The sequence below is a fragment of the Heptranchias perlo genome, chromosome 26, assembly GCF_035084215.1.
Source record: "Heptranchias perlo isolate sHepPer1 chromosome 26, sHepPer1.hap1, whole genome shotgun sequence".
NCBI classification, from domain to species: Eukaryota; Metazoa; Chordata; class Chondrichthyes; order Hexanchiformes; family Hexanchidae; genus Heptranchias; species Heptranchias perlo.
The window spans coordinates 30,918,481-31,206,838 of record NC_090350.1 but is presented as its reverse complement, the minus strand read 5'-3'; the positions used below and the strand labels follow the sequence as shown (position 1 = coordinate 31,206,838).

Sequence of the window (288,358 nt, the reverse complement as noted above, 5' to 3'; positions counted from 1 at the left end):
AGGTATGTGCTCAAAACTCAATACAAATTAGCTTCTTTCTTATAACGTTTTACAATCATTGACAGACTGGTGAAATGGACAGACACATGGTAGATGAAATTTAATGCAGACAAGTGTGAAGTGATACATTTTGGTAGGACGAATGAGAAGAGGCAAAATAAACTAAATGGTACAATCTTAAAGGGAGTGCAGGAACAGAACCTGGGGGCGTATGTAAAAAAATCTTTGAAGGTGGTAGGACAAGTTGAGGAGGCTGTTAAAAAAGCATATGGGATCCTGGGCTTTATTAATAGAGGCACAGAGTACAAAAGCAAAGGAGTTATGCTAAACCTTTATAAAACACTGGCTAGACCACAGCTGGGCACCACACTTTAGGAGAGATGTCAAGGCCTCTGAGAGGGTGCAGAAGAGATTTTCTAGAATGGTACCATGGATGAGGGACTTCAGTTATGTGGAGAGATTGGAGAAGCTGGGGTTGTTCTCCTTAGAACAGAGACGGTTAAGGGGAGATTTGATAGAGGTGTTCAAAATCATGAATGGTTTTGATAGAGTAAATAAGGAGAAAGCGTTTCTAGTAGCAGAAGGATCGGTAACCAAAGGGCACAGATTTAAGGTGATTGACAAAAGTACCAGAGGCGACATGAGGAACATATTTTTCCGCAGTGAGTTGTAATGATCTGGAATGCACTGTCTGAAAGGGCGGTGGAAGCAGATTCAATAATAACTTTCAAAAGGGAATTGGATAAATTCTTGAAGGGAAAAAATTTACAGGGCTACGGGGAAAGGGAATGGGACTAATTGGATAGCTCTTTCAAAGAGCCGGCACAGGCACAATGGGCTGAATGGCCTCCTCCTGTGCTGTCCCCACCATGATACTAGGCAATTTTACTTCTAATTTTTAATTATCTTAACAGGGTTCACTACCTTGGCCCTTAGACTGGTCAACAAAGCCTGTACTTTCTTCTCTCATTAAAAACAAGGAGCACTTTACTCACCTCCCATCAGTCAATCACTGTGCGATGCTGTGGAGCAGTTCATGCACAGACTGCCCTGCTGTCCTCACTGAAGCAAGAGATGGGAAGCAGCAGCTGACAACTGATGGAGAGGGGTGGAGGGAAATTAGAAAATGGGAAGAGAATGAACAAAATCAGAAATACCTCCACCATTCCCATCCAGTGCATTGTAACTATATTACCTTCTGCTCAGCTTAGAGTAATACTTACAGAACAGGGGCAAATCCAGCGCTGAGATTCAAACTTGTCCAATCTGTATTTATTTTGCTAAAAATTAACATTCTCTAAATGTATTGGAATTTTATCCAATGGTATCCTAGATTCAACAACCATGTCTAGCAAAACCCTTGCCCCATATTGGAATTACATGCAGGAAAGTGGAAGCAACCAAGCAGTTTATTAATATACAAACCCATGCCATAATTCACTTCTCATTTATAAGATACTACATTACTCTTCAGAGAATTTAATCTTTACCCAGCGCCATGCGTGGCCTAAAAGGCTAAAATTTCGGCTCAGATGGCCGTGCAGTAGGTTTGATTCACATTGTATGTCATTTCTGAGAGACAGAGAAGGACCTCACAAAGTTGCATTTTTTTTCTTTATATCCCAACAAGCTGTTTGCTGGAGGGACCTCGTATCTTCTTGTTCCCACTTATGAACCTTGCCTATTGTTTCCATCCTGAGCTAGCACCAAGAACAGATTTAGTACTTATCATCTTCCTCAAAACACACTATTGCTTCTAAACTTCTGTTTTGTTCAGCCATTAATGAAAACAATATCTCCTCCCCCACCCCCAGCCTTCCAGGACCACAATGGTCTTAACATTGTGTTACAGTTCAGACATTTTCTTGGGTTTCATATTCCTAAAGTATAAAATCAGTAAAACAAATCTCAACCCCATCCATGTTCTACAGCACAGCTGGCAAATGGAAGGTCTAAATATTATGCATGGAACATCGGGTAGTCATAGGGAAGTAGCAGTACGGGGCAAACAGGAACATTGTAGAAGTGCTCCTGTGCATACTCGCCACCAATGGAAAATTCAGCTTGAAGTACGCTCAAAGATGGCTCTGAAGATCTTCTGTGGCCTTAGCCCTCAATATATCCCATGTAATTTAGTCTATCTTGATTTTAGAAACATACAATAAACAATCTTCCAATAAAAATGGAAAAGATGTTGGAAGTAGCAACTCTATAGTGCTCCTCCTTTACAGAAACACATCTCAGAGGGCTTTACAGGGGTGGGCATGTGGGTACCCAGCAGAACAAAGAAAATGCAGAGAGGGTTTAGGAGGCAATAGTATGATCGAAAAGAAGAGGATTTAGGAGGCTTTTGAAAGAAAGGAAGGAGGTGAGAAGGTGGAGGTGCCAAGGGAGGGAATTCCAGAGGGTGGTAGTGTAGTCGTTAAGGGATCTGATGGTGGAGTAAGCAGGGAACAAGAATTAGGCTGGTGTCTGAAGAGTAGAGAATGCATAAAGGGACAGACATGTGGAAGAGATAAAGCAGATGGGGACTGATGAGGCCATGGAATGATTTGAAGGTGAGGGTAAGGATCTCAAAATGCTAAGCAAATGCGACACTGTAGACTTTATCTTCAAAAATGAAAATGAAACTGCACTGGATCTTCAAAATAAAACCATTTTCCACCATTTTGATTAGTGCTTCTGAAGGGAAAAAATGCAAATTGTATGATTATACATGTTTAAGACAAGCAAATGCAAAGTCTTGATTAAGTTGATTACTCAATGTCTAAATGAACAGATGGATTTCCAGAAACCCTGAATATTTAAGCAAGAACAGTAACAATGGAGTAACTTCAAAGAGCAATATCCAGATGTGTGGACCTCTTTGTTTAGTTTTTCTTTTAACCGAACATTATGCGAAACGCTATCACTCTGAGACTGTATTCAGCATATCCTTCAAAAATGAAGCAGTGTGAGCTTAGACTGCACAGTTAGATAAAGTCATTTTAATTTGAATAGCAAAGGCTTCATACATGCCAGAATACTTCCGCAGCTCAGAACAGGGATACACAGCAGAGCAATGCTCCATTTTCTCTCTGATTCAGCAAACCTACTGGAGCCTGGATTCGCTCAGTCCACCTGCTGTACAAACTCCTTACAGTACCTATCGCTTTCAATTATCATGCTTGTGTGGAAGATATCTTTCATTATCGGTCAGATGGACCTATGTTGTAGTGTACCATCACCAGTTGAAGCTTTAGACTCAAAAGCAACTTGACTGTCTCAAAAGAGATGCTTTATTTGTGTGAGCGGCTATCTCAGAATTTCCCCTCCATATTTATGATCGACTGTTTCCTTTTTCGAGTTTTGTGCTCAAAAGGTGAGAGGTGTTAACGTTGGGGCAATGGAATGCTGTCTGTTTTGGGCACCCAATGCCAGCATGAAGAATTTCCAGATCAGGTATAGCATGGTTAGATACAGAGTAAAGTTTCCTCTACAATGCCCAAAAATGGATCGCTGCCCCAATCTAGAAACTGGATTGAAACCCCCTCCCCAATTCTTTCCTCAACTGAATCCCAGTATTTCTCCCAAGTGCTGGTGACTTCAACAATGATCTTTTTATCCTCATCTAAACATGCTTACTGACACTGCATCCCAGGTTGCCTGGATGTCTTTGCTGTGACATGCTTTAGAATGCTTAAAACTCCACTTCCTCATCCTAAATTTAGAATCTAAATTTAGACCCATAGGGTGCTAAATTGGGCCATGTAGCGCCCGTTGTTTCAGCACTACACGGCCTCTCCAACATGCAAGATGGCGTCTTGGCTGCGCATGCACGTTTCCAGCGTGACGTGCGTCGGACGCCATCTTGGTATAGGAGTTAGTGCATGCACAAATACCGAACGCCAAAAGCATGTAAAGTAAGGAGAAAATGAATACAATCAGTGTGCTACACTGATTTAAAGTGATAGACACTATTTTGGGACTTAACACTCAACTCAACACACAGTCTTAATCCCGACCATCTGAACTTGTCTTAGAGTTCCTGGAGGACCCCACCAGCGCTATTTAAAGGGACCATACAGGATTTACAGATTAGTTGCTGGATTATTGCTTCTAGCTGCCGAGACATTTGTAACTGTTTTTGGAGGTCTTCTATACTTGAATACTAGGACTAGGGGACATAGTTTAACATTTAGAGCCAGGACGTGCAGGAGTGAAGTTAGGAAATGCTTCTACACGCAAAGGGTGGGAGAAGTTTGGAACGCTCTTCTGCAAACGGCAGCTGATGCTAGCTCAATTGTGAATTCTAAATCTGAGACTGATAAATCTCTGTGAACCAAGGGTATTGAGGGGTATGGGGCTAAGGCGGGTATATGGAGTTAGATCACAGGTCCACCATGATCTCACTGAATGGCAGAACAGGCTTGAGGGGGCTAAATGTCACTGCCACCTCTTGATATGTGCCACCTTCTCCTGCAAGAAAGCAGGACATGTGTCTGGGTGATGTGCCTGTCATGATTGAATAGCTGCCAGTGTGTGTGGCCTGTGCGTTGTGGTTGGGCGGCTTGCAACAGTGGTGATGTGTAAGGTTGAGAGGAAGCATCTGATTAGAAGAGTTGAGTATTGATGGAAAGAGTTTGTTGGTATGTGGTTGATGAGGGGTGTAGTGCGTGGAGCAGTGGATGCGGCTAGTGGTGTAATTGGTAGGAGACGCCACTTAACAGTTGATCTCACTCACCTTGACCAATCATGTCAAAACATTGAACTTCTTCCTGCACTGCATCCATGTTCATGATGCTGTGCACCTGGCATTGACTTCGCCTCCCCCACTGCCTTTTGAGTATATGTCTGGAGGGCCCCTTGCCCTCCACAACCCCACCCCCACTGCGGATATAGGATGTTCCTCCTTCTGTCCACCTCTTGCACCAAGGCCTCTAGTGCATCAGCAGACAACCTTGGTGCACACACTCTCACAGGCCTGGTACAAACTCAGATTGGCAGATTGGTGAGGCCTGGCATGCAGATTGGAGGATGTGGGATTTAGTACTGCGCAACCTTTATTCAATGTTTGAACATAACTCATCAGTTTGTAAACATAGGCACGGGAGCTGCATCTGTGTTTTGCATGTGCAATGTCTGATTGCCGTTCAGACTCCGTGCAGACAGCAGACTGTTATTTTCAGCAAATAACAGGTACCAGCTACCTTTAAGAGATTTTTAAGGGACAGCCTTCCTTTAAGAGATTGGGGCTCCCCCTGCTGGTGGAAAGTGCAAAATGGATTGAATCCTCGTGTCAACGCTGATTCGGAACGCTGCTTGCAGGTAAGTAGTCAGGCCTGACGAAAGTCTCATGCTGCCTGCATAGGGGCCACTGGATGCGGGGTAATAGCGGATCGCACTACCCCCGCCCAATAACAGACCCTATCCAATTTCTCCCCCACGATATTTTAATTCTTTAATTTGCAGTCATGAGGCTGTGGTAACTCACTCAACACTTCATTATTCATGTGTTAGAAGCCCAGTTTCCTCAATAACATTTATATCACACTGCACTCCTTGCCACATTCGTCGGCAGTTTATGGGGTTGGTGTGCAGCTAATGCCTTGGCAATGCAATGATGTGTATGTGTTAGATTTCCTGACAGTCTAATGATGGGTATGGATCACCATTGCTGGTGTTTTAAAAAGGAACATTCTCCCATTTTCTCCCCTCCGCTAAGTGCTGACTCTCTCTGCTCATTGATGCTCACCCAAGTGGCAATTCTTTATTTGTAAAGCAAGTGGCTGAACTTGAATCTGAAGTTGGATTTACTCCAATCCTTCATCTCTTGTTATATATTTATATTATTGCAGCAGCATTAAATCTGCTTCAATAATGGATTGATTAAAAGGATTTCTTTAAGTACAGAGGGTGCATGTATTCTAGAATCATGGTGTGCTAAAATCAAGTAATTTGAAATATAATACAGTATATAGTATCATGCTGACACTGTGGTAATAACAGATCTGCTCTTAATTAGCATCAACCATGTGCAGTTCACTGTTGGATAAGTTGAACAAATGATTTAAAATTCCTGGATTGAATGATTCCGCTCATTTACTTATCCAAATTTTCTTTGCCATTGCTGAGCGTGACATATGTGAAGGGAGAGCATGGCAAGGGTGCCAACTCTATCATTCTTCACCAGCTATAACTGTACTTTACAGTTGTTATTTATAGAATACTACAAAGAACTAATTTAAGTGGCATTGCAATTATTTTTCATCAACGCAGTTCAAATACGGTTGTACAATAGTTATGGTATTGGATTGACAACCCAGGGGTTGTGAGTTCAAATCTCAACAGGGCAAGTTGTGAAACTGAATTCAATAAATCTAGTAATTTGTGGACTGGTACCAGTAACATGGTTATAAAGTCTAAAAAATCCACCCAGCTCACTCAGGAAAGTAAACCTGCCACCCTTACTTGGCCGACATATGACTCCAATCCACACTACATGGTTAATTCTTAATCCACTCTGAACTGTCTAGCTGGGTTAAACAGGGCAACTAGGCATGGCCAATAAATACGGCCTTGCCACTGTCATCTGCACCCCGAGAACAAATTAAAAAATCAGGTTAAAGGAGTCAAACATTATAAATTCAACCTCAGGTTTTCGTAACTAAACTAATACCTAGAACGTTTACAATGTAGTGGGTAAGTTGTTAGAGGGTATTCTGAGAGACAGGATCTATAGGCATTTGGAGAGGCAGGGACTGATTAGGAACAGTCAGCATGGTTTTGTGAGAGGAAAATTATGTCTCACGAATTTGAGTTTTTTGAAGGGGTAACCAAGAAGATAGATGAGGGCTGTGCAGTAGACGTGGTCTACATGGACTTTAGCAAAGCCTTTGACAAGGTACCGCATGGTAGATTGTTACATAAGGTTAAATCTCACGGGATCCAAGGTGAGGTAGCCAATTGGATACAAAATTGGATTGACGACAGAAGACAGAGGTTGGTTGTAGAGGGTTGTTTTTCAAACTGGAGGCCTGTGACCAGCGGTGTGCCTCAGGGATCGGTGCTGGGTCCGCTGTTATTTGTTATTTATATTAATGATTTGGATGAGAATTTAGGAGGCATGGTTAGTAAGTTTGCAGATGACACCAAAATTGGTGGCATCGTGGACAGTGAAGAAGGTTATCTAGGATTGCAACGGGATCTTGATAAATTGGGCCAGTGGGCCGATGAATGGCAGATGGAGTTTAATTTAGATAAATGTGAGGTGATGCATTTTGGTAGATCGAATCGGGCCAGGACCTACTCCGTTAATGGTAGGGCGTTGGGGAGCGTTATAGAACAAAGAGATCTAGGAGTACAGGTTCATAGCTCCTTGAAAGTGGAGTCACAGGTGGATAGGGTGGTGAAGAAGGCATTCAGCATGCTTGGTTTCATTGGTCAGAACATTGAATACAGGAGTTGGGATGTCTTGTTGAAGTTGTACAAGACATTAGTAAGGCCACACTTGGAATACTGTGTACAGTTCTGGTCACCCTATTATAGAAAGGATATTATTAAACTAGAAAGAGTGCAGAAAAGATTTACTAGGATGCTACTGGGACTTGATGGTTTGACTTATAGGGAGAGGTTGGATAGACTGAGACTTTTTTCCCTGGAGAGTAGGAGGTTTAGGGGTGATCTTATAGAAGTCTATAAAATAATGAGGGGCATAGATAAGGTAGATAGTCAAAATCTTTTCCCAAAGGTAGGGGAGTCTATAATGAGGGGGCATAGATTTAAGATGAGAGGGGAGAGATACAAAAGGGTCCAGAGGGGCAATTTTTTCACTCAAAGGGTGGTGAGTGTCTGGAACGAGCTGCCAGAGGCAGTAGTAGAGGCGGGTACAATTTTGTCTTTTAAAAAGCATTTGGACAGTTACATGGGTAAGATGGGTATAGAGGGATATGGGCCAAGTGCAGGCAATTGGGACTAGCTTAGTGGTATAAACTGGGCGACATGGACATGTTGGGCCGAAGGGCCTGTTTCCATGTTGTAAACTTCTATGATTCTATAATGAGAAAGTTCTTTTTGTGCCTTGTGAGGGATGTTAGTGCTGGGAAATGGAAGAGTTTCCATTTCAACTTCAAGCTCTCCTAGGTCAGGTGTAACACGGTTATATAAAGCTCCTATTACTTTTTCCCAACCTCCGGTTCCATTGTTAAATCCACTTCATAATATGGAATTTAAAAAAAAATCAAAGTGAACATTACTGCAATGCCTTAACAATGGCATAATGAGACAGAGAAGCTTTCTCTCCCCTCCCCACTCATAAAAAAACAGAAGTAACATTGGCCTGACTGATGGAAACTGCAGAGCCTGAAAGAGGGTATTTTATTCGTAGCAAACTGAGAAAATTGTATCTAAAGCACATAAAAGAAACACATAATTGAGCAGGAAAAGGGGAAAAGATATCTTTCACCACATAGGAGTTATTGAAAACCATTTTTTTTTAGCACCATGGGAGTTACAGGAATCATTTTTAGCAGCATGGGAGCTTTATGTTTTCCTCTTCATTTAAATACATGCTCGATCTGTACCTGCTGAGCTATTTGCAGGATTATCATTCAAAAAGTACAATATCTCCTTTCAGGTTCTGCATTCCTCTTTTTTTTCCAGGGACCAGAAAATAAACTTCAGGCTGTTTGTCAGGGGAGCGATTAGTGTGACACACTCAGGCAATTCCGACTCCACCCACTGACCTGCCAATTAAAAATTTGACCTCTGTTGGCAATGGAACGCTGTAGCATTGACATATTACAGCATGAAGTGGCACACTAGGTTTGGTGCCTGCAATTCCCCATGTGCTGAACAATGACTCTCGCCTGAGCTGTTGTGAGGTGCCAGCTCACATATTTTCCGATATGAAAGAGGGAAAAAAAAAAAGAGTCCCTCCAGGCATCACAAGCTCATGACTTTGTGGCCTGTCAAACAGCAGCATTACCATGGGCCCAAATGCATTTCATCTGCACTGACAGCCAGGATGCTGCATAATGCAGGTGGCCAATAAAAATTTACTAGCTCCCCCGAGGCCTCAGTTAGTAAAAACTATGCCCAATGTGAAACTGCACCATATAGATCAGAAAGCTTTGAGGTTGGATCTCTGGCCTGTACTCAGATTGCTGATTTCAGCCAGGGGCTAGGAGCTACAATAGGCCACCACACCCATGAGTGAGAAAGGGGTGGGATGGGGAATCAGGCAAGATTCCCTCTGCTGATCGCTGTCCAATGACTCCTGCTGGAAGTGGGGGTTTATGGAGATTGAGTGAAGAATAATATAAATAAATAGAAATGAGGAGATTTAAAATATATCTGCAACGAAAGCATTGTGTTCTAACACAAATGCCAGCTTAATCTTTTTGGGGGATAACTTTTGGGATTTAACCAGACAATGGAACATTTTTCCATTAAAGATGGCCAGTACCAGCAAACACTTCTGAGTCAGGGGGCAAGAACAAGATGTAGATATAAGTTGCCTCCATCTGTCCCAACAACGCGCCGTAACACTTGCCTCAGGAGGGCATCCTTAACTGCACCAGTGTGAATTTTCCCATTTCCCACATGAACCATCCTTATGGCCACCATTTTAAAAATAAATTATGGCCTATTACTCCTGGAAGATTCTGGAATAAATTTTTGCTTTTCATCCCAGTTCTACCGAATGACCCTTATATGAGGTTTGCAATTTAAAACTGAAGTCAGAGATCACTAAACAATAGCAGTTAAACTGAAAAAAGAGCAACAGTGTAGGAACAGCATGGCCTATTCTCAACTCATGAAAGTTCATGCACAGCATGTGACCCATAGTTTTCTGAGGCTAGGAATCTATTGGCAGTTACATTGCTAAAATGTTCAATGATGCCAATCAGTAGTTTGTCTGTTGCTTTAACCCGTTTCTAGTCATATGTTTCTTCACATGGAATGCAGTTGTCCACGTTGTTAGTTGTGTGAACTCCCAGTCATGGAGAGCAGGCCAGTTCTCCCTAGAATATGGCTACAATATTCTGTATGTTTCCTGATCGGGGTGGTACTACTAATATAAAAACAAACAATGCATTAAGAACATTTCTGTCTCTTCCAGTGGAGGCAAGATCTAATTCTGGAGTCAACGTTGTGATGAACAACTTTATTAGTAGTCTTTTTTAAGATTCAGAGTTACTGTACCACTTGTACCAAGATGTACAAACATGTAAAATATCAAAAAAACAGAACAAAAACAGTTGAAAGGACTATCTACTCATGCAACTGTAGTTGACTTGGTGATGCACCCAGAGATTATCAATGGGAGATAATTTGGTGCCAACTTTTATTGAAATAAATTTTCTCCAACTTAAAACATTAATAAAAATCACAACAAAGCAAGAGGACACGACTAACCCATGCCTGAATTCTTATAGTCTAACACTGGAAAAAACAGCTAGCTTCAACATGAAAAGTGCAGCGCAGGATAAATGACTGAACTTAGTTCATCTTGGTCAATTTTTGATTTCCAACCCCAATCCATTTGCTGATGTCAGGCTGGGTCTTCATGAAAATGATTATATTGTATATTCTAGATAGCTGTTCTTATCAGTAAAATACTGACCCAGAGCAATTTCAAAGTCCCAAAGACAATAGTCCCAATTTTAACTTGGAGCACGAATTGGGCATGCAGGAAGCTGCCATGACTTAGTCTACATGAGGTCCGGGCAATTTTAATCCTGAGCCTCATTTCCATTTTGGATGTCCAACTCCCGCCTGAATCCGGCAGGAATTATTTCCTGGCTGGCGGGCGGGAGTGAGATTTTGGGCAGTAGGAGGTTGCTGCAGGGTACCCAAGGGAACGGTCCGTGGCACTTAGGTAAGTCATCGTGAGGGGGAAATCAGAGAGGATCGCTGCCAGGGGAGGGGAAGGAAAGCATGGGGCAGGGGAGGCCCAAGGTTTCCTTGTGGAGCCGAGAGGAGCACTCCTGCTCCACCTGGCTCACAGAAACCATAAATAAAATTAAAATTACCTACATTCCTGGGCTTCTTGTGGCCCCATTCATGTTTATTGCCCGATTTTACCGGTGGGTCCAGGATTGTGCGCAACTTGCACGATTAGGAGTTAAAATCTCATTGGGATCCTAACTGCGTTGTAGGACGCCAACTTTTACATATCAATGAGGCCCCTGCCTGCCTGTAACAGGCGGCTTTCCTGAAACCAAAAGCTGTGTTGTTAAAATGGCGGTGGGTGGGAGCGCACCGTGAACTCAGTGGGAAGCACGCGACCGTCATTTTAACCACCTGTTCCCATTGGGCAGACAGGGTTAAAATTGGGGCTAATGTTACAGACCAAGACTGAATGACAGACTGGGACAGCTACAGATTTCTGGTCACTATTGTGCCTGCTGAAAATTAAACTAGTTCTCCCTGAAGAATGGCCATAACACTCTACTCTCACCATTCTTCTGTCAGTGATATTAACACTTGAGAAAAAAAATTACTGCCTATTCACATCATCACACAAGAGGAATTATTGCAATTTCGAGCACAATCTTCAAGCAGTAATATATTGTCATTAGAGGCACTGAAATGACTCAGCATGCATAGGGATATAATTACCCTTTAGCTCTAATTATTACAACATATTTTTGATCACTTCTTATAAGCCATCAGTGCAATATTTTACCACTGTAGTTATATAAGTGTATTGCTCAAGTACTTCACTGCTCCACTCTTCCCCGCCTACCTCAATAGCCACGAGGTTTCAGATCTGATATTTGAATTCAGAAAAAGCTGTCAGCTAGGAATTTTGAAACAAACTTCATGTTATGATTATGTTCAATGTTTACCTTTACGCGAGAAATCTACGGAGTGACTGCATTCTCTTCGGCCATGACACTTGATTCTTACCTGGTATCATGTGCAGCTGACCAAACATTTTCCACTTCCATTCCAAACCAAGGCTCAGATTTAAAAAGCCCTCAGAAATATCATCTCAAAATGATGGTGTTTGAAACAACTGGCACAATATCCCTCTCCGTAGCTGCAGATGCACAAACAAGTGCAAGCCCAAAAATATAAGTCAACTATCCCACTCGAAAGCAAGCATTTTCCACTATTTCTATTTTCATATTCCATGTGCAATTTGGTCACATTCACAGTTAGTAAAGCTGAATTTATACTGCAGTCATTGGGACCTCAGAGCAATGTGATTCAGCCCCTGGAGGTCTCTCACTCCTCAAAGTCTTCAGAGTTACATTGACACTCTTGCATTGATGCACACCCAAAAGCACATTGCCTCAATACAAAAATGTCAGCATATATGCAGTCTTAGATGATTAGATGGCGACATAAGAAAACATGGATTGAGAACCCCGTCAGGCTTGTTCTTTCCACAGATCACGTGCGATCTGCTTGATTATGAACTTTGCCCAACCCATTTAATGAAATGACTCAGCATGCATAGGGATATAATTACCCTTTAGCTCTAATTATTACAACATATTTTTGATCACTTCTTATAAGCCATCAGTGCAATATTTTACCACTGTAGTTATATAAGTTTCGTTCAGCCCCAAAAGTAAACTCAGCAAAAATTGCAGAAAACCAGCCCCAAATTTTGGTGAAAGATGCTATCTCACTCTGCCCTGTACGGGATCGTTAAATGCTTCAAATAAGAAGTGAAACTCTTTTGGCTCTGCCATTATTTAAGTTGGTTGTAAAGAAACACGCTGCTATACTTATCTTTTACATCAGAGTCAGTGGGTCTGCACACCAACCAGGCTGGAACAACTGCATTTTATACTGGGTCACACATGTATCGAAATGGCTTAAAGCGATAATTAGTCAAATTGCTGAGTGGCGCCAATGTAAAAATTGCATAACAGGAAATATTTCAGTGGTAGAGCTGCCAGTAAATGCTTATTACTGTCAGTTTCAGTTTGCCAGTCAAAAAGTGTGAAGACATCAGTGACTGAAACTTATGATACTGTGTAAGATCAAGATAGCATGACACTAAAAAACTACCACAGCAACAAAGCAAAAGGTTCTTGTATGGCTAGAGATAAAGCTATTAAATGGCTGCTTTCAGAACCAATGAAATGCTGAAAGTTGATAATTGTTTAATACAGTTTTTTTAAAATTTCTGAATAGGAACATTTCTTCAATCCAATAGGTAAGGTGACTCAGCATCAAGTTTGCTGTATGTGTACTTTAAAACCACTGCTCTGGTGAGTCAGCTTTGACTACTTTTGGGTACAGGTTTTTCATACTGACTCCTTGCATAGAGATGCTATTATGGATGTCTCACTATTCATAGACATTAGTGGTGTTTTTGTTGCCTTTGAACTCGATAGGTAGTGAGAATAGGAATGGCAGCAGACTGTGAATATTTACAGCGAAGGACTCACATCATCCAACAGCGCTCAGAATGCAATCAAAAAATGTCAACAGCTCTTAAGAAATTTAGATGTACCACAAATTAAAATATTTGCAAACTTTCTACTTCATACTCTTCGTTAACAGATACAGAACGATTCAGCTTCAAAACACTATTGATCAATTTAGAATAAGTAAAGGTTCCAACACAAAATGAGTTTCATCTGGATATTCTTTTGAGTACAGAATTCAAAAATAGCTCTTTGAAATCCATCTGGGAGCAAGACTTTAACAACAACCTTGTCGGTGACATCTGGCAATACATATGGTCTCTAGTCCAGAAAATTTCTATCTGCAATAGATTAAAGGAAATTCAATTGAAATTGCTCCATTGCTCTCATTATATACCAATAATTCGGCATCTGATTTCAGCTCAATGCTTCCTTTTAATTGCTGGAATACGTATGGCTTGATAGGTCTAAGTAGAATCATAGAATCATGGAAAATTTACGGTGCAGAAGAAGGCCACTCAGCCCATCATGTCGTGCTGGCCGAAAATCAGCCGCCCAGCCTAATCCTACTTTCCAGCACTTGGTCCGTAGCCTTGTAGGCCACGGCACTTCAGGAGCACATCCAGGTACTTTTTAAATGAGTTGAGGGTTTCTGCCTCTACCACCCTTTCAGGCAGTGAGTTCCAGGCCCCCACCACCCTCTGGGTGAAAAAAGTTTTCCACGGCTCCCCTCTAATCCTTCCACCAATCATTTTAAATCTATGCCTCCTGGTTATTGACTTCTCTGCTAAGGGAAATATGTCTTCCCTAACCACTCTATCTATGCCCCTTTTAACTATGCACACCTCAACTAAATCACCCCCCAGCCTCCTCTGTTCCAACGAGAACAACCCCAGCCTATACAATCATTTCTCGTAGCTAATATTGTCCAGTTCTGGCAAAATCCTTGTAAATCTCCTTTGTACCCTCTCTAGTGCAATTACATCCTTCCTGTATTGTGGTGAACAGAACTGTACACAGTACTTAAGCTGTGGCCTAACCAGTGTTTTATACAGTTCCAGCATAACCTTTTTTTTTTATTCGTTCACGGGATGTGGGCGTCGCTGGCGAGGCCAGCATTTATTGCCCATCCCTAATTGCCCTCGAGAAGGTGGTGGTGAGCCACCTTCTTGAACCGCTGCAGTCCGTGTGGTGACGGTTCTCCCACAGTGCTGTTAGGAAGGGAGTTCCAGGATTTTGACCCAGCGACAATGAAGGAACGGCGATATATTTCCAAGTCGGGATGGTGTGTGACTTGGAGGGGAACGTGCAGGTGGTGTTGTTCCCATGCGCCTGCTGCTCTTGTCCTTCTAGGTGGTAGAGGTCGCGGGTTTGGGAGGTGCTGTCGAAGAAGCCTTGGCGAGTTGCTGCAGTGCATCCTGTGGATGGTGCACACTGCAGCCACAGTGCGCCGGTGGTGAAGGGACTGAATGTTTAGGGTGGTGGATAGGGTGCCAATCAAGCGGGCTGCTTTATCTTGGATGGTGTCGAGCTTCTTGAGTGTTGTTGGAGCTGCACTCATCCAGGCAAGTGGAGAGTATTCCATCACACTCCTGACTTGTGCCTTGTAGATGGTGGAAAGGCTTTGGGGAGTCAGGAGGTGAGTCACTCGCCGCAGGATACCCAGCCTCTGACCTGCTCTCGTAGCCACAGTATTTATATGGCTGGTCCAGTTTAGTTTCTGGTCAATGGTGACCCCCAGGATGTTGATGGTGGGGGATTCGGCGATGGTAATGCCGTTGAATGTCAAGGGGAGGTGGTTAGACTCTCTCTTGTTGGAGATGGTCATTGCCTGGCACTTATCTGGCACGAATGTTACTTGCCACTTATCAGCCCAAGCCCGGATGTTGTCCAGGTTTTGCTGCATGCGGGCTCGGACTGCTTCATTATCTGAGGGGTTGCGAATGGAACTGAACACTGTGCAGTCATCAGCGAACATCCCCATTTCTGAACTTATGATGGAGGGAAGGTCATTGATGAAGCAGCTGAAGATGGTTGGGCCTAGGACACTGCCCTGAGGAACTCCTGCAGCAATGCCCTGGGGCTGAGATGATTGGCCTCCAACAACCACTACCATCTTCCTTTGTGCTCGGTATGACTCCAGCCACTGGAGAGTTTTCCCCCTGATTCCCATGGACTTCAATTTTACTAGGGCTCCTTGGTGCCACACTCGGTCAAATGCTGCCTTGATGTCAAGGGCAGTCACTCTCACCTCACCTCTGGAATTCAGCTCTTTTGTCCATGTTTGGACCAAGACTGTAATGAGGTCTGGAGCCGAGTGGTCCTGGCGGAACCCAAACTGAGCATCGGTGAGCAGGTTATTGGTGAGTAAGTGCCGCTTGATAGCACTGTTGATGACACCTTCCATCACTTTGCTGATGATTGAGAGTAGACTGATGGGGCGGTGATTGGCCGGATTGGATGTGTCCTGCTTTTTGTGGACAGGACATACCTGGGCAATTTTCCACATTGTCGGGTAGATGCCAGTGTTGTAGCTGTACTGGAACAGCTTGGCTAGAGGCACAGCTAGTTCTGGAGCACAAGTCTTCAGCACTGCAGCTGGGATGTTGTCAGGGCCCATAGCCTTTGCTGTATCCAGTGCACTCAGCTGTTTCTTGATATCACGTGGAGTGAATAGAATTGGCCGAAGACTGGCTTCCGTGATGGTGGGGATATCGGGAGGAGGCTGAGATGCTTCCGCTGTTTAGCATGCATGTAGTCCTGAGTTGTAGCTTCACCAGGTTGGTACCTCATTTTTAGGTACGCCTGGTGCTGCTCCTGGCATGCTCTTCTACACTCCTCATTGAACCAGGGTTGATCCCCTGGCTTGTTGGTAACGGTAGAGTGAGGAATATGCCGGGCCATGAGGTTACAGATTGTGCTGGAATACAATTCTGCTGCTGCTGATGGCCCACAGCGCCTCATGGATGCCCAATTTTGAGCTGCTAGATCCGTTCTGAATCTATCCCATTTAGCACGGTGGTAGTGCCACACAACACGTTGGATGGTGTCCTCAGTGCGAAGACGGGACTTCATCTCCACGAGGACTGTGCGGTGGTCACTCCTACCAATACTGTCATGGACAGATGCATTTGTGACAGGTCGATTGGTGAGGACGAGGTCAAGTAAGTGTTTCCCTCGTGTTGGTTCGCTCACCACCTGCTGCAGGCCCAGTCTGGCAGCTATGTCCTTCAGGACTCGGCCAGTAGTGGTGCTACCGAGCCACTCTTGGTGATGGACATTGAAGTCCCCCACCCAGAGTACATTTTGTGCCCTTGCTACCCTCAGTGCTTCCTCCAAGTGGTGCTCAACATGGAGGAGGACTGATTCGTCAGCTGAGGGAGGATGGTAGGTGGTAATCAGCAGGAGGTTTCCTTGCCCATGTTTGACCTGATGCCATGAGATTTCATGGGGTCCCGAGTCAATGTTGAGGACTCCCAGGGCCACTCCCTCCTGACTGTATATCACTGTACCGCCACCTCTGGTGGGTCTGTCCTGCCGGTGGGACAGGACATACCCAGGGATGGTGATGGAAGAGTCTGGGACGTTGGCTGAAAGATATGATTCTGTAAGTATGGCTATGTCAGGCTGTTGCTTGACTAGTCTGTGGGACAGCTCTCCCAATTTTGGCACAAGTCCCCAGATGTTAGTAAGGAGGACCTTGCAGGGTCGACTGGGCTTGGTGTTTTGCCGTTGTCGTGTCCGGTGCCTAGTGGTCCGATGCCGGGTGGTCCGTCCGGTTTTATTCTTATTCTGACTTTTCGTAGTGAGATTTTACAACTGAGTGGCTTGCTAGGCCATTTCAGAGGGCAATTAAGAATCAACCACATTGCTGTGGGTCTGGAGTCACATATAGGCCAGACCGGGTAAGGACGGCAGGTTTCCTTCCCTAAAGGACATTAGTGAACCAGATGGGTTTTTACGACAATCCGGTAGTTTCATGGCCATCATTACTGATACTAGTATTTTAATTCCAGATTTTTATTTAATTAATTGAATTTAAATTCACCAGCTGCCGTGGCGGGATTTGAACTCATGACTCTGGATTTTAGTCTAGGCCTCTGGATTACTAGCCCAGTAACATAACCACTATGCTACCGTACCCTCCCTGATCTTATATTTTATGCCTTGGCTAATAAAGGAAAGTATTCCATCTGCCTTCTTAACCACCTCATCTACCTGTCCTGCTACCTTCAGGGATCTGTGGACATGCACTCCAAGGTCCCTCACTTCCTCTACACCTTTCAGTATCCTCCCATTTATTGTGTACTTCCTTGCCTTGTTTGCCCTCCCCAAATGCATTACCTCACACTTCTCCGGATTGAATCCCATTTGCCACTTTTCTGCCCACCTGACCAGTCCATTGATACCTTCCTGCAATCAACAGCTTTCCTCCTCACGATCAACCACATGGCCAATTTTTGTATCACCTGCAAACTTCTTAATCATGCCGCCTACATTTAAGTCCAAATCATTAATATATGTCACAAAAAGCAAGGGACCTACTACTGAGCCCTGCGGAACCCCACTGGAAACATCCTTCCAGTCACAAAAACACCCGTCGACCATTACCCTTTGCTTCCTGCCACTGAGCCAATTTTGGATCCAACTTGCCACTCTCCCTTGGATCCCATGGACTTGTACTTTTTTGACCAGTCTGCCATATGGGACCTGGTCAAAATCCTTGCTAAAATCCATGTACACTACATCAAATGCACTACCCTCATCTACTCTCCTTGTTACCTCCTCAAAAAATTCAATCAAGTTAGTCAGACATGACCTTCCCTGAACAAACCCATGCTGACTGTCCTTGATTACTCCGTGCCTTTCTAAGTGATGGTTTATCCTGTCCCTCAGAATTGATTCCAATAATTTGCCCACCACCAAGGTTAGACTGACTGGCCTGTAATTACTTGGTCTATCCCTCGCTCCCTTTTTAAACAATGGTGCAAAGTTAGCAGTCCTCCAATCCTCCGGCACCATACCTTTAACCAGTAAGGATTGGAAAACGATGGTCAGAGCCTCCGTTATTTCCTCCTTTGCTTCTTTTAACAGCCTGGGATACATTTCATCCGGCCCTGGTGATTTATCTGCTTTCAAAGATGCTAATCCCCTTAATACTTCCTCTCTCACTAAGTTTATCTCATCCACTATTTCACCCTCCTCCTTAACTACAATGTCTGCATCATCCCTCTCTTTTGTGAAGACAGGCGCAAAGTATTCATTAAGAACCATACCAACATCTTCCGCCTCCACAAGTAGTTTACCTTTTTGGTTTCTAATAGGCCCTACTCTTTGCTTAGTTATCCTCTTGCTCTTTATGTATTTATAAAACATCCTTGGGTTTTCCTTGATTTTACTTGCCAATATTTTTTCATGCCCTCTCTTTGTTTTCCTCATTTCCTTTTTAATTTCACCCCTGCACTTTTTATACTCCTCTAGGTTTTCTGTTGTAAACAATTTTACAACACCAAGTTATAGTCCAACAATTTTATTTTTAATCCCACAAGCTTTCGGAGGCTTCCTCCTTCCTCAGGTGAACGGTGTGGAAATAACATTTTCGAATCCTTCGCATTTTAAAATCACAGAACAATGCCTGGTGATTACTGCCCGTTGCCAAGGCAATCACAGTGAGCAGACAGAAAGGTGTCACCTAAAAAGGCCACCGAATATACAAACCCCCAAAAACAAAAAAAGAGAGAGATAAGGAAGACAGTCAATGACCCGTTATATTAAAAACAGATAACATTTGTTCGCTGGTGGGGTTACGTGTAGTGTGACATGAACCCAAGATCCCGGTTGAGGCCGTCCTCATGGGTGCGGAACTTGGCTATCAATTTCTGCTCGACGATTTTGCGTTGTCGTGTGTCTCGAAGGCCGCCTTGGAGTATGCTTACCCGAAGGTCGGTGGCTGAATGTCCATGACTGCTGAAGTGTTCTCCGACAGGGAGAGAACCCTCCTGTTTGGCAATTGTTGCGCGGTGTCCGTTCATCCGTTGTCGCAGCGTCTGCATGGTCTCGCCAATGTACCATGCTCTGGGGCATCCTTTCCTGCAACGTATGAGGTAGACAACGTTGGCCGAGTCACAGGAGTATGAACCGTGCACCTGGTGGGTGGTGTCCTCTCGTGTGATGGTGGTATCTGTGTCGATGATCTGGCATGTCTTGCAGAGGTTACCGTGGCAGGGTTGTGTGGTGTCGTGGACGCTGTTCTCCTGAAGGCTGGGTAATTTGCTGCGAACGATGGTTTGTTTGAGGTTGGGTAGCTGTTTAAAGGCAAGTAGTGGAGGTGTGGGGATGGCCATAGCGAGGTGTTCGTCGTCATTGATGACATGTTGAAGGCTGCGGAGAACATGGCGTAGTTTCTCCGCTCTGGGGAAGTACTGGACGACGAAGGGTACTCTGTTGGTTGCGTCCCGTGTTAGTCCTCAGGAGCGCACAAGAATAGTCTGGCCCTCCAATTTCTCACCTCAATTGAGATCTGGAACTTAATGTGTAGACACTCACAGACCAGTGTTTTACCTCTCTGTGGCACATTGCATTGGAATCCTGGCACTTAGCAAATGAGATCCATACATCAATGAGATACATGGGACACACCATCCTTGGTGATATTTATTCGACAGGTGTAACTTATCATTTCACTAGCTACATGAATATTACTTTATAAGAATGAAAATGCTAGCTGGCCTCAGCCATAGCAAAATTGGTGGCACAACAATTAGCCTCAGCATCACTCTGCTGGAGGGCTAAGTCAGAAAAATAAGAGGGTCCCAACTCCCAACCATTTGGGACCTTCTGCTGAAAGTCTGTGAGTGGATATCATGTGGGGACAAGATTGAGCTTAGTTACAATGGCCTCTACTCATTGACCAGGCTTATACATGAAGAATTTCTACTTGAAGAAGGTGTAAGAAGACTGCCAGTGTCTTGAACCATACACCAAGATGAGTCAATTTCTCCAGGAGAGGAGGGATAATTCCAGAAAATTATAGGGAAGTGAGGGGAATAATCAAAGTCCAAATCATTACTTTGTAACTATTACATGGAAAACAGAGCGTCCATGCTTCCACGCAAGGATGGACTGCTCCAATGCTCTCCTTGCTAGTCTCTCCACCTCCACAAACTCCAACTTATCTGCAGCTTTGTGGCCCATGTCCTTTCTCATGTCCTGCACACCCTCACTGTCCTTGACAAGCGCTCCCTGTACCCTAGCAAATTGACTTCAACATCTTCATCCTCACTTTAAATCCCTTCATTATCTTACCCTATCTGAAAGATCGCCTTCAGTTGTACATTCCCATATTATCCACTCCTCTGGCACCAAATTACTCCATGATGGCTCCGTCATCAATGGCCAATTATTCAGCCACTACACCCCGCCCTCTGTAATTCTCTCTCAAAATGTCTTCACCTTGCCACCTCCTTTCCCTACCTTAAAAAATACTTCTTTTTTTTCAAATCAGTCAAGTATCTGAATGTGTGGAAACTGATTGCCAAGTTTAAAAGTTTTTGAACCATGCTACTAGAATTCCTGATCACCCAGTATGGAGTGAATAATCTCTCCTCACAAGGTCAGACCCCACTTACCTAAGGCCAGTGCGCTTAGGTAACAATCAGCAGAGACAAGGATTGGGGACCCCCAGGTGTATGCAATGGCAGTGGTGGAATTTAGCTAACTACAAACTGTGCAGTCTATTAGTAGAAACCACTGGGAAGCTTCCCACTGCTTACTCAGGTAGGACTACTCTACCTGTTAGGATATTGGCTTGCAGTGTATCTGGAGCCAACTGGGAAGAATCCAAACCCCCAGGTTCCATTAACGTCCCAGGCCAGCTGGTCAATCATCAATGGCACCCTGGAGTACTGGTACTCGTTCAGCTATCGAATTACTGATTCTGCCATAGAGAATAGATCTGGTTCTGAACTTCTATCACCAAGAGTGTCATCTTTAGAGCTACCTCGAACCCAGAGACCCCGCTATCCCGTTTACCAGTACCCGGTGGATGGCTACTCGTTGATCCTTGCCATCGAAAGCCTCCTTAAAAAAGGTCTTCTCTTGGACCTTGCCTTCAACTTCCTCTCCCCCACCAAATTCATTTTTCCCTCCTTTATCTTGCTTCGTGTCCAGCTTTTTCCAATTTTTTTTGCATTCAACTACATGTTCTTTATGACAAGCACGATAGAAATCTAAGTTTCTGATGAAAATTATCACCAGCTCCCTAAAAATTGTTAATATTTCAAAAAAAAATTTCCAAAGGGACATTTTTGTTCAGTTGTGTAAAAATAAAACACAGACCAGAAAAATAGTAAGAAATCTTACTATTTAGTTTAGAATCAACTATATAAAATGATTTTAAGACAATCGAGTCGGAGCAGCTTCATGTATTTGCTCAAATGGGACAATTTTTGCTTTAAGATGTGATTTTTCCTTGATTATTGATGCCTTTCAAAAGCAGTATAAGAAATTACATCTTTTTTGAGCAATGTCTTGGTCATTTCCCATTTAATATCTGTGGAGACTAGGAAAAGAATGTCGATAATAAAGATGTCTCTGAATGCTGGTGGGATTGGATTAAGCTTATTAGCATTATTAGTTTTCAAGCAGCTTCTGGTTCCCTGTTACATCCATCATTGTATAAATCCTGAACAGCCATCCTAAGTTAATGTGAAGGAAGATCCATGTGAAACTGAACTGGCCAAATTTCAATTAATTTGTTCAGAAACATCTCTCTGGCTTATCAGTACTATGGGAGAGAAAGGCAGCCAATCTCTCTCACTTCTCTATAAGTCCTGCTTAGTGGCCCTGCTAAGATAAAGGTATATTTTCTGTACACATGCACAGGATTTGTTATCAAACCCTATGCAGTTTAAGTATTAATTTAATTCTTTGAGTTGTGAAGGCTGAATCTCCCTTTCAATTTATACCCAACGGTCTGAAAACATTTCCAATATAAGCTAAAATAAGTGAAATTAAGTTTCATCTGATTAATCATATTTTTTTTTCATTACGAAAGCAAGGTGAAAGGCCAACAAGGTTGAAAAAAGATTAAGTAAATCAGGAAGTGATGGTTAGTTACACCAAACCTGGGTTTTGAAAGCCTAATAACTGTAAATTGAATATATGACTGAAGGAAGTCAGGATGGCCACAATTATGAGGTCCTGAGATTAGTCAGAGCTGGACTGCGTAATGAGACTGCACCACATAGGCGGAATTGGAAGCTACATTTCAGATTTTTGTTTAATCTCCAAATCAGAACATGGAATTCTGACAACTTTCTACATTGTTGGGTTTTTAGTCACTTCCAAACTTGGGCCCAACAAAACTGATGCTCTAATATATCTGAATAAATCCAAACAAAGTGACTTTGCAAACACGATCTGAATCAGTTCCAATTTGCCCATTTAAATCCGGAACTTGACGCAAATTCAGGCCCTGCTTTCCATTATGATTGCCAGTTTAAACTTTTTGGTGTTGCTGCATTCATTGGTTCCAATTTGCCACGTTGCATAGTGACAGCTAAAGCAAATATGATGTTCACCTGCTGCTGCTGGGTGACACAGTGCAGGCACACAGGAATTCTCCCCCCAAAACACACAAACACATGCACGCACACAGAGTTTGGCTGGAGAGTTATACTGACAAATTATCCTAAATAGGTCATCAACTGAAGAGACCTGAATGCTGATTTTCTTCTCTTTAGCCACAAGCATATGAATTAAAAACTAATTACATGGGACTAAAAATCTCAAAGATTTTACTTTTAAAAGAATCTCCTGTCCAAATCAGTGTCTAGACACTGAATAAAAAGGTTGTGTGGGCCTAAAAAAACAGTCCAAAATAGAACTCTTTCTCCCGGTGTCGGGGAGGGCGGGGAGCGGGAGTGTGGGGAGTGGTTGTCAAGGACTCTACCTTACTACTATATGAACATTAAACAAAGACTAGCATTTCTGTAAGAAACATAATCAACGGCAATGCAGTAGGGTATTTGTTGTGTTTGTCGGCAAACAACATCTTAAAGCCTCTGTAATTTAATTCTTTATAAAATGGCAACTTGCAGATCAGCAATGTCAGGACTGGAATACTAATTTACTGGGCACATCTCCACTTGAACACTGAGAACCAGTATTCAGATGGAAAAAAAACACACCACTTGTGATTAACTCTGCACCTGCAAAAACTTCACAAACTCATTCTGCAGAAAACTTCATGCAAAACACAACTTTACTGATCTACAAAAAACAGAGCAAACAAATCAAACTCTGCAGCTGAGAAACCAAACACTGAAGGGGAAGCACTTTTGAAAAAAAAATTCACCCAGATCACAGGGTAAATACGGATGTGGAAAGCCATTCAGCCAAACAAAAGAGCCTACAGTCCCCACATCACAGCGTCCAACTCTTTAAGTGATTTCAAGGTTTGCGTCTCCACCAACATACCTTGAAGTCCATTCCAGATGTTCAGAAGTTGACAGACAGAAAAAGTATCCTTTTAAAAGTGTGCTGAGCCATGTGCTGGTATGTTTTGGAGAGATCCAACTTGCAACATTGCAGGTGTGTGCATTTGTGTGAATGCTTCTTTTTCATGCACTATGTTCAGGGAAGGTCAGCACTGCGGGCAACATGTGCTCTGTAGCTATATTGCAAATCCCTACACATCCACTGTAAAACTTTACCAGAGAAAATAATTTATGTCCAAGACTTTATAACACATCTACAGAGTGAAAGTGGCTACCATCGATATCAGATTGCACTGGGTGAGGGAGAAGCTATAATATCCCTTCCAGTGGGAGAATTTACATTTACATTATGGCCTTATCAAATTCTTAGAAAGTCCTAAAGCACTTCACAGCTAATGAAATACTGTTGAATCACGGACACTATTGTGATGTAGGCAAAATATTTGCAACATCATGGGCAAAACTTCTTCACAACACATGATGGCTCAGATACTGCTGGAAGATTTTAACTCGGAGCAGGTTTCCGGTGGGATACTGCTCAGACGAGTTAATTTCCCACCTGCCAGCATCAGCAGAAGGCCTTTGGCAATTTTAACCGTTGTGTGTCATTTAAATGCCACCGGTCCACTTCCCACCTGGAACAGGCACAAAGGTGCAGAGCGGCTGCCAGTACGGGAAGATTGGGCGGCCTTTGCAGGTAAGTGGCAGGGAAGAAGTTTTAGGAGGGGCTCGTGGAGGGATGTCTGGGGCAAGGGAGGCAGCGACTTTCCTTGTGGGGCCAGGAGGAGCACTCCTGCTCCTTCTGGATCCATAAAGGAAAGTTTTCTACTTAGCTTTTGGGCCTCTTCTTCCTTCCCGGCAGCGCCCGAACAGGTTTCATCTGGCAGGAAAATCTCAGCGACTTCCCCACTCGGGAAAAACTTAAACTCTTCAGTCTTAAAAGGAAGCAAATGAGAGGAGACCTTCAAGAGGTATATAGAATAAAAAAGTTTAATGGAAAATTTAATCGTGGGTGCTATTTCAAGTTAACTGTAGGACAAGGGGACAATGGTAAAAACTGGTCAAAAGCAAGCTTCTTGACACAAAATGCGAATAGTAATTGGAATGGTCGCCAGGCAGGATAGTAGAGGCATGGTATTGCATGGTGGGATGTGGGTGTATACACATGAGCTTATGAAGAGAAATACTATCCATCGTCTTCCATTAAATCTAATTATTCGTTCTCAGCCAAATAATGACACCAACAACAAGGTAGCTTGATACAACTAATCATCTTAGTGGGGAAATAGAACAAATCATGTTTGGAACCTCTGACGTCCAGCCATTTTGTTTTTGAAGGAAAATAGACTGTAAACCCTGACTTATTCTTACTGCTCTGCTGGCATTCTTATAGGTCAGAATGACTCCTTGACAATTGCAAGTTGTGCTTATTTTCTGGCTTAGGCTTTTTATTAAACATAACTGACTGGGGTCTGTTTTATACATTTTTATATACATACATTGCCTGCTTCGAATTTAGTTTGCATTGGCAGCATTGTAAATTACTCCAAAATGACAGGAGGGCCTTAGGCTATGCCAAGTAATATTTTGAGGTTATTTGAGTTAGGTTGTCAGCTTTTACAATCAAAGTGGAAATAGAGTCTGTTAAGCCTTCACGGTGCACAAATGACAAGCTACACTCCAGTTCCAGACCACCCATACTTTTCTCCATAAGTTAATTAAGGTTTTTGGTGGGCTTACTGCCACACTTTCCAATTACTTACCCCTCCTATTTATTTTACATAGCCTTAAGGGTTTGAAAATGTGAGTTGTTCCTGAACATTTTCTCCCCTCTCTGGCCTGATCATTACACTAATTAATAGAAACAGGCACCAACAATGCAGAACAGTTGTGGGTCTCAGGTCTCTCAACTCTCTTCAGGCCAAGAGCGTTGCCTCTGGTTTGTATCCACTGAAGTACATATTTCTTTAACCCGTCATTTTCTTATGGTTCAATTGGTAAAGGCAGGTCCAGAAGGAGTACTGTGTATAGTTTTGGTCTCCTTACCTAAGGAAGGATATACTTGCCGTAGAGGCGGTGCAACGAAGGTTTACTAGTTTAATTCCTGGGATGAGAGGATTGTCCTATGAATGGAGATTGAGTGGAATGGGTCTATATTCTCTGGAGTTTAGAAGAATGAGAGGGGGTCCCAATGAAACGTATAAAATTCTTAGAGAGCTTGACAGGCTAGATGCTGAGAGGCTGTTTCCACTGGCAGGAGAGTCTAGAACTAGGAATAAGTTTAGAAGTCTAGAACAGGAAAGATATGATTGCACTAGAGAGGGTACAGAGGAGATTTACGAGAATGTTGCCAGGGCTGGAGAATTTTAGCTATGAGAAAAGATTGGATAGGCTGGGTTGTTTTCTTTGGAACAAAAGAGGCTGAGGGAAAATTTAATTGAGGTATATAAAATTATGACGGGACTAGATAGAGTCGATAGGGAGGACCTATTTCCCTTAGCAGAGGGGTCAGTGACCAGGGGGCATAGATTTAAAGTAAATGATAGAAGGATTAGACGGGAGCTGAGGAGAATTTTTTTCACCCAGAGGGTGATGGGGGTCTGGAACTCACTGACTAAAAGGTGGTAAAGGCAGAAACCCTCAACTCATTTAAAAAGTACTTGGATGTGCACTTGAAGTGCCATGAGCTATAGGGCCATGGATCAAGTGCTAGAAAGTGGGATTAAGCTTGATAGCTCTTTTTCAGCCAGCCCGGATACAATGGGCCGAATGGCCTCCTTCTGTGCCGTAATTTTCTATGATTCTAACTAGGGGGCACAGTCTCAGGATAAAGGGTTGGCCATTTAAGACTGAGACAAGGATGAATTTCTTCACTCAGAGGGTGGTGAATCTTTGGAATTCTCTACCCCACAGGGCTGTGGATGCTCAGTCATTGAGTATATTAAAGGCTGAAATCAATAGATTTTTGGACTCTAAGGGAATCAAGAGAGATGGGGATTGGGCGGGAAAGTGGAGTTGAGGTCGAAAATCAGCCATGATCTGATTGAATGGCAGAGCAGGCTCGAGGAGCAGTATGGCCTACTCCTGCACCTATTTCTTATGTAGGTCCCAGGTTTGATTCCTGGTATGTACCAAATCAGCTGATCTCACTCAGAATAGTAGTTTTCCTGCTGAAATTGGCCTCAGTGCCCAGATTAGGAAGAGGAAAATCAGCCTAGTCACTGATCACCTGGCAACTCCAAACAGTGGTATTATTGAAATCAGGAACTCACGATAAGGGGGAACTGCAAGTGGAGACCCATGTCCATTCATTCAGTGCTGCAGCATTGCTAAGAATAGTCCTTCAGTGGGCTGTGGTCTTTGATAAAAATGTATTGAGTAATACTGATTTAAATAGATCAGTTTAATGCTTTTTTTATTGCAACTACTCAATGGTGAGAGACTAGACACTGTGGAGGAGCAAAGGGATTTGCATGTAGAGGTACACAAATCACTAAAAGCTAGTGCACAGATACAAAAAGTAATCAAAAAGGCTAATGGAATGTTGGCCCTTATCTCATGAGGGTTGGAATACAAAGAAAGTTATGCTTCAGTTGTACAGAGCCTTGGTCAGACCCCACAAGGAGTACTGCATTCAGTTTTGGGCACTGCACCTCAGGAAGGATATATTGGCCTTGGAGGGGGTACAGCGCCGATTCACCAGAATGATACTGGGTCTAAAAGGGTTAAATTATAATGCTGGGTTGCCTAAACATGGGTCGTACTCCGTTGAGTTGAGAAGGTCGAGGGGTGATCTAATTGAGGTGTTTAAAATGATAAAAGGATTTGATAAAGTAGATACAGAGAAGCTGTTGGGAGGAATCCAGAACAAAGGGGCACAATCTTAAAATTAGAGCTAGGCCGTTTAGGAGTGAAATCAGGAAGCACTTTTTCACACAAAGGGTAGTTGAAATGTGGAATTCTCTCCTCCAAAAGGCTGTGGGGATGCTGGGTCAATTGAAATTTTCAAAACTGAGATTGACTGATTTTTATTAGGTAAGGGTATCAAGGGATATGGATCAAAGTTGGATTAATGGAGTTAAGGTATAGATCAGCCAAGATCTAATTGAATGGCAGAACTAGCTGGAGGGCCTACTGTTGATGCTTTATTCCTACTCATGTCTGCATCACTCCAAGCTCTTCAAGCCATCCTAAACTTTGTTGTAAATTTATCTGTTAAAATTTTCTGTTTGCAGTTATCCTATTCCTCATCACCTAAATCTGTGCTTTTCTTATCTCATTAATCATGCGTTAAGAATTTTCTGCTCACTATGTGGGGATGGGGGGGTTGGAATGATATTATAAATGCATTCTCTGTTTGCTACTTTTAGTAAAATCACAAACAAGTTCTAAAAGAAAGGACTTCGAACCTTTCCCACCTGAATCCACAGGAGCATAACTGCTCGGCGTTTCCAAAACTGCTTTTCCAGATACAGATATGGATATTGATTCAGAAGCAGAATAGATCCCGAGGCATTGGAGGCAAGTCAAAAAGCAAGTTACATTTAAAATATATTTGTAGAAAGGAAAAAGACAATTCAGTAGAGCAGGAATGGCCATCAAGATCCTCCATGCTCCATTTCCTCTAGTAAAAAATCAATAGAGTCATTGTCAAGAATCATTATTTCACTCAGTCCTTCAGGAGAAATCTCCAATTTCAAAAGGATGCCAGTATTCCGGGAATAATGCTTGTCACACTATAGTATCAGCCTCAAATCAGTGATTGAGAGTCTACTTTTAAGGTAATTGTCAAAAGGACCAGAGGCAACATGAGGAAAAAATTTTTAGACGGCGATTTGTTATGATCTGGAATACACTGCCTGAAAGGGTGGTCAAAGCAGATCCAATAGTAACTTTCAAAAGGGAATTGGATACATACTTGAAGGTGAAAAATTTGCAGGTCTATGGGGAAAGAGTAGGGGTGTGGGACTAATGGGATCGCTCTTCCAAACAGCCAGCACAGTCACGATGGGCCAAATGGCCTCCTTCTGTGCTGTATCATTCTATGATAGTCTCAGGTACTATCATTTGTCCATTCTGATTCCAGCAGAATCATGGGGATTTGGCCAATTCCATCCATTCCATTCCACTAATTCTATTTCACTCAGCTGGCAAGTGTCATTTCTGGTTGCCAATAAAATCTTTAAAAGCCAAGTGATAATTTTTCAACATTCCTGGTAGAACATGTTTTTAATATATATTCTCATCTGCAATTTATTAACACAAAACTGTCAAGTGTTTCAGAAGTATGGAAAGTTATGTGGCCCATCTCCAAAACACAAATAAGCGCCAGTGAAACAATCCCACCCAAGGGAGGAAGGAAAAGTAGTGGCAGGCTTAAGGTGGTGAAGAACGGCAATGTTAGCAATAGGATTTCATCATGTGGTGGCACATGGTTTAAAGGATTGGCAGAAGATTTGGGCTGAAAGTAAGTGATTGGAATGTAATGTTTTCTCTATTTGCAAAAAAAACCCCTTAATTTTTGGGTGTGGAGGATATGGCCAAAAGAGTTGCTCATCAAGGTGACCGTTGCATTAATGGAGAATCAAACATGTTCCCAGTTTTGTCAACAAAGACGCCCAAGGTCAGCTGCAAAGAAGTCAGGTAAAGTGTTCAGTTCATCGACTATGTCTAAAAGCGTGTCTTAGATCCTAACCTTGAAAGAACTCCCTCTATTTTTTTTTAATTGGAAAATCAAGGTAAGGGGTCAAGGCCCATAGTGCAGAACACCAGCAAAGTTCCAAGAGTAGAAAGGATGAGGTAAATCAGAAGTACTGATTTGATGACACTAAACTTGGGTTTCAAAAGCCTTAGGAATGTAAGAGGTAGGACAAAGTAGGGCATATAAAAAGGTCTGCAAAATTGAGATGATGGAAAGAATGAACTTGAACACAGTGAGGATATGGGAAGGAGGAAGAGTACGTAAGATGACATACTTATACCTTAAACGTATCCTCTCCAGGACTGCAGGAGAGATGTGAGAAGAGCCTTTCCAGATAAGGGAGCATATTCAAATCTTAAATGGAATTAGGCTTTATGAAAAGCCTAATTGTTGAGTGGAAAAGAATGTTTGACACTGAAGAGGAAATTCGGCTTCTTGAAGGCAACTCTAGTAATACAGCATTTGTAAGAGGCTTATTTGAACATTTAAGAGCAGAGAAGATTAAGGAGAGATTTGATAGAGGTGTTCAAAATCATGAAGGGTTTTGATAGAGTAAATAAGGAGAAACTGTTTCTAGTGGCAAAGGGGTCAGTAACCAAAGGAAACAGATTTGAGGTAATTGGCAAAAGAACCAGAGGTGACATGAGGAAAAAAAAATTTACACAGCGAGTTGTTATCATCTGGAATGCACTGCCTGAAAATGTGGTGGAGCAGTTTAAATAGTACCATTCAAAAGGAAATTGGATAAATACTTGAAGAAAAATTTGCAGGCCAAGGGGAAAGAGCAGTGAAGTGGGACTAATTAGATAGCTCTTTCAAAGAGCCGGCACAGGCACGATGGGCCGAAAGGCCTCCTTCTGTGTTGCATCATTCTATGATTCCATGATCTGAAGAGACAATAAGGCAAAGAATGACAACAACCAAAGAAGGATTAAGAGTAGAACCATCAAAAGATAAAAGGTAGTAACTGTTTGATGCAAGAGTTATGAAGAAATAAGATTTCCATTTCCACACAGTGTGAATTTTTCCACTTCCCTACATTAGCTTCTTGGAGTGCAATTTTGAAATGTATTATGACAAATCATGGACACTTCTGTCAGGGTGGTCAGTTAACAAGGAGATGTTAGGAGTGAGGTTCATAATCACAAAGAATAAAAGTGATTGAAACCCCACTTAATAAATGAACTATATTTATTTGTAAAAGTGATGTGCATCAAACTGGTTCCATTTTGAAAGCATATTGAATGTCAACCCTAATGAATGAAACTTGATAACTGTAACTTAGTGCCGTGATCTCATGCCCACTAGGAACTGGGTTGAGACTGTCTGAACTCATTTCAAGTAGAGCCCTTACAGCTGGCAAAGAGATTTTCATCTCATCTCTCTGGGTTGGATTCAAACCAAGTATAAGGGGTGAAAGGTAGCATGCCAACCCACTGTACCATTCACTCCCCCCAAATTAATATTGTTTTATTATTCAAAGTATTGTTCACCTATAAACAAAAAAGGTAAAAATGTAAACTTTTCATGACTTTTGAGTAAGTTGGTATCCATAACAAAGTGCAAAAATAAGCAGTCTTTTTTCTAGGGGGAGGACTTTTGCCATTAATATCCAGCTGCTCTGCCCAGAATACTAAGTCCTCCAGTCAGGATCGTTTCCAAGTGCAGTATAAATACTTCAGAAATTTGCAAAGGATTATGAACTGTGATTATTAATCCAGTTCTGTGTATTAAATTCCACTGACCTGGGTTAATGTGCCTGCAACACTGGAGTGATTTTTATTGGCTCTAGTTCCTAGTAGGCTTGCAGTCATGGTGCCTTTCTATAGAAATGTATGTGGACATCTATACTTGTTCTTGGTTAAACCTAAGGATTTAGAAAGCTTCACTTGTGTAGCTTATGCATATGGTTGCACATAGGAATGTGTTAGGAATGTGTGTACAATGTCTGGAAAGATATAGGGGTGGTTATTTCAGGGCTGCTTATTTCAGGCCGCTTTCGAGCCTGAAATAAGTAGCGCACTGGGAGGGCACGTCAGAAACTGTAGGCCCAAGGCCCGCCTGAAATTGGGCCTCATATTGCCAGCAAGCTGCAGACACCAATTGGAAATCCAAAGGCAGCTCACGGTTCCATGAGGATGAAGTTGGGTCTGCTGCCTCACCGGCAGCGACCTGGGAGAGGGTGATTGAGAGGAGGTGGCGATCGGGAGGAAGTACATTTTTTTGGTTACGGCCTCCAGTGGTCCCTTAAAGGGCTGTTGGTTAGGCTGCATGTAGACATGCAGGCCCAGTGCTGGCTGCGTTCAGGGCAGCTCAATTTCGGGAAGGGGGCCTCAAACGGACATTAAGCCTCCTATTTGCATATGGAGAGGACCTGTTTCAGACGTGGGCCCGGGACGCCTACACTTTACCAATATACCTACATCTGGTAGAAAATGTGTTTGTGCACATGCCATCCGCCATATTGCTCACATAGGTGTCAACGAATTTCTAGGCCATTCGGTTTCTGGACAAAATATGGCATTTCTTTGCAGCACAGTATGCACCAATTAAAAGCCACGATTGTTTAAAGGGAACTTTTGTTCATGTGGAGATCTATTTCCTATACATCATAACGGAAAAATAGAAGTCTCTGGTTTACAGGAACAGGTTAAACTGAGGTTCCTGCTTTACAAAAACAATTCTTTTCTAACCCAGCAACTGATCCATTATAGGATTAACACATTTAATGTATTTAAACAAAAGGAACAGTTAGACTTTTATTTGTATATAGTTAGCCAGTAACTATTACATGAACAGATGTAGTACTGAATATATCTCTCATCACTCACCTGTTAGAAATGAGGGTCACAGCATTAGCTAATAGATACATATTATTGCCGGTTTGAATCAATAACTGCACTTGCAATGCTGATTAATAGGAATGACTGGATAAATGGCATGTTTTATTTGACATGAAAGGATTCCAATTAAATAGAATATTTCATTACAAAAATCATTTTTACTCTAGATACCAACCTGCAGTAAAATGCACAAGGCCGAAGTCTTGTCTCCACCATGAGGAAATACTCCATCGTGTAGTGTGGCACTACTACCGTGCTAAATGGACAGACTAAGCATGTCCAAAACTGGGCATCCATGAGGCAATGTGAGCCATCAGGAGCAGCAGAACTGTACACCAGCACAAGCTGTAATCTCATGGCTTGGCACATCCTTCATTCCTTGATCCAAGGAGACCAACCCTGGTTCAATGCAAAGTGTAGACAGGCACGTGAGAAGCAGCACCAGGCAAACCATGGGACAAAGTACAACAAACCTAGAGAAGCTACTACCAACATGCTAACCAGCAAAATCAGCAGGCTATAGACACAGAGCCAAGTGGTCTCATAACCAATGGATTGGAACAGAGCTCTGTAGCCCTACCACATACAGTCAAGGATGGTGGTGGACAGCCAGGCAACTAACAGGAGAAGGTTCTCTAACATCCCCATCCCCAATCATGATGGAGTCTAGCACGTGTGTGCAAGAGACAAGGCTGAAGTGCTTGCAAGTGTCTTCAGCCAAAAGAGCCGAGTAGCTGATCCTACTCAGCCTCTTCCTGAGGTCCCCGCTGTCATAAATGCCAGCATCCAGCCAATTCGATTCACTCCACACGACATTAAAAAGTGGCTGAGTGCACTGACGCCCTGTACGCCAGAGCTAGCCGCTCCCCGAGCCAAACTTTTCCAGTACAGCTGTGACACTGGTGTCCACAAGATAATGTGGAAGATTGCCCATGTATGCCCAATCCACAAAAAAACAAGATAAATCCACCTGGTCTGACACTCTGCTGAAATGCCGAAAAGCTATTAGCCAGTTACAGAGCAGCAGCTGATCCAAGAACAGTTTGCCCTCTTGAGCAAAGCATAATGATTGGCACAAGGAAATTTGGAGGGAGGGGGGAATTTTTTTTTAAAGTACTAAACTAAATACATTAGAGGTTATGTGTCAGAAACATTGGTTTCTGTGAGAGATGCTATACAAGAGTTAGTGTACCAGAGAGACAAGGGCTGGGTGACCTTTTCTCGCCCTTTCAAGAGAATCGCATCAAATTATGTATAAACCAGCCAAAGCTCTCCCAGTGTACTTATCTGTATCTCCCAGTCATCCCTAACCATGTTTTCTCATACTTCAAAACTGCAATGGATAAGAAACTTGGGAGCAGGCATTTTCCATCACATCTTACATGCTGCAGCCGACAATTCCTATTTGTAATGTCACTGGACCTGAATTGAGTGGGGTATTGCACAAAATGTCTGCTCCCAGACTGTCTCCAACTGTGGCTTTAAACCATGACAAGGGGCAGCTAAGACACACAGAAGTTTGCAGATCTCTCTCTCTCTTCATGACATCCAGGACTGTGACAATTTAGTAGAATGGATTTCTCTTTCATTGCAGCACCAGCTGGAATCAGTGCACGTAATTGGCTCATTTAGCTGCAAAACATGACAGATATTATCTGCTTTAAAAACCGTTCAAAGCACTCTGCATTTAAAGTCTAAAAGTAGCCTACCAACAAAATTAAAAGTTACAGAATGGATCCAACCTGTTGCAGCAAGTGAAGAACCTCAAGTAACTCCATACATGGAAATAAGGAGCCCCAAGGAGCCTAAATCAGTTACCTACTGACACTTTGCTGAAACACAGCACTACATGTTCAGAAACGTTGGATTCTACTTACTCTGCAGTCAGTCTTGCCAGTGTAAATGCATCTATAAATCCTGTTTGCAATTTCATTCAGTTTAAAGCCTCAGTTACTGACTCCAGGACTTAATCTCATACTCTATAAATCAATAGCCCAGGGAGTTGGATTGAATCCTAAATCATGTTATTTTACTAAGTTCTCTTGCACCCAGGGACTGTGACATTACAGTGCCGCATCTTTCTTGCAAAGTGACACAAAATAAATAAGTTAAATGCATCAATAAAATAAATTGAAAGTGCTCTGGTCTGTTTGAAGTTCTAGCTCAGTCACCTGATACTTGGACTCTGGCTGAATAGTCCACTGCTAACATTTCGTGTCTTTTTTTTACAAAATATATAAAAGGGACAAGTCAATTTTCAGAGTTAGTCACTTAAAGAGAACTGAAAGATAATGTAATCCAGGAACTGTCGGGGTAGGTTTGCCTCACCATTCAACAGGCCTGAATTTGATGTCAGCTGATATTCCTAACTGGTCCCTCCTGCATGAGTCTTGCCAGGTCTCAGCTGAATTGCTAAATGGAGTGCCTCAGAGGGAGGAGAGGCAGATGGACGAGGAGACTTCTTTCACCCAGAATGTGCACTTCCTTTTAGCCAACTAGAAAGTCCAATGATGGTAACTGTGGACTGTTCCACAATCCAGATTGACTCAGCCAAAGGAAAAAAGCTGCATGACGATGGGGAGGTTGCACGATCCTGGTAATATGACCCAATTAAAGTACCTAAACACGTTTCACATAGGGCCTTGGAGCTGGGTCCCACTGTCTGACCCAATGTTAGATTACACCTTTCATGTCACTTTAGGGCCTCCTTTCATTACATACTGTGAAGTAAACAGGGATGGTTGTATTCAGTTTTGGATCCATTTCAATGTTAATGCAAAAGCCAGTGTGCTCCATATCACAAGATGACGTCCATCCTGAAAGATTAGCAATTGTGGTGTCACTGCTGAAAGCTTATCAAAAATTATTTGTAGCTGGTTACTGAGAAATAGTATAGGAACATAAGACCAGGAGTAGGCCATTCAGTCCTTCGAGCCTGTTCCGCCATTCAATTAGATCATGACTGATCTGTATCTTAACTCCATCTACCCGCCTTGGTTCCGTAATCTTTAATATCCTTGCCTAACAAAAATTTCAGTTTCAATTTCAGTTTTAAAATTTTCAATTGACCCCCTGCCTCAACAACTTTTTGGGGAGAGAGTTCTAGATTTCCACTACCCTTTGTGTGAAGAAATGCTTCCTGACATCATCCCTGAACAGCCCAGTTCTATTTTTAAGGTTATGCCCCCTTATCCTGGACTCCCCCACCAGAGGAAATAGTTTCTCTCTATCTACTCTATCAACTTCTTTAAGTATGGTCATAATATGGTCATACCATATATTCTGTAGGGGTATAAGCCAGCAATAGCTGACACGTGATCATGATTATCCTTCGAGCCCAAAGCTGTCACACTTCTTTATTATACTTTTGCTCCTATGTCCTCACGCATCAATTCTTCCTCCGGATGCTGCCAGCAAAATTTGAAAATCAAAGAAACCAGATATCAAAGTCATTTCAGAACAGTATTTCTATAAAGTTGAACTTAAAATGCCTGCCAAATCGCCCACTGCCTCTCACTTTTCAATGGTTACAGGAAAAGATAATAAACATTTGAAGCAAAGCAGTAGTTAGATCGCACAGATAGACATACCCAAATCCTTAAGCAACAGTAAGTACAGTACTACTATTCAGTTTTAAACACTGAAATTCCACAGCAATATATATTAAAGCAAAATATCTGGGAGGAATATAAAACTCTAACTCAAAAGTTTTGATGACTTTATAAAATATCCTAGGTTGCTGTTATGGTTTATGATATCTGAACCAATTTTATTGAACTGCAGTATAATGCTCTCCCAGCTCTTTATTACCATATGTATTTACTCAGTTGTATCGTTTCCTTTGCACCTTGTTCATAATGTCTTAACGTGTTATGTGATCATAGTAATATGACCCTATTGTGAAACAGTAATCGACGAAATTGAGCTATTCTACAAAAAGGTGAACATTTTCTCAGGTGTGGAAGCATAGTGGTTATGTTACTGGACTAGTAATCCAGAAGCCTGGACTAAAATCCCGCCACGGCAGCTAGCGAATTTAAATTCAATTAATTAATTAAATTCAATTAATTAAATAAAAAATCTGCAATTAAAATACTAGTATCAGTAATGACGGCCACGAAACTACCGGATTGTCGTAAAAACCCATCTGGTTCACTAATGTCCTTGAGGGAAGGAAACCTGCCGTCCTTACCCGGTCTGGCCTATATGTGACTCCAGACCCACAGCAATGTGGTTGATTCTTAATTGCCCTCTGAAATGGCCTAGCAAGCCACTCAGTTGTAAAATCTCGCTACGAAAAGTCATAATAAGAATAAAACCGGACGGACCACCCGGCATCGGACCACTAGGCACCGGACACGACAACGGCAAACCAAGCCCAGTCGACCCTGCAAGGTCCTCCTTACTAACATCTGGGGACTTGTGCCAAAATTGGGAGAGCTGTCCCACAGACGAGACAAGCAACCGCCTGACATAGCCATACTCACAGAATCATACCTTTCAGCCAACGTCCCAGACTCTTCCATCACCATCCCTGGGTATGTCCTGTCCCACCAGCAGGACAGACCCACCAGAGGTGGCGGTACAGTGATATACAGTCAGGAGGGCGTGGCCCTGGGAGTCCTCAACATTGACCCTGGACCCCATGAAATCTCATGGCATCAGGTCAAACATGGGCAAGGAAACCTCCTGCTGATTACCACCTACCATCCTCCCTCAGCTGGCGAATCAGTCCTCCTCCATGTTGAGCACCACTTGGAGGAAGCACTGAGGGTAGCAAGAGCACAAAATGTACTCTGGGTCAATGTCCATTACCAAGAGTGGCTCAGCAGCACCACTACTGACCGAGCTGGCTGAGTCCTGAAGGACATAGCTGCTAGACTGGGCCTGCGGCAGGTGGTGAGCGAACCAACACGAGGGAAACACTTACTTGACCTCGTCCTCACCAATCTACCTGTCACAAATGCATCTGTCCATGACAGTATTGGTAGGAGTGACCACCGCACAGGCCTCGTGGAGATGAAGTCCCGTCTTCGCACTGAGGACACCATCCAACGTGTTGTGTGGCACTAACACCGTGCTAAATGGGATAGATTCAGAACAGATCTAGCAGCTCAAAACTGGGCATCCATGAGGCAGCGTGGGCCATCAGCAGCAGCAGAATTGTATTCCAGCACAATCTGTAACCTCATGGCTCGGCATATTCCTCACTCTACCATTACCAACAAGCCAGGGGATCAACCCTGGTTCAATGAGGAGTGTAGAAGAGCATGCCAGGAGCAGCATCAGGCGTACCTAAAAATGAGGTGCCAACCTGGTGAAGCTACAACTCAGGACTACATGCATGCTAAACAGCGGAAGCAACATGCGATAGACAGAGCTAAGCGATTCCACAACCAACGGATCAGATCAAAGCTCTGCAGTCCTGCCACATCCAGTCGTGAATGGTGGTGGAAAATTAAACAACTAACGGAAGGAGGAGGCTCTGCAAACATCCCCATCCTCAATGACGGCGGAGTCCAGCACGTGAGTGCAAAAGACAAGGCTGAAGCGTTTGCAACCATCTTCAGCCAGAAGTGCCGAGTGGATGATCCATCTCGGCCTCCTCCCGCTATCCCCACCATCACGGAAGCCAGTCTTCGGCCAATTCTATTCACTCCACGTGATATCAAGAAACGGCTGAGTGCACTGGATACAGCAAAGGCTATGGGCCCCGACAACATCCCAGCTGTAGTACTGAAGACTTGTGCTCCAGAACTAGCCACACCTCTAGCCAAGCTGTTCCAGTACAGCTACAACACTGGCATCTACCCGACAATGTGGAAAATTGCCCAGGTATGTCCTGTCCACAAAAAGCAGGGCAAATCCAATCCGGCCAATTACCGCCCCATCAGTCTACTCTCAATCATCAGCAAAGTGATGGAAGGTGTCGTTGACAGTGTTATCAAGCGGCACTTACTCACCAATAACCTGCTCACCGATGCTCAGTTTGGGTTCCGCCAGGACCACTCGGCTCCAGACCTCATTACAGCCTTGGTCCAAACATGGACAAAACAGCTGAATTCCAGAGGTGAGGTGAGAGTGACTGCCCTTGACATCAAGGCAGCATTTGACCGAGTGTGGCACCAAGGAGCCCTAGTCAAATTGAAATCAATGGGAATCAGGGGGAAAACTCTCCAGTGGCTGGAGTCATACCGAGCACAAAGGAAGATGGTAGTGGTTGTTGGAGGCCAATCATCTCAGCCCCAGGACATTGCTGCAGGAGTTCCTCAGGGCAGTGTCCTAGGCCCAACCATCTTCAGCTGCTTCCCTCCATCATAAGGTCAGAAATAGGGATGTTCGCTGATGACTGCACAGTGTTCAGCTCCATTCGCAACCCCTCAAATAATGAAGCAGTCCGAGCCCGCATGCAGCAAGACCTGGACAACATCCAGGCTTGGGCTCATAAGTGGCAAGTAACATTCGTGCCAGATAAGTGCCAGGCAATGACCATCTCCAACAAGAGAGAGTCTAACCACCTCCCCTTGACATTCAACTGCATTACCATTGCCGAATTCCCCACCATCAACATCCTGGGGGTCACCATTGACCAGAAACTTAACTGGACCAGCCATATAAATACTGTGGTTACGAGAGCAGGTCAGAGGCTGGGTATTCTGCGGCGAGTGACTCACCTCCTGACTCCCCAAAGCCTTTCCACCATCTACAAGGCACAAGTCAGGAGTGTGATGGAATACTCTCCACTTGCTTGAATGAGTGCAACTCCAACAACACTCAAGAAGCTCGACACCATCCAAGATAAAGCAACCCACTTGATTGGCACCCCATCAACCACCCTAAACATTCACTCCCTTCACCACCGGCGCACTGTGGCTGCAGTGTGTACCATCCACAGGATGTACTGCAGCAACTCGCCAAGGCTTCTTCGACAGCACCTCCCAAACACGCGACCTCTACCACCTAGAAGGACAAGAGCAGCAGGCACATGGGAACAACACCACCTGCACGTTCCCCTCCAAGTCACACACCATCCCGACTTGGAAATATATCGTCGTTCCTTCATTGTCGCTGGGTCAAAATCCTGGAACTCCCTTCCTAACAGCACTGTGGGAGAACCGTCACCACACGGACTGCAGCGGTTCAAGAAGGCGGCTCACCACCACCTCCTCGAGGGCAATTAGGGATGGGCAATAAATGCTGGCCTCGCCAGCGACGCCCACATCCCGTGAACGAATAAAAAAAAATTAATTATTTAACACTTTCTTTTAAGTATTTTGTTTGAACTACTGTTAAAACATAGGAAGTGAAGGTGAACTTATATAACCTAAAGTATGTTAATCACTTAACTTCTTTGTGCCACTTCGTTTATTATTTATATTATTAACCGATGTAATTTCAAATTCTTAGTTATAATGTAGCCATTTGCAAGTTGTGTTGTAGTGTCAAACTGTCTGGCCAGTGCGTCACCCCTCATCTAAGCAGCCATTCATCACGTATGTACCTAATCTGAGAGTGCGGCCGTCTATTCAGCCATGGTGTGACAGAGGGGTTGTCAGACCAAGTGCAATCCTATCTTCAACCAATATCTTTACTGCAGGTGTCACTGGTTAGCAATCAGTATTGGGAATTCTGGCTGACATTTTTCCTTCCTAACCCAGGGCCAACGATAGCAGCATTCATCCCATGCTCTCCTGGCCGGCCTCCCATCTTCCATAAACTTGAGCTCGTCCAAAACTCTGCTGCCCGTAACCTAACTCGCACCAAGTCCCGTTCACCCATCACTCCTCTGCTCACTGACCTACATCGGCTCCCGATCCAGGAACGCCTCGATTTTAAAATTCTCATCCTTGTTTTAAAATCCCTCCATGGTCTCGCCCTTCCCTATATCTGTAACCTCCTCCAGCCCCTCAACCCTTCGAGATCTCTGCGCTCCTCCAATTCTTGCCTCTTGCGCATCCCCAGTTTTAATCACTCCACCATTGGTAGCCATGTCTTCAGCTGCCTAGGCCCTAAGCTCGGGAATTCCCTCCCTAATCCTCTCCTCCTCTCTCCTCCTTTAAGACACTCCTTAAAATCTACCTCTTTGACCAAGCTTTTGGTCACCTGTTCTAATATCTCCTTATGTGGCTCGGTATCAAATTTTGTTTGAAAATCGCTCCTTTGAAGCGCCTTGGGATGTTTTACTACTTCAAAGGCGCTGTATAAATGCAAGTTGTTGCTGTTGTTGTTATAGTGAAGGATGACAGAGAGAGAAATTTATTGCTAACAATGAATGACTTTCACTTGAAAGGTACGAACCTTGATAGGTTTCTTGGTCCTTCACATCCTCTTCTTCTAATTCTTTCTCCACTACTTCAGATCTCTGTCTAACATCATTCTGCTGTAGCCCTTGTCCAGCCTCTAGGTCTCCTTATCTTTCTGTTGCAGCCCCATCTCTGTCTCTTAATATTGTTGCCATCTGCATATTTGAACAAAATAAACATAATGAAAAAACAAAATAATTTTAAAAAAAGTAACTATAAGAAAGCAAAATAAAAGACAGAACACAATAAAATGAGGCAGCCCATTAAACCAATACACCCACAATTGAATCCCAGCTTTGGATGATATTTGCATTCAAATTTCCTGCAGCCGGTGAACTGTTGATCTCAGCTGGATCATAAGGCGTAGTACTGAGTGGAGACAAGAAGTCTGACCACCAGATGGGAGGACAAAATGTATTATTACAAGTCACCGGGGGTTTTACTTCGCTGGAAGCAGATTAGCGCTGGCAGAGGCCTGGGAGATACCCACAGCTGCTTGGCTGGCCTCTTGGCCAAAGTCCAGCGCACGTGGCTTGAGAGGCTGTGAAGGGGTGAACACAAAAAATAAAACGTTGCAGTTTTTTTTTCCAATGGATGAAGAACAAATTAAATGAAATGATAAAAGTTGACCATTCCAACACAAAGCTATCTCCCCTTTTCCCAGAAAAAAACTGTCAGACTTTGTATAATGTCCAGCACTTTTTAACCTCTCTATTGCATTTACAATCTGTAAAACTCAATCACTGCCTCTTTGCAGAAGTAATTAGTGGATTTGTACTCTTGACCTCGCTCTCTGCTGCTCTTCTTTGTTGGCAGCTGTGCCCTCAGATGCACACTCTGGAATTTCCTCCCGAGGCCCCTCCATCTCCTCTCCTCCTTTAAGAACCTCTTTTAAGGCAATCTCTTATCCCTACTAATATCTCCTTCTTTGGCTCAGCGTCCATTTTTTGATTACACGTCTGTGAAGAACTATGGGATGTATTTTCCTACATTACAACGGTGACTACACTTCTAAAATACTTCATTGGCTTTGAAGCGCTTTGGAACGTCCTGAGGACACGAAAGTTGCCATATAGATGCAAGTTCTTTTTTTCTAAAAAGCAGAATATAAATACAAGTTGTTGTTTTCTTGGGTAGGCCCTGGTCTGTCCTGGACAGATTTACAAAAAGGGCTTTTCCATGACACCCAAAATATCAACTGTTCTCTTTTACACATTTCCTGTATTTTCTATTTTGATTTCGAATATCCAGCTTTCATTACTCTTCATGTACCTATGAAAATACAAAAATATATGGGTGGGTGAATCCCCTTGAAATATCTTCCATCCAACAGCTCAAGAGGAATATTAACAATGGACTGGCACAAAGACACCTGCCTGCCATTTCAGCCAGGGGTTGAGGTATGGAGGCAAATTAAAACTATTACAAATTAGGCATAAAGTATTAATTGAAAGAAGGAATAATCAAACACTCACTGTACAATAGGGTGGCTCGATTCTAGCAGTGAAAAACATTCTGTTAGAGGCAAAAAAATGACACGGAAACACGTGAACAGAAAATAAAAAGGAAAATCGAGAAACTATGATACATGAAAATCATCTTCAAACAAAGTAATTGGGTAAAAGTACCACCTGTAGCCATGCAGATAAGATTCGATCCCCATTCTGTGCTGAACTCTCTCAACTACAATCCCAGGGCCATGGATGAGAAAAATACAAGCCAGAGTTCCCACTACTAATTACCATCAAGTGACCTCTACAGGAAAGTAAGTGTGCATTAATTCAGGTGAAAATAGGATCTGGCTTGGTTGCAATACAAACAAAAGGGAACAATGCGAGAGGGCATTCGGCATATGTGCATCAGTATCTCAACAAGTCGGTGCCTTAAATAGAAGAGGGGAGAAAATTTGGACAATAATTCAATAAATTCAAATTTTACAGACTTTCAAACACACATCAACTCCCAATGATAAAGCCAGATTTCATGGTCTCACTTAGTTCCTGTAGCAGCAGTACACAGTACTGTGACCATTCCCCGAGCCACTTTCACAAACTGACTGGTATGAACAGGGGATGTTTTCATTAGTAGAGCAATAAGAAATTCATGCACTGCTGGAAACAACAGCTTCCGAGCTACAGATTACACTGCTGCCTCTGGCTCATTCTTTTACTTAGACAGAGAATGATAACATTTCTTAGCTGGGCTTTAACTAGGATTCAGCTCGGTGATTTCTCAGTCCTGAAACCTTTTACTCTCACTGTGTATACTCTGAGATGAATTATTCATTTATCTCCACTTCAAATGTGTTCAATTTAAATATCTACCAAAGTGGATTTAAAGCTTTATCTTTTTGCATAATTTTATTAAGATTTACACACTTTTAAGTTCTATGCCCCCAGTAACTGCACAGCCATATCTCAGAGTTTTCTAGAAAAGAACTTCAGGAAACATTATATTGGGAGGAGAGGTGGTCCAGTACTTTCCAAAAAGTGGTAGAATGTGGATTCATGCCCACAATCCTCCACTTGGTAAATTAGCTAAGTCTCACAGGGAGAGAGGGGAAAATGCCCTGAGTCATTCTTGCCAGACTTTGAGAGTTGGTTTCAGAGCCACATTGGAAAAGGCCTTGGAGCAGGTCACCTGGCTGTCTATCAGCCAGAGATCATGGGGTAATTTTAGGAGACAAATGCGGGTGCATTGGGGGTGGGGGGCCTCCGAAAAGAGCGCTAATCCCGTTCGGATTCAGAAGCCAGCTCCAACCCGCCGACTTCCGAGTTTCCCAGGGGCCCACCTGTGTGCGCATGGGCAACCAGAAAACGGAAGTCCCACCGGCAAATGAAGTCGGCGGGATGACAGTTAAAGAGCCAAATGTACCTCACTGAGGTACTTAAGGCACTTTACCTGTGACAGATGAAGGGATTAGAAAGATTTTTTAAACTTACCTGGGCAGCTTGCCCATCGCTTCTGGGTCGGATCAGGGAAAAAGAAACTGAATAAATTAAATAAAAAACCATGCAATCAAGTGAAAACACTAAATGCACCTGCCTTTGAAACCTGCTCCGATGTCCCCCTCTTCATCCTCCCGATGTCCCCCTCTTCATCCTCCCGATGTCCCCCGACGTCCCCCTCTTCACCCTCCTGATCTTCCCCTCTCACCCCCCACCCCGGCTCTTCCGTTCCAGTGCCGGATGATGTCTGACTCTCTTTCTTTCTCACCCCCCCCTCCCCAACCCCACCTCGCATTGCAGATCCTGATGGCAGCCAGCCTGTCAATCAGGCTAGCTGCCAGGCACGAAACCCGGAGAGGATGTTAACCGCTATCAATCAACATGCGATCGCGTCGAAAAAGGTAAGTTTGGTTCATGTGGGTTTGCCACGGGCCCAATCGTCCCCCTGCTCATATCGGGGCCCATGTATGGGGTGCAGAATTCCAACAAAGGAGAAGAGATCATTGTAAAATGAAAAAGATATGTCAAGTGGGATATCTAAAAAATCTGCATAACTTTCTTTTCTCTTTTTGAGATAACAGATGTCAGAACAGGGAATGGAATTTCCTTCATCGTTGGGTTATGGCATGTCAACATCAAACGCTCCCAGCTGAGGTATAGCACATCCAGGTGCAATGTAGAGTTGCCTCTAATCTGCTTCAACTTGTGCCTGACTATTTGACTTAGATTGTGAGCATGGAATTGGAGGATAGAGATATAAAATTCACAAACCTCAATTGAGACTGAAGATTAAAAGTGCTCCTCCCCCCACCTTGTGCTGGGCACATGAAACAGACTTGATGCTATATCAGCTAACTCTTTGAGGACACAAAGTGTCTGCAAAGGGATATTGACAGGTTAAGTGAATGGGCAAAAATTTGGCAGATGGAATATAACGTGGGAAAATGTGACGTCATCCACTTTGGGAGGAAAAATAAAAAAGCAAAATATTATTTGAATGGAGAAATACTACAAAATGCTGCAGTACAGAAGGATCTGGATGTCCTCGTTCATGAAACACAAAAAGTCAACATACAGGTGCAGCAGATAATCCGGAAGGCAAACGGAATATTGGCCTCTATTTCTAGGGGGATGGAATATAAAAGCAGGGAAGTCATGCTACAACTGTACAGGGTGCTGGTGAGACCACACCTGGAGTACTGCGTACAGTTCTGGTGCCCTTATTTAAGGAAGGGTATACTTGCATTGGAGGCAGTTCAGAGAAGGTTCACTAGGTTGATTCCGGGTATGGAAGGGTTGTCTTATGAGGAAAGATTGAGCAGGTTGGGTCTATACTCATTGGAGTTTAGAAGAATGAGAGGAGATCTTATTGAAACATACAAGATTCTGAGGGGACTCGATAGGGTAGATGCTGAGAGGATGTTACCCCTCATGGGGGAATCTAAAACTAGGGGGCATAGTCTCAGAATAAGGGGTCGCCCGTTTAAGATGGAAATTAGGAGGAATTTTTTCTCCCAGAGGGTCGTGAATCTTTGGAATTCTTTACCCCAAAAAGCTGTGGAAGCTGAGTCATTGAATACATTCAAGGCTGAGTTAGATAAATTTTTGATCAGCGAGGGAGTCAAAGGATATGGGGAAAGGGCGGGAAAGTGGAGTTGAGGTAAAAAATCAGATCAGCCATAATCTCATTGAATGGCGGAGCAGGCTCGAGGGGCCGAATGGTCTACTCCTGCTCCTATCTCTTATGGCCTTACAAAAGGGAGCTACATAAATATCTGGTTGGGAATGGAAGGTTCTAGGGATAGATAAGATATAGACTGAGAATGTCAAATACTCCATAGGACACAATGGCTCCAGTGCTGCTAAGCCAGGGAGAGGGAGGTTTTCTGTGAAAGGTAGGGTTGAATAGTGAGGATGTGAAGTTGGATAAATTAATGACTCAATATGAATTAGATAGAAGGCCTAGACAGATTTAAAGGATCTTTAAATGGATAATGGATTTATCAGAAGTAAACTTGATTAGTAAACAGCAGGCAAAACAGCTTTAGAAGGGGATAATCCTGCCTGTCACTTCCATGAGGAAGTGATGAGCGACTAGACAGTGGGAAACCCTGCGATGTGGTGTATCATGACTTCCAGACTTGCTCAACACGAAAAGCTAACCAGTGGAGCTCACAGCTGTAGGGTTTCTGGGTAAATCTTGAGAATGGATAACAAGATTGCTGGAGGGTAAAAAAACAATGGGCGCTTGTTTGAGGAGTTATATTGGGATGAGAGGGTGGCGGGGGAGGTCTGGGTGGGGTACCCCAAGGCTCAGTTTTGGACTATTACTGTTTCTCATTACATAAATGACTTGGATTCATTTGAAGATAGTTCCAAACTGGGAGGGGCAGTGGAATTGAAGGAGGCAGCTCAGAAATTACAGAATAATCTGGGCAGAGTTATCAGTCTCTTCACCACTCCCTCCTCCCTCCTCCCCCCTCCCCCCCAAAAAAACCTGACCTAGCTGGCTTCCTTTTTTAAATGGTTTTCCATAGTTCTCCTAATCACAGGTCCAGCTTCTCCCAATACCGCCACTGAAGGTACTGCTCTTTTCCCAATGGTGATTTTACTTTATTGTAAGATACTGGGTTTGACAAACACTTTAACACCCACTTCACTGAAGAAAAACGCTAAGCAAAATAACTTACAAGCAATTATGATCTCTTTTTCTTACAACAAAATAAACTATTCTCTCCATATATCTGCTCATGACATTAGCTAACTGTATTGTCTCCTCTGCTGGTGTCGGCAGACTCAATATCCACAGAACTTTCTAGTCCATCACATGCTGATACACATGCAAGTCTTCAGGAAACTTCCAAATTTTTACGTGATATTGAATTCCACTCAACCAAATAACTATTCTTCTGGTATACCGCCAGAAGATTACTTCTGTATATGGTAAGGGAGGGGGCTGTGATAGAATCAGCAGTTAAATACCCAGGAGGGCCATATTGCACTGTTTCTTTGTCTTTGCGAATGTTTCTCTGCTTAAGTATTTCCATAATAACAATCTGCTAAATTGTGAAGTAAAAATTTAGAAGTTTCTTCTATAAAAACTATTTCAACAGATTAATATTTCTGCAATGATAAGGAATACAAAACACAATTTTAGAAACCGATTTCAAAATGTTCTTTAACATTACTTTGTGGGGAAGGGGGAAGGGGAAAGCAGTGCTATGTGATAAAAAAGAAATTTAGAAGAATTCTAATGCAGAGAGCGCTTCCCACAGAGCATATAATGATGGGTAAAAGAGGAGGAAATGCAAAAGAAACAATGCTACCCTGAACACTGATTAATTACCTGCTGTGTGAGATTTGAGGTTCTGAACAAGACTGAAATTAACTTTTCAGATTTACAGCTATTTTCTCCATAGCTACATTAATTACCATGGTCAATTTGTTATATTACCTTCTACCCAAAAGGTCATAATACTGTGCTATAAAGGTAATTAAATGTGCAGTTTTCTTTTTATTTTAGGTGCTAACAAAATTAAATCCAATGCATTTGACAGAAAATACACTGCGCAGCACTTAAGGGTACAAGTGGCTGTTAAGAACCAATATACGTGTACGGTAATGATTTGTTCATCTCATGAGGATCTAGGAGCTTTGATAATTTAGCACAATTTCACATACTATTCAAATAATTTACTACACCTTTTGTGAATATTTGCTCACTGAAGGTCAGAAGTGAAAGTTAATGTGAAGAGATGATTGTTCCATCTTGCAACTAGGGATGTCATCAAAAATAAAATTCTACATGCTCTCTCAATTTCTCAGTCAGTGATTGCACAGCCTGGTGCGGAACTGAGCTATACAGGCCAGGGAGGTCCCAAGTCTGATCTTGATCAGGCGGCTAATCTCAGTCACGGTTGGATCAAAGGCACAATTGGTCTCCATACTCCTGGGCTAGGGAGGGGAAAGACAGACAGGGGGCCCAATATTGATAACTACTCAGTGGCCCCTGCTGGAAAATCTGTATGTGTGAACATCAGATGAGGGCAGGATTGGGCTCAGCTTTAACGCCTACCCCCACAATCAAAGAGCTTGCTCACACCTACTGTCTAGGCCCAGACACCATATACCAGAAGATGGCTAGCACACAAGAATGAGTCACTGTATTCAAGAGAGGAGTGGAGAAAATGCGAAGTGGAAGGCAGAGTAGAGAAGAGATATTAGTTGCTTTTACATTCGTCTTCGGCCAGCACCCGTGGCATGGATCTTACGCAGTAACATTAAAATAAACCTACTAGAATTTTTGCGACCAACGGCCAGGAAGACCCTGTTTTCCTGAGTGCCACTGGTCTTCCCAGACCAGTAATCGCACTGCTCCAGCACATGTTGGTGGTGATGTCATGAAACACGACATGTGCACTGCCAGTCTCCACATGCATGCAATGGTGGGCACACAGTGCAGCTGGTTTACAGGAAGACCAGCTGCACTTTGGAAAGATAAATGGAAGAAGGGTGACATGGTTAATTCACTCCTCCAACATCCAGGCTGCAACATAAGAAGTAGTTGCATTTATATAGTGATTTTCACATCTTCATGATATCCCAAAATGCTACTCTTTAACTCGAAACTCGAGGTGCCGGTTATAGCTCAGTGGGTAGCACTCTTGCCTGTGAGTTAGATAGTTATGGGTTCAAGCCCAACTCCAGAGACTTAGGCACATAATCCAGGCTGGCACTTCAGTGCAATACTGTGGGAATACTGCACTGTCAGAGGCGCCATCTTTCGAATGAGATGTTGAACCAAGGATCTACTTTCCCTCTCAGGTGGATGTAATAGATCCCATGGCACTATTCGAAGAGGAGCAGGGGAGTTCTCCCTGGTGCCTGGCCAATATTTATCCCTCAACCAACATCGCTATAACAGATTATCTGGTCATTATCACATTGCTGTTTGTGGGACCTTGCTGTGTGCAAATTGACTGCCCCTTTTCCCTATATTACAACAGTGACTACACTTCAAAAAGTACTTCATTGGCTGTAAAGCGCTTTGGGATGTCCTGAGGTCATGAAAGGTGCTATATAAATGCAAATTCTTTCTTTCTAACTCCAGGGCAAGCGATATGAAAATTGAGCTGATAGAGTCAGGTAGCAAGAGGTCCAATAAAATGATATGAAGTAGTAAGAATCCAGTAGAAAATTAATGTAGCTTAAAGTCCAAATTGGACAAACCAGCCAATTTGAATTGGGATTACAATAATCTTACTTATTGGATCAGTTCTTCTGAGATGACCCTGTAACTGGGCATTGTATTTGAATTCTAGTATTATTGTAAATGTATAGCATGATTGCTGTTCCTCATTTTAGAATTCAGACACAGAAATCATGTTGAAACCTGTTTCTTAAAACTGGGACGAACAGAGGTCTTCATCCAGAATTCTAGCGCAAAATAGCCAATAAATATGCTGGTCATTTGTATAGGTCAAAATGTGGTAGCATTTGAAAAACCTGCCTGCTACATAAAGTCATACAAATAAAGATAGATCCACATTCATACAGAATACAAACCAACAGTCAGGGTTACAATAGACCAGGGGCATCTAATGCCATCTGCCATAAGTTAGACTTGCCCCTGCACCCTTCAGGTCAAAACATTCTTGCCCACAAAGTTGCTGAAAGTGCGAGCTGGTAACGACGCAGTGAGGGAAACAGGGCAAACAACAGGGTATCTCCTTAACCAATAAGATTTAAGGATTGGGAAATAATCACAGGAAGGACTGAGAAGGAGGATGAATTAAAGGGAGTGAATTCATTATCAAACCAGGCACAGAAAGAGAAATAAAGAGAGGGAAAGAAAGATTGGATAAAGAAAGAAAAAAAAAAGACAGAAAGGAAAAGTAAGAAAAAAAAAGTAAAAATTAGACATTTTTAAAATCTTCCCAAAAAATTCCAAACCTGAAGGAATGAGACTCCACACATGTAATAGATAATTTTCGATGCCAGGGAGGTTGATTGGCAGTCATTGACAATTATCACATCGTTAAAAGGGTACTTACACCTGTAATGACAAGACTTAACTTTCTATGGCGAGTTTAATGGGTAATTCATGGGCAAATACAGCAAGTTCCTAAAAAGAAAACGGGGAGGCTAAGGGTGAGATGCCATTTTCCCGAAGCTAACGGAGGAGCAGCTTAACTCGGACAGCAACTTTTGGATATTCACATTTAACTGCGCATCTGCTCCTCGCTTGAAGTTGCTGTACCATTTACCCATAAATAACAGCGAGCACCATTAGCCTTGTCGTTATTTTGACAGCAAATTCCAGCCCATTATTTACAGCAGATACTTATCTCATTTAAGTACAAGTGACAGTCTTGGTTAACCTGGACTTATTTTAAGTAATTAAGGATGGGTGTAGTCTTACTGAAAAGATGCATGATTATATTCAGATATATTCATTATCATTTTAATTTCAATTTTTTCACAGTACTATTGCCATTTTAAAAATGAAATATTCTAACATTTATGTAATTTTTCCACCTATGGTTGAATTGACAACATATAGACTAAGTAAATAGCTAGCATCACATCACAACACTGTAGCCTCCTCTCAAAGAAGCCCTCTGAAATGCTGCTTTGACCTCACATGCTATAAACAGACCTCAAGCATGTAGATTGTATTTGCATTGTTCTGGGTCTTAACTTTTCAAAATGCCCGCCTGCAGTGATGGACCCTTACTGTTCCTCCATTTTCAGATTTGTTGTAAAGGCTGTTAAATATTTCAGCCAGTGACTTGTTTTCAGATCTTTGAGCAATAATTTGCAAACCTTTCTGTGTATATTGGGGTGGTGGGGGGAACGCTGGAACCCCCCTCTGCAAACACTGACACATCTCCAGGGATCCCCTATCGTAACTTCAGAAAATCAGCATCAGCTACTCAAAGGAAAACAGTATTATCATCGCAGAACTTTTTTAATTGATATACAGCAGCATAAATAGTGTGCTAGTAAATCAACAAATACAGAAATCTGATGAAAGACTGACAGGAAATCTGATGACCTCACAAACCCCTCAGGGTCCCGGGATCTCAACTGGAAACTCTATGCGTTAGAACACAGAACTTATTTTAAGGGTCAGTTTGGTAAAAGTGTGTGATTACAAAAAAAAATGATCTTTATATTTTTCCCCAAGTACCTACGTTGTCTCTTGCATCATATGGTTTATATCATGCAGCTGAGCTGTCTAAATATTTGTCTAAAAATTCCTCTGTATATTGAAATGGAAAATAATACCTTGCAGCAGCTTAATCTGGCAGTGCAGGGGCTTCATTTCAGATGCAAAACACCCAGTTAGATTTGTGATTGACTTACTGGATATAAAATCTAAACTCTCTTGCTATTTGTCTAAATGTTTACAACCCTCTGCACACTGGATTTCCTGGGTGCTGTAAATATTGGAAATCCAGGCAGGTTTCTTTACAGATATGCACTTCGACCCGTCCAATTTTCCAATAGTCGCTGTGCTCAGGCAATCCAATGTGCCTGGGAGGAGGGCCAGGAAAATCTCCCCTGTTAGGTTTCAGTGAGATAAGGTTTTACTGCTTCTGTTAATTTTCCACAATGCAGTATTGCCAATACTATGTGATTTCAAATCATGATTTACCACTCTGTTAGTGCCTATGATTCGCCAGGGTAGAAGGGAAACAGATAAACTATTTCTTTCTCCCACTCCCTCTCTTTTCCTTTTATCCCTGTGATCATGCACTTTACCACAAAACAAAAATCAATAAAAAATTAAATCACGATTGTTGGCATAGCAATCATGTAGGGTTGCCAACTCTGGTTGGAGGTATTCCTGGAGGTTTGATCACGTGACATTGTGACCACATGACATCTATAAATGTTACTGCATTTACCTTATCACAGTTGGGTCCCCTGTAATTGAGCATTTTTGCTTGTGGTTTTACAACAGCAGCTGTTGTGCGAGAAGTTCCAAGAACCAGGAGGCCACCCATGAGCGGGGAAAGAGGGGGAGGAAACCGAGGGCGGGGAAAGGAGGGAACCTGAGGGTGGGGGAAGGGGGAAACTGAGAGTGGGGAAGGAGGGGAACCAGAGTTGGGAGGAACTTTGATTCCACCAGTAATTAATGGTAACTCACTAAAATTGCACTGAAAACTAATAGCTAAGTGGTAACATTCAGATTCCCCTCCTAACCAATAGTATTACAATAACTCACTGATGATCTATATGTAACTGGTAATTAATAATCGGTGTAATGCCCCGATATCCTACCTGTAGCTAGTAGTAATCCTAGAACCCGCTGATATTCAGCCTGAAACCACAGCCAGAATCCCCCTGCACTGCACAAGGTGCAGTCAGGCTCCCCGGTCATTGCCACTTTTAACTGGCCCGATCTCTCTCCCTATCTCCTTAGACTCTGGTTTGGACTCCAGTTCCATGTGAAGGTGACAACTCTCAACTGAGAACCTCGGTCACAGCTGATCTGTACTTGGACTTCACACGTCAAAACAGGGCGGCACATAGCGACCTGAACCAAACCAAGAGATCGCACAAAGGGCAGTGGGCTCAGTGTTTTGGGGCTCTTCTCACAGAGCACATCGTCCTAAATGCAGCTCAGCACCAACATTTCTAAGCCACTCCCTGAGCTCGAACTTGATAAAGGAAAGTTTTCATAGAATTATAAAAATTACAGAACAGGAGGAGGCCATTCAGCTCCTGGTGCTGGCCCTCTCTCCTGGAACCACATCCCCCAAATCTTTTTATATTCTTCCTTTTCAAATATCTATACCATTCCCTTTGAAACAAAGTTTTAGTCTCTACTTCAATAGCCACATGTGGTGAAGTATCCCACGGTCTAATAGCCTTCAGTCCAATAACTTTCCTCCTCGCTTCCCCTTTGTTTCATCCAGTGAGAATCCTTGGTTCTCCATTCGTCCACCAGTGGAAATAATCTTTCGCTAGTTACCCGCAGTAAGGTCCCCAGATTTCATTCAGCCCTTTACTCGCTGCTCCTCTGTTGGCACCACTCCCACTCAACCCCTTGCTGCTGCTGCTCCTGGCTCTGAGGGAAATGCTGGTCCCACCCTCAACCCATTTCCAACCCCCCCCTCGCTAGAGCCCTAATCCCCTGACCACTGGTCCCCTCCTCTCCCTGACCTCCCATCCCCTAATTCCCAGTCTCCCTCCCCTGAGCCCCCATTCCCCTTTCTCTCTCCCCTCGAGCCGCCATTCCCCAAGTCCCAAGCTTCCCCCCACTCTCGAGCCCCCCCGCCAATGCTGAGACACCCCTTGATTCCCAACTCTCCAACGCCCTCCGGACTGCACTTCACGAGGTCACAGCTCTCTGTGGGTGACGTCACGGAGCTGTTAGCTTCTCTAACAGCAGCCAGCGACGGCGCGCAGTGGCGGGAAATTTAAATCATGGATCTCCTGGGCCACTGGAGGAATCCCCAATTCCGGGAAACTCCTGGTCATGCTGGGAGGTTTGGGAACCCTATCATCATGGCATGGCAGCTTTAAATGGGCATCATGAGCAAACTTTTGTTTTATAAATACGTAACCAAGTGATATAAATTGGGTTGAAATACATCATGTCACTTGCACTTGATGTGTGGTAATGAAAATGAAACACTGGTCTCTGGCCTCCCCAAATAAAATATTGTTTGTCATTTTTTATTTTAAACAGAACCTTTTTAAAATAGTCAATACCTTTTCCAACATCTTAATATTTCACCAGTTTTCATGCATGTTCATCAGGGTACCTAGGGATTCTGTAATAGAATATCAATTCTGTCACAATTGGAGACATTGTTCAGTAGGACTGTGCTCAATAGATCAAACAAACCAAAATGATTTTAATTTATATACTTTTTTAATAAAGAAATCAGATTATTTTAATGTTATATTAAGAGTTGTCTCTGAGGTGTGGATTAGGTCATAAAAACATGAACTTTTTTTTTAATAATAGCTTTAATATGAATTCGGATCATGTAGGAAAGATCAAGGCCCCAGTGAAATCTGATAAATATCTCAACAGGATGGCTCAGTGGTAGTAAATGCAAATAGTGTGGCATCAAACGGAAAGGCCCACAGTTTGGTAGCTGGTTTTATCTGGAAATCTAAATTTTTATTTCAGATTTCCAGCATCCGCGGTATTTTGCTTTTGGTTTGGTAGCTGGTCTTTGCTGAGCTAGCTGATCTCTAAGTAAGGATGCATTTACACTACAATTGTATCAATGCAATGCTTTTGCTTTACCAACACTGCAATTGTAATGTAAATGTAGCCTGAATCTGGAATGAGGTCCCAAGCTGACAGTGGACAAAAAGCAGAGCAAGATTCCCCGAAAGAGTTACTTAAGGTCTTAACACCCAAGTTATTAATAATTGGTACAAAACTGAAACTGCTTCACACTGATAACAACTTGCATTTATATAGCGCCTTTAGCATAGAAAAATGTTACAAGGCAGTTCACACAAGTTTGAAGAAAAAAGTTTTAAAGGTTTTATAATGTAAAAGTGCCTCTTGATGAGCACAAAATTTGACAAAAAATGGAAATAATATTCATTCAAAAAATATAGTAAATTACTTATCAATACAGTGCTGCGACTTAAACTTTGTGATACTGTGTTGTGGGAAATCAAAGAGTAGAAAATATCTCAGGCAAAACATTGGATAATGGAGCATCTGGGCAGGATTATAATTGTTAGGACCTAAAGTGCCTCTCAACGTAAGCTTCTTTGTAACAACTAATAACCCTTTAATGATTTTTCAAACATGCAGCTTTGAAATGCTTGATTCAGAGTATTATTTTCTTAACAAGTCACTAATTAGAGAGAAAAAGCAAGCATGCTGCCATTAATGGAGGAATTTCATCCCTTAGATTAAATAATCTCTCCCAGCTGAAATATAATTGATCCACCAGCAAAACACTTTATAAAACATTGGTTCGGCCACAACTGGAGTATTGTGTCCAATTCTGGGCACCGCACTTTAAGAAGGACGTGAAGGCCTTAGAGAGGATGCAGAAACGATTTACTAGAGTGATTCCAGGAATGAGGGACTTCAATTACGTGGATAGACTGGAGAAGCTGGGGTCATTCTCCTTACAGCAGAGAAGGTTGAGAGGAGATTTGAAAAAAGTGTTCAAAATCACGAAGAGTTTAGATAAAGTAAATAAAGAGAAACAGTACCAATTGGCGGAAGGGTCAAGGACCAGAGAACACAGATTTAACATGATTGGCAAAAGAACGAAAGGCGACATGAAGAAAAGCTTTTTTGTGCAGCGAGTAGTTATGACCTGGAATGCGCTGCCTGAAAGGGTGGTGGAAGCAGATTCAATCGTGGCTTTCAAAAAGGAATTGGATAAATACTTGAAGGGAAAAAATTTGCAGGGCTACGGGGAAAGAGCAGGGGAATGGGGCTAAATGGATTGCTCTTACAAAGAGTTGGCATGGGCTCAATGGCCTCCTTCTGTGCTGTAACCATTGTATGATTCTTTGATTCAAAAACGGTTGGAGAAAAGCTCTCTCTAAAACACAGTTGGGGAAGGGTAAGTAACTCAGAACATCAGACAAAAATGGTATAAAATAACATCGAAAACAGTGAAAATGAAAAAGAGCCTCTACGTTAGACAAAAAGAAAAAAAAATCTAGTTTTGTACCATATATTATATTTAAAATTCAGTACATATTTTAGTGTTTTAATTATTTAGATTTTATTCCTGAATTATTCTAATTAGTTTAACTAAACTTTAATTCAATAAGAATAATAAATGTCTACTTAATTTACGAACCCAAATACAAAATCTAATTATATCTAATACAACACGATTCTAATTATAAAATGCAGAGCATGTAATAAGACAGCCAGTGAAAAGCAGGAGGTAAACAGTGGAATTATCCTTGTGGTAAAAGAAATGCAACGTGTTTTAGAGAAATCCAGACTGTAACATCGACACAAAAACAGCAAATGTTGGAAGCATGCAGCAGTTCAGTCAACATCTGTGGGAAGATCAGATAAGCTAATATTTTGGGCATACACCCTTCATCAAAACATTGATACCTGGTTCACAACACCTAGAAGTAGTCTGCATTGGTAGCCTAGTGCCAAGCTAGGTTAGCGCACCACTGCAGCATATCATGGGGAGGGACGATGCAGATTCACGCATGTGATTTCCTAAGTGTTGATTCTCAATCTCAACTCGGTCTTCTAGTCGAGATGCTAAGCAATTGCATAATACATCCACAAAGTGAGAGAGAGAAAATTGGAGACGAGGCAAATTAACTGGCACACTCTTTCACACTTCCTAACAGTTAGTTAAAGACAGCTGCAGACACATGACAAGAATAAAATATTTTTCATTTTTCACTGAGTGCACTAGATCAGGAGTAGCATGAGTTAAATGCAGAGTAAAGCACTCCCTGGACAAACACAATGCCTTAACTTCACTCTCGGACAAGGAACGCCAACTACACCATGACATTTTCATTTCTTTGCCAACCATCTTTGTGACATTTGAGTGAGATTGGCAATTAGTGTTAAATTATGGACAGTTCTGTGCTGTGGACTTGTGCCCACTTGGGACCAGATTGTAATGCTGTATAAACCAATTTCACTTGGGAGCCTGACACTGATCAGAAAGAGGCTTTCACACCATCAGTCAGGCTTGGATTCTAACTCGAATTCAGAAGATGAAAATACAAACCCACAGTGCCACCAAGTAGCCCATTTTTAAAAATGGGAAACAGCAATAAGAAGCCTGCAAGTTGACTGAACTAGTTTATTTTCCTATACAGCAACTTGAGAATATAAATTAACTAGCTACATTGTTGACATGCTGCCGTATTAGCTGAAATAACACTTTATTTTCACTCCCTTGAGGCAGGGAAGTGAAAAAGGGGGCGGTAGTTACACACACATCCAGTAATTGGATAGAAGTAAGTCATCTATCTAACCTCTGGGTGAATAAATAGTGTATGATAAAGGGTGAGGAAAGGGGAGTGCCACCATTGAACTGTCAGCTTGGCCCAGTGGTAGCACTCTCACATGAGTCAGAAGGTCATGGGTTCAAGCCTCTTTTCAGGCACTTCAAAACATAATCTGGGCAGACACTCCAGTGCAGTACTAGGGGAGTGCCACATTGTTAGAGATGCTGTATTTCAGATGAGACATTAAACCAATGCCCATTTGTCTATTCAAGTAGATACAAAAGATTCAATGATACTATTCGAAGAGCCAGGAAGTTCTCCCAATGTCCTGGCCAATATTTATCCCACAATCAAAACAGATTAACTGGTCATTTATCTCATTGCTGTCTGTGGAACCTTGCGATGTGCAAATTTGCTGCCATCTTTGCCTACATAACAACAATGATGACACTTCAAATGCAACTCAGTGGCTGTGAAACAATTTCAGATGTCCATGAAAGGAACGATATAAATGTGAGTTTTTTCTTTCTGTCATTAAAATGTGTTTTTTTTTTAAATGGAACTTGAAACTTCATACTGTGGGAATTACACCAATATGCAAAATTTAAGTTATGTACATATTTAGAACACAAACAGTGGATAATTTCCAGCCTCCAAATTTGAAGAAAATATGCACTGACCCATAGCTGCTCTCACCATGTGATCCATTTCTAGTATGATTAAGTTCTGATGGTAACAGTTATTTATTTCTTACCTTTCCACTCACGACAGTGCTACTTTCATTTCAATCTCACCCAGTTTCATCTTACTTTTAATTTATGTCTGTATGCCTCTTTTCCCTTATATGTCAAACAAACATTGAGTTATTTTAATTAGTTTACTGTTTTAGCCATCACTGCACCAGCTGGCAGTTTATCAACAATCTACTGCAGGAAATTTAATCAACTCCCAGCTTTTCCCAAATTTTGAGGTAGTTGTTATGGTTTAGGCTTTGTTCCACATTTTTGTCTTGTGCTCGTAGCAAAAAGGAAGTTTCCATAAGCAAGCTAAATCTATTGTGAGCTGCAACCTGTGCCATAAGTGGTATAGCATGTAACAGGACTAACAACTGGATAAATAATTGAAGGGGAAAAATTTACAGGGCTACGGGGAAAGAGCAGGGGAGTGGGACTAATTGGATAGCTCTTCCAAAGTGCTGGCACAGGCACAATTGGTCGAATGGCCTCCTTCTGTGCTGTATATATTCTAAGATTGTAGGATTCTAATTCCCCCTGCCCTTCGTGGTATTGACAAGAGATCACGTGGGATGTCAACCATGTGCTTGTCTCCTTTGAAAGATGAAAATTACTAGTCATCAAAGCAATGTTTGCAGGCTAAAACTAATAGATTTATTTACAGGTAAAATAATACACAGAAGCAGTAAAAGATAGAGAGTATAATACTTAGAAAACAATAAAGATAGTATCAATCCACAAGGTGTTAAAATACTCTTTTCAAACAATATTTCTTGTACAGCTTGATAATTTCAGGACTTTTGGATGAAAGAATCTTTTGTAGACCTTCATGGTGTGATGTTGTGCAAGGATGATGCGATTTTCAGTTCATGTCTTCACTCAAAATTGAAACCTATGAGAGTGTTCCCGCGACGTAAAAAAATCCAAAAGCCTTGGAGACTAGAAATGTCAATCATCCTTGGTTAAGAATACAATGGAAGGAGGTAAAGACAGAAGAAAGGACTTGTATTTATGTAGTGCCTTAGTGTATTCTTGGAAAGTCCCAACGTGCTTTACGTATCCTGCTATGGAGCAGATTTCATACCCCTTACTTTGCATGACCTACCTGTTACTGTTTCGACCGAGTATAATTTGATTAGCACCGAGAACAAAATGCTTGTATCTTGACTGACTTACAGAGCAAACAACCAGGCTTTGGTCTTCATTTTGAAATTTGGCAAGAAAAGGCAGCTTCCACATGAACTCTAGCTATTTTAAAACACTACGAAATAAAAATAGAAAATTTCCCCATTTGACACAGAGCAAACAAGTCAACGTTTCAGATGTGAAGTGTCAGAAGTGTTTCCAGCATTTTCTGAGCTTGCTTCAGATTTCCAGCATCTACATTATTTTGCTTTTTGTTAAATTGATGAGGTACCGCACTTTAGCAAAACCTTTGACAAGGTACCGCATGGTAGGTTGTTACATAAGGTTAGATCTCATGGGATCCAAGGTGAGGTAGCCAATTGGATACAAAATTGGATTGACGACAGAAGACAGAGGGTGGTTGTAGAGGGTTGTTTTTCAAACTGGAGGCATGTGTCCAGCGGTGTGCCTCAGGGATCGGTGCTGGGTCCGCTGTTATTTGTTATTTATATTAATGATTTGGATGAGAATTTAGGAGGCATGGTTAGTAAGTTTGCAGATGACACCAAGATTGGTGGCATTGTGGACAGTGAAGAAGGTTATCTAGGATTGCAACGGGATCTTGATAAATTGGGCCAGTGGGCCGATGAATGGCAGATGGAGTTTAATTTAGATAAATGTGAGGTGATGCATTTTGGTAGATCGAATCGGGCCAGGACCTACTCCATTAATGGTAGGGCATTGGGGAGAGTTATAGAACAAAGAGATCTAGGAGTACAGGTTCATAGCTCCTTGAAAGTGGAGTCACAGGTGGATAGGGTGGTGAAGAAGGCATTCAGCATGCTTGGTTTCATTGGTCAGAACATTGAATACAGGTGTTGGGATGTCTTGTTGAAGTTGTACAAGACATTAGTTAGGCCACACTTGGAATACTGTGTACAGTTCTGGTCACCCTATTATAGAAAGGATATTATTAAACTAGAAAGAGTGCAGAAAAGATTTACTAGGATGCTACCGAGACTTGATGGTTTGACTTATAGGGAGAGGTTGGATAGACTGAGACTTTTTTCCCTGGAGAGTAGGAGGTTTAGGGGTGATCTTATAGAAGTCTATAAAATAATGAGGGGCATAGATAAGGTAGATAGTCAAAATCTTTTCCCAAAGGTAGGGGAGTCTATAACGAGGGGGCATAGATTTAAGGAGAGAGGGGAGAGATACAAAAGGGTCCAGAGGGGCAATTTTTTCACTCAAAGGGTGGTGAGTGTCTGGAACGAGCTGCCAGAGGCAGTAGTAGAGGCGGGTACAATTTTGTCTTTTAAAAAGCATTTGGACAGTTACATGGGTAAGATGGGTATAGAGGGATATGGGCCAAGTGCAGGCAATTGGGACTAGCTTAGTGGTATAAACTGGGTGACATGGACATGTTGGGCCGAAGGGCCTGTTTCCATGTTGTAAACTTCTATGATTCTATTCTATGAAATAAGAAACTGTTCCTAGTGTCAAACCCTGACATGACTTCCAAATACTGCAACATTATTCAAAAATTAGCAGTGATGCTAAGATGAATAGCAAATCAGTGTAGAAATTACATACAAGGATTCAATTTTCTTCCAACGGCCAAAATTCAGGCATTTGTCAAGCTGGGATACAATGTCCATTGAAACTTTGAATTGGGATACCCATGATTCAGACGCATTCTATGGGCAAAACACTGTATTGTCACGAGGCCACCAAGTGCCCATCATCCTGTCTGCTCGGCTAGATCAAACACAGTCAAAGACTATCGAGCATTCTCTGAACTACGCAATCAGGGATCCAATAGACAGGGCATACAAGATGGCACAATGCCCTCTTGCTGCACAAGAGCACCAACCAACAGATCTGTCTACCCCGGGAACAAATGGCAATCAGTCACTCACTACCTATCATTATACCTCAGAAACTTATAGTAGGATACTTAAATGATGGCACTTATATTCTGAGAGAGATTTCATGCTTCTGTACGCGCACTGATGTTTACAATCTACCCCTCTTAATTCAAAGTTGCCTAATTCAAATTATCTGATAATTCAATGTTATAGCAATAAATTCCCACTTTGCTGTTATTTACAATTTTTAAATTAAAATTATTGTATAAGTCAATTTTTAAGCATATTAAACAACTTTGAATTATCTGGAGTAGTCTGTAGTTGCTCCTTTAGGTGTCCACATGCTACGCACCATTCCTTAGACCTACTCTCAAGCCTCTGCTAAAGCTGTTCTTATGCCAGACAATAGAGGGTGACTAAGCCATTATTTTCCTCCCTGCTCCCTACCTGTGGGGAAACGCCTGACTTTCATTGAACAGTATTTCCCAAAAGCATTGTTGAGCTTGGGAATCCCCAATTTAAGGAATCATTGCTATTAACTCATACCTGCCATACCATGATCAGAGCAATTTAAAGCATCAATGCACTTTCTCACCGTTACTTTTTTTAAAAAAATAAAGCTGCATTCAAGTAATTTTGTGAGCAATCAGCAACAGAGACAACATAAGGGAGTGATATATCAAGAGCTGAGGAATTATTACGTTCTTTTAAATATACAATAGTTTGAAACAAAATAAACTTTGAAATGGCTCACCTGCTAGAACTGTAATCCTCACTGACACACTAACTTTGAAACTTCTGATTAAGGAACATGCTCCCAGATCCATCTTTCCTTCTCTACCGCTATCCTAGATGATCATTAGAAGCATATATTGAAGGTGTGTTTGAGGCAAGGTTGCCAACCCTCCTAGATTGTCCTTGAGTCTCCAAGAACTCAAGATTAATCTCCCAGATAATGCTTAAACAACCTTGGAGATTAACACACTATGTGATATCATGGGGGAAAGATTTTGAAGCCTCCCACCTGGCAGAAATGCTGTGGTGACACCGAGGCCCTGTCTACCCTATCAGGTGGATGTAAAAGATCCCATGGCACTATTCGAAGAGCAGGGGAGTTTTCCCCAGTGTCCTGGCAAACATTTATCCCTCAAACGACGTCATTAAAGCAGATTATCTGGTTATCATCAACATTGCTGTTTGTGGGACCTTGCTGTATGCAAATTGGCTGCTGCATTTCCTTACATTACAACAGTGACTACACTTCAAAAAAGTACTTCATTGGCTTTAAAGCACTTTGAGATGTCCTTAGGTCATGAAAGGCGCTATATAAATGCAAGTTCTTTCTTTCTTTTCTTCTTGGTAGCACCCTGAAAATGGCGAGGTATGAATTAGGACCCCATTCCTACCTACGGTGTGGCCACCACTATCTTCCCAAGGGCCTGAGTCAGATGGTGGACCTTTTAAATGTACAAATATGGCTCCTATGATGAACATAGAACCCCGACTGCTATTTTGGGACAGCTGGGCAGAGTGTGCACCATGCACACGCCGCACAGTTTCAACTGAAGAGAAGCCCGGGCGGTAAGTTTTTAATATTTTTTGTGGGGCTGGGAGGAGCAGTAGTGCTGCACAAAAACAACCTAGGCCGCTGCCGCATCAGACCCCCTTGTCGCTGACCTATCTTTTTATCCGGGCCACCTGGTATTGTGGCAATCCAGAGCTGACGGACAACCCCAGGGGCTCTCATTTTCCACCCGCAACCTGCTGGCCTTCTGTTAATCAGGCCCAACCCTCAAAATGAACGGTGCTTCCCATCAGCAGAAACCTCCCAAAATATGTCCAACCAGAGTTGGTAACTAGTTTGAGGGCATAAACGGCATGTTTGCATTACAGTGGACTTTAATCATGGACAAAAAAAAATGACCTTTCCAGGATGCAGGACAATTAAGTAAACTTCCAGATGATTGTGATTTCTGCATTCCTGCTATGGATGAGGCAGTTACAATGCAGAGCCATGTACTTCATGTGCCCTCTGCTGGCTGTGTTCAGCAAAAACAACGGAAATAAAGAGTGCATAAAATCTAAAGTCCAAGTTACACTGCACCTTTATTTAAAATATTAGTCATAATTATCATCAAATCTTTTCAATGCAATGAACGTGTTTTGCATGACGAGATTAATCTTTTTCGATTGTGCATGACTGATCAAAGATAATTACAGCAGTAAAAGAAGGGATTTCAGTAAGGGTAATCGGGCAGTGTAAACACTATGAATAGAGTTAAAGAACAGCAAAGGATGCAAAAATCTGGTAGGAGTTGTATACAGGCCTTCTGATAGTAATATGGAGATCAGGGAAGCAGATAGCAAAAACAATGTGATTAGAATGGGAGATTTTAATTTTCACATAGACTGGGAGAAGCAGAACACTCAAGTAGTAAAGGCAATGTATTTGTAGAGTGTATTGGGGACAGTTTTCTAGAACAATATCTTTTAGAATCGACAAGGGAAGAGGCCTTACTAAAGTTAGTGATTGATAACAAACCAGAATTAGTAAACAATCTAATGATAAGGGATCATATTGAAAATAGTGACCATGATAGGATTGAATTTGATTTTAGGTTTGAGAGGGGTAAGAGTCAGATCTAAGGTTTTAAATCTAAGTAAGGCAAACTTCGAAAGGATGAGAAATGATTTGACCACAGCAAATAAGGCTGAACTATTAACGGGTAAACCTACAAACATACATTGGGAAATATTGAAAAAATGGATTTGATATGATTCAAAACCAGTACGTACCCCTAAAGGCAGAGACTCAGAGGCTGTACGTATGTAGATAAGCGACTGTACTCAACAAATAATATAACACGAGGACCAACATTTCTTTTTAAATCATTCATTCATGGGACGTGGGCGTCACTGCCAAGGCCAGCATTTATTGCCCATCCATAATTGCCCTTGAGAAGGTGGTGGTGAGCCGCCTTCTTGAAGCGCCGCAGTCCGTGTGGTGAAGGTTCTCCCACTGTGCTATTAGGTAGGGAGTTCCAGGATGTTCACACAGTGACGATGAAGGAACGGCGATATATTTCCAAGTCAGGATGGTGTGTGGACTTGGAGGGGAACGTGCAGGTGGTGTTGTTCCCATGCGCCTGCTGCCCTTGTCTTAGGTGGTAGAGGTCGCAGGTTTGGGAGGTGCTGTCGAAGAAGCCTTGGCGAGTTGCTGCAGTGCAATGTGTAGATGGTACACACTGCAGCCACGGTGCATCAGTAGTGGAGGGAGTGAATGTTTAAGTTGGTGGATGGGGTGCCAATCAAGCAGGCTGCTTTGTGCTGGATGGTGTTGAGCTTCTTGAGTGTTGTTAGAGCTGCACTCATCCAGGCAAGTGGAGAGTATTCCATCACTTAACTGGACCAGCCACATAAATACTGTGGTTACAAGAGCAGGTCAGAGGCTGGGTATTCTGTGGCGAGTGACTCACCTCCTGATTCCCCAAAGCCTTTCCATCATCCTGACTTGTGCCTTGTAGATGATGAAAAGGCCTTGGGGAGTCAGGAGGCGAGTCACTCGCCGCAGATTACCCAGCCTCTGACCTGCTCTTGAGGCCACATTATTTATGTGGCCGGTCCAGTTAAGTTTCTGGTCAATGGTGACCCCCAGGATGTTGATGGTAGGGGAATTTGGCGATGGTAATGCTGTTGAATGTCAATGGCAATGTTATATAGAGTCACTTCAGACGTTGGTCATAAGACCTTGAACACTGGACTGTTCTAGTACTGTCCCTTGATGAATAGTCGTTATGAAATAAAAATGAGAGAGCGGTAAAGGGAATTTGGGCCCATTAAAGACAGATACAGTCTAGATTATAATGGACAATAAGGAAATGAGTTGTTAAATGAATAATTTGTATCCATTTTCAAAGTGGTGGAACAGGGCAAAATACCAGCGTTACAAGAGAACCTAAAAATAAGACGGGCGGGGGGGTGGGGGGGGAACTGCGGATTTAATATAAATTTTAAAAATGGTAATGGAGAAAACAATGGAACTTAAGATAGACAAATCTCCAGGAACTAATAGTCTCCACCATCATCCTCTGGTGGGGAAATTGCAGTTGCTTTGGTCATAATTTTCCAACTCTCTCCAGATTCAAGAATTGTGCGATTGGATTGGAAAATTGCAAAAGTCACTCCATTATTTAAGAAGGGAGGGATAGAGAAACCAGGTAACTACAGACCTGTTACTTTCACATCAGCGATGGGGAAGTTACTGGAATATATCATCAGAGACAGAGTGACTGAGCACTCGGACTAGTATAGACAGTCAGCATGGATTTGTAAAGGGTAGGTCATCTGACTAATTTAGTTGAATTTTTTGAGAAGGTCACTAGAATGGTGGATAGCGGAGTGTCTGCAGATGTTGTCAATATGGACTTTTAGAAGGCATTTGATAAGGTTCCACATAAGAGATCAGCAAAAATGAAAGTACACGGAATTAAAGGAAACCTCGTGACATGGGTTGGTAAATGGTTGGGAGGTAGGAGACAAGAGAGTACGGGTAGAGGGAATGTTCTCTGATTGATGGGATGTGACAAATTGTGTTCCACAGGGATTTGTACTAGGGTCTCAGCTTTTCACCAGATACATCAATGACTTGGATGAAGGAATAGAGAGTGGAATATCCAAGTTTGCAGATGACGCTAAATTAGGAGCCACAGTAAGTTGTGTAGATGGGAGCAGGAAGTTACAAAGGAATTTGGACAGACTAAGTGAGTGGGCAGAACTATGGCAGATGGAGTTCAATGTGGGGAAATGTGAGGTCATCCACATTGGATCAATAAAGACAAATCAGAATATTTTCTTAAAGGGTGAGAGACTAGGAGCTGTGGAGGAGCAGAGAGATTTGGGTGTCCATGTACACAAATTAATAAAAGGTGCAAAAAGTAATCAAAAAGGCTAATAGAATGTTGGCTTTTATTTCAAAGGGGTTGAAATACAAAAGTGAGAAAGTTAGGCTTCAGCTGTATAGAACTTTGGTCAGACCCCATCTGGAGAAATAAAACTTTTAAAGGTAGATTATAATTTGTATTAAAGCAATTTCCACAATTAAAAGAGTTTCTAAGTCAGGTAGCATTCCATTAGCAATCCAGTTACTAAACTCATCAGTAGTTGTCCTTGATCAGATGCATTTAGGATGCATTTACACTATAACAGAAGCATCAGTGCAAAGCAGTTTCACTTTAAAGTTATAGTGTAAATGCAGCCTGAGTCTGGAGTGAGGGCTCAACCTGTCACTGGAACAAAACTGAGTGAGACTCTCTGGAGGAGGCAGTCGCTCTGCTTGAATTCCGACTCAGTTCAAGGCTTCACACCTGATTTACACTTTGATTAGTGTTAAGTGATTTTGGCTTCGCACCAATGCTAAATTTAGGGAGTGTGATTGCACCATTAAATTGTCTGTTCAATATTTGTTAAGTGACGCTAACTTCCTAATGCCACAATATTAGCAGCATGACACTTGGGGATTGCTCAAGCAATTGGTGAGGGCACAAACAGTAAAATTATTTTTTTCCCCTAAGTAGTATCTATATTGGTCACATTGTCAGTGGATGGTGTTCCTTCCTTTGGGTCACAAGATTTTGGGTTCAAGTCCTATCGGATGTTACATTTTTCCTTTGGATGATGGGGCATACTTTATCATACAAATCACAAAATTCTTCCTGTCTTCCGATCAGATATTAAAGATTTCACAGTGTTAACTACAAATAACTACCTAACATATCATAACTAATGTTCCCTAAAAAACCTCAGCAGTACTTTATTTTCTCCTAGGATTCCATCATGAACCTAAGCATCCCATCAGGCTGCTATCCACAAACAATTTCAACCAAGGCTACATGGTGGGCATAGAATGAGCTCTGAATGTCAGCCATCTCGTTGTGGGGATACACAGAGCAGAAGCCCACATCATAAGGAGGGATAAAACAGAAGGAGTTATTACCAGGCTACCAATGACCTGCTCAGAGCAATAATAGCAGACGCCTAGAATCAGGTCTGTTTCAGACAGAAAAAGAGAGAAGGATTCATATCCTCAAAATAAAGTACAAAAAACAGACACCGCATAAAATAAAAGCTCTCAGTATCATTATTTAATCCTCAGATTATTGCAAAGAATCCTTGTGTATCTGGATTTAAATAGACTCACCTTTAACTGAAAAACTGCTCTTAAAGCAATCCAGAAGTAGATGTGTGAATCCATCAGGGCTGGGCTTGGGTGCAAAACAGAAGAAATGTTGCATAATACAAAGAATACAACCGCAGCATACAAGCATGGAAAATTGGAATTCAGTACAAGGAGAGGGCAAAGCAGGAAGCATGTTCAGTAATATCAAAGAACTACCTCAGAGATCAAAGTCACAGAAAATAAATGACAGAATGGATAAATACACCAGAGGGCTTAAAGAGAATACGGAACACAAAATGTGGGTGTTGCATTTCAGGACTTTTGTACATTTTGCCACAGAAGAGGTATTGGTATAATACGTGGTATTTTCAAATTAAATTGACTCACAAGGGTTTAAAAATTCTCTGTGCAGCACGAAGCAGAGGGGTGGAGGAGTATATTAAATCCAGATGGGCCAATCTGTGAAATGTGTCCTGTCTTCTGATTAAACAAATGAGGTTTGCTAAGCCTTTCCTGTAAACTATCCAGGTTCATTGTGTTGACTTGGGCCCACTCATTTTGAAACGAACATGAGATGGTTGCAAGAGGCCTCCTCCCAGGGGGCTGATGGCCAGTTTAATTGGCAGTTCTACTGTCCAACCCTTGGACAGGGAGAGGGTCCAAAGTCAAACTCTCAAATTCCTATCCAGAGGGGAAAACAAAAGAACAGGGGAATAAATGCTTCGGTCGAGTTGACAAGTTCTGCTTAAAGAGATAGGTAACAGCCTCGGCCGATCGACCTTAAGAGCAAATTTTGGTCCAATTCAGTGTTATATAGCCCATTAATCCAGACAATGAGACCTGATTTTTTATGCTCTGTATGATGAGGAGGGACTGACGTTAAGTTAAAGTAAGCTGTGATTTGCATTTAATTGTTATTCTGTACATTCACGTACTGATTGTATGATAAAGCAGCTTAATGATACGTATCTGGCCTCACCTCACTAAAGTGTTAATCAGTCTGCCTCTCGGAAGAGTGGAGAAATGCACGGGCGATCACGTGCAAGTTTATGGTAATCAGTTTGTATAACAATAGGGTCCCATTGTTATATCCCAGGTCATGACATTGTATAAACTAGATTTTGGGCAGTATTGGCAAACTCGCTTATGGAAGAAACCAATAATACTGAACCCCAGAAAATATCTAGGGCAGGCCCAAAATTTGTAACAGTGGGCATGCAACCAAGATTTAGAACCCAGCTAGAAGATGCATATATACATTTGTATACACATACATATGGAGTGTGCTTCAGCTACAACAATCAGTAATTTTGGCTCATTTGATAATCATTTAGATAACTGATTTCCTGAACAGAAAATTGCTGGAAATTGCATGGTTAATGCGGAGCCAGCAGTGTAACATTTTTTGTTAATTTTCCATAAGATGTTACATTAAAAAAAATCAAAACTAGCAAGTGTACCATAAACATTTTAACATCTGTTGTTTTCTTTTGTGTGGAATCTTCATTTTCATGCACTTAAATTCTTTGTTGCCACAAGTTTTTGCACAGGTTAAATTGTTTATCCCGATCTGATGTACATCTCTATTGAAACAGGTTTGGAATGCTGGACTTGTACATACTAATTTCTCAATTACTGTCCCTGATTTTGAACACAGCTTGCATTTATGTAGTGCCGTTAACGTAGTAAACCGTACTAAATGTAAGTCCACTATTCATGAAAGAAGGGAAAGAGAAAACAGAGAACTACAGGCCAGTCATCGGGAAAATGCTGGAATCCATTATTAAGAACGTGGTAAGAGGGAACATCATAATATGGCTAGGCAGAGTCAACATGGTTTCATGAAAGGGAAATCATGTTTGACAAATTCATTAGAGTTTTTTTGAGGATGTAACGAGCAGGGTAGATAAAGGGAAACCAGTGGATGTAGTACATTTGGATTTTCAAAAGTCATTCGATGAGGTGCCATATAAAAGGTTGTTATGCAAGATAAGGACTTGTGGGGTTGGGGGTAACATATTAGCATGGATAGAGGATTGGTTAACAGACAGAAAACAGAGAGTAGGGATAAACGAGTCATTTTCAGGTTGGCAGGCTGTAACTAGTGGGGTACCGCAAGGATCAGTGGTTGGGCCTCAGCTATTTACAATTTTTATTAATGACTTAGATGAGGGAACAGAGTGTAATGTATCCAAGTTTGCTGATGATACAAAGCTAGGTGGGAACGTAAGCTGTGAGGAGGACACAAAGAGTCTGCAAGGAGGTTATAGACAGGCTAAGTGAGTGTGCAAGAAGATGACAGATGGAGTATGATGTGGGGAAATGTGAGGCTATTCACTTTGGTAGGAAGGATAGAAAAACAGAATATTTTTTAAATGATGAGAGGCTAGTAAATGTTGGTGTGCAGAGACACTTGGGTGTCCTTATACAAGAAACACAAAAAGTTAGCATGCATGTACAGCAAGCAATTAGGAAAGCAAATGGCATGTTGGCCTTTATTGCAAGGGGGTTGGAGTACAAGAGTAAGGAAGTCTTACTACAATTGTACAGGGCTTTGGTGAGACCTCACCTGGAATACTGAGTACATTGTTGGTCTCCTTATCTATGGAAGGATATACTTGCCTAAGAGGCGGTGCAATGAAGGCTCACTAGATTAATTCCTTACGGTTCAATTGGTAAAGGCAGGTCAGAAGGAGTACTATGTATAGTTTTTGTCTCCTTACCTAAGGAAGGATATACTTGCCTTAGAGGCAGTGCAACCAAGGTTTACTAGATTGATTCCTGGGATGAGATGATGTCCTATGAGCAGAGATTGAGTTAAATGGGCCTTTATTCTCTGGAGTTTAGAAGAATGAGAGGGAATCCCATTGAAACGTTTAAAATTCTTAGAGGGCTTGACAGGTAGATGCTGAGAGGCTGTTACTCCTGGCAGGAGAGTCCAGAATTAGGGGGCATAGTCTCAGGATAAAGGGTCAGCCATTTAGGACTGAGTTGAGGAGGAATTTCTTCACTCAGAAGGTGGTGAATCTTTGGAATTCTCTACCCCAGAGGGCTGTGGATGCTCAGTCGTTAGAGTATATTCAAGGCTGAGATAGATAGATTTTTAGACTCGAGGGGAATCAAGGGATATGTGGGTCAGGCAGGAAAGTGGAGTTGAGGTTGAAGATCAGCCACGATCTTATTGAATGGCAGAGCAGGCTCGAGGGGTCGTGTGGCTACTCCTGCTCCTATTTCTTATTAGACACTTCACAGGAGCATTATCAAACAAAATTTGACACCGAGCAACATAAGGAGATATTAGGACAGGTAGTTGAAAGCTTGGTCAAAGAGGTAAAGTTTAAGGAGTGTCTCAAAGGAGAGGTGGAGAGGTTTCGGGAGGACATTCCAGAGCTTAGGGCTTTGGCAGGTGAAGACACAGCCGCCAATAGTGAAGCGATGAAAATCAGTCATTACATAGTGTAAGACTTCACTGCACAAACTCATTCACCTTTAGTCTACTGAGTATTTAAATAGATTTTCAGAAGTCTAAATGTAACAGGTTAAGGGGTTAACACAATTCTCTCATTCTAGCAAACATCTCTCTAGCCCCAGTGGAAGCTCCATTATAGTCCACAGTGGAACTCTAACCTCAGTAAGATGAGCCCCTGATAAGAGGATTTAGTTTGCTGCTCCTATGAGTTTCTAATGAAGACTGTGCTGCAAGTTAACAGTGCAGTTCTAAATATTTACTTAAAAGCATGGGTTCCAGTATTTCACCCAAGGGATAATTATTTGGGAACATTTCATCAGTTATGGTTTAGTGATAACAACAGTCCCAATTTTACATCCAAAAAGATGGCTAAAATTTTCTGATAGTACATAAAGTTCATTCCATACCGACACTGTATATTTCTGAGCACCTTTGAACACTGAACATTCTTTGTAATTTTCAAATGATGTTGACATTTTCTACTATTGTATCATTTCCTGTACATTTTGAACACAATTATACTATATTAGAGGAGCGCAACAATCACAGTATTCTTGGAAATCATTTAGTTTTAATTTCTTTCCGTGGTACAGAACATTACTACGCCCCTCAGGAAGGAGGATTTAACATATCAGGTTTTGCTGGGAATGAAATCAGACATGAAACATTTTTTCAGACACTTGGGGCTGGGAAGTAGTATTAACAGCAATTGATACTAGCTCAATTGCTAAATTTAAATGTGAGATAGATAGCTTTTTGGCAACCAAAGGTATTAAGGGATATGGGCCAAAGGCAAGTATATGGAGCTAGATCACAGATCAGCCATGATCTTATCAAATGACGGAGCAGGCACGAGGGACTGAATGGCCTACTCCTGTTCCTACGTTCCTAACATCTCCACACGCACTTCCACTAAGAGTTGAGAAAAATGCTTCTTTCCGCAGACAGAATGACTTCTGCATGTATACTCAGGATGCTAATTCTTGTAAAATGGAAGAAAATGCCACTAGTTCACCAAAGTAAACACATACTGTATATTAATCGTATATGAAACATACCCCAAGAAACATAAAACACTCTGAAAATGTTACTGCACTTTGGAGTGCAAACAGGGGTATGATTGGGATCTCTGCCTAGTCTAAGCACGTTGGGATACAGCAAAGTGTAGAAGTTATGCTACTTTTTTAAAAATTCGTTCATGGGATGTGGACGCATCCCTAATTGCCCTCGAGAAGGTGGTGGTGAGCCGCCGCCTTGAACCGCTGCAGTCCGTGTGGTGAAGGTTCTCCCACAGTGCGGTTAGTTCCAGGAATTATGACCCAGCGACGATGAAACAACGGCGATATATTTCCAAGTCGGGATGGTGTGTGACCTGGAGGGGAACGTGCAGGTGGTGTTGTTCCCATATACCTGCTGCTCTTGTCCTTCTAGGTGGTAGAGGTCACGGGTTTGGGAGGTGTTGTCGAAGAAGTCTTGGCAAGTTGCTGCAGTGCATCCTGTGGATGGTGCACACTGCAGCCACTTTGCGCCAGTGGTGAAGGGAGTGAATGTTTAGGGTGGTGGATGGGGTGCCAATCAAGCAGGCTGCTTTGTCCTGGATGGTGTTGAGCTTCTTGAGTGTTGTTGGAGCTGCACTCATCCAGGCAAGTGGAGAGTATTCCATCACACTCCTGACTCGTGCCTTGTAGATGGTGGAAAGGCTTTGGGGAGTCAGGAGGTGAGTCACTCACCACAGAATACCCAGCCTCTGACCTGCTCTTGTAGCCACAGTATTTATATGGCTGGTCCAGTTAAGTTTCTGGTCAATGGTGACCCCCCCAGGATATTGATGGTGGGGGATTCAGCGATGGTAATGCCATTGAATGTCAAGGTTGGACTCTCTCTTGTTGGAGATGGTCATTGCCTGGTGCTTGTCTGGCGCGAATGTCATTTGCCACTTATGAGCCCAAGCCTGGATGTTGTCCAGGTCTTGCTGCATGCGGGCTCGGACTGCTTCATTATTTGAGGGGTTGCAAATTGAACTGAACAATGTGCAATCATCAGCGAACATCCCCATTTCTGACCTTATGATGGAGGGAAGGTCATTGATGAAGCAGCTGAAGATGGTTGGGCCTAGGACACTGCCCTGAGGAACTCCTACAACAATGCCCTGGGGCTGAGACGATTGGCTTCCAACAACCACTACCATCTTCCTTTGTGCTAGGTATGACTCCAGCCACTGGAGAGTTTTCCCCCTGATTCCCATTGACTTCAATTTTACTAGGGCTCCTTGGTTCCACACTCGGTCAAATGCTGCCTTGATGTCAAGGGCAGTCACTCTTACGTCACCTCTGGAATTAATGGACTAATAATCCAGAGAACGTGACTTCAAATTCCACCATGGCAGTTGAAAATTTGAATTCAGTTTTAAAAATCTGGAAAAAGCTAACATCAGCAAAAGTGACAATGAAGCTGTCAAATTGTGGTTCACTAATATTCTTTAGGGAAGGAAACTTGCCACCTTACCCGGTCTGGCCTCCTCCAGCCCAACAACCCTCCAAGATCTCTGCGCTCCTCCAATTCTGGCCTTTTGCACATCCCCAATTTTAATCACTCCATCATTGGCGGCTATGCCTTCAGCTGCCTAGGCCCTAAGCTCTGGAGTTCCCTCCCTACACCTCTCTCCTCCTTTAAACCTAACGCTTTGCCCAAAGTGAAAAATCTTCCATCCCTCAGCACTAAACGCCCCTGACCTTGATGGGCATAAAATTCACAAAGAAAAGTTTTTTTTTAAATAAGAAAAGGCATCCTCCGAAGTATGCTGGTGAAATTCTCAGTCCGCTTCCCAATTGTAACCTGCAAAGTTGAATAAATTATAGCAAGAAAGAAAAGAACTTACATTTGTATAGCACCTATCAGACTCTCAGCACAATCCAAAGCATTTCACAGCCAATGAAGTACTTTTGAAGTGTAGTAACTGTTGTAATGTAAGCAAATGGAGCAGCTAATTTGCACAAAGCAAGGTTCCACAAACAGCATAAGTGACAAGATAATCTGTTTTAGTCGTGTTGGTTGAGGGATTAACGTTGGCCAGGTCAACTGCTCATTGTACAGTCTTTGTATCTGCTCGCTGAAAACTGGACAGTGGGAAAAATCTGCCTAATACAGTCTACAAGTACTGCAAATCCATCTTGGAAAGTGAGGAGGAGAAAAAATAACTTTTTTGATGTAAATAGCTGAGAAAAAAAAAAGCTTTTTGGGAGGGAGGAAAGAAAAATAAATAAATTCTTGCATCTCAAGCAAACGCTGTCAATCTACTGTAGAATGTTAGGGAAAATGTATAATGTAAATAGCTAAGAATGAGGTTTTGAGGTTTTGAGGAAAGAACCACCAAGTTATAGGCATCTCAAACAATTTTGCTGAAGTGATATGCAAGTTTAGTACTGCAAATACTGTATCAGTGAAGCCTCGATCTCTCAATACCAGTGAGGTGCGTAATATTTTTCACTGCTTCACTATTATTATGCTGCATTACAGAAACGGGCATGGCACTGTCGCAATAAGGCTGCACAAAGCCAGAGTAATCATCAGAAATCGCACTGAAGAACATGAGAGATCTACCAGTAATATGTTAAAACGTATTACATACAGCATGCAAAGAACTTTAAATACATCTGCAGCAAGAAAAAATTGTTATGCTTTTCTGATTAATTAAGTCAATTGAAAAACACAACATATACTTTAATATCTGAGCATGCCTCTCACAAAACTCTTGGCAAATCTCAGATCTGTTTTCCACCTCTATTTCTGGGTATAAACATTCACCATGTCCTGCAACTCACCATGAGCAATGCCACAGGGAGCCAACTTGTACTTGAAATGGTTTTAAGCTGCTGAAATCCACATACATGGTACTGATAAGCAATTTACAATATCCAGATACGTTATCTGGATTAACTACTCAATAATTTAGCTGTAGTTTTTAGAAAGTACATGTGTTTCATTGGTTTCTTCTAAACTATGTAGTTTAGAAGCAACATCTATACATAAGTCAAGCTAATTTTCTTGTCAAAGACTTGAATTAACTCCAGGATCATGCACTACATTTTTAAAAATGTATGTATTCCTACCTTTTTAAAAGTTAAAATATATTTTATGTAAAATGTATTTCAAATGTTCACTCTGGGATGGCTAGACTTGCAGTTGGAGGCACCATTTTCTTGGTTAAGATACTGAGGCATAGTATTTTGACATCTGCCAGTACTCTCACTGTTCTATGACAATAATAGAATGCCTCCCAGCTATGGAAATACTAAGATAAGCAATCAGATAACTAAGATGGGGCTCCATCTATAACTAATATTAAGCTGATACTCCATACTGTACCACTTACTCACTTTTAAGTCCGATAGGATGTACTAAAAATTCAGTGACTATATAAGTGTATAAAATCAACAGTAAAATTTGTACTTGCCTGTATTTTTCAGTAGCTGAGAATCCACTGTAATCACTGAGCAGCCAGGGTAGGGCTGGAAGTCCAAATTCACCATGGAGACCTGACATTTCTGACCTCTCAGCCAAGGAACAGTGATGACTTGATTGCTGTTACACACCATTTTTACATCAATGTGAATCAGTTTCTGTTATATGTCAACAGAAACAAAGTAGTATAGTTCAGGAGACAGGTCCTGATCTGACTCTGAAGCCATGAGGAACAAGACTATGGCCGGAAGGTGATCTCAACCACTTGGGTTTCACAAGGGGTGCAGTAGATCCAATTCAGTGCAACGCCGTATTTTGAAAGTTTCCAACTTGGTCCACTGAACCTCCTGGGACCTTTGAGAATTTTGGTATGGACTCTTAAGAGACGAGTAACGATCCCTCATGCACTCTCAATCAGGCAGCCAAGGAGTGGAGCTCTGCTCAGTGTGTAGACATATATTTACACAGCTTCTTTGTTGCTGATTTCAATGCAACCCACAGTGAGGTGCAGCCAGCAGTGTAACTTGGGTCTGCCTGCTGCACATCACAGGCTATAGATGCCATCGAGACTAGAATCTATATTATGCAAACCACCTATAATTCCCAGATATTTTCTTTTCAAGGAGAACAATTTTCCTTGTTAGGTTAACTTACTGTGCAAGATCTGTTAATTTAGCATTTTATGGGTCTAGGACTTTTTGCACAATATTTCAATTTTTAAAAAGGTACATATCCAAAATAAAAAGTTACTCTCACTGCTAGGACAGATTTCCAGCAGAACTTTTCAACAGCAAGTTTCATGTCAAATTTGTCGAAAGGAAATGTTAAAACTTAGAAAAACGCATACATGTAAAGACAAAGGAACATAAAACTAACTTATCTTTGAAATACAGGACCTCAGTTTCAATTGTTAAACCTCTTTTTGGCGCTTGTTTCTAAAAATCTTCAGCATAATATTCCGAGCTTGAAAAATTTGATTATTAACACAATTGCAACAGCGTTCCACATCTGTATTTATCACGGTGATGTTTGTGAACCTACTGCAACAGAAATTGTGGCATGGAATGCAACGTGTACATTGTTAAGGATTCAATCGACCCAAAGTGGTTCCTTTATGCAGCTGTTCCCACCATTATGCCAAATATCCTGGCTTTGTGTGCACGTGTGGCACATAGCAGGTGACTGGAACACAACACATTTGGAAGAATTCAGTGCTGCTGATAAGATACCAATAATAAGCCAGTGGCATGTACAAGATATTTAATAGGTCGGAGGGGCATGTTAAGCTACAGCAATAAACACAGCTCTCACTATCAAGAAATGTTAGGAGTGACAAATTAAACTCATTTAAATAGATGGGCTGTGATTATTTTTAAGAGTGACGTATATTGACATAGGCCACATTTTTAAACCAATTGAGTGACAGATGAAGAGGTTCAGATAAGATCAACAAGATGAAAGCTTAAACAATTTGTCCGTGTCATCTGAACCCCATTTTGTTGCTAGCTTGAAGCTATTCTGAATGTATCAACACAAACCCAATCACAATATTAACAGGTAACTAGGCAAGATCGGCACATCCCAACTTTGCATGGGCAAGTGAACTTGTAGTGTACCAAACTGGGTATTAGGTGCGTTGCAACCTTCAAGGGTTCCAGAATAAAATCCATCCCTGCAGGTGTGAGCTTTCAGACTGGTGCAATATTAGAATGCAGATTCTGCTAAGTTCCATCCATCTGTGTTAACTACACACACATTATATATATATATATATATATATATATATATTATACACATACATACATACATATATCTAATAGAAACAGATGAGCTCTGTAAGAATTGATCAATGTCCACACACTTCAGTATTGATGTCCAAATAATGTATCTGGTATTGAATTTAAAATTGCTTAGACTTCTAAAATAAAATGAAATAACGGTCACCAATGAAACACATTTGCTGCCTCAGTAAGAAGTGAAACTTAAATACCAACTATGCGAGCAGACAACATACACTTCAGCTTTGCTCACGACACTTGAGACAAGGCAACAACCCAAGGGCTCACCACCATCTGGTGCTAGTCCAACTGGTTTTGTGTATGGATGACATGGTGAAGCAATTGTGTGACTTGAAGCTATTGCTTCAATTAAAATTTCAAAAATCTGCACAAGGGTGTAAAGGGGTGAAATGTAACAGTAATCACAAGCTACTCTCAATAATGTACAAAAAACCAGCTCCAAAACAAAATTAATTTTTAATTCACACATCTGGGTGAACACTACCAGCACATTACTAATGATAGTGAAAAAAACATCTTCAAGCTGATACATCAAATGTAAGCCCACCCTTTTTATGCTGTCAAATAAAATTACCAACGATTTCTCCATTCGGTACTGTTCTGTAATACTTTATGTCATCACATCCCAGTCTTCACTTCTCTTCACGATGGGAAGCGTATCAGGACCTCCCCTCTGCAGTACTCTCATCATCCTCACATGGTTACTTCAGCCACCACTGAACTTCACAGGAAATTTTCTTGGCACTTTTACATATTTTAATGGGGATAACAACAAGGGTTCAAGGAGACAAATGGATTGCAGTGTACTAAAATACACATAGAGTCATAGAGTCATACAGCACGGATAGAGGCCCTTCGGCCCATCGTGTCCGCGCCGGCCATCAGCCCTGTCTACTCTAATCCCATATTCCAGCATTTGGTCCGTAGCCTTGTATGCTATGGCATTTCAAGTGCTCATCCAAATGCTTCTTGAATGTTGTGAGGGTTCCTGCCTCCACAACCCTTTCAGACAGTGAGTTCCAGACTCCAACCACCCTCTGGGTGAAAAAGTTCTTTCTCAAATCCCCTCTAAACCTCCCGCCTTTTACCTTGAATCTATGTCCCCTTGTTATAGAACCCTCAACGAAGGGAAAAAGCTCCTTAGTATCCATAAAACTGAATTCAAATTCTCAAACTTCCATGGTGGGATTTGAACTTGCGTTCTCTTGATTATTAGTCCATTATAGTCCAGTACACTACCACTATACCACCGTACCCACTGAGAAATACCAGCCTCAAATACTGAGTGCAATATTTTCATACACTGACACTCCTGGACATGGGGGTCTCTTTACCACATTGTTAAACATGTGTGATTGTAAGATTCTACATTGGGACTAGCCTGATGGCTTACAATGCTTTTCCCCTTTCCAGTATGTTCCCACGTACAGGGAAACAGGATTTGAATTCAAGCCCATAGTTCACTACGTAGCAAGTTCTACCTATTAACCATGCAGTGAGCAGAAGGCAATAAGCAAAACCTAGCCACCTCACCAGTATAAGGCCGGGGAGGATCACAAGGAGAATTAATTCAGTCTATTCTCACATAATTCCAGTGACCCGGTCAAAATCAGCATTAGCTGAAATTTGGAGAAAATCACCTTCTGCCATCTCCTACAGGGAGCGGTGTACGCTGTTGAGGGAAAAGTTAATAGGGGAAAACAAAACAAAGAGTGCATGGCTTACCCAGTTAGCTGGATCATCTTCAGATAGTTTAAGTACTTGAATGTCTCTAATTTTTAATGTATATGTATATAATTGTGTATAAAGTGGTTAAAATACAAGACATCCTCATTTTCTCTCTTTCTAATTTCATCTAGTAATATTTCTAGCAGTTGTTGCCCTGATCCTCCAGTGCTATACTTTCATAGCAACTCTCCTGACGTCAGCCAGGGCTCCTGTTGCTGATTTTAAGCCTCCTCTTGCTTTAGCTAGCCTGATGAGCTGATTCCGATTTTAAATCACCAGTAGGAGCTTGGAATGGAGTCAAGAAGGAAAGGCATCACTTAAATATCACAGCACTGGAGAAACAGAGCGAAGCAAGCACTTACAGGAACGCGCTGGTATAGTGGAATCTTTGGCGGAATTGCTTCACTAGGAGGTAAACCAGAGGGCGGATATGACCTGTGTATAAGACAAATCCTACTTTTATTTCAAAACATTTCTAGTTTTACAATGTGGACAGTATTCTGTGCCACCAGAGTACAAAAAAAAAACACATATCTCAAACTCTGAACGTATCACAGATTTTTCCCTACACCTGATGTAATCTTTTGGGGTCAATTTTTTCAAGATGAACCAAAGGCTTCAGCTGTTCTGAAAAACTCTTCATGTCATCTGACACAGGGTCCTGGCCAGGAGGAGCCACTACATTCAGTTCTACAAGATACGACAATGATAGCGGCTCAATGTTATCTATGTTACCAGGGAGCAGAATCCGAAAGACCTTGGACACTACAATCTTCATAATCCCTTTGCGAAAAATGTGCCCCTTCACCACAAACTCATGGTCCATTCGGAAACCCATTTCTATTAGAAATTCAGTTAAGCTGTCAGAAGTGGCAATGTCCACACAATTACGTACCAGCGCAGATCGGTTTTTATCCCCAATTTCTGGCTGCCCAAGGTAGCGGAGATGCCAAGGCATGCCTGGCTTATCGACAGCACGTCGAGCCCTTAAAATAAATGGGCTTCCTTGCTGGGCTTTTAGCAGAAAAACCAGTTCATGATCTACAAAGGTTTCTGGCTCCATATTATCACAAAGCCCACGAAGTCGATGAAGAAGACTTTCCAGACTCTGGTCCAGCACACTCCCTGTGTAAATTAGAATCACTTATAATCATTGAATAATGACAATTTTAACAAAATGAGAATACTGAGAAAAAACACCAGCCTCATAATAGTACAAAATATTTGACAATGAAACCATTAATATTGCAATTCTATTTCTAATATTCTGTTAGATTTTGGAAAAACCCAGCAACTACAGGCCAGTCAGTTTAAACTCGGTGGTGGGGGAAATTTTTAGAAAGGATAATCTGGGACAAAATTAACAGTCACTTGAACAAGTGTGGATTAATTGAGGAAAGCCAGTATGGATTTGTTAAAGGCAAATCATGTTTAACAAACTTGATTGAGTTTTTTGATGAGGTAACAGAGAGGGTCGATGAGGGCAATGAGGTTGAAGTGCTGTCTATGGACTTCCAAAAGTGTTTGATAAACTGCCGCATAATATGCTGGTCATCAAAGTTGAAGCCCATGAATAAAAGGGGCAGTGGCACATGGATACAAAACTGGCTAAGTAATAGGAAAGAGAGTTGTGGTGAATGCTTGTTTTTCGGACTGGAGGGAGGTATACAGTGGTGTTCCCCAGGGGTCGGTACTAGGACCACTGCTTTTCTTGATCTATATAAAGACTTTGACTTGGACTTGGGTGTACAGGGCACAATTTCAAAATGTGCAGATGACACAAAACTTGGAAGGGTAGTGAACAGTGAGGTGGATAGTGATAGACTTCAGGAGGACATTCAAGTGGGCAGACACGTAGCAGATGAAATTCAACGCAGAAAAGTGTGAAGTTATACATTTTGGTAGGAAGAACGAGGAGAGTCAATATAAACTGAAGGGTACAATTCTAAAAGGGATGCAGGAACAGAGAGAACTGGGGGTATACATGCACAAATCGTTGAAGGTGGCAGGGCAGGTTGAGAAAGCATACGGGATCCTGGGCTTTATAAATAGAGGCAAAGAGTACAAAAGCAAGGAGGTTATGATGAAACTTTATAAAACATTGGTTCGGCCACAACTGGAGTATTGTGTCCAATTCTGGTTACCGCACTTTAGGAAGGATGTGAAGGCCTTACAGAGGGTGCAGAAGAGATTTACTAGAATGATTCCAGGAATGAGGGACTTCAGTTACGTGCATAGACTGAAGAAGCTGGGATTGTTCTCCTTAGAGCAGAGAAGGTTGAGAGGAGATTTGATAGAGGTAGTCAAAATCATGAAGGGTCTGGACAAAGTAGATAGATAAACTGGTCCCATTGGTGGAGGGGTCAAGAACCAGTGGAAGTAGATTTAAGGTGATTGGCAAAAGAACCAAAGGTGACATGAGAAAAAACTTTTTTACACAGCGAGTGGTTGTGATCTGGAATGCACTGCCTGAGGGGGTGGTGGTGGCAGATACAATTGTGGCTTTCAAAAGGGAATTGGATAAGTACTTGAAGGGAAAAAATTTGCAAGGCTACGGGGTTAGGGTGGGGAAGTGGGAATAACTGGATTGCTCTTGCAGACAGCCGGCACGGACTCGACGGGCCGAACGGCCTCCTTCCATGCTATAACCATTCTATGATTCTATATGAAAAATAAGACCAGAACACAACTAATTTCTCAGTGGAACCACACCAGAGCGCTTCTATACAGCAAGATCTCTGGTTGGTACTCAGCTGGGCTAGCATTTAGGGTCCTATAATTGACCTCGGTAATCCTGGTTAAGAAGAGAAAAATCAGCCAGGGTTCCCACTCCAGATCATGATCCAGTGACCTCTGCTGGAAGTGCATTTCAGGCGAGGACAGGAACACCCTCGACTGTTACTGGAAGACACTCGTAGAACTGCATCTTCCGGAGAATTGAAGGGAAGAAAATTGGCAGAGAAAAGCAGAAGATTGCACCTGTTATTCTACCGAGAAAGCTGAAGACATTGCTAAAGAAACTTATATCCCAGCCCATTCCAATCTGTCTCCAGTTCTCCGGCAGCACACAGGTATAGGGACAAATTATAACTGAATATGACCCAAATAGGGGCAGCAGGACTGGCTGGGACAAGTGTCTATTCCTCCTGACTTACATGCCAATCACTCAATAATTGATTTCGCTATAAACCAAAATCCAGTCATTTATCTATTTAAACCATTTAATAGAAAAATTAACAGGACCACATTTCATACCTTGCAGAATATATTCCATCATATTGATGGTTCCACCAATGACAGGTAACACAGTTACAGGAGGGGCCTCCATATTGTCAAGTCTCCAGCAAACCTGACTGGAAAAAAAGCTGCAGTCAAGAGACTGGAATGTTTGCAAACTAGACATCATTAAAGTTTGGGTTTTAATGACAACAACTTACGCATATATAGCACCTTTAATGTAGTAAAACATCCCAAGGTGCTTCACAGGTGTGCAATCAGGAAAAAAGTGACACTGAGCCAAAGAAGGAAATATTTGGACAGGTGACCAAAAGCTTAGTCAAAGAGGTAGGTTTTAAGGAGCATCTTAAAGGAGGAGAGGTGGAGAGGTTTAGGGAGGGAATTCCAGATAGGACCTTGATTGCTGAAGGCAAGGCCACCAATGGTAGGGCAAAGAAATTGGGGATGCATAAGAGGCCAGAGCTGAAGGAACACAGAGTTCTTGGAGGTTTGTAGGGCTGGAGGAGGTTACACAGATAGGGAGGGGTGAGGCCAAGGAGGGATTTGAACACAAGGATGAGAATTTTCGAGGCATTGCTGGACTGGGAGCCAATGTACGTCAGCGAGCACAGGAGTGATGGGTGAATGGGACTTGATGTCGAGTCAGGATACAGGCAGCAGAGTTTTGGATGAGCTTAAGTTTATGGAGGGTGGAAGATGGGGAGCCGGCCAGGAGAGCTTTGGAATAGTGATGTGTGGAGGTAACAAAAGCATGGATGAGGGTTCAGCAGCAGATGGGCTGAGACAGTGGCAGAAATGGGCAACATTATGGAGGTGGAAGTAGGCAGTCTTGGTGCAGAGAATATGGGGTCAGAACATGGGAGTTGCAGGAAAAATGGGCACGGATTTGGGAGGCGACAACACATTCAAGGGCTTTGGAGAGGAAAGGGAGGTTGGAGATGGGGTGGTAGTTTGCAAGGTCAGAGGGGACAAGGTGGGGGTTTTTTTTGAGGAGGGGGTAACAACAGCAGCTTTGAAAGGGAGGGGGCAGTACCTGAGGACAGGGAACCGTTGACAATATCAGGTAGCATGGGGGCCAGAAAGGGAAGTTGGGTGGTCAACAGTTTAATAGGAATAGGGTCGAGAGAGCAGGAGGTGGGACTCATGGACAAGATGAGCTCAGAGAGGGCATATGCAGAGATAGGAGAGGAACTAAAGAAAATTTCGAGTTCTGGGCTAGAGCAGGGGGAATCCTGGGAGAAATTTGGCTTGGTGGGCAAGGGGAAGGGAGGGATGCAGCAGAGACATCTGAATGGATGGTCTCGATCTTAGTGAGAAAAAAGTCCATGAGCTCCTCGCACTTGTTGTTGGAGGTGAGGGGGCAGGGTAGAGGGGTTTAAGGAGATGGGTGGTAGTAGAGAAAAGAAGCCAGGGGGTATCTTTATATTCCAGGATGATCCTGAATTAGTGAGCAGTTTTGGCAGAGGGCAGAGCCCAATAGTGCTTGATAATCACAAAATATTAGATATGTTAAGCCTTGTTGATTTTTATTTAAATATTTAACCTACTTTCTATGTACGTCACTGAAAAATAAGGACAGCTCCATATACTTAAATGCGTCTCATGCACTTTTCAATCATAAATCTCACTCCTAACATTTCTTCAAAGTTGATGGCTCTGTCGCTGAAAAAAGAACTTCTGCAGTTCCACGGTTTGCTCCTTTTGCCATGTCCAAAATCAAACAGGGACAAGGGAGGATGGGTTCATGGCCTGAGATGAGTGGCCACTGTGGACGCCGTTAAAATGCGACATGGCTATCAAATTTCAAGTTTGTGGCAGACAAATGAACAGCCCCGGCGTAGGATAATGGAAGAGCTGCATGTGACATGGTGGCACCATCACAGGAAGAAAAGGAGGCAGGAGTGGACTTTATTTTAAAAACTTTTTAACACTTCTCCTTCCCCACTCCAACAACTTGCTGCCCGGTGTGGTACTGAGCCACATAGATCAGAAAAGTCTCAGGTTCCATCCTCAATCCAGCATGGAGTTGCCCACTTGTGGCCAGGCAGCACTGGGGCAAATTACAACTGGCCTTTAGGGCCCCTGTGGGGAGGGGAGAGAGGCCAATAGGGCAGCTTCTGATCAATTTTCTGTGACCGACTGCTGGTCAGAGCCCCCCCACCCCTCCCATCAATGGGGTCAGAGCCCCCCCACCCCTCCCATCAATGGGGTCAGAGCCCCCCCACCCCTCCCATCAATGGGGTCAGAGCCCCCCCCCCCCCCATCAATGGGGTCCGAGCACCCCCCCCCATCAGTGGGGTCCGAGCCGCCCCCCCACCCCCTCCCATCAGTGGGGTCCGAGCCCCCCCCCCCACCCCCTCCCATCAGTGGGGTCCGAGCCCCCCCCCCCACCCCCTCCCATCAGTGGGGTCCGAGCCCCCCCCCACCCCCTCCCATCAGTGGGGTCCGAGCCCCCCCCCCTCCCTCCCTCCCCCTCCCTCCCTCCCCCTCCCTCCCCCTCCCATCAGTGGGGTCCGAGCCCCCCCCCCTCCCTCCCTCCCATCAGTGGGGTCCGAGCCCCCCCCCTCCCTCCCTCCCATCAGTGGGGTCCGAGCCCCCCCCCCCCTCCCTCCCTCCCATCAGTGGGGTCCGAGCCCCCCCCCCTCCCTCCCTCCCATCAGTGGGGTCCGAGCCCCCCCCCCTCCCATCAGTGGGGTCCGAGCCCCCCCCCCCCTCCCATCAGTGGGGTCCGAGCCCCCCCCCCCTCCCATCAGTGGGGTCCGAGCCCCCCCCCCCTCCCATCAGTGGGGTCCGAGCCCCCCCCCCTCCCATCAGTGGGGTCGGAGCCCCCCCCCCCCTCCCATCAGTGGGGTCCGAGCCCCCCCCCACCCCCTCCCATCAGTGGGGTCCGAGCCCCCCCCCACCCCCTCCCATCAGTGGGGTCCGAGCCCCCCCCCCACCCCCTCCCATCAGTGGGGTCCGAGACCACCCCCCCCTCCCTCCCTCCCCCTCCCCCCTCCCTCCCTCCCCCCTCCCCCTCCCTCCCTCCCCCCCCCTCCCCCCCTCCCTCCCCCTCCCATCAGTGGGGTCCGAGCCCCCCCCCCTCCCTCCCTCCCATCAGTGGGGTCCGAGCCCCCTCCCTCCCTCCCATCAGTGGGGTCCGAGCCCCCCCCCCTCCCTCCCATCAGTGGGGTCCGAGCCCCCCTCCCTCCCTCCCATCAGTGGGGTCCGAGCCCCCCCCTCCCTCCCTCCCATCAGTGGGGTCCGAGCCCCCCCCCTCCCTCCCATCAGTGGGGTCCGAGCCCCCCCCCTCCCTCCCATTAGTGGGGTCCGAGCCCCCCCCCTCCCTCCCATCAGTGGGGTCCGAGCCCCCCCCCCCCCCCTCCCATCAGTGGGGTCCGAGCCACCCCCCCTCCCATCAGTGGGGTCCGAGCCCCCCCCCCCTCCCATCAGTGGGGTCCGAGCCCCCCCATCAGTGGGGTCCGAGCCCCCCCCCCTCCCATCAGTGGGGTCCGAGCCCCCCCCCCCTCCCTCCCATCAGTGGGGTCCGAGCCCCCCCCCTCCCTCCCATCAGTGGGGTCCGAGCCCCCCCCTCCCTCCCATCAGTGGGGTCCGAGCCCCCCCCCTCCCTCCCATCAGTGGGGTCCGAGCCCCCCCCCTCCCTCCCATCAGTGGGGTCCGAGCCACCCCCCCTCCCATCAGTGGGGTCCGAGCCACCCCCCCTCCCATCAGTGGGGTCCGAGCCCCCCCCCCCCCTCCCTCCCATCAGTGGGGTCCGAGCCCCCCTCCCATCAGTGGGGTCCGAGCCCCACCCCCCTCCCTCCCTCCCATCAGTGGGGTCCGAGCCCCCCCCCACCCTCCCTCCCTCCCATCAGTGGGGTCCGAGCCCCCCCCCACCCTCCCTCCCTCCCATCAGTGGGGTCCGAGCCCCCCCCCACCCTCCCTCCCTCCCATCAGTGGGGTCCGAGCCCCCCCCCCCACCCTCCCATCAGTGGGGTCCGAGCCCCCCCCCCACCCTCCCATCAGTGGGGTCCGAGCCCCCCCCCCACCCTCCCATCAGTGGGGTCCGAGCCCCCCCCCCACCCTCCCATCAGTGGGGTCCGAGCCCCCCCCCCCTCCCCTCCCATCAGTGGGGTCAGAGCCCCCCCCCCCCCCCCCCGGAATAGGGTCAGACAAAGAGCCCCCCGGGCGGCCCCGTGTTGTGGTTCTGTGGGTGAGGACGGGGTTCTTGCCCCGGCTTCAAAGCCAACAGCCCCGACCCGGGGAGCGAGATCAAAGGAGGATTGACGATTCGCTCATGCCGTTGCCCAGGAGAGTCCAGAAGTCCCTCCACCCGGCCCAGGCCTCGGCCCCCCCGTTTACCTGAATCCGCCGCTCGTGGGCCCGGGACCGGAACGGAACCGCACGGACTGAAACAACAACCGGAAGTCGGGAGCGTGCAACGACAAATACGTTCCGAATGGAAACAAGCGCCCGCAGCCCCGAAAGTTGTTTTGTTTCTTTTTTTAAAATTTTAAAAGTCTTTCGACGGACAGTTCGCGGCCTTTTGTTCGAGTCGCAGTTCAGTCCCCCACCACTGTCATCCCAGTGTTTGCCGGCCCTGATCCAGTCCCACTGGCTGTAGCTCCCTGACTGGGTAATGAGGTAAGATTGCCACAGAATGGCAGCAGAAGCCAGGGTTTGAACAGCAGCAACTTGACCCGCAGCTCACACCAGGATTTACCTCTAATACTGTCGAAAAGTTCTGTCATCATGTCTGATGAAAAGTCATCAACTTGAAACGTTTACTCTTTCTTTCTCCACAGAGGCTGCCTGACCTGCTGAGTGTTTTTCATACGAACTAAGAGCAGGAGTAGGCCATTCGGCCCTTCAAGCCTGTTCTGCCATTTGATAAGATCATGGCTGATCTGATTGTGACCTCAACCCTACTTTCCCGTCTACCTACTATAACCTTTGCCACCCTTGTTAATCAGGAATCTAACTCAGCCTTAAAAATATTCAATGACCCTGCCTCCACCGCTTTCTGGGGAAGGGAGTTCCACAGACTCACGACCCTCTGAGAGAAAAAAACTTCTCCTCATCTCCGTCTTAAATGGAAGACCTCTTATTTTTAAACTGTGGCCCCTCGTTCTAGTCTCTCCCACAAGGGGAAACATCCTCTCAGCATCTACCCCTTCAAGTCCCCTCAGGATCTGATATGTTTCAATAAAATCACCTCTCATTCAAAACTTTGCTTTTCCAGCATTTTCTGTTTTAATTTCAGATTTCCAGCATCCGCTGTATTTTGCTTTTGCCTTACTCTGTACAGACTTGATTTGCAAAATCATTTCTCTTAAAGAAATTTAAACTGTGGACAATGGTTTCATTTAAAGAAGTTTTTAAAAAACGATTAATGAAATGGACCAGAAGAATATTTAATATCCCAGTGATATCGGAATTTTTTTTTTTTTTTAAATATACTTTATTCATAAAATTTGCAGCAGTACATACAATACAGTTGTCATATCACTTTCCAAACGTACACAATACAGATTATACAATTTGCAGGTTACGTCAAGTACAGTACAATGAACACATTGGACATAATTACAGTTCATGACACTCTATGGTGTCTCATTGCATCAGACTCAACACAGATTATTGCTTACAGATTCATTTCAGATTCATTACAGGTACATTACAGCAATTTGAATTTTACATTCTGCCCGAGGGGGTTTTTCCCTGATTGCAGCCCCTCGGTTTACAATGGCGGGAAGGCTCTAAACGGTTGCCTTTCCCAGTGATATCGGAATACACAGAGCCTGATTTCACATAACTTTGCAGCACAGAAACAGGCTATTCAGCTCAACTGGTCGATGCCGGTGTTTATGCTCCACACAAAGCTCCTCCCACCTTACTTCATCTAACCCTATCAGCAGATCCTTTTATTCCTTTCTCCCTCCTGTACTTATCTCACTTCTCCTTAAATGCATCTATGGATTAAAAATTCATGTGGCTATGGGTACCAATAACATTCAGGGACCCTCTGCCTTCCCTGCACAATCTAACCCCCATCCATTAAAACACAAACGTGCAATAAAATGCCTGAAGAAATAGGCCCATAAAATGTTTACACACTGCTGTCAGTATTTATATGTAACATCTGCCGACTGTGCCTCGCCGCCTTCTGACTTTAAATGCTAGATTATTTTGATCCAGCAGTTGTATGCAGCTTTTCTGTGTGATAATGAGGTTTCTGTTGGGGGGGGCACATTCATTTCCCCCCCGGGAATAGACTTTAAATAAATCAGTTACACAGGATGTTTAATCCATGCGACCGTTTCAAAAAGTTAACATGCCGAATTAATACCATTTTTCTCAATTAATTAAAATCCCTTAGTTCAAATACTACCTCCTCACCACTCCATCTACAGGTAATATATACATCACAGTTCCACAAAGCACGACTGATAGGGTTTAAATCCAGCACATGTAGAAATGTTTCCTTTTTTTCTAGTTATTGCAGATACTGGACTCAAACACAGGCAGTCATGCTTTATGGGACTGCCGTGTATGTACACCTGGATAGCACTGTTCAAGTCTGGTGTTTCATTTATTGTGATTTTTTTTCAAAAAGTCAGAACAATTTCCCTCCTGATGTGAACTAAAATCCCATCCCTACCTCCAAATCCCGAGGAGCCTGGCACTGATTTAACCAACAATGTGCTTCTCGTTCCCCACTTTCCTCACCAATATATCGACCTCTGATTCCCACCTGTTTTTCCTGACCTGCCTGCTCTATGTAAGGTGTGCCCAGTCTCAGTTTGAAATAATGAACCAGTGATGTTCATTTACAGTACTGTCACTCCTATTAATGGTTGTGATTTACCACTGGGCACTTTTCTTCTCCTTACTGTAGTTGCATAAGTTTATAAATATGAGTGAGTTCTAATATGAGCAGCCCCACGTTCTTCTACCTTGTTCTGCTGATTTTGGCTGAAGTCCAGTTATTATGTTAATATGTTGTTATGTCAATATGTATAAATATATTGACATAACAAAAGGTACCAGGATCTGCTGAAAAGATTATTGGAAATGGTCAGTATTAAATCAGCAGCTAAATATCCGTCAGGAATGCATGGTATATAAGTAAATACTGTCAGGATTCATTATTGTAAATTAGTTGTCCATAAAGAGGATAAGACGAGGTCCTGTTCAGGTGGATGTAAAAGGATCCCATTGCACTTTTCAAAGAAGAGCTGGCGATTCTCCCAGTGCCCTGACCAATGTTCTTTCGTCAACCAACACCATCAAAAATAGTTTATTAATTGGTCAATCGTCTCATTTACTGTTTGTGAGATCTTGCTATGTGCTAATTGCTTCTTATGCTTGCCTACACAGCAACATTGACTATATTTCAAAAAATAATTATTTGGATGTGAAACCTTTTGAAAAGCCCTGAGGACATGATAAGGCACTATACAAATGCAAGTTTTTCTCTTCAATTGTGTCTGCATTACTAACACACACCTCAGTATAGCAGCCAAGACTATGATATTCATATTATAACACCTGGCTTCTCTCATTTGAATGACAATTGCAGTGCTGAAACCGGCAAGAGACATACGTCTCTGGGTTCATCATTACATCATAGGAACACTTCTGCAGCAGTCAGACTTGTTCTCTTTGTTTGCTACTGAACCTTGGTCTATAATTAAATCTTGATAGTGTTTATTTAAAAGAGTAATCGTTGCCACTTTAGGGAATTTCCAAACAGCTTATGTTCCTGGAACAGGAATATGCCCCTCTGAAAACTCCCCTGAGTTGGCCTGCAGGGTTAGTTACATATGTGTTACCTTCAACAGATGCAATTATTTGAAATGACAACATTTAATTGGATGATAATGCCTTTTAAAATCGATTTTGTTTCTGCCCACTGAAGTTGGCGCCACCAGTGTGGAATTTTGCTGGGAACAGCAATGGAAGTGGATAAATATTTGAAAAACAAAAATTTGAATTGGTATGAGTAAAAGGCAGGGGAATGGGACTAAGTAGATAGCTCTTTCCAAGAGCCGGCAAAGGCGCGATGGGCTGAATGTCTTCCGCGTGTGCTGTAAAATTCTAATACATAATGGGCTGCTTTCCAAGATGCAGTGTTTTTTTTTATTGGTTCATGGGATGTGGGCATCGCTGGCGAGGCCAGCATTTATTGCCCATCCCTAACTGCCCTTGAGAAGGTGGTGGTGAGCCGCCTTCTTGAACCGCTGCAGTCCGTGTGGTGATGGTTCTCCCACAGTGCTGTTAGGAAGGGAGTTCCAGGATTTTGACCCAGCGACGATGAAGGAACGGTGATATATTTCCAAGTCGGGATGGTGTGTGACTTGGAGGGGAACGTGCAGATGGTGTTGTTCCCAAGTGCCTGCTGCTCTTGTCCTTCTAGGTGATAGAGGCCGCGGGTTTGGGAGGTGCTGTTGAAGAAGCCTTGGCGAGTTGCTGCAATGCATCCTGTGGATGGTACACACTGCAGCCACAGTGCGCCGGTGGTGAAGGGACTGAATGTTTAGGGTGGTGGATGGGGTGCCAATCAAGCGGGCTGCTTTATCTTGGATGGTGTCGAGCTTCTTGAGTGTTGTTGGAGCTGCACTCATCCAGGCAAGTGGAGAGTATTCCATCACACTCCTGACTTGTGCCTTGTAGATGGTGGAAAGGCTTTGGGGAGTCAGGAGGTGAGTCACTCGCCACAGAATACCCAGCCTCTGACCTGCTCTCGTAGCCACAGTATTTATATGGCTGGTCCAGTTAAGTTTCTGGTCAATGGTGACCCCCAGGATGTTGATGGTGGGGAATTCGGCGATGGTAATGCCGTTGAATGTCAAGGGGAGGTGGTTAGACTCTCTCTTGTTGGAGATGGTCATTGCCTGGCACTTATCTGGCGCGAATGTTACTTGCCACTTATGAGCCCAAGCCTGGATGTTGTCCAGGTCTTGCTGCATGCGGGCTCGGACTGCTTCATTATTTGAGGGGTTGCGAATGGAACTGAACACTGTGCAGTCATCAGCGAACATCCCCATTTCTGACCTTATGATGGAGGGAAGGTCATTGATGAAGCAGCTGAAGATGGTTGGGCCTAGGACACTGCCCTGAGGAACTCCTGCAGCAATGTCCTGGGGCTGAGATGATTGGCCTCCAACAACCACTACCATCTTCCTTTGTGCTCCAAAGGTATGACTCCAGCCACTGGCGGGTTTTCCCCCTGATTCCCATTGACTTCAATTTTACGAGGGCTCCTTGGTGCCACACTCGGTCAAATGCTGCCTTGATGTCAAGGGCAGTCACTCTCACCTCACCTCTGGAATTCAGCTCTTTTGTCCATGTTTGGACCAAGGCTGTAATGAGGTCTGGAGCCGAGTGGTCCTGGCGGAACCCAAACTGAGCATCGGTGAGCAGGTTATTGGTGAGTAAGTGCCGCTTGATAGCACTGTCGACGACACCTTCCATCACTTTGCTGATGATTGAGAGTAGACTGATGGGGCGGTAATTGGCCGGATTGGATTTGTCCTGCTTTTTGTGGACAGGACATACCTGGGCAATTTTCCACATTGTCGGGTAGATGCCAGTGTTGTAGCTGTACTGGAACAGCTTAGCTAGAGGCGCAGCCAATTCTGGAGCACAGGTCTTCAGCACTACAGCTGGGATGTTGTCGGGGCCCATAGCCTTTGCTGTGTCACCAGCCTGATGATCATGATCAGTGTTTCAAAGTCATCACACAAGCTGGACTCAAAATTCCTTATGATGCCCCCCCTTCCCCTGGCATTTCAAAGAGTTGATATCATTAGGAAGATAAACCACTAAATAATTTACAACATTTATTAATTACTCAGCTCTAATTTGCCCATTTATGGTTTTTTAAAACTAGTTGTTACAATTGGGGAGTTTTAAGTACTCTTTTCTCTTACAATGGATTCATAGCACTTCATTGTACCACACCGACAATCCTGAAGCTGTACTTTTAAATCAATATTCTGTCTTTTTCAGAGTTATGTGACCCAAGGTTTAACAAAGATCTTATTTGTAGTAATCTAATTATTGCATTATACTTAAGTCACATGTTATGGGATCAACCATTTCAGAAATGATGAACTTTAAACACAGATCAGATTTTATAGACTAAAACAACTAATATTTATTTATACTAAATAGAAATAGAACAAAGGGTTGGCAAAAACTAATATTATAATATAAATATAAGTATACAACATCAAGAAAAGTACATGTGGAATCAGTTACACTCAGTAAGCACATCTTCCTGAAGAATTAAACAGTCTTTTGAGTTTTTAAAGACAAAGTATTGGTTACTGACAAAACAAATTTTGTCTCCTCAAATCAAAATAACCTAATGTAATGAAAAGTTTCTCTCAAGCAGGGAGTTAAAAATGATCCTTTCATCTGCTGTAACAACAGAAACTAAAGCACATGCACCAGACTTTAACCCCATTATTTGTTTGATAATCGTTCCTGTGAAGAGCCATGGGAAGTTTTACGACGTTAAAGGCGCTATATAAATGCAAGTTGTTGTTGTTGTTCATCTGAAGTTTTGATTTACAGAGGAAGTTAACATTTTATTTCAAATATACAATGACAAATGCTGCATAACAAAGTACAAATGTTATACACAAGTTAAATTGTCCATGTTAAGTTCTTAATATAAAAGATGGTGTCAAAGTTGGGAGAAAGACTTCAGAAACTTGCTCCACAGAGCCACCCAGTGGCCAAAGCCTGCAACTACACAGTGATTGTTGACGCAGCAAAATTGAATGGGAAAATGTTGACAGCAATTTACAATGGTAAATATTGACACAAAAACATGACTAAAAATCATGACAATAAGAATTAGAGTTTATGGACAAGAAGTCCACATCCTACATTATGCAGGTGTGACAATTGATGAAATTCACATAATCCAATTAGCAGGAATATAGCATTTGTTGTTTGTGAATATCCAAACAGACTGAGCATTTTTAAACTTTGAACTTAGGGTCAAAATTCACCATCTGCCTCTTCTATTAGAAAGGAAATGAAACAATTAAAAAATTTATAACAAAAGTCTTGTTTCACGAATGGAGCTGTTGCATCGACTATTAGTAATAATTTTTTTTGCTCTCCTTTTCTGTCCTCTCCTGAAGGGGACAATTCATGCTGGGGTATGGTGCCACAGGCAGTAGCAACCCTTCAAAACTTTATTGAATTGTACGTTCTTCGAGCACAGGCTATTCACCACAGAGGGCATCACAGCTGATCCTGATCCTATCCTCACTCAATGTCCACTCACGTGCACTTTCCAGCAGAGCTTGCTGGATACCAAATCAGGAGTGGGAACCACTAATGATTTTACCTCTCCCTAGCCCAGGGAGACTAAAGTCAGTTGTGCATTTCTAACATCACCCAGTTAAGATCAGTTAACTCAGCACAGCTCAGGAATGGGCCCCGGGACCTTCTTGGGTTATATGACTCAATTCCATACCACACGGTGCGGTTACCCACTGAGCCATTCAGTGAGCTCTTCCATTTATTTTCTTTGATAATCTATTTACACTAATGCCAACTGAGGATATTACTGAGAAAAGCCATGGGCATCTTTACCTACTGGCAGTCATCATAACACTGTGGTGTTTGGGCACACTTCAGTGGAACTGTTACATATTAAAAATAGGCAGAACTCACTTGAACCGTTCCAAAATGTTGGATGATGTAATGAATTGATTTTGTTTTATATGACTGATTTATTGCTGCTATTTTAACACTGATCAATTTTTGATACAGTTAAACAGGTGTTTATTACATTTTCTTTTACAGCCTTGTTTACGTGCCAAGCGGCAACCACTTCTTTTCTTTAAACTCTGAAGTTCTAACTCTACTTATTCACCTCCTTCAAGAAATGAAATGAACCGGGAAGTAGTCACAGCCCAAATTATATATAGTCCTTTGGAAAGAAGGGACCTAATGGCACAATACTTTCACACTTTCTTATGTGCTTATGAGGTGGGACGCTGTGAAGTATGCCTTATCAGTGCCTCTCCATTACTGATAACAAAAATGTGGGAATAATGTGTCATAGGCGGATAAAGAAAGGAGAAAAATATGCACAAAACAGAGAGGTGCAATTTCCAAGAAAAGAACTTCCGTCAGCATTTTATTGACAAATTCAACTTTACGTGCTTTTTCCTATAAAATCCGATCATGGTACTTTTTATTAGAAATAAAAGAATGATGTCTAATTATTGTCAGGCACTAGTGCTTGTGCTAGTGCTTCCAATGCTATTTAATAAGTCAGTCAGCACTGTCATACATGCCAGTCTGAAGGTGGGCCTGTGCATCCCACCACCTTATTCCCTTGGATTCCCCTACTCATGGCATAACTCAACTTACCAGCAGTACACATCTTCACACTTTGGGTTCTTCAAATTAAGTCAAATAGTAGGACTAATGTTATTTGTTGCCAGCCTGTTGAATCTCCATCACAGAGAACTTAGTTACTTCTTTACAGTCCAGAGTGAAATGAGTTTGGAGAGTCTCAATACAGTTCCAAGTTAAGGGGAATCCATTATTACTGGGAAATAACAGTGCATATTGTAGTGCATTGTCTGCACAATGCATAAGGTCCCTTTTTATGTCCAATTTAAATCTCCATGAGACTTATCTTTAAACTTCACAGCCTCAGACAAATCTGGATGGATTAGGCAAGATTTCAGATACTCTGAAATCTGATGCAAGTAGATAAATCCTAGCTGTTTATATTTGGTCATTTCCTGTGATTGTGCTGCACATTTGTAATGAATGTGAATTTGCAACAGTCATATAAACAGGGTATGAGTGAAAAATGGAGCTCCAAAAGTTATTCTCAGTACTGAAGTATCAAAGAAGCTAAACACATGAACGAGTTTGTACAGTTTCAAATGGAAAACTAAAATAAAACAATAAAATTAAACCAATTCCAGGTTTGTCCACAAGACTGCACAAAGCTTACTCCCCATCACTCATGTATGTTGTATACCATGAAACCAATGTATGATGTGCCTTGGGACCTTTTACTACCTTAATGGTGCTATATAAATGCAAGTTGTTGTTGAATGTATGCCTTGGTGTTGTGCCTGGGGAACAATTGCAGCAAAAGAAATCTTAAAAATAATGAAACTCACACTGCACAAGTTTATGCTGGAGAACATCACGGGGACCAATAGTGCATTGAAAGGCACCTACAGCACTGGGGCCTGATAGCAATATTACAAGGAGAGGGCCACAAAGGAAGAACATTTTAAAATCAGGCCTTTCCCACCGGTACTGTTGTTCAGGTGCTCCTGAACATTTCAGATATTTTTATCAATAAATATGAACAAAAGTACAATACACAAAAAACTGTGCCACCATGTTAGTCTTTATCCTGCTAACATTTCATCACCACAGATAAGTTTGGATCAAAAGATATTGACAAAAGCAATTCTGAAGTCAGAGAACAATACCTGGTGATTACAGATAATCTTTCCAGCTGCCCGTTGTCAAGGCAATCAAAGTGTTCAGACAGAGAGATGTTACATATAGGACCACCGAATATACAAACGGCCAGAACAAAAGACAGAGAGAGAGAGAAACATCCGAAAGGAAGAGAAAGAGAGAGAATGACCTGTTGTATTAAAAACAGATAACTTTTTTTCGCTGGTGGGGTTACATGTAGCGTGACATGAACCCAAGATCCCGGTTGAGGCCGTCCTCATGGGTGCGGAACTTGGCTATCAATTTCTGCTCGACGATTTTGCGTTGTGTGTCTCGAAGGCTGCCTTGGCGAACGCTTACCCAAAGATCGGTGGCTGAATGTCCTTGACTGCTGAAGTGTTCCCCGACTGGGAGGGAACCCTCCTGTCTGGCGATTGTTGCACGGTGTCCGTTCATCCGTTGTCGCAGTGTCTGCATGGTCTCGCCAATGTACCATGCTCCGGGGCATCCTTTCCTGCAACGTATGAGGTAGACAACGTTGGCCGAGTCACAAGAGTACGAACCATGTACCTGGTGGGTGGTGTCCTCTCGTGTGATGGTGGTATCTGTGTTGATGATCTGGCATGTCTTGCAGAGGTTGCCGTGGCAGGGTTGTGTGGTGTCGTGGACGCTGTTCTTCTGAAAGCTGGGTAATTTGCTGCGAACGATGGTCTGTTTGAGGTTGGGTGGCTGTTTGAAGGCGAGTAGTGGAGGTGTGGGGATGGCCTTAGCGAGGTGTTCATCGTCATCGATGACATGTTGAAGGCTGCGGAGAACATGGCGTAGTTTCTCCGCTCCGGAGATGTACTGGACGACGAAGGGTACTTTGTTGGTTGCGTCCCGTGTTAGTCTTCTGAGGAGGTCTATGCGATTTTTCGCTGTGGCCCATCGGAACTGTCGATCGACGAGTCGAGCGTCATATCCCGTTCTTACGAGGGCATCTTTCAGCGTCTGTAGGTGTCCATCGCGTTCCTCCTCGTCTGAGCAGATCCTGTGTATTTGCAGGGCCTGTCCATAGGGGATGGCCTCTTTGACGTGGTTAGGGTGGAAGCTGGAAAAGTGGAGCATCGTGAGGTTGTCCGTGGGCTTGCGGTAGAGTGAGGTGCTGAGGTGCCCGTCTTTGATGGAGATTCGTGTGTCCAAGAAAGAAACTGATTCTGAGGAGTCGTCCATGGTGAGTTGATGGTGGGATGGAACTTGTTGATGTTATCGTTCATACTCCTGTGACTCGGCCAACGTTGTCTACCTCATACGTTGCAGGAAAGGATGCCCCGGAGCATGGTACATTGGCGAGACCATGCAGACACTGCGACAACGGATGAACGGACACCGTGCAACAATCGCCAGACAGGAGGGTTCCCTCCCAGTTGGGGAACACTTCAGCAGTCAAGGACATTCAGCCACCGATCTTTGGGTAAGCGTTCGCCAAGGCGGCCTTCGAGACACACGACAACACAAAATCGTCGAGCAGAAATTGATAGCCAAGTTCCGCACCCATGAGGACAGCCTCAACCGGGATCTTGGGTTCATGTCACGCTACACGTAACCCCACCAGCAAAAAAAAGTTATCTGTTTTTAACACAACGGGTCATTCTCTCTCTTTCTCTTCCTTTTGGATGTTTCTCTCTCTCTGTCTTTTGTTCTGGCTGTTTGTATATTCAGTGGTCCTGTATGTAACATCTCTCTGTCTGAACACTTTGATTGCCTTGACAACGGGCAGTTGGAAAGATTATCTGTAATCACCGGGCATTGTTCTCTGACTATAAATGCGGTAACCTTCAAGGAATCCCACACTTCACCTGACGAAGGAGAAAGCCTCCGAAAGCTTGTGATTTTCAAATAAAACTGTTGGACTATAACCTGGTGTTGTAAGAATCCTTACATATGTTGGACCTGACTAACCCTACACATGGATTTTTCTCCCTTTTTTTGTTAATTATGACCCCAGGAAACAGGATCTGAGCACACAACCCTGGCAACTACCCCACTGAACTCAAATGATTTGAGTCATCACAGTCAGAATAGATGTGAGCAATTAGTGAATTGTCCAAACTACCTTTCATTATCAGAAACGTGCTGGTGTAGACATCTCCCAGACCTGCTGTCCTATGAATTTAACTCCTTGAAAGCTTAAGCTTAACTCAATGGTAGCATTTTTAACATGTGTTACACCAAGGTCTCCCTTCTCCCTGCCAAGCAGCACAGTCAGGAATCCCAAAATATGATCCATATTACAACAAGAAAAATGAAGGCTGCTAGTAAATGGCACTGCTTTGCTGTGTAACTTGATGGAGATTCTTTAAACAAGTCCCACCCAAACTTAATATTAAAGCTTTGCTACGTGACCTGGATAAGTACATTGCATTCTTCAGACACCTCAGGCCAAGTTCAGGCTTGTAAACTGCTAACTCAAGAAGACCATCCCCAAATTCAGTAAGTTGTTTGAAAACCCTTCTGGTGCCTCTAATCATCTATACCTCCCAAACAGAAAATTTCATGAAGAATCGCACTTAAGCTACAGATTTGCTCTTCATGTTTTCCTAGCTTGCTGAATGTTATATATTATCAAAAACTCAGAAGAATATCCACAACTTTTCAACATTTGATCAGTTACAGGAGTTACAATGCAACAGATTTAAATGTCACCAAGTTACTTTTTCTAATTCAATACCTTTTTCTTACTTGATAAAATGAACCTGAACTCAGCTTCCTCCCCCACATCTGACCTCCTATCGAGCATCTTCTTTCACCTCTGCAATATTGTTCATGTCCACCCCTACCCTTCCTCCTTTACCACCAAAACCCTAACCCTTATTTTATCACTTCACAGCTGCATTTCTCCAACATTCTCCTTGCTCCCACCACTTCTAAACTACAAGGCATCCAGAATGCCATGGCCCACGTGTTGACCCACAATAAGCCCTGCATTCCTTTCACATCTGTCCTTGCCAAGCTCCACTGGCTTCTTGTATCCCGGAAAATAGACTTTAAGATTTGTGTTTTCACTTCTCGTTCTTATCTTCAAATCCCTTCACAGTCTCACTCCTCCCTACATCTGAAATCTCCTCCAGCCCTATGTTCCTGAGTACACCATTCAGTCCTCCAACATGAGCCTACTTCTTATTCCCCATTCCCTCCACTCCACTATCAGTGGCCATTCCTTCAGAAACCTTACCACTGCTCTCTGGAAGTCCCACCCTCAGTATCTCCATCTTGACATCTCCTTTCTTACCTCCAAAAATCTTCTTAAGACCTTCCTTTTTGATTAAGCTTTTGCCCCCTTCTAGTCTTCTTCCTCCTCCCCTGACAGTGCTCTGTGACATTTCTTCATACATAATGAGTGCTAAAAAGATCCAAGTTGTTGTTAACTTCTTTTTTCTGTAAACATGAATCTACCACATTTGACAGACTGCAGTGCACGCCAAAGTACAACAGTTTGAGAGGTTAAAGCATTGCATTGCACACTGATAACACTGTCCTCGGAACTGAAATTTGACATTATACATTAAAGTGCAGTTTCACCTGTGCTAATAGATTTGGGCAAGAACTACTCGCGGTTTGCTTTACATAACAGTGTCTCAAAATATGCATCTGAGCTTCTGCTACAAAGGACCCTCATTTTTATACTTAAAATCCAAATTCACCCTAATGCACATTCCTGGTAATTACCAACATCAGATATGAAAAATGCTTTTAGCAAAATCAATTTGACACACTTAGATTAGGCATATTCTAAGGTTGCAGTGGGGTACCAACAGGCAACTGATTTCTCATAGCCAGCAATACATTCCAGTGACTCTTGTTCAGTAAATGATGGTTAGTGCTGCATTTAAGCTTTTAAGTATGAGCGAGTAATGGCAGACTGTTGGAGAAAGTTCCACGGACAAGAGAAGTAGTGTGAGTGAAGCTTTGCTGGCATTCTGTGTAGGTTGCTTCAGAAAACTGTGGTGCTGCCTCAGCAATTTTCCAGTCCCTTGTGTAAACACAGAGGCCTGTCTTAATTGCCAGTAACTCATGGGGCTACTTCAGAAGATTAAAAGCCTGTTCCACATCTCTTTGATGTTGGAGGGAGTGGATGGTGATATGGAGCAGACAGTCTTCATTAATACCTCTGGATTATACTGAATCCTGGAAGAAGAGGGGGGTCTCTGCAGTATGCCAGACAGCATTTCAATATTTCACCATTGTTTGCATGTAGACGCTGAAGTTGGTACCAAGTAGGCCTAAGTATTCATGAAGCTTCCTATATTTATCATTTACATAGGCTTTTTCCAAGCATTTTGCTGCTTGCTTGCCCCAGTACATATTAGGGGGGCTATTTTAACCCTATCCGCCCAATGGGAGGGTGGGCAGTTAAAATCACCCAGGTTACTTACCCGCCCTGGAGCCATCAGGAGCTGACTGTTTGGGATTTCAACCTGCATAATTGATCAGGGGGCAAGGACACCCACAAAAAGCCTGTGGGCCCCCTTTTACATATGCATGTCGGGCCGCGATGATGTCATTGGGATTTGACGGCAATTTCAACTCGGCAGCCTGAGCAGGAAGCCGCGGTGAGTTTCCCGCCAGTCCAACCTAGTGAGGAAGAGGATCATGGCCAGAAGAGGCCCAAAAAGGTAAGTTTTTAAAACTTTCTTTTTTTACTTCCCTTCAGGGGCCAGGAGGAATAAGAGTGCTCCTTTGGACTCCACAAGGAAAGCTTCGGCCTCCCCTATCATGGACTCATGCCGCACTTCCTGTGGGACAGCGCCAGCCACCGATCTCAGTGGGCTGCCTCCAGGCTGCCTGATTTTTTTGCCACTTCCCGCTGACTTTTGGGAAGTCAGCCCACGGGATTTAAATGAGGCGCGGCCGTTAAAATTAGCTGGGTGTCATTCTGCCATGGATGGGCGGGAAATTACCTCGGCAGTGGGGCGTCAATTAAATTCAAGCCTAGACCTGACTAACAAGTCCAGAAGCTAAATGTTTTTAACAAACATCACTTAACTTAAATGGTCGGAAAATCATGCAGTGTGCATAGCTGAATTTCAAAAATGTGCTTCCGGCAATTAAAGCTCCCCATCGGTCTGAAAACGCAGGATTTAACCCTATAGAATAGAGTGAGCTACATATCTATCTATCTCAACAGGGATTGACTTGGTCTCTTCAGTCCTCATCATATATTATTCGCCTGCCCATTGTTTAATCTGACTATATCTTCCTTCAGTGATTTGGCCACCACTTTTGGTGTGTAGAATTACTCACATAGGGAGATAATGTCATTAGAAAAAAGAAAATCAACACTTTTAATGGCATCTACCAGGTCACAAAGATGAAAACAGAGTACGCCAAACATCCTTTCCAGAGATTGACTGGCGCTCAATCCAGCATTAGTGTTGAGATAAACAGAAAAGTCATTTATCTTGGCTTGTTTATGTCCACAGAGGAAGTTGTATATTCAACTCAACAGCTCACCAATATGACACAAGCAGCTGCCAGGCTTACTGGAGTGTATGAGATTCCTGTAGAATAATTTAGAACGTAGGAGATGATGAACAAGTTTACAATTCAAAGCACTGTAAGGAAATACAGCATCATTTGAATTAATGTGGCACAGGAGCCCACACAGATCAAGGGAGCTGCTGCCTTGTTGAGCTTAGCTGAGACGAAGGCCCACACAGGTAAGTGAGCGGAGCCTATATTGAGTGAGAAGAGGCCTCTACCAGGACCTCTCTCTCCATTCCCTAATCTAAAGGCCACTACTGCCACTACCCCAGAGCTATCACCACCTTTCACGTGGCAGTTCCAGAAAGTGGTGGTAACCAGGTCAGACGGATGGGAGATGGGCCAGGGACCCAGTTCCCGCTCTCCCGGCAGCATTTGCATGGAGCAGGCGGGGACGAGCAGTCCTGGCAGCGGCGGGAGAAAGAAATTTAGGCCGGGGCATTGAGGTGGCAGTAGGCCTCACCGCCTGATTCTGCCTCATTCTCCAGCACCATCTTGCCCCATTTTGGGTGGGATCGCAGAAGAGAACATTGCTGCATTTCACTTACTGACTCATTTGTGCACCTTCTAAAAATGATGCTTATCTGGAGTAATGTTAATGAACCAGTATCATGGCAGCATTGTACCTTTCACACAGTCGTAACACCAGAAAACTACAGATTATGATCCCCATCAAAGATTGATTTCAATAAAACAATGGAGTGAGCAGATTCATTGTGTATTGGCATCCGTCTGGATTGCTTTGTCAAATTTTCCATTATGACAGGAACAAAGGCTTACTTTTCCACTGGTTGTATGCAGCAAATAACACATAGGCTGATACATTTTATGATGCATTAGGTGTTTATTATCAACACTGCCTTCAATGCCTCTTCATCCCTAATGTGGAGATGCCGGTGATGGACTGGGGTTGACAATTGTAAACAATTTTACAACACCAAGTTATAGTCCAGCAATTTTATTTTAAATTCACAAGCTTTCGGAGGCTACCTCCTTCCTCAGGTGAACGATGTGGAAATGAAATCCTCGAAATGAAATCGCATTTATAATTCACAGAACAATGCTTGGTGATTACAGACAGTTTTTTCAACTGCCCGTTGCCAAGGCAATCAGTGTGCAGACAGACAGGTGTTACCTGCCAGGTCTCAGAATATACAAATCACCAAAAAAAAAACAACAAACAAAAAAAAACAGAGATAGAGAGGTAGAAACATAGAAAAGACAGTAACTGACCCATTATATTAAAAACAGATAACATTTGTTCGCTGGTGGGGTAACGTGTAGCGTGACATGAACCCAAGATCCCGGTTGAGGCCGTCCTCATGGGTGCGGAACTTGGCTATCAATTTCAGCTCGACGATTTTGCGTTGTCGTGTGTCTCGAAGGCCGCCTTGGAGTACGCTTACCCGAAGGTCGGTGGCTGAATGTCCTTGACTGCTGAAGTGTTCCCCGACTGGGAGGGAACCCTCCTGTTTGGCGATTGTTGCGCGGTGTCCGTTCATCCGTTGTCGCAGTGTCTGCATGGTCTCGCCAATGTACCATGCTCTGGGGCATCCTTTCCTGCAACGTATGAGGTAGACAACGTTGGCCGAGTCACAGGAGTATGAACCATGCACCTGGTGGGTGGTGTCCTCTCGTGTGATGGTGATATCTGTGTCGATGATCTGGCATGTCTTGCAGAGGTTACCGCGGCAGGGTTGTGTGGTGTCGTGGACGCTGTTCTCTTGAAAGCTGGGTAACTTGCTGCGAACGATGGTCTGTTTGAGGTTGGGTGGCTGTTTAAAGGCGAGTAGTGGAGGTGTGGGGATGGCCATAGCGAGGTGTTCGTCGTCATTGATGACATGTTGAAGGCTGCGGAGAACATGGCGTAGTTTCTCCGCTCCGGGGAAGTACTGGACGACAAAGGGTACTCTGTTGGTTGCGTCCCGTGTTAGTCTCCTGAGGAGGTCTATGCGATTTTTTGCTGTGGCCCGTCGGAACTGTCGATCGATGAGTCGAGCGTCATATCCCGTCCTTACTAGGGCGTCTTTCAGCGTCTGTAGGTGTCCATCGCGTTCCTCCTCGTCTGAGCAGACCCTGTGTATTCGCAGGGCCTGTCCATAGGGGATGGCCTCTTTGACGTGGTTAGGGTGGAAGCTGGAAAAGTGGAGCATCGTGAGGTTGTCCGTGGGCTTGCGGTAGAGTGAGGTGCTGAGGTGCCCGTCTTTGATGGAGATTCGTGTGTCCAAGAAAGAAACTGATTCTGAGGAGTAGTCCATGGTGAGCTTGATGGTGGGATGGAACTTGTTGATGTTATCGTGTAGTCTCTTCAGTGATTCTTCGCCATGGGTCCTACTATTCCATTTGCTGCCACTAACGATTGGCAGCAAGTAATGTAGAAACTGGAAAACCAGCTGACTCGTGTGTTTATTAGTGGGAATGTAACCTGATCTGAGTCGAGAAAACAAAACGATTCAAATTGGGCCATTTAAGGTTTCTTTGCAAACAACTGAATTTAACCCAATTTAAACCACACATTTCCTGCTCAAAACCAATAAAACTCTAAATAACTCTTTAAAGGAATTCATATGCTTGTGGTTTTGCAGCTTACTCTGGTTAGAGATACAAACATCCATTCGTTGTTTTGTTGGACATTGTTAACATGGTAGAAGATTGAACAATGCTGGTAGCTGATAGTTTACGTTATGGTTTTCCCTGGAGGAGAATTTTGTGTGTTTCCGTGTCATTTTTGGAGGGAGGAGGGTGTGGGGAATCCACCTGGAGAGAGGACGAGAGCAGTCCCTTTCGTGTAGTGCTCCAGTATGCTTTCTGTTAGGTTGATCACGGAGCGGTACAAAGAAGATGTCTGGAGTCTGGAATGTGCCACCTGCCCAATCATAGAGGACAATGTGGACACAAGATTACACAAAATCAATTTTATCTTTTTTCTCTTGATAAAATGTCAACTGGCAGCTGTCAGCCATGCCATATATCCAGAACTCTTTCAAGGTTGCTCCAGATGATCTGGCATTCTCCGTGCCATGCTAATACACCAATCAGTATGCCATTGGATCACCAAAAGTTCATTATTCTTGGGCTGTGTTTTGCTTCATGTTCAGTGTCAAATTTTGTTCAATAACGCTCCTGTGAAGCGCCATGGGATGTTTGACTACATTAAAGGTGTTATATAAATGCAAGTTGCTGTTGTTGTTTCAGATGAAAGGCCAGTGAAATAATATTTTCTTAACTATATTCATGTTGACAGGCTAGCTTCTTACATTTTCTTTTTGCTTTGATTATTTTTTCCACCAGTTACATTTTCTCCTTTCCCCATCTCCTCACCTGGAAGTGTTGATCTTGTGTGGTACAATCCAACGGCCACCAGACACCCTCAAGTGGCTGTTCTTCATATGTGAGCCTAAACAGTGAGTGTCAGGAGACTATTTGACTGCAGTGATTATCATGGCCAAGCCTGATCCTGTCCTCACCTAACATCCACGAACATGCACCTCCAATCGGGAGCAGGAAACCGGGCCAAATTCATTTTCCTAAGCTATGAATATTGAGGTCAATTGCAACACCCCTAAAGCCACCCTGGCTGTAACTGGTTTACTTAGCAGACACTAGGGATTGAATCTGGGTCTTTGTGGCTCAACTACCCACTGCCTTAAACAGTTGAGCTGTCAGGGCAGCTTTCTTCCATGTTCTAAAACAAATGAAAGCTAAAGAAGAACTTTAAGATGTGGGCAGTGTTGGTGCAAACTACCATGGGACTGTATTTACACATAAAAATGTTTACCCTGGTTTAAAATGTCTTCTTTTGATGGAATTGTCACCACTTGGAATCATAGAATGTTATGTACAGAAACTGGCCATTTGGTCCATCAAATCTGTGTCAGTGGTTTTCCACATGAGACACCTACTCTAATCCCACATTCCTGCTTCCTTCCCATAATCTTTAATATTCCTCTTTTTCAACCAACTAATGCTCTTTTAAAATAATTTATGAAGTTTGCTTCAACATCATTTCATGGCAAAGAATTCCACATTCTAACCATCTTCTGTGTTACAAACTTTTTTTTCTAAGGTTCCCATTAATTCTTCTCATTACTATCTCACCAACCAATCTATTGCTATTTACTTTATCATAATGTGGAGATGCCGGTGATGGACTGGGGTTGACAATTGTAAACAATTTTACAACACCAAGTTATAGTCCAGCAATTTTATTTTAAATTCACAAGCTTTCGGAGGCTTCCTCCTTCGTCAGGTGAACGATGTGATTTCACATTGTTCACCTGACGAAGGAGGAAGCCTCCGAAAGCTTGTGAATTTAAAATAAAATTGCTGGACTATAACTTGGTGTTGTAAAATTGTTTACTTTATCATAGCCCCTCATAATCTTGAAGACCTCAATCAGGTCAGTTACTGTACACAATAACTACGCACTTTCCCATCTGTGATATACTGGAAATGCTTTCACCCAAAGTGAGATGGAGTGGGGTGGTGACAATCCTTTCTTTCTCAGTGTTGAGGAAAACATTGGACCAGTGTGAACAATCAGCCAGGGTTTCCACTCCTGATTGCTATCCAGTGACTCCTACTGGAAGTGCATGTATGTTGATCCGGCTCAAATGTGGTGCCCCTTTCTGGCTTCCTCCTGTAGTCAAATGCCCACCAACAGTCACTGAAAAGGCACTCCCATAAGAAATGGCCTCTGGGGTGATGTACTTGGGACGTTTGGATCTGTGCCCCAGCAAAGAGCCAATATAATCAAGAGCAGGGGAGAAAGTTGACAAGAAAAAGAAAAAAAAAACTTTAAAAATTGCTGGGAGTAGACATATATCTGACAGTACTACAGCACTGTCCTTGCAAACTGTGTCATGATGATCTTTGCCAAACTGCCTTATTCATGTTATGGAAATGCCTTTATCTCAGAGTTAACCAGTACAGTTAGGAAACAATGAGCCAGGGTCATCCAGTCGCAAGTTTGTAAACACAGCGATAAGTCAGAAAGGCAACCTTTCACCACACTCCCACTGACAACAAAATACTGAGCAAGTACGAAAGAGAACAGTGGCTACAAGTTCATTCATAAACACGACCCCTCACCATACCATCACCATCACCCCTATTGTTTGAAAAATTGCAAACATTCAACAGATTCCTCTGTCTATTATTGATGGGATGATTGAAAAAAAACCCAAACAGGAACCATTGTACAAACAGATTGACTGACGGTGATGAGCCAGCAATTACATATGCTTATTGCAGTCGCTGGGCTGAATCATGTAAATTGTACATCGGTGCCAACAATTTCTGCAGGGGTTCTCCTGCTCTGCTGCAACCTCAGTTGGAGATCAGCAGAATCCCCAGAGAAACGCGGTAATTGTGGTTCACAGCCAATAAAGTGGGAAACGTGCACCAATTCCTGCAGATTAAGGTCCTACAAACAGCAGTGAGATGAATGACCAGATAATCTGTTCTAGCGATGTTGGTGGAGGAATAAATGTTGGCCAGGGCTGAGCATTAATTGGCTTTTATACTTAGTATGTAATTTTTTGTTTTGTTTTATTACGTGAAAAGAAATGATGATTTGACACCATCTTCTGTTGACAACTTCCCACACGGTAGGATTTCTTCAGTGCATAGGAAGAAATCCAATTCAAAGAGCCTGTAAAATGGACAGAGCACCTCTGCTGATCTCCAATTGAGGTTACAGCAGATGTAAAATTCCATGCAGGCAACATCAATCCTTGAAACATGATACTCAACAACATTGACTGCACTTCAAAAGTAAAATTCATTGGCTGTGAAGTGCTTTGGGACATCCTGAGTGTGTGATAATAAGGTGCGATACAAATGCATGTTCTTTCTATCCAATATCTGAATTGCTGTAAAGCAGATGGGAGCTAGAAAATAATGTTCCACACAATCATGGAAGTATGCTCTGATACTTTTAAACATCACTCCTTGTAGGTCAGGAGTTACATAACAACGTATATTAGCTTTAATGAATCAGTTTGGTAAAAGTTATGAGGGAGGAAATGCAGTATTAGCCTTGACTGCAATAAACAGTTATGCTGGATCAATTACGTGCACGGGCTTAACCAGACACATCAATGACATGGTTTCATTGCACTTGGCTGACTTTTTTTAAACAGACGCTGTCCTGAAGGTAAAGATTATTGTTTTTCTTCTTTTTCAAACATGCCAAAATTCCAATGTGAAATCTAATGGAAATCTGGCAAATGTGTACAGCTTGTATCTGTGTTCACTGGTCTCCAAATTAATGTGAGATATGTAAAGCGCTTCTCACACATCGTCACACAGGAAGCTCATCTCATTGTGTTAAATATTAGTTGCTAACTCTAACCAGTTCAAAGAACTATCAAAGAGTTGTGGTTAAGCTGGAGTCTCTGAGGAAGCTGGTTTCACTACATACATACAAAAGGAAAGGCTGGACAAGTACCATCACGCCCATCAAACCAAGTCCATCCAGACATGTACACCACTAGCCCATTCCCTAACCAAGCAATCTCCTGCAAGAGGCAAAATTTCAGAGAAAAAACAACTGTGGCCAATCCAGGAAAAAACTGTGGGAAATTACTCTTGAGCTCTCTGAGCAAGATTCCAGGAGACCACAATAGCTCGTACTCATAACCCCAGCAAACTAGTAACTCACCTTCTCCTCTTCTCAGGAACTTGCCCAGCTTAGCACTACATTCATTTCAAGTGTTTCCAAAGCTCAAATTTCCAATGTTACACTGTAGTTTGCCATTTATATCCCACTTTCAACACTGCAAATGAAAATCTGTTAAGTATGTTTTTTCTGAGCTGCCTTCATGGCTAATTTCGTAAATGCACCAAGTTCCGCTCCAGGCCTTTGTTGAGACAGCTAATCCAACAGCGGCGGTAGGGGGGTGCTACAGTAAGGGTGGGAGGAATGCCCTGAATTTTGTCAGGTTGGGAGGCAGGTCCCAGGGTCTGAGATGGCTTGTGGAATCTGGGAGCAGTGGAAGAAAGTCTTGAGGTCAGGGAAGTGGGTGTTCCATGGTCTGGAAGCAGTGGGAGGGAGGTCCTAGGATCTGGGTGTGGCAGGGGAATGGTGCCAAGGTGAGTACTGGGGAAGGGGTGCAAGAGTCTGTAAGGAACAGAAATTGGAGCTCCAGAGGACTGGCAGGGCAATAGTTTGGCAGCATTGGGGAGCCAAGCTGTAACAGCATTAAGTAGAAGAGGGCCTAGAAGAATGCAGCCCAATCTCCACTTGTTCTTTTTAATGTCGCCAGTGGCACCCCTACCAAATTTGGGGCACTCAACCTCTCCCCCAACTGACCCGCCCATTCCTGGCCATTAGCCCAATAATCATTTTAAATCAGTTGAAAGCACTTACTGTACTTTCAAGAGACTCCTATAAATTGTGGTGAAATCAGTTAAACATTTACCAAAAAGGTTGACGTTTTGGGTCAGGCTCTGAAAAAGGGCCCAGCCCGAAACCTGAACCTGTCTTTTTTCTCCACAGATACTGACTGACCTGCTGTGTATTTCCAGCATTTTCTGTTTTTGTTTCAGATTCCTAGCATTTGCAGTTTTTGGCTTTCCATATACATGTGACTTAAGCAGACAGTACACAATTTCTTCTTGTACTTTTCTGATCACTGGTAACTAGAGACAATGAAGAACTCAAATAGATCCTTCAGGATTATATACGTTGGGTTGTTACATATGCACTGGGTAATTATATATTGGGTAGTTAGAAAGACCTGGATTTTAGGTAGCTAAAGACTGCAAAAATAACATTTTAGCATGCTCATCTTTGGTTTCCCCACTCTCCCTGTCAGGCTGGTTTTAATTTATACTTAATTGTGGACGTTTGAGTCTAAATTTACGATTTCAGATCTGACCTGTCTCTGAACTTAGCTCGGCATAAACAAAAAGAATTGAATATGAACTTTGACAAAAAAGAAACAGTAATAAAATGTATGATGGGACTTTACCCTGCTATCCTGACTAAACAAGTTCCTATTTATCAAATGGGTCACTAGGTCCAGAAAAACAAGTTCAGTGACACAGGAATACCTTTGTAAAACCATGTCACACTATTGTATCATCAAATTCTCGTCCATGAAATAACAAATTTATTGTGGAAACAAAGTGATGGATAAATAGTGCCAGCCTTTACAATGAGCAGACTGTGAAGTCATGCACAAGGATATCTGACTGCTTGTTTTTCTGTTTTAAAAAGGGTGGAGTCCGTTAGTAGCTTTGCTGACAAGGCAGATCACGAATCAACAATGAAGTCAGTTACTAGGCATTGCCAGGGGCTGATTTAGAATCTGCAAAAGGTAAACTGTGGTTCTAGCAAACGCGTTTGATTCTAACTGTTAACCCAATCATTAACTCAATACCTTTTAGGTAAAAGCTCAAATTATAGCAATGCAGTCTGGTTTCAGCGAAACTGGCTTTATATTATTTTCCAACTTCCACTCTTCCACCCCTGAAGGCATTAAAGGATGTTGAATATGTGCCAGCAGCCCCTTAAATATTACATCAAGTGGTCATTCTGCATGTGTGAGCCAAGACTGTAAATGTTGGCAGGCTATCCAGCTGGGTGGGTGGGTGGGGGGGGGCAATACATATGAACTTGATCCTATTATCACCCAACATCCCCACATAGGGGGTTACTTAATAGGAATCAAGAGTACCAATGCTGGCTGAAGATTCCTTTCTCTAACCTAGATAGACAGAGGCCAAACTACCCTTGCCACCATCCGGGCTGATTCAGCACAGACTGAGGATCAGACTTCGAGCCTTCCTGGTCTGTACGGCTCAACATCACACTCCAGACTGGGAAACTCTCACCTGGCAGGGGGAAATTCCTCCTGCCAATAATTATCGTGTAAAACAAAATTTGTACCGATGCCAATGTTTTCACTAAAATTGTTGACAGGAGAAAGAGGGTCAGGAGAAGGCAAAGGGGACAGGGTAGGAGATGGCAGAAAGGAGATACTGAAGGAGGGAGTTCCAGAGGCTGGGCAAAGGTGGCCGAAGGAGCAGCTGCTGATGTGGAGTGGAGGGAGTGGGGAATAAGAAGTCGGCCAGTGATGGAGGACAGGATACACATGCAGGATCATAGGGCTGGAGGAGAGCACAGAGGTAGGGAGGGGCAAGGGCATGGAAGGATTTGAAGGCGTGAACAACAATTTTAAAATTGATTCTTGGGAAAACAAGAAGCCCGTGGAGGAACATTAGAGTCTGTCGATAGGCCTAACTCCATCCTTTGGTGTCCCATGTGGTCCTTGTGAAATGTGGATGTATAAATGTGATGTACAAACACTTATGTTTACAGAATTGCTTCTCCAGAGTTTCGGAACCATGGAACAAGGCAAACTGAAATTTCTTTTAATCTCTGAAATTACACAAATAACTGAACAAAATCAAATGTCAATTCAAACACCCATTTAAGCACAGAACAAAAACACACTTCAGCTAATGGCTTCATGCATAACAACGAGCCATTTTTAACGCCAATCAAAAATCATTTAATTCTGAGGATGAGAGCGGCATAAAAGCCATGATGTTATTCATAAAAAAACAATGCTGCAGACAACTGATTGGTGGCTAGACAATTTATCAAGGAAAACCAAATTAGCAGACACAGGAGACAAGAACCCAAACTGTGGCTTCTACATTTAAATGCATCAATTAGCACTTCAAAACAGTGAACGGATTTGAAAACAGATCAAAGGAGATCCAGATGGACTGCTGGATGCTATTTTATATTGAAAGACATGACGTCATAATATTCCATGTTTGCTTCAGGGCTATACTGAAAATGGCAGAATCTTATTTAGCCACAATGTTAACATTTTCTGATAAATTGCCGCAAGGTAAAATATCACTCACCCCACAGGATTAGTATAAGAATTAATGGAAACACAGATCAATGTTGATTTTGTTTTAAATAGAATAATTTAAAATTTAGTTTGTGGAGATTATGGGGTCGATTTTGACTGCCTTTGCCTGCTGTTAATGGGGCGGTAACGGCCTCAAAATGGGATCGGTGACCTTCCTGCCACATTAACACTGGCGATGCGGCCGGCTCCATTTTGAAAGGGGCTTACCGCCGGGTGTCCTAAGCACCCGCCTGTTTCAGGCAATAGGCCCCTTTTAATATGGAAATCGTCCTATGACGTAAATAGGACTCTGATTGCTATTTTAGGTCAGAACTGGTCGTAGCCGGGATTGTACACACTCTGACCAGTTTCACGGGCGATGGAACCGAAGAGGCCCCGCCAAAGGTAAGTGTTGAATTATTTTGTGGACCCCGGAGGAGCAGGAGTGCTCCTTCAGGGCCCACAAAAATAATCTGGGCGACTGCTGCCCCAGAACCCCCACCCTCCGTGATCGAGAGACCACCTCCCCCCCCCCCACCACCCCAACCCTGCTGGTGGCCGCACCAGCCCAATTTGGAGTCGTCATTCCGGTGAGCTGCACCGTGAATGCCGGTTTGGTGACCCGCAGCTCGCCTGCCAGATTTTAATGAGGCAGGGTCCTCAAAATCATGGGGACCTCTTCGTCACCGGAATGGGTGGCCAACCAGCTTCCTCCATCAGTCGGTCGCCCAAAAGTCAACATAGACCCATATGTGACAACAGCAGCTCAAATGACCCATTAGGCCAGGGAAATGTCCTATTTCCTCTCTCCAGATAGAACCTTTGCTTTAATGAAAAGTTATGCTCTTTCAATCCTAAACACTACACACACATGGAACTATGATGATTATTTGCTTCTGTAATTCCATACAAAAGGCAAAAAATAAATAAACATCTTGTGAGGTTCTCCACGGTACCATATAACAGGATCGAACACATGGCAGATTTACAATGTGAGGGAAATGGGAAGAGTGTTGCGATGTTATTTTACAGTCATTGTTGGGAAATCACTGCAGTAAATTACAAATCACACTGCCAGGTGTGATATCAGCATTTTATTTCATAGAAAATATCAGAGTGGCTATTGTACAAAATCTAGGTCAGACAGTTACTGAGTTGCACTTTGATCTGCAGTTTACAGTTTACAGTTGTCTGCAGATAAAATCTCTAAGTTTTGGATTTATTCTTAAATCTATTCTTAGTTAAATCGGGGTAAGAAAAGTTCATTTGGCCTATTGAAACTCATCCCTCTAGTTAGTACATGAACTCTCCCATCATGACATCTAATTGTACTTTGAACTACCCCAATGCTTTTACACCTATTACCTTACGTAGTAGATTATTCCAAATCATTTATCATTCTTTGAGTAAAGAGGTTTATCCTGTTATCGGTTGTAAATTTATTTTTCGCTAATTTTCATTTAGGTCCTCAGGCATTACTAAAGTCTTTGTTATGCTTTAATTTTAAAGCCTCTTTGTGCAAGTGTTCAGGCCACAAAATAGGGTAAAAGTCAATTGAAATAACTTGGGCGCACCCCAATGAGTCTGGATATATGCAGTGCAAGGTACGGTCCTGGAAATCTCAGGTTCGATCCCCAGTCAGTGATCAAACAGGGTGGTGGTGAGAATATTGTAATTGAACTGCAGCTACAGTGAAGCAAATAAATAACTAGGCTCTCATTGTTGATCAATATCCAGTGAGGCCTTCAGGAAAGTGTATGTGTAGCTGCTTTTATATTGGTCTTCAGCTGCTGAGTCCTGTAATTCAGTCTTGCTAGGCTGATTGTCACATTAAAATATACCTGCTGAAGAGAAGAACTGTTTTTTTTCCACTGGATTTTCCTGACTTATAACGGGCCTTCCAGTGCCCAGTAAATGTGCTGTTTCGACAAGAGCAACGCACATTGGTGGTAATGCCGTGACGCTATATCACAATGTAATTATATATGCACAATACCATTTTCTCTCTCCATGTCTGTGCATGTACAAAATGCCATACCCATACAGTCCATCTGGTTTACAGGAAGACCAGCTGCACTTTAGGTAGATAAACATGGGAGTGTAGCACAGTGAGCTCGCTCTCCCAGAACCTTGGCTGCAATATAAAAGTAGTTTACTTGAACCTCAGGTGAGGTGAATATAAGATCAGTCCCAGCAGCTGAATAGCCTGCTAGGAACATTGTTACATAGGAACATAGGAACAGGAGTAGGCCATTCAGCCCCTCGTGCCTGCTCTGCCATTTGATAAGATCATGGCTGATCTGTGATCTAACTCCATATACCTGCCTTTGGCCCATATCCCTTACAGTCTACACGAAGATTGGTGATTTGGCTGGTGTCAGAGCGCTTTGGAGACCTGTGAAACCGCACCCCATTGTGAGTCACTGCCACTGTTAGACGAGGCAAGGCTAAGGGGCATTACAATAATATCAGTAAATTCAAAAAAGAAAAATGACAGACTTACATTTATATAACACCTTTCATGACCCCAGGACATCCTAAAGCACTTCACAGCTAATGAAGTACTATTTTGAAGTGTGGTCACTGTTGTAATGCAGGAAACGCAGCAGCCAATTTGCGCACAGCAAGGTCCCACAAACAGTAATGTATAATGACCAGATAATCTCTTTTTTAGGTGTTCATTGAGAGATAAATGTTGGCCAGGACACTGGAGAGAACGCCCCTACTCTTCTTCAAAATAGTGCCATGGGATCTTTTACATCCACCTGAGTGGGCAGACGGGGCCTCGGTTTAACGTCTCACCTAAAAGACGGCACCTCCAACAGTGCCGCACTCCCTCAGTACTGGCAGCATAGAATATGCGGGCCACCTTTTTAAGATGTTAGAATTTGTACCCTCTCTTTCAGAGAGGGAGACTATGGTTTCTTGTCACCACATGTTGATAACCCTGAGATATAAGGATGTTTGGAGAGATAGCGTACATAAAAGGCAAGATAGGCTGAGAAGAGTGGCCCAATGGTACCAGTAGGGGAAGCAATCCTGTGAAATAACAGCACTAATTGTATGATTCACTGCACAGATACACTTCAGTTTTGTTGCTGAATTCCGTTGTCCAGCTGAAGACGACTGTTAATAGTTTATTGTATTTGTCCCATGATTCCAGTGTCAATAGGTTCTCTTTTTATTACCAGTGGAAAAACTTCCTTCGAGCTCTAATCATGGACAGTAACTGCTGACAGTCTTCCATTTTCCCAATGAAACCTTTGATCGCTACACCATGACTGTTCAACGTTCATTTAATTTTTAACATTATTAACTCATATACTAATCTAAAAATGATATGCAATTAACATTTACAGCTATTTGATATGATCATGACATTTGAACAAGGACTTACATAATTTTAGATTTGGTTAGTTTGGGGGCCAATTCCCAGTAACTCCTTTGCCTCACTTTTTCCCAGCTATGCTAGTATTTGTGATATAGAAGTTGAGTTTTCTATATATTGCTAGACAGGCTAGATTTGTCTCTCTGCTCATCCCAAGAGAGGGGACGAAATAGGAGAAAGAGAGCTAGGGAAACATAGGAAGAGAGATAAAGACTGGGGGCAAAAGGAGAGAGATGGATTAAAAGATCAGGTGAGAGACAGGTGGGCAGAAGAGATAGCAAAGAGAGAGATGGAGAGAGAGTAGGGACAGAGAGAGATTAGGGGAAAGAGGAAGAAACATCCTGGAGAGTGAATAATACCAGAGATATGGGGAGAACGAGAGGGGAGGTGAGATGGGGCTAACAGATTAGGGAAGACACATGGATGAAAGAGATTGCAGATAAAGATGGGGAGAACTATGATGGAAAGTGAGATCAGGGCAAAGAAAGAGAAATAAGGAAGAGAGAGTGATATCTGAGAGGATGAAATAGCACACCGAAAATCAAGGGATAGAGAGGTAGATTGGGGGCAGAGAGTTAGAGATCAGGGGGAGAGGAAAAAAGAGATTGAGGGGTCAGAAAGAGAGAGACATAGAGGTCAGAAGGTCATAGTGAAAGAGACACAAAGATCAGGGAGAACAGGATCACCATGAGCAAACCCACTGGACATGTACTTGTGTGCGTATTCTTTTAAATATTGGTGGGGAATGGGGAAAGGGCAGGGGGGAAGGGGGAGGGGTGAAGCCATGTGGGATAAATCTGATTACCTTTACATCACACAGCACACAGGTTATGTCCAAATCACTGCCCTATGGACAACAACTTAATGTCAAGCAAACTACCTGCTTTTCTGTTGCATTCCAGTACATATCACCTTATAAACTAACACACTAATTAGTACATACACATTCCTTCATGCAGCTAAACAGACAAGTCAAAGGTAAAACCACTTAAAATAGTTACTAATATCCCATTTACTCTAAGGGTTGCCTCCAATAAGAGAAAAGCTCTGTTGGAGGCAACCCTATAAAATAAACAAAACAAAGCAAAGCCAATACATAGAAACTCCCCTCAGAAATAAGTTTTTGCTGGTTGCCTCTGACTGCTGGATGCAAATATAAATAGCTGCGACCAGAGGCGGTTTGATTCGCTCCACTATTTTGGGTGGGCTGACCTCTCAACTTGCCCATACAGGCCCGCAACACATTTTCCACAAAGCTGGTCTATACAAACCTCCTTCCAAAAAGGAGAAGGTCCCAGCCAGACTGGCAAAATCACAAGTTCACTTTCACGGTTATTAATTGTTGCCAAAGTTGTTTTGTATATGTATGAAGTGTTTATATCCTCTGTACGACAGAACAGTCTCAACAAGGAACATTCCTGGTATCCCTGAGTCTGCTGAGGCTGTGGAATCCATCTGGACATCACTACCAAAACAGATTAATTGGTCATTTATCTCATTGCTGTTTATAAGACCTTACTGTGTGCAAACTGGCTACCGGGCTTACCTACATAACAACAACAACTACGCTTCAAAAGTAATTCATTGGCTGTGAAGAACTTTGCAATGTCCTGAGGATGTGAAAATTGTTATATAAATGCTAAAGTTGCAGTATAAATTCACCCTTAATCTTTAACAGACTGTGCTCTTCCAAATCTAGAGTAATTATACAGTCAAAAATGCACTGGATAAGCAGACAGATTCTATAAATGCTTCAGTTGTTCCAATTCCCCCAGAAATGAAGCAAAGCTGAATATTTCAGTCTCATTGAAACTTATGCTTTAATCATTAAAAGTGAAGCACATCCATTTTTCCCACACCCCTGTTTGTATTTTTCTTCAGGGCTCAAACAACCATGTTTCATATTTACACAACCTGTAATTTTCCATAAATTATCTTAAAAGTTCCATCGCTATCTTCCTCTTTATTAACTGATATCATACAGTAAGTAAAAATACAAAACTATATTGTAGCAAAGACCTGTAGCATAAATATACATCTCAATATATGTTCCAATATACATCTACGCTGGGAAACTGCCGTGTTCTAATCTGCATCAATTTCATGTCAAGAATTCATATCAGGTATGATGCAAGACATGCAAAGTCTCCTTGACATGCCAGCATGTCACAGTCCCAATCTACTCCTAGTCTTTGACCTATCTGAAGAGAATTGCCAAATTAATATCACCCATTTAATATTAGCAAATTAGTATTTATTTCTCCTGATTTAAACAGTTACACCATGCCATATGACAGTAACATTTCTATCTTTTCTTTCAAATGAAACTATTTGAATATCATTATAATAAACGATGGCAGTAAAATCCTTCCATTATACGCAACTAACAGATGGATTGGAATGTGCTACAAAGATGAAACATAGGCAAAGGGTTCTGATATCATAAATTACAAGAGTGAAGCTCGGTATAGTCACGCCAGAGGGGTGCTGGCTCCCATGGAACTAGACCCCAACATAAGTCACCAACATCAGGGCAGAAGGGGAGAAAATGGCCCAGCGGGAAGGGAGAAGAATATGTTCGCCTTTAGCTTTTCAGCATTTTCAATATCTGATCGAAGTGTTGAAAATGTTAAAAGGATTTGATACGGTAGATAAGGAGAAACCATTTCCTCTGGTGAGGGAATCTAGAATCAAGGGGACAATCAGGAGAGAAATCAGGAAGTATTTGTTGACACAAAGGGTAACAGAAATCTGGAACTCTCCCAAAAGGCTGTAGACGCTAGGACAATTGGAGCTTTCAAGGCTGAAATAGATAGATTTTTGCTAGGTTAGGGTATCAAGTGATATAGAGCAAAGGCGGGTAAATGGAGTTGAGGTACAGCTCAGCCACGACCTAACTGAATGGCAGAGCAGGCTTGAGGGGTTGAATGGCCTACTCCTGTTCCTATGTTATTGGTTTTATAGATTTTAACTGTTATTGGTTTTATAGATTTTAACTGCACACATATGGAACCATCTGCATCATTTCTCTGTAACAGGAAATGGTTTACATCATGAACAGATATTTTGTAAATGTCAAACATTTGCTCATGAATCGTTTGCTTATTTTTTTGGGTCACTTTGACTCCTTCATTTAGTCTCAGTTCTCTTTTAAAGAGCTTTTAGTGGACATCTAGTGGGCGAGGAATTTTTTTGAAGTTCCTGTTAAAATATTTTGGTCAGCTTGCACACATTTTTTTTTAGTAACACTAATTTTTGGCACTTTTGATTGTCTTTTAGGCCACAGTGGATACAGACTGAAACCTCTCTTAAGTCCAAACATTCCTGCAAAGGCAAGATAAACAGCAAATTGATTAGAAGAAAATTAAATGTGTTTTCGCTGTTTGGACTACACTGCGGGCGTGCTCCAATAAAGTTCTCAGAAGATCTGCCAGAAATCTGCGACATGTTCAGTTCTCTGCAATTGTTGTTCCTCAGAATAGGAATTCTGTGCCCACAGCTAACAGACCCAGGAAGATTAGGACTTAATTAATTAGAACATGTCAATATATTTCAAAGCTTAAGGGAATATTAGCAGGGAGGAGAAACTAATGATAATGGGTCAAAACATTAATCATCAAAGGAAAGTTTGGGAGTATATTTTTCAGTATTGACACACAGTCTCTTCAGATCTCTAATCAAAAGGGATTACACTGGCCATGAGGAATTTTGAGAGAAATCAAGATCTGTCCATTTTTAATTAAAAACATTAATCTTTTTTTTTTAAAGAGCATTACATAGCTTTCAAAAGAAGATTCTACAACAAACTATTAATTCGGACAGTTGCTTCGGGCTACATGTCCAAGATACACCTCATAGTAATGGCCATCCACAGGAATCTTAATTTGCAGAGATGTCTTCACATGTTACAAAAATCTTTTAGAATTGAAGGCTTATTAGATCAAAAACATTGCATTCGAATTTCATCTTAAGGGCTTCAAGAAGTACTTATAAAGTTTGTTAATGTAACAGGACTTCCAAGTCAAAAACAAATGTGTTGTGACTTTGACCTAGGTTGGCTGCTATGGGAAATGCTTGGACTTGCAAAACATAAACCTCTGTAACATGCATCTAAGGTTCTTAAGTAGAGATTTGGTAAGACTGCCAAAGATTTCTAGATTGGGAGTGCTTGTTGGCCAGAGTGAAACAATTTTATTTCCAGGCCATTCAAGGTAACTAATCCAACCTAAAGAGGAGTAACCTGGTTCAATTCTGTCTTATTTCTTTTTCCATTCAAACAAATGAGTGCCATGCATGTTGTCCATAATCAGTAAAATCCTCCATATGTACTTTGAAAGATTTCAGGAGGAAAGTAAATGGAAGATTGGTCTTATAGTGAACCTAAACCGACCTTGTCCATTTCCCTTTTCCACGCTCTCCAATCCAAAAATATTGGGAATAAGGTAACATTTTTCTGTCACTGGCTTTCATTACTTCCAATGCTAACCTACCACCTGATGTAAACTCACTATCCTCTGTCCCAGAGGTAGACTAACCCAGAAGATGTTTCCATATGGGAACACATGTTCTTCCATCCTTAGGTGCAGTGTCTGAGCAGACAGAAAACTGATTTTCATATTGAAGTATTGTTTCTGAAGTACAAAGGACAATGGAAAAAATGTTCCTGTAAGAAGAACTGTTTTTTCTGCAAGTCAATGTCTCTTTATCAGCCCCAATGCCAGGGGAAGGGGTGAATAAAGCATTAACATAGTAAGCCAACTGTGATCAATGTAAAACCAACTGGCTTCTTAGCATAGTCCTCAATAAAGCAGGAATTTAATTTTTGTGCCTTCTTGGGGTTTTTAGGTTCAAAAATTCTTGCCTGTAGGACAGTCTGCCATATTTTCACACAATCCAACTCCATTCCTTCCAACCTATATTAATATCTCCTCCATCAGCTTGTATTAGCCACGTAGCCAGCTCAAGATGACTGTGGAGCAGGAGAGGCATGATCAGGGTTACTGATTTACAGTGACTGAATAAATTAAATTCATACAACAACAACAACAACAACAACAACAACAACAACAACATTATTCATTTATATAGCACCTTTAACGTAGTAAAACGTCCCAAGGCGCTTCACAGGAGCGTTATTAAACAAAATTTGACACTGAGCCATGAAAGGAGATATTAGGACAGGTGGCCAAAAGCTTGGTCAAAAAGGTAGGTTTTAAGGAGCGTTTTAAAGGAGGTGAGAGAGGTAGAGAGGCAGAGAGGTTTAGGGAGGGAATTCCAGAGCTTGGGGCCTCGGCAGCTGAAGGCACGGCTGCCAATGGTGGAGCGATTAAAATCGGAGATGCACAAGAGGCAAGAATTGAAGGAGCGCAGAGATCTCGGAGGTTTGTAGGGCTGGAGGAGGTTACAGAGATAGGGAGGGGCGAGGGCATGGAGGGATTTGAAAACAAGGATGAGAATTTTAAAATCGAGGCATTCCTGGATCGGGAGCCAACGTAGGTCAGTGTGCACAGAGGTGATGGGTGAACGGGATTTGGTGCGAGTTAGGATACGAGCGGCAGAGTTTTGGATGGGCTCAAGTTTATGGAGGGTGGAAGATGGGAGGCCAGCCGAGAGAGCATTGGAATAATCCAGTCCAGAGGTAACAAAGGCAGGGATGAGGGTTTCAGCAGCAGATGAGCTGAGGCAGGAGCGAAGACGGGCGATGTTATGGAGATGGAAGTAGGTGGTCTTGGTGATGGAGCGAATATGGGGTTCAAGAAGGCGGCTCACCACCACCTTCTCAACGGCAATTAGGGATGGGCAATAAATGCTGGCCTTGCCAGCGACGCACGCATCCCATGAACGAATTTTAAAAAAGCTCATCTCAGGGTCAAATAGGATGCCAAGGTTGCGAACGGTGGCCAGGGAGAGGGATGGAGTCGGTGGCTAGGGAATGGAGTTTGTGGCCGGGACCGAAGACAATGGCTCACAGTCGTGTGGGAGGACACCTGGCAGGTAGGGTGTTGACAGGCATTATTTATAACTGCAGCTGTAGCTTTGTCACTTGGAGCACATTAGTGTCATATCCTGTCTGGAGGGGCAACAAGACCATAAACACAGGCTAAAAAATTGAGTAATTCCACTGCATTATAAACATAAACCAAACGAAGTCAGAAAATTCAAAATCAACAAGCTCACCTTTATCATAGAATTATAGAATCGCTACAGCACAGCAGGAGGCCATTCAGCCCATCGAGCCTGTGCTGGCTCTTTGTAAGTGCAATCTAGTTAGTCCCACTCATCCGTTCTTTCCCCGGACCCCTGCAGATTTTTTCCCTTCAAGTATTTATCCAATTCCTTTTTGAAAACCACCATTGAATCTGCTTCCATCGCCCTTTCAGGCAGCGCATTCCAGGTCATAACTACTCGCTGCGTAAAGAAGTTTCTCCTTATGTCGCCTTTAGTTCTTTTGCCAATCACCTTAAATCTGTGTTCTCTGGTTCTCGATCCTCCTGCCAATGGGAACAATTTCTCTTTATTTACTTTATCTAAACCAGTCATGATTTTGAACACTTCTATCAAATCTCCTCTCAACCTTCTCTGCTCTATGGAGAACAATCCCAGCTTCTCCAGTCTATCCACGTAACTGAATTCCCTCATCCCTGGAACCATTCTAGTAAATCTTTTCTGCACCCTCTCTAAGGCCTTCACATCCTTTCTAAAGTGCGGTGCCCAGAATTGGACACAATACTCCAGTTGTGGCCGAACCAGTGTTTTATAAAGGTTCAACATAACTTCCTTGCTTTTGTACTTTATGCCTTTATTTATAAAGCCCAGGATCCTGTATGCTTTTTTAACCTCTTTCTCAACCTGTCCTGCCACCTTCAAAGACTTGTGCACATATACCCCCAGGTCTCTCTGTTCCTGCACCCATTTTAGAATTGTACCATTTAGTTTATATTGCCTCTCCTCGTTCTTCCTGCCAAAATGTATCACTTTGCACTTCTCTGCATTAAATTTCATCTGCCATGTGTCCGCCCATTCCACCAGCCTGTCTATATCCTTTTGAAATCTATTACTACCCTCCTCCCTGTTTACTACACTTCCAAATTTTGAGTCATCTGCAAATTTTGAAATTGCGCCCTGTACACCCAAGTCCAAGTCATTAATAAATATTTTAAAAAGCAGTGGTCCGAGTACTGACCCCTGGGGGACACCACTGTGTACCTTCCTCCAGTTTGAAAAACAACCGTTCATCACAACTCTCTGTTTCCTGTCACTTAGCCAATTTCGTATCCGTGCTTCTCCTTTTATTCCATAGGTTTCAATTTTGCTGACAAGCCTATTTTGTGGCACTTTATCAAATGCCTTTTGAAAGTCCATATGCACAACATCAACCGCACTACCCTCATCAAAAAACTCAATCAAATTAGTTAAACACAATTTGCCTTTAACAAATCCGTGCTGGCTTTCCATTATTAATCCACACTTGTCCAAGTGACTATTAACTTTGTCCCGGATCATCGTGTCTAATAGCTTCCCCAACACTGAGGTTAAACTGACTGGCCTGTAGTTGCCGGGTTTATCCTTACACCCTTCTTGAATGAGGGTGTAACATTTGCAATTCTCCAGTCCTCTGGCACCACCCCCGTATATAAGGATGATTGGAAGATTATGGCCAGCACCTCTGCAATTTCCACCCTTACTTCCCTCAGCAACCTAGGATGCAGCCCATCCGGACCGGGTGACTCATCTATTTTAAGCATAGCCAGCGTTTCTAGTACCTCCTCTTTATCAATTTTCACCCCATCCAGTATCTGAACTACCTCCCATTTTACTGAGACTTTGGCAGCATCTTCTTCCTTGGCAAAGACAGATGCAAAGTATTCATTTAGTACTTCAGCCATGCCCTCTGCCTCCACGATCTTCTTTTTGGTCCCTAATCGGCTCCACCCCTCCTCTTACTACCGGTTTACTATTTATGTGCCTATAGAAAACTTTTGGATTCCCTTTTATGTTAGCCACCAGTCTCTTCTCATACTCTCTCTTTGCCCCTCTTATTTCCTTTTTCACTTCTCCTCTGTACTTACTATATTCAGCCTGGTTCTCACTTGTATTATCAACCTGACATGTGTCATATGTCCCTTTTTCTGCTTCATCTTACTCTCAATCTCTTTCGTCATCCAGGGAGCTCTGGCTTTAGTTGCCCTACTTATCCCCCTCTTGGGGAATGTACCTAGACTGTACCCAAACCATTTCCCCTTTAAAGGCCGCCCATTGCTCGATTACAGTTTTGCCTGCCAATCTTTGATTCCAATTTACCCGGGCCAATCCGTTCTCAACCCACTGAAATTGGCCCTCCTCCAATTAAGTTTTTTACTCTAGATTGCTCCTTGTCCTTTTCCATAACTAATCTAAACCTTATGGTACTACAATCACTGTTCCCTAAATATTCCCTCACTGACACTTGCTCCACTTGACCCACCTCATTCCCCAGAACCAGATCCAGCAATGCCTCCTTCCTCGTTGGGCCGGAAACATACCAATCAAGAAAGTTCTCCTGAACGCACTTCAAAAATTCCTCCCCCTCTTTGCCCTTTACACTATTACTATCCCAGTTTATATGAGGACAGTTGAACTCCTCCATTATCACAACTTTATAGTTCTTGCACTTCTCTAGAATTTCCCTGCAAATTTGCTCCTTTATTTCCTTCCCACTAGTTGGTGGCCTCTAGAATTTACCCAGTAGTGTAATGGCCCCTCTATTGTTTCTTAACACTAATCAAATAGATTCCGTCCTTGATCCCTCAAGGAATCCTTTCTCTCCAGCACTGCAATATTCTCCTTAATCAATACTGCCATCGCACCCACCCAACTCCTTTTTTTTTCTTCCCTATCTTTCCTGAACACCTTGTATCCAGGAATATTTAGTACCCAATCCTGCCCTTTTTTGAGCCAGGTCTCCGTTATCACCACTGCATCCTATTCCCATGTGGCTATTTGCGCCTGCAGCTCACCAATCTTATTTACCACGTTTTGTGTGTTTACACACACGTGCTCTAAACCTATCTAATGCTACATCCTGATGCCCACCTCCCTGCCAAATTGGTTTAAACCGCACCCCTCCCACCCCCCATAGCACTAGTGAATCTCCCCGTGAATACATTGGTCCCAGCTCTGTTGCGGTGCAACCCGTCTGCCTTGAACAGGTCCCTCCTGCCCAATGCCCCAAGAATCTGAAGCACTCCCTCCTGCACCTTGTCTCTAGCCATGCTTTAACCTGTCTTATCTTCCTATTTCTGTACTCACTAGCGTGGCACTGGGAGTAACCCAGAGATTACTACCTTTGAGGTCCTGCTTTTTAACTTCCTCCCTAGCTCCTGAAACTCTAGCCACACAACCTCATCCCTTTCCTTTCCTATGTCGTTGGTACCCACATGGACCACGACTTCTGGCTATTCCCCTTCCCCCCGTGGAATGTTCTACACCTTCTCCATGATGTCCTTTACCCTGGCACCAGGGAGACAACACACTATGTGGGACTCACCTCTGTCTGTCCCCCTGACTATCGAATCCCCTAAGACTACTGCATTTCTACACTTCACTGCGCCCCCCCACCCCGTGCAGTCCTTTGCCCCATGGTGCCATGCTCAGGACTGCACTGCTTCGAGGTGTCGTCACCCTCACTGGTATTCAATGCTGGGTTTAGTTTATTCGAGTTGGTTAAATGCAGAACTCCCACCAGTATAATGCTGGCGGACTGCAAACTGGAGGATAAAGAACAGAGGTGTTTATATTGCGTTCTGATCAAAGTAAATAACTAGGTACAGTTTATATCTGAGCAGTGGCAATGAATTTCCAACAGAATTGTATATGGGATTTTTGGAAGGATTCATGCAGCACATCTATCAGATTGTAACTTAGTACATTTACCGGTAGAGGAATGAAATGCAGTGTAAACACTAAGGCAATCAAAAATCTAACCTGCCTTTTTTTTAAACCTTTGAGGAACCTACCTGAGCTCATTTAACCTTTGGCCCTCAGAGGGTCATTTTTTCACACATAAACAGCTCATTCACTTCAACAGAAACCTTTCTATTGGTGAAGGCAAAGGATCCAAAGCTATTATTGTGATATTACATTCTGGCAGTCATGAAGTTCTATTTGAAGTGAACTGATGTTGTTTTAAGGTGCATTGTTGTTGTTGGAGAGCTGACAGGCAGGCAGAGCAAGCAGCACAGACAGGAACAGCTCACTCCAAAAAGCCAACTCAAAGGCCTCCATGTTGGTCACTCAGACGAATTTGCTTTGCAGTAGATGGTGCGTCTGCTACAGTGCCAACTTTTGTAATGAAGCTTATAAATCAAGTAATAATTCCTCTTTTGAATGATCTTTCTTTTTTATTGCCAATTCCCCCATTTTCTGTGGGCTGTAACCCATGCGGGGATAGAGTTTCATAGATGCCTGCAGCTTTCCAGCATCTTACCAAAGTGGCCATTCTTCCTGTGCGAGCATGGCAATGGATGGCAACAGAGCTAAGCATGACTGCTCCATAATTGCCCGCTTCATAGGTAGAGGTCATTGGACAGCGGTCAGATGCAGGAGCCTTTGTTAATTTTCCCCCTCTAAAGCCCAGGTACTTTGAGCCCAATTGTAGCAGCCCTAATACTATTCTGACCGAGATCTGCTAACCCAGTACAGAACGGGGATCTAACCTGGGTCTTTTTGATCCTTATGGGTCAGTACAACCACATATGGTGCATTTATTCAATGAGCCATCAGGGAGGCCATCTTTATGATGAAGTTAGTATTAAACACTGCAAGTATTTTCAGGGTAGCTTGTCCTTTCAAAAAAAAATGCAGTGGATGCACATAGAAGACCCGATTTTAACTCAGAGTGAGGGAGCCAGTGGGGTAAGTGTCAAGCTCACCAACGTGAGGCCCGAGCCATTTTCACTCCTGGGCCTTATTTAAATAAGTTAGGCCCGACTCCTGCCCGAACCAGGCGTCCACGATCTGGCGCTGGTGGACGGGAGCAAGTGAGCGGGCATGGCAGGAGACCACCCCCAGGGACCCATGGGAACGGTCCCCAGCACAGGAATGTCTGGGGATAGGGGGTGGGGGGGTACCGGAGTTGGTTGCAGGGGTGAGGGAAGCCCAGTGCAGGTGGAAACAGTCCTGCGCCTCCTGACCCACAAGGAAATCGTTATAAAAACAAATTAACTTACCTTATCAGCCGTCTTCCGTGCCTGCTGCTCTCAGCACTCGCTGTTGCTGGTGTGACCTCGCTGAAAATGTGTTAAAATGGCATTCAGGTCAGGCCCTCGCCTGGCGAGAGGCTGAGAAGCTGCCCGAATTGCGCCAGTAAAAATGGCAAGTAGCACGAACTGTGTGCAGACGTAATGAGAAGCTCGCTGCCGCGATTTTAACCCCCTGCACTCCATATTTTTGTTGGGCACTGGGGGTTAAAATCGGGGCTTGACAGTTTGCAAAGACACAAATTTGGTCCTTTGAAACTGAATCCAAACCAAATGCTGCAGAAAAATCAATCTTTCACCAATAGTTTACAAAAGTAAATATTTAAATATATTAATTTGGAACTTGTTCACACTAGTGTGTAATAATTCTTCGAAAGGTTGAACACGTACGATAGCTGCTCTCTTCACCCCCAAACGATTGGAGAAAAAGTAATTTTCTCCTGACATGTAAATCTGGAGGAAAAATACAATCAATATTTTGTAAAACAAAAGACCACACAAAAATATCTTTCAGATATTTAACAAAAAGATTATTTGGGAATGTGCAGTTTTTTCAGCTACAATTGCTTTAGCTCCTAATTCAGTCAGTTACACCTTAGATTAGCTGCTATGGATTCAGAGTTGGCGACACTTCAAACATGGTCCTGCAGGTGAGTAGGTGATCCCTCCCTTTCTGAACTTACCTCCTCCTCTGCAGGTAAGAACGACTAAGATTAATTGATAACTGCTGTCAAATTAGCAGAACGTGTGCGCTGGATCTCAGGCAATAAATCACGAGTGGCAACCTGTTAACTCAGTTAGCCATTTGCCTAACAGAGTGCTGCAAACCCAGGCTGGTCTGAGCTGAATGGAACTCTACAGAAAGTTATAGAGTACAAATTCCAATCGGTGTATGAACACTTAGTGGTTGTAATACATTCCTACACGCGTTACTTTGACGCAGGCATTTACTCATCCATTCTATAATAGATTAAATTTGCTGTGCGCACCCTTGATTTGGGCATCATCATTCTGTGACACACAGTCACTTCAGCAGCTGCACACAACTGCCACTAGATGGAGAGTCATCATCTCCAGACACTGCAGATCCCCATACCTATACCTACAGCATCACTAATGCACTCTGAGGGAAATTCGCTTGGTCCTGACTTTACAGGTGGGAAAAGCCACAGGAAATCCACTGGTTTAAAATAAATGGATTAATGCCTGTGTAAAAATAGTGGACACGGAAATGTAGTACCTTAAGCGTCTGTGTGTGAACTTTGACGATTGGAATTTGTACTCTTATGTGTTAGTTTGATGGATACAGTTCAAGCTTTGTTGCATTTTTGCAGCTCTGCTGAATCTGAATGTTGGTGACAAACCCCCTACTTTTGGGGATTCAGAAATGGACAGGTGAGGTGACCAACCTTTCCTCTACAGTCCCAGAGCTGAAAGGATATTTTAAGCCACTGTTCCACCCAGTGGCCTTGGGAACCAATGTAAAACATTTTAAAAAAACATTTCTGGACTTAGATCTGGTATTTTCCGACTTATAACATTAATTTAAAATTGTAAGTGCACACAGAAAATAAATTATAATTCTATAAGTGGTCTACGGGCATATTATTGTAAAAACTAAAAGACAGGATTATGAACAATTATGCAATGATTAGCAGAAGGGAAATGGTGCACCTCCAAATATGTGATTCTCTATTACAATTTAAATGCCACTGGTGTTCGTTTTATAGATTCCAGCATGTGAAATTAATATGGATCTACTCTATTGCTCAGAATAGGAATGGTTACAACTTTGAAGTAAGTCAGCTTTTAAGAATCTGCATGAAATGTATTTCAGGAGGCTGCATTAAATGGATGGGAGCTTCATTATTATTAGAATGTAGCTGACAAACCAGGGAGGGTCCAAGTCAAAACTAAGGGGTTCTGTTATGAAATTCTTAAAGTCAGTGACCTTGGAACTTTCAGACTTCTTCAATTTTACTGATAATCTCAGTTAATTTTGTTGAATGATGTTCTCATTAATCACTATGATGCAGAATGTTGCACAGTTAAAAGATACATTATCACTTCTCACTCAGTTTATATTACAGACTGGTTGCCTTGGCCTTCAGAAAGATGACGCTTGAATTAGTGAAGCCTATAAACTGCTGCAATATATCTACACTGTACTGAATATTCACGATACCAGAAGGTAAACCCACTTTAGCGTGATAAACAGGGTTTAAATCAGCCTGTCAAATGCACAAAACACATGGCTGCCAACAGAGAATAATACTTTTGAGCTGATAGTCTTCCACACAATTTTTCTTAATTTGCTGTTCAAAATGGGACCTACTGATTTGGTGTTTGTAACCGCTGTTATCTCTCTCTTAAAGGACAAGTGTGAATGTTCTCAAATAAAGGTAGCAGCACCTAGAGGGAAACTAATTAAAAAATGGTTAGATGAGGTACGATGATTATACTAGAGGGAATTTGTTAGTTATCCCTCTTTATTACATCATTAATATTGCAGAACTACTTCCAGAGGGAGGCTGCTGGTGTGCTGATTTTGCCCCATTTACACTGCAGCACAGATTCACAGCACCAGCAGCAACACAAAAGCAATTATTCAGAAGTCACTGCTTGCAACTTTTCATTTCTGACCATGGACCTTCTCCAATGTCAAAAGAAAGTCTGTACAGAATTGCAAGGAAATCATATTCCTGGCTTGTGTAACTAGATGGACAAGTCAGTTTTTTTGCAAACAAAACAAAGTGCCATTTATGTTTGCTAGCAGTGGTTAGGAATAATAGCCTAGAGTAAAAAAGACCAAGGTCCATCTAGTTCACCTTCTACCATCCTGGCAGTCGCATGATACATTGATAATGGAGTTGATTAAACCTAGCAATCAATCTCTATCAATTTGTCTACAACAGACCCAGACACGACAAGAGGAAAACTCCAATGGTGGAGAGGTTTGGGAACCTTAGGTCCAAAGTCACCTGTTCCTCCCAAGCATTGCCACATGGTTGTTTTGCCTCCAAAGACAGAAATTGAAACCAACATGTGAGGTGATGTTCTGTACCTCTGAAGGCATATATGCTGCTTCATTTAAAGAACAGCCCTGTCTACTATTACACGTTTATATTGTAGAACTGCGTCTCCTGGGGTGGATTTGGAGCACTGGTGGCAACACCTGAACAACTGCCACATGCATAAAATTCGCATCTGCACAGTTGCTCAAAAGCCACATTGGCAGCTTCATATTTCTACCTGAGAATCTTCCTCACTGTTGGGGAAAGTTTCTGTATAGCCTAGCAATAGGATTTTCGCATTGTTAACCTGTACAGTGGGCTGGGAGCTCCGCTGCCTGCATCTGGAACAAAACGGTAGCTCCAGCAGCAACATCATTCATTTGTCTTTATTGCTGGCAGCACTTTGCGGGAAGTGAAACCACCTCACCAATTTGTCAACTGCTACTCCCTGCTACTACCCTTCAGCCATGAACTTACTAACTGCTACCATCAAGAGCCAACAGGAGCTCATTCACCTGCCAAGTTTCCAGGAAAGGAAGACTCAGCTGGTGCACAGAACTTCATCCAATAGTCCAGCAACAAAGTGACAAAACTCATCCAGAAGTCCACCGTGTTCAAATTCCATTAGAAAGTTGGACCTGTAGATTAGAAGTAACTTAGGTGTTGGGGATTTCAAAACCTATTGAATACTTGTGTAGACCTAATCAAAACGAGCAACTTTAGTCCATACCGTTGTATCTGAAGTGGATTTTTTGCGAGCCAGGCAGAAATGTACATTCCAAAGGCTTGCAGAAATAACCAATTTTAATAAAAAAATAAAATATTGCAGATGCTGGAAATCTGAAACAAAAAGTGCTGGAAACACTCAGCAGGTCAGGCAGCCTCTGTGGAGAGAACAGACAAGTTAACATGAAGTGGGTGAACTCTTTGTCAAAGAGGAATAAAGAAAGAACTTGAATTTATTTTGCACCTTTAATGACCTGGAAGATATTAAGGTGAGCAGCATTTAAAATGGAGCAGGACAAGGGGAAGGGAGATGGGAAAAAACACACACATACAGGAAAAGAAATCGAATTACCTGTAAACATGCTTAAGTGGAAAAGTGAAGACGGCTAAATAGCAAAACTGATATTAGCATGAGAGAATAGGAGGCATAGTGAGAGAAATCAAAGAAGTTAAATACATTTACTAGACCTAGAGAGTGCGCAAATAGTTAAAAGGATAGGGGATAGGCAGGTGAAAGTGAACAATGAAAAACTGGCAGGCTTCAGTAGCCCAGTAGAAGATAAAAGCAGGTCACCCAATGATCCAGATCACCCCGATGGTATCGTGTTTCGACAGGGGGGAATCCCCACCCCAAGCACCAACCTGCTCCTTCCATCACTGGAAACACTGCCACACCCATCTCAACTTCCTGGTAGAGAAAAAATGGCAGCTGCAGTTAAGGTTTGAAATTGTTAAAGTCAATATTAAGTCCAGAGGGCTCCAAAGTGTCTAGTAGAAAGATAAAGTGGTGCTCCTTGAGCTTCATTGCAACAGTGGTGAAGGCCAAAGACAGAGAGATCAGAGTGCGAGTGGGATGGAGAACTGAAATAGCAAACGACAGGGAGCTCAAGGTCAAACGTGGACAGAAACCAACATTACCCATCTTTGTGCCAGCTAAGCAAAAAATTAAAAATCTATTAATCTAACGTGGACAAAATGCTTAATTTCTTTTTGCTTCCCCCCTCCCACCCCCCAGGATAAAAGTTACCAGCTGGTCATTAGACAACTGACAAGCTTGAGTTTCTGACTAGATGGACAGCAGATACCAGGAGCTCCTCCATGGTGAGCAACACAGCTTCATCATAAAACGTGTGATGGGATCGCCACATCCTGACCACAGCAGGGACACACTCTACGCTCGTCCTGTGATGGTTCCGCCAGTTGGAGGTGCAGAGTTTCAGCAGCAGTGACTTCTCTTCTTCCCAGTCGTGGTGGGCAATAAAGCCTGAGCATTTTACTGAGTGTTCTCATACCCAGTCTCTCAATACTACCTGACAACTTGAAGAAAATTCACCATAATTCCTAAATAAAATGAATTGATTTTTTTCAGTGATATCAGCATTTTTTTTAGTATTTTCAAATTCTTTTATTCTTATTTTTACATGTCATCAAACTCTACTTTTTTGAGCACTCTTTCCTTTTCTAGTCCCGTTTTGATTTCCTGCAATGAGTAATTTTGCATATGGGAAAGTGAGTGATATTTGGCTTTTAATATTTGGGCTTGCTACATTCTAAACTTTGTTTCTTAATTCATTTGCTGATTAGTAGTTCTCAAACTAACGTGACAGAGATAGTTTCAGAGTTAGGTATGCTTTTAGAGTCATAGAGTCATAGAGTTATACAGCACGGATAGAGGCCCTTCGGCCCATCGTGTCCGCGCCGGCCAACATTTAAAAAAAATGTTTGAAGAGTTCATTATACGCAGGCCCAATCAGACATGACTAATATCCCTTTAACATTTTCTGGAGGAAAAAAGTTGGATGTTAACACTTAATTCTTTTAATGCTCTATAACTTTGATAAAGTTTATCTCCAGCTGTCCAGTGGAGAGTGCCGTCACAGTGTCTGTGTCCTTGGTACATCAGTCCAAATGTTTTCCTCATGGATCTCTGCCCAGCTCAATACATCAACCAAACTCTGGCACATTTATGGTCATTAAAGAGCATGCTCCAATAGTTTTTGTTAAAACTATAACATTCAACTGACCTTCTAGGCAAATGAGATAGATTCAAATTGCAGTTAGTTTGCTGATTCTCAGTCAACATTTAGTGGCTGGTTTAAAATTTATATTGATGGTCTATTTAGCCAGACTCACAGGCACCGGAATAAAGTATAAAAATATTAGTTTTAGCAAAATGTTTTATGAACAGCAGTAGGAATGACATGTTCATGGTGAGTTATATGGCGATTTTGTTTCAGTCAAGCTTTGATCTTCTAAGGGGGTCGGAAAGAAATTTCCAGATTTTATTTTCCCCAATTTGCCTGGGTTTTTAATCTGGTTTTTCGCTTCTCCCAAGAGATTACATGGCTTTCAGTATATATTGTGGTGCAAAGGCATTGCAGCTGGATGGATCAGTGGGACTTGTCCTGTAAGTCATTGTTTGTATGTTCACTAAAACAGATTTTTACATAAAACTGGATCTTTAGATAATTAATTCTATTAAATGATTGTGAATATAAAAATAGCACAGATCTGAGGAACTGTAATGCTTCAGGGAGCAATGGAAAAATCCTCACTCCTCTCCAAATTCATATCCTTTTATTTGGCGGGATGGGTGGTGTTGGTCATTCAGACTCACGTTCGGTAAATATTAATACGCCGTCAGCCGTGGCTCAGTGGGTAGCACTTTCGCCTCCGAGTCAGAAGGTTGTGGGTTCAAGTTCCACTCCAGTGACTTGAGTACAAAAATCTAGGTCAACACTCCAGTGCAGTACTGAGGGAGTGCTGCATTGTCGGAGGTGCCGTCCCTCAGATGAGATGGTAAACAGAGACCCCATCCGCCTACTCAGGTGGATGTAAAAGATCACATGGCACTGTTGTGAAGAGGAGCAAGGGAGCTCCCCACTGGCCTGGCCAATATTTATCCCTCAACCAACATCACTAAAAACAGATTATCTGGTCATAATAACATTGCTGTTTGTGGGAACTTGCTGTGTGCAAATTAGCTGCCATGTTTTCTACATTACCACACTGACGACACTTCAAGTAAAGGGCTGTGGAATGTCCTGAGGATGTGAAAGGTGCTATATAAATGCAACCTTTTCTCATTCGAAAGATTTTTCTGATCTGAACCACAGGTAAAAAGTGCAGTATTGATCTCATAATAGCACTATATTCATAGGATAGCCTATTGTCTATGACCATTTTCAGTTGTCTTCAGTATGTTGATTTCTTAAATATCCCAGAATGGTAAAGCAGGCGAGTAATTTTAATACAAAACTGTACATTGAGGGCCTAGAATGATAAATCCCAGACTCATTCGGTATTCAAGCCTATGTACTCTGTAATTAAAAATTTAAAAAAATCAGTAAACTGCACAAGAAATGAATTTACTCAAATATCGCAGAAGGCGACAGTAATCTGTGGATCAGCCTTCCCTTTTATCAGCTAAATTTCTGATACACTGCAACCAGAGAAACTGTTACTTCGAGAGAAAAACATGGTATTTTGATGCAAAGGAACAAAATCTGAAACAAAATAATTTAAAAAGGCACATAGAAGCTAACTTTGTTTTATATAAAACAGACAATAGCATTACATCAGGTTATTTGGATGCCTGCAGTATTCTCTCAGGATATAAGAGTGTAACACACATACTCTATCTCACGCACCAGACTGGTACCTACCAGACTGATTCCTGGGATGGCAGGACTGACGTAGGAGGAGAGATTGGGTCGACTAAGCCTATATTCACTAGAGTTTAGAAGAATGAGAGGTGATCTCATCGAAACATATAAAATTCTAACAGGACTAGACAGACTAGATGCAGGGAGGATGTTCCCGATGGCTGGGGAGTCCAGAACCAGGGGTCACAGTCTCAGGATACGGGGTATGCCATTTAGAACCGAGATGGAGAAATTCCTTCACTCAGAGGGTGGCAAACTTGTGGAATTCTCTACCACAGAAGGCAGTGGAGGTCAAGTCATTAGGTGTATTCAAGAAGGAGCTAGATATATTTCTTAATGCGAAAGGGATCAAGGGATATGGGGAAAAAGCAGGAACAGGGTACTGAGCTAGACGATCAACTGTGATCATTTTGAATGGGGGGGCAGGCCCGAATGGTCTACTCTTGACCCTATTTTCTATGCACTCTTCCCCAAGTTTAATTTTTCGTCCCTTTCTTGTGTTCCTGTGAATCATGCAGTAATCCCCAGCCTGAAGAACCTGCTTCCTCTATAATACCCATCCATCTAATCGCTACAAAAGGTGACGTACTTTTCATAATGACCTGGGCAGCAGAGTAAGATGTTTACTTATTGAGGGAAGGGTAATCAGTATTTGAGAATAATGTAGGGAATAATGTGACCCCTTGTGACAATGCACCACACTGCACAATCGGATTTGCATCAGTTGTATCCCAGTGATGATGCCAGGCCAATTTGCCCACTTTCATCCCCTCCCTTTCTTTGCTGAACCATTAGCAATTGGGCCTTCAACCGCCTAGATCTTAGAGACCTTCCTTTTAAAAAAAAAACTCTCACCATGCTTTTGGCCATTCCTCCTAATTTTTTTTTCTTAGGCTTAAAGAAAAAATGGATACTGAGCTAATGTGAAGTGCCTGGGGGTGTTTTTCTACATTAATGGTATATAAATGCAAGTTGTTGTTGTTTGCGATCTAGGGAAAGAATGGACTTGATGAGTTAACCAGCCTCTTCTTGCTTTAAACAACAATTACCTCCTCATTCCCTTTATCTGAACATTAGAATTTTTCCCAAAGAACTCAATCACATTAGCCAACCACAACCTATCCTTTACAAATCCATGCTGACTATCCATTATGAGTCTACGCCTTTCTAAATGTTAACGAATTTTATCACGTATTATGAACTCTAACAGAGGTGAGAGTAACTGACCTATAATTTCCTAGCTTATTCCTGTCCTCTGAGTAGGGGAATAATATTTGCTCTGCTCCAGCCCTTATGCACAATTCACTGGTAACAGGAGACTTAAAAAAAATATACACAACCATAACTTGGCAAAATTCCAACTTTCATCACAAATATAACACCCCATAGCAACCATGTGCACCTGACTACTTCACTGGACCTGTATATCAAGTTCTGGTCCATTTCCATCGTAGTGAGTTCTCAATATGAAAACAAGAATACAGCAACTTCTGACATTACTCATCCCACGTACTCCCCGCGTGGGAGACTTCTACTGCCTCCCAAAGATACACAAAGCCAACACACCCGGACGTCCTATCGTATCAGGCAACGGAACCCTGTGTGAGAACCTCTCTGGATACATCGAGGGCATCCTGAAACCCATCGTACAGGGAACCCCCAGCTTCTGTCGCGACACTACAGACTTTCTACAAAAACTCAGTACCCACGGACCAGTTGAACCAGGAACACTTCTCACCACGATGGACGTCTCGGCACTCTACACCAGTATCCCCCACGATGACGGCATCGCTGCGACAGCATCAATACTCAACACCAACAACAGCCAATCTCCGGACGCCATCCTACAACTCATCTGCTTCATCCTGGATCACAATGACTTCACCTTCGATAACCAGTTCTTTACCCAAACACACGGAACAGCCATGGGGACCAAATTCGCACCCCAATACGCCAACATTTTCATGCACAAGTTCGAGCAGGACTTCTTCACTGCACAAGACCGCCAACCAACACTATAAACCAGATACATCGACGACGTTTTCTTTCTATGGACCCACGGCAAGGAATCACTAAAGAGACTACACGATAACATCAACAAGTTCCATCCCACCATCAAGCTCACCATGGACTACTCCTCAGAATCAGTTTCTTTCTTGGACACACGAATCTCCATCAAAGACGGGCACCTCAGCACCTCACTCTACCGCAAGCCCACAGACAACCTCACAATGCTCCACTTTTCCAGCTTCCACCCTAACCACGTCAAAGAGGCCATCCCCTATGGACAGGCCCTGCGAATACACAGGGTCTGCTCAGACGAGGAGGAACGCGATGGACACCTACAGATGCTGAAAGACGCCCTAGTAAGAACGGGATATGACGCTCGACTCATCGATCGACAGTTCCGACGGGCCACAGCAAAAAATCGCATAGACCTCCTCAGGAGACTAACACGGGACACAACCAACAGAGTACCCTTTGTCGTCCAGTACTTCCCCGGAGCGGAGAAACTACGCCATGTGCTCCGCAGCCTTCAACATGTCATCAATGACGACGAACACCTCGCTATGGCCATCCCCACACCTCCACTACTCGCCTTTAAACAGCCACCCAACCTCAAACAGACCATCGTTCGCAGCAAATTACCTAGCTTTCAAGAGAACAGCGTCCACGACACCACACAACCCTACCACGGTAACCTCTGCAAGATATGCCAGATCATCGACACAGATACCACCATCACACGAGAGGACACCACCCACCAGGTGCATGGTTCATACTCCTGTGACTCGGCCAACGTTGTCTACCTCATACGTTGCAGGAAAGGATGCCCCAGAGCATGGTACATTGGCGAGACTATGCAGACGCTGCGACAACGGATGAACGGACACCGCGCAACAATCGCCAGACAGGAGGGTTCCCTCCCAGTCGGGGAACACTTCAGCAGTCATGGACATTCATCCACCGACCTTCGGGTAAGCGTACTCCAAGGCGGCCTTCGAGACACACGACAACGCAAAATCGTCGAGCAGAAATTGATAGCCAAGTTCCGCACCCATGAGGACGGCCTCAACCGGGATCTTGGGTTCATGTCACGCTACACGTTACCCCACCAGCGAACAAATGTTATCTGTTTTTAATATAACGGGTCAGTTGCTGTCCTTTCTATGTTTCTACCTCTCTATCTCTCTTTTTTTTTGTTTGTTTTTTTTGGTGATTTGTATATTCTGAGACCTTGCAGGTAACACCTGTCTGTCTGCACACTGATTGCCTTGGCAACGGGCAGTTGAAAAAACTGTCTGTAATCACCAAGCATTGTTCTGTGAATTATAAATGCGATTTCATTTCGAGGATTTCATTTCGTTCACCTGAGGAAGGAGGAAGCCTCCGAAAGCTTGTGAATTTAAAATAAAATTGCTGGACTATAACTTGGTGTTGTAAAATTGTTTACAATTGTCAACCCCAGTCCATCACCGGCATCTTCACATCTGACATTACTGTGATAGATAGAATTAACTATTCCATTCAGGACCAGGCCAACATGACCTATGTTCATTGCACAGTTGGGTTCACTTGTGACCTACAGAATGGAAGTTATTTATAAAGAGATACTGTAAGTCAACACATTTGATTATTTTTTTACTTAATGTTTGTACAAACTTGCAATTGGCATACAGGAATTAGCGTTCAGTAATCTCATATCTGCATAAGTGTATTACATACATTTAAGACCAAATCCATGGAAGTTACGCTTGCAGGGATTTTCTTGGAAATTATAAAAATTGTCTTCAAGGAACTTCAAAAGTAGTCAGTGATAAGTTATGTTCACATTTTCTTTCTTTTGAATGCTGTGCCTCTTTGACTGCAACACATCTCAAAACTATTAAATGGTAAGTTTAACACAGGTGTGGGGGAGGCGGGGAATAATCGAATGTGTTGCAAACACTGCAGGCGGTGTGCACAACAATTCATCCATTGAATACAGAGAATAATGGATACCTCACAATGCATTTCTAGAGGTCCAGATAAATCACAAAAGCAAATAACGTCAGAAGCTAAGAGAACAAAGACTTTACCATGGCCACCTTAAGCCAGAGTAAAATTGGCACCGTTTTACTCTGCACAAAGTTCTCTCAGAGCAACACATTACACAAAGAGCAGGAAATTATCCTGGTGACCTGGTCAACAATCTCGCAACCATCAACATCAAAGTAACAGATTATCTGGTCATTCATCTTTTATTTGCTATTTGTGGGACGCTATGCTTAAAATTGGCTGCTATGTTTGCCCATGTTAACAGTGACTGCACTTCAAAAGTGATTCACTGGCTTGTGAAGTGCTTAGGGGCATCCTGAGGATGTAATAAGTTGCTACATAATGCAAGTTCTTTCTTTTACATGTCTCAGTCTCAGCTCACTTGTCTCCCACCAAACATTATACAGGAGGTGGGTTTTATTTTTTTTTAAATTGAGGGATACTAAGGTGAAGGGCCAAGGATGAGAGGGGCAGGAAGTTGGCGACAGAATAATATTTTTCATAAAAATATTTAGATACAAAGGAAAGCAAGCACTACACAAGTCATGAAAAATTTTGGATTCAAAGGGTTAATAAAAGGTTTATTTGTTGAAAATGTTTCATTTCAGAACAGCTAAATTGAAGCAGACTTTGATGGAGATGCACTGACTCTAAGGAAATTATAAAACTATCTTTACCTTCTGGGCAAACCCAGCAAGAGGAAGATAGCAGACTGATCTTAATGGTGAATGAAGATTTCAGTACGGTTAACATCTGGCTCTGGTTTAACTTCAATATCCCCTTAATTTTAAAGTTTGATTCAAGGTCAGGGGGAAAAAAAACCAAACTGTATGCAGTGGTATGTACTAGGGGAATGAAACTCAGTTCACAAACAGTAACCTGCAAGCATCACTGCATTAGCAGTGCATTTACTCCTTGAAATAAAGACAAATGCAAACAATAAAAATTTACAGTGTGTGATGTAATCACTGGGTCTTGCATTGAAGTTAAAACTCTTCACATAGTGGCTATTGCCGACAGTTTCACATTTCTCGTAACAGTGGGGTTTAAGGGTTCTCAAACAGGGCAGTTTTCAGGTGGAGTCTGTCCCCGAACAGTCAGGAACTGTGTTCTGAAAACTGCTCAAACACAGCCACATTGTAGCTCACTCAATGAAACAGAATACTGTGGTGATGCCGTTTTCATGTTCGTTCGTAAACTGCAGTAAAAGAAGCTAAGTTTGGGGATACAATTTTACTTCAACAATACAATTTTAATTTTACTTTTCTGTATGATAACATGGTAAAATGTTACAGCAAAACCACTAACTTTTACACTTCTGTATGTCAAATGTGCCTACCCATACTAATCTTGTCTTAGGAAACTGAGCAATAATGCAGGTAAGTAAAAACTGAAATATAAGGCTACAATCAATCAGCCCAATTTCACTTTAGCAAGATAGCGTGCAAAGTGCATTTTCATGTAATTCCATCTTTTACCAGGTTTATATGGCAAAACACTAAGATTAATCCAAACTTCAACCTTCTGTCACTATAAAATGTCTGCCGAGATTAGACCGAACAGACATCACTGTTACATTAGACTCAACTGAAGTATATGAAAATTTGGATGCCTGTCATTATGTTAAATGTCAACGTTGCCAATTTATAATGTTCCCAGGCACTTTACAGATAGGCATGAGGAAAAATGAACACAGAGCCAGGTAAAGAGAATGGAGCCTAGTACAAGTGCGAGTCACAATGCTGAAATGTTTGCAAGCGTTGTATTGTTGGATCTTTTGGAAGAGATATTAAACCAAGACCCCATCTGCCAGTTCAAGTGGACATAAAAGACTCCAGACATTATATGAAGAGGAGCAGGGGAGTTCGCCCAGTGTCCTGGCTAAATTTATCCCTCAACTAATACCACTTATCTCATTGCAGTTTGTGGAAGCTTGTTGTGTGGAAATTTGCTGCTGTGTTTGCCTGCATAACAGTAACACTTCAAAAGTTGGCCATGAAGCACTTTGGCACATCGTATGTCTGTATAAATACAAGTTCTTTCTATAATCAATAGTGCACAAATCACCCACAACTGCAGAAAGGAAACGATCAAAACATTTTGAAAAATGTATCTTTATTTTTTTTTAAGAAAATCAACAAAGTCAAAAGTAGTTTACAACTTCTAAAGCTCCCACAAAAACACAAGATGAAAGTAAGTCAATAAACAGTTTAGTAAGTTCAATGCAAGTTTCTGAAGTCAGTTACCTAGAACATCCAGGACTAGGCGAAATTTACGTATGGCTAGAAGCAGATGAAGCCAGCAGAAAAACATACCCGACACTAGTCACTGATGTACAGTACCAGGCGATATTTACAGCTTCCTCAACTCTAACACATGCTCATTGAAACTTTTTCAGAAGATTCCCAAAGAATTTGGTCAATTTGTTGTACAAGTTTAATATGTAGCAAACACACAGGTTCTTTTCAGCTTTTTTAAAAAAAGCGATCTATTACTCACAAATTTCAGTGGTGTACAACTCCAGTTCAAAACCAGCATAAGAGACTGTTGGGGGCAGGGTGGGGAGAAGAATTAAATACATTGTAGAGTTTGAGAGAGAACAAGGGAGAGGAAATCAGCTACTGCATCAAGTGATTTACTTTACAATCTACAGCAAAGTTAAATATTTCAGTGCTTCAGTGCTGAGTGTGTCTCAATGCAGACACTTCCAAAAAGTGATTTTACCCACACCTTAATAAAGCAGCTTTAATAGCTTATGAATAAGGGAGTGCATTAAAGCCCAGTGCATTCTCAGACATAATCTTTACAAAAGACGCATTAAATGGTGTGGCACAAATAGGAGTCAATATTTGTACATTTGACTTTCAGGAGGGTGAAAAGTAAAAGGCAGCAATGTGACTTTCATGCAACAGAGTAATTAAAACTTGAATGGGCATTTCATCATTGTTCAGCTTACAGCGAGAGTGGAGTTGTGAATCTCGCCATCAAGTGATGCGAGGTGTAACACAAGCACAGTTACAGACTTCTCAATTTCCTCTACCCCCAGAAAACATAAATATGCACCTCCGATTAAGGATAGAGAAAACGCCTTAATTAAAAAAATAAGGCTCAAGGATTCAAACTTGCCATTTTAACTCAGACGGCCACTTAAAAAGATCATGCTGCTCATTTCTTAAAACCAAACTTTGCTGGTGGGGTGGGGGGGGGGGGGGGGGGTGGTATTTGTTCATTTTAACTTGAGATTGTAAGCAGGTTCATCAAAATTGCAATGAAGATACATTTTACACCAAACATACTGCACGTGAACAAGTCTTCAACTCTCCAACTCTTTCTCCCTTCACCCAGCTGTGGTTTTCACACAACCCTTCAGCTAAGAGATCGAGAGAGCAGGTAAACTTGCTTCTCTCTGAATTCTGAGGCAAACTGTTTGTAGACAAGCGCATGTGTTAGCCAAAGATACCGAACTGGCAATCTTTATTAGTACCACCTTTCCCTCTCTAAGAGTCTGCCCAAGGAAATGCTGAAACTAACCAGTGTGTAATAGGAAACATTTGAACAAATTCACATTACTATAAAGGGTTACTGGGCCAGCTAATAACCTTAGTGTTAAATTACTGGTGTATAAATACTCACCAAAAATATATTTTAAACATGGCCGTAACTTTTCAAACTATCCAGTTTGTTGGCCATCATTTCCCCACTATTTAAATAACATCCCATAGTATAAATTCAATCCAAGTGTGAACAATGCAGAATATTTTTATGTAAACCAGATGATCCCACATTCATGAATGTCAGATGTCAACCCCACCTCACAATAAAGAACAAGCAGATGTCTGGATTGTCATTTACCATTAAATTGTATACCAAGTGATCTTGTGCCTGGTTTGTACTGTAATTTTTCAAGTAAAGCCATTCCCAATTTCAGGGGTATTTTAGTTTACAAATGACAGCATGGACTCTACTGGCTGCTCACAAAGTAGATTCATTTAGAACAATAAAGATTCAAGGAAACCACTGAGCAGATATGAGACAAATCCGGAACAGTCTTGGATCGATCTGCACTGCGTCAAGGAGGCAGTATACTATAGGGCAAAAACTTTATTCGGTATCGCACCTGAGCAACAAGATTTCCCTCTGCCCCCCGATATAGTACAAATCTTTCTTAAAAAGGGGGAAAAAAACCTTACTTTGGTGTTGGCTAACAAGAAATAAATTCTACGCACAAAAGAAAATCAATGTTAATCTTGGTTATCAACTATATGTACAAAACAAAATTAACAGCAGAAATACTGTTTAGTGCAGTAACAATACCCATCCAGATGCTCAGTAAATGGTTACTATGTGCAAAAACTAGAAACAAAAAAAAAGTTTCAAAAAGAAGACATGTGCAAATCAAGGCATCAACAATTCTTTACAAGGATCTGCATTTTTCAAAATGTTAACATTCTTATTTACTTTTTGGAGCAAAAGTGTTCTTCATTCATTGAAAAAACTCCAATGCACCAAATATTAATGCAAGAGATTGTGCTTTAATACTCTGGTATACCACGAAAGTGATCCTGCAGCTACCCGAAGGCAGGCAATATTGAAAGCGGTGACAAAGTTTAACTGCATCACATTACCCACTCCCATCTCTGCTTTTAAAAAAAAAATGAAAGCATCACAACTGGCGGCACTTTTACTGTATAATAATGAGGCAATGCCAAGCAGTCAATCCATAAATCGAGTTGGTTGCTCCAATAACTTTGGTATTCTATAACCTGTTACCTTGTCTCTGCTGTGCGCACTGCCAGGCCAAGACAAATATTGCAAAGTTGTTCTTATGTAACTTATTTCCTGGACTATAAAGGCTTTGTATCAATTAACCAGCAAAAGGAGCAGCCCATTTGAAGTGTTTAGGGAAAGGATTTAAAACTGGGCTGATTTTACTTACAAGTATTTCATACTTGGAAGCAATTTTGATTATCCTCTTTTTCAAAAAGAAATGGCCCATTTTTGATATCACTCCCAAATAAGACATGCTTCTATTATGCTTTCTAGTTTAAAGTCAGCTTTGGTAATGTGCCACAAGGCCTGTGTATGCCAAAGGATACAATGCAAAAAACCTTGAATAATCAAATAGTGACAACACGAATAAATACAAGACCAATGAGAAGTATCAATACACAAAATAGTCTGTGCTTTTGACAGCCAGGTTTCACAGTTTAAATTCTATACAATACATTCAAGCTTTCAGTTCTCTAGGAGTAGCACCCACTAGGCACTGAGAGAAAGTTTAGATGCATCAGGTTTGAGCTTAAAGCTTCAAACCTTTTATATAATTTACCATGTACTGAACACAGCAAAGGAATACTGAAGTTGTCCCCAAAAATGTATTAGGAAATTTTATTCTCTATGTAAAATATGAATTTCAAATATATGAGGAATCTGCTGAATTGCACATGGCTGCTCACTGGGTGCAGCAAGTCAGTAGAATATGCAGTCTAATGGAGCCGCTCAGTCCTCTTATCAACAGTTTGACAATCATGTCATGTATCGAGTAATGGCTCTCAACGCATAGAGTAGTGCAGCTTGCATTCTGGCTTCTAGAAGGAGCAGGTTTATATGCACCTAGAAGTAGGAAAAGAAATTAGTCTTTTTAAAGACAAAGATTTCTACTGTAATATTTAAACAGAATAAAGGATGGAGTGTATTGATAAGAAATTCCAGATTTGTTAAGCCCAATTTAAATTTACTTAGCCCAAAAATGGACTTAACAGAAGCAGACTTTTGCAGATGGAAAAGGTCAGAGTCGGGGAGGGAGGAAGGACGAGAGGTGGGGTGGGGGTGGGGGGGTGGGGGAAGAAGAGGGAAGAAGGACGAAGAGGGAGGGATGGAGGCTGCAGTGTGTATCATCCTCAGGATGCACTGCAGCAACTCGCCAAGGCTTCTTCGACAGCACCTCCCAAACCCGCGACCTCTTCCACCTAGAAGGACAAGGGCAGCAGGCACATGGGAACACCACCACCTGCACGTTCCCCTCCAAGTCACACACCATCCCGACTTGGAAATATATTGCCGTTCCTTCATCGTTGCTGGGTCAAAATCCTGGAACTCCCTTCCTAACAGCACTGTGGGAGAACCGTCACCACACGGAATGCAGCGGTTCAAGAAGGCGGCTCACCACCACCTTCTCAAGGGCAATTAGGGATGGGCAATAAATGCCGGCCTCGCCAGTGATGCCCACATCCCATGAACGAATAATAATAAAAAAAACAAAAGGGAGGGGGGGGGGGGGGGGGGCGGAGAAAGGAAGGCCGGGGGGAGAGAAAGGGAAAATAAAATAAGTAGGAAGGGTAAATCAAGAGCATCAACCCCTGGCTCTCTCTCTTGCTCAAAGATCAGTTGCTGGAGTAACAGTTGTTGCGCCAGAATTACATCTTTTACTCACCCTCAGCTGAAAAAAAGTGACACTATTAAAGATTCAAGGTCATAACAAAAAATATTATATTTAACAAATGTCATAATGCATCAAGTGTTTTTGTATTAGATTATAGGGAAATTTTGTAGTTATGATGCTATAATTAACCTTGAACTGTTGTGCACTCGAGGCTTGATTTCACAATGCACTGCATTGTTGATCAAATGTTTTTAACAGATCCTTAAAAGTAACGTTTCATAGGAAAGTTTGAACTGACATTAATTTCACACGGCACCTAAACTCTAAATCTCTATCGCATTTCAAGCTAACATGACAAAATAACATTTTCTAAGTGGGACATACCTTTTCTGAATGTCTAAAATGTCTCCAGAAACTTGCATACATTCGCTTGGTCGTTTTCTCTGGATAGCAGGCAACAGTTTTTATATATATTTTTAAGCTACGCTCTAGAAGCTGATTGACCTCTCCATAGTCATAGTCATCATATCTGATCAAAGACAAAAAAAAGTATGAAAATATATTAATATTCACTCACACATTTTGTTTTGAATGCAGCAAACTTGGAAGAGTCCCACTTGGAAAACCAGCTCCAATTGTAAACAACGTACCTTATGCCAAACACACAGTGAATGTAATTCCAAATGGCTCTTCTCAACATGGAGGTATCCACATCACAGTGCATGGCCATGGTGTTGTATGTTAAATTGTACACTACTTGAAATTTCTCATCCAAGAGCTGCCCAACTTCAGGGTACAGTCGGTTAATCAAGGAGTAGCCATGATCTTCCCAGGAGTAATCCTAAAAGCACAGGCACAACTTTTAAATGCAAATCAAATCACACGAAACAATTTAACCAGGTTTGCAAGAGTCCTGATGGGATACAATTCCATTCCGGTATTTCATCCAAGTGGCTATTCTTCACGTGCGCTCGTGAGTGTTGGCAGATTAATTGACGTGGGGTGGGGGAAGGAAAGGGAAAGGGGTGGGGGGGGCGGGTGGGAGAAAAGTCACAGCTGAGCTCAATTCTGTCCTCACACAACATCCACATGTGCATTTTCCAGCAGAGGCCTCTAGACAGTGATCAGGGGCTGAATTGCTGGTTGATTTATTTTCTTCCCCAGTCCAGGAGCTGAAGTCAATTCTGGTAATGTCCAATTGCAGCCAAACTGAGATCATCTGACTTCAGAACAAATCGGTCATCAAAAAACCTGGGACCTTCTGGTCTACATGTCTCAGTTAGTCTTTACCAATTAAGCAACTGAAGAAACTACAATCTTCTTTAGCTTTAACCAAATTTCAGCACTGATTTTTATTTATAGGGCTGTTTCCCCTAACTAGAGAGTCTAGAACTAGGGGTCAGCCACTTCGTACTGAGATGAGGAAAAATTTCTTTACTCAGAGGGTTGTGAATCTTTGGAATTCTCTACCCCAGAAGACTGTGGATGCTCAGTCATTGAATATATTCAAGACTGAGATGGATAGATTTCTAGACATTAAGGGAATCAAGGGATTTGGGGATAGGGTGGGAAAGTTGAGTTGAAGTCGAAGATCAGCCATGACTTTATTGAACGGCAGAGCAGGCTTGAGGGGTCATATGGCTTACTCCTGCTCCTATTTCTTATGTTCTTATATTGTGAACTAATTAACCTCTTAATAAACAATTTCCAGTTACAAGTCTGAGTAGTTTTCCACACACACAAACACACACTTCTGAATTGTATCAGAGTCCATTATCTGACTGAATTTTAAATTACCTGGGCACGGAATGTTGGTGGTGTCTGCTCCCCACGCCTGCTGAAATCCTTGTACCCAAAATCCGCATCTTCAACAAAGCACGATAAATTGGTCGGTGACAATGATTCACTATCATCTGCTGGGAAAGGAGAAGTGTGTTCAGTTAAAGGAAAATTGTTTCAATTGCTTTAAAATCACCGAAGTCAGGATGTTACCTGCAGGTGCTACAAGCAAACTTTCCCTCTTCTCGTTTTCGAAACGTGTTGCCATCTCCTCCTGGCTTGCTTCCTCATCCTGTCTACCTTCCTGGAGAAGTTTCATCTTTTCCATTAGAACCTCCAACTCGTGTAAATCATCTCTACTCTGAAAGACACACAGAAGAATTGTTACATTAGGTAGCTGGTTTTAACTACAGCACAGGGCAAAAATATACAAGCTCGGTTATGTTTTGTTGTAAATTAGCTACCAGATCCTCTTGAATTTGACAGCCTTGTACCTGCTGACTCCAAAAGCTGCCTGTTTATAACAAGGCAGCTTTCAAAGCCAACAAGCTAGGTGAAAACACAATAACAAATTGTATTTATGTAATACCTTTAATGTAGAAAAAAAAAGTTCCTGCGCTACCTTTTCTTCCCTGGTGCCTGATCTGAATCTTGTTGCAGCAACTACTTCCCCCACGTCTTCCCTCCCCAAGTATTAAATGAAGCTTGGAAAAGTATTTCATTCTGTTTTTGAATTGACAATGCACACACAGAAGCAAGATTTCTTCAATCAGCCCATAGATAACAGCCGAAGAGGTCAGGGAAACAAAACCAAAACCGCACAAGGTACGAATCAGCCAGTGGATTTCGGGTGGAAGGAGGGGGTTGTGATCAACTTTTTTTTTGTGACATCCATCTTTGAGGTGTGCCTTGGGTAACTCCATATTTACACCAAAAGGCCATCCACATCAGTGTAATCATACTCAACAAGTTAGCAGCTTCAGAATAAGGCAATCTTGCCACATGATTTTATCTATATAGGATGATTGTACAATTGAAAAATTCACTTGTAAATTGCAATCCACATATTTATCTCCCGTATATGTTTTGAAGGAGACTGTCTGTATAAAATACTAAAATCAAAACTGACCAATTTAAAAAAAGTAAACAAAAAGAATCCCAGTTATTCCCCATTTTCTTTCATATAGTGGGAGCTGGTTGAGAAGCAAAGCAGCTGCCAATCTAAAAAAAACTTCTAGTAATTAGCCTCAAATTGACTAATGGACCCATTTAAGCCACTTCCCCACAGACAAAACCTGAATAAAAGATCTTATAGGGACAGTGCAGATTAAACACTGCAAGTGGGCTCTAGATTATCCATGAGTGACACCATGGGAGGTCCACTAGTATCATTTTATAAATACAAATACTGAAAAACTCTAGCATTGAGTAATCTCTCAGGCTGGCAAGTGTGCGTTTTTATTTTTTTCCCACCTAAAATTAAGAATCTTATCTATACATTGCTCACCGCAGAAATATTTGTAAATTGCACGTTAAGAAAAAATAGGTTTACTTACTCCATTACCATTAACAACCTCCTCTGACCCGCTATTACTAGCACTATCTGAATCACAGCTGCGTGGTGAGGGAGGTCTGAATGTGAAGCCACCATCCTGATCAAGTTCAGGCCTAATACTGCAGCCTAAAACGAAGGAAGCCAGGGAATGGTAATGTGTGAGGAGAACCACAGCGTGAATGAGCTCTGCTAGTGACCAGCTATTTTCACCAGTCTTCAACAGATTCTACAAGAAACAAAAATACATCAAATCAGCAATCGAATGTCTAGGAATTATCAAGTATAGATGCTCAAGTCACAATAGCAGCACATTTTCAGATGTACAGGGAGAATCAGTACGGCGTGTGCTGTATGGTAAGTGATGAAGCAAGCATAAAATAAGGGAAAACATACTTAATGCTGACAAGGCATTTGACTGCATTACCAAATGGTAACTAATATAGACCAGCTTGACGAGCATGTACCTGTAAGATGAGTGACTACCATGTCTCAAAATCAACTCAAAGTGGATACCACACATGCTAATTACTAACCTGACAATTTAAACAGGACTATATCGAATAATTTTTCTTCGATGCAGTAAAAAATTCTCCATTTCGATTCATTTTAAACTGATTACTCTCCCAACAATTTACCTCAATATGTTCTTTTGTGATGAGCCATGGTCTGTGGGCTAAGATTTTGTTGATTTCATTGAGATTCCTCATTTTCTGAGGTACAAAGTTTAAGCCACTTAACCACTCAGGATTTCCACCAACTTGGAGAAATTCATTAATATGGAGGCTGACAAGGTAGGAACACTGATGACGAGCAGCAGCCTGAAACAATAAAGATATACAGTCAGACACTCAGATTTTACTCCGATTATCGGTTATACAAGAGACTGACAACACCCTTCAAAAGTTTCACAAACTGATAAATATATCCCCAACTCTAGCCATGAAACAGACCGAACAAAAACACAGCAAGTTCATAAACTGTTAAAAAAAAATCCAAGGAAGTTGATAAACAGTCCTCTATATACTCCTGAATACATAAATCAGGTGACTTCAAAGCAGTGGGCTCTGCAGCACTTCAACCTCATGCAATGCAACTTACTAGCTTTCATCGCCATACTGCTTTTGATGACCCAGATGAATTTTTTTTTAAATCAAAAATTAATGGCTAACTCATGAGTTGCACTACGAGATGGTCAGCTGCTTAACCAGTGACAAGGGGAAGGAGGGAAGAACAAATTTAATTTATTTTATAAAAGCCTCAAGATTCACAACAATTTGATTTATCAAATATCATTGGTGCATGATTCTTTACTGATTCTGTCATCCAGCGTGATCTTTTCTGTGCCATTCCACCAATTTAGTTCCATGTGCAGTAGTTTCCTTTAAGGATTACATCACAGACAGGAAAGAGCTACGGGAGTAACTCACCATTACAGCAATGTAATGTCGATAGTGATATGGTAGAGGACCATCCATCTGCAAGAGATAGTACTGAGTTTTCCAAAAGCTTTCAAGATACTGAGGGTGCAAGCCCATCACCATGGTTACATTGTCCACACGGCCAGTTGATACAAAGGCTTCAATAAAGAGCTGTCTTTCAGCATCTTCTAAACCTTCTTGTAGAATCTGTAACCAAAAAAAATAATCTTTTAAGCATACCTGCCATTTGTCACTCTTACCAATCATAAATGTCCCTAATGTTAGGCATCTTGGCCGTAAGATAGTTGAAATGGGAGAGTTTGGTAAACATCATTATAAAGATTAGAAGGGGTCGCATCTGAGTTATTGCAGCAAATGATCTTCCTATTTTGAGTCTGACAGGCAAATAGTTTTCTGGCATGCAAATAGTTAACTGCATGTTTAAGAAAAAAAAACTAGTTTTAAAAAATAATCTAACTGTAAACATATTCTGTACAAAATACCCCAGTCAAATATTGGTAGAAACTATATTGGTTTTGCAGCAGTCAGGTTTCTTTAATATCAGACATAGAGCAATGGCCTCTATCCTGAACCCAATGACCCTGGTTTGGCAGTGTATAGATTTCAGTTGCATGTGCATCAGATTTCAAAAATGACGTCAGCAACTGGATATATTTGAAACCTACATTTAAAAAAAAATTCAGGTTGTGGGTGTTGCTGGCAAGGCTGACATTTACAATTTCCTGAGTATAGTTCACGCTCTTGCTATATTATGTATTAAACACAATACTTAAAAAGGTGACTTCTGAACAGGCTCTCATGCTGAATAGCATTCCAGAAGAGCCACAGAACTAACTTGATAATTTCCAAAATAAGAATGCCAGCTGTAAAACATAGACAATATGTACATGCTGGTCTCTTTTCCTTATTTCCCCGCCCCTCCCCTCCCCTCGAACTAATCCACCATTACTCTTATATACTACGCAGCTGCATATTATTACACTATTAAAATCTCAGATTAATCCAGAGGCTGAAACACTAACTGTGGTGCAGTACAACATTATCTATCTCTCATGACTGCTACTAGCATAACTGTTTCATTCTCACATAGGTAAACAATACCCCCATTAATATGAAAGACGGTCAAACTGTACAGGTAGAAGACATAAGCAAAACAAATCAGAATGAAAAACAGGTCAGAAGCTATTCCCGCTCGGAGTCTGCAGAGTTAGGGTAGTACAGTAAACTTCAGTACTGAGCTAGGAAGAGTCCCACTCCTGATCACCATACAGTGACCTTGCTGGAAAGAGCTAGTGTGCGGAAATCAGAGAACAGGATCAGGCTCAGCTGTGATACCCCTCACGTCTGAATAGCCTGCTGACACTACCTCGGCTCACAAAAAACAGCAACTTGGGCGGATTGCACCTTAAGAGGGGTTGGAGAAAAGTCAACAGAAAATAAAATGAAAATGAAGGACTGGACATTGACAACCACCCTAACGCATTAGCAAAATCCCAGCGACGGCCCTGAAACTTTCAACATTATGAGCCTTTTAAAGTATCTTCCATTGCCTCTTGCAAGTCCTGTCTCATCTGCAGTGTTCCTCTCATGTCCAGGGTGTAAAGGGAGACTTTTGCTGTCAATATCCCTAACAATTCACTTCAACAAAGTAACACAAAATGTATTCCATTTTGCCACAGCCCATGTTTTTAAATAAAATGGACATGGATGCCATTGGGGAAAATTAACAAATGTTATGGACTTTCTCCCCTTCTCCAGCTCCAAGAGCTCATGTTTCTTGTGGGAACAGAACAGCATTGGTAGAAGCTTCTAGTAGGTACTGAACAATAATCTTTGGGGGCAGGAGAATAGAGGAGAAATGTGAGCAGGTAGCAGATAACAAGGAACTAGAGCAGAGATTTCTCATTTCATTGAATATTCTTAAAACTAACAAAAGGCATGATTGAACTCTAAGTTAGGTTGTGCCTAACAATATGCAAATATTAAACAAGGAAGAGCTGCCTGTAAACAACTTAGCGGCTGTAATTCAGAGCTACAGTTAGATCATTTGTTTACTTAAGTTTCTCTGCTGTATAACACGTCTGATATATAATTTTCTGATCAACTTTTAGATAAGAACTCACAAAAGAGGGTACAGAAAACCCTTTGTCAGTTATTTTAGATACTGCAGTGGAAAGAACTGCAAGAAACTCAGCAAACTGGGTTCAAAGTTCCACTTAAAATGTTTAGATGCCGTAACTTGTTTAAACTTTGCTGTCACTCTTTGTGAAGTTGGTACCCCAAGATTACAAAGGTCTTCCACGTTTGATAGTCCAAAGCAAAATTGGCAATTTAGAATATTTTCGGCTTTATCTTGTAATACATTACAATGGTTTATCTAGATGAAATCGTCTCCCTGCTCTTCAACTCCTCTCCTCTCCCCTCCCCACACCGCCTTCGTCACCAATTCTCCACCGTGCTCAATTTGCAAGTCCAGCCATTTAACAAATATTAAATTTAAATAAGGAAGTTGTGGTTTTTAAATACAGCACTGAACATATTTTGGCGAATGGTTGGAAGGAGTTTCTAGACTGTCTGACTCATGGTGCCTCATCAATCGGATCATCTATTCCTTGTGGTGAACTTGCTTTTGAATCCAAATACCACTGTGCACCTTCTATTCTGAAAAACACATCCAGTGCAAGCAGTACCTGTTCCCTCGTCCACTGCACAAGGACCACGTAATGAAAGCTGTAGCAGCTTGATACCTTCAATTCGGTCCCATTTCCACTGTGCTAAATCTACCCATTTATACTGCATAGTGAGTTTGGCATCAATGAGAGGCTACGCATGTACAAATCGCACACATGTATAGTTAGTACTACCAGTCTGGCCAGGATCTTTCCTGGTGTCATGACAAAATCCATATGGTCTCACAATGTTGGAAGCAGAAAGGCTAGTCTGCCAATGGCCAGACTCCAAAACGACAACCTAACAAATTTACGCCAGCAGGATTTGTTAGGTTGCCAACCTTGGCAGTTTCAATTGGAGGTATCAAGCGAAACCCCGTATCAGAATGGCGTTATGCCTTTGATGGCAAGAACGTGGGGCTGCAGAGACAAGATTGCCTCGTTCAGGGAAACTTCAAACTTGTGAATAATTCAGTAGCAACACTGGTGCTGTTTACATCAGAACAGAGGAGGTTACAGGGTGAGGCAATAGAGGTGTTTGAAATTATGACTGGGTGAGACAGGGTAGACAGAAACATTCCCAGTGATTGAGAGGTCCAGGACAAGGGACACAGATACAAGACATTTTAGGACAATGAGGGGAAACTTCTGTTTTACATTAGAGGTTTATGAGATTGTGGAATGCACTACCAGAGTTAGTGATTGATGCAGAGGCCATGTCAACATTTAAGAATAGATTAGATAAGTGGCTGTGGGCACAGGGGATTAGAATTACTGCTCATGAGGTTAAACATCAATACAAACTGGTTGGGCCAAACAACCTGCTTCCATGATGCAATTTCTATGTAATATTGAAATGGACCTTGAGCAACTCTGAATTCAGATGAAAACAACTTACTTTTGAAATAAAGACATAGAATTAAATCATGTTAATTCAACTCCCTCACTGTTCTGCAAAATAACTTTCAGCCAATTCCCAATTAGGAGAGCGGTATGGTTTCTAAAAGCATAAATGAACCAATAAGGATTCTTGGTTCTTAAAAATAGATATAAAATAGAAAAAGTCAAAGTAGTGGACTATAAATTAGAACAAAATTATACATAAAAGAAATGTATTACTGCAGTGATCGCCACAAAATTATCTTTTCAATGAAAATCACATGTCTCAGGTTAAACTCAATTCAAGAATTCACATACCTCTTTGACTGGAATGAAGGAACTTGGACCCTGACCTAATGGGCGAGGTATTTTAACTCTTCGATCCTAAAAATATACAAGAAAAGGCACAATTAGAGCTTATACATCATTAATTTTTAATTAATTACAAATATTTATAATAATTCTCTTTTTAAAATGTTCTAGATTTACGAGCAGCCTGGGTTAGAATTGTATGCTTTCAATAGAAAGGCAAGAGCAAGGCAATACAGAACAGGCTCAATGGACCAACTGGACCTGTTCTGTATGTTTCTACGTATAAACACATATCCATGCAATACATGGATACATAAGTGTACATGTACACACAAATACATACACAGTAATAACTCACCATCTTCTGCTGGTGCCAATCACTTCTCAGAAAGTAAACAGAAAGGGAAAACTTCTAAAGCACACAGTATTCCATCAGATCCTATCGCCTTCATAAACCCAGAATTTTCTCTCACAGAAAAACAAGTGATTTCTCAGCAGCTCACACCCTCGATTATACAGCAGGCGCATGCATCAATCTTTCTGTTTGTTACATCATTCAGGATCTCTCCTTGTGTCTCACCCACACTACGTGTTTGAAAAACAAATTATAACATGTCCTGTCACAGAACCTTCCAGTTAAGTTTTTCCACAGATAGCTTTTTAAGGAAACATGGCTCCATTTTAAGGTTTCAGTGTGTTGGGAAATAATAAAACTTGTGCGTTTGGCCAGACAGTAGATTTAAATACTTCAACACAATTGTTCTTCCCATACTCAGCTGGGAAATATAATACTCAATACTGAACTGAGCTATACAAACTGTGAAGACCATGTGTTCAGTCCTCAATCTGTGTCAAGTTAACTGATCTCAACATAGAATCATAGAATGATGCAGCACAGGAGGCCACCATTCGGCCCATCATGCCGGCTAACATCCTGCAGAGTTAAGAATGTTACAAATAACTTCAATGCTCTGGGCTAGGAGAGGGGAAAATATTAGCCTTCAATATCACTCCTGAGGCCATCCAGTGACCCTGCTAGCAAATGCAAGTGTGGTCCTCAGGTGATCAGATTTAGCTGCAATGCCTCCAGAGTCCAGCAGCCTGCTGACATCCTCTAGGCTCGAGAATGAAAAACTGTCACTTGGGCAAGGTTCCCAGAGGGTGGCCAATGCCTACAGAACTCCACTTCTGGTGAGAACACACAAAATGCTGCTGCAATAGCTGACTTGTAACCTGGTTACCAGTTATAAATACACTGTACTATATATAAAACCATGTTTTGTAGCTCTGCCTGGAAGTTGAAGACTCTCATCATCTGGTTCTTCTGTGGGTCTTCACAGTGGGCAAAAAAAGGTGATTATATGGAATCCACTCTAATTGGAGTGGTCAATGAGCCTAGATTCAAGTCTGGGGTCCTCATTTAATTGCACGTTTCACAAAGGCTCCAGATGGCCCCTCAAAAATCTGGGATGGTGAAATTCAAGCAGAGTTGAAAAAAACTGGACAAAAACACAGAACTCAAGAAAAAGATAACCTTTATATAAATAAAAATGAAAGTGTAGCGTTAATGGTCAACATTTAAAAATTAATTAGGTCTAGGAAAGTAGAGAACAAGGATAAATAGCAAAAAAAGGAAAGCTTCGGAGTAGGAGCTGCCCTTTAAATTTTACCAAAGTAGTAACAAATTACATTGGTTAAACCATTCTAATGGCCTGGATTAATTTACCATACCTCTTGGAGGGGACACTTGAAACATTGGGATAGTGTTCAGACAAAAAAGGGGTTTCTTCCAAGATGGGGTAAAGGCGACCTGTACAATTGGAACTCCCAGTGTTCACGCAGTCACTGGGCAATGAAATGAAGACCAAGTCTAAGCAAACACTAACCAAAATTGATTAAACATAAATTCAAAATGTGCCAAGAGAATTTACACAGTACACAAGAGCCCAGATAAAACAATCTTGGTGTTTTTACACTATAGGAATGCAGTCGACTACAGATGTGTGAGTTTCGCACCATTGGCTGGGTTCCACAGTTAAAAAATGCCCAGTTCCTTTATTCTGCCAAAATCTTCTGCCCACGTGGGTCCATGATTCTGCCCACGTGGGTCCATGATTCTGCCCACGTGGGTCCATGATTCTGCCCACTGATAATATTTTAATAGATGCTACTCATTAGAATTTCTCAGTAAACTTGCAGTGATATACAACAATTGAAGTGTAATCATAACAGGAGTGAAGACTTGAATTTATATAACCCCTCATCACATCTCAAATGTTTCCAAACCCTTCACGTACAATGAATTACTTTCTGCTATGATGACTGCTCATACTGACACCTGCAGGTTTACCAAGACAACACCACATGTGCAATGCTTCATTGGAATGTGCAGTGATTAAACAGTAACTTAATACTTTATTGCCCCCTTCCCAGTCTCTCCTGGAATCAGTGACTCATGCTGGCCACCCTCCAGTAGTTCACCCAAGTGGCCATTCTTCATGCACAAGCCTTGCAATTCATTCAACGATGAGGACATCAAAAGGAATTATCCCTACTTGATGTCCACATACAAGTTCTTTCCAGCACTGGTCTTTGGATAGCAGTCAAGAGTGGAAATCCTGGCTGATTTCCCCACCTACCCACCCACCACCAAATCAAAAAGGGACACAGAGGCCAAATAGAAAGCCATAATTGCTGATAACAGCCAATTCAGCACAGACCCAAGGATTGGATTCAAAATCATCCAGGTCGATTCTGCTTTGCACTACACCTTTACTCACTAATCCATCAAGGAATAGTCGTTTACGGAGATGGGGAGGGTCAACAGAAGACTGTGCCAAGCAGCAAAAAGTATCATGTTGCATTTTGACTTATGAAAAGGGGTTTGGAGATGCCATATTGCAATTATGCTGCAGCTGTCAAATCTTTATACCACTCAGACAAGTAGAAGCCTTGTAAGTGCTGCCACAAATTTGGAACAGTGCCAGGGTTGCTAACTTACACATTTCAAAGTGGTTTTAATACAGTAACAGGACACTAGTCCAGAAATGTTCTGCGACATGGGCAATAACTGATCACCTGAATCAGCGACACTTGGCAAGTCTGTCAACGGAGCCTATGGGGGCAGAGACAGGAAGGGGGCGGAGCAGGAGGAGAAGGAGAAAAGTTCAGGAATTACTGGTAGATTAAAGTTCTGCGTCAGGAAAAACCACAATGCAGGCTCTGTATCAGGCAGGTAATCTTATACAGGAACACACAGACAGGGTCAAAATAGAGGCAAGAATCAACGTTAGGAAATTTTACTCCATTCAACTCAGCATAAATTGCATTTGCAAACACTTGAACCAAAGGCAGTTTTGTACTCCCTTCAACTAAAACATTTTTTAAACAAACCAAACAGTACAGAGGTTTCAGATATAGATTGGAAACAATCTGCTGGATACTGCTTGAAGAACTTTAAATGGCACTGTTAGTGGGTGCTGTACTGGATTGTTATTTTGAAGATTTTATCTTTGAAACAAACATTCAGGCTTGGAATTATGTGCAGCATTTTGAAGTCCACTTCAGTTTAATTCAATGTTCAGCATTTACATTTTTTATTGTATAAGTACTTTCAGTATTCCTTCCCCATGCCCACCACCCCACACTTAATTAATTTCTTTCTACTTCTCTTCCCACCCTCACAAAATTCATTTTTTTTTTAAATTAAAAAGGTGATCAATATCCGATTCAAGTAAAAATACAAGACGTTAAAAGGGCCCAACTTTCCAGTTTGTATTTTGGCAGCAACTGGACGTGCACCCTCCATTCTCTAACAGCACAAGCTCTAGGAAGGTAGCACCTCCAATGGTCCACCCAAGAACTTCTGAAATGTGGCTTTGTTTCAGACGGGAGTTATACTGCAGTGTGTGCGAGCTCAAAGCGGCAGGCCGCAGCCACTTGGCTTCAGTAATTTTGAGTGTTGGAACTGACGATGGAGTTATACTGCCGCTTTCAGTGTCAATGTGCATCTGATACTGCTTCACTTTGATGCAAAAGTACACTTTTAAAACACTGGTGTAATGTTATCTGGGTCACATTTAGACTCTACCGAAGTGTCAGCATGGCTCAGTTAGCAATCTTGCCGCTGAGTCAGCAGGTCGTGGGTTTAAGCTCCACTGCAGGACTGCAACAAATAATCTAGGCTAACAGATTCAGTGCAATACCGAGGGCCAGAGTCCACATCTGCCTGTTCTAATGGTTCAGATTGGTTTAGGTAGATGTTAACAACCCTATGGCACAAATCAAAGAGGAGCGAGTTCTCATGTCCTGCCAAAGTTCTGCTTCAATCATTAAAATTGATGAACTCGTCATTCATATGGGATCCTGATGAGGGTAAAATAGCCACATTTGCCTACAAAACAGTGACTGCCCTTCACAGTGGTGCATTTATATACTGTCTTAACAGGTCTCTTAGAAATGTCCTAAAGTAACATACAATTAAGTTTTTTCTTTCTTTCTCTCTCTAGAGAGAGAGAGAGAAGTCTCTTATCAGGTTTATAATCAAACAGAAAAGTATACTACTGCTTAAAAAAGAATACCGTTTCTGGAGTTAAATCTGCTGGTGATGGGAAAACAGCTACTTTAAAAGATATGTTATATGCTTGTATGGCACAGAACAATCGAGAAGTCAGCCTGCTATATGGCAGATTTCAGCAGAGTCTGGCAGTAGATCGAAGAATGCAGTTTTGGGAGAAAGTGGTTCAAATCACATCAGAAGTCTGACCTCATTATAAATGTGCATTGGGGAACAGAGTTGACTGCAAATAGGAGCTGTTCTAGTTTCCAAAGCACAGCAAAACAAAAATGGTATTTATTGCAGGCGTAAGTCAGATTTGGAAACACACCAAGATAAGTTCATCAATGCATGCATATTTAAAAGAACATGTTAAGTTTTTTTTACAAAAACTTTCACACACAAAACAGACATTGTTCTTGGTTAGGATGCATTCTCTTCACATAGTAAAGTCTCTTTCTGAAGCTATTCCAATACCTAAAATGGTACTTAGGTCAGCATTATACCAGGCTGTGTAACACAGACCAGGAAGGTCCCAAGTCTGATCACTGGTTTGTTTTGAAGTAGCTGGTCTAAGATGGGCAGCGGTAGGGACAATGCAATCAGATTTTTTACCTTTTTGTTTGGTGGGGGGGGGGGGGGGAGGGCGGGGAAAAGAGGGGAAAAAGGTGCAATAATGAGCAAAAAGCCAAGATCCCAACTGGCTGAAGAAACTATGGTCAAATTAGTCATTATTCCTGTTCATTTCAAAAGGCATTACTCTTGGCCTGCTAACCCTTGCCCAACAAAGATTCTCAACCCAAACATTCAGCTAAAAGACCAATGATGCAGAGTTGGCAAATTCAATAAGTTACCCTGGAAGGAAGCAATACCATTCCTACTGCTGACTGCTACCCAAGAACTATATATACACTTTCCCTCACGCAGGTATGGGCGCAGCCTTGATCCCCCAAAATCTACCGACACTCTCATAAATGGATATTTAGACACAAGACTGGAAGAGCATTTGAACTAATCAATCCCCAGTAGCTTCAAGAAAAGGAGGAAATAAAGTTGGGGGAAAAAAAACTACATCCTAGGGAAAGTGTACTAGGGCTTCAGTGTGGGCCTGGATTATCATTTCCAAAAGGTGATTTAATAATTCCTTTTACTTTTAAGTCTCTATTGTTTGCACAAACTTTGGAAATTTATTGTACTGAATATACCCAAGGCTGTAGGCCAACTCACACGAGCCAAGTTGTAGTCAAAATGGATTCTCGTTACTCCTGAGCATTCAGAAAACATTTGGCCTAACCCCTGTGCTAGAGTCTCAATCCAAACATTCAGCAACCAGACAAAAGATGCTGAGTTGACAAATTCGGCAAGTCACTCTGAAAGGAAGCAGAGAAAATGGGGTGGTACACTGTGAAGCTCTGGAACCCAAAGCTCAATGCTTAACTAGAGAGTAATTTCCTCAACATACAGATAAATACAATTTTTAAAAATGCACTGTTCAGATAAAATGCTAAAACTAATCATTTTGTATCAAAGTCTATGAAAGTTCACACTGTGCTGCTGCTGCCAAAGAATTAAGCACCTCTAATACTGCTTGTGGTGCAACTTTGGTATACAGTCATAAAAACAAAATCAACTAGATTTTTGAGATTGAACAGCTGTCTAGCATCCAACAGTACAGAAGACCAAGGAACGGTTCTTATGGGATATCCATATCATCCCACTGACACAGCAAAACAATTAAAGGGAATGTTCCAGTGCCAGATCTGGCATTTTGATGGTTGACATCAAGGCTAATTTTACTAAATTCACTCGGTGACCCACCCAATACCATCTTTGATATATAAAAACAATTCCAGCATCTACAATATTTTGTTTTTTTTGTTAAAAGTGACTTGGCTGCAGGACAGAAGGGGGAAAAGGAGCTATAATTCAGGCCACTTCCAGTCATGATAGTCCATAATCTTAAAATTAATTTCTATCCATCACACAAGTGGTGAAATATGCTGGGAACAGTACCACCAGGAACCCAAACAACAAACTCATGCACAAAACAATTTTGAGGGACAATCTTATGAATAAGACCGGTTCGGGGGTCCGTCACATCATAAAAATTGTTCTTCAGTTATACATCATAATGCAATGAAGATAGGAATAAATCCGAACAATGCAACTGCGTTTTTTAAAGAAACTTTTTAAAAAAACATTCTATTACATTTTAAAGCCATCCACTCAAATGATTATATATATCTCAAAACAATCGCATACAACAAAGAACGAGTTCAACTCATGGAACGGAGTGCACTGAGGATGTGACAAGTTAATCAATTTCTCCGCTTGAATAGGAAAACGGTAAATGAGAAGTGTCGTTTACAATGGGAATATGCACAACTACTATTACAACTGGCTCTGAAAACCAAGGAGAAGTGAACCTGCATACTGTTAAAGACTGGGATTATTCCCCCAAGGAGAGTCGATTACAAAATGTTCCTTTCCCCACCACCAACCCTTGATGCAAATCACCCTCTTAAAACAAACTTTCACACAAGTTTCGCCACCTATTCAGCTCACATCAACGATGACAAAACGTTACTTCTTCACTTGACTAACACGAAAAATGACAAGAAGATAATTCTCAAATACAATGACATTAAAAAAGGTGGGGTGGGGGGGGGTGGGGGAAGAAAAAGAAGACAAGACTATGCCAAATTTCACACTTGTTTAAAAACTTTCCTGGACAGGATGATTCTCATTTGGATCGATCACTACCTTAATGCGAACCCGTTTGCACTGATCACAGGTGAGATAGTCCTTCAGCACAGGGTCCATGGTGCTGCTGCTGCTGCTGGTGGTGGAGCTGCTGCGCGGGGAAGCGGCACCGACTCTCATCCTGGGGCTCGAGCCGGAGTGAGGGGGGAGGGAAGAGGAAAAAAAAAGATACTCGGGGTTCTGGAACACGGAGACCTTCCTCGGCGGCGCGCGCGCAGCTCGCACGGGGGGGCCATGCCCCCTCCCCTTCCCCATTCGCTCCTCTCTTATACGCAGGGCCCCGCCCCCCCGCAACCAATAATCCCGCGGCTTTCTCTCGCCCGCCCACGTGGGGGCGAAAGTCGTTCTCGCGCGATGCCAGGCTCCGCCCACCCCTCTCTCGCCCCGCCCCGCCCCCAACACGCGACGACGCGTCCGTCCGCCGGCTTTGCTTTAATAAACCACAAGAGTGGGTTTCAATGCAAAAAAAAAATTATATATATATATATATATATATAAAAGCCGGAGCATTCTGAAGGGTGGGCAACTCGGCTCATTGTTCATGGTGCACGCTGCAAAAGTTTGATTTCACACATGTTTCCAAAGGAATTTGCAAAAAAAAAAAGTTGCACAAACCAATTTGCTAAACTTCCACCAGCCAATATTTTTTAGTTGTGTCAAAACTGTGGGGAGATTTTGTGTTAAGACATAACCGTGCGTCAGAACCCTTAAGCTCATCACATTCGCTGCAGCAGCAACATTTGGCTCGACCTAATCAGTAACTATCGCAGAATCAGCTGAAGCGAAGGTTTTTATTCTTCGAGGTTGTTCAGTGCACAGAATCCGATACGGGAGGCAACACATAAAATATTTTTTTTAAAAACCCACACACATACACTTTTGCGCCTGAGCTTTTAGTCGCCAAACTGATCAAGACTGCCCAGCAACGATTTCAAACCTTTTATTTACTGAACCGTATTTTTATTCGGTTGCATGCAGCCTTTCGATTTAAAAATGCAATTAAATATAAAAATATTGCTTATAGGTTCACTTTATATTTTAAAAGATTGGAAATGCAAACTTTCGTTCCAACCCTAACCCCTAGTTAAAATATTAGGACATAATGTACTTTGATATCGCAAATACCGGATGAAAAAAAACACCCCCCCCCATCCCACGGAATTTTATACATAATTTCTGAAAGAAAAGTAAAGACAAAAGGACAGACAAGTGTTGAAAAATTCGACCAAGCAACAAGTCTCCCGATTTACACCCCCTGAAACTAATTGGATAAGAGCATTTTTACTTCTGCCAATAGGAGTTTATCGGTGGTGATGATTGGCTCAAGGAGCCGGGGCGGGGGGGGGGGGGAACTGCACCGATACAGCAGCCGGCTGAAGGTGGATACAAAGTATCAAATCAATGATGTGACCAAACCATAATCTTCCCCCACCCAATAACCAAGGCCAACTTGAGGGTTTTTATTGGCGAGGTCGTAAGCCAATAGTGTCCTGCTAGCAACAACACTTTTTTTTTTGGAGTGTGAGAACAAGAACAGAAACTGCTCGTTCCCCACGGTTAAGAGATTAAGTACCTATTTTCACACAGCCCAGCCAGTCCTTGGCTTCCATAGTCTGTATATGCTGAGTTAGTGTCTCCCCTACTGAGATCAGCTAAGAGTGCTACAATTGTTCTCAGCTTTTCTGCATTGAGTGTGTGTGTATGGATGATAAGTGAGAATAGGGTTGGGATGCCCCCTCACTGCCTAAGCTCTTTTTCAAATCATGGCCACTTCAGCGAGTTACTCCAGCAAAAGACGAGGGAAGGGAAGAAATTGGCAGAAGGGAGAAAATATGGAAAATACACAGCATTTTAAAAGAGAAAAGACACTTTCCGGTGAAGACCAAACACCCACAGACCCTTTTGGCACTCCATCTGCCACAATATCTGTGCAGCTGTCGATTCCTCACCAATCACTCATCTCCACCCTCACCCCGAGCAAAATCTTTGCCTATCACTGTCGTTCCTCTGGTTATGGCCCCCATCTTTGCTTCTTTAAGTCCAGGGGAGCGCAGACATGGGCATATCTGGCACACAACTAGTTTTGCCATCGGCCACCAGATCTGGCTGGACAACATCAAGCTCGACTGGATCTCACGCAACTGCCAGAACTGCCCACTACTCTAGGATTATCCTGGACAGCAAAGATAACTCCTGACTTCTTTTCTCCATTACCAACCATCTCATTAAACCCCTCTTGCCTGCCTCACCCTCCCCTCCAACAAGTATGAGCTTGTGGGCTTCATCAGCAAGATAGAGACCATCTGTTCAGCTGTCTCTGCTGCTTTGCCTCCCGCCCCTCTTTGACCACCAAGCCAAATTTCCCACCAGGCCCCTGTATCTCTCTCTCTGCCTTCTCTCCCATGCCCCCATGCCCTCTGCGAGCTCTACACTCACTGGACCCACCTCCCACTCTCTCAATCCCATCCCTATTAAACTGCCGACGATCCAAATTTCATTCCTGGCCCCCATGCTTGCTCTCTCCTCAAACACTTCCCTTCCTTTCAACACTGTCATCACCACCTCCTCTTCAAAAAGACTACCCTCACAAACTGTTACCCCATCTTTAACTTCCCTTTACTCTCCAGTCCTTGAACATGTTGTTGCCTTCCACATCTGTATCCATCTGTGCCACAGCTCCCTGTTTGCATCCCTCCAATTCGGTTTCTGCCCCTCCCATAGCAACAAAACAGCCCCAAACCAAAGTCACAAACAACACTCTTTGTGTGGTGTATTATCCCTCTGTAGCCTGAGTTGGTCGACCACATGATCCTCCTCCAACACCTTTCCTCGTGTCCCGCTTGGTAAGACTGTCCTCACTTGGTTCCATTCCTACCTACCAGAGCATCTCTAGCAATGGCTTCTCTTTCTGTCCCCACAGTCACCTTGGGAGTGCCCCAAGGAATCATCTTCACCACCTTCCACAAACTCCATTCTGCTCCGAGCCACTGCCTTGGGCTGAACCAAACTGTCCAATCTGTGCCCTATTCAACTCTGAACTGAGCCTTTGACCCCATATTCTCTCCATTACAAAGACTGTGTCTGTGTGTTTCTCTCTATGCAAGAAAGAGAAAAAACATCTTTAGACAATGAGAAACTTTGACTCTCAAAAGTGATTAAACAAGCTCTGCCAGACCACAATCCCTAGATGACAACCCCTTACAAACCAACAACTTTCTATATCTAGACATGTTAGTCATACTTAGAAACTCTTCTAGCTCGCGTTTGAATGTTTGCAATGAATCTGCACTCACTGCAACTTATTCCAGAGGTCAATGACTTTCTGCACAAAGAAGTATCTCCCAGCATCTAGCCTAGTTCTTTGGTTTCATAACTTATACTTATATCCACTGGTCCTCCCCTAGCCTGTCCATTTGGATCAAGTTGAATCCTTTCATTATTTTAAATTACTCAACTAAATCTCCATAATGTAAAAAGCCCCAGCTTTGTTAGCCTATTCTGTGGTGGGTAACATTTTGGAGTCTATTATTAAGGAGACAGTAGCGGAACATTTGGATAAACATAATTTAATAGGACAAAGTCAGCATGGCTTTATGAAGGGGAAGTCATGTCTGACAAATTTGCTTGAGTTCTTTGAGGACATAATGTACAGGGTGGATAAAGGGGAACCAGTGGATGTAGTGTATTTAGACTTCCAGAAGGCATTCGACAAGGTGCCACATAAAAGATTATTGCTCAAGATAAAGAATCACTGGATTGGGGGTAATATTCTGGCATGGGTGGAGGATTGGTTATCTAACAGGAAGCAGAGAGTTGGGATAAATGGTTCATTCTCGGACTGGCAACCAGTAGCCAGTGGTGTTCCGCAGGGGTCGGTGCTGGGTCCCCAACTCTTTACAATCTATATTAACGATTTGGAGGAGGGGACCGAGTGTAACATATCAAAGTTTGCAGATGATACAAAGATGGGAGGGAAAGTAGAGAGTGAGGAGGACATAAAAAACCTACATTGGGATATAGACAGGCTGGGTGAGTGGGCGGAGATTTGGCAGATGCAATACAATATTGGAAAATGTGAGGTTATGCACTTTGGCAGGAAAAAAATCAGAGAGCAAGTTATTATCTTAATGGCAAGAAACTGGAAAGTACTGCAGTACAAAGGGATCTGGGGGTCCTAGTGCAAGAAAATCAAAAAATTAGTATGCAGGTGCAGCAGGTGATTAAGAAGGCCAACGGAATGTTGGCGTTTATTGCTAGGGGGATAGAATATAAAAACAGGGGAGGTATTGGTGAGACCGCACCTGGAATACTGCATACAGTTTTGGTCTCCATACTTAAGAAAAGACATACTTGCTCTCGAGGCAGTACAAAGAAGGGATAAGGGGGCGGACATATGAGGAGAGGTTGAGTAGATTGGGACTCTACCCATTGGAGTTCAGAAGAATGAGAGGCGATCTTATTGAAACATATAAGATTGTGAAGGGGCTTGATCGGGTGGATGCGGTAAGGATGTTCCCAAGGATGGGTGAAACTAGAACTAGGGGGCATAATCTTAGAATAAGGGGCTGCTCTTTCAAAACTGAGATGAGGAGAAACTTCTTCACTCAGAGGGTAGTAGGTCTGTGGAATTTGCTGCCCCAGGAAGCTGTGGAAGCGACATCATTGAATAAATTTAAAACAGAAATAGACAGTTTCCTAGAAGTAAAAGGGAATTAGGGGTTACGGGGAGCGGGCAGGAAATTGGACATGAATTTAGATTTGAGGTTAGGATCAGATCAGCCATGATCTTATTGAATGGCGGAGCAGGCTCGAAGGGCCGATTGGCCTACTCCTGCTCCTATTTCTTATGTTCTTATGTTCTGATAGCTGAGGGTTAAACTGTCAATCTAGCAGCTTTTTTCTGAGCCTTTTCCAAGACTTCTAGATCTTCCACTGTGTGAGAGGACCTAAACTGGATACCCAGAACATTGATAAAGATGGTAAAGAGCAACGGCCCTAACACCGATCCCTGCCGGACTCCATTAATGCCTGGCCCCCATGAAGAACACTAGCATTAATAACTACTTTCTGTCTACGGGAATGCAACCAGTTCCTTATCCAGCTCAAAATATAACCGCCAATCCCACGAGACTCCCACTTTTGTGCAGCACTTTGTCAAAGATTTTTTGAAAGTCAAGATACACAACATCAACCAGGCTTCAATGATCCAATAATTTTTAAAAATTCCCCAAAAAATGTAACCAAGTTTGAGAGACTGGACCTTCTTCTCCAGAAGCCATACTGAGATTCCTTAATAATCCTTCGCCTTCCAGGTGGTTGCACAGTGTATCTCTAATGATCCCTTCTAGCAAGTTGCATATGACCAAAGTCAAATTAATGGGCCGGATTTTGCCTTCTTTAAATATTGGTACCACATGAGCCTCTCTCCAGTCCATGGGAACAACCCCGAACCCCAGCAAGCAGTTAAATATATGAGAAAATGTCCATAGAGCACAGCCCCCCCATTTTCTTTGAACACTCTTGGGTGAATGCCATCACAGCCAGCAATCTAATCAGCTTTGAGATCACCAATTCTATCCAGAATTAAATCTGCATTTACTTTGACATGTTCATTTATAGTATCAATCTTATGTTTTATTAGTAACCTAGCATCTTCAATAGTGAAGACTGATGCAAAGTAGCCATTTAAAACCTCTGCCATATCCTGGGATTCCATCTGAATCTGCCTTGAGGAATCCTTCAATGGCCCTATACTGTCGTCATTAATAGCCCACTGACTCCTGACATAGCTGAAGACCTTGCTATTATCACCGACTCCACTATCCTCTTCACCAGTGTCCTTTTAGCTGCTCTGATAGTAGCCTTCATTGCCCTCAATTGAGGGCAATCTCTAACCCTGTTCTGAGTTATTTTCCTTAAATCAGTAAAAATATTTTTGCTCCAATCTGATTTGTTCAAACATGTTTTGATTCTGTTTTACCATTTACACTTCTTTTAACCCAGGGGACTTACATGGCATCCCTTTAAATTAGGATAGTTTTAAAAGCATTGCATTTTTCTTCAGTTTTGCTATTATCCCCACATAGTAAGATTGCCCAATCAACCTTGCTAAAGTTATAAACCATCTTTGCAAATTTATCCCTCTTAAAATCTGGTACTAGCATTAAATGATCAGCATCCTTGGTTTAACTGATCAAGTTAAATCTATTAATATTCTCCCTTGGCTCCGCATTCATTTTTTGATTACGCCTCTGTGAAACACGGAGTATTTTTCTATGTTAAAAGGAGCTATATAAATGCAAGTTATTGTGTATTTCCAGCATTTTCTGTGTTTTTAAAAAAAAGTTATGTTTCATATTCGATTTATGTTTACAAAAAAGGGACAATATCCCCTTTTCAAAGGTTTATCTTCAGACTACATTCTCAAAATAAAAGATAATTATTTAAAAAAATGTCCCAAAGTAGATAAAATCCATATAGACCAGGCAAAAGCAATGGTACAGCTGGCCACAGCCTCAACCAGGATCTAGAGAACAGGGAAGAGGAAAGGAGAGAGAAAAATAAGTAATGGATTGCCACTTCTCAGAGGTGAAATTCAACTTTGGCAGAGGTGCAAATCGGGCAGTAGTGGCTCAGCAACCTATTATACAGCTTGTCCGATTTTCAATGGAAAGGAAAATCAGGCGAGGCTTACCATGGGCGGCTGATCTGCTACATCCCAATTTGCACCTCTGTCAAAGTTGAATTTGATGCCCCTAATCTCTATTCAGTGAGTCCTAATAGAAAACGAGTGCACAGGATTGGGCACAACAATGATGCCCCTATGGTAGAAAATGCACTTACTATTGACCGACACACACAGAATACAGCAGAGAAGGCGGCCATTCAGCCCATCGTGTTTGTGCTGGCTCTTTGAAGGAACTATCTAATTAGTCCCGCTCCCCTGCTCTTTCCCCATATCCCTGAAAGTGTACAGTATATCCAGTTCTTTTTTAAAAGTTACTATTGAATCTGCTTCCACCACCCTATCAGGTAGTGCATTCCAGATCATAGAATCATACAACACAGGAGGCCACCATTCGGCTCATCGTGCCTGTGCCAGCTCTTTCAAAGAGGTATCCAATTAGTCCCATTCTCTTATAAATAAATAATCTGAAATCTTACCTAAGTAGCGTCCGTGTATATCCATATATATCTATATCACACACACGAGCAAGAGCTACTTAGGTAAGATTTCAGACAGCTACTGCAATTGTGGAAACATACCCAGGCATGACTCAGCAGCAAATTGAAGAAAACAGGAAAACAAAGTGTTTACTATTTAATGAAGTGATATGCCTTAAACATGAACTGATTAAAAGATATTAAATACGCAACAGGCTCTCTTTTAAGCAAGTCATTCAGCCGAAGGCTGGTATCTTGGTTATACCACACATTATGTGGAGAGAGAAAAAGTTTCACTAGCAGCTGATTATAGTTGAGCAAAATAACTTGAGTACACTTAATATTGTGAAAGAGGACAACGTGTACTTCAATATATCCGGTGAGATGAAAATGCGGGGTGTCTGAAGTGCGGGGACTATGCAGCTGCAGAGTGTTGAAGAAAAAGCAAAGGCATGTGAGAGAGTGGGAGTTGGAGTCTGCAGTGACAAAAGACGATAAGCAAGGAAAGAAAGCTATACAGCAGCTGCAAATGTTGCAACTAGACAGATAGGGCAAGAAAAACAGCAGGCACAAGCACTATACTGAATTCAGGAAAGAAAGAGAGATAAGAGTAAGTGGCAAAGGCTGGAATCAATAAAACAAATGGAGGGGGAAGGGGGAGAAAGGGAAACAGATTATTCAATTTTGCATCCAGTATTTCTCACACCAATTTCACATCCCAATTTTCTCCTCCACCTTCTCTCCTGAAGCAGTCAACTCTGCTGTGATGTGGTTGCACTCCAGTAACTTGCTCAAGGAGTGACAATCCTGCACTCCCCCCTCTCACTCTGGGACATATACGAGTCTTGACAGTGAGGGGCAGTAGGCTATTCAATTGTGGAGGACATTGGGCTAGCTCAATGCCGCCAGGACAAAATACCACTAAGGAGAGGCACTAATACAAATGACAGTTAAACTAAAATTATACATGGAATTAGGTCATGATTCATTTTTCATTATCATATAGATGGTGTCCAGTAGTGCGTGACGATGGAAGGTTTCAAGCATGATCTTTTTCTAAAGTCACCCAGGCGAGCATAAGGTCTTGGAAGAGTGCAAACATTGGAGTGACCCTCCCCACAGATCCTGTGCCTCTTGGACCTGCGGATAGCAGTTTTAGCCAGACTCTGGAGCAGACCACCAGGATGTACTCCTACCTGCTTGCCCCCTCCCCCCCACCATGCACCAGGTGACCAAAGACGAAGAGGGTGGGGGAAAAATGCATTCAAAAATTGAGCAGCCACTCTAGGTAGTGGTTAAAGCTGTTGCAATCTCTGGTGTATGTGTAAATACGAAAGCAGATTTTGTCCACGCTGAGAAATGGGTATGCGATCTGAAAGATCAGGTGCAAGAACCTTGGCTAATTTCCCATTCCCTAATCCAGGACGCTATGGCTAATTGGAATGTCAGCTTAGTTTAGTTGGTAGCAAGCTCTTCTGAGTCAGAAGGTTTTCAGTTTAAGTCCAATTCCAGGGCTTGGACATAAACTGGGCCAACATTCCAGTGCAGTACTGAGGCAAAAGAAGCATTGTTTGAAGTGCTGTGCTTTGGGCAACATATTAAACAGAGGCTCCCTTCCACCTGTTTCATTAAAGGGCCAACGGCACCAACTAATGAAGAGTAGGAAGTTTTGCAGGAATCATAACCAACATTCCTCCTCAACTACCACCAACTAGAGTAGATTAACTGGGCATTCATGTCTTGGCTGTTTGTGGGATCTTGCAGCGTACGGGATCTTGCTGTACACAAAATAGCTGCCACATTGAAGTACAGTGATCGTTATGTAGTCAAAGTAATTCATTGCCTGTGAATCACTAAAATGTTTGAGATGCAATAACACATTATACAAGTTCTTTGCATCTGAAGTATTTCCTCCTCGTCTGATCCTAGAATTTTTCTTCTAGCAAACAAAAATATTCATTTCCTCTTTGTTGACTCAGATCCTTGAACATGCAGAAACCAGTTAAGAGATTGAGTGACAGTTAGTGTTCACCCTTTCAAAAGTAGTGCCGGTAGAAAAATAAGAAAATGCTTTTGCATGTTTGGGACATTGGGTCACTATTTTAAATTATATATTTAGTTTATAGAAATTTAAAATTATACGACAAGAGGAAAAAAAAGTGGGAGAGATACTCCGCTAGGACCATCTTTTTAATTTGAGCAAGCTAAAGGAACGGTGGCAGCTTAATCCCATATTTTACAGCCTCACCTTCCTGTAATAGCACACAATACATGATAGCAAGCACTGACACAACCTCTTCTCCCATCACTTCTACATGGAAAGAGTACACAGGCTTTTAAGATTTGTTGAATTAAAAATTCAGTGCATCAACCCGTAAGAAGTTTAATAAAAAGATTTTTAAAAAGTTTCAAGTGACTTAAAGAGTAGGGCATATGGTGGCACAGAGTGAATGCTGGCTTAATTTCACTCGTGTGGATATGCCAATCTTAACCATGGTACGAGGAAGTGCGTCGAGAGGCAGCCAGGTAGGGAGAAAATAAAACAAGCATGCATGCTCCAGAAGAGCCTGATTGGCAAATTTCTGCACACCTACCAGCCAGTTCAGAGCACCAGAGGCTGGCTAGCTATTCTCTCAGCTACGAATGGTCTGTGCAGCCTGGGAAGAAAATGCTGTAGTTTGCTAATCTCACAAAAAGTTACATAATACTGTAATCCTTCAAAGATTATCAGAATATTTAGAAACAAACATTTTATCAGCATTTAAACTAAAGTACACAGAATTTGTGCTGATTCATAGTACTGTAAATGATGTAATGTTCCTTAGATGGGGATTGTTTGGAATGAGGTGTATGTACCAGTATAGACCTGCTCAAGAGTGCAAGCCAGTTGCACACAACACATTAGTTCTCATTTTTAAGCCTGATTATCGATAACTAGGCTTACTTTTCCAGTTAAAAACGGCATCCAATGTGACTGTGATGGTGGTAAATTATCCCTCCTCATCATTCTTGACCTGTCTGCAGCCTTTGACACTGTTGACCACACCATCCTCCTCCAATGCCTCTCCTCCGTCATCCAGCTGGGTGGGACTGCGCTCGCCTGGTTCCGTTCTTATCTATCTCATCATAGCTAGAGAATCACCTGCAGTGGGTTCTCTTCCTGTTCCAGCACTGTTACCTCTGGAGCCCCTAAAGGACCTAAGCTTGGCCCCCTATTTCTCATCTACATGTTGCTCCTCGGCGACATCATCCAAAAACATATCAGATTCCACATGTACGCTGACACCCAGCTTTGCCTCACCACCACCTCTGCCTCATTCGTCACACTACTTGTCTGACTGGATGAGCAAAAAACTTTCCTCCAACTAAATATTGGGAAGACCGAAGCCATCGTCTTCGGTCCCCGCCACAAACTCTGTTCCCTAATCACCGACTCCATCCCTCTCCCTGGCCATTGTCTCAGATGGAACCAGACTGTTTACAACCTCAGCATCCTATTTGACCCTGACATGAGCTTCTGACCACATATCCGCTCTGCCTACTGCCACCTCCGTAACATCACCCATCTCCGCCCCTGCTTCACCTCATCTGCTGCTGAAACCCTCATCCATGCCTTTGTTACCTCTAGACTTGACTATTGCACTGCTCTCCTGGCCAGCCTCCCATCTTCCACAAACTTGAGCTCATCCAAAACTCTGCTGCCCATATCCTAATTCACACCAAGTCCTGTTCACCCATCACCCCAGTGCTTGCTGATCTACATTGGCTCCCGGAACGCTTCGATTTTAAAATTCTCATCCTCGTTTTCAAATCTCTCCATGGCCTCACCCCTCCTTATCTTTGTAACCTCTTCCAGCCCCACAACCCTCCGAAATCTCTGCACTCTTCCAATTCTTGCCTCTTGCACAGCCCCGACTTTAAATCACTCCACCATTGGTGGCCGTGCCTTCAGCTGCCTCGCCCTAAGCTCTGGAATTCCCTCCCCATAACCTCTCCTCCTCTCTACCTCTCTCTCCTCCTTTGAGACGCTCCTTAAAATCTACCTCTTTGACCAAGCCTTTGGTCACCTATCCTACTATCTCCTTATGTGGCTCGGTGTCAAATTTTGTTTGAAAAATTGCTCCTGTGAAGTGATTTGGGACGTTTTACTATGTTACATAGGCACTATACAAATGCAAGTTGTTGTTATAATCTCCAATGTTATGTTTAGCAGCTCACAAAAATGGTTACAGATCAGATTATTTCTAACTCTAAAGTATTCCTATATGAAACTAACCATCGTCAATAGTACTAGCAAGTACCAGCAACAGTTCTATGACTCAATTAGAGACTTGGTATTGAAATCTCGGCTCAAAATATAGAAATGCTGAGGCTGGATCAGTGAAATTTCCCCATGTGTGTGTGCTTGGTCACACACAAACATTTACAATGGGAGGGACTGAAGAAATAAGTATCAAATTCACCAGAAAGATTGCACTGGTTGGGTCAACCAGAGTTCAGGTGTAAAGGCAGTATGGAAGCAAGCCATACTGACCACCAAAGGTCCCAGTTTGGATTCCTGGTCTGTGCTGAGTTAGCTGATCTTAGCCTCAACACCCCTGGACTAGGGAGAAGAAAATCAGCCAAGATTGCTGCTCCTGGTAACTGTCTTGTGACCCAATCTAGTCACTAGATAGCTGCACTGCAATAGTTAGTAGGGTCCAATGGTCTGTCAACCTTACCACTCTTTAGTACAAAAAGTCAATACCGTAGTGAAACACCAAGACATTATTCAATATTCCCAGGAAGAAGTCAGCAATTTAGAATACGTGGCACTGTTCCTCACTTTTACTTCTCAGGCACAGATAGCCCAAACAGAACAGTAGATTTGTTGACCTACATTTTCATGGGTCTATGATGTGGTTGGCTCACTGCAGGTCTTCTCGTTTACGCAAATAGATAACTCTTGTTCAGGCAGTTAGACTTTTCTTATGCAAATGTGCCTAAAGTTCTACTGCAAGACACTTGCCTACACGGTTGTAGTGGTCAGAGAGTATCCAAAATCCAAGTTGATTGATATCTAGGAGGTACTTTTATAGTGATAATGCGCTGGTAATAGCAGAAACACAGCATCCCCATTGCTGTATGCATCAACATAAAGTATACAAACACTTTTCTCTCTTGGTACCGAGGACCCAACTTTTCTTGAGATACAAGAATGGCCATTGGAGGGGTAGAACACCTCTCCATAGCTCAGGCATTGAGTTATTTGCAACACCCTTACTGCGAGCTCAGCACAGACCAAAGATCAAACCACAGATCAAAGATCAAGGACATTTTCAAGCTGTGGTTATGCATTGACGATTGTACTTCAGGCTGGCCTAACATGGTTCTCCACATACCTAGATCATTTTCCCTTGTAACTTAAAAAAAAACTAGACTGGTCATGAATGCAGAAGAATTATGGAAATTAATGGATAAATCATAGAAATCTATGGATGATAAAGTCTTCAGCTGATATATTCTAAAGTGTATAGCAATGTACACCTCAGATCCCTAACTGGACCAGACCTTCCAGAATCACATCAGCTGCAGAAGTAAACATGTTGCAAATTAAACCTAGGAATGAAAACACAAATCTGGTAGTCTAACACACACAAATTACATCACCTTATTTGTCTGAACAAGCATAAACTGTTACATTTTAAATTGTGTCCAAGGCTAACTTCACAAATTAATTACAACAGATACCAAAAAAAACCGATGGAAATAGGCAACATAATTTAAAATAAAAAATAATAGCTAGTTTGTCAGTAAGACAGAACATCTTTTAAATATTGCTGTCCTTGCTTTCAATAGATGTAGGTGCCCTTAGTTAGAAGATTGAGGGGTGATCTAATGGAGGTATTTAAAATGATTAAGGGATACGATTGGGTCAATTCAAAGGAACTATTTCCTTTGGTGGGGGAATCCAGAACAAGAGGGCATAATCTTAAAATTAGATTTAGGCCATTTAGGAGTGAAACTAGGGAGCACTTTTTCACACAAATGGTATTGGAAATCTGAAACTCTCTTCCCCCAAAAGGCTATGGATGCTGGGTCAATTGAAATTTTCAAGACTGAGATCAGTAGGTTTGTTAGGTATATGGAAGGCATATGGAACAAAGGTGGATAAATAGAGTTGAGGTACAGATCAGCCATGACCTAAGTGAATGGAGGAACATGCTCAAGGGGTTGAATGACCTAATCTTGTTCCTATGTTGGGCCATTTGCCATTAGACTTGCCCTAGCATGTTTGGTTTTTTAATTTTTTGCATGGCAAGTTGCTGAAAGTGCAAGCTGATAATGTTGCAGAGTGGAAGACATGGCATCTGGGACCTGAGTGAACAGAGCAAACAACTGTGTATCTCCTTATCCAAATTGCAGGATTATGAAATTAACAGCGCAAGGACTGAGAAGGAAGTGTAAATTAGAGTGGGTGAATTCAATGTCAAATCAGGTACAGAAAGAGAAATAAGGGGAGTGAAGGAAAGATCGCCATTAGCCTCACCGTTATTTTGACAGGAAATTATGGCCCATTATGTTCCAGTATGCTGCAAAACCCATTAGTTTAAATTTGATTGTTATGTTCTGCATCATTTTAGTGACAGTAGTTTGAAAATTATAAAATCCAAATACAATTTTATGCAACAGTACTTGTACATTCCTAAAACATTCTCCTGTGCTTGAATAAACAGTAACTATTTACTAATTATCCTTGACACATACACAGTGCCATCAGACATAAGCACAAGTGAGAACATTAATGTTCAGATGGAGTATATTTTCTGGAATTATTTGAAGTTGAAAAGCCTTGAGTATTAAAACAAACATCTCGTGGAACAGTTATTACCTGTATAGATATTCAGTTGCTGATGAGTTCAGATCTAATATATAGTGGTGGAGTGAAGCAAATAACGCAAAACCTAGACATCTGTCTCGTATCGCAAAGCTTTTCATATACAATGAATTACTTTGAAGTTCAACTATTAGATGTCCTGTCACAGCAAATTATGGCCCAACATCGGAACAAGATTAGACCACTCGACCCCTCGAGCCTGTTCCACCATTAAAACACGGCTGCCATTTTGTACACAGCAGGATTAATTAATTAATTTTTCTGGATATCCAGGGAAGAAAACTGAAGCTGCCAAAAGGGCAGGGCAGCTGCAGCAATTGGACAGGACGAGGTTTGAAAGAAAGTGTCTGAATGGCTTTGACCACATCTTTATCTTGGCATGGTCAGCTGTCCTTCTAATTAAATTAATTTCATTCACCAGCAGGAACCAATAACATAATTTAAACCAAAATGCACTGTTTTCAGTTAAATATTTTTATTTAACAGTCATAACTTTTGACAAAGGTCAGAATCTTAAAAAAAAATGTTTGGACATGGCCAGCCGTGGAATGTAAAGGCACATGGGAAAAACTGGAGGTCATAAAGTTAATGAAAAACTGGCGACAGTAATTAAATGATAAAACTTAAATAACGGTATATCTAACTAAAAACAGACATATGGACTGAAGTCTAACACAAGACCATTTTCTGTAACGTATGATTAAAGACAAACAGACAGACCGAGTGGCATGTACTTCATCCAGCTTCCACTAATGGCATTCTTCAGACTGCTTGCTTCAGGAATGCAACTGCAGCCCAATAGTGAATGTTATTCCAGTTTTTCCCTACTAAATTTGAGATGGGAGCAAGTGGAACTCAGGGGCGCAGCTAAGATTAAAAGAACTCAGCCGAATTACCTGCACCCTTCCAATCCAGGGTTCTGAACTCAGGCCTGTGAATCCTGCTTTTTTGCACAATTGACTACTGTAGATTTGATCAAAAAACTTGCTCAGGGTCTCCCACATTGGCACAGTAGGTAAAGGCACAAGCAACAACTTGCATTTATACAGTGCTTTTAACATTTAAAGAGCCCCAGGGTATTTCACAAGTGACACGAGACAGAGAAACCATCGAGTGAGTACTAAGCCAAACAAAACAAAAGCCCTATATTTGATACCGGGTCTATGCCGATTTAGCTGATCTCAGTTAGGGCAGCAATAGGGGCTCCATAATTAGGCTCCAAACCAGGTCTGGGGGAGGAAGGGGAAAAAAAAAGTGGGGAGAAAAGCCAGGATTCCAAGCTCTTGGCTGTTATTCAGGATATATCCACGTGTGGGATATAGGGCAAGGAGTCAACTGGGCTGCTAACTCTCACCGTCAGCACTTATTCATGTGAGGTACCAGAAGGTGGCCAGTCTCTGCAGAACTGCACCCCAGCAGGAATTAATGCTCTCAGGAAGTGCTCAGAGTTCCCTCAGTACTCTACTACAGTGTCAGCCTAGATTACATGCTCATGTCCCTGGAGTGGGGCCTGAATCCTCGACCTTCTGACTTGGAGGCGAGTACTACTCACTGAGCCATGCCGACACATATAGATAAATATATAAATATACACAACTACAAGTTTAAAAAACCAACAGAAATCCCAAAGCAATGCTCATATTGCAAACAGTGCACTTATTTTCTTACTGGATTTCATAACTCGTGCCCAAAAAGCTGTTTCAGATGTCAGGTTAAAGAAGAGATTCATAAATCTCCTGACAACTTCATCCTTCATTGCCAAGGTAATTGATAGTAATTTTAGTATTTAAAACAAATACTGAATTTATCAGAATTTGAATCCAAGTCAAATCCGTTTCCTGCTAGGTTGGAACTCTGCTCCCCCACCGGTCCAGCTGAAGTCAATTAACAGCTCAACCGCAGATCGAACCTGTGATCTTCATTGACCATTGTACCCTCTCCTTGATTTATAGTTTGCTATCTACTATGCTCCTACAACAAAAGAGAAAATGGGGGCAATTTTAACCTCATCGGGTGGCAAGACCACAGGATCGGAAGCAACGTTGGTTTTACACCCTGCCGAATATTACTCGCCATTGACTTCAATGGAGAGTAAAATCAGGCGAGGTGTAAAACCAACCAATCCAGTCAGTTCCCCAACTGGTGGGTTAGGTTAAAATTTCCCCAAATTTGTCTGCATGTGCACTGAAGATAACCACCAATGATGGCTGAGTGAGTAACTTTAGAGTTTTGTTTAGTGCTAAGTCATACTAGACAGGAAGGTTGCGGGTTTAATTCCTACTCTGCTAAATCATCTGATCTCAGCCAGGGCGAAAGGAGAGGTGCTAAAGTGTCATTAGCACCTTTGGTTTGGGGAGGTGGAAAGTCCGCTACAGCTCCAGTTTCGGATTGCTACTGGAAACTACACGGGTGAAGACAGGGATCAAATAGACTGCCAGAATTTGTTGTACGGGCTCACACACAAAATATGGTCACTTGGATGAGGTAGTTGACAGCTGCTGATGTCCACAAAAGCACAGCTGCACATTAAATCGGCATATTCAGGAGAGAAGGGGATAGGGAAAAACACCAGGTCAGGTGAGAACACTCCCTGCTGAAAATAACCAATGCAACGATAGCATCCGAGTGTATTAACATACACTAGTTTTCTCATACGCAGTGCAGATTAAGGCAGCTCATAAATACATTGTTTTAAGGATCATTTTAATCTGAGTTGAACACTTGTCTCTATAGCTGAAGATGTGCTGTGCTGTCTTTCCACTTGTACATTTGGTGTGAATGCAGCACAGTCACTTCAAAAAAAGTGGCTAAGCTTGCCTGCAAGTATAGACAAATTTACCAGCCTGTGTAATGATTGACTTAAAAAAACATTTTTAACGTGGCAATTTGCTTGCTACAGGTATTTGTGCTTTAGTCTGCTGTGTCAATTCAGGCATTAGGTAATAGCTGGCTTCTGTTGTGGTTAACAAAGCAAATCATGGCATCACATTAAGTACTTTGTGTGTGGGTGACAGGGAGGTGTAGTGAATGTTAGGTTTTAGAATTTTTTTTTCCCCCTCACGCCTCCCTCCAAATATGGCTCAATAGCCTGTTCTACCTCACACAAAGAGGTGGTGGTAGTGGAGAGAGGCTCACTTTAGGAGTGCAATGGGGAGAAAAATGCAAGACTGCATATATACTTATGCATCAGACAGATCTTGTGGCAAACAACTGGCATGGAAGAAAAAACAAATTTAGAATCACAGAAAGGTTATAGCACGGAAGGAGTCCATGCTGGCTCTTTGCAAGAGCAATCCAGCTAGTCCCACTCCCCCGCCCTATCCCCGTAGCCCTGCAAATTTTTTCCTTTCGAGTACTTATCCAGTTCCCTTTTAAAGGCCATGATTGAATCTACCTCCACCACCACCTCAGGCAGTGCATTCCAGATCCTAACCACTCACTGTGTAAAAAAGTTTTTCCTCATGTCACCTTTGGTTCTTTTGGCCAATCACCTTAAATCTATGTCCTCTGGTTCTTGATCCCTCTGCCAATGGGAGCAGTTTCTCTCTATCTACTCTGTCTAGACCCCTCATGATTTTGAATACCTCGATCAAATCTTCTCTCAACCTTCTCTGCCCTAATGAGAACAACCCCAGCTTCTCCAGTCTATCCACGTAACTAAAGAATAAATTCAAATTCAAAGCAGAAATAGAGAGTTTCCTAGAAGTGAAGGGAATTAGGGGTTACGGGGAGCGGGCAGGAAATTGGACATGAATTTAGATTTGAGGTTAGGATCAGATCAGCCATGATCTTATTAAATGGCGGAGCAGGCTCGAAGGGCCGATTGGCCTACTCCTGCTCCTATTTCTTATGTTCTTAAAGACCCGCATCCCTGGAATCATTCTAGTAAATCTCTTCTGCACCCTCTCCAAGGCCTTCACATCGGTGCCCAGAACTGGACACAATACTCCAGTTGTGTCTGAACCAGTGTTTTATAAAGGTTCATCATGACTTTCTTACTTTTGTAATCTGTGCCTCTGTTTATAAAGCCCAGGATCCCATATGCTTTTTTAACTACTTTCTTAACCTGCCCTGCCACCTTCAACGATTTGTGCACATATACCCCCAAGTCTCTCTGTTCCTGTACCCCTTTTAGAGTTGTGCCCTCTGGTTTATATTATCTCTCCTCATTCTTCCTACCAAAACGTATCACCTCGTATTTTTCTGCGTTAAATTTCATCTGCCACGTGTCCGCCCATTTCACCAGCCTGTCAATATCCTCTTCAAGTCCATCATTGTCCTCCTCGCTGTTCACTACACTTCCAAGTTTTGTCTCATCTGCAAATTTGGAAATTGTGCCCTGTACACCCAAGTCCAAGTCATTAACATATTAAGAAAAGCAGTGATCCCAGTACCGACCACTGGGGAACAACACTGTACACCTCCCTCCAGTCCGAAAAACAAACGTTCACCAGTACTTTCTGCTTCCATGCTGCTACAGCCCCTTTTATTCCATGGGCTTCAATCTTGATGACAAGCCTATTACGCGGCACATTATCAAACGTCTTTTGAAAGTCCATATACACCACATCAACCGCATTGCCCTCATCTACCCTCTCTGTTACCTCATCAAAAAACTCAGGTTAGTTAAACATGATTTGCTGTTGAACTTGAATTTATATAGTGTCTTTCACATCCTCTGGAAGCCCCAAAGCAAACCAAATAATTAGTTTTGAAGTGAAGTGACTGTAGTTTATGTAGGAAACACAGCAACCAATTTGCACAAAGTGCCTATGAATGGCAAATAAGACAAATGGCCAGTTGATCTGTTTTTTGTGGTGTTGGTTAAGCCAAGACGCCAGAAAACTCCCTGCGCTCTTCTGAATCTATGGGATGTTTTCATCCTGAACAGACAAATGGGGTTTCAGTTTCATGTTTAATCCAAAAGATGGCACCTCCACCAATGTGATATTCCCTCAGTACTTCACTGAAATGGTAGACTAGATTATGTACTCAAATCCTAGATTGAGGCTTGAACCCCACAACCTACTAACTCTGTAATGAGTGTTACCAACAAGGCCAAACTGACACCTAAACAGCAACAACAGGATTGTACTTTAAAAAAAAATTAAACCCAGAAAGAATCTTGCAAACAAGCTCTGATCCATCTCCCACTTACTTCCCCATTTCTCTTTGTAGATCTAGTCATATATCTATCCTTTGAATGTTAGCAATTCTCTTCTGTTGAATAGGTGTACCTTTCTGTCTGGTACCAGCTGTGGTTTTCTGACTGACTGTGGTTTTAAACTAACACATGCTACCTAACATATTGGGAACTGACCTAACGGCTGAACCTACCGCTCACTAACTTAGTGGTTTGAAACAATGGCCCAGATTTTCCAGAAAAAGGCGAGATTGATGATGTACACTGTAAATTTAGTTGTGTAGCGTGCAGATCGATAAACTCCTTCATATTTTCCTGCATTTCCAATGAGAATATACTGCAGTGAGTAGAGTGGCGAATCAGAAGCAGTGCATGCATCTGCCTGGTTCTCCTCGAGGTGCAGCAGCTGTAGTAGACAATGATTATAAAGCCCGATCTCTTCTCTGCTATCTCAGTGCAAGGATAATTCTTGGCCAACAGATTGCTGCTCTGCCAGCTCTTCTCAATGTCACCTTAGGCACGTCTCGTCAGTCACTCAAATCTGCACGATGAACTTGGGCGTCAAAAATTTGACGAGCTCACTGAGCTGGAAGTACTCGGCCTCTTTCAGCAGCCTCTGCTCCAGGAAGTGGTTAGGCATGACCAGCTGCTTGTCTCTGCGATAATTCAAACATGCCTGAAGAGGAATCCAACCTGGCCTACAACGCATGTTGAAGCCCATCAAGAGCAAGGCAGGTCAGCAACAACCCAAAACAGGCTTTGGAAGTGTTTTTATTACTAAAAGTGCAGCTATTTATAATTCTCCTTTAATATTTTTAGTTTTACAGAGGAATTTTTATTTACATATAAGCATATTGGTGTGAAAACTCATGCAGCAGCAAATAGATATGCCAGGCTATCCAATAGTTCCAATTCCAACTGCATAATCTATTCAACCTGCAGTAGACGTGTAAACATGAACTGTATTGTAGAATAGTTTACTGTGGGGTTTTAAAGTTGTTGTACCATCTTTTCTGTGGCACTGAACAGATGCAAAAGTACAGGGAACTGAGACACCAGACTGCAGAGACAAAATAAAATGGGCTCTTATGCTAAAAAGCAGCAAATAGAATGGTCGGTTCAATACACCACAGGGCGCTCAAACTAAGATAGTGAAAGGCAATGGGGTGAATTGAGGAGCAAGAGGAGTTGAAGGACTGGGCAGTGCTCGTGCAATAAACTAAGGACAGACACACAAAGGATATTTGTATGTATGATGGTGCTAAGAAGTTGAACTATGGAGAGAAATACTAAAAGTGCAGGGAGTGGAGCAACAGGAGAATTAGAATGCAAGAGCTGGAGGTTATCTTTAGGAATCTAAGCAACAGCCACACTGGTTTGAAGGTACAAAACAATTCATTTTACATATGACTATTCCAAAAATAGTTTTCTCTTTGCAGCATAAACAATAATTTGTTGCTATAACAATTTCTGGTAACAATCAAAATCCTGATATCTTCGCGAAATGGGAAGGGACAGAACTCCACATCAGCAGAGCGAGTTAACACAATATACAAGCACTGCTCTGACAAGCAATAATCCTTAAAATACATAATTCTTGGGATATTAATGTTTCAAAATGTAAATACTTTGGGGTTGGGAGTGTGGGGGCACAGAGAATTCTTTTCCTTCCTCCATCTCACCAGCAACGTGGCCCAAAGCCAACAAGGTTACCAATTAGATTTGGCTCTTCAATTTCAAAAGCATCTGAATCAAATCACGACACAGAGTGATATTCAACCACCTGGTGACACTTCTCGGGCTTTTGTTGGGAAATATCTGATTCATTCAAAGTAACAGGATTTTGCTGCAAGGTGGAGCTGGGCCTGGGACTTCTGATATTGGTAGCATCAGCTTATCAGTTAGCCATAAATGCCAGGAAACCGATCAGATGCATTTTTTCAAATTTTAATAAATTTCCCTACAATACCCTTGTGCCTGTTCACAGCTATGTAGAACATATAAAAGATCCACCATGCACAATGGTGGCCTTAAAAAGGAGTAGCAAACAACATTCACACTCTTGTAGGTTATAACTATCTAGAAAGGAGAAGGCTGATGGGTGACCGAATAGAGCTCTTTAAAATGAAGGGGTTTGAAGGCGGAGGGGGGTCCAAAACTAGGGGCCATAAATAAGATAGTCACTAATAAATCCAATAAAGAATTCAGGAGAAACTGCTTTACCCAGAGAGTGGTTAGAATGTGGAACTTGCTATCACATGGAGTAGTGGTGGCAAACAGCATAGATGCCTTTAAGGGGAAGAGAGATAAGTACAATAGGGAGAAAGGAATAGACTATACAGATAGGGTTAGATGAAGTAAGGTGAGAAGAGGCTCATGTGGAGCATAAACACTGGCACAGACCAGTTGGGCTGGATGGCCTGTTTCTGTGCTGTAAATTCTATACTGAGGGTTACCAAAGCCAATTGTATCATCCCATTGTCCTAATTGAGATCCCAACAGCCTGAGGTCAGCTGAAACCTAAAGATCAAACACGGGACCTTCCTAGTCTTTATAGTCACACTACATGAAATGCATTTAACTACTTTGGGGAAACTCACATTCAAAATATTGAAAGTAAATTATACATTTCATGTTATGACCTTACAATAGGCTAAAGAATATCATGTTTCTTCAAGTATCCCCTCCTACATCTACCCTGCTCCAAAGTTAGTGTTTGTGGAGGTTACCTCTTTGTTGACATACAGTAGGCTTTTATTTATTATACAATGCATCATATATTGACATTATAGACTTTCCAAATCTTTTTTCCTTTAAAGTTTTAGTTTGGGTTAAATAAAGTTCTTCAGTGGTGATGATTTACAATTTTTTTTAAAAAGTTAAGACGTTCTCTTGAAGATTCAGCTGCTAACTGCATTTCCCCCCTGTAAGCTACACATGGAAGTTCCAGGTTTGATCCTTGCTTTATTCCAGGTGAGCTCTCAGCCAGGGCAGTGGTAGGGGTGTTCTACTGATGGCCACACTGTGCCTGGCGGGTAATGAAGTTGGGGCAGGGGGCAAATCAGACTGGGCCACTGCTCCTGACCGTTAGCCAGAAATTCCCGCTAGAAAGTTTGTGAGGACAGAATACAGTTCAATTGCGGTGTCCTCAATGGTTGAAAAGTCTGTTTGTTTAGGCTCAAACATGAAAAATGGTCACTTCGGCGAGGTAACGGAGAGCAGCAGGCACCCATGTTGCCAGGATGAATCCGAGCGAGGTTAAGAAACTTTTATCACAGGCTAACTGTAAATGGGGTACAGAAAGTATACTCAGATAGAATGACGAGTTTACACAAAATAACGTGCCAATAATCTTTCTTTGTTTTTTAGGACTAGGTTTTTCTTATATTCCTAGCTAGAATCCTTATTCAGCAGGTTAGAACAATGAACTACAGACTTAAGTACCATGCCCTAGTTACACACGACAGGAATGGACCGGTTCCGATCAGCTGCAACCCAACCTTCGTTATGCAATATCTGTAAATGCAAACAAGAGTGACAATTGCTACTAACAAATTAAACCAGCCTCACGGGTTGCTTCTGCTGTGGGTACAGTAGCATAGTGGTTATGTTACTGGACTAGAAATCCAGAGGCCTGGACTAATAATTCGGAGTCATGAGTTCAAATCCCGCTATGGCAGCTGGGGAATTTAAAGTCAATTAATTAAATAAAATCTGGAATTAAAAGACGAGTATCAGTAATAGTGGCCATGAAACTACCAGATTGTCGTAAAAACCCATCTGGTTCACTAATGCCCTTTAGGGAAGGAAACCTGCCGTCCTTACCCGGTCTGGCCTATATGTGACTCCAGACCCACAGCAATGTGGTTGGTTCTTAATTGCCCTCTGAAATGGCCTAGCAAGCCACTCAGTTGTAAAATCTCGCTTAAAAAAAAGTCTTAAGAATAAAACCGGACGGACTACTAGGCACCAGACACGACAAAGGCAAACCAAGCCCAGTCGACCCTGCAAAGTCCTCCTCACTAACATCTGGGGACTTGTGCCAAAATTGGGAAAGCTGTTCCACAGACTAGTCAAGCAACAACCTGATGTAGCCATACTCACAGAATCATACCTTTCAGCCAACGTCCCAGACTCTTCTATCACCATCCCTGGTTATGTCCTGTCCCACTGGCAGGGCAGACCAACCAGAGGTGGCTGTACAGTGATATACAATCAGGAGGGAGTGGCCCTGGGAGTCCTCAACATTGACTCTGGACCCCATGAAATCTCATGACATCAGGTCAAACATGGGCAAGGAAACCTCCTGCTGATTACCACCCACCGCCCTCCCTCAGCTGATGAATCAGTCCTCCTCCACGTTGAACATCACTTGGAGGAAGCACTGAGGGTAGCAAGGGCATACAACGTACTCTGGGTGGGGGACTTCAATGTCCATCACCAAGAATGGCTTGGCAGCACCACTACTGACCGAGCTGGCCGAGTCCTGAAGGATATAGCTGCCAGATTGGGCCTGCGGCAGGTGGTGAGCAAACCAACACGAGAGAAACACTTACTTGACCTCGTCCTCACCAATCTACCTATCGCAAATGCATCTGTCCATGACAGTATTGGTAGGTGTGACCACCGCACAGTCCTCGTGGAAACGAAGTCCCGTCTTCGCACTGAGGATACCATCCAACTTGTTGTGTGGCACTACCACCGTGCTAACTGGGATAGATTCAGAACAGATCCAGCAGCTCAAAACTGGGCATCCATGAGATGCTGTGGGCCATCAGCAGCAGCAGAATTGTATTTCATCACAATCTGTAACCTCATGGCCCGGCATATTCCTCACTCTACCATTACCAACAAGCCAGGGGATCAACCCTGGTTCAATGAGGAGTGTAGAAGAGCATGCCAGGAGCAGCACCAGGCGTACCTAAAAATGAGATGCCAACCTGGTGAAGCTACAACTCAGGACTACATGCATGCTAAACAGCGGAAGCAACATGCTGCAGACAGAGCTAAGCGATTCCACAAACGACGGATCAGATCAAAGCTCTGCAGTCCTGCCACATCCAGTTGTGAATGGTGGTGGACAATTAAACAACTAATGGGAGGAAGAGGCTCTGCAAACATCCCCATCCTCAACGATGGTGGAGTCCAGCACGTGAGTGCAAAAGACAAGGCTGAAGCGTTTGCAACCATCTTCAGCCAGAAGTGCCGAGTGGATGATCCATCTCGGCCTCCTCCCGATATCCCCACCATCACAACAGCCAGTCTTTAGCCAATTCGATTCACTCCACGTGATATCAAGAAACGGCTGAGTGCACTGGATACAGCAAAGGATATGGGCCCCGACAACATCCCGGCTGTAGTGCTGAAGACTTGTGCTCCAGAACTAGCCACACCTCTAGCCAAGCTGTTCCAGTACAGCTACAACACTGGCATCTACCCGACAATGTGGAAAACTGCCCAGGAAAACTGTCCACAAAAAGCAGGACAAATCCAATCTGGCCAATTACCACCCGATCAGTCCATTCTCAATCATCAGCAAAGTGATGGAAGGTGTCGTCGACAGTGCTATCAAGCGGCACTTACTCACCAATAACCTGCTCACCAATGCACAGTTTGGGTTCCGCCAGGACCACTCGGCTCCAGACCTCATTACAGCCTTGGTCCAAACATGGACAAAAGAGCTGAATTCCAGAGGTGAGGTGAGAGTGACTGCCCTTGACATCAAGGCAGCATTTGACCGAGTGTGGCACCAAGGAGCTCTAGTCAAATTGAAGTCAATGGGAATCAGGGGGAAAACTCTCCAGTGCCTGGAGTCATACCCAGCACAAAGGAAGATGGTAGTGGTTGTTGGAGGCCAATCATCTCAGCCCTGGGGCATTGCTGCAGGAGTTCCTCAGGGAGTGTCCTAGGCCCAACCATCTTCAGCTGCTTCATCAATGACCTTCCCTCCATCATAAGGTCAGAAATGGGGATGTTCGCTGATGATAGCACAGTGTTCAGTTCCATTCGCAACCCCTCAGATAATGAAGCAGTCCGTGTCCGCATGCAGCAAGACCTGGACAACATCAGGGCTTGGGCTGATAAGTGGGAAGTAACATTCGTGCCAGATAAGTGCCAGGCAATGACCATCTCCAACAAGAGAGAGTCTAACCATCTCCCCTTGACATTCAACGGCATTACCATCACCGAATCCCCCACCAACATCCTGGGGGTCACCACTGACCAGAAACTTAACTCGACCAGCCACATAAATACTGTGGATACAAGAGCAGGTCAGAGGCTGGGTATTCTGCGGCGAGTGACTCACCTCCTGACTCCCCAAAGCCTTTCTACCATCTACAAGGCACAAGTTAGGAGTGTGATGGCATACTCTCCACTTGTCTGGATAAGTGCAGCTCCAACAACACTTAAGAAGCTCAACATCATCCAGGACAAAGCAGCCCGCTTGATTGGCACCCCACCCACCACCCTAAACATTCACTCCCTTCACCACCGGCGCACAGTGGTTGCAGTGTGTACCATCCACAGGATGCACTGCAGCAACTCACCACGGCTTCTTTGACAGCACCTCCCAAACCCGCAACCTCTACCAACTAGAAGGACAAGAGCAGCAGGTACACAGGAACAACACCACCTGCATGTTCCCCTCCAAGTCACACACCATCCCGACTTGGAAATATATCGCCGTTCCTTCATCGTCGCTGGGTCAAAATCCTGGAACTCCCTTCCTAACAGCACTGTGGGAGAACCTTCACTACACGGACTGCAGCGGTTCAAGAAGACGGCTCACCATCACTTTCTCAAGGGCAATTAGGGATGGGCAATAAATGCCCACATCCCATATAAAAAAAACATTACTGCCAAATTGGTCAATTTGTTTGACCAAATACAGCTCATTTTACAAAACGCTTTCTAATTATAATAAAGAAACCAAAAATCTAACTTGTGCCCCTGGAATTTATTCAATGATCAGCAAATCAACCCAATATGCAAGCTTCCTGCGATGTGCAGAACTCTGGCATCCAGCTCACATCTCAATGTTTTTAAAGTCAGTTTAATATCCCGTCTGTAGGGCCAAAGTGCCACCACCACTGGAGTGACATAAAGCTGCAGGGTGCTCAGTGTTTGCCTCGTCACATTGCAGGGCTGTTACAGAGCACTGGCAACAGTCTTGAAGCAACTGCATATGTGCAGCATTATTGCGTTCTTGCACATGCACAACTGCTCAAAGTCCTGCAAGCGATTCTACTTTTCCAGCCACTCACCTTCCTCTGTAACAGGCAAAGGTCTGCACAAAAAAAAGTGCTGCCGGGCCCAGCTTGTTGTTCCAGACAGCTGTATAAGCCAGCAATATTCAGTACTACAGGCAAATTGCTGGCCGAAAGGACTTTCTCCCTCAACATTTGGGAAGATCAGTGGTCAGGAGATTCAACTAACAAATGAGACTTCTGCTTCAATCCTGTTGCTGGTTGACTCCAAACCTAATCCACAATGGGGAGAACACAAAGCCCCTATCCCCCTACAATACTGTAGTTACTTCCATGCAATATGATTAAAGCAGAAGTACCCAGAATTAATGATCATCTCCATTAATGTGAGTTCTGCTCTTTCACAACACCAGGCTTACAAAATGCTCCAAACTAGTTCTGCCAATAGACATCAACACTCACTTAAAAATATTGGGGGAGAAACCCCACAAAGCTAGAAGAACTTGTTTACTTAAACTTTGCACATAGCTTACAGAAAGGTATTGTTTTCTTGGGCCTCTGAAGGAGTTATCAGAATCACACCCTCCCCCATGATACATGTCTGTACTCATATTTTGGGAAATTACACTCCTCAACCTGGAAGGAAGACTATGACATTTAATTATCGGTATCAGCTTAGCTAATTGCTAGCACTCTTGCAAGAGTCAGAAGGACATGGGTTCAAGCCCCACTCCAGACAATATAATCAACTAATTATCTTACCAGGGTATCCAGGCACAGGGAAGTAAGTCAACTTTCTCATCATCCATATTAAAATAAGGATGGAAATAAACTGCTGGTATGGCAAACGTGATTTGTGAAGCAGGCACTACAAGCCTTTTCCTCAATCAGCATTGGGTGGTCATTACTGCAGAGACTGTTTGACAAAGAACTTCTTCTAGATTATTTGCCTATTCATAGTCAACAATAAAAGACTAAATGTATATTGTGTTGTTTCAGTACAATACCATCAGCCTTCTGTGGAGCAGAAGGAAAAGTCCAATCAGGTGTATTTGGATTGGACCCTGCTTGTAGTGGCTGGTGCATGACCAAATTAGTTATTCTGGTGTCAGCTTTGGCTCAGTGGTAGCACGCTTGCCACGGAGTCAGAAAGTCAAGGGGTTAAGCCCCACTCCACGACTTGAGCACATAACCTAGGCTAAAATTTCATTAGAGTACCTATGGAATTCTGCATTGCTGGAAGCGCCATTTAGTTGGCACAGGGTCATGCCACTACTAGTGTTGTTTTCTTTAACCAATAGCTATTAGCCGATCTGATCATGAGTGCCCTTATTGACCCCCCCGCCCCCAACAATTGCTTGAGGATTTGCTCGGAGACGCATAGCAAACCGTAACATTCTTATAGATCTGCTAATATCTTTGTACTCCAACTTTACGAGAAACATTTTAGTTCCCCCCTGCAATCTTCCTCGCCATGCAAATATGCAAACATCAAAAGATGAGTACAATGGAGAATGTCACTGTTTAACAACACTGCACTGCAGTGGAGTTCCAGGTGGTGGTGGTGTTGGGACCATCAACAATTCCAATAAGCTCAACAGTGCCACCAGCAGAAACTTGGAATTATAGCAACTATTCAGAAGAGTAATGAGCAAACCTTTAGAAAAATAAAATTTGCTGATCTCAGCCAAGTTGACGACAAGAGGATCCCAAATGAGAGCTCCTGGACCAGAGCAGAAAAGTTCAAGCAAGCACCCACTCCTGATTGCTGATCAGTAACCTGTTAGAAGGCATGCACATTGAGGACAGACAGGATCTGGCTTAAGTGTGAATAATGTATCGGCATTTGTTGTCTGGGCTCACACACAAATAACCAATTGGGTGAGGTACGGGAGGGCTACCAGCATCCCTGAAATCTACTAACAGCCTGCATCTTTAGCAAAAGAGGAAATTGGAGATGGAAGGGGAAAATTCGTGGATTCAACAACAGAGAACCGCGGAGTGTTTCACAGGTCAATATATTACTCTCCTATTGTACAGGATTAGAAACTTGCATAAAGTTACAGTTAGTCATAAAAAGTGTTACCGCCCTGGGAGATTTAAACACAGTACTGTACAATAACTCTAATTTAACTAACTAGAATCATGAGGTTATGCCTTCCTTACTTGAAAAACTTGTTCACTTGTAATAGCCAGCACTCAATATTCTATGTAACTTGTAACCATTCAACAACAAAAAAAAGTATTTTTTAGCTGAAGGGGGAAACCAGTTGGCACTGCTGAAGGTCATTTCATCGATATTATGTCACACTAGTGGAAATTTTTATGACTATTTCTTCCACACAAGATGTAAAAAAGACATATGAAACCCACATAACATGGTTATATATTTCAGTCCTAAATATGAGCATGCAGTGGTGAATTTTAGCTTCCCTTGCTGGAATGAATATAGCTAAAAGATCCTGTGCACAATATTCCCATTACTATTTCTTCTTATCTTAAGAGTTGACCAGAAGGAGCTGCACTCAATTCTGCCCTACCCTTGGCAACCACGCAACTGTGGTCCAACAACAATTGTGCGGTTGCCTGGAGTAGTGGTAATTGAGGTTAGGAGTGGGAACTCTGGCTGTTTTTTCTCTCACCTCTTCATATCCAATTGTAACAGGCACACTGCTGTACCAATCCAGATCAGCTAATTCAGCTCAAACCAGCGATCGAACCTGGAAATTTCCTTGTCTGTATGACTCAGTATCACACAGATGGTGCATTATCCACTAAGTCATCAGCAGAATGGTATACTACATCTTATATCCTACAGTTACCACAGTGACTACACTTCAAAAGTACTTCATTGGCTGTAAAGCACTTTGGAATGTGTTGAGGTCATGAAAGGCACTATATAAATGCAAGTCTTTCTTTCTATTACAGTTTGAGTTCTCAGATTGCTTGCATGGTATGTAGCATACATAATACAGCATGACCTTTCGGAGTGGGACATAGATGACCCTGGAAATGAGCTTTGGTAGCTGGCAAAAATATTTGGGTGTCGTGCTGTTATTGCTTTTTATATTGTCAGTTGAAGTCTTGGCCACACAGTCACAGCTTTGCAACTTTCTACATTCGAGTGTTTGATCGGTTTCCCTTTTGAACAAAAATACATTTTTCAAGAGTTTACTCTCTTTATAACAGACAATTAATGTACAGTTGAATAAAAACTAACATGCCATCCCAGAGTAGCAGGATGCATAATGGCGATGACAGCTCATCTTGAACGCACTCTAGCTTTTGTTTCTATTAAATCCAATACCATTACCAAGACATCACTGCCATTCAAGGAAGGAACCCATTCCAATCAGTTATTTTGTTCATAAAGTTTAATAATTAGCTCTTGATTAATGCACATGTGGAAAACAATTGTCACGCATGCATGCAATATTCCAGCAATGTCACAAGGAAATCAGTAACTAATGAGAAATCAAATTCTTAGGCATCATCCACAAGATTTTCCTAAAAAGTGCTGCAAATGCTTTTAAGGTCAACTCGAAGATAAACAGAATTATGCAATTAGCAAGTTCTGGGTTTATTTCAGTTGTGAGAATATAATTCACCCATCCCAGTGAGGCTCAAACTTATGGGTCTTGCACACTTCTGAAATAAACATGAATGGCAGCGAGAGGTTAGTTTTCAAAGTTAGCAAGAGACAGAAATTAATATCAGCCTCCTTCACACTCCAAAAGCAAGTCCCAGATCTTTCCAATTCTTAACTGATACAGAAGACTCTATTCCACAGTGTCTACAAATTAAAGTCATCAATGGCTTTAATAAGTTTACCATGTGGTTTGGTACTGAGCCATACAGACCAGGAGGTCATCATCATCTTTTGATGAGATCTATCTGTGCAAGTTAGCTGATCCCAACCAGGATAGCAGTTGGGGTGCTACAACTGTCCTCAATGTGCCTGGGCTGGGGAGGAGATAAAACAACCAAGATTTCTCCTCTGAACCATTTCCCAGTAGCTCCGGTGGAAAGTGCACAGGTGTGGATATCATGCAAAAGGAATGGCAACGCAATGCCCTCCACCATCATATAACTTACTGATAATCATGATCTAGAATGACTGCTTGAATTAGGTACTGGAGGGTGCCCACAAAATCATACCCCAGCACGAGTTAGCATCTTCAGGACAGGAGATGCGTGTTTGCGTGTGCGTAGAAGTTAGACGCAAGACCTGGCTGAACATACCTCTGACAATTCTGCCATTTGTTTGGTTTGTTATTGGACTAGCGATCGGATAACATTTGTATTTCTTACCCGATTATATGTGCAGGTATTTCTGGAAACAAACTCCTTTGCTGAAGGCACTGATTCATACAGGGCTATTGTTCCATGGTACCAGCCAGCTGCTGGTACCTCACCCAAATGGTTATCATTCTCTATCGTGTCAACAGCCTATTAGCTAAATGGAGGGAATCATAGTTGAGTCTGATCTCATCCTCACTCAATGTCCATACACACACTTTCCATCGGATAAACGATCTTAGATACTGGAGACTGATCATGAACAAGAACCGAAGCTGATACTTCCTCACCCAAGTTGGGAACATGGAGGCCAATTTTACTCATCAGACCCACAATAAACCCAGGACCTTTGTGCTCTGTTGAAGGCATTTATTTGTCATACAATTCTATTGGCTGGTTTGATAGTGAAGTAATTTGGAGTTACATGAAATGTTAGCCAACCAGAATAAAAGGGAAATTCTAAATCATTTTAGGAAGGGAAAGAGCACAACGCATAGCGACACAATGTCACACAAGTGGTGCAATGCCATCAGTGAGACACCAACTGAATAATTCTATACTGTGTTCATGAATAAAGGATAGACAAATTTTTCAGTAACAATTTACCATTGGAAATGGTTAAATATTGATGTTTTGGTACTGGATGTTTTTGACTAAGAGGTTAGGTCCCTTCAACAATTTGTGGCCAATCTTAATGACACGCAAAGAAAACCAACAATGTGCAGCTCCATCGAGACATCAATGGTAGCATAACCATCTGAGTACATATTAGCAAATTTGTGTCACATCCAAGCATGTCAGATGTGTGAATATGGAAACCTACTACATGACTGAATTTTCATCATGAAATAACTAGAAACCAAGCCAATGATGCATGCAGTGTACATTCAGAAATTTTTGAACATTTAAATAAAAGTCAAATAGAAGAACCATTGGCACAGTATGGGACAATGCCATATTAAATCAAACTGGAGGGACCAGAGTTGGCTGTGACCAAGACATCGACATAGGACCCAACAGGAATAGTGGAGGGCAATTAAACAACTAACAGGAGGAGGCAGCTCCATGTACATCCCCATCCACAATGATGGTGGAGTCCAACACGAGTGCAAAAGGCAAGGTTAAAGCGTTCAAAACCTTCAGCCAGAAGTGCCGAGTGGATGATCCTTCTCGGCCTCTTCCATAGGTCACCACCATCACAGATGCCAGTCTTCAGCCAATTTGATTCACTCCACGGGATAAAGAAACGGCTGAGTGTAATGGACATAGCAAAGGCTATGTGCCCCAACATGTAGCACTGGAGACCTGTGCTCCAGAAATAGCCATGTTTCTAACCAAGCTGATCCAGTATAGCTGCAACACAGGCATCTACCCAACAATGTGGAAAATTGCCTAGGTATAACCTGTCAACTAAAAACAGGACAAATCCAACCTGGCCAATTACTACTCTATCAGCCTACTCTCAATTATGAGCAGAGATGGAATGAGTCATCAACCATTATCAACCTGAAAATGTACATACTCACCAATAACCTGCTCACCGAGGGTTCTGCCAGGACCACTCTGTTCCCGACCTCATTGCAGCCTTGGTCCAAACACGGACACAAGAGCTGAATTCCAGAGGTGAGGCGAGATCAAAGGCATCAAGGCAGCATTCAGCCGTTTGTGACACCAAGGAGCCCTAGTAAAACTAGTCAATGGAGATCAGGGGGAAAAACTCTCCAGTGGCTGGAGTCATACCTGACACAAGGAAGATGGTTGTGGCTGTTGAAGGCCAATGATTTCCGCCCTAGGATATAATTACAAGAGTTCCTCGGGTTAACGTCCTAGATCCAAGTATATGCAGCTGCTGCATCACTGACCTTCCCTCCATCATAAGGTTGGAAGTGGGGCTGTTCGCTAATGATTGCAGTGTTCAGCACCACTGGCAATACCTCAGATAATGATGCAACCCATGGAACACATCCAGGTTTGGGCTGATGTGTGGTACAAATGTCACTTGCCACTTAAGTGCCAGGCAATGACTATGTGCAACAAGAGAGTGCCCACCCATCTCCCCTTGACATTCAGTGGCATTACTATCGCTGAATTCCCCCTCAACATCCTGGGAGTCACCGTTGACCAGAAACTTAAATGGACCAGCTACATCAATGTCATGGCTAATGGAGCAGGTCAGAAGCTGGTATTCAGCGGTGAGTGGCTCACTTCCCGACTCCCCAAAGCCTCTCCGCCACCTACAAAACACAAGTCAGGAGTGTGATGAAATACTTTCCACTTGGCTAGTTAGGTGTAGCTGCAACAACACTCAAGAAGCTTGACACCATCCAGGACAAAGCAGTCTCCTTGCTCAGCAGCCCATCTACCAGCTGAAACATCTACTCCCTCCACCTCAAGCATGCAGTGGCTGCAGATAGTGTACCTATCTATAGGATGCGCTGCAGCGAACCACCAAGACTTCTGTGTCAGCAACCTCCACCTAGAAGCACAAAGGCAGCAGGTGCATGGGAACACCATCACGTCCACGTTCCTCTCCAAGTCACACACCATCCTGACTTGGACATCTATCGCCATTCCAAATCCTGGAACTCCCTACCGAATAGCATTGCGAGTGCACCTTCACCACATGGACTGCAGCAGTTCAAGGCGGCGACTCACCACCACCTTCTCAGGGCAACTAGGTTTGGGTAATAAATCCCAGACTTGCCAGTGATGCCCATATCCAGAGAATGAATTTTAAAAAAAAACTGATACACACACGGCCTGGCAGACACCTTCTAATTCCCTTTGGAGGCTGCTCCTATTGCCTGACATCAGGTCAACAACCTCTTTGAAGAGTGCCACAGGATCTTTTAAATCCAACTGAGGGGGCAGACAGGGCCTTGATTTAATGTCCCATCTGAAAGACAGCACCTATGACAGTGCAGCACTCCCTCAGTACTGCACTGAAGTGTCAGCCTGGATCAGTGGGGCTTGAGCCCATGACCTTCTGACTCACTGACCGCTGAGCCAAGGCTGACACTAGAATAACTAATTTAGTGGCTGGTTCATGACTACAAGCAGAGTCCAACCCAAATAAAACCGATTGGACTTTTCCCTTCTGCTCTACAGGAGGCTGATGGTATTATTGTTCTCAATATGCCTTTAGTCTTACATTTTTGACTATGAATTGGCAAATAATCTGGAAAAAGTTATTTGTCAAGCAGTCTCTGCAGTAATGAGCAACCAATCATAGTGCCTCCTTGACAAATCACTTTTGCCATAACAGCAGCTTGTTTCCATCTTCATTTAATACAGATGACAAGAAAGTTGACTCATTTCCCTGCCTGGATGCCCTGGTAAGATAATTAGTTGATTATACCGTCTTCACCAAAATGTATGATAAACCTACTCACTCATATCATTTACTTCAATTATAATTTGCTGCACAAACCACCAGGATTCTTAGTGTTACAAAATTCCAAGCTATCCTGCTAGAACATTACACAACTTAAGCAGAAATGAAGAAAATAAATTGCATTTCCTCTGAACAGTGCCATTCCTGTAAGATACCCTCCCTCAGGCAGGAGGTAGGTCAACATTAAAAACCCAAGCTTCCCAGAATGTAGCTCCTGCCTCCTACCATACTGCTTGAAATTATTAGTTCAAGTCACTCTTATTCGCATGGCCATATAAAGACATGACATTGATGACATCCATTTAGCTTCTCTGATTAACCGATCTCAACTGGGACAGCAATTATGATTGGCCTCAACCCTCCTGCGCTGTGATGATGGATGGGATAAAATCAGCTAAAGTTTTCATTGACCAATGCTAGTTAGTGACCGAAGCAAGAAAGTGCATGGATGAAGGCAGGACTGGGATGCCCTCCTATGTTGTTCATCCTACCAATACTAACAATTACACATACATAAAGCCTAACTACTTGGATGAGGTACAAGGTTGTTATCACCCAATGAATATCACCTCCAAACTACCCAGTACCTTTTAGGAGAGGAAGGGAGAAAATTGAAAAAGAAAACTTGATTTACATTTCGAGGGAGAAATGGCAGAATGGGAACAATATCACCTGCACGTTCCCCTCCAAGTCACACACCATCCCAACTTGGAAATATATCGCCGTTCCTTCATCGTCGCTGGGTCAAAATCCTGTAACTCCCTTCCTAACAGCACTGTGGGAGAACCTTCAACACACGGACTGCAGTGGTTCAAGAAGGCAGCTCATCACCACCTTCTCAAGGGCAATTAATGCTGGCCTTGCCAGCGACGCCCACATCCCATGAACGAATAAAAAAATATACAACTGATTGACATCAACGTGGTCCCCTCCCCTTTTCCTCCAGCATCCACAAAAAATGAAATGAACACAAAGATAAACAAAGCATTGACAAAGATCCCTTGCTGCAATACCCAGACATTGTGCATCAAAACAGAATATTGGATTACCAAATATGGTAAAGCTCAGAATGGGCTGTGGAAGATAGGTCTTTTAAAGAATGTTTTGATCCAAATAAAATGTGTTCATTCTAGCTAAGTTATATATACACACACAAGTTCTTAATATAGGCTTAATTGTTAAAAAAGGGGATATATGTATATTACCTTTCATTCATATCATTGTTAGAATGCTTTAGAACATCTGAACTCATCCAGGGAGCAGACATTTTTAATAGTACTCCTCCCACTGAGACAAGAAGTTCCACTCCAATGGGAGCAACTAGTGCAATTGAGAGAATCAATGAACAGAACTGCCTCTTTAAAGACTACAAGGAAATGTAATAGATAATGCTTTCCCTTTAATAGGATAAATAGCTACGAGGATGCTAAATGGAGGCACCAAACTTGAGGCTGTACAATGTTGTACCAGGAACTGAAAGCCTATAATTACAATTGTAAACAATTTTACAACACCAAGTTATAGTCCAGCAATTTTATTTTAAATTCACAAGCTTTCGGAGATTTTCTCCTTCCTCAGGCAAATGTGCCTGAGGAAGGAGAAAATCTCCGAAAGCTTGTGAATTTAAAATAAAATTGCTGGACTATAACTTGGTGTTGTAAAATTGTTTACAATTGTCAACCCCAGTCCATCACCGGCATCTCCACATCATGCCTATAATTACAGTTAGTCCAGTCATCCTTTTTAGTTCCATGACTGGAATTAGTTTCTAGTTTTCCCCTCCAATAGCCCTTTCGCAAACTCTTATTTTTAAAAAAATAAAGAATGGTCAATGCAACAGAGTTCTTCACTGTTGACTTCATGAAATAAGTTGCTGAGAGGGGAGAGAAACCATAGCAGCAGAAGCAAGAGCTGCTGGATTCTTGTAAATCCTACATTCGATCTTGTGTCATAGTATCACATTGCATTGCAATTCAACCTTGCGTCTAATTTTAATTTTTCTCAGTTACACAGCCAGCTTTTGGAAATCGCATGATTTTCCATCCTTACCATCCAACAATTTAGTAGGGCAACCCTGACATACGCCCAAATGATACTAGCGAACGTTTCAAGAAGAGCCAAGAGTGCAAGTCATTTCGCAAAACAGCCTTGTAAACAGAGGTGGGCGTGATACTTAATCTGTAAAACCAGATGTTCTTTAACTTTAAGAAACACGCCGAAAACTACCACTGCAGTAGTTAAAATATATTTCTTGCATTATGAGCTGTCCCTGGTGGTCTATGAAGATTTGCTTTATACATCATAACCTTCCTAGGTACGAATTTCGACAATGAGAGAGACAGGAACAGTGAGGAAACAGTTTGTTGGGAGACTCAATGTTAATACAAACGCGAACATTTATACAGCTGGTGAGATCGTGAATCTATTTTTTCGCCCCACTTACCAGCACAGTTTGGAGAATGTGGGCGCTCTTCTCACGGATGTCGTCAAAGGGGCAACTTTTGGAGAGTCTCATTAGGAGGAGCAGCAGTGTGTGCACCTCGGGCGGCGGGTCATCATTTGCCGGCTCACCGCGGTCACCTTCCCGCTCGCATTTTGCCGGGCACCGCTTGTCAATCCAACTCAGGACCGTGCAGGCGGTGTTCTCCATCGCCGCCGCTCGGTTCTCTTCCTCCCGGCTCCGCATCATATCGGTCCATTTCCTAATGTCGCAACCCTGGCTTTGATCTAAGGTCGCTGCTCCCCCGCCACCGGAATCCCCCTGGTCCAGCGACATTGTAATCGGTTGCGTCCCAGAGCTAAGAGGCAGTCGGGCAGCTGGGCTCCAGTGAGATGCAATGGGGAATAATGGTTCATTCACTGCCTTTGCAGGCGTCGTTGCTTCATCTGGGAACTGCGGCGGAAACATGAAACTTTAATTTTCTTTTTGCATTTCTCTTAAATGACTTACTTCCCCTGCAGCAGCTTTTGCATGCACACCTATCACAATTTTACCCAAACATACTTGGCCAATTGTCCCTATTTTTGCGATGACCGAACTGCATCAAAACAAAATTTTTTAAAAAAAAACACAGTCCTTCGCCGGGAAAACGCAGCTGATGCAACTTTTTAAGACTAATCTAATAAAAAGCATAGGACGAGTGAGTGGATCTGCGCATGCCTGGCTCGGCGCGGCGCACTCTGGGAGTTGTAGTTCGTGTCCTCGCCGCGGGCCACGGAAAGCGGACGCGGGGGGGACTACACCTCCCGGCGGGCACCGCGCCCGCCGCACCTGAAGGACCCGCCCACCGCACGAGTCGACCAATCAGAGCCCTTCCGGTGATAAAGGAAGCCGCTGGTCCTCAGTGTGTTGATCCGATTAAAAGGTGCGCATCGCAGTGAGATTAGCGCAGCAAAAGGGGCAACCTGGCGCATCCAGCGGAAAAGAGATGCGTTTGCACAAAAAAAAAATATGTCCCTCTCCTCCAGTGCATTAAATCAGCACAAGCAATAACTTAAGAGTTTACCCAGCATTTGAAGTAGAATTACTGACCCTTGCAATAGGCGATGGAAAATTATTTCTGTGTTTGATTAACCCAAATTTGTGAGACGACTTCTTTTTTTTTACTTTGGGCAGTGCCTTTTTGTAATGCTACTTAATAATGCTTTTTTTTTCCAAATAAACGCTTGTAAGGAGCGAATTTCTTTCAAACGGCACTCCTTTTGTTTCATACATTAAATACTAATATTCTGCAAACTTCTGAAGACAAGGAGTTTCAGAATTGAATTAGAAACGGAAGAACTTAAGAAATAGGAGCAGGAGTGGGCCATACTCCTCAAGCCTGCTCCACCATTCACTAAGATCATGGTCGATCTTTGACTTCAACTCCACTTTCCTGCCCGATCCCCATATCCTTTGATTTCCCCAGAGTCCAAAAATCTATTGATCTGAGCCTTGAACAATGACTCAGCATCCACAGCCCTCTGGCATAGAGAATTCCAAAGATTCACAACTCTCTGAAGAAATTCCTCCTCATCTCAGTCTTAAATGACCAACCCCTCATCCTGAGACTCTTCCCCCAGTTCCAGAGTCTCCAACATTTAGAACTATCTGCTCCCCCCTCCCCCACATGGCTGTGGATAAATTTGCCATGCGCTGTGGTACTGGGCCAAAGTCTAGGAAGATCCCTGGTTTCATCTTTGATCTCTGCTGAGCTAGCTAATCTCAAAACAGGGTGACAATTGGGACTCTCTTCCCTGCCTTAGTAGCTCCAGGCTGGGGGTGGCTTCCCAGTTACCTCTGTTACACATGTACACATACATATATGAATATCTGAAGATAGGCTTAGTCGAGACTACAATGTCCCACCAAGTTGAATAGCCCACTGACATTTAATTCCAGGTACATGTGAAGAATGGTCACTTGGATAAGGTACTGAAAAGCTGACTTGAGTTGTACCAGTGAAGCAGTACCCAATTTGAATCACCACCTTCAGAAAATGAAGAATGAGAAAATCAAAGAAAAACAATGTACAGAACTAAAGGAAATGTCTCAATTCTAAACATCCCTCAATCAAGCAGCAATTTTAATTAAAAATATATGTTGCAGGAGTGCCACAGTGGTTCAAGTGCTTCAAATATTAGAGTAATGCTTGCAATGTAATTAGAATCTCCTTCCTTTGCAAAAACTGTAGACACAAACTATTTCCAGCAGCAGTTGTTTAGTAAAAGTGTACGAACAGCAGTTACAGACTGTGCTTACTTGAAGCAATCTTGTTTACATTAAACAATTGACAGTTTTCATTTAATTTTGGAAAATTTCCAAATTAAACAAAGATGAACAAATACCACATAGTGTGTTACAAGGTAATGTGTGAAATAAACAGGGAGTTATAGTGGTTATTTAACTGGTCATATGGCCCCTAGAGTATTGTCAATGCATTCGCTGAGACCGAAGCAGTAGTACAAATGTCCATAGCTCACCATGTGTGATTGAGGCTGCTAGTACAGAGAGGGGAGATGGAGCCCCAGGGATGAAAAAAAGAGGGGCAGTAGGTAGCAAAAAGAATAAGATAGGTCCTTAGCACAGACACAACTGCTGGTGATACTAGCTTAATGCATTTGTATAACATTCACTTGTCCTCTATTTTAGCACAGGCGATAATCAATTTAAAATAAATGAGTTAATACCTACAACAAAACATCATATTAAACAGTCATCTGCTAATATCACCAAAAGTGATTTCTAGGTTCTCGAGTTTAAGCTAAAGAAACTAGACTGCATAAATCAAAGCTGAGATTTAGAAGTATGGATATGCCTAAAGAATATCACTGTCAGCTGACTGATGGTGTAAAAAAGTCCCCACATTCCAACCCCTACTGCTTATATCTTAGGGCATCTTGGGGGATGCCCAGGGAATTCTAAATCTGGGAGGGTTTGCTCATATTTTAGCATAAATATAACCATCTGCCACTCAGGAGGGGGGGAAAGACAATCTGGATACAGATCTGAACTGTTCAAAACTATTTTGGTGTATCTTGAAAAAGTTATAGGTATTCCAAAGTTCAGCATGGCTCACCAAAATGCCGTGCATGTTAACAATACAAAATGCCACAAGTTGTAACAGACAAATGCATCTTCACAACGATTAATTACTTTAATAACAGAGATTATAGTTTCAATGGTAACAAGGTCTTACAAAACATAAACCAGTATATACAGTTAAAACTGTACAACACTTTACTAATAGCTTTTTAAAGAAGTGGCTAAAATCAAAACAAAAACATCAGAAACCCAATACAAATGGTCTTAATATTTTTTTCCCGATCTGGTTGCATTACAAAGAGAAAGAGCTACATGTCTTAATTTGATACATGGTAAAAATAATCTGGTCCTCCCACTAATAAGCAGCCATTCAGGGGAAAAAATGTAACTGAACAGAGCAGCACTGCTGTTACTCCATTACTGTTGCCTATACGCGCATAGATTGGATCAGGAAAGATCAGCTGCTTATTTCCATCCACCTGCAGCCTGACCTCCATTTCTCAAAGAACTGTGAATGCTGCAGTGGCAGATGCAATAGTCTCATTATGTCAGTCAGTCCATTTGACCTGGAAAAAAGATGGAAAGAGGTAGAATCAGCTGGACTAGGGAATTGATTCCCTACATATATATAGAACAATTTAAAAAAACCAGTATCTACATCAGGAAAAAGGATGTATTTAATTTACATACAAAAATAATGCATCAGGTTTTTTTTAAAATAGTCAGATTGTCATAAAGACTCAACTGGTTCACTAACGTCCTTCAGACCTGCCACTCTTCCCTAGTCTGCCCTTCACATGACTCAACCCTCTCAAGGCAACTAAGAATGGGCAATAAATACTGCTTGCCAATAAGAACATAAGAAATAGTCGCAGGAACAGGCTATATGGCCCCACGAGCCTGCTCCACCAATCTATAAGATCATAGCTGATCTTCTACCTCAACTCCACTTTCCTGCCCTATCTCCATATCCCTTGATTCCTTTTGTGTTCAAAAATCTATTGATATAAGTCTTGAATATAGTCAACGACTGATCGTCCACAGCCCTCTAGGGTAGAGAATTCTAAAGATTCACAACCCTCTGAGGGAAGAAATTTTTCCTCATCTCGGTCCTGAATGGCTGACCCCTTATCTTGAGAATATGACCCCTAGTTCTAGACTCTCCAGCCAGGGGAAACGCCTCTCAGCATCTACCTGTCAAGCCCTCTAAGAATTTTATACGTTTCAATAAGATCACCTCTCATTCTTCTAAACTAGAGAATATCGGCCCATTCCACTCAATCTCTCCTCATAGGACAACCCTCTCACCCCAGGAATCAATCTAGTGAACCTTCGTTGCACCCCCTCTAAGACAAGTACATCCTTCCTTAGGTAAAGAGAACAAAACTGCACATGGTATTCCAGGTGCGGTCTTACTGGAGCCCTATATAATTGCAGCAAGACCTTCTTACTCTTAGCCTTTATTGCAAGGGATTTGGAGTATAACATACCATTCCCTTCCTAATTGCTTGCTGTACTTGCATGTTAACTTTCTGTGATTCATGTACAAGGACACCCAAATCCCTATATCAACATTTCTCAGTCTCTCACTTTAAAAAAAATATTCTGATTTTCTATTCTTCCTAACAAAGTGGATAATTTCACATTTCCCCACATTAGACTCCACCTGCCACCTTCTCGCCCACTCACTAAACCTGTCGATATCCCCTTGCAGCCTCTTTGCATCCTGTTGCTCACATTCCAAGAACAAATATTTAAAATCCAAATTTTATACAATTGTTTACAATTTGGAATATAGAGATGTCTGAACAGCATGTCCATATGGTCAGGCATTATCTAAAAGATTTAACTGTACAAAATAGTTGGCACTTCATGTTTTAAGCAGTACAAAAACACACTTCTGATGCTGTTACTTTAACTTTTTGCAAATAGACAAACACATACATACATACATATATATATAAAAAATGCAAATTTAAAATATTATACGAAATACCTGGTGCGCAATAATTCTTTTGGGTGATGAGTTCAAGAGATTGAGAGAATTCATGGACAAACATATTTTTACAAAGAGTACTGAAATTGTGCTCATTTGTTTTATTTGTTCATGGGATGTGGGCGTCGCTGGCGAGGCCAGCATTTATTACCCATCCCTAATTGCCCTTGAGAAGGTGGTGGTGAGCCGCCTTCTTGAACCGCTGCAGTCTGTGTGGTGAAAGTTCTCCCACAGTGCTGTTAGGAAGGGAGTTCCAGGATTTTGACCCAGCGACAATGAAGGAACGGCGATATATTTCCAAGTCGGGATGGTGTGTGACTTGGAGGGGAACGTGCAGGTGGTGTTGTTCCCATGTGCCTGCTGCTCTTGTCCTTCTAGATGGTAGAGGTCGCAGGTTTGGGAGGTGCTGTTGAAGAAGCCTTGGCGAGTTGCTGCAGTGCATCCTGTGGATGGTACATACTGCAGCCACAGTGCGCCGGTGGTGAAGGGACTGAATGTTTAGGGTGGTGGAAGGGGAGCCAATCAAGCGGGCTGCTTTGTCCTGGATGGTGTCGAGCTTCTTGAGTGTTGTTGGAGTTGCACTCATCCAGGCAAGTGGAGAGTATTCCATCACACTCCTGACTTGTGCCTTGTCGATGGCGGAAAGGCTTTGGGGAGTCAGGAGGTGAGTCACTTGCCACAGAATACCCAGCCTCTGACCTGCTCTTGTAGCCACAGTATTTATATGGCTGGTCCAGTTAAGTTTCTGGTCAACGGTGACCCCCAGGATGTTGATGGTGGGGGATTCGGCGATGGTAATGCCGTTGAATGTCAAGGAGAGGTGGTTAGACTCTCTCTTGTTGGAGATGGTCATTGCCTGGCGCGAATGTTACTTCCCACTTATCAGCCCAAGCCTGGATGTTGTCCAGGTCTTGCTGCATGCGGACTCAGACTGCTTCATTATTTGAGGGGTTGCGAATGGAACTGAACACTGTGCAATCATCAGTGAACATCCCTATTTCTGACCTTATGATGGAGGGAAGGTCATTGATGAAGCAGCTGAAGATGGTTGGGCCTAGGACACTCCCTGAGGAACTCCTGCAGCAATGCCCCAGGGCTGAGATGATTGGCCTCCAACAACCACTACCATCTTTCTTTGTGCTAGGTATGACTCCAGGCACTGGAGAGTTTTCCCCCTGATTCCCATTGACTTCAATTTGACTAGGGCTCCTTGGTGCCACACTCGGTCAAATGCTGCCTTGATGTCAAGGGCAGTCACTCGCACCTCACCTCTGGAATTCAGCTCTTTTGTCCATGTTTGGACCAAGGCTGTAATGAGGTCTGGTGCCGAGTGGTCCTGGTGGAACCCAAACTGAGCGTCGGTGAGCAGGTTATTGGTGAGTAAGCACTGTCGACGACACCTTCCATCACTTTGCTGATGATTGAGAGTAGACTGATGAGGCGGTAATTGGCCGGATTGGATTTGTCCTGCTTTTTGCGGACAGAACATACCTGGGCAATTTTCCACATTGTCGGGTAGATGCCAGTGTTGTAGCTGTACTTGAACAGCTTGGCTAGAGGTGCAGCTAGTTATGGAGCACAAGTCTTCAGCACTACAGCCGGGATGTTGTCGGGGCCCATAGCCTTTGCTGTATCCAGTGCACTCAGCCGTTTCTTGATATCACGTGGAGTGAATCGAATTGGCTGAAGACTGGCTTCTGTGATGGTGGGGATATCGGGAGGAGGCCGAGATGGATCATCCACTCGGCACTTCTGGCTGAAGATGGTTGCAAACGCTTCAGCCTTGTCTTTTGCACTCACGTGCTGGACTCCACCATCATTGAGGATGGGAATGTTTGCAGCGCCTCCTCCTCCCGTTAGTTGCTAATTGTCCACCACCATTCACGACTGAATGTGGCAGGACTGCAGAGCTTTGATCTGATCCGTTGGTTGTGGAATCGCTTAGCTCTGCCTATAGCATGTTGCTTCCGCGGTTTAGCATGCATGTAGTCCTGAGTTGTTGCTTCACCAGGTTGGCACCTCATTTTTAGGTACGCCTGGTGCTGCTCCTGGCATGCTCTTCCACACTCCTCATTGAACCAGGGTTGATCCCCTGGCTTGTTGGTAATGGTAGAGTGAGGTTACAGATTGTGCTGGAATACAATTTCATAATAGTCCTCTTCTAATTATCTAAACCCAAGCATTCAGACTTACTGAAAATGTACACAAAAAGCTCAAACAGATTCTCCATATATGCAGCTAAGACATGTTACATGGATTAAAGTACAGTGAATAAAGGTGACATTTTTGAAATAAAATTGCTAGAGAAATAAAAGAACAATTTCTTATTTCAGAAAGATGCGTGCATACCGTCAAACAATGGCCAGTTTTCTAGAAGTCCGTTTGCAATGTTGGGCTTTGTAAGAGATAATATGATGGTGACATAACAATGGCTCCATGTTTTTCTGGTTTCTTGCCTTTAGACAGTAATGCAACCTGCTTCATAAGATCTCTGTTCTTCACCTATGAAAAGGATGTGAAAATGTAACCATAAATCTTAACACTCTCAGATTTGGTTCACGTCAAAGTTCTTTAAAACCTTTTGGTCAATACAGGATTGCTAATTTTCTTTGAACTGTGATCCACTTTATTTATTTCTACCTCTTGCAGGTAGATAACAGACTATACATCCTGGGAATTCAGAAATTGCATATGCTATTTGTTGTGTTATTTAGCCATATGGATGTGAAGGTCTTGGGTTCAGTACTTGGTCTGTGCTGAGTTAATTGATCCCAACTAAGCTGGCAGAAGGGTATTACAATTTTTCTGAGCATCTGAAGACTCGGGTGTACAAAAATCTGCCTGGTAAAGTAGATTGTATATTTTATGCGAGATAAAGATAAGCTGTATAAATTAACTGCTTATGGATGACAGTAACAAATTATATCGTAAAAAATAACTTATATCATATCATCCTTTTGTAGAAGCTTTGTATAAGTAGGAAGTTAAAAGATGTAGAAACATCTAATTAAGTTGATTTTCAAAAATGTTAATGCAAAAATTAAGGTCTTTGAAGTCATGAATTCATTTTTTTCTGTTCACATCTTCATCTGATTTATCTATATCCCAGTTCTGTGCTTCTGGGAACAAAATCATCATAAAAAGGAAGATGACCCAAATTTCTATAGAATAGGAAAACATAGAGACCAAAAGTGCACCAGGCCAACATTCCAGTGTTAGAAGCAAACCCCAAGGACACACTGGGAAGAAGCCATCTCCAAGACAGGAACTTCCATAAGATCAACTGTGAAGTATCACAACAGCATAGGAGAACAAGAATGCATAAACCGTAGATGATCTCCCAACCCATCTGCCACAGACCAAGAGACAGGGAGATAGAGACAGCCTGTCGACTCTCTCTACAGCTTAGCTATAGCTAATCACAGTGTGTTACCATGGCACATGTGCTACTTCTCTCCTGGGTAGACACTGTAAAGTTTCCTTCCAGATTCAGATTCAAACAAAGTTATTCTTTAATTATTTTTTACGCAGTGTTTAGTGCATAGTTTGAACATGAACAATTTAAATTTTCCCCTTAAACTAACTGCTCTCCCACGTTGTAGCTAATTGGTGGTTTGGTCTAAAATGCAGTTGTGATGATTAGCATGGTCTCATTCCAAATTGGCAATGGCCTATAGAAAGAGTTGCTGGGGAATCAAAGCTGATTGTTCCACTGGAACCTGTTTGCTGACAGCTTATTCTGGATTGGTAGTTTCCCTACCTCTTCAGTTGCAATTTGATGATGTTTTAAGAAAATTATATTTTAGATAAATCAAGTGTAAGTAAGACACTTTGACATTAGATGTGACAGATACATGGACGGAAAATTGGGCAGTGAGCCTGCAATTTCCCAACCAGCGCTTCCTCCAGTGCTGCTCCTTGGTGGGAGGATCCAATCTGGGAAATGATCAGCCTTTATATATCTCTGGGCTCTTTTCCTGTGTTACAGGTAATCAGTTACCATCATTTAAAGAAAAGCTTCAGAACCTGTTTTCCACCCCCTGCTGCCATGCCCAATGTACATTATGCTTTTGTATCCTGAGAACTGTTCCCTCAATTTATGCACATTAAAAATGTTGTGCATTAAGCCAATAAATCATGCAGAACTTAAAAATGAAATTTTCAGTATTGCTCCTTTAAATCAAAGCATATCATATAATATGAACAAATTTTTTTTTCAAAAATCAAGAGCTTGGTGAGGAACAAGAAGGCTCTGTAGTTCAATGATCCAAAGCACATTCAAATTTGTGCTAAAAAGAGTGTCAGTGAACAAATCTAAGTCAGTTCATAGCATTAAACTTTATTTCCAATCTGAGTTCAGACAACTTTGGAGGAAAGCCTACTGAAATATTTTGTGTCCATGGTTGAAACTAAGTTAAGTCAACATGAAAAGGCCATTTGGCCCATTGAAGCTCATCCCCCTAGTACTCAACGGTAATATTATATAAAGTATTATAAAAAATGCTCGAGTTTGCTTCCAGTAGAGTTGTAACTGCTTGATAGCCTTTTCAAAAAAATCTCCAAATAAATAAATGGCTTTTGCTTTCTTCAAATGTGTTTAGCACTCACCAGACATGATAAGTTGGGAGGGCCAGAGTTTGCCCTAAAGAAGCGAAGGCACAGCTACACCAACAACATAGTTGGAGCTTGAACACATTTGCAATGAGTGCTTTATTCACGTTATTTTAAAATGGTTGCTACAGGATGTATTTCAACTCAACAGATGGCATTATTTCTTATACTGGAAGCAATTAGAGATATTCTTCTTTATGTCACAATACGTGATTTCCAATTGTTCAGGAGTGCAATGAGAAGTTGTGAACTAAAACCCACTTGCAATTGCTCCACAGCTTCTTTATGCACTTTCTCAATTTGATTTATTTTCAGTCTTATTTGTGGTTCCTGGTACTGAAACTCAGCTTTCAGCTCTGTAATCTTCAGAAAAATAGAACCACATTCATTTTTTTGACAGTACAAATCAGCATTTATGAATTACTTAAAAAATATAGTTGTCTATTTTTAAGAAAGATTAAAAGTAAATTCAATAGACCAATAAGCTGATGAAAATATTTCAGGTTCTAGAACTGAAGGGCAAATACAGAAAGCAGCTCTGGCAATTTAACTTGGCCTCTCAATGTTCATTAGCCAAAGTCAAAAACAAAGATTTAAACTTTTAAAAAAAGGAAAACTAAGTGTCATATTTTACCATCTGTGACAGACCCAGCCTCCATTTTGTGTCATTATACAATATTTTCTCATATCAAATTTTGCCTCGGCCAAGTATGGAAAATTCAAGCTGTTTTTATATTGGTATACTGCCACGTTTGTGCTACTAGCTCCTGACGTATGGGTCTTGTGCAACTGGTAGCAACTACAAAGTAACCTTGCCTGAGGCAGCTAGCAGCAACTACTAAGTTACGATCTGTTGTCCTACTGGTTTGCTGCCAGTTGTGAGAGACTCGTGTTAATAATGTCACTAACATGACAGTAAAGAATTATGAAAGCAGCTTCAAACAGGTCTCTATGAACTGCCTCCTGGAAAGGATTTTTTTTTGGTCTGTATGCACGTGTACCTAGACCAAATATGTAATCCTGTCTGAAGTCACTGCATGTTAAATTGCAAAATAAATTATCTTCTGGTTGTGAAATTATATGCTCCAGTAGCTTTGAATAACAGTTAACTAAATTGTGGATTCTTCTAAGGGCAGTGGCGATTTTATTTGTAGATTCCTGTCAGACAGGTGTCATAGAATGCAAGCTTTCGTAGTTGTTATCTATAAGTGAGCCATTGAAAATAAACCTTGTTATACAAAAGCTGACCAGGTGTCCATTGTGCCATCATTAGAAAATCCCGGATTATGTAGATGTTGGGTGTCAATGGTCATTAACATGGAATGTAAGCAATGTCAATTTTTAAAAATCTGATTATGTTCCTGTGAAGCGCTTTGGGATGTTTTCCTACGTTAAAGGTGCTACATGCATACAAATTGTTACTTTTTATTGTTTTTGATCTGGCTTGATGGGTACTTCTCTATGCAGGGCGAACTCTACCTGGGATAAATACAGCAGGATTTTGGCCATATATTTAGTTCACTTGTTTCAACAATCTAGCTTCACCTCACAATGGGAAGGCAGAACTCTCCATGGCTAAGGATCCATGCTTTGGGAATCCAAGTCTGAGTTAAAGGACTCCAATTTTGAAATACTGTGTTGCTTTCAAAAACAGTTTGAAGTGCCAATGAAAGTACTGTATTGCTTTTTATCTGTTGATTTATTTTGATTCTGTATAAATGTACACCCTATGCAATAAATACAACTTGTAGTTTCGCTGAAAATGTATGGTCTGTCAGCATGGTGTTTTCTACCCATCAGAAGCAATCACGAAGATACAGTGGGCATCCTGTATATAATTCTAACATGCAACTCAAGAAAAGCACACTTTACGGCATGCTAATCTATTCGCTTCAAGAACTACGTGTTTAAAATTCAGTTCATAGGGGGAGCAGGGCTGCCTAGTTACTGTAAGCACAAATAGAGGGTTGGGAGATGTGCAGAATTGTTTTTACTTTTTGATTCAGATTTTAATTTAAACCAAAAATTGAAAAGGAAATATATTTGCACTTACCATCCTGCACTTAAAGCTAAACATTTATTTCTCAAAAATCATTAATTTATCTTTTCACATCAAATCTCCAGGTAGACCTGGATTTTGTTACCATTATTGGTGGCTAAACAGTAACTATTCATGTTTCACTGATAAAACAAGATATTTTACTGTTGAAACTGTTACGGTCATCTGCCTTTTTTTTCTTTATCAAGTATTAGCTGATCTTTCTGATGCAACATTTTTTTTTTAAGCTTTGCTCCTTCTTCCCTGAGTTGAGTAACAACCACAAAATGGTCAGTGCCATGCAAGTCCAACGCAAGGTCTGGAGATGAACTGCATAAGAGGGACAAAAAAAAACAATTGTACTATTCTAGTCTTTATAGTCTGTTTACATTTATCATCTAACAATGCAAAATGTGGATAACAAATGAGCAAAAAAAATTCAGTGCGCTATATATAGGCTATTTTCTTGCATTGTTAGTTGAGTCAAAATGCCAACAAATGATTTTACCAAATTATCAACTGCTATACATATACTAACAGGAGTCACACACCCCGCCTCAACCTCCAACTTTGCATTCACAGGATATGAGGACTTGAATCATCTTAAGATATATTTTCACTAATGCCAGCAATCTTTCAGTATCTCACCTACTTGGCCAGTCTGCATGTGTAAGCCTAGTCCGTGAAAGCTGGCAAGCTCTTTTACAGGGGAGACATCACAATCTTGTTCTGCCTGGTCCCTAACCAGTATCCACACACATGTCTTTTCCAGTAAAGTTTATGGGATAATTAGGAGTGGGATCCCTGGGTGACTTTCCCTATGTAGCCCAAGAATCCTGAAACCCACTTTAGTGCGTCCACATCCCGTCATAATTTGCAAATTCAATACACAGTGATCAATCCTCGGACCTTTGCCCACTATGCTATCAGGTTTATAAGACTACAGCTGCACCTATTCATGGTGTGCTTTTATTTCACTAGTTTATGGTATTACAAAGAAGATCTAAGGTGTTAGTAAGTGCCCCAAAACTGCTCAACTGCAGTAAAAGGACTTGAGGAAGGAAGTAGTCGAGCAGTTAGAAGTCATAATTTTCACATAACAGATTTAGTTTTTGCCACTGTAGTTGATAGTGATGGGAGGGAAAGTCCATTACTTCTCTCGCCAATTACTTTTAGAAACTGACCAAAAATGTGCTTCAGGTTAAAGGCTTTTGGAAATTGTGTTGCTTAGTAGTTGTGTCAATGATTCATCTGTTTCTACTATAAACCAAATATTAATGCAAAGTTGTGATGTGGAGAATGCTAGTGATGGACTGGGGTGGACAAATGTAAGGGGTCTTACAACACCAGGTTATAGTCCAACAGCTTTATTTGAAATCACAAGCTTTCGGAGCTTTCCTCCTTCGTCAGGTGAGTGACGAAGGAGGAAAGCTCTGAAAGCTTGGTGATTTCAAATAAAGCTGTTGGACTATAACCTGGTGTTGTAATGCAAAGTTAGCATCAGGCAAACTAACATCTCCATTTATCAATCTAGGGATTTTATACCTAAACAAAGGAACACAACAGGCAAACTGTGAAAAAGAATAGGACCTGCATGTAAATTTGGATGAATCTGACTAAATGATGCAAACTCTCAATTGGCCTATACTAGCCTCAACCTTCAAACCAGATACGACAGGTGGAAGAGAAGTAAGAGGGGGATTTGCACCGGCATATTATTTTTGGATATGTGCAGTCAATTTTTTCCCCCCCTCAATTCACTGATACTTGCTGGGGTGCAGTTCCACAAGCACTAACAGAACTCTGGTACCCCGGGTAAGTGGCCATTCTTTGTCTGAGCTTAGACATTGAGTTTTGGCACGATATTCAACTATCAAAGTTATCACAGCCTAGTCATGCTCTCAGTTGACATCAACAAACATGCACTATATGCATAATCTGGTTATGTTACTGGACTAGTGATCCAGAGAACACGAGCTCAAATCCCACCATGGCAGTTTGAGAATTTGAATTCAGTTTTAAACATTTTTTTAAAACTGGTGTCAATAAAAGTGACCATGAAGCTAGCGGATTATCATAAAAACCCAACTACATTTGTCCTTACCTGATATGATCTATATATGATTAACATGGCTGACTTTTTACTGCTCTCTGAAGTGACCCAGCAAGCCACTCAGTTGTAGCAAACTGCTGTGGTTCAAGAAGGAGGACCACCACCACCTTCTCAAGGCAACTAAGGATGGGCAATAAATGTAGACCTTGCCAGCATCGTCCACATCCCGAGAATGAATTTTTTAAAAATCCAGTTGGGATTACTGGAGAGCAATCAAGCATGGTAACCCTTGCTGAATTCTCCACTCCCTAGTCCGCAACCACCCCCACCCCCCACAACACGAACATAGTTCTAATCACAAAACTTGAGGAATTTCATTGCCCAAAGGATAGTGTGCTTAATAGTGCAGGCCCTAACAACGTACAGAGTTGTTGATATTAAGCATGAATTAATCCCCAAAGTGCAGCTTGAACCACAACCACCTGGTCCAGCACTGTTGAGCAACATCGTGAAAGGTAATGCTCAATAGTATAGGGCTACAAAAAAAACTGACTGAAAAGACAAATTTAAGGTCAACCCTCTATTTCACTACTGTCCATGAATAGTCTGGAGTCTTCTATTACTAGTCATTACCATCAACCTTTCAAGTTAGAGAGATGAAATGAGCGAAAGCTATTAGTTAATGGTTTATGACCCATTTCCAAATAATTTAAAGATCCATCTACAGCAACAAGAGTGCAAAAAAGTGTTCAAAGCTAGCATGATAGTCATATGCTTTACAAAAATATTTATTCCCAGCTGCGTTTATGCACCAGAAGAGTTCCTACCTTTCAGCTGGGCATTAAAAGGAAACTGCTTTCCGAACCAGGGGTAGGTTGAAAGAAAACAAACAGCAAGTTTGTCCCGGTCTGTTCTAAAATACTTTCCAACAAACAATGATACATTGATAGCAGCTTGGGAGCAATTTGCCCCATCTGCTAGAAGAATGTTTTGTAGCTATCCACAAAAGGAAAATGGTGAAGAGCAAACAGGTTCTGAGAGAAATGAGAATCTAAAATTTGAAAAATTAAAGTTAAAAATAAATTTAAAATCTAACCCCACTCGATACTCTCAAAATGTCCTTTAAACAAGAACAGATAAGCAACCACAATGTTAATCCTATGTAATCCATAACTAACAGGAGATATGCATCAGGTTTCATCTCCCAAGGAAACCATTATATTTCCACACCTATTGGCATGAGCAAGAGTGGTCAATTCAGAAGTCTTTGGAGGGAGCCAACCTCAAATTGCAATCACACTTCCTCGAACTGTACTGCTCCTGTGCTGTGTATTGCAATCTAGACTATATTACTACAACTCGTTAGATATCCAACTGTTCCATAGGTCCGTCAATGCAAGATCAATGAGGACAATTGGAAGCCAACAAATATAGTATTATAACCAAGACAATATTATATAGTTTAATTCATTATAAGAATTGTTGACTATAGACACATTTTCCCAATGTCTACTACTTTCTGGGTGAGCGCTATGAATAGACACAGCTTGGTAGCATGCTTCTTTCATATGGCCTAATTGAACATTAACTCAGGACAAATTTGTATTTCTCTACATACCAAAAATAGGCTTTATACTAGTGACTAGTGGTTCTATTCACACAAGGAACACATTGAAAATCTAATCTTTGGAATCAGGTTTGAAGGCCATTTCTTATCTGAACAAAATGAGGACACAATTAGAAAGCTAACCCCACCACCGGTAGTCTCCCCAGACCATGCATGCCTTGCATTTGAAGTCTTCCATACTTTCTCCATCAATGTTGATCTGAACCAGTTGTTGGGGAGCATGCAATTTGGCTTGTGGGCAATTCAAAAAAATCTATAATTTACATTTTTTCCCTCACTTACCTGGAGAGGTGACTGGCCTCTGCTCATCACCTGCTCTCAAATCTACAGCTAAGATCAGAAGCTAAGCAGTGTGATGATCGAGTGTTGTTTACTGATGTGGCCCAGCTAGTTAGTACTTTAATGCTATCCTGATGTGTCTGAGACAATTGTATCAGTGCTTGTGTCAATATGATTCTTCCCTATATATACATTCATCTTCACATTGTACTAAAAAATTTAGAGGTCGATATGACAAATGATGTGGTCATCAGCATTTGCTCAAAATATTCACCTCGCGCTCAAAAGTAGTCGACTAGTCGTTTTCAAGGTGCTATTCATAATCTTCCGGGATGGGGCAAGTCTTTTCGGCTTCAGATTTTCCACTGTGAAAATTTGCAAATAGCTAATAAAGTTTTAATTAAAAGCACAGGAATAATTGCACAAAGCCTACAATGTCATTTTTCAGGTCCCCTATTAAATTAAATCAATTCTCTGGCTTGATGCGGTAATTATTTCAGATCAAAGTAACAAAATCAAAATTCTGAGATTCCAAATATTGTAGAGGAAAGACGCAGCTGTAATTGAAGAACTGGAACAGGAAAGAATTGAATAAATTGCAATTCCTTCTTGGAAGTAAGCTAACTAAATAAAGCAGATTCACTAATGGTTATGGACAAGAACTCTGGCATTTATCTTTAATTCATGTCTTTGAAGGGATATTTAATAGCTCTTGACTGGGTCACTAACTGATGGCCCAAGTCATTCTACCATAGGCACTTCACTGCAGGGTGCAGAGATTGGTGAAAAGGAGCACCACGGATGCGTACTTGAATGCATGTGCGTAGCAATGAATATGTAGAGATATAGATACCATGACAAATTTAGAATTAACACAGAAAATGTATTTGTAGAGAACTGAGGTATCTGTACCACCCAAAGTACTACTAAAATTTGACAAATATATTTTTACATTTATTCTAAATGGGCAAACAGATATAAATCCGAAGCCTCAGCTCAAGAACAGGCACCCTTAAAAACAAGATCGGTCCACTTTTTGAGCACCCTCAAGATAAAAGGTATTGTTCAGAAAGTCACCTGCTTCCATTTGCACTTATTGCATCAGACTTTGACGACTTCTTTGGAATTTCATTCCAAAGGGAAGATGTCAAGAATATCTTCTCTCTGAAAATGAAAGAAATTCAAAGTTAGCTCCAAAGTGGGCCTCTGATGGAGAAAGTGCTCCAGTTGGAAGATTTCAATTTCTTATACTCAGGAGAGTTGATTTCCCAGATTATGTATGAGGTTGTGAAAGATTCATTTAAATAAAAATGCATCACAAGATTAGGTCAAGTGGAAAACGAGATCCCAACAAAGCACTCTTCTATCCTTAACCACATGCTACTCCCACCCCACTTCCTTCACCCCACCATTGGCAGCCATGCCTTCAGCTGTCTAGGTCCTAAGCTCTGGAATTTCCTCCCTAAACCTCTCCGCCTCTCTCTCCTCCTTTAAGATGTTTCTTAAAACCTGCCTCTTTGACCAAACTTTTGTCCTAATGTCTCGTTCTTTGGCTCGGTGTCAATTTATGTCTGATTATGCTGCTGTGAAGCAGCTTTGGACGCTTTACTACTTTAAAGGCCAACGTTAACCTCTGTTCTGCACCGCGTTTTTGAAACTCAAAATATCTGCGTAACTCCTCCCCCCTGCCATCTGGAATGCTGAAGAAGTTATTGTTTCATCTTGTGTATGATTAAGCTCTTAAAAAAAATTACCGATGGATCCAAGGGTCAGTAACTGTGTTTGCTGAAGGACGACACGGTCGTGCTACCTCTGTGCCTGTAAATAAGTGTGGTTGAATGTGCTGGAATTGGTGTAGATTTTGCAGACTAGAAAGAACATGAATATTTGTTAATTGTGTCCAACTTTACTATTAATTGATTGCCTAAAAATCGACCTGTTGGTATGATGTTATCAAAATGTAGAGATCAAAGAGAAATATGGTTTATAAACGAGAGATTTATGATGTTGAACAGGATGAAGGTTTATCATCTGCAACTTGGAAGAGATACTCATTATCATGCTGGAGGAATCAATTGGTTTGATGAACTGTTTGCACTTCCGGTATTCAGAACTCATTTATTTAATTCTCAGCGACTGCTGCATTTCTGCAGAAGGGGACATGTTTGAGCAGTTAAATCTGATGGACTTTTTGTGCTTCACGTATGTGAGTATCACCTTACGTGCTGCAGTATAGCCGAGCTGATCCTTCTTTGTACTTTAGTTTGTAAATAAGTGTTGTAGGTAATTTTGGCATGTGAAAGCCATGGTCTGCATTTTGATATTGTGTCTTCTATGAAACCATAGGACATGTCTACATAATTTTGAGCTATTAGGATCATTGTAGCCCTGGGTAATATAACTTTTGAAAAGGCACATTAAATCAAACATTTGGCTTCTAGATTGTGAGGGGCCAAGGTCTACTCATGTGAAACTATGCTACTGTGAAGCCATTGAAAATTCAACCTCTGTATTTGCCCCACAATATTACCTTTACAAAAGGTATTTTTCAAAAGACAATACAGCCAGCTGCTATTAAACTAAGCCTACAACATGGGCAAGCTGTGAAAGATATATTTATTTACATTTACCTATTACATACATATATAAATTAAACAACAATGTGTCAATTCTAATCAATGTAATATATCATACATCATAAGGAAGACAACACAGGATTATTTCTTTAAATAAAAACAGAAAATGCTGGAAATACTCAGGTCAGGCAGCATCAGTACAGAGAGAAAAAAAGTTAATGCTGAGTACTTCCAGCCTTTTCTGTTTTTATTTCAGATTTCCAGCTTCTGCAGTTTTTTGCTATTATTTCTTTAAAGCCTGACAAATTATATTTATTGTGATTTTATCATTTTTCAGCCAATCAAAATGCTTCTTTGCAATTACAAGAATACACTTTATACCTCAACTGACCAATAAATATTTCAACGATTTCAATACCTGTTATAATGTGTGCTGCTGAGCCTAGTCTACAGTTCTTTTTCGTGAAAGGAAGAGCTCAGGCTTTTCTGTTACTCTTTGGTCTTTTGGAGTACTCGCTTATATGACAACGTGCAGAGCCAGCAAAACAACATCCCATCAACCTTCATGTAAAGGAAGCAGTCATGTACTGTTATAAGCCCAAAAAATTTAAAGTATACACACTGAATTAGGTGACAGTAAACAGAGGCACATGTATAATAGGCTCTGTGTCAGTTTTGACACTAGGTCTGGTTAAAAGAAGAATGCCATACTTTGGAATTTGTTACTGCTAATGAATAATCAGACCTCATTATAATTTAACAAGAAATGATTAATACAATCAAAGATAAACGAGCCACGCCAGCAGTAGAATCTTGAGGTATGGAAGGAAAACTAAAATTTTATAAGTGAATATTCTGGTGATTGTACTGGAAATTTGTTGCAATTGTTTCAGCAGCAATCTGATAAGGGTGGTGTGTACTTTTTAACAAGAACAAAAAAGTAAAATAAAAATAAAATTCAATGACCAGAGAGAGGTGTTCTCGGAACACTCCCTTTCATGGATCGATTATGCCCAGTTTTAATAGTTATCTTTACTCTTTTTACTCAGTGCTTATCATTTACATGTGATTTCTTCTTTTCATAAAGATCAAGACAAAGGATTTAACACCTTCCCTAACTTAACTTGAAACATTGTGAAATATGTGAAGGCTCTACCTGCTTCCTCTCCAGCTCAGTTAGAACTAAATAAAGCTGGCTCACCTCATGGCTCTTAGGAGAAATGCATTATGTGGTGTATTACTGAGCCAGACAGACAAAAGTTTTTCCAGTTCTAATGCCTGATCTACACTAAATTAGCAAATCTCAGCCAACATTAGGGCATTACCTCACAGGAAAAATCCAAACCCCCAGTGACAAATTTACCCCTTCAGGTCCATGAATGAGCTGACTGGTTGGTCATTAAAGCTCTGGAATACAGTGGATTGGACCAGCCTAGGTATCAAGTTTGCCACATAAGGTCAACTCAGTTCCAATCTTCTATTAACAGTCATGTCAACTTAACCCTAAAGAGAATGTGCTTAGAAATCCATAATCATTTATTGATTTTAGTTTAATTTTATATTTCCCATATTAGCCAACTACTAACCTCGATGCACTCAGGCTGATTTAAAGTTGGGACCTTCAAAATGAAAAGATTTAAACAAATTGTAAGAAAAGTGATCAGAAAAAGTTGCAGAATTTCACAGGGTGTGGGTGTGTGTGTGTGTACGCGCATATGTAGATGGGATGGGATGTAACAAAAACTGTAACTTTATTCAGTTAAGACAAAACCTACACACTTTTATTTACCTTTCCTGCTGAAACTCCAATCTACAATAAGTGCACTTTACAACTGGATGAGCAATTCGGCATTCCTAAAAAAAAAATGACAATTATTATTCAGGAAACAAAGAAAAGTATCAATTTATGATACAATAGGTAATAATAGGTCTTACCAGATCTCCCAATAATCAAAGGATAAGCTGTTTTAAGGAGAGGAGTATTACTGACACAAAATATTATTCTGATGAGGACACAAAGTGTCTGCAAAGGGATACTGAAAGGTTAAGCGAATGGGCAAAAATTTGGCAGATGGAATATAATGTGGGAAAATGTGAAGTCATCCACTGTGGGAGGAAAAATAACAAAGCAAAATATTATTTGAATGGAGAAATACTACAAAATGCTGCAGTACAGAGGGATGTGGATGTCCTCGTACATGAAACACAAAAAGTCAACATACAGGTGCAGCAGATAATCCGGAAGGCAAACGGAATATTGGCCTTTATTTCTAGGGGGATGGAATATAAAAGCAGGGAAGTCATGCTACAACTGTACAGGGTGCTGGTGAGACCACACCTGGAGTACTGCGTACAGTTCTGGTGCCCTTATTTAAGGAAGGACATACTTGCATTGGTGGCAATTCAGAGAAGGTTCACTAGGTTGATTCTGGGTACGGAAGGGTTGTCTTATGAGGAAAGATTAAACAGGTTGGGTCTATACTCATTGCAGTTTAGAAGAACGAGAGGAGATCTTATTGAAACATACAAAATTCTGAGGGGACTCGATAGGGTAGATGCTGAGAGGATGTTACCCCTCATGGGGAAAATCTAAAACTAGGGTGCATAGTCTCAGAATAAGGGGTCGCCTGTTTAAGACGGAAATGAGGAGGAATTTCTTCTCCCAGAGGGTCATGAATCTTTGAAATTCTTTACCCCAAAAAGCTGTGGAGGCTGAGTCATTGAATACATTCAAGGCTGAGTTAGACAAATTTTTGATCAGCAAGGGAGTCAAAGGATATGGGGAAAGGGCGGAAAAGTGGAGTTGAGGGAAAAATCAGATCAGCCATGATCTCATTAAATAGCGGAGCAGGCACGAGGGGCCGAATGGCCTACTCCTGCTCCTATCTCTTATGACCTGCTCCTATCTCTTATAAACATTTACCTGAGGAAGGAGGAAGCCTCCGAAAGCTTGTGAAGTTAAAATAAAATTGCTGGACTATAACTTGGTGTTGTAAAATTGTTTACAATTGTCAACCCCAGTCCATCACCGGCATCTCCACATTATGACCTGTGGGCAACGTAGCCTGTCCCTTTAAAGCCACATGGGTTTAACGGCTTTAGATAGGCACATCCAGAGACCAATTGGAATAACTGTTTCTCTGTAAATCTCTGGCTCGTGTTAAGGTCAGAAAAAACAGGAGGAAACCAATTGGCACACACATTTTAAAGCAATTATTTGCATCTGAGATGCGACAGATATGCGCGCAATGTAAGGCTTTTTCAAAGCATAATTCCTGTAGAATTGCCAACAATGAGTTAGAAGATTTTTTAAGTGAAACAGTTAAGTTTGGCCTTTACAGAACACGCTATATGCAAGATGGCGAGTCAGATGATACAGTGGAGCCACGATGCCACCGAGTGTCCGCAAGCTGCAACTATGAGGTCACCATAGGACCTGTTTACATTTGGAATTCCCATTACAACAAATTAGAAAACCATTTTCAATATTAGATATATTGACATGTGGCCAAAAATCGTGACAACAAAAAATGTATGGACATAAATGTACAAGATTTTTAATAGGTAGAGATGATTTACACAAGACATTAGATGTTAGCTCCACCAATGAGCGAGATGGTCTGTTCTGGGATTACACTGCACCATTTGATTGATTTCGCCGGCGTGCATCTCAAGTCGCCTGTGTTTCTCCTTTCTGGTCAGTTGAGAAGACAGTCAGTGAATTTGACTTAAAAACAGAGAATGCTGTAAGGTCATCGACCTGAAACATTAACTCTGTTTCTCTCTCCACAGATGCTGCCTGGCGTCCTGAGTGTTTTCTGATTTTATTTGATTGCCAGCATCCGCAGAATTTTGCTTTCGTTTTAATGAATTTGACTCATTCTCCGAGGTCACTGGTGTAATGTTACCTCTTTTATAACGTTAGTTTCTGATGATACAACTCGTTTATTTTATTGCAACAGCAACAACTTGTTCAATTTGAGGTGCGAATTATTGTTTTGTTGGGAGGAGTACTGGGCAACACATGGAGGCGAGAGGACAAGTTCATCTGCTGCGGCCCGTTCTTTAGGGGCGCCCCCTTTTCTGACAGCTCTCCCCGGTCGGTCGGTCGGTCGGTCGGGAGTGCACTCGGTCACCGGCCCTGAGGAACGAGCTGATCCGGGCGGCTCACACTCGCGGTCTGAGGCCTGGTGGGGAGAAGCTGTGACCCGAGCCTCCGCTCACTCACCTGACACAGCTGCTGGCTCTGGGACAGCGCCTCGAATGGAAACCTTCGGTTACATGTGGTGCAGGTGCAAAGAGCGGCCATTTTACACCACAATCATTAATAAACAACAACTCTCCAAGGCCCGGCGGGCCGTCAATCACACGTCAGCCGGTCAGAACTAAATCCCCCGCCCTCCTCGGCAGCGCCCTCTGCTTATTGGCCGTTGCAGCCCGTTACCCTAGACAACACGCATACTATTGGTCCGTGCCTCTGTCAATCAGATGACGACTTGAACCCTGGCGGTTGCGCATGCGCCGGAGTGAATTACGAGGACGAAGTGGGAGTCGTTGCCATGTTATGAATTAGGATTGCTTTAGGGGCATGAACTCTAAAGAAACGGCAGTGGGGCGCTGCTGAGGATGGAAGGGTCATTGAAACAAGCGGGGTCAGAAGCTGTTGAAAATGGTGCTAAAAGCACTGAGGTTAGCCACAAGCTGACGTTTCAGACTTCATCAGAACACGTCAAAGGTCAACTTGTCTGTTGTCGGCGAGGCCTGAGCTGAGTTTTTCCCCAGTAATATGTGTGTTTATTTGAGCATCGCTTTTTTTTGTTTATTAGGATTATCAACCCTCCAAAAGGTGTCCTAGGCTCTGGGAATTAAGGATTACAGGCACTACTACACGCAACCCAAGAGAAAAATTATGCTTAGTATTGTATTGTATTGCATTGCTTAAATCTATCCAGGTAATCACCTTTTGTTTACTTTCATAGATCCTTCGTAGGAGATATTTTCCTTGTAAGATTTCCACTTGTAGTCTGTATTGTTACAGAGTTGCTATCTGAATTTGACCACTTTTTTGCCATTATATACACACAACATAATGAAGCAGATGAACTGCAACTGAAAAATACAAACCGAAGTAGGGGTTTAAGATGTAACACTAGACGCCACAAACTTCTAAATTGTTATTTAACTATATCTTGACAATCACCATCCATATACTTAGTATTAAGAGAGCGCTACACTGATTTTAAAAGGTTGTTTAATCAATGTCATTTTATTAAGAAATGAAAACAATTTTGATAAATGCTAAGCACTTGTTGCCTCTATGAAACAATTAATGCTCTGGAAGTTGGGAACTTTAATATAATCAATGTATAAGTTGATACCACATTTAAGGCAACTGTAACCAAACAACATTGCAAGGTATGAGGCACTGCAAAAGTTTAGGAATACCAAGATAAATTACAGTAAAACTTAGATAAACACCAAAGGCTGAGAATAAAAACATAAGTAGCTAAAATAAAGCCTTTGGTCAACTCCCAACATCTCCTTTGGCTCAACCCATTGTTGTTAAAACATGCAAGGAATTCAAAAGTAACAAGCATTAGACATTACATAAATGCCAGTTGAAGAAAAGATACATGGTGACATTATCAGCAAGATTAAAATATTTTAACTATGTAGCCAATAGATCATCTCAAAATCCAGAAATATCCTTTAAGTGGCAAGTTAATATTTTTGGGGGGGGGGGGGGGGGAAGAAAGGAGGAAGAAGAAGAAGGGGAAGAGAAAGAATAGTAAATAGGAGGTGATTATTCACATAAGTGAACATAGGACTAATTCCAAATCCAACCCAACTGGATTGGAAATCCAGCTTACATTAAGATAAACAATTGTTATGGAGAAACAAAGCATAAAGTGTCTACATGGGGCAGCTAGGATATAGCTTTAAAACCTTGCAATAAGCAAGGAAATAAGTAGGCGCTAGTTAACAAGTTTAAAATGCTCTGTACACAAGTTTTGCATCATGGTGCGAGAGAACTAATGCAATTTTACATTCAAAACAGCAAATAGCCATGAACTGGGGAAATATAGCCCACTGTGAGCCCTAACATCAATTTGAAGAGAAATACGTCAGAGCATTTTACAAGCTATGACCAAAAGAAGTCATGTATGATAATCAGTGATTTTAGAAGCAATAATTCATGCCTTGAGATTCTATTAAATTATTGACTGGGGGACAGCCAATGGATATAGTTTACTTGGATTTCTGAGACGATCTACAGTTGCAGCTTTAAAATACAAGGAATTAAATGGCAATTTGGCTAACTGGATTGAAAATCGGTTCAGGAATGAAATATGTCTAACACAAGAATCAGGCATGCACAATAGATTAGTGAACATTGGCAAAGTTGGAAAACATTATTCACCAAAAGAATCTAGTCATGCTGGACTATTGTTAACCAGACCAATGAAAATGGCTATCAAAATTTTGATAATTCAGATGCATGTTATTTTGGCAAAAGAACCAAAGGCAATGTGAAGAAAAAGTTTTTTTAAAAATTATAAATACAGTGAGTAGTTATGATCTGGAATGCACTGCCTGAAAAGGTGGTGGATGCAGATTCAATTGTGGCTTTCAAATATTTGAAGAGAAAAAATTTGCAGGGCTACGGGGAAAGAGCAGGGGAATGGGACTAACTGGATGCTCTTACAAAGCCGGCACAGGCTTGATGGGCCGAAGAGTTAAATGCTGTGCTGTAACCAATTAGTCAAGTCACATTTAGTTTATCTTCAAAAAGACTGATGATCTCTGGATCATGAGAATTGAACTTAGTGTCTTTGAAGAGGAGATTGGGAGTAGGATATGATCAATCCATATTTTACCTGTGCTAAAAGTGAGGCACATTATTAGTGAGTGGAATGCTGTTGTTGCACTATGCTGCTATCAAACATTACATGGTCAAATTAAGGCCAGTTTTGTTGTGAACCCATATTCACTAGGAATTGGGTGAAGGGAGGCCTAATCCTATTCACTGAGGAGTCTTATAGCCTACACAGCAAGGAGATATTCATTTCAGAAGTCTGGGCCAGATTCAAAGCCATGCCCGGAAAATAAAACAGTGTTGCAGAATTCCACATGTGCAAGGGACTAAACACCTAACAACTGCAGGAAAAATGCCAAATTTTATTGACACAAAAATAAAATGATAGAAAAACCTAAAACAAAGCCAATTCTGTCCTGGAGACAATTTATCATCAGTCTTAATAATGTGCAACTGCAGTATACCAAGGATCAGACAAAATCACTGCAAGAGACATCATTGTTCTGATCTTCAGTTTTCAAAAAGGCTATGCATGCCATTCAGCAACCTCCATTATCCCCTTCATGCTTTGGCGAGAGACAGGAGAGAAAACTAAGATTAAGATGTCTGGATGTCCACTAACTTGAGTGGATCTTCAAAATCATGTTTAAAAGTGCAGTGTTTTGAGCTGGAACACAGAACACACTTCAAACAAAAAAAAAGCAACCAGACCGCTATTTATTTCAACAAGTCAAATCTTTAATTTTTTTCACACTAACACCACAGCAGTAATATATGGTAACTGCATACCAATAAGTGAAAAAAGTACTGTATAATGCACAAGTGATCAAAATATAGTGCAATCACAACCCAAGCAGTTTTCTAAAATTATTTGTACAAAAACCATCAAGACAGAAAGAAATGTATCTAAAAATGAAAAAAGGACCAGACCATTCATCCACGTAAATAAATATCAGCTACCTCACTGGTGACAAATTATGGCAGTTCTTTTTATACGTGTGAAAGCAACACAAGTTCATGAACGCTTTAGGTGAGAGCAAGAAATCGGTCTTTTGCACATCTGGACAAATGACTGGACTTGATCTCTATCAAAGCTAAGGGGCAAAAATCAAAAATATGTGTGCTGTAAAAAGTCATGTGCAGCCAGAACAGAAATACAACAATAAACCTACTCGACACAAGGTACCTTGAACTAAATATCTGTGCAATAAGCCAACAAAGCTGTTACAAGGCCGTAATTAAACAGCATGAAAAGGTGCTGGTGATGTCAACAGTACAGCCAACATGGTAGCAATATTTAAATATCCATAATGGAAAGAAAATATCACTGGGTAGCAGATCTTCCATTCAGTATTGGGCAGTGAAAAGGGGAAAAAATACCAGGTGGTCTCACTTTAAAGAATTCAATGTCATTTGTCTACATTCAGTTATAAAATATTACAATTATTTTCTTGCCACTTGGCTATTAATTGAGGCCTCAAAGGCATATGCATTCCACATAAGGTGGCAACATCAACCTGCATGGATAAAATATTAAGACTGTGAAAATTTGTGTTTCTATTCAAAAATGATATGGATAATCTAAAAAGCACATATGAACAGTCAATTGAACAATGGAGATGTGACAATATTAAGATTGAAAACAGAAAAAGACAATGCGTTACAATGCTTTAGCATGCTCAAGGGAGTGAAGAACTAGAGGCAACAACCCTAACCCCAAGACCACTCTCCACTGCACAAATTGTGAATTTTGCCACTTCTCACCTGTAATGACAACTTGCAGTAATGAGGAGGATTGGGTGGTGCATTGGGTTGGCATACTGCCCAAACCCAGACTGATGTGGTGAAAGCCTTCTTAGTTTGCTGACTGTAAGGGTGCTGTGCAGGCCCTTATCACAAAACTGCCTCTAGTTTGGCAATAAGAATTGTTAAAGCTTAAGCAAGTGATTGCAAACTTTCCTTTGATGTATGAGTCTGACAGTTTAGATATAGAGCCAATGGGGATATTAGGAAACCTTGCATACACTAGTAATTGAACAGTACAAGCCTCACTGTTAACTGGCACAAGCCCAGGTTGGAAAGTTCACCATATTTGTTCCCTCCCTATACCAAATGCATTCGTCACCATTAGTAACTGGAATGCTGATAATCTGTAGTTTCAGTTTATTAAGGAGGCCATCTATCAATTGTTTAGTTAGGAAATGATAGCGATTCAGTTTGTTGGTATTTAAGTCTTGTTTATTCAAACATCCTGATCGTGCGCCAGCAGTTAGAAAGGCACATTTTAGGCAGTTCGGCTGTTCAGTTACATCAGGGCAATGTTTCATTATTTGCAGTGTTTTGCATGTATATTAGTAATGCTACAATATATTATTTAATTACATTTAGCTTCATACTGATGCTAAAGTTCTGGTGTAAATCCTGTGTCAGGTCTGACTGGGCTCGAGTGACATGAAGAGGCCCTCTAGCCAAAGGAATCTTAATCTGGAGTCTCAGGGCCTCCAGTTTTCTTGGATAAATACATCGATGGTTCTGTATAGAGCAAACATGGTGATTCTAGTAGTGATCAAGACTTGATTTGGGCATACCCTCCAACAGAGGTTAAGTTATATAATACTCTTTCCACCAACTGCCCCCTCGTCATTGTATTTATTTGAATCTTGCCACAGAGCAAGACCAGGAGTAGAAAACTCAGCCAATCGAATGGCCTTTTGTCCTTGCATGAAGGGCAGGAATTTTATCTTTTCGTATCTATATTGCAACCATTAGTCACTTTAGTTATCTTGCTTGAACTTCACTGCAACAGCAACACCATAAAAATAACTCTGGCATTTCTACTGTACATCCAGGTCCTGGTTTTGCCTCGCAGAGGGGAAGACAAGTGTAGACATTTGAACAGCAAAAGTACTGTTAACATACAACACATCCACATACCAGAAAGATCCAGAATTAATCTGATAGTATTATAAACATGCTACTGAAATTTCTGAAACTGTGCCAAAAATGAGACTGAACTTAAATATCCTGAGTTCATGCAATATTTTTTTTGTAAATAAAAGTATATAAAAAGGGCTTCGGTAGTTGTAAACTTAAGTAGGAGAGCACCAATGCAAGCTTTTACTAAGTAACAAAAGGCACCTTCATTCTTTTCTCAAGAATCTCCCCCTTCCTGATCAACTGTAGGAGGAAATATGCTATATAATTGTGAAAGAATTTGTTGAGGTCTCCAAATTACATGCTGTTCAGCTAGAATGTGTAAAAGAAAATTACAATATAGCATTGAGTAACATGGAGGCTAAAACCATCATTCCTGCATAGAATCAGCCAACAACAAAGAGAAGAAAGGAAACATTCAACTCTGGTGGACAGGGCAAAATTATCAGGAGTGGGGAATATTATGGAGGTTGGGGTGGGGGAGGGGGGGGGGAAAAGAGCAAGAGAAAAAAAAGTTCAAAATGTGGGATTTAAGTGGCAGCCCAATAAACTCAAATAACTTGTCACTTAAGGCTAATATGGCCCAATTTATTTTTTAAAAACACAAAATTATGCTTAGTCATTTAACAAAGGCAATGAAAACTAAATTCTTGTGTACCAGAAGCAAGACTTACAGCAAGTTCAGATATAATCAATTTCACTCAACCTGCCATTTGGAAACAGCCTATAGGAGGTTTACTTGCAGTGTGGAAACAACTGTGCAGCAATATTTCAACTTTACAATATCACAGTTGCAGGAAAAATAGCCGATGAACTTGCAGAAAAATGGCAAAATGTGTACCTTCAAATCACTAATTTTCAAATGAAGCAAAAATCAAACCATGGTCTTGATCAACCTGATCCAGTTCGGACATTAATTAGTAATTCTGGAAGTCGTAAGCAGCAGTGACGTGATGCTACATCTTTCCCTTCCAAAAGGTTAAGTGAGATGCATGAAGTCATTTGCAGCAACACATCTGTCTAGGCCTTTTTTCCTACAAAAAAAGTGACTACACTTCAAGAGTAATTAATTGGCTGTGATGCCTTTTATGACATCCAGAAGACAAGAAAGGAGTATAAAAGCAAGTGGCTTCTTTTACCAGCTTGTTCACTAGATTGGTCCAGTGAAATAGCAGAGGGTAGGTTACGCACCATTTGGGGAAAATCAATTAAAACTAGTCATTCAGATTTGTTCACAAAGATCGTGGAAAGAAAGTTTAGCACAGGAGAGAAGGAGGTCACTAGATTTTCTGGGGTCATCAAACAGCTTCATGCAAAAAGTGAAAAGTGGCTGAACAATTTCAAGAGGCCATAAGATACAAGCAAATGAATACTGCAAGTTGAACACCTATAGGTTTCTGGGAGTCTCAAAGAATGGAGGGAATTTACTCTGAGCAGACGTCAAATTATTGTCCCAATATAGTTCATTTTCAGTGCAATCTCTCCTGCCCCAGCTCAGCTACAAAATGGCTAGATCTTGCAGTATGTTTTCCTTTAATTTTATATGATATTGAAAGAACAGCAGCTAGCAGCAAAAAGTAGCCCTTAAACAAAAAAATTCTGGCTACCATTAGTAATGGTAAAATATCACTGGGAAGCCAGAATAGAATTTGATGTCAGACTGGGTTTCCATTGATTGTTTATTCCCCGAGGGAATCGGAGACTACCAGTAATGGATTCAAAACAGACTAAGCGTTATACTTGTAAAAGCTGATGAGTAAATTGTATAGTACAGAATAAACCCAATTAGCAGTGGACTTTGAACCTTTGAGAATAGAACTGAAAAGTTGAAGATTAGATTAAAAAGGCTAAGAAAATACCAAGGACACTCATGTTTCTTAACCACTTTTAAAATAATAATAATGATGATTGTAATGCAGTACATTTACTGATCAGTCATGAAATGGAACTTTTGCTTTCATTAACTAACTACAGGGCACTACTGAACTGACAAAGAAAGCTGCCGGCATCATGCAAGGGCTCAAAAGCACCACGATCCCCACATAGGTTCTTCATTGCAAGTTACTTCCCAAAACAAAGATGCAATCCAATCTGGTTTAATTATAGACAGTAAAGTGCAATACAGTCATAACTGAGTTCACAAAATCTTTTTAGATCAGAGATTTTTTTTTAAAAAGTATATCATTCTCATGTATCCAGTGCAAGGGGGAGAGGGTTAAAGAAAAACAATAAAAATCACATTTCAATTTTTTGTATAATGTAATCTAAATTAAATATCACTATTGGTTAACTTTCAGATTTGTCAGTCAACAATTTGGGTGTGATTAGAATTTGAACAATTAGAGTACCTAGTTTGCCACATCTATAAGCAGACAATTACTTTAAAAAAGTTGTCAAACTTGGTAGTATTTTTAGTAAGTGGAAGAGATTGGAGGCAGTTTGTTTTCCACTTCAGCTTATTTTGGGAATTTTTTGAAAAATTAAAAGCACATGCAGCTTCAGTAAAACAAGGATGCAGCAGTGGAGCCAGCTTAACTGGAAGATCAAAGCAGAGAGTGGTCAATTTCACCTCAAGTTTTGAAAGCAGAACACACATTTTCTTCAAAGAGAGGATCATCAGTGACTGGGGGAGAAAAATGGAATGTCAGCAGCATCATGATTTAAATAAAATGCATCAGACGGACCTTTAAACCAGAACAAGCATAAGCAGAGCAGCTGAGGTCCCATCGTGGATATACTGTACATGCACGAGAGATAAATCAATGGGACTCACTAGCACAGCATACATGAGAAGTACTGTACACCATTCCATCTGTCTTCCAAATAGTGCAATTACAAGCCAGGAACTGTCGTATACACCTCGTCTCATTATAATACAGTGGATCACAAGTCTTGCTGCCTTTTCTCATTAGACCTTTGTGCAAAGTTTCAGAAACCAGTACATTACAGTGACATACGAATGCATTTAGTTTCACAATTAAATTTTGTTAAAACTAGAACATCAAAAATGTTGGTTTTAAACAAAATCAAAGCAAAAACAGTCCATTCCAAGATTTTTTTTTTTAAAGTTACCATTTTGTGAAATCTGGTGCAAAAAAGGAGCCAAACCATTACCAGGTGTTTTCATTAAAAGCTCCTGATACATTATATTCTCAATACAGTACTATTGGGGGTCACAGTACAGAACACTAGTCCTGAATGTACTCTTCCATTTGCAGCCAATTAAATCCACCATGTTGAAAGGCAAAAACCTTAAATCACATCCACTGAAATGTAATATAAATGTGACATTAGTGAAGAGAACTTCATTTAATAGTGTTTGCTGGGAAACAGTGTGCAGATTTTTTTTTGGCCACTTCAAGCCCATTTCTTCCATCCTTGTGATTATATCCTATTCCAACAGAACAGAGATCGTTTAATTCACCAAGAAGTGTTATCACATCAGTTAAATACTAACATAATACACAATACATTAGCAGTAAAGAGACAGCATCTTTTTGCCTATGTAAACTATAGATATATGAACATACATAGGCCTTTAATATTCTCCAACTCCACTATTGCAGACATCACCACAGAATTTCTTGCCCCCATTCTTTTTTTCCCCCTTCCTGACTGCTCCCCATTATAATTATACTGGAACCAATAGCTGGTGTTGTGAACCCAAATGCTGTCAATTGCTAATCCCCATCAATTTTTAGACATGAAATACAGGAGATAAAATCAGATGGTTTGGTTGAAGCCAAACTAACAGGTGAAGTGCATGGGGATTATCTAACTTTAATTATTTTAGATCCTTAAATTAACTGACTTACCCAGAAGTTCTGAGGTCCAAAACTCTGCTGAGTCCATGTGTTGGAAATATGTTGAATTGCCAGTAATGACTAAATTTTATATCTCTTAAGGTGAGATCAGCTTCAGCATTTGCACTTTTAAATCTAGTTTACTGTGCTTCCAAGCACACATTATTAAATATATCCCAGCCAATTATTCTATCAACAAGTGCTGGGCCCCCGTCTTAAATTTCCATAGAAGTCCTCACGTAGAGAGCCACATATCAGAGTACTTTACAGAGTAGTGGACAATGAAGCGGACACAGAGCAAGAACGAGATGGGAAGAGAGGGATTAGAAGGCAACAAAAACACCATAAGAATCTTTAGGAGCCTGTTGAAGACAAGGTGGGAGGTGACAGACAAAATGTTAAGGGAGGGAGTTCAACAATGGACATAGTAGCTGAATGAGCAATTACAGATGGTAGAACAGAGGAAGGTGGGACAAGAAGTAGGCTGATGTCAGAGCAGGAGGCAAGAATACAAGCTTCAAGCATACTGGGAGAAACAGTGTTGTAATTTTAAACTAATTTGAAATGGGAAAACTCAGTTTTACCCATATTTTCAATGCTTAGACTCTGTCTAAAGTACTGGTATCTCCTAGAATGGTAAGCAGGCAGCTCATATAGCTAGCTGCCATTTACCACCTAGATGTTCTACTTATTTTGCCTTAACCAGGTAACATGGCTTAAGTATTAAGTATTTCTGTAAAGAACTGAGCAACGCATGATTATGCGTGAGCACTTCAAAGTGATTTTAAAGTGTTTAACATAGGGTGGACTAAGTTGGCACACAACGGTACAATAGTGCACGCACACACGTGCACTTGACAATGAAGCAATACTAAAATTGCTACACTTGGTAATAAATGCAACAAAAAGATTAACCATGGGGCTATTGGAAGCTGGACATTTTAGGATCTCACAAATGTTACCTGCAACGATTGTATTTTAATTGCTCATTCACAATGTTACTGCAACTCTGGTATCTCACTTTCTTTCAGTTTAAATCTAAACTCATTCATCAAGAAGTCTTCCCCACCCACCCCACCAAATCCCCCACACACTTAACTAGAAGGTCCTTACCCAGCCAACCTGGAATATTGAAACTACTGCAGCTGTTGCTATACAACACTCATTGATCACTCTGTCCAGTCTATCAATGCAGACTGTGGCAGGGTAGAAGTACTACTCCCTAAAATCACAGTATGAGCGATTCCAGTCCTGGAAATACTACGTAGAGATAGGTCAATAGAAATGGCATGCAGTTTACGAACTGTAATCTCCATAATCTACATGAAACGAGGATGCTATGATTACCTAACTAAAATCAGAATATAAGATTGAACACCCAGTTGAGCAACCACATTGAAGATGTCTCTTTAAATTACAATTGATTAATTTACATGAGAAAGTGCAAATCAAAGCCCAGTCTCCAGATTACTAAATGTCTAACTCAATACCTTTTAGAAATTTGATCAAAACCATCAATGTGATGCTCATCATGGAAAGTTCTGAGTTGAAACAGTTGTGTGTTTTTTTTTTAAAATAACAAGGATGTTACACAAAACAGGTCAATTAACAGTGTGGTGAGACACACATTTGATTTTAACCCAAGCCCCCCATGCTGTTGATTTCCATCACATTGCGTCAGGAAAGCAGAGTACAGGCCATGCATTTTCCTATAGAGCCAGACTATTCCCTGCCTCACAGCAGCTGGATCAGAGCAGCACTGGTGGGGTACCCTCAGCTGCACGACCAGGGGGAGACCATAAGAGGGAGATCTTGCCCTCCTTTGAAAAATAAATCATACATGTGATTCATTTTCTTTATTACATACTTTACTGTAATTCCACAATAGCAAGGCACTTCAAAACTACAAAGTTAAATATTTCATACTTGCATTTGGTTCAATACTGGGGCTTGCAGAATAATATCTGCAAGCTATGATTAGCATACAATTTGTCCCAACTACAGGACTTAAGTTTGTTCTGTTCTCTCTCTGACAAAATTTAAAAAGGAAAATGCTCTAAGGCTTTCTTTAAGTAACAGTGGCTAACAAAGGCTTAATTTATTTGCTACTGGACTGTGGTTTACCAGTCAAAATGTCAAGCCATCACAGGCACAATTGACAATTCCAGCAACATAAAACTATGGCCCAATGGCAAAGGCCATTAATGAAGGTAGGTATTACTAATCCCCAATATATGGATCTCTCATCCACAGTCAGGCTGTCAGGGGAGGCTTGGCACTTCCTTGTGGGCAGGGGGAAAAAAAATACCCAAAAGACAAGTTGTCCTGACACCTCCAAGCTACTGGTTACAGAGTGAGATTGGCAGCCACCTAAGAGAGAGTTGCCTACCTATCTCTAACCAATAAAATAAGCTGAGGAATCCAAAAAAACAGGGGGAAAAGAAACCTAAAAGTGGGAACGAAAACAAAAACTAAACTGGGATTGAACATTTAGTGCAATGAGCAGCCCAACAAAACACTAAGAGAAAACTTGTGTGCTGGCTACTTGCAGGAAAATCTCAACGAGTACCTTGGTAGCTAAATTAAGCCATTGTTAACAATAATAAAAGGAGATTAAATAATTACACATTTACTGAGCATCACCTATGTACTAACCCAATACTTGTGCGATTAGCAGTATTCATGAAAATACAAAGTGTATCATTTCAAAGCATGATCTGTCCCTGCATATAGTACCATATTAAAACCTCACGGATTAGATGAAGAATCAATGTAAACAGAATTTAAACAAATGCACACCACACAAATAAAAATGCACTTAAATGCATTGTTAAAGACTTTAAAAGTAAATGGAATTTTATTTTGCTGTTCATCTACAGAGCAGACTATTACTTCCTTTATAGGAGAGAGATGTTGCAGCCACTTCTTACACAATCTACTGTGCCTCCTCACTACTTGCAGCATGTAAAGGGTTAAGATGAAACAAAAAAAGACAAAATGAAGCCCACAGGACAATGCCAGCCAACATAAACTACAACAGAACCTTATTATTACAAACATCTAGCAATAAATGCTTACCTTGGTGCTACTGATACAGCCTTGTATTGCTAAGAGAGGAGTTGAAACAAGAACTACTTCACTGCCTCTCATCTCCCCTCCCCCCACAACCAGTTTGTAATAAGATTTGACAAATGGCAACTAGTGCAAACAGAAGTTAGAATGGATGTTGCAAAATATTCCTCATTGGTGGTCTCCTCATCCCACAAAACACATAGGACTGAATCGGGCAACATTTTTTCATGCAAAGGGTAGTGGAAATCTGGATCTCAATTACCCCGTAAGGTTGTGGGTGCTGGGTCAATTGAAATTTTCAAGACGGAGATCGATAGATTTTTGTTGGGTATGGGTGTCCAAGAATATGGAATAAAAGGTGGGTATATGGAGTTGACATGCAGATCATCCATGATCTAACTGAATGGTGGAACAGCTGAATGGCATACTCCTGTTCCTATGTGGGAGCTGAAGCCCAATGATTACATATTTTTTTAAGCCTTGGACAAGCTATTAAGATGCCAAGAGTAATAAAATTCCAGCTCCAATCCATGGTTTATGAAGAATTGACAGGTCAGCTACAGCAGCTGTAAAGCATTACACTTGACTGACATCCTGAGGGCGAAGGACCCAGGCAGTGGAAAGGGGGGTGGGGCGAGGTTAGGGCTCCAATTCCCAATCACCATTCACTGCCCCCTGCTGGCCAGGATCAGGCTCCACTATGATGTTCCTCATTATTTATTAGCTTACCCAATATCACGCAAAAGAAAATGGCTACTTGGATGAGATACTAGACAGCTGTTCGCACTTATGGAACTGTACACATTGAGTACAGCCTGCAGGAAAGATTAGACCAGAGAAAAACAAAGGGTGGGGGGGGGGGGGAGAGATTTGGAAAACAGACAACCATCACACAAAAACAGAAACATGCAAGGGTTTTCATCGGTGAAGGCTGCTTTTAGCCAAGGTACTGAAAGCTGCCCATAGGTTCCTGCCAATCTCCCAGTCAAAAATTAAGGTCAATACTCAAAACATTAGTGGTGCAGGTGCACTGAATTGAGTGCAAAAACCAAGTGTAGCTGGGTAACATGATGCATTGAAGCACCAACATGCAACAGGGAGTTCATACGATAGTTACAGCACAGCACAGAAGGAGGCCATTTTGCCCATCGAGCCCATGCCGGCTCTTTGTAAAAGCAATCCAGTTAGTCCCATTCCCCCGCTCTTACCTACAGCCCTGCAAATTTTTTCCCTTCAAGTATTTATCCAATTCCTTTTTGAAAGCCACGATTGAATCTGCTTCCACCACCCTTTAAGGCAGCGCATTACAGATCATAACTACTCGCTATGTAAAAGGTTTTTCCTCATGTTGCCTTAGGTTCTTTTGCCAATCACCTTAAATCTGTGTCCTCTGGCTCTCAACCCTTCTGCCAACAGGAACTGTTTCTTTTTATTTACTTATCTAAACGAGTCATGATTTTGAACACTTCTATCAAATCTTCTCTGCTCGAAGGAGAACAACCCCAGCTTCTCCAATCTATCCATGTAACTGAAGTCCATAATCCCTGGAACCATTCTAGTAAATCTTTTCTGCACCCTCTCTAAGGCCTTCCCATCCTTCCTAAAGTGCAGTGCCCAGAATTGGACAATACTGTAGTTGTGGTCGAACCAGTGTTTTATAAAAGGTTCAACATAACTACCTTGCTTTTGTACTCTATGCCTCTATTTATAAAGCCCAGGATCCTGTATGCTTTTTTAAAACCACTTTCTCAACCCATCCTGCCACCTTCAAAAGAATTGTGCCAGGTATCTGTTGCTGTATGCTTTTCGAATTGGACTATTTAATTTATATTGCTTCTCCTCATTCTTACTGCCAAAATATATCACTTTGCACTGCTCTGCATTAAATTTCATCTGCCATGTGTCTACCCATTTCACCAGCCTGTCTATGTCCTCTTGAAGTCTATTACTATCCTCCTCACTGTTTACCAACCTTCCAAGTTTTGTGTCATCAACAAATTTTGAAATTGTGCCCTGTACACCCAAGTCATTAATATCAAAAAAAAGCAGCAGTCCTAGTACTGACCCCTGGGGAACACCGCTCTGTACCTTCCTCCAGTCCGAAAAACAATCGTTCACCACTACTCTGTTTCCTGTCACTTAGCCAATTTTGTATCCATGCTGCCTCTGCCCCTCTTTTCCCCCCATGGGCTTCAATCTTCTCTGTTGCCTCATCAAAAAAAAAATCAAGTTGGTTAAACACAATTTGCCTTTAACAAACCCATGCCGGCTTTCCTTTATTAATCCACACTTGTCCAAGTGACTATTAATTTTGTCCCAGATTATCGTTTCTTAAAGCTTCCCCACTGAAGTTAAACTGACTGGCCTGTATTTGCTGGGTTTATCCTTACACCCTTTTTTGAACAAGGGTGTAACATTTGCAATTCTCCAGTCCTTTAGCACCATCCCCATAGCAAAAGGATTTCCACCTGTACTTCCCTCAGCACCCTAGGATGCATCTCATCTGGATCCAGTGAGCTATCTACTTTAAGTACAGCCAGCCTTTCTAGTATCTCCTCTATCAATTTTTAGCCCGTTCAGTATCTCAACTACCTCCTCTTTTATTGTAACTTTGTCAGCATCATCATCTTTGGTAAAGACAGATGCAAAGTACTCATTTAGTACCTCAGCCATGCCTACTGCCTCAGTATGTGGATCTCCTTTTAGGTCCCTAATCAGCCCCACCCCTCCTCTTACTATCCATTTACTGTTTACATGCCTATAGAAGACTTTTGTATTTAGAGAGAGAACACGAGACTAACATAAAAGGGAATCCAAGTGAGAACCAGGCTGAATAATCAACCTGACATCTGTCATACGCCACCTTTTTCTGATTCATCATACACTCTCTTTCGTCATCCAGGGAGCTCTGGCTTTGGTTGCCCTACCTTTCCCACAAGGGGCAACGTACCTAGACTTTACCCGAATCATCATATCCTTAAAAGGCTGTCCATTGTTAGATTACAGTTTTGCCTAACAATCTTTGATTCCAATTTACCTGGGCCAACTCCGGTCTCAACCCACTGAAATTGTCCCTCCTCCAATTGGGTATTTTTACTCTAGATTGATCCTTGTCCTTTTCCATAACCAATCTAAACCTTATGATACTATGATTACTGTTCCCTAAACGTTCCCCCATTGACACTTGCTCCACTTCATTCCCCAGAACTAAATCCAGCAATGTCTCCTTCCTCATTGGGCCGGAAACATACTGATCAAGAAAGTTCTCCTGAACAAGTCAGAAATTTCCCCCCCTTCTTTGCCCTTTACACTTACTATCCCTGTCTATATTAGGATATTTGAAGGGACAATTTGTCACTCAGACAATAGTTCATCACCAAGACTGCCAAGATGCCAATCTCAAGCCAGGTTACTATGGGAAAGCATGGGTGGAAGCCACCTGTCCTGCTGATCTTGTTCTAACTAACCACAAGGCCACCCAGCACAAAATAATGGTCATCTTAGCTCATCTATCTTGCAGGACCTTACAGTTCCCTCATTACAGCATCCAAATCTTTATTTTTAAATTTCAGGACATCGCCACTACCCTGCACTCCGTGCAAAGAACTTTCTGGTATCCATCCTAAATTTGCCTTTCATTAGTTTGAGGCTGTGCCCCTTTGCTTTACTCTCAGGGTTTAGTTTGAGGTAATGTTCAAGACTTGTCTTTTCTAGACCATTTGCTATCTTATATACTGCTATAATGTTACCTGAAAAAAAAATCAAAATTCCTCCAGTCTGTCCTCATTATTCAGTCCTTTGACACTAGGGATTGGCCTCATCTCAACTTCTTCCAGGGTTTGAATGTCTTCCTATTGTATCAGTGACAAGAACTGGACACCATATACAAAGTGCAGTCCGATTAGAAAACCCTACGGTTTGTCACAACTTCCTTAAACTTGTGCTGTTTTTGCTATGTAGTGCAGCATTCTATTTGCTTTGTTGATTCCTTCTCTGCAGCAATTGAACGTGTTGAGTGAAACTCCATCAATCTTTCAACTTCACACGGCTGTTTTAACACTATGCAGAGTGCTTATGCCACTATGTGCAATACTTCACATTTATCCATATTAAATTTCATCCATCACTGATCTACACATTTATATCTTTTGTCCAATTAATTTTATGTTTCCCAAGCTGCCATTTCATATTTCACTGCCCCTCCTGTTTCGGGTTGTCTTGCGAATTTGACCAATTTGCTTCTGAACCCAAGTTACTAATGCAAATTAGAAACAGCAGAGATCCCAAGATCAAATCCTGGGACACCCCACTCAGCACTCACCTCCTCTAACAATACCTATCGCTTCTAGCCAATTTCAAGGCTTTTATCATGAATCCTCACTAAGCCTTTCATACAGAACTTATTTACTACATTTCTTAACTCAAGATTATATTAAAAAAAGGGGCAACAGAAACTGTACAAGATATGCTTGAGAAATTTTGATCTATTTATTGAAAATCTTCAATTAACAATTGTATGAATTGATCTTGGACCTATTGTAGGCCCATCAATAGATTTCATAAACAGAGCCAATCAATCTAGCCTTTTCTGTATATTATGTAGGATAAATACTTCAAACAACAGAGGGGGCAAAGGAAAGTTACAACATTGAAAAGTCATTTAGACTTCAGCAAACAGAACTTGCAATAGGAAGCACAAGGAATATTAGCACAAGAAACTAATTGCAAAGGGTGGGGGGAAAATAAAGTCCACAGCACAGCAAGACAGCATGCCACACTCAGAAGCAGGATTGATTCTTACAGAGTTTGGTAGGTCCCATCTCGTGCCTTGAAGAATTTGATTGCAAAGAAAAATGCTGCCTCAGCTCCCAGAACTAACACTATTCCTCCAATGAAACTTGCTGGATCAAAGCTGGAGGGTGCATACACAGGGGCTGTTGTTGGAATCTCAGTGGTGGAGGTAGGTTCTGTAAGAAAGGAAAACATCTATCTACAAAAGATCTTTAAATCTGTAACAGTTTCTCTCAATAGTCAAATTGCATTATCAATTTAAAAACCCCTAATTCAGAACCCTCATATACATTACACTGTGGTCAAGTTTTAATTAAAGTTAACGTGTGAATTCTTAAGTGATTTAAGAAAAAAAAACCTTCCAGAATCATTTAATTCCAGTTGTAAACAAGCATGAACCAGAAAAAAAACAACCATTATCAGTTCAGGCCAAAAAAAAGGCCCTCTATCAGCAGCAAAAGGAAGTAAACAACTAGTTAACTAAGGGACACAACAAGTTGAACGATCAGTGAAGACAGGAATCGTCCTGGGCTGCTTCCATGGTTTGTGGTAAAAATTAGCACCGAACCATTCTCTTCCAAGCCTCTCTCCTGTAAACTCAAACAGACAGCACTCTAAAAATTCATATACATTAAAAGATTGAATTAAAAAGGAGAAGGATATTAAAAGTTAGAGTCCTTTGTATGACATGGTTTTCTAAAAACAATGGGGACTAAAGGCAACATTTCTTTTAGGTATCTACAATACAAAGGACACAGTCCACAGCACAATACCTCAAATATGCAAAAACTGTATTCCAGAGATTACATTGTATTTTAGTAATATCTTTAGTGTCAACTTCCACAATACAGCATGCACTAAATGACACTGGTGTACTACTACTAATTCTACAGAGCAAACATTCAATTAGTAAATATAAATCGATTATACAATTCCTACAGTTGGCAGGGACAGGGTTAATGGCTAAAACTACAGTCTATTTTGGTATCAAAGCAAATCCTTGAATAGTAGAGGTAAATTAATGTGATGTATCCTGGACAGCAGAGGGCATTTAACTCAAGTTATATCAAATTTGAATTTAAAATCTAAACGTTGTTCTGACCATCTTATTTCAGTACGTGTTACAATACAACCCTTCTACTTTAGTTAGTATTCTGTGAACTCCACATCAAACAAGGATACTGGAAGGGTGTCCATGGGCCATGAAGCTCCTGAGTCTCAACAATCCAACCCTTGAAGCTCAAGCAACTCAATCCCATTTATATTTCTTATTCACTGGTTTCTTCGGTTTTAATTTTGCAGCCTAGGGGTTGGAAAGGGCCGTTTTAAAACCACCGTGACTTCATTGGTGGATTAAATCCAAAATTGAAACTCCAAGATCTGTCTGTATCAGCAACCTGATTATGCAGATTATTGGAAACATGGATTTAAATTTTCCACGTGGCCACTTCCCGGGGGCTCCGTGATCTGTACCCAAGTGAGTCAGGAAAGCAAAGAATTTGGATACTTCTGCACGTAGCCCCACACAGTCTCTGCAGGAACACAAGGTATTTTTCGTGGTACATTAAGTTTAGGATTTGTGCATTTAGTCTTGCAGAGCACATTCCCCCAACTTAAATGGTCACCTTGATTACAATTTTATGAACATATTCTCTAAATCGGGCCACTTGGTAGAACATTGTATTGCTGCAGGCATAACACTAAATCATGCCTGCATATCTTAATGGGGCAAACTCCTGCTTTCAGCATCCTGAGAGAGGTGGGAGAGGAAGCTGGAGGAAAAAAATGAACCAAGCCTGGGACCAGGACAATTGTTCTTCATCTTAGCCAGGAAAGAAATCTAAAAAGGAGGGTAGGATACAACATTTAAAAAAAGACAAAAACAATCTTCAGTAGGGTATGGTATCGGGGGGTCAAACTTTCCTTAGCCAGCAGCAACTTATGAGACAAGAGCCTCAACTCGCAATCAACATAAATGCAGAACTATTTGTATTCAGTCACACTTATTACTATTTCAGATTTAAAATTAACCAATTTGAAGGCCATTTTGAACTTGAATGGTTTAAACTTTTGCTAGAAGAGCTACAAGGTCGTCCTGTTTAACAATTAGATCTGCTACTTAAACAATGTACTTGAAATGATTCCCAATTCATTTTAAGCCAAACCATTTTAATTTTCTACTGAATGAAGTGTGACTCAATATGTTACAACAGTTCCTTAATTATTAAGTGTGCCTTCTTCAGTTACTGGCAATAAATAAATAATAAGGTTATCTAATATAAAGCTCCAGATCTTGAGGGATTTATTTTTAATGTCTCTGGTCTTTGCACTCTGAGTGGAAAACAGTTTTGACAACATGAGTTAAAGATTGGTAAGGAATGTGTTGTATTATGTAGGATTATTTTACCTCTTTCAAGAATAGACAGTAATGGATGCCTCAGAGCAGGCTGCTCAGCTGAAAAGTAACAGATCAGTAGGGGTGCAGCATTCGAGATCTTCTGTGTTGTGGTAAATGGACTGCCTGTGAGTCAGCAAGTTCTTTGCTGCTATGCAACTGTGGTTTAATCCCTGGAACATGCAAATTGATTGCGGCATGTTCTCAGCTAGAACAGTTTCCCTCATCAGGACAGCAGACAGGGTTGAGATCAGAAGGCAGTTTAAAAAACAGCATTATTGATTTAATTCATGTGATGAGGACCATTATGCATTGCTGTTTAGATACAATCCACTTGCAAATATATTTGCATTAAAGTTATGAGAGCAGTCCTTATGCATGTTGGATGCCCCTCCCATCCATTCACATTGACCAATGCATTCGACAGAGAAGGTTTGTTGTGTTTGACTACATTGTTTCAATGTCAGTTAAATTTTGATTAGCGGATAGTATACACCTTGAAAACGAGTAGTCTCCAATACTGGAGACCAACACACGGTACAGTAGAAATGCAGAAGCCTTGTCCAGGCTGAATACAAAAGACGAGGTAAAGACTTAAAATAAATTTGCAACCTTTCTGGACAGCCTATTCATTCATGGGCTGAAGGGACACAAATCTACAAGTCCATACCTTTCAATGAGATTCATTAACAGACTTGCTGAATAAAATATGGTTTGCATTTGAAGGGAGGCAATTTTAAATTATTGCATGTTTTAAAATCAATGCTGCCAAATACAATAAATGCCTCTATATAAAAAAATCAAAACTCCTACCTCAAGAGCTGACTGAAGTGTGTGTGCATTGCAAAGATGACCCTATAATGCAAACATACCCTCTTCAGTCCACTTTTATCTGTTTACCAGATGTAAATTTAGCCTCCTCCAGGATAGGCACCAAAATTATTAAGAGGATAACAATTCTTTAAAATTGAAACAAAAATGTCCTGATGGAAAACAGACTTCATCAGTATTTATAGTACTAAACAAAAATACCAGAACATGCCAAGATTTGATATGGACAGACTTACTAATACTAGATCTGAAGTGGTTCCTACTGTTAGTAAGGGGAACACATCACTGAATGTTAGTGATAGCATACCTGCAATTGTGGTAGAAACTTCCTTAGTAGTAGTGGTGACAGCTGCTGATTGAAGGAAAGGAAGAGGAGAAAGAAAGACAGACATACACACAGAGAGCGAGTGAAAATATCTTGTTAGTATACTAATCAAACCACTCCCTTATTATTTGTACATTTTTCTGCTATTTCCACAACCGGAGATACATAAACCCCTTTTCCAAGCTCTCACCCCAGTTTCATTTCACTAGAAAGCTGTAGAAACAAACATGTATCTTGTGTCATATAAATGGCTTTTAAAAAAGGGAAAGTACACTATAATTCTTCAATCATTCACTTCATATTAAAATCACTGGAGCAAGTGGTATCCCAGACCCATATTCATGTAAGTTAGCATATCACAGGTAGTGGTACCTAAACACATTATACTGAGCGTTGATACAAATTGTACCAGCTCTTGCAGTCTGCGGTGCACAATAACACACACTATGGTGACTGATTTGTATATTAGTGCAGGTTAATGGGGTCGTGGAATTCACAAGATGGGAGGGGTGAATTACCGAAAGCGTATAGGTAAATAAGTTCACTATCTAGCCAGCCAAGGAAGGAAGCATTAGTACTCAACAAAAAAGCATCAGATCAAAATTGGCTCCAAACTCTGGTCCTTATAAAAAGAAAGCAAGCATTCATTTGATCTTAGAACATGGTCAAAATTTGGTGCAGGAAAAGGAGCATGAACAGACAGAAATAGGAGGTGCAGTCAAAGGTTTTGATAAAGTCGATGTCCCCTAGTCTAGCTGAAAATATGTCAACATATATTAGAACTATAATGAAGGTAGGTTTGTGGCCTAAATATCATCCTTAAAATAATCAATTAATGAAGTATTAGAGAGAGTGTTGGAGTTTGGGATTAAGAACATGTTTTGGACCAAGTGCACAGAATTCTTGAAGCAAACATCTCAAAACACTGCAAGTGTAGTACTTCATACTTGCACCCCATTAAAGGTGTCAAAGGAATTTTAAAAATACTCCAAATACTTTGCTCCCCTTAAGGTGGACGAATGCAGAGAAAAAATCTGGTGGTAATTTCCCTCCCATCCTCCCCAAAGAAATGCTTGCAGTCAGCAGGTGGCTTAATGGAGCAACAGCTTTGTCACAGCCAACTGACAGTTGTGTGCTGCTGTGCAGTGAGTCAATACTTTCTACTCACAAAACAGGCTCCACTGGGCAATCCAGAAGAGCACGAGTAACACTGTCCCATTGGATGGAGTGCAAACGATAGAGAATGAAATTCAAACCTTGGTCCTTCTGAATAACGGCCTATTATTTTTGGTGCCAGAGCTGTAGGACTAACAAATATACTTACTGTAAACTAACAATAAAGTTGGTATTGCCAAATAAAAATATCCAACTACTGTACTTTATTCCAAACGGCTGTTTCTAAGCTGAGTTACTATAGTCATTGTTTCATTTTACCTGCAGTAGTGGAGACAGTCGTAGTGCTAGTAGTGTTGGAGACAGGAACAGGAGCAAGAGAAGTTAACGGTAGAACTGAGGAGACAGAATAGTTACATTTACAGGAATATTCCATATTAAGAGGAAAAATGTTTTGTTTTTAAATTGAAACCACTTTTAGAAAATATAACAACGTGCATTTATATAGCGTCTTTAATGTACTAAAATGTCCCGAGGCGTTTCACAGGAGCGTTTCTAAACAGAATTTGACACCAAGCCACATAAGGAGATATTAGGACAGGTGATCAAAAGCTTGGTCAAAGAAGTAGGTTTTAAGGAGCATCTTAAAAAGGAGGGGGGTAGGGGCAGAGGCTGTTACTGAGGTGGAAGTAGGCGATGTTGGTGAGGGAGTGCATATGGTCAGAAGTTCATCTCAGGGTCAAATAGGACGGCAAGGTTGCAAACAGTCTGATTCAGCCTCAGGCAGTGGCCAGGGAGAGGGATGGAGTCGGTGGCTAGGGAACAGAGTTTGTGGCGGGGACCAAAGACAATGGCTTCGGTCTTCCCAATATTTAGTTGGAGGAAATTGTCGGACAAGCAGTGTGACAAACTAGAGACAGTGGAAGGGTAGAGGGAGGTGGTGGTGAGGTAGAGCTGGGTGTCGTCAGCGTACATGTGGAACCTGATGTGTTTTCGGATGATTTCGCAAAGGGGCAGCATGTAGATGAGAAATAGGTGGGGGCCAAGAATAGACCCTTGGAGGACTCCAGAGGTAACATTGTGGTAGCAGGAAGAGAAGCTGTTGCAGGTGATTCTCTGGCTACGACTGGATAGATAAAAATGGAACCAGGAGAGAGTAGTCCCATCCAGCTGGACGACGGAGGTGGGTCATTGGAGGAGTATGGTGCGGTCAACCATATCTAAGGCTGCAGACAGGTCGCGAAGGATGAGGAGGGAGAGTTTACCACAGTTACACAGGATGTCATGTGACTTCGATAAGGGCCGTTTCATTACTGTGGCAGGGGCGGAAACCTGATTGGAGGGACTTTTGTCAATTATTCCTCATTCCAAAAGTTTGTAATTTGCAACACCAGCCTCGTGACAAACCATTAACCTTTGTTTTTGCACCGTCTAGATATGTCACAAGTCTATCTATTGCAAATCCCCTCCTTGCTAATCCCACTTAAGGGTCCCCTGCACATTCGACTCCTAGGCCTCCATCAATGACTAACGTACAAGAGCAATCTATGGTGAGTCACCGTCTGATTCCATCACCTAGTCTCAATGTGCCATCGTCCTAACACTATGCCAATATCAGGTACCCACCCACTCCAATTTTACAGTATCATGGCATTGCTCTAGTGCTATTTCTTTTAGAAAAAGAATAAAGTAATTTCAGAAGACAGCTGTACAATAAAATATTTTCTGTAAACAAAGTCACCATACGGACTGCAGCGGTTCAAGAAGGTGGCTCACCACCATCTTCAAGGGCAATTAGGGATGGGCAATAAATGCCGGCCTCGCCAGCGACGCCCACATCCCATGAACGAATAAAAAAAAATAGCGTTAGTGGATTGCACTGAACAATTCTAGCTCATTCATTCTCTCATCACCACTCCCTGCAACACCTCGAACACCACAAGCAAAATGTGTAATGAGGCCTAGTCTCAGACATTCCCTCCCTAAAACTGGCAGGAATAAATTGCAAGGCACTGGTACATCAGAGATAATTTGAAGGCGACAACTCAACTAACTGCAGTGAGGCCTAATGACTTCAGAATGCAGCATCAAATTGCCTTTATATTTCATAGCCTTTCCTCAAGTTTTCAAAATGTCAGCCGGTCATTTCTACCTTGATGAAATTCCAGGATATATACAGAATTTTGCTGAAAGTGCCATTCTAATTAGCTCATTAATATTTATTCAGCAACAGTTGAACGAAATTCAATGACATTAATGCATTCTGCAGCGTCTTAAAAGCTTTTCACACTCAACTAAGCTGGATTCAAATTTAGTAGATGATTCACCAGTTAAGCAGTCACATGAAGATGTAACTTGGCATTCTCACTGAAGAATTCAGTTAAAATCCAACACCCTCATCCCGACAATAAATTGAACCCAATCCCACATTTCTTTAGATAGGGGATTGAGGAATAGTTGACCAACAATGCAACATGGGTTTGGTGGGGGGGGTGAGGGGCTGGAGGGAAGACAGACAAAAAGGTTAGTAGGTTGAATAGCTTTCCATTAACTGAGCAGATAAAAAAAAAATTTGATGGAACAGCCAAACCATCACACAAATGATGGTGAGGATCTACTCCGCTGCACTGATATTAATCCCAATCCTCATTATAATGCTTTTCTAAACCCCAAAACTAATTTTCAGGTAACAAGCTGCAGCCATGTTTAAACACATTGTATAATGTGACAAACCCCAATCCCACTTCAGAAAATGGGAACTGGAATGTGCACTCAGACATTTCTGGTTACTATGGTCAGCATATTTTACGTTAACAAATGCAATAGCTGAAACAATCTGTAAAAGAAACAGGATTTAAATTCAAATATCAAATATCTGAAGATTGTGATGGCCAAGACAAATTGCAACATTTTAATGTCAGATCACATTTCTAATGTAACAAAAAGGTGAAGTTTTGAATGTAAGCCAGAGGAACAAAGTTGCTTTTTAAAATGGTATTACAACAGCAGAGTCAGCTCAAATTTTCCAATCCTAACTGCAAAACTGAAATCAAAGTCTCAAACAAACAAAGTGCTGTCTTAAAGTCATGGAACAAATGAGGGAATCAGCCTCTTGACTTTCTAAGAGCAATACTAGATACTGACAATATACTAAAAAAAGGTCCCACAGCACCAGAGGTAAAATCTGGACATTGAACAGTAGTGGAACCAGAGATAAAAACTGGAGCAGTGGTGGAACAAGGGTTAATGGTGGTGCTGGAAAGCCAAATTTTGAGTTGCTTTTTGAAGAAAAGGAGAGAAAGATTGCAAGGCAGAGGGATTTAGGAGTGTTCCAGAATGTGCAGCCCAGGTGGCTCAATGCTCTGCTGCCAAAGCTGGAGCTGATGTGGAGGTGGGAAGAATGCAAAAAAAAGGCCAAAGTCAGAAGAGTGGAGGACATGTCTGGATCATGAGGCTGAAAAAGTTTGGTTCAGCCAGGAGGAGCACAATCATGAGAGGGTTTGTGGATAGAGACCAAGGACGTTTGAAATTGATACATTGGGAGATGAGTGGGGTGGCAGGGGCAATTAATTAAAAAGACAAAAAAAGCTATTTTTGAAAGAGGGGGGGTATGCCAGGTGATGCAAGTCATCCCACTTGTTATGGTGAGGGAGTAAGAGTCTTTTACTTGGCATTTTTTCACATTGAGGGCAATGGTCCTTTAGGGTTTTACCTTTATTTCAGAATTCATCTTTTAAAGATAATTAGTGGCTTTAATTGACTTAAAGCCTAAAATTAGATGGGATAATTATAAAAGGGAGTTTGATTTACAATAGGATTTTGTTGCTTGATCCACCAGAATTAAGACTCTTACCCAGCTAATATTTAGAGCTTTGAATCTGGAATTTTATAAGCCATTCTGATTACCATGTAACTGAGGTGAATTAAGTTATTTATTCATTTCAGAAGAGAAACATTCCCCTCACTAAATTTACAACTACAGCCATTAAAAAGATACATTCTTTAAAAAAAATTAAAAACTACAATTTGGTGTGCTCACAATATTGTAGATGGGATGGAGTCACTTGAAAGATCACATGCAAACTAGAAATAGTGCTATTAAAAACCTATCCTAACTAGTAGAACAAAGGTCACTCAACCCTTGAATACACCCTGAAGTAACATCCTTGCTGTGATATAATAATGTCATAGGATCAGAGCACAAGTATAATAAAGACTGTTTGACTGCAGATCATAGAAGTTTACAACATGGAAACAGGCCCTTCGGCCCAACATGTCCATGTCACCCAGTTTATACCACTAAGCTAGTCCCAATTGCCTGCACTTGGCCCATATCCCTCTATACCCATCTTACCCATGTAACTGGTTTGAGATACCTCAAACCACTCTAGAACCCAATTTGAACATTCCCACATACCACAGTAAACTAGCTTGAACAGTTAACTCCCACAAAAGGGACTGGTTCTTGCATTAAACCTACATTTGCAATCAGTGCAGCACCCTCGCAAACACAGGCCCAACATCACAACTGCAGTACAAGACAGACAAAAGCACAACTTTGCAGTTACAAAAGCCACCTGGAAGAAGTGGTCTCACAGTAGTCATTGATCACAATATAAAAACAACTGGTGTAAAGCTGTGCCCCCCCCCCCCAAACCCCGAAACAGAGCTTTCAATACTCCAACACACTCGGGTGGTACATTCACATTGTAATGATTGAAAAGAGCCAATGAGGCAGAATAAATCTGGTCAGCGACGAGACTTAAAATATTTTAAGATGACGCTAACGAGACTCTGCCTAAATTATTCAACAGGTTTTGGGATAGTGACTAATTCTGGAATTTCAACATCTGGAGTGTTAGTGAGGTCAGATAACATTGATCTGGTACTATAATTCTTTTGCAACTTGTGCAGTGCTAGTTCAGTCATGGAGCACTCATTTGTGCATTTTTTTTAATACATTAAGGAAGCAGCGAGGCAGGTTGCCTTGAAGATTATAGGCTCTGTGTCTCTAAAGTGGAGAGCCTCTCGTTTGTAAGCACATAAAACAACGGCACAAATTACACCGAAAACCCATCGCATTAGCTGCACAGACAATTACAATCCATCTGGCTCTTCTCCCTCCCTTTATATAGTATATAAAATTTATACTTCAACTCTCCTGATGAGTTTACTCAGCCAGGCACTGCAGGGCTTTGAGTGCCGGGTGTGCCCATCAACTGCATTGGTTTTTACATTGGATGCCGAGAACACAACAAAATGTAACCTTCAGGACGCAGATATCTGTTTGGCTGTACACCAGCCTTAAAATTGATCCCACCAAAAATGAACAATGGAAGCAGGGCGCTGAAGAAAAAGTGTGGTAAATGTTAGATTAATGAATTGGAAGGAATAGATACGTAGGACATGATTTTGACTCTGAACTGGGAAGGAGTCAAATTGCAGACGGGAAATCCGGAAGTCCTTACAATTTTGACGGAAGGACATCTTATTTACATCAGTTTGCCGTCCGACTGGATGTCTCAACTCAGTCCGACAGGAGAGCAGCCAGGGAGAGGATGTGTTCAGTTAAGTCTTAGTTTGTATGGATTGGGTGGGGGTGGAGACAGGGGCCCTGTGATTTTTTTTCTCCCCCCCCCCCAAAAAAAAAGGGAAAGGGCGGGGGCAGTCGCTGTAGGTAGGCTTGTTAGGCCTGGGGAAGCACTCCTGCTCCTCCCGGCCCACAAGCTGTGCAGAAAGGCACCTACCTGTTAGTCTTGGGCTTTCTCGCTTCCTTTCATGAGGCGTGAAAGAGAAGGCCTGGAAATCCCGGCCCCCGGGGTTGAAACCAGAAACTGTGGGAAAATGGAGGCCCGAAGCTTCCTTGAAAGGCTTTGAGGCCAGAGCCACCTGGAAGCGGGTTGCTCACCCTCCCCGGTGTAAACCAGAAGTGGGCGGGTTGGAGGAGGGTCTGAAATGGTTGCAATTTTGAATGCCCCCCACCCACCGTCCTCAACCCGCCCGTCTTTCACTTTTAAAATCGTGCCCATAGACACTCCCCCTCCAATTGTTAGTTTCTCAAGGTAATGTCTATGCTGACCAAATGACATTTTAAAATAAAATTTAACATAAGTGCACACTTGTCAGCTTTTCATTTAACTTCAGCTGTGACATACACTGAAAAAGCTAACAATAAGTCATTGTCGTAATAACTTCAAACTTTTATGCTGAGTTTTTTGGTAATTAGCAACTTTCTCTGTTGAATATATCAAGTGAAAATGTGTTCTACTTTATTTCAGTTGTCCTCTGCAGCTTTTAGAAGACACTATTCTAGTTAAAACAGACAGTGTTGTAGTCACTGTTTCAACGGCTAGATTTCAGCAAGAGGGATTGTGCAGTGCAACAGCCTGGTTTGTAGATAATTTTTCCCCTTCCATCCTCTAATCCAGTGCTAAACATAATCCAAATAGCAAAATGTCCATTGTATCGTCCCCTCGGAATGGAGTATCTATAGTAGGAATCGAACCAGCTATGTTCAGTTCCCCAGTACAATTTGCAAGTAAGGGCATTCGACATAACCCAGTTTATTTTGGCACCTGTATCTCAAAACTAACAAGATACAAGAAAAGGTCACAACTATATAGGTACATGTGAGTATTTAAAACTGTAAATAATCAAGCCATTAGCCTAGATGGGGAAACATAATATTTTAAATTTTTCTTTCAAAGACCAAGAAGTAATAAAGCTACAGGTATGAATGCCAGGATCAGCCAATGGTTCACAATTGTTAGAATTATTACAGAACTCATACTGAAATTGAATGCAGGTAGCAATCAGACATGCATTTCTCTCTTACTGGTGCTAAGATAACTGGCGCTAAGATAGTGGTTTCCTTTTAATTTAAGGTACAAGGACACATCCTTATTCCAGACTCTGAATGGGATCACTTTCAGGGCTAGTCTGAACAAAGCACTATTTTCCATGAGCTTTCGCCACAGAATCAGTTAGAAAGCAGGCAACTAGAATGGCCATCTGGGTTTGGTTGAAGTTTTTGGGAGAAATCTACCAGAAATATATCAACACAGGAGCAGTTTTACATTCAAATTGCAACTAGCTGCGAGAGATCCATACTTCTGGGACCAGCATCACCTAACTCACGCTGTGTAAAAAAATCATTTCTCTTACCTTCACACATCGAAGGTTCGTTGTATATAGTGCAGTTTGAGAGGCTGTCACTAGTCTTTGAGACACACAAGATTTCTGGAAGATAAATACAGACTGGTTTTACTACCTTACCAGGGTGGTACTCAATCCAAGCTGCAAAGATGCCCATTGAACATTTAGAAACTTCGAAAATAATAATTGCTTTAAAACAGTAATTAATTCTGCTTTTCAAAAAGAATGAACATACAAGAACACTTGATAGGAAGCACATACAATACTTTAAAGCTACTGGGCCTCAGCTGTTACAAGAAAGTTAGTCCCCCAACCCCAGATATATAGATCGGAGCTGAAGAAGCACTCCTGTCTAAGATGTAGTTCCTAGTGCAATCTATTGTGACAACACAAGACTTATCACATTGGTCAACTTCAAGAATGCTCGCTTTATGTATCCATCCCATTAGCCTCTTCTCTTTCAATCTCCCTTCCCCAATTCTGTCAGATGGGAACGGGCCTAGGAGCTAACACTGATCTAGGGAAACAAAACGATAAATAAGTCAACTATTCCAGAAATTTAAATTGACATTGGGTGAGATGTGCAAGACCAGCGTTAGTGCCAAAAGAGCAGGTGTCAGCTGCAAATTTAATGGGGAAAAAAGTGCAAATACCAGTGGCCTGGAAGACTCTCTCAAAATGGGTCTTCCAGGCAACCGCTTTAAGCAAGTCAGACAGTTTTATATTTGAGCGAGTTCCACAATTCAGGGAATTGGTAGCACTAATACAGGTCACATGCAAATTTAAAGCAGCTTTGGTGCATGCATGCAATTTCATAAACAGATAGTACTGGGGAGATGCGTCAATCAGCTCATACGCAGAATCTCAACTATTTTGCTATAGGCAGCTTTAAAATTACAGACATTATTAAAAGTTAGGGGCAGTGTGTTTGCTGTTGTGGATGAGCAGGACAGCCACTTCCAATAAAAATTCTTGACAAAAAAGTTATTTAGTTGCCACTGTTACAATTCAAGAGAAATATTGACTGGCAACTTCTGAAAACAAAGCTTATAAGCAGGGATGTAAATCAATGTGATTGCATTAAGTTGCTGAACAATGAATTGTCTGTTGTGTACCATGCATGCTGACTGAAAAGCCAGTTAGAACAGGAAACAGATTTACAAAAAGGGAGGTCTTTTACAGACACTAAACTTCATTTAACACTATAAGCATTGTGTGCAGGGTTTCTATATATAAAAAAAATTAAAATATGGGTTGAAGATTACAAATTGATGAAAAAAATGGTAGGTGGGGGGGGGGCAGTGAAGAGACAAAGTTGTTTGTTTTGAAATTAAATTGCAAGACAAGGTTTCAAAATGAAGGCAATTCTCCTGAAAAAGTTCACCCTTTTCATAATTACTGATAGTCACAATTTGAAAAGCACAAATGGGTAATTTGTAACATATCTACCAGAGACAGAAAGCTAACGAGTACAGGTCAATTGATCTTGAAAAGTAGTTCAAACCACATATGCAGTTTGAACTGAAAAAGTTATCTACTGTTTCTCCCACAAAGTCCTGTATAGTCCCAAGTTTATGGACTTATTTTTAGTCAGGTAAATGTCCCACAAAGAGTCTACTAAATTTTACAGTTCATTAATTCAGTACTCTTTGTTCCTTGGTAACAGTCATGCGATACAGTAGGATAACTAACCAACCTGAAGATTAGATTACATGTAAGGTGATGTTACTGGAACTGTATTAGGTCTACAATGCTGATTTGCTAGAAACTATTCTAACAAACAAGGCATCATTTTACATATTGTAAACACTCTTACTGTACAGTAACCAGTTAATAAAAACAGGTGATGCAGCAAGATAGATTCATGTTTTCCACCTGTTGCAAAACTCTTGCTTAGTTTCAGGTCTCTAGTTTCTAAAAAAAAATCACAATTCTAGATTTCTAAAAGGTCTGTTTCCAAAAGTTTTCACAGCAATTACATTTTTTTTTAAATTGAAGAGTTGATTACAAAATGTACAAAAGCAGGAAATGAGAAAAAAAAATCTATGCTGAGCAAAAACTAAAAAAGGACCATCCAGCAGCTATTTCCCTTCTACTGGAAGATGGAGGGTAAATAGGTGACTTCCAAGAGCTCAAATTAACCAAATAGCAGCAGTATTACCATTAAAAACAGCAAAAACAACAGATTAGGTTCTAACTGTGGAAAAACAGTTTTATCAGCTCATGAGGCACATATAATCATGTTATTTAGTCCAAGTGCTTCCTTGGGACACTAATGGCTACATACAATCAGAACCTAGGTTTTGCATTCAATGGGAAACATCTGTCTTAAATAATCCTCATTTCCCAGACCATTAACACATAGTTTGCTGTAATGGGTCTTGTCTAAGGACGATCTTCAGAAGGCCAGCTTTTTAGTCAGTCAAAGAAAGAGATGCGCCAGAGAAGCCTAAAAAAACAATTCATACATAAGCTTTTATATTGCTGTCTGGTCACTGGCTCCGGTGGTGAAGGTCTCCTACAGCTGGTGGTCACCAACAAAAAACTCGGCAGATTGCAAGACAGACAGATTTTTCACTGGATCTTTCTGGTTGGCACTGGTCTTATTAGGCCCAGTAATCTTGCTGCTATATTGAAAGCAGCGTGTTTGGTGGTGATGTCACATTTTATCAGGATGTCATGACCCACAATCTTTCCCTATTCTCTGTGGGGATGGCCAAGACATCATAACTCCTTGCACGTGCACTGGCCAAAACGTCACAGCCAGCCCTGCACATGTAGAATGTTGTTCCCCCTCCCCCATAGTGCAGAAAACTTCCAGGAAAAATGGCAACACATCACAAACGAATGCAGGAGAGCAGTTCAGTTGTTCTCCTGAGATCCAGGCTGTAATGCAAAAGTAACTATAAACTGAATTACCTTATTTCAAAGCAGTCAAGACAGCTCAAAGTACAATGTCTTGTTTAAAAAAAAAAGGCAAAACTTTCACTGGTACAGTGTATTCCAATTTCTGTACATCAACCAAAACGTGTTTTACATTTTCTTCAAGCATCTGGTCACCATCTTGAATGCAGGAAGTCATCAACTAACTTTGGAGCACCAATGTCTGTGCACTTTGAGAACAAGGTGAAAGAATTCTGCATCACTTGAGAGCACACAGATGAAGTGAGAGGGGTGCAAAGACAGACAGGGTGGGGAAAAGAGAGGGAAGAAGAAAAAAGTCTACTTTCTCTTTAAGGGTGGTAGAACTATAGATTTAAAACAGAAGAGAGATGGAAAAAAAAAAGTGGATTTACAGAAATTACAAAGACAGTTTGATGTGTTAATCCGAGCTGCCTGGTGTCACGAATCCTGCATCAGAACCTGGCTTGCTGGATTAGATAAATTTAAAAAAAGCATTTTCTGCTCAAGTCACTGTCATAACTTCCTACACCCAGGAAAAACAAGCAGCCATCCAAGCGAAAGCAAACATCACTTAATTCAGCTGGACCACATCTGCACGGTGAAGAGTTTTTAAATCTTTGTCCTGAGTCAGTGGCAAAGTGAATTTTAACAGCAAATGCTCGGATGCAGCAGCAATTTCACCAATACAGGAAGCAGGAAACTATAAAATCACTTCCACCCCCCCCCCCCCAACCTCCTTAAAATACATTAAGCTGTTTGGATTTCAAGAAGTAATTCAGTAGCTTCCATCACCCATGTAAGATTTGTTAATTTTTCAAAAATACCAGAAAATGAATGTCCCTTTTACACAAGTATACACTTAACATTTTTTAATTCTGTGGACTGCACAAGCGTTCATGACAAAAGATATACTACTTTTAAAGTCAAAAATCATTTAAAAAAAAATACAAAAATTAAATACATTTTATTCCAACATCTTCACAGACTTCCAGGCAACACATCTTGGGGCGATACTGGCCCCAATTTTTTGGGTGTAAAAAACATTAATTTCATGGGACTGTGTCATATTGAGTTGGGCAATATTTAAGAGTCTTTGGTGACCACCTCAACAGGTGTTAGCCCACCAAGCCAAACATCCCCTCTGCCCCAGTCCTGAACTTGCATCTTTCTCTAGCTTCTCAACCAGTGCCCTTATTGGTGCCAAACAGGCAGCCAGGCCAGACTGCCCCGGCTGGCGCAGAGATTCTGCATCCCACTCCTCGAAGGCTAGACCTCAGAGGTCACCCACCACACCCATCTTGCGCCCTCAGTGGATGATCAGTAGCCTTCCACCTTCCTTGCTGTAGCCACAGGAGAACCACCTCCATTGGAGCAACAGAACAGACAAACAAGCACAGAAGATACGCACTACGGCTTCGCACGATGGTGATTTTTAGTTCTCCATGTTCAATATAAGTAATTGCCAATTGAAGAACTTTGGTATTGTAATCTTATTTGGGGGGGGGGGATTGCTGTTGGTCTTTATTTCTAGTAATGATAGTGCAAGGTGTACTGTTTGAGGGCATTCAGATGGTGGGTGTAAGGACTGGGTGAGATGGTAGGAGGGACTGTTGGTGCATTGGAGAGGGTGGAGTTCTGCGAGTGAACCTAGTCAACTATTTACTGCTTTAGAGCTCTGGCAGCGTTGCTGAGCTTTGCTGTTCCTCTGGACCCTCCGCTTCTTGGTCTCCTCCTTGCTGTTCTTCCGCCTCTGACAGCTCCCCAGAGTTTCCCCTCCCCCCTTCACATAGCAAAGTTGTGTAGCATGCAACACACAATGATAAATCTGGATACTCGCTCAGGGCTGTATTGAAGGGCACCGCCAGACTTGTCCAGACGTTGGAATCTTTGTTTTAAAAACCAAATGATCCGCTCTATCAGAGACATAGCTCTGAATGGAACACTCCTCAGCATCTGTGCTCGGGTTCCTGACAGGAACCATGAGCCAGATGGTCAGGGGAAACCCCATGTCCCCTAACACCCGATTGTGTGAGTTGAAGAGAGGGGGTTTAAGGACTGGCACAGGATGAAGGCATTGTGACAATCGCAGGAAACCAGGCACAGACCTGCAATAGTCCCTGCCTGTGGTTCAAGGAATGGAAGCTCTTCCTGTTGTAGTACATTGCTAGTTGTTCATGGAGAGCACACTGGGCTATGTGGGTGCAGTCGATGATCCCCTGCACCTGGGGAAGTCCAGCAATTAAGGAAAATCCCACAGCTCTTTCCATTTGCTTGACAGTCTCCATGGGAAAGTTGATGAAATCTTGCCACTTAAAGAATGCATCTGTAACCTGCCTGATGGAATTATACACAGCAAACAGACTTGTATTGCTTATGTCACCCGTTGCAGTCTGGAATAAGTTCACTGTTGCTTTCAACTTTAACAGCCCCAGGCAATACTGTACATGCCCTGATGCTGGGATCCAATTGTCGCTACCACAGATGATGTAGCTCAGTCACTGCCTCCTTGGTGAAGCAGAGCCATGTGACACACTGCTCCTCTGTCAGGTTAGATATGCGCTTCCTGAAGACCGGCATAGTTCATGGCCTCATACGCCCGCTCCCGGACTGTGCTGCCTTCCTAATTGCTGCTCCGCCCCTTCCTTATGTTCCAGTCCAAAGGCAGTCCAAGCAGCACATTCATCTAAGATTGTGCTAAAGCTGATCCTCACAAAGACTGCAGCACCTCCTCAAACTCACTTGCCAAGACTTGTCGACACAAGCCAAACAAATTGCCAAAAGAGCACACCAAAAACCTATAAAAACTAACCAGAGATTTAATTTAATGGAGGCGAGGATCCCTTTTAATACTGTTGCTGCAGCCTGCTCGCCGACTGTTCCTGCCATGATTTACTGGCCGGACCAAGGAATGAATGAATCAAATGCTGCCACACACCAATCTCTCAGAAGGGTGTTAAACAGGTGCAGGACCCTTGCATAAATATTAAGATTGGGCCCCATCCCTTCAGACTGCCAAGTGGGAAAACGAAAAGTCACCCAATCCAATTCAAGAGGAACTTCTTTACCCAGAGAGTGGAACTTGCTACCACAAGGAGTCGTTGAGGCAAATAGCTTAGATGTATTTAAGGGGAAGCTAGGTAAACACATGAGGGAAAAAGGAATAGAAGGTTATGCTGGTAGGGTTAGATGAAGAGGGGGGTGGGAGGAGACTTGTGTGGAGCATACACACCAGCATGGACCAGTTGAGACGAATGTACAGCACAGAAATGAGCCATTCTATGTAATCTGGCAGCACTTTGAATACAGATCTGGCACTCGAAATCATGACCCGATTTTGCAAAGCTTTCTCTAATTTTACACCCGAAAATGGGCAAAACAAATTGAATTTCTCCCCTTATTATATTTTTAGATGAAATTTCCACTAAGCCAATACCCCGGGATTTTTTTTAAAAAATGAACCTATCTAGCATTTTCCGAGGGAAGTTATTATTTCCGTAGCTTGGAGTGCAGAGATAGTTTGAATCCCCAGTAGCCCTTGGTATGTTAGCTAGTCAATAGATCCAGTTAATTGTGTAATGCCAATTAAGTGCAAGACTCAACAAGCAGTCAGGTGTTAAACACCAGCAGCAATTCATACTCTTAGCTCCCTGGAAGATGTAATTGGTTATAAAACTTGTTTACCTGCTTATTGAGAAAGGATCCGTGACGTGGAAGAAACTTGCTTAATTAGGGGAAGATTTTCGTTCGGAGGTATAAGCAAGGTGTCCAGACTCGATATACCTACATTGCACAGAGTTCCTTTACAAACTGCTCGTCTGAGTCATTGTAGCAAGAAACTTTCAGTGCATACTTACTTCATTAAACTTCAGTTTAATGCATCCTGAAAAGGGCCAAGGCTCTTGAAATGATTTAGGAACATCGGAAGAGGGGTTGGCCATTCAGCCCCCACTCACTTAGATCATGGCTAATCTGTACCTCAACTCTATATTTCTTCATAGCCTTACCTCACAGAAATCCATCCATTCATCCAAGCTTTGAATTTTTCACATTGACCTAGTCTCAGCTTTTTGAAAGAGAATTTCCCAGATTTTCACTACCCTTTGTGAAGAAGTGCTTCCTGACATCACCCCAAACGGCCTAGCTCTAATTTTAAGGTTATGTCCCCTTGTTCTGGACTCAACCAGAGAAAATAGTTTCTCTCCATCTACCCGATCAAATCATCTTATCTACCTCAATTAGATCACCCTTTAATCTTCTATACTCAAGGGAACAGAAGTCTAGTCTATGCAACCTGTCCTCATAATTTAACCCTTTTAGCTCTGGTATCATTCTGGTGAATCTGCACTGCACCTCCTCCAAGGCCAATATATCCTTCCTGAGGTGCAGTGCCCAGAACTGAGCGCAGTACTCCACATGAGGTCTAACCAGAGCTTTATACAACTGTAGCATAACTTCCACCCCTTTGTATTGGTTAGGTTGACTGAAGAGAACAATTTAAATGTTATTATTTCTATTTCCCCAATTTATCTGCTGTATAAATTATACTTCTTGTGATAAATTTAAATGAATAAATTTAGCCTGAACTATTTGATGTTCTTCTGCTGATTTAGAGATCTGGAATGTACAGTGATATCCTGTGTGGTCTCTAGTGTATACCCTAATAGTAAAAGAGGTTCACTGTTCATCCTGTGGCCCAGTTACTCCAGATAATTTGCACACAAGATCAAGTTTCAGTTCACTGGAACTGCAAGCTAGTTCATGGAAGCAGAGAGCATGAATAAAGTATATTAGGAACTACCCTGAAAAACAAATAAAATGAAAAAGGCACTAGTGAACAAAGCGCAAGCATTAAATAACTACCCATGAATAATCAGAAACCAAAAAAGGTCAAAATGTTTTTAGGAGCCATCTTGGTTTCTCCTGAGCACAGACTGTTTAAAAATTAGATTTAAAATAAAAACAAAAAAAATTACCAAAATCTCAACTAGGCAGGAGTGCGTGTCTCAGGAACTTTGGTTTGCTTTTGCCAAAGTACTGAAGCTGGGATATTTTACCTTGGTCTTCCTTCACTGGGGGACCCTTCCGTTAGCTCCTTTCTCCCATTGCCCAGATGGACAAGTTCTCTGCCATTCATAAGCAATGCTTGCCCCATGCAGGTGGTCATATGTTTGAATCCCAGGGCTACCCTTCAGTTTAAATTGTTAGCCTCAACAGCATAATCAATATTCCAAAAAAAAAGCATCAGTCGTGACCATTTGAGATCTTCAGCAGAGACTCACAATGCACTCAGAATAACATTTTTGAAAAGATGATCAGTAATTTAGATTTTTTTTAAAAAATAGGTTAGGAATGTTTTTGGATAATATTTTTCAATGAAATAGCATTGAGCCAGAGTGCGCGAAAGAAAGTCGAGTGGTTCCATAATAATTGATACGGAAATAATGACTGCAATAAATCACTTCATGTGTTCCAAGTTGAACACAGGGAGGCAACAGTATATAAAATCAATATTGCACACAGCCATTATATAAACAATTGTTGAGATTTGGATGTCTGAACTAATTTGATGTGAATACTACAAATTCATATTAGCCAAGAATTTGCAGCTCAATCTTAGCTACTGGGACCATTGAATAGCGAGTCATTTACTCTGTAAAAGTAACAACTTCAAACAATATGACTTCCTAGTCTTTTTCCCTATCCTGTGACAAAACATCCTTTCTAAAAAAGACATTAAATTCTGCAGTGATACCAAAGAATCCCTACCTCCCCCCCAACCCTGCCATCGCTACAGTTATGCAAATTCAGCTCGACAAATATAAAATGCCAATAGTCACGGTACTATACATAGACAAACGTGGGTAATGCAGAGTGAGGCCATGTCACCATAATGCAATACCAGTCATGTTATAGCAATGTACCTGAAACTTGAGCAAGCAAGCCAATCTATTTTAGCCAGACTTAGTTAAAAAGATAAGAAACCAATAATCGGGAGCCTCAGCACCAAATCATTCCAAACATTTCACCATCTTATCCCATTCAAAGCAACACAGCGCAAAAAGAAATGATTGAAATAGTTTATTTGTGATGCTGCCTAAAGTACATTTGCAAATATACATTTCAGCCCTGTTGTAAATATCACAAGTTAGTATGCCATTCTCAGCCTATCAAAAGAGAATAAATAACAAGTTAACAATACTTGTTACAGTTCAGAGTTCTAAAAATACTGTTGCCGCAGTCAAACTGAATAGCAACTCACAGGGTGAAATTGGAAGACAAGGAATGGAGATCAGCCAGACCGTTGCATTATTTTTAATGACAAAGCTCAAATACTGGCCCATGCAGTTGATGTTCCTCATTAATAACTGAGCAGGCATCTGTAGTTGAGAGATAAGAATACAGCTGCCATTGGCGATACCAATCTGAACATGTGGTTTCATTCATCTGCAGGGTAAATCTTTTGCTGAACTTCTGCTTCAAAAATGATTTCACTTTGGCTCAGACTTGCCAGAACGCACCAGATTTAAACACACAACATACACCCCTCCCCTCCCTGGGGACTCCCTTCAAGATGCATAAACTGTTGATGGTACTGCATGGCTTAGCGCCAAACTACACAGATCGAAAGAGCCCAGATTTGATTCCCTGTTCATGTGGAGATGGGTAGCAATAGGGGTACTTCAATTGGCTTCAGTGTATCCTGACTAGAGAGGTGAGGGAGGGGAAAAAGCTACGGCTTCTTTTCCTGATTACTAACCCGTTGGACGAAGGCGTGTGTAGATGTCAGCAAGGAAATCCGGCTTGGATATGATGCCCTCCACGATCGCACAGCATGTGGATGCTCACAAATGAAAAATGGCCACTTGGGTGAGGTACCTGAAGCAGCTAGGCCGAGTGGAGCCTTACCTGTCTATATCCCTTTGCAAACTGTATCCTCCTCACAGCTTACTTTCCTACCTAGCTTTGTATCGTCAGCAAACTTGGATACATTACACTCGGTCCCTTCATCTAAGTCATTAATATAGAGTGTAAATAGCTGAGACCCAACCACTGATCTTTGTGGCACCCAGCTAGTTACAGCCTGCCAACCTGAAAATAACTAATTTATCCCTACTCTCTGTTTTCTGTCTGTTAACCAATCCTCTATCCATGCCAATATATTGCAAGAGTCGGTATTGTCAGGAAACAAGGCAAGAAAAACTTAGAAGAATCCATTATTAAAAGGAAGTGGTAAGAGGGCACTTAGAAAATCATAATATTAGGCAGAGTCAACATGGTTTATGAAAGGGAAACTGTCTAACAAATTTATTAGAGGTCTTTGAGCATCTAACTAGCAGGGTAGACAAAGGGGAACCAGTGGATGTAGTATATTTGGATTTTCAAAAGGCATTCGATGAGGTACAACATAAAAGGTTGTAACGCAAGATAAGGGCTCATGGGGTTGGGGGCATTGATAGAGGATTGTTTAACAGACAGAAAACAGAGTAGGGATAAACAGGTCATTTTCAGATTGGCAGGCTATAACTAATGGGGTACCGCGAAGATCAGTGGTTGGGCCTCAGCTATTTACAATCTATATTAATGACTTAGATGAAGGGACCGAGTGTAATGTATCCAAGTTTGCTGACGATACAAAGCTATGTAGGAAAGTAAGCTGTAAGGAGGACACAGTCTGCAAAGGGAATATTGACAGGTTAAGGAGGCAGATGGAGTATAATGTGGGGAAATCACTTGGTAGGAAGAACAGAAACACAGAATATTTTTTAAAATGGTGAGAAATTATTAAATGTTGGTGTTCAGAGAGATTTGGCTGTCCTCATACAAGAAGCACAGAAAGTTAGCATGCAGGTACAGCAAGCAATTAGGAAGGCAAATAGAATGTTGTCTTTTATTGCAAGGGTATTGGAGTACAAGAGTGAGGAAGTCTTGCTACAATTGTACAGGGCTTTGGTGAGACCACACCTGGAGTACTGTGTACACTTTTGGTCTCCTTATCTAAGGATGGATATACTTGCTTTAGAGGCAGTCCAACGAAGGTTCACTAGATTAATTCCTAGGATGAGAGGGTTGTCCTATGAGAAGTCGAGTAGAATGGGCCTATGCTCTCTGGAGTTTAGAGGAATGAGAGGTGATCTAATTGAAACATATAAGATTCTGAGGGGGCTTGACAGGGTAGATGCGGAGGTTGTTTCCTCTGGCTGGATAGTCTAGAAATAGGGGGCATAGTCTCAAGATAAGGGGTCAGTCATTGAAGACTGCAATGAGGAGGCATTTCTTCACTCAGGTTGTGAATCTTTGGAATTCACTACCTCAGAGGGCTGTGGATGCTGAATCGTTGAGTATATTCAAGGCTGAGAGATAGATTTTTGGGAGTCTATGGAAATCAAGCAGGAAAGTGGAGTTGAGGTTGAAGATCAGCCATGATCTTATTGAATGACGAAGCAGTCTCAAGGGATCATATGGCCTTCTCCTGTTCCTAATTGTTATGTTCTTACGTCAATATATTTAGCATGGCACGCTGAGTTTTAAGAGGCTTCTACTCGGATGTAAACCAGAAGTGGCATGGCAACCAAAACATGATCATTTGCAACATTAGCATCTCATCAGGTGAGTTGAGATCACTCAAGCTCTACTCAAAGATAAATTTCTTTGGGATTTTGTTTACGATGCAGTTATAAATGTAACAGTTATTTTTAGCACAGTTCAACGCCACTACTCGTTCTTAAGTGACTATAAAAACTCTGGCATCCCAAAACTGACCTCTCATGGCAATGTTATCCATAAAATAGTACAATATGAACTTGCATAAATCACATCCAACCCATTTTACACCCATGAATTTTTGCTTCCCAGCTCTTCCTGGATGGATTCCACACAGATTTAAGAAAGTGAAGCACCTTATCTCATGCACTGTGATTGGGATGTTGTTCTACCGTTCCTGGGATATCCAAAAAGATAAGCAAACCCAAAAATCTGGTTGTGCTCAGAGTTAATAACAAAAATTAAAAGATCTAGATGCTCAAATAAAAAGAATGAGGTCTGAAATGAGCAGCACAAATATTTCAGCAAAGCAAGTACGTCGAATCATTAACCAGCAATTTAGATGACTGTATTTTATCTATTTGAACAGCTGAAGACTCCTTAACAAAAACTCTAATACCATATTAATGGTACATAGCATCCATTCCACAGCACCATTTGCATTCTTGTCATGATTAGATAATCAGCTGGGGAAAAAAAGTGCTAAGATATTAGTGAGTAGAGGCCCATGACATGGCCATTTCCAATTTAGCCCCTGGAAAGCCAAGAGGAGAAACAGCTGCCCATTTGTCTCTTCCTAAACAATTGTCCAGGGCTCCAAGCACTCCTGCCATGTAATTCCTCTATTCTAAACTATTCACTGCTCAAAGTGCAGTCTCCTCTATGATGGGGAATCAAATGAAGATTAGGTGACTGCTTTACCGAACACCTCTGTTCTGTCTCCAAGTTCGACGCTGAGCTACCAGTGACTTGCCACTTGCGTCCCACCCCCATTTCCACTCTGACTTCAGTCATCGGCCTCATACACCATACCAACGAAGCACATGCAAGTTTCCAGATTATTTTATCCTTCTCCCAGGCCCTCTGGTCTGAACACTGACTTTAGTAACTTCAGACTTTTAACTATAATCTTCATTTTCAAATTGGTTAATGTCATACTTGACCTCCATGTTTTCCATTTTCTCACATTTCCCCAGGCCTCCTACTTCCTTAGCTGCTTATACACCTTTGTTTCTTTCCTGTCTTAATGTTTCCGTCCATCACTTAATGGAGATGATCCGTAACATCACTCTACGGACGGACCGACAGACAAATACATTTTCCCTCTTTTACTATTGTATTAATAAGCTTGTATGCCTATTATTTTTCAGTTAAGAATTTAAGGACAAGTCATTAACTTATCTGTTCTCTCCAAAGATGCTGACAGACCTGCTGTGTATTCAGCATTTTCTGCATTTGTTTCAGATTTTCAGCACCTGCAGTGTTCTGTGGGAACCAAATGGACGTTCCCTCTACATAACAGGTCTGTCTGCTGACACTGACACAGGTACTAGATCATACTAAATAATTCAATGACTCTCCTTCATTTTTGACGGCTATGCTTAGCAATAAAGACGATGTGCTGTCATGGAGTTAACTCCAGTTTAAAAAAAAACTATTATCCTTCTAAATCTAGAGTCTGTGTGGTTTTTGTTAACCATAGCTAAAACTAAGCCAAAAAAAGTTTCAACTAAACCCAGTCTCATAAGTTCAACAGCAGGTTGAAATTAAAGGACTATGTTTCAAGTTGTTTGATAATGCTGCAAAATTGTGATTACTAAAATTGTTCTAAGAATTTATCGGCAAAGTGAGCAGGCTCTGGGAAACTACAGCAACAACAGTACATTAACGTATCACAGCAACAACCAGAAAAGCACAGAACAGTTGGTCGGTCACTTCAATGACTGCACACAGATTTTTTTTTTATGGCTTTAATACAAATATTGCTCATTAAGTCAAAATAAACATGCAATTTTAATGGGTACCACAAATACGGAGTTTTAGAAACAGAAAATTAAGAACCAAGGTCCTCCTTAGGTCACTGGATAGTGGCCATTTCCCCCCCCCCCCAATCTGTAACCCAACATCACAAAAGGTGAACAGTAGTAAACCGACCTGGCACCTGATCTTTTATGGCTCAGTGTTGCACTAAGTGGCCATTTTGACTGATGAGCAATCAGAAAAGCTAGGAACTTTTAAGTTTCTGTAATGATATGATCAGATAGAACAGCTGGCATGTTCTATACTACAGCATGACAACCAATTAGAAAATAAAAGATCTATTGCCTTACTGTACCCAGCTATTTTGCAAACTCAGCACTGTACCAAACTAAAATTGGAACCTGATATACACCATTACTCCTCAAGTTCCGTTAAACATTTAAGAAGTTACTCACTTATTTAGGCAACTGGCAGCACAAGTTGCAGAAAGCTCTTCAGCTAGGAGGTCACAAATTCACAAAACACAAAATCAAGAGCCACCAGCCAGGATTGTTTGGAGTTACTCTCAGTCACTGGTGTTGTGCCAAACACTTTACAGCTGTCAAAATTTTATCTTAAGGGTTGGGGGCGGAGGACAGAAAAAAAAAAAATCTGCTGTTGCGGTCTCACAATGATGTTGCTGAAAGCCAGAAATACTCAGATCTCCCACAGTTACAATAGAGTGACTCAGAGTCCAAAAAGAGGGAAAAGGGACAGGCGAGGGAAGGGAAGGGAAATAGAACTCACTAAGAGAACAAAAGATACTCTATGCGAAGTCCTTGCCACATTACAACCAGACATTCAATTTAACAAAAAAAACAGAAAAACCAAGTAAAAGGACCAATGTTAACATTGGGGGAAGGTTTGATTCCTGCTCAGTAGGCATTAACATCCTTTGTTCCCAAATGTCAATGCAGAGATATCAAATGATTCTCCAATTCCATAGCAGCCAATACTATCATGTACTTGGCCAATAGGGAGTTAGAAGATGATTGACAGTTCTAGATCAGTATCTGGAAACAAAGGATCCTAATCCCTATTCAGAGAGAGCAGAAACCAATGGCTATGTCATCTCAAGCCTCCACCTGAGCCAAAATGTTGAGTCTCTCTAGGGAAAAGACACAGTGATATAAATAGAGTTCTCTCTCAACAGTTAAGTGATTTTTGCTCTGATACTTTGGAGAGAGAATTTTCTCCTATAGAGCATTCTTCCCATTAAAATACAGTTTTTAAAAATGCTGCAATAGCAAAGTTTTGTGATACGGTATTGCTTTAACATACAAGGCATGTTTTACTGAAGTGACCAAATTTGAAAGGTTGATAAATGAATGCTGGTAGTTAAAAAACCACAGGAATACAAGATAGAATCATAGAAAATTTACGGCACAGAAGGAGGCCATTCAGCCCATCGTGTCCACGCTGGCTGAAAATTAGCCACCCAGCCTAATCCCACTTTCTAGCATTTGGTCCGTAGGCTTGTAGTTCACAGCACTTCAGGTGCTCATCCAGGTACTTTTTAAAATGAGTTGAGGGTTTCTGCCTCTACCACCCTTTCGGGCAGTGAGTTCCAGACCCCCACCACCCTCTGGTAATATCTGGAATATTGATCTATGGATTATATTTACTTGGTAAACACCCATAAAGATTGCAATCGAGTCCTGATGTACTGTAAAACAAAAATCCTACTTTGAGGGTTCCAAAATCTTTTAAATTTTAAAACTGGTGAAGTTTCTGACCTAAAGAGAAAGGTAAAAGAATAAACCTTCGAGGCGGAATATTGACAAGTAGTGTTCCTATTTAAAAGACTACCATACATCAGATGAGCTCCCTCGATTGCTCCTCACGCTTGTGTTAAATTATGTACAAAGCACTTACCTGACTGACATCGCACCCATACGCAGTCTGTTAAGTTCAGTGAAGCATCGCCAGTAACACAAGGTTCACATGACTCCAATTGTGCACAGTCTAAGAAGCAAACATACAGTAACCATGACTTTGAATCAAAATCAGGTAATACTACTACAATTTAAACATTGAATATTTAGCCCATTGGTATTTTTAAAACCTTCTTACTGCCCTATGGAAATTAAGGCTACTTTGGATCAAGGGATATGGGGAGAGCACTGGAATATGGCATTGAGATAGATCAGCCATGATCATATTGAAAGGCGGAGCAGGCTCAAAGGGCCGAATGGCCGACTCCTGCTCCTATTTTCTATGTTTCTCTGGATCATAATAATGGTTTGTTAATTGATCTGATGTTAATTTAACAGTCATAAATGCTTGACAACAATAGATGAAAGATGCCAATTATCGAAGATGGATCCAATAAACTTAAAGTTGGTGCATAATCCATTCAGTAAAATTGTACACTCAAATAACACTGCAAAATCACATTAGGACCAGCTTCAATGCGACTGAAGTGTAGAGTGAGAAAGCGAATGAGAATTTGAATTTGTATAGCACCTTTCATATCCTTAGGATATCGCAAAGTGCTTTACAACCAATGAGTGTAGTCAGCCAATTTGCACCCAGCAAAGTCCCACAAACAGTAATGAGATGAATGGCTAGTTAAATCTGTATTCAGTGATGTTGGGTGAGAGACAAGTGTTGGCTAGTACATCAGGAGAACTCCCGTACTCTTCAGATAGTACCACAGGATTCGGTGTCCACCCAAAAGAGCAGATGAAACCTCGGTTTAAAGTCTCATTCAAAAGATGGCACCTCTGTCACTGCAGCACTCCATCTGTACTGCACAGAAGAAGTCGTCAAGGACTGGAATGGGAAGTTTTCTACATGGACATATTGAAAACCAGTTCAACAGTCACATGCAGAAAGTTACTTCTCTCTTGCAATAGGCAGAAGTCAAGACGCTCTTTACATTAATATATAGGCGAGCAAGGCCCACAGGATAAAATAGCACCAGTAACTGAACATTCAAGAAATTAAGAATCGCGCCCAGATAGATGAACAGCCAACAAGGTAAAAGGTATCAAGCCTACATTTGGTATGGGCTTGGAAAACTGGTGTCATTTACCTTCTCAAAGTCAGAGGTAGAACTGACCAAAGAAACCTCTACTTCAAGAAAAAGTATATTCCAGGTAAACTAAATGTATACTTTAAAACCAGTAGGTATATTAGTGTTGTTACCTTAACTCATTTTCAAATATAAATAGAAAAATGAAAGAAACGTTTTTTTTGTGCCATGACGACAATGCCACAGCTGTACCGATTACTATTGGAAAAATACACAACATATTATGAGTCATTTTACATTGACCAGTGCTTTTAAAAATGTGTCACTTTATTCTATTCATAGTTCCAAGAGTGCTGGCTGCCAGGTTTCAAGAGCATCCATCACACTTTGGTACTCTGGATCAGAGACCAAGTGAGCAATAACTGGATCCTGACTCCACAACCTCCACAGAAAAGGGCTACAGACATTTCAACAAAGCTCTGAAGGACATCCGGATTCGTACTAGTGTGGAAAACAGACCATTTGGAGAACCAACCTCCCTTCCACCCACACCACCCCCAACTGCATAATAGGTCAGAATGCATATGGGCATGACCATGCTGCACACTGTTGCACCGGGGCTTAAAACAGGCATTATAACCTCCCCCAGCAAGCTCTGGGATGTTGGTAGAGATATTGAAAGGCCAGAATTAACGTCTTTGGATCTCACATGCAATGGAAATGCAGAAGGATACTGCAGTTGAGAAAGGCATAGGATAATTTCTGTAGTTTAAGTATTAATGCGACAGAGAAATATGAATTCAGGAATTATTTAATGTGTTGATGGCTTTAAAAACAGGATACTGACTCGTGGATTAAGATGTCACAAATGGTGCTTGTGCACTACTTCTGGGAAGAGTGCTTAAAAACAAGGTTTTACACTTATCTAAGTTCTAACCAAAGTGATAGTGTTTCTCTCATCTAAAAGTTTGAAATGTTTGCCAATCATACATTCAGGGCAGCTTATCTAGGGGCATCAACAAATTCTTTGTTGTGATATGGACAACTGCATGGTATTTTAGTTTCATGCTTGCTGTCCTTTTCAAGTCATGGCAATTCTGTACTATCATGGTCTAAATTTTCTTTTGCCCTGCTCCCAAAGCAGCTTTTGTGCCTTTAAAAAAAGACATCTTTACCCTTCAGTTGTTCAGCAAAAATAAACAATCCAGCTGCCACAAAATGGCTATTTTTGCAGCCCAGCTTTCTTTTCCATCTTCTGCCTCTTCGCACTGCCAGTGAATTAAAATCACACATATCACTGCCAGTGAACTAAATCACACACAGCACATTACCAGGGATGATGGACTTCAGTTATGTGTAGAGACTGGAGAAGCTGGGGTTGTTCTCCTCAGAGCAGAAAAGGTTAAGAGGAAATTTGATAGAGGTGTTCAAAATCTTGAAGGGTTTCATGAAGGAAACTTTCTTTTAAAAAGTTATGATAATCTGGAATGCACTGCCTGAAAAGGGTGGTGAAAGTAGATTCAATAATAAATTTTCAAAAGGGAGTTGGATAAATACTTGAAGGGAAAAAAATTACAGGGCTATGGGGAAAGAGCAGGGGAATGGGACTAATTGGATAGCTCTTTCAAAGAGCTGGCACAGGCACAATGGGCTGAATGGCCTCCTTCTATGCTGTGACATACTATGATAGCACAGCCAGCAAATTAAATCACACATCAGCAAAGGACTTTGCTTCAGTTTTGTGAACTAGCAATTTTGAATAATTTCAGCAACATCGGATTGGTTGCCTTAATTTACTGTCAGGAGCACATTATAATCTGGGTATTTTGCAATGCAAATAGTAGATTAATATACAATAAATGTGAAAGCAGTTGTAAAATCCACTCTTGTACCACTGCTGCCACGATACAATGTCAGTTTGGTGCAGCTAGTAGCACTCTTACCTCAGTCAGATTGTGGGTTTAAGACCCACTCCAGGATTTGAACACACAATCTGGGCCAATGTTAGTATTAAGGGAGCAGTACACTGCCAGAGATACTGTCCTTCAGATTAGATATTAAACAGAGGCCACATTAAAGATGCAAAGGCACTACTCCAAGAGTAGGGAGTTCTCCTAGTGTGATCAACACTCATCCCTCTGTCACTCAAAAGCAAATTAACTGATCACTCAGCTCATTGCTGTTTGTGGGACCTGATGCACAAAATGGCTGCCACTGACCTAGATAGCACAGTGACAGTACTTCAGAATAATTAATTTGTAATACATGAAGTACTTTGGGATGTCAGATGTGATAAAGTGCTACATAAATGCAAGTCTTCATTTCTTTACAGTCAGTAGGGAGAACAGTCTTGGCTATGAAAAGCTTAGTCAATGTCACTCCAATATATTGCATTTAGCAGCTTAAAGCTCTTCATTGATTTGGGCGTATTTTAAATGGACCAATAGGGCTGGCAGTGAGTTTCCCCAGTGTCAACTGACAGGAGTCAGCACAACAAGTGCCCCTTTAAGGGCACCATTAATATAATAACCAAACAAGTGATTCAATTAAAGATGCTTAAAATAAAAGCTGCACCTCAATTGGTAGCACTCTCACCTCAGATCAGATGTGGCTTCAAGTCCCACTTCAGAGACTTGGGGGGGGGGGAAATTGAAAATAGTTGTTTTTTTGGGTCGCAACCGCAAAATTGTTGGACTTTGCGTTCCCAGTGGGCAGTCTGTACTTTTCCGCGCCGATGTTAAACCCGGAAATAAAGCCGGGTCGCAGTCGCGAACCCCAAAAAACAGCCCTTTTCAACTCCCATTTGCCCCCAACCCACCCGTTCTTGGGGTTTAAAATCACCCCCTTTGTGCACAAAATCTAGGCTGACATTTCACTGCAGTACAGAGCGGGGGCTGCACTGTCAGAGGTGCAGTCTTTCGGATGAGAACGAGGCCTCGTCTACAGGAGGCTGTAAAAGATCCTGTGGCACTATTCAAAGAGCAGGGGTGTTCCCAGTGTCCTGGCCAACGTCTCGAACAAAACGGATTATCTGGTCATTACCACTTTGCTGTTTGTGGAACCTTGCTGTGTGCAAATTGGCTAATGCATTTCCTACATTACAACAGTGACTACACTTCAAAAGTACTTTGTTGGCTGTAAAGCACTTTGGGGTGTCCTGAGGTTGTGAAAGGTGCTATATCAATACAAGTTTTTCTTCCTTTAAAAGCAACAAAACCAAAATGAACAACAACTAAATAAGTATGTTATTACTATGTCTATAGGGCACTATACCCTGCAGTGCCCACCAACCACAGAAGAACTTGACTGCAGTGAAAGATAAATTTTAATCAAGAATCTGTGAGGGTGTCAAATACCTTCTCCAAACCCAGCAGGACTAAATCACTGTTACGCACATTCACCAATTTTTAAAAAAAAACAAACTGGGGCCCAGTCCATTATTCTGGCAGTTTTGTTGATAAACCCTGCTGAGCATTCCAATTTTAAGCCTAATATATCTGAAGGGTCTGAAATTCAGACCTTCTAATTCTCCAAGCTGGAACTCAAATGCTCACCAGCAGAGAATTGAATACATATAATCTTCAATCCAAGTCACTAGATCTTAAGCTGCATGGACAAAAGAATGACATTCACCCCCCACCCCCCACCCAAAAAAAAATCTCAATTGATGGTCAAAAAATGATTAATGACCTCAAGCAACAGGGTTGGCCAAAAAGAGCTTCAGCAGTATATCAGTTGTGCATCAAGGGCCCTCTGTATGTGGAGAACTTCCTCTTAAATTGAAACCATGCAGTGGATACTTTATTCAGTATCTGAATCCTGCCAAATTCAAATGAACCCAAATTAATCCAAAAGAACCAAAGTTTGAACCACTTCAGATTCTGGTGTCTTTCCAAAGTCAGGTTCTGAACCCGACAGGGGCAACCCGGACAGCAGTTCAATCACGTTGGTGATATGAGGAATGCTTTGGCCATTAACTTAAGGCACAATCTTCAGCTCAGTGCAATAGCACACACACCAGTCTTGCCGTAATTCCTAGCTCGCACGTGGACTACTTGATGGATTTTGCCTTCCAGAAACACTATTAGGGACTTTTATTTGCACCATCAGACAGTAGCATTGTGATATGGGCTGGTTGCTTTCAGCATTAAACTTTCATTCAGGGTGTGCCAAAAGGCCAACTGTGACACCAATCCACACACAGCAAAGCCCAGAGGTTATGATTAAGAAAAAACAGTTTGTAATGGCTACTCGGACACTTCGGTGTATAAAACATCCGACCTTTTCAGGACTAGATGCCAGAGCAAAAGCTTAGAGTGGAATGTATATTAAAATATTCAAAATTGCCAGGCGACAGCTAACAAGGGAAGGGGAGGGGAGTTTTAATTTATTCCCAAGTGCAAAGCAAAGTGACATTACCTTAGCACGGAAGGGGGGCAGCGCCAGCAACACAATGGAAAATTCCACCTTCTACTTGATGAATTTTAAAAGTCTCACAGGGAGTTTCCTTAATTTGAATTGAGTTCAAACAAATCAAGGTGCACAGGAGGTAACAAGACAGCCATTGGACAGTCTGACATTATTATGCACAGATACCACTTGATATTGTCTTGTGACCAGACGACAGTGCCCTTAAAAAAGGGTTTATTTTGTTAAAAATGAAACCGGTTGCCACCCAGAGCAGTATTAAATAACGTGTATATTACTTTCATACATTTTGCCACCATTGCAAAAGTTCACTTTAAAATTCACACGTAAACTCTTTCGCAATCTCAAATCTTGAGTAAAGCAACCCAATTCAGAGTTTCAGCTCTGAATACTGAGGTCAGATCAGTCAAATAAATTACATCCCATCAAAGTGTCCTAGTTTCAGACTAGATAAACACTCTGAACGCCACAATGAACAGCCTCTCAGTAACGAATGCGGTCTCCCCTAGCTTAAAATCAACAAGGACCGCTACAACACTTGTTCCTCTTACATTCTGAGCTACAGAGTATCCACATTCACAAAGTATTTACCTGCTGTCTGTCCCTCGCAAACTCGAGAGAGTAGCACGAACAGAAAAACTCGCATCGCAATCTCAGCGCACTTCATATTCTCAATATCTCTCTCTCTCTCTCTCTGTGTATCCTGCCGGGGATTTAAGAGGGGAAGGGGTGGGGAAGTTAAGGAAAAGGACCAAACGAATCCACTGAAGTTTGCCGAATCCCCGTGAAATCCCAGCACCGAAGCAGCAGGGATGGAAATAGGAGCTGGGAGCATGCGTGGAAATTAACCCGGGAGACCACGTGGGATAATGTATCCAAGCGCTTGTAACAAGGCATTAAAGCGGCACTGTCGCATGGGGGCTGTATGGATCGCATTTCACATGTGATCGCAGTGTGTTTACCTAACGACCAAAGCCCCAGGGACAGGAACCTTCTCCCCTGCAGACAAGACACGCAATTTAAAAAAAAAACATAATCCAGTGTCGGACTGGGGGGGGGGGGGAAATAACCTTAGCAAATATACAGCAGTGAATATGCTGCTAACTGTATCAAAAAGAAACCTTATCTTCCTGTCATGTGAAGGTATGATTGATACAGTGACATCGAGTTTATTGGCACTGTGTACCAAGGCTGGTGCAAGAAATTAATCCGACTGTCAAATGGGAATGCTAGCCTCAGAAACAAATAAAGAACAGAATGTGGTAGCAGATTCAATTAAGCTAAATGGTAAAGTGGAAGGTTTATACTAATAATCATAGAACGTCATATCTGGTCAGGATAGCGTGTTGCAAGGATCTTGAGCAATTTTGGGGGTCTTATTTATAAATCGATCGAATGTGCTCTCATAATTTATGATACTGGTGACCAAGCCTTGCTTTTCTTGGACCCCTGTCTTCAAGGAGATGGCTTAAGTTGTACAGCCTATGATCGCACTAACTCTAAATGGACTAAATGTGGTGTATGATAGAATATTTGTAATGCAAACGAATTTTGCATTGTACAGGGATCTGGCTAAACATGTGAACTTTTTCACAGTACAATATAAACGTACATTTAATAAGAAAATCAATTTTGCAATAGATCAAGAATTCAAAACAAATGGGGGGACACAAGCAAACTCCTTGGCATGATCAGCAAAATTTGAAAGTGCAACCCTCAGATTACTTCAAACTCATTATCCTGAGTGGCAAAAACCAGCTGATACCCCAATTGGCCAACCGAAAACAACCTGCACTGAAGGTTGTGGGAAGGGATGTGCTTGTTATTGCAGTCAGTTTTGTGAGAAATCATTGGAGAGTTAATCCGGAGACTATCGGGTGTCGGGAGATTCTTTGCTAATCCTGATCTCTGGGTGAATAAACTTGTTTCTTATCATATCATTTTTTTTTCTTAAAGCATTTTAAGTCCCTTTGCCTCTCAACGTGCTCCCTGTTTAAAATACCATTATTTCTGGTCAAAAAGGAGAGGAAATCTGCTCCTGAGCTTCTGCTTATTTTAACCTGTCAAATGTTCCATTTAAGTTGGGATATGCAGACTTTAATTATGGCCCCTGGGAAAAGCAGGGATTGGAGACTCCCTAGCTGGCACAATCAGCTGATTTGTTGGTACTGTAGGAAATCAGGGATGGGACAGAGTAGACAGAAACAGACTGTTTCCAATGTTTGAGGGGTTTAAAACGTGACATGGATACAAGATTAAACGTAAAGGATTAAGGACAGAGAGCAGGAGAAACTTTTTACACAGAGAGTTGTGATGGAAGCAGAGGCCATGTCAATATTTAAAAGGTTAGATAGGTAGCTGAAGGGAAGGGGAATAAAGGGATATGGGAACTGAGCAGGTACATGGGATTATGACTACTGATCACATGGAGGATAAACACCAACACGGAATGGTTGGGCCAAACAGCCTGTTTTCATGTTACAATTTCTATGTAAAGTTCATGTTTACTATGCAAATTGCACAAATTGGCTGACACATTTCAGAACTGCAAATATTAGGGGATTTCCCCTTATCTGATGATGTGTCAGCAAAGAGTAAAACACTGTTAACACCATTGTTATGTGTACAAAATGTACATCATTTCTAGTTTACATTATTCAGGTAACATTCTCAAGGACGGTTTCATTTTGAAGAGCAGTCAGTAACTTGGTGAATTAAATAGGAGTGAGACACATCATAACACACTGTATGGCCTTTCCATTTCCCCTCAGAATGGAAGAAGACAACTCATGATTTTAGGAAAAATATCTTCAGCTTCAGGATGAAGGAGTCATCTGTTCCTGGAGATTTCGATCAAATGGATAATGATTCACTCATAGATAGATGACAGCTCTGGTGAATTGAAACCATTTTGTTCAGCTCCTGCTTGCACTCTCCTCCCCTTTCTCCTGCTGTTGCCGCGTTTTCCTCATTCTCTGCCCTCTATTTTGTTATTTTAATTTGTTTTATTTTATGTTATTTATTTTATTTCTAATTAATATATTCCATTCACGGGGTGTCCAATTCAGAGAATTCCCAAGCCAGTTTACCCTACTGGTGTCATCAATAGTCATTTAGACAAAAGAAAACACAAAAACACATTGGGCATGATTTTGACCCCGAGCCGGGAAGGGGACAGGGGGATCAAATTGCGGATGGGACACGCCGAAGTATGGGTTTCCCGAAAGTCCTTACGAATTTGACGGGAGAGCAGCCAGGGAGAGGACGTGTTCAGGTAAGTCTTTGTTTGTATGGATTGGGGACGGGGGGCGTATGGGGCATGGTTTGGCATGGGGGTCATGGGGGAAGGGAACTGGGGGGGTGTCGGGATCGTTGGGGGGAGGGGGGAGAAGAGATCGGGGATCACGATCGTTGGGGGGGGAAGTTGGATGTCCGTGATCGTTGGGGGGGGGGGCGGAGATCAGGGGCGGGGGTCCGCGATCGTTGCGGTGGGAGGGGTCGCTGCAGGTAGGCTTGTTGGGCCTGGGGGAAGCACTCCTGCTCCTCTGGGCCCACAAGCTATGCCAGAAAGTCACCTACCTGTTAGTCTCGAGCATTCTCGCCTCCTTTCACGAGGCACGAAAGAGAAGGCCTGGGACTCCTGGCTCCCCAGGGTTGAAATCGGAAACTGCAGGAAAATGGAAGGCCTGAAGCCTCCTTGAAAGGTTTTAAGACCTGACCCGCCTCCTGGGAACGGGTTGGTCGCCCACCCCTCGCCCCGCCCCGGTGAAAACCTGAAGTGGGCAGGTTGGGGGCGGGTCTGAAATGGTTGCGATTTTCAATGCCCCCTCCAAACCCAATCCACCCATTATTTCACTGTTAAAATCAAGCCCATTATTGTAAATTGTAATACTGAGGGCAAGGCTTCCCCTTTAGTGAATATTGTGAAAACAAAAACAAATTGGGGTAGGTTAAAGTATTTTTATAAAATGTAAGAATATGGCACACATGTACCACATGCTTTGCTACGGCCATCTGCTAATCATTGCCACACAGTGAGTTCCTGATCTCAGCTATCATTGTGGAAGGCACTCAGCAGAAAAATAAAGAAAAAAAATGCATTTATATAGTTTGTTTTTGCATCTTCGGGACATCCCAAAGCACTTCATAGGCAATAAATGATTTTTGAAGCGTAGTCAGTGTTGGTCTGTAGACATTTCGCGAGAAGAAAGAAGGGAAATATCGAAGGGGATTGTTACCCCAAATGCAAGGACCCGGTCACAGAGCAGCAAAGCCGAGGCTTTGGAAGCTGGTTAGCTGTCTCCAATTTTACCCAGGAAATAGTGCAGAAAGCTCCAAAAACGGGGAGATGAGAAAAAAAAAATTGCAACACATCTTAAAAATAAATGAAAAAAAATAACGCAGGAGCATTCTGTTCAGTGATTCTAAGAATCTCACCCCCTTGTAGATTTAGTTTTGAGAAACCTAGTTGAACTCCGTAATAGGGAGAGACAATTGTTTCTCTGTTCGTTTCTGCTGTAAACTGTCACAGTCCAGCCGTCATTTTCTATTGTAATAGAGGAAGAAAAAGTCACAGAATAGTATTCCGTGTGAAGGAGAAAAAATATAAAACCTCTGCTGATCACTTGATCTGGTTATATTCTGATTAATTTTTACGTTTTAATGCCTGTATAATGTGTCATAGTGCAAGGTTGAAAAGGCACCAAAATTAAAATGACTCCCATTTCACCTTTCTTTAATGCATTTTCCTTGTTAGCTCTTCCTCTCTCCATTTTTGCTCATTATCTTTTTTAGTGCAAATATGAAGACGCACATACAGAAATAATTGCAAAATAACTGGTGAACATTTTATTGCTTTCATATTTCACAAGTATGTCCATGTGACAGAAAAAACAGCAAAAAAGATAATAGATGCTATCATGGTGAAGATGCAATAAGGATTATATTAGCAATTTTTCCCTAAGAATTAATTTAATTTTTTGGTAATATATTACATTATAACTGCAGTATGTAGCTGGGAACAGTTGTAGCAAAAACAGATACACGCAAAATTGAGTCTTGTGGTTGCACGAAAGGCCTGAAGAAAGTTTTTATCAGTGTAACATCTAGAAAGCAGAAAATGTCAGAATGGATGATTTTCAGGATTCCAGTTATATAGCCAGAGAAAACTGTGATCTCGAACACTGATTGCAAATGAATTCTATCATGTTTGAACACTAATTGCAAGTGAATTCTATCATGTTTTCAAAATAATGAATTCCTATAATTTAGTCAGAAGCAAAATCTTTTGCTAAAATTACTTAACCATCTGTTGCTGTGGTGGAGAGAAATCTACTGTTTAACATTGCATTGTTAATCACTGGAGACATTCCATTGCCTTACCAACCCATATAATATTAATGGCCACTGTGCATTGCTAAATTTCTGTTGAATTTTGGCTCACTAAAATGTGTTTTTTTATTAAATTAATAAAAATTGTATTGCATATATGCCTTACAACCAAACACCTCCCCATAGTTGTCTCACTCTATGGGAAACCCATGTTGTACTAGTCCATAGTATAGTGCAGCTCTAATGTATGCTACTGTGTTGACCTTGTTTTTTTCAAAATCTAATAATGCAATCCCATGTAACATTTCATATTTGCATCTGCTACTATAGTGGAGAAAAATCATTATAATAAACATAGTGATATCTCAGTGAGAATACACTGCACAAGGCAGAAAGACAGCACCCTATCTGCAGTGAAAATATGCAACATTACATTGAATTATATCATTAACATTTTACAAACAAAGAGATTAGCACAGTGGCATTTAATAGAGCTGCACTGCACTTTGAAATGTCTCAATGTGGGTTTCTCACAGAGTGATACAACCATGGGGAGGTGTCTAGTGCAGTCTATGTACTTCTTACGCTTAGGAGAAATTGAAGGACTAGAAAAATCTAATAGGGTGAAATCACATCGTGTTATATTAACATGTTCACATGAAATTCTTCTGTCTCATATTTTAATGATATTAACTTGTTTGGGTTGACATCTTTGGACGCTAATATTGCACAGTACAATTTCATCCCACTAATGATCATCTACAGACCAGAATTGGTGGAGTCCCAAATACAGTCCATTGCATTGGCTCAACAAGATGCCACAGGTAGACAGCATAGGTAAGGAAAACTGGAGAGAAAAATCAAATGACCAGAAAGGGAATTGTTTATAGACCTAGGGTGAGAGCAATTAGTGTAACAATTCTACTGCTAACATCACATAATGTAACCATAAAAAAACATCAGTCTTCTATAAAGTAATGTAAATTGACAGACGTGCTCTGGATCTTGGCGAGGCTAATCATTGTAGTGACCTTTTTTCCTGCCCCCAACTGAGATCAGCTAACTCAGCATAGCTCAAGGAATTGAACCTGGGACCTACCTGATCTGTAGGACTCAACTCCTTCCTGCAGTCTGTGTCAAACTGTTGTTGATGTTGAAATTTAATTTCTAATTGTTGTTCTGCATGAGTGAATGATGGCCTATCTGATGGCTCTTGAAACTGAGTCTGTTTCTTTTTATTGACACCATATGGTACACTGGTTTTATACAGATTAACAGAACACTTTGTTGATCAGATTTAATTAAATATCTTCCAGATTTGCTCATATTTATTGTTGTTCACACACATTAGACAAAATGGTGATCTCACCAATATTGTGTGCTACTCACTTTATACAATAATGTTAAATCTGAGCAACATACACACAATGCAAACTGCATTGAAAAGATTTTCAGAGATGCCATTGGCACTGATCTATAAACCGCACATCAATTTAGTTTCCATTAAATTTTAAAGTTATATCGAGCATTTATCATTTTAATTACTTCCCTAGCATGTGGCATAAACAGAACACATGAAGTGTTGGGATACTGGTTTTGTACAGATGGTACAGGATAGAAACATAGAAAATAGGAGCAAGAGTAGGCCATTCAGCCCTCGGGCCTGCTCCGCTATTCAAAATGATCATGGCTGATCGTCTAACTCAGTACCCTGTTCCCGCTTTTTCCCCATATCCCTTGACCCCTTTAGCATTAAGAAATATATCTATCTCCTTCTTGAATATGACTTGGCCTCCACTGCCTTCTGTGGTAGAGAATTCCACAGGTTCACCATCCTCTGGGTGAAGAAATTTCTCCTCATCTCGGTTCTAAATGGCATACCCCGTATCCTGAGACTGTGACCCCTGGTTCTGGACTCTCCAGCCATCGGGAACATCCTCCCTGCATCTAGTCTGTCTAGTCCTGTTAGAATTTTATATATTTCGATGAGATCACCTCTCATTCTTCTAAACTCTAGTGAATATAGGCTTAGTCGACCCAATCTCCCCTCATACGTCAGTCCTGCCATCCCAGGAATCAGTCTGGTAAACCTTTGTTGCACTCCCTCCATGGCAAGGACATCCTTCCTCAGATAAGGAGACCAAAACTGCACACAATACTCCAGATGTGGTCTCACCAAGGCCCTGTACAACTGCAGTAAGACATCCCTGCTCTTGTACTCAAATCCACTTGCAATGAAGGCCAACATACCATTCGCCTTCCTAACTGCTTGCTGCACCTGAATGCTCGCTTTCAGTGACTGGTGTACAAGGACACCCAGGTCTTGTTGCACCTCCGCTTTTCCCAATCTATCACCATTCAGATAGTAATATGCATTTCTGTTTTTGCAACCAAAGTGGATAACCTCACATTTATCCACATTATACTGTATCTGCCATGTTCTTGCCCACTCACCCAACTTGTTTAAATCACATTGGAGCCTCTTTGCATCCTCCTCACAACTCACATTCCACCCCAGCTTTGTGTCGTCTGCAAACTTGGAAATGTTACATTTAGTTCCCTCATCCAAATCACTGATATATATTGTGAATAGCTGGGGCCCAAGCACTGATCCCTGCGGTACCCCACTAGTCTATGCCTGCCACCCGGAAAAAGACCCGTTTATTCCTACTCTCTGTTTCCTGTCTGTCAACCAATTCCAGGGAGAATTATAGTGCTCAGGAGAGCTTCAATTACCATGTTTGTGTCGTTCAGTGATCTTCAACCTGCTACCGGTGGAATGAATTTGAGGGGAGTGGAAAGGAAGTTGGCTCACTTTGAAGTGGCAGGACAAGTTGATAAGGCTGTTATAAAAAGCATACGGGATCCTTGGCTTTATAAATAGAGGCATAGAGTACACAAGCAAGGAAGTTATGCTAGACCTTTATAAATCACTGGTTAGGACTCAGCTGGAGTACTGTTTCCAATTCTGGGCACCACAATTTAGGAAGGATGGTAGGGCCTCGGAGAGGGTGTAGAGGAGATTTACTAGAATGGTACCAGGGATGTGGGATTTCAGTTATGTAGAGAGACTGGAGAAGCTGGGATTGTTCTCCTCAGAGCAGAGAAGGTTAAAGGAAGATTTAATAGTGTTCAAAATTATGAAGGGTTTTTATGGAATAAATAAGGAGAAATTGTTTCCACTGGCAGGAGGGTTGGTAACCAGAGGACACAGATTTAAGGTAATTGGTAAAAGAAGCAGAGGGGAGATAAGATTTTTTTTTAACGCAGCAAGTTGTTATGATCTGGCATGCGCTGCTTGAAAGGATGCTGGAAGCAGATTCAGTAGTAACATTCAAAAGGGAATTGGATAAATACTTGAAAAGGAAAAATTTGCAGGGCTATGGGGAAAGAGCAGAGGAGTGGAACTAATTGGATAGCTCTTTCAAAGAGCCAGCACAGGCACGATGGGCCAAATGGCCGCCTCCTGTGCTGTATGATTCTATGATTCTACTTTATCTTTGACACTGAAGAAACATATAATCCTCCATGGTGAAAGAATAAAGTTCTTCCCACTTTACCAATATTGCATGAAAACACTGAATGATATAACCAGGCCAGATAGACTGCCCTTTAGAGGTGGTCTCTGAGACCAGCCTGATGGACTGACATGGTCTTTTTCTATGACAATCAGTGACAACAGCATCTGAGAGCTTGGAAGACAAGGCATCCCAATTCTTAGAGATACAAAGGACATCGTCTGCAGGAGCCAATGAACGAATAGGGAGAGGAAAGAGAAAGAAATAGAGTTTTGGGTGTCTGCTTTGAGATGGTCCTGTTAAAAGGGATGCTAGTCACCAGAAATGGATGCATGACAGAAGCATCAAGAATTATTGAATGGACTTTAACATTTTCATCACAGCTCTTTGGATAAATGAATTTCAATGGTTGTGGTTAATTCATTGCTGATAGAACATTTTTAAAAAGCCATATTAGTTTTGGCGAATATTGGCCTTTTTGAACACAGAGTATCTGCCATAACACCAAGTGATATATGTAAGTGGGTGGAGATCACAAACAAATACCCCATATTTCGAGCAGAAATTATATGAAATCATAAATTACATAATTTTCTTAAGACCATGTGAAGGTCAACACAGAACAGAGCACAACTAAATCTATTCAATCACATAATTAACTTGACAAAATTACTGTAGCTGCATCAAGATTTCTATGTAGAGGGAAGGAACAGGGATAGAGTACGGTAGAATGTTAAACTGTTATGCCTGGATTGGCAGATTCAATGTGTTTTTATCTTTAACCAATTATAATTGTATGGAAAGACTGTTAGGCATAGGCTAGTAATGCAATAATGAATTGGAAGGGATGCATATATATGGAATAATGCATCATCACTTGGGACTAGGCAAAGCTAATTATGAAAATTAAATCACTGATGTGATTTAAAAACAAACCTACAATAAACACACACCTTTTTGTTTAGTGCTGTTTGATCCCCATTCCCGATTCATTGGTTTGCATGTTTTTCTTTTTAAACTTTATCCCTCTTCTCTGAAAGCACTGAGTCATGCTGTCATATAATTCCAGTACCTTGGCCAAGTGGCTATTCTTCATGTGTGAACCCAGAGACAAAAGGGGGGATTTTATCTCCCTCCGCCTGACGGAAACCGGATAGGCAATGAGTTAAAACCATGGAGTACTTCTTGCCACTTGGATACTGTCCCGTGGCTGTTTTAATGTTGAGTCAGGCAGACGCCTCATAAGTACCTGCAAATTGGGGGCCTGTTTTAATGGCCTAATGGCCAGAGTCTCTGCCACGGACACTCCGACCAGTAAAACCACCTGGAGCAGAAGCGGAAGCCCCAGAAGGTAAGTACAAAACTTAACGTGGGGTCAGGGGTAGTAGGAGGCCTTCTCTGGGTCCAACAAGGAAAGTTTGGGCCTCTACCGTCCCGGGCTCACCCACTTCCCATCTGTAAAACCTTCCCAACCTCCCCCCGACAACTTATCTGAGTGCCAGCGGGTGGCCATTGGCCAACCACCTGCCCTTTACACCTGTTTCGGGTGGGCGCCTGGCCGACAAAATGTTAAAATCAACCGGACCTCCCACAGTAACTCCCAGGCGGGAAGTCCCGTGCCTCTCCCTTGCTTTCCACCCGGGAGTTAAAATCCCTGCTGAAGTGACAGCCGGCTACTCAATTATGTGGAGCATCACAGCCAAACCTGATCGTGTCCTCACCTGACATTCACACATGTACACGCACCAGCAGAAATTACTTGAGAACAATCGGGAGAGAGAAACTTGGCTGATTTTTCCCATTCCTTCCCCTCCTCAAGCCAGGAGCTCTGAGGTCAACTATAGCACTTGTATTGCTGTGCCAGCTGAGATCAGATCACTCAGGTATAAAAACAGAAAGTGCTGGAATGGGCAGTTCTAACGAAGGGTCATTGACCTGAAACGTTAACTCTGCTTCTCTCGCCACAGATGCTGCCTGACTTTTTTTTTATTCGTTCATGGGATGTGGGCGTCACTGGCAAGGCTAGCATTTATTGCCCATCCCTAATTGCCCTTGAGAAGGTGGTGGTGAGCCACCTTCTTGAACCGCTGCAGTCCGTGTGGTACTTACTGCGTATTCCAGCATTTTCTGTTTTTATTTCAGATTTCCAGCATCCGCAGTATTTTGCTTTTGATCAGCTCACTCAGCACCGACCAGGAATCAAACCTGGGATCTTCCTGGCCTGTATGGCTCAGATCTACACTGAAAAGTGCTCTTACCAAGTGGGCCATTGGCAGACCTCCTTCAATGATCTGTAAGAAAGAATCAATCACTGTTAGAAAAGTTTTAAATTGTTTATCTAACCTCAGAACTGAGTGCTTTTCCAATCAGACTGTTGCAACATGAAGTATGCAATCAAAATACTGAGCCGGCGTACCAGGGATTTTACAGTTCTGTAATAGTTAATGACAGTGTCTGTATTGATTATACAAAGATGTAATAATGTATTGGGATATGTTTCATTAGCTTAATAAAACTCAATCTCGTTATGCAGTTACACGATGGAAACCAGAGCAAAGGGCATCTTTCAATCGTGAGAACCCACAAGTGTCAGCCTTGGCTCAATGGTAGCACTCTCACCTCTGAGTCAGAAGGTTGTGGGTTCAAACCGCACTCCAGAGACTTGAGCACGTAATCTAGGCTGACACTTCAGTGCAGTACTGAAGGAGTGCTGCACTGTTGGAGGTGTCCTCTCAGGTGGACATAAAAGATCCCACGGCACTATTTGAAGAAGAGCAGGGGAGTTCTCCAACATTTATCTCTCAACCAACACCTGAAAAAAACGGATGATCTGGACATTTATTTCATTGCTGTTTGTGGGACCTTGCTGTGCGCAGATTGGCTGCCACATTTCCTATATTACAGCAGTGACGACACTTCAAAAGTACTTCATTGGCTGTAAAGCACTTTGAGATGCCCCAAGGTCGTGAAAGGCACTGTATAAATGTCTTTCTTTCTAGTGGTGTTAATATTATATATTAAAAATGGCAAGTGGTCTCAGGATTCCAAAGGTACTGTGCCCATAAGTGGCACTGTAAACCTGACAGTACAAGACTAATTGATTACAATGAGGCAGCATCTAACATTATGCGACAGCACCCCCCCGACCACCAAAAAAAGTCTCAATAAAGTCTAGGTATGTATTTCAACCAAAAATTCTGTGTCTGAATAATAAGCCAGGCAAACACACCCTAAGACATATTAATCTGAGCGATCATAAATCATGGTAATTGAAATGGCAGCATTTATTCAGCCACTGGAATCACTGAATCGGGAAGGAAGAGCAGCAAAAGAGAATGGGTGTGAGAAGACAAGAAAACCTGACAGTAGATTCATGTACCTTAGTGCTGATACTTTGGTAAAAATATCTCCTGAATTGCTGACACACAGACAGAGCGCCAAAGCAACACACAAGCAAAACTAACATTGTGATGGCCACAGATGGAAGATTGAGGCAGCAGAATCCCAAAATGTAGGAGAAAGCCTGGCATAAATTGACACATTTCCATCACCCTGCAACTGAGTGTTGATCGCCCTACAATCTTAGAAATGGAACTCGGTCAAAACCGCATAAAGTACTGAATGGGGAACATGGATCCCTCATGGATCGGAGAGCTGCACACATACCCCTCACCAAGAGTAACTCTGAACAACCCCTACTGCACCCACTAATTGGAGCATGAGCCAATCTTGCCTCTCCCCACTGAGTGTTCACCCCTCCCCCCAATTAGCAGAGATTAGGCCTTGGCCCCCACTAGTTTGGGGACCCCCAGCATATGGAGTCCCTGCTCCCCACCCCTATCACCATTGGCCCTGTAAGGTTCTGCTCCTTACAAGGCTGACGGGGAAATCCAGGAGTAGGTGGGGACGTGGTGTATCCAGGTTGTTGTGAAGGAGGGGTCCAGCAGGAAGGTGAACCAAATACCCCCTTCCCTAAGTGCTCCAGCTCAACTTACGAGCACAAGTAGGGCTTTAAATTTTTAAACATCATCACTGAGATGATTTTGTATTGGACTACCAAGGTTATGTGGATGGTATTTACAATTACCTGCATTCACCACCCCCAATTATAATGCATGGTTTCACAAGTTAAATTTACCACTGGTGTTAAACTGAGCCACTCAGTTGAACATTTTCTCATCTCCTGTAAGCTATGCCTTTTGACAGGGGTACATTTTCAATGGCGCTGGTACTCCCCCCTGTACCTCTCCTAAGTGGCCATTCATCATGTGAGGCCAGACAGCGAGTACCAGCAGGCTATTTAACTGAACAGGTGTCACAGTGAGCTCATCTGAAGTCAGTGGTCCCGATATTTAACGGCATGATCTCTATCATTTTTTGATTCCGTTTCCCACCCAGCAGCCAGCTCAGATTGAGAGGCTGGCCGGCTGGCGGGAAAGCCTGCGGTCCAAGGCCGCAGCCGGGAACCCTTGAGGGCGGTCCCCAGCAATCGGAAAAGATCGGGGCATAGTGGTAGGGGGAGGCAGATCACAGGGGGTCGGAGGAATGCGGGGGGGGGGGAGTCGGAAGATTGTGTGGGTGGAGTTGGCAAATCATAGGGGGTAGGAGGAGCACGCGGGGGTCGGAAGATTGCATGGGTGGTCGGCAGATCTGCGGGGGGGGTGGGTCGGCAGATCGCGTGCGGGGGGGGTCGGCAGATCGCGCGCGGGGGGGGTCGGCAGATCGCGCGCGGGGGGGGGGTCGCAGATCGCGCGCGGGGGGGGTCGCAGATCGCGCGCGGGGGGGGTCGCAGATCGCGCGCGGGGGGGGTCGCAGATCGCGCGCGGGGGGGGTCGCAGATCGCGCGCGGGGGGGTCGCAGATCGCGCGCGGGGTGGGGGGTCGACAGATCGCGCGCGGGGGGGGTCGGCAGATCGCATGTGGGGGGGGGGGTCGGCAGATCGCGTGGGTGGGGGGGGTCAGCAGATCGCGTGGGGGGGGGTCAGCAGATCGTGCGGGGGGGTTTGGCAGATCGCGCGTGGGGGGGGGGTCGGCAGATCGCGCGCGGGGGGGGGGGGTTTGGCAGATCGTGCAGCGGGGGGGGGGGTTGGCAGATCGCGGCAGAAGATTTGCTTGGGTGACCGGAGGGCAGCACTCCTGTTCCTTCTGGCCCACAAGCAGTGCTGGAAAAGCGTTTACCTGCCAGATTCAGCATCTCCTGCCTCCCTTTAGTTGCCATGTGTCCCGAGCCCTGGGAAACCCAGGCCGCAGCCATTAAATTCAATTGGCTCCCAGAATCTGAGGAACAAAGCTTTATTTAAATATTGTAATCACGGACCTGTCTCTCTAGAGCAGGTTAATTGTACACCCCCAAGCCGCCACGGTTAAACCAGATATAGGCGCGTTCGTGGTGGGTTGGGGTCGGGTTTCACATGTTTACTGATTTAACCCTGACCCTCCTGACCCTCTCCCGCCCGTCATGTTGGGGGGGTGGTGGTTAAAATGACCCTCAGTGTCTCTGAAGAACAACAATAACTGAAAGACAGAGATCAGCGGAGTCCTGCCCCTTCCTTCTGGCCACTCCCCACCCTCAAGCCACACCAGGTGTCTGGCAAGACTCTAAGTGATTATGACAGTGACACAAGTTCAAACAGGCAAAAGGCAAATACAAACATACAAAAATGACAGACAGGAAAAGATCCACAGGTCCTTCGAGCTATCCCATATAGTTGTGATGGCCAATGCATCACGATGCAAACACTCCCTACCCACCATATCATCACTGGGAGAGGCGGCAAACCAGATTTTAAAAACCCAGGCTCATATAGGAAAAAAATTGGATTTTTTTCCTCTGACCCCATTAGGCGATCAAAACCAGTCCAAGAGACAGCTTTGACCCCGTGTTTATATTACAGGGTATCTACTTCTTGTACGAGGGGATCTCCGTCCCAGTCAGAAACCGGTCCAGCCCTCTCTTGAAGGAATACAGCGATTCTGCTTTCACCACACAAACCGGGAATCCGTCCCACAGGTGAACTGTTCCCTGGGAAAAGAAGAACCGCCTAACATCCAACCTAGTTCTGACATAACTTATAAGCACGATCCCTGGTCCTCCATAATCCATCCAGTTGAAATAATTGGTCCACATTAACACAATCTAGTCCCTTCATTATTTTATAAACCTCGATCAAATCGCCCCAGAGTCTATACTTCTCTAAAGTATGCAGACCCAGATCGGTTAAATTTAAGACTTATGAGAGGAAATGTTTCCTGCAAATAATGGTAAATAAGTAGAATGGTAAATAAGGTAATGAAGCCAAAAAAAACCCTCGAATCATTGAAAAATGACTGGATTCTTTGATGGGGGACTGTAGGTTCCTTCTGGATGGATGAGCTAAAATGGGCCGAGTGGCCGTTCCCATGTGTATCTATATTGTGATTTATTAGAATAAAATCAGGTATGTTGTTTTTTCATGTTACATGGCAGCACCATCTGCTGGTGATTTTGAAGAAAGCAGTTTAACAAATCAAAAAAGGCAAGACAAGTGATTTATGGGGCATTACATTTTATGAATCGCAACTTGGAGATTTTTATTCCACAAACCCAGGGTTGGATTATAATTTAGCTCATTGAGTCTGCCAACCAAATGCACCACTCAATTATTTCTTTAACAGTTGCTTGTTGCTTGGCAAAGTACAATTTTCTTTTGAAGCTAATTCAGCTAAGTTCATTTTTTCAATCAGCAGAAACTGTAGCTCGAACTTCAGCTGGAGAAAATTAATTCTAAAAGGGATAAAGGCATTGCATTGTTAGAGAGTTAGGATGGTTAGAAGGAGGAACTGCAACTGGTCAGAAAGCATAAAAACTCATAGCAAAAAAATAATTAGAGTATCATAAAAAAGGAAAAAATTGCAGTGCAACGGAGAAACAGCAGGGGAGTGGGACTAATTGGTAGCTCTTTCAGAGACCCAGCACAGATACGATGGGCCGAATTGCCTCCTTTTGTGCTGTATTATTCTATGATTCTGTGAGAGGGAGGGGGATCACAATAGTACTTTTTTGTATTATTCATTCTAAGGATGTGAGTACACTGGCAAACACAGCATTTATTGCCCATCCCTAATTGTCCTGTTTGATACAATTAAGTGGCTTGCTAGGCCACTTCTAAGAGCAGTTAAGAGTCAACCACGTTGGTGTGGGATTGGAGTCACATATAGGCCAGACCAGGTAAGGAGGGCAGATTTCCTTCTCTAAAGGATATTAGTGAACCAGTTGGGTTTTCACAACAATCCAACAGCTTCAAAGTCACTTTTACTGATACAAGTTTTTTATTTCCAGATTTTTAAAACTGAATTCAAATTCTCAAACTGCCATGGTGGGATTTGAATTCACATTCTCTAAATTATTAGTCCAGGTCTCTGCAGATCAAAGCAGGCTGCTTTGCTATTCAAATAGAAATTCTCAACATTGACTGAGAAAAATTAACTGCCACTAGTTAAAATTTCTTGAGAAACATCAAATAAAGTTTAGGGGGCCAAGGAAGGGGATGGAGACAAATTGCAAAGGAGCTTATTGAAAAATAAGTTGTTGGGTGATTTGGAGGTTTTTGGTCGGCAAGGTTTTAATCATGGCACTGTGATGTGAACATTGTTTGTATCAACATATTTCAGGCCAAACTCTGGAACATATGAAAGGTTTGATCCAGCACATGCTGAGGTGGTACCTGCCCAGTAGCAACATGGCTAAGGACCTGTTAAGTGATGTGGGCGAGAAGGGGAGGTTTAGAGGGATGCCATTTACTCTGTTTGCAGTAGGAATACTCCATTTTCCCCAAAAGAGACAAAAGGCTGTTGCTCTAATACGAGTTGAGTGCAGGCACTAACACATTGCAATAGCCAAGAATATTTTCTTGTTTAAAAGAAATGGACCAACTCCTCAACATGTAGAACAGCTGGTTTTATTTCCCTGGTTGCATTTTTAAAAATCTATTGAGGCATTTTATGTACACAGTGTTCCTGGTTCTCTCTCAGCCTGTTCCACCATTCAATGAGATCATGGTTGATCTGTATCCTAAGTTCATCCACCTGTCTTAGCCCCATGTCCCTTAATACCCTTGGCTATCAAAAATCTATTGATCTCAGCTTCTGCCACATTTGGCCATACTCACTGCAAATTCTGCTTAATTTTTTTTTATTTGTTCATGGGATGTGGGCGTCACTGGCAAGGCCGGCATTTATTGCCCATCCTTAATTGCCCTTAGAGAAGGTGGTGGTGAACCACCTTCTTGAACCACTGCAATCCAACTGAGTGGCTTGCTAGGCCATTTCAGAGGGCAGTTAAGAATCAGCCACACTGCTGTGGGTCTGGAGTCACATATGGGCCAGACCAGGTAAGGACAGCAGGTTTCCTTCCCCAAAGGGCATTAGTGAAGCAGATGGGTTTTTACAACAGTCTGGTAGTTTCATGGCCACCATTACTGATACTAGCTTTTTTTAAATTCCAGATTTTATTTAATTAATTGAATTTAAATTCCCCAGCTGCCATGGCAGGATTTGAACTCATGACTCTTGACTATTAGTCCAGGCCTCTAGATTATTAGTCCAGTAACATAACCACTATGTTACCGTATCCTAATGGTTACAAAAACAGTCAGCCTGGTATAACAGGATTTGTAAACTTCTCATATATAAAGGAAAAGTAAAGTCGTCCAAATTTACCTTCAACACTAATTTAAAGAAGATTTCTCCACTACACGAAGTGCCTAGTAACTAAAAACTGACCAACATTGCCACGATAAAAGAAATTAGTGAAATATTAACCCGTGAAGACATACAGTGTTAATAATCTCAATAATTATTCTTCTCGGTAGTTGCTTCAATCATTTTCTGCCTTGCTTTCCTTCACTCTCACCGAAACACTTACTTCATTCATAGCCATCAGAAATTTTGATCACACGGTTTACTTGTGAAATAAAAAGGGAAATTCTTTCAATAGAAAGAAAGTTGAACTCATTTCCTATAAAGTGAAGAAAGCAAAATACTGAGGATGCTGGAAATCTGAAATAAAAACAGAAATTGCTGGAAACACTCAGCAGGTCAGGCAGCATCTGTGGAGAGAGAAACAGAGTTAACATTTCAGGTTGATGACCTTACATCAGAACTGCTATAAAGAGACATTCTGCAATTTTATGTGAACTTTCTGCCTGCTCAAAATGGGGAAGGCCTGAAGACTTCCTGTAACCTCTTCCATAAGACCATTTTTGAAATTAAAATAGGTTGAGCCTGATAGAGGAGCCTCTGTAAGAAGACAGAAGTGTTTTAAATTCCTCAAAAATACTATGTTGGAGAGATCAGAGTGGAAGAGCAGTCAGTGAGCACTAATAGCATTTCTAAGCTGGTACAACCATCACTGACCTCCCCTTCCCCCCTTCCCTCCACATGTTGTCAATCATATTAGCTTTAGGTGAGAATGCAAGATGTGACTGCAAAACAATCTTAACTAACTGAGCTTGCTTGTTTCAGTGGAGATATAATGCACATCCACTGTCATTCTTGGAGACAATGGACCAATTTTCTTAAAATCTGCAGCTGAAGATCCCCAGGAGACTGCTGTTGACATTTTCTACTATGTTCTAGTAGTGACTCTGAGCCTCTGTGTGCACTGCTGCTCAGAGAGGTCCAGGAGGCTGAGCCTCGGTCTGTGGACCCTGTGGCGAGGGTAGTGCCCTCTGCGACGCATCTCTCTCTGCGGTAGCCCTCCCTCCTGCTGTACAGGTGGATGTGTCACAGCACTCTGTTGTGGAGCTCCACGTGTTAGAGGTGGACGGCATGGATGGCGAGGCTGGTGAGGCTGGTGATGCTGTTCGCCCTCCGAGGATCCCCAGGAGACTGCTGTTGACATTTTCTACTATGTTCTAGCAAGTTTCTCTTCCTCTGTTATACAGCTTGGTGCACGGCTGCATTGATAAAGACTTGAGTGAACACTAGATGGTGGAATGACTGTTCAAATGTTAGTTTAACAACCACACCTCAAATTAATTGCAAATTATTATGGATACTAAGATTTGAAAATATGAGGAAAAAAATTGCTGTGCTGCTACATCACTAAAATTTCTGTCCTTCTTACACCAGCAAAAATTACACTAAAACTCTTTTAATTTTCAATTATCATTAACTTGCAGTATTTTAGTGGTTTTGATGTTTTGCATTAATTAGATAGATGAGAAATTACTGCCTGGTTCGTCCTGTGTGGGGTGGTATTACCACATATTTAGTAGTGATTATGGAGTGTGGCTATTGGTAATCATGTAACACTCATGGTAATAACTAGTTCTTCATAGCTCAATTCATTGTTAAACCCATCTTTAATAGAACAGCACATTTTTACTAAAACATTAATTAAGACAATTAATAAGGACAGGTCTTAGTAAATAACCTAAACTGGTATCGTCATTTTTGAGGGACGATTGCTGAAAATGTGCTAAATAAATTGGGAGTAAGGTTTAATGGCCGAAAAATTTGCTTGGCTCCAGAAACCGGTGCGAAACAGGCATCATGCCTGGACATGCACCCGAAGATATCAGCCAGAGACTCGCTGCAAATTGGGCCTTGAGCCTCATCTGCATAAAACTGGTGAGCTGCGGACCCCAATCAGGCATTCCCGATGCAGCTCGCCCGGGAATGCTTTAGGAAAGTTGGCCGTCTCCGACACCGAGGCAGCCCTGTAAAGTAAGTCGTGGGATGGATGGAAGGGGAACTGGAGGAGGGGTGGGGTGGTGGTGAGAGCCCGGGCCAGCAGTACTGTTATGGAGCTAGGACAAGCACTTCTGCTTCTCCTGGATTCACATAAACATAAGTAAAAAAGTTACTTACCTTTTTGTCAGTGGCCTCCAGCAGTCCCTTTAACTGAGCAGAGCCCAATATGCCGAATTTGAGGGTGGGGCCCTTAAACAGGCATTGGGATCCTGATTAGTATATTCAAGGGGCCTAACGCCTGTTTTAAGCGGGCACTCTGGACACTTGGAAGTTGCTGGCTGCCTGTTTGGTAGCCGGTGCACTTCTGGGTGAGATCAGGTGCGCGAGATCATTCCAGGAAATTGGTGCCCCCCACACAAATTTTTTGCCCAGTGCGATGGGGATCAGTTTCACCCCCAATGTCTTCTATTATATTGGATAGACAATCGCCGAGTTTAATATTTTGCATAAATATGAATCTGCTGTGAGTCAGACAACTAAATCCCATCACGATTCACTGTGATGGAATACACTTTTCATCCTATTTACTTTAAACAATGGGCGATCTTTAAAATGTAATGTTCATGATTAATAATATGTGACACTAGAATTAAGGGAGTGGGGGGCAATTATACTATTGACATGAGACAAATGACCTTCTGTCTACATATGTTGTGGAATCCAGGATCCAGAGGATAAAGGAACATAACATGTGTTAGAGCGCAGCAGAGACTAAAAGTGCCTGACACAAGAGGCTCATTTTGGTATCTGTTATGCTTCAGAAACGGATGCAGGTGGGATACAGCGGCTCGGCTACATGACTATTTGGTGCGGCTTGAGGCAGAGCCACCTAAGATAGTTGGCAGATCACAATAATGTTCAAATTAAGAGGAAGTGATGCCAATTTACACCAGAGGTAGGCTTGTTCCTCATTACGCCCATATATAATAGTCATCCAAGGTTGCTAGAGCTGAGCTGTATCCTAACCCACACCGTCCTGCTCACCCCTTATCCCTGTGCCCACTAACATACATTGGCTCCCGGTGCACCAATACCTTGATTTTAAAATTCTCATCCTCATGTTCCAATCCCTTCATGGCCTCACCCCTCCTTTTCTCTGTATCCTCCTCCAGACCGACAACCCTCTAAGATCTCTGCATTCCTCGAACTCCCTTTGCCCTGCCATTGACTTCAGCCATCCAGGCCCTAAGCTCTGGAATTCCCTTCCTAATCCTCTCTGCCTCTCTCTCCTCCTGTAAGACCCTCCTTAAAACCTACCTCTTTAACTAAGCTTGTAGTCACCCATCCCAATATCTCCTTCTTTGGCTTGGTGTCAATCTTTTGTCTGATTCTGTGGAGCACCTTGTTAAAGGTAATAAATGCAAGTTGTTGTTGTAGTAAATATTGCTGGCGATGCTTTGGCTATGATCAGACAGGTAAGAGTGGAGCC

The 288,358-nt window shown here is 42.0% G+C and overlaps 3 protein-coding genes, 2 long non-coding RNA genes and 1 pseudogene across 15 annotated transcripts; 2 read left to right on the top strand and 4 right to left on the bottom strand.

The window, feature by feature from the left end:
- Nucleotides 1–78,411: 78,411 nt before the first annotated feature.
- Nucleotides 78,412–85,815, bottom strand: med18 (mediator of RNA polymerase II transcription, subunit 18 homolog (yeast)). 2 transcript variants are annotated; one of them, XM_068006703.1, is made up of 3 exons: nt 85,550–85,815; nt 81,227–81,320; nt 78,412–79,096 (listed from the first exon to the last, which is right to left on the bottom strand). In XM_068006703.1, the coding sequence occupies exons 2-3, from the start codon at nt 81,297–81,299 to the stop codon at nt 78,537–78,539; spliced, it is 633 nt and encodes a 210-aa protein (XP_067862804.1). In that variant the 5' UTR covers nt 81,300–81,320; nt 85,550–85,815; the 3' UTR covers nt 78,412–78,536. The 2 variants fall into 2 exon arrangements, with proteins under 2 accessions (XP_067862804.1, XP_067862803.1); XM_068006702.1 differs by having other exon boundaries at nt 81,227–81,324; nt 85,550–85,814.
- On the top strand, nt 85,564–118,194 carry LOC137342650 (uncharacterized). The gene is made up of 3 exons (XR_010967310.1): nt 85,564–85,831; nt 108,402–108,501; nt 116,720–118,194. It is a non-coding gene; the product is annotated as an uncharacterized lncRNA (long non-coding RNA).
- An 8,504-nt stretch (nt 118,195–126,698) lies between these two features.
- Nucleotides 126,699–129,781, top strand: LOC137342856 (uncharacterized). Its single transcript, XR_010967371.1, has 3 exons — nt 126,699–126,868; nt 128,521–128,686; nt 129,433–129,781. It is a non-coding gene; the product is annotated as an uncharacterized lncRNA (long non-coding RNA).
- An 8,437-nt stretch (nt 129,782–138,218) lies between these two features.
- LOC137342647 (sestrin-1-like) lies at nt 138,219–195,619 on the bottom strand. 4 transcript variants are annotated; one of them, XM_068006700.1, is made up of 11 exons: nt 195,543–195,619; nt 194,982–195,431; nt 151,142–151,207; nt 147,264–147,461; nt 146,472–146,654; nt 145,838–146,062; nt 144,495–144,642; nt 144,300–144,418; nt 143,153–143,343; nt 142,887–143,031; nt 138,219–141,733 (listed from the first exon to the last, which is right to left on the bottom strand). In XM_068006700.1, exons 2-11 carry the CDS (start codon nt 195,312–195,314, stop codon nt 141,647–141,649), a joined length of 1,695 nt encoding a protein of 564 aa, XP_067862801.1. In that variant the 5' UTR covers nt 195,315–195,431; nt 195,543–195,619; the 3' UTR covers nt 138,219–141,646. The 4 variants fall into 4 exon arrangements, with proteins under 4 accessions (XP_067862801.1, XP_067862799.1, XP_067862800.1 ...); XM_068006698.1 differs by having other exon boundaries at nt 194,982–195,587; XM_068006699.1 differs by having other exon boundaries at nt 144,300–144,415; nt 194,982–195,583.
- A 1,602-nt stretch (nt 195,620–197,221) lies between these two features.
- On the bottom strand, nt 197,222–217,632 carry LOC137342768 (protein FAM76A-like; annotated as a pseudogene).
- Nucleotides 217,633–220,775: 3,143 nt separating this feature from the next.
- On the bottom strand, nt 220,776–268,184 carry cd164l2 (CD164 sialomucin-like 2). 7 transcript variants are annotated; one of them, XM_068006691.1, is made up of 7 exons: nt 267,939–268,184; nt 261,818–261,907; nt 246,488–246,562; nt 239,645–239,719; nt 238,193–238,237; nt 234,670–234,835; nt 220,776–225,616 (listed from the first exon to the last, which is right to left on the bottom strand). In XM_068006691.1, the coding sequence occupies exons 1-7, from the start codon at nt 268,180–268,182 to the stop codon at nt 225,610–225,612; spliced, it is 702 nt and encodes a 233-aa protein (XP_067862792.1). In that variant the 5' UTR covers nt 268,183–268,184; the 3' UTR covers nt 220,776–225,609. The 7 variants fall into 7 exon arrangements, with proteins under 7 accessions (XP_067862792.1, XP_067862791.1, XP_067862795.1 ...); XM_068006690.1 differs by lacking the exon at nt 220,776–225,616 and adding an exon at nt 225,623–226,384; XM_068006694.1 differs by lacking the exon at nt 220,776–225,616 and adding an exon at nt 225,623–226,384 and having other exon boundaries at nt 238,193–238,234.
- Nucleotides 268,185–288,358: the final 20,174 nt, after the last annotated feature.

Coding starts and splice junctions, on each gene's coding strand:
- LOC137342647 (XM_068006698.1), bottom strand. CDS start 195,446: ATGTTTCCGCCGCAGTTCCCAGATGAAGCAACGACGCCTGCAAAGGCA. Junction 144,643..145,837: donor AGGTTGTTAATGGTAATGGA/GTAAGTAAACCT, acceptor TGTGTCTTTCAG/AGTAGAGATGATTTACACGA. Junction 141,734..142,886: donor ATTTTAGACATTCAGAAAAG/GTATGTCCCACT, acceptor TCCTACTTCTAG/GTGCATATAAACCTGCTCCT.
- cd164l2 (XM_068006691.1), bottom strand. CDS start 268,182: ATGCTCCCAGCTCCTATTTCCATCCCTGCTGCTTCGGTGCTGGGATTT. Junction 246,563..261,817: donor ATGGGTGCGATGTCAGTCAG/GTAAGTGCTTTG, acceptor TTTATCTTCCAG/AAATCTTGTGTGTCTCAAAG. Junction 238,238..239,644: donor GACTGTCTCCACTACTGCAG/GTAAAATGAAAC, acceptor TCCTTCAATCAG/CAGCTGTCACCACTACTACT.
- med18 (XM_068006703.1), bottom strand. CDS start 81,299: ATGGAGGCCCCTCCTGTAACTGTGTTACCTGTCATTGGTGGAACCATC. Junction 79,097..81,226: donor GATGGAATATATTCTGCAAG/GTATGAAATGTG, acceptor TAATTTACACAG/GGAGTGTGCTGGACCAGAGT.